The sequence below is a fragment of the Dipodomys spectabilis genome, unplaced genomic scaffold, assembly GCF_019054845.1.
Source record: "Dipodomys spectabilis isolate Male_0828 unplaced genomic scaffold, ASM1905484v1 ptg000034l, whole genome shotgun sequence".
In the NCBI taxonomy this organism is placed as follows: Eukaryota; Metazoa; Chordata; class Mammalia; order Rodentia; family Heteromyidae; genus Dipodomys; species Dipodomys spectabilis.
The window spans coordinates 8,337,371-8,619,379 of record NW_024870711.1 but is presented as its reverse complement, the minus strand read 5'-3'; the positions used below and the strand labels follow the sequence as shown (position 1 = coordinate 8,619,379).

Here is a 282,009-nt window from a genome sequence, read left to right as displayed (position 1 = left end):
TCAAAACCCAGTACCGACTTATGTGCGTGTGCAGACACACACACATCCCACAAATCGTGACTACCCAGTGGACCCTTCTCTGAAACCTAGTCCTGAAAACACTTGCGTGTGCCATGCTGCAGTCCCCAGCCCTCGGGAGGGCTTCCCACCCACACTGATGGAGGCCCAGCGGTCTCACGACTCTTGATTTGGGGGAGGCATGGGCAAAGCAGCCACAGGGGCTGCTTATGCGGTCCTGGCACCAGCACTGGGCCCCTCAGGGTCCTGGTGGCAAGGCTAAACCACGCAGTGCACAGCACGCCAGGCCTTCTCAGGTACCAAACATATAGGCACAGTTCAGAAAATTCCTGATTAAATAGGGAATTCAATCAACCCAAGAGGCTGAGCTCCGGCTCTGGTAAGGACAAGTGCATTAAAAGGGCAGACCCGCCGCAATGCACACCAGGCACTGGACGTGGGGCTGGGAGCAGGCATGGATCTCATCAGGGCGGAAGCAGCCTGGGCAGTGCCATGTGAACGGTGCCCTGTGTGCTGATATGCCGAAGCCCTCGCCCTGCAGAGGGGGAAGGGGGTAGGGGTCTTCACATGGTTTGAACGAGCTTACCAGTGGGCCCTATCCAATAAAACCAGTGCCCTGTCCCAAGGGGGCTTTGGAGATAAATGTGAATATGAAGCTAGGCGCCTAGGGGCACAAAGGCCTGAGGCAGACCCCTTCCTAGAGCCCACAGGCAGGACTAACCCCCACAGGACCTTCATTTGGAGCTTCTAGTTTAAGCCACCCATGCTGGTTAAGTCGGTAGCACTTTATACACAGCCCCGGGAGACAAGTACAATGGGATGTGTGTGTGTGTGTGTGTGTGTGTGTGTGTGTGTGTGTGTGTGTGTGTGTGTGTGTGTGTGTGTGTGCGCGCGCTCTGGCGGTACTGGTGACACAGTCATGTCAGCCATGGCCCCCGCGTGGGTCTCGCTGAGCACTACTGGATGGGAGCCAAGGGCCTTTCTTTAGTAGCTCATGTTCTAGAATCCGTGTGAGTAAATCTGGTTTAAACCACATTGGTTCTTCCAAAAGGAGATCTGTGCTGGCGATCAGGAGGGGCTGGTGGAGGGTGCCTCATGGCCATGCTGCGCATGCCACTGGCCCACCGCGGGACGGCTCTGGAGAGGTCAGGGGAGCATCTGGCCGACCCTGAGCCAAGAAACCCTGAGGTGTGGCTAGAAACATCGCCACGGGGCCTTGAGCGCAGACACCACCATGGGTCTGTGCGTCCAGGAGCAGGGCTGAGGGCCCAGCGGGAGAGGGGACCCGACAGAGAGGCTGCCCGGGCGGGCACGCCAGGAAGACAAGCTGACTGACAGCGAGTAGCTAACGGGCCCCCCACCGTGGGTCCCGGTGTTCACCACCCCACAGGTCCTCCCGGAGGCCTCCCCCCACAAGGCTGCTTGGCTCCTTGGGCTTGTTTGGGGTGCTGATCGGTGACAACCCTGAAGTCAGCGGGTCTGTATCCGAACTGGTTGCAGGGGGGGTCACCCGAGGAGACAAGGCAGCAGGTACTAAGGGTGGAGGAGGGCTCTGGTGGCGCCCAGCGTGTCCAAGGAGGGGCTGTCCAGGCAGCGCAGCGTGGCAGCTGGGTGCTGAAGAGGGGGGCTGCTGGGCTGGGCTGACGCTGGGCCTGGAAGGTTCTGTGGGAGGAGCAGCTGGAGGCGGTGGAGGCACCAGGTAGGCCTTCCCTCTGGAGAGGCCCTGGAGGTCAGCGGACCTGCTACCTTCCACCTGGGCCCGCAAGATCTTTGGTTTAGGCCTGGTGGGGCCCTTCTGTCTCCAGTAGGGCAGGTGTCTGTGACCCAGACCACTGGCCCACCGAGGTCCCCGAGGAAGGGCCCACGGCTTGGGCCCGGGGCCCCGGGGCCGCCTCCCCAGCCGGTCCACCTGGGTCCTCATGGTGGCCACTTCCTGAGTCAGGCCCACGAGGGCCGCAGCCAGCCGGTCCAGCTTCGCCTCGAGAGCAGCACCGAGGCTGCGCAGCTCCTGCTGCAGGGCCCCCCCACAGGGACACGGCGGCAGGTGAGGGGCAGCTGTGGGTGGGGGGGACTTGCTGGGAGGTTCCAGGGGGTCCTTGGACAGCAGCCCACCTTGGGACGGATCTGAAACCAGAGCAAGGGCTGATAAGAGTGCTTAGGCTACCTTCTCTCCCCCAACCTAAGGAGACCCCTCATCTAGTGTGGTCAGTCTCCTGTCACCCCAAGTCTGTTTCTACAGAACTGGGGATAGAAAGTGACACAAACTTGAGAATACTGCTGCCTGCCCTTGTGACATCAAAACCGGCTGGTTCTCACATTCACCACACCAATGGGCTCCTCAGCCAGAGGGGATTTCCATGGAGACCCAGCTATCTTTCCCAAGATGGTGGCTTCCTACCTCCCAGGAAAAGAAGCAGTGAGTCCCTGTTCTAGCACTGGGACTGAATAACCCCCAGAGTATCTGCCCGGAGCAGACAGCCAGTGGTACAAGGCCCAGCTGTGTACCAAGGTGACAAGCCACGAGTTTCCTTGGGGCCACCACTTCTTGGCTACAATCAAATCATAGAGCTCCACCTCTCCTAACTCCCTCATTCAGGTCAGGTTGGCCTCAAAATCTCAAACCTTTTTGTCTCAGCTTCCTGAGCATTGGCTTACATGCCTGACCACATTTAGACATGTAAGCTCCCCCACCCCCCTTTTTTTTTTGGTCTGTCATGGGGCTTGAACTCTGGGCCTGGAGCTATCCCTTAGCTCTTCAGCATAAAACGAGCGCTCTACCACTTGAGCCACAATGCTACTTCAGTGTTCTGGTGGTTTATTGTAGGTAAAAGGTTCATTGACTTTCCTGCCTGGGCTGACTTTGAACCATGATCCTCAGATCTCAACCTCCTGAGAAGCTAGGATTACAGGCCTGAGCCACTGGCGCCCGGCTACATGTAAGTTACTTTAAAATGATAACTGAATTGATCTTACTGCTAGGCAAGCCACCCAGGAAGGACTTGGCCCCTGCCAGTCTTAACTCACAGATCCCAGACTGGGCAGAGAAATCTGTGTTCCCATTTCCCTGAGCCATGGAGGAGTTCTGCCCTTGTCTAATTTAGCAACACCTCTGGGGATGCAGATGGGAAGGAAAGGTAGTGGCCCGAGTGGCCCAGCTCTGTGTGGACAATTTCTCTAATTAGTTGAGGATCTGAAGTTGATGCAGAGCATCAGGAGTTCAAGGTCAGCCTAAGCTAATACAGAAAGACTTTCTCTCAGAAAGAAAACAAAAAATAAAGCCAAAATACAAAATAAAGCATCTCAGGGGTAAGGCTCATCTCAGGTTAGATCTCTTAACAGAAGCCTGACACTTGAGGGGAGGCAGAGCTCCTACAGACATGGGACTCAAACACACACACACACACACAGTCCCTACTGTTGAGGCCAGACAGAGCTCCTACAGACATGGGACTCAAACACACACACACACACACACACACACACACACACACACACACACACACACACACACACACACACACACAGTCCCTACTGTTGAGGCCAGAGCTCCTACAGACATGGGACTCAAACACACACACACACACACACACAGTCCCTACTGTTGAGGCCAGACAGAGCTCCTACAGATATGGGACTCAAACACACACACACACACACACACACACACACACACACACACACACACACACACACACACACACACACACAGTCCCTACTGTTGAGGCCAGACACTGAGAGCACCAGAGCCTTGCCCTCTGCTTGTCTCCATGGTGGCACCACAGAACAAGGTGTGACATAAAACCAAAGTGCTCTGGATGGCCTTGGCCAGGTTATTCAACTGTACTAGGTTTGACTCCCTCAGTTAGAGTGTGTGTGTGTGTGTGTGTGTGTGTGTGTGTGTGTCCCCTGGGGCCTGGGAAGTCCTTGAGCTTCTTTTAATCAAGGCTAGCACTGTGTGTGTGTGTGTGTGTGTGTGTGTGTGTGTGTGTGTGTTTGTGTGTGTGTGTGTGTGTGTGTGTGTGTGTGTGTGTGTGTGTGTGTGTGTGTGTGTGTGTGTGTGTGTGTGTGTGTGTGTGTGTGTGTCCCCTGGGGCCTGGGAAGTCCTTGAGCTTCTTTTAATCAAGGCTACCACTCTACCACTTGAGCCACTGCTCCATTTCTAGCTTCTTGGTAGTTTATTGGAGATAGCCTCAAGAACTTTCCTGCTCAGGCTGGCGTCAAACTCTGATCCTCAGATCTCAGTCTCTTCTGAGTCGCTAGGATTACAGGCATGAGCTACCATTGATTTTCTAAAGTTCCTTCAAACCCCCAATTTGGGATTTGGGGAAAGTTCCTGTGATTTCTGTGACAAGCACCAAAGCGAAACATGTACCCAAGCAGCATCGTGCAGTGGCACTGACTTCCTGCCATGACCCAGACGATGAACTTGAAGGGTGTGTCCTTCCCCAGGCTGGGGACCCAGGCTCGGCTCTGCACAGCGGGGCGGGGCAGCCCCCAGCTCACCTGCAACGTGGGGTGTTCCATGTCCTGGTTCCAGGCCCTTGGGTTCTTCTTCCTCCCTGGGCACAGGATATTCCTCTGGCCGTGGGGCAGGACTAGAATGCCCAGTGGCCTCTGTGGGAAGAGCACGGTAAGCCTGGGACAAGGACATGTATTGCTCTGCACAGCCCCCCCACATGAGGACATTCTTATTTTTTATTGATGCCAGTCCTGGGGCTTGAACTCAGGGCCTGGGCACTGTCCCTGGGCTTCTTTTGCTCAAGGCTAGGCTCAGTCTACCACCTGAGCCACAGCACCACTTCCAGCTTTTTCCATTTATGTGGTACTGAGGAACCAAACCCAGGGCTTCATGCATGCTAGGTAAGCACTCTACCACTAAGCCACCTTCCCAGCCCGCAAGGATATTCTTAAGGTGGCTTCAAAAATATATCTACTTTCCCATTTTTAAGCAGTAATTAAATGAGATGCAAGATGTAAGGAGCCTAACTGCTCTGGTGGACAGCCTGCTGGGCCATGTGTGCCCTGTGTATACCACGTTCCACTAGGCCCCAGAAGGCATGGAAAAGCATGGCACAGCCTGGGGTCCAGGCCTGGGAATGCCGCCGTCCTCCCTTGACCACTTCCCTGGCCCCTACCTACTTCTCCACCACTGCACAGAGGGCCAGGATGGCCAGGGCTCTCTGCACCCTCTTCTCCCCTGGGTGGCAGGGACCTGACCTCCATTGTCCCCTCTTCTGTTTTTCCTGTTGGGAAAAAAACAAAAAAAACACTGGATCTCAGCCTGATGGAGAAACGAGGCGGCCTGGGGTAGCCTGGCCAGTGGTGTTGAGGACTTGGGCATGCAAGGCCAGTGCTCTGGCACTGGGAATTCCCACTTTTGCTATTTCTTTTATTGACTGCCAAGCTTAAAAAAATGTTACATAGCAATACTGCATACACACATATATTAATAAGTGCATATGGCGTGGTATATATATTAGGTGGTTTGCCAAGATTTCCCCATAGAAACACTAACAAGCCCTGTTCTGAGCCCCTGGCTCAGGGACCCAGGCTCTGGCTCAGAGGAAACTAAAGCACAATGACTGGAGAATGCTTTCTGGTGAGAGCCAGGCGGTGACTGGTAGGGTTCAGAGAACTATCTGGATTCCCGGCCCTCTGGAGATGTGCAGCTGCCTGCCCAGGAAGACCGCAGGCTCACCTGTACTGAGGCTGCCATAGTCCTTGGGCTGTGGTCCCTCAGGGTGTCCCCCAACACAGCTGCTGCTGCTGCTGCCACCGCCGCCGCCACCTCTGGGAGACCCTCCCGGGGCAGGGGACACAGAGAGAGGACGCTTGCAGCTGGGAAGGTGGTCTCTCTCTGCATCAAAAATGAGCTGGTCTCAGCGTGCTGACTCTTCCCAGAGCCACCACCCCCGCCCTTCCCAGCAGGCTTACCCTGGAGGGGTGGCTGCCAGAGCTCGGGATCCAGCCTCAGGTCTTCTCCATCAGAGCTGCTGAGGCTCAAGCTAGAGCAGGGGCTGGGGCTGGGGCCAGGGCCGGCCAAGCAGGTAAAGCGCAAGGGCTTCATAGGCAAGATCCCCTTCAGAGAGCTCTCCAGGCAGTGCAGGGGGGAGGGCATGGTGGCTGTCCCTGTGTCAATGACAAAAGCCCTTGTCCATCCCTGAAGGCTGCCATCCCCTGAGGGAGCCATCACCCAATGGCAGCCAGGACTCTGTCTCAGAGACTGGGCACAGAGGCCGGTCCCCTTTTGGCTCAGCCCAGGTTCTGGTAGGCTGTAACGGCTCACCTTCCACATAGAAGAAAAGTCAGAGCCTGGCCAAGTCCCTGGATGCTTTGGAAAGAATGCTGAGGAACTTTCAAGACCTCAGGAGAGGTCGTTAGTGGCCAAGTTCTAGCCAAATCCCCATCTTCTAGGCAAGGCAGCAGCTCCCCACACCCCAGAAGCTCCCTTTACCCCCACACCTCAGAAGTGACCTCCACCCCCCCAGCGACTCCCTCTATGCATCCCCACCCCCCAGCAGCTCCTCCTACTCCCCCAGCAGCTCCCTCTACCTTCCACCCCCCACCCCTTGCCACAGACCCACCCTGTGCCCAGCATCATGCTGGGAGCAGCAGGTTGGTGAGGGCCAATTGTTGCCTATAGGAGGGCTAGAAACCCGGGATAAGCTATGCCATCCTCCTGCCCCTCCTGCAAGGACCTGGGAAGGCATACAGCTAGGGCTGTCTACAACTGCAGTGGGCGGGCTTCCTCTGGAGAGAGCCAATGGATAGAAAAAGCACTGTTCTTCCTGCCCCTTCCTGTCTGACTTTGTACTCTCAACCTCCCCTGGCTTATGTGGTTCCCTGCTTCTACCCTCTCTGCAAGCAATGTGAGGCAGGGAAGGGACGGAAGTACCCAGAGAAGGGAAAGGAGGAAAAGAAGTGCCGGTAAATACCAGGGGCAGCTCACCATCTTGCAGCCACCTCCACGGGCCTGGCCTGGGGGGCCCTGGATCTTTGGGCCTTCGCTGGTGGCAGGTGGTCATGCAGCTGGAGGTGAAGGCCTGTGGGCTGGCTAGACGGAGGCTCCTGGTGGGCACTTCTCCCCCACCCTGCCTGAGACGGGCTGGCTCACAGGCCTCAGCCCTTAGTCCTGTTTTAATGAGATGCCAAGAGGCCTGTCAACCCTGTGGGGCCACAGAGGAATGGACAGAGAATTTCTACCATAGCCAAGTGTCAGGCCTGGGAATGGCCTGCTCTGCGGTCCAAATGCTCCAGGATCTCTATTCCCAACCTGGGAGCTGTGCAGCTCAGTGTCTGAGGTCTCACACCAGGACTGAGATGGCCAGGATGAAGACACGGGGACCCATCTCGGGGCTGGGTGGTGCACCCACTTGCCAGTGAGTCTAAATGTGTGCTGCACAGTCTATCTGGCTTTCTGGCCCCGATAAAAATCTCCTCCCAGTGCAGTTTCTGGAGCACCTTCTTGGCTCACATATAAATAGGTCCACGGGATGCTGGGAGCACAGCAGTGCCCACAGTGCTGAATGGGAGCCATCCAGTCCAAATCACGGGCATCTCTGGCCCCACTGAGTTACCTTCCTTGTCTGCTGTCCAGTTCCTGGGCTCCGTCCTCCTCAGTCCCCTGTCCACGGCAGAGGAAGAGGACCAGGCAGGCTGCAGCCTGGGCACAGGGATCTCTCTGAGACAGTTCTCTAGGCTCTGGAGCGGGGAACTTCCTGGCAGGTATCCTGTGAAGATCAAGCATGGTAGTCATGGAAGGCTGCAGGTCAGGCTGTGTGGACCACGGGAGCCTTGCACTCTGCCAGGTCCAGGGCAGCAAGAGGAGGCAGAGCACTGGACCCATCATGGTGGCTCAAGGATGCAGTGGAGACCTGGCCTCAAACAACTGTCAGCCCTGACTCTAGAGTGGCTCTCCTTGGGCTGACAGGAAGAAGCAGGGCATGTGCCAGCCATCTACAGAAAACTGCCTGGGGATGGATGCTGGGGGCAGGGTGAGGAGGGCCTCACCAAGGGTGGGGGTTCCAGTCCCTCAGGACATCCGGCTGCCACCATGGTGAGGGTGACATGGCTTGTCTAGCACACAGGACAGCCTAACAAGCAGACGTGCCCTCCACGGAGCACACCACTGCAGGCTTCCGCACCCTCAGGAGGACATTCGTCCACAGAAGGCCAGAGAGAAGAAAACCAAACTCACTGCATAAATTGCATTTCTAGTGGGGGTGCACAGTGCAAGCAACAGGAACTGGCTCAGCTGGACTTCCGGAGGGCAGAGCCCTTCCCAGGGGAGCAGACAGCACTGGCCACATTCCTTCCTGGGGCGTCTGCTGACAACTGGGAGCCCGGCAGAGGCTGGAAGCCAGAGACTGCCACAGGGAGCTGCTAGGTTCTTGGGGGCCCACCTGGAAGCTTCTAGAGGCAGTGTGGAGTCTCCTGCAGTTTGGGTCACTGGGAACACCAAGCCCATCCACAGAAGCCACATGAAAAGGAAGTGACCCCGCACTCTGCCAGCGCAGGGACTCAACCTCTGTGTAGCGGCCAAGGACTATGAAGACCAAATGTAGAAAGATGTCAAGGACAAAGGTTTAAAACAAAAAGTGAGGTGGGGATGTGTGTGAGGAGACAGAGCCTGAACACAGGCAGGCGTCTCTGCAAGGAGATGAAGTCGCGCAGCGGCTGGCACAGGAGGACAGGGCTGCCGGTAGGGGAAGCAAGGAGACTTCACATAATCTTTTGTAGTTTTTGAACAGTCATACGATTCTATTGCTTCTTAAAAACCAGAAATTAGTCAGGAGCCAGAGTCTTATGCCTACAATCCTAGCTTCTCAGGAGGTTGAGATCTGCAGGATTTCGGTTCAAGGCCAGCCTGGACAGAAAAGTTGCAAAATAACCTGCAAAAAGTAGGCCTGGAGGCATGACTCAAGGGGTAGAGCATGAAGGATAGCAAGCATGAGGCTCTGAGTTCAAACTCTGATACATCTAACTCTCCCCCCAAACTGAAAGATGAGTCAATTCAGGAGGACTCAGGCAGGAAGAAGCCTTGAGGCTGGCTCTCTAGGCCTCACTGGCCCAGCCAGAGTCCTGGCTGTGGCCCCGGCCTTTCCAGTGCCAACGGATGTGCCAGGGCACAAATGAAGGCAGGTGTATAGGCACCCACCCGTGGGACCAGATGGACCAGATTGTTCGGGTGGGGAAAAAAGATCAAAGGGGAGGCTGAAGAGTCCTGTAAGGCCCCAAGGTCCCAAGTCCCCAGGAACAGCTCCCCTGGTAGGATCCAAGGGGGCACAAGTCACCAAGCGCATTGCTGACGGAGGTCAGTTTTGTACTACAGGCACTTCTCTATGGCTGGGACAGTGCAAAAAGGACATGTTAAGAGACCTCAGCTGTCCTCCCATCTGAACCAAATCACCCAGCCCAAGACAAGTCTGCATCTGCTCCTGCCTCAGCATCCCACCTCCACTTCTGACAGCGGGCATGGCAGCCTGCCAGAGACAAGGCCTCCCATCCTTCCCCAGAGGGACTCCAACCTCAGGTCAGCCCAGCTTACCTTTTCCAAACTGCTGGCCCTGGCTGTACCCAGGGCTCCCGAAGTCTAGGTCGCCGTCAATGCTGCTGGTGGAGGAGAAGCTGGTGGGAGTGCCCTGGGGGCCGGGGGGCTGGCTGGGGCCCTCTCTCACACAGCCCCGCAGGCCCAGCGGTGGCAGGGGCTCCGTCGTGGCCTCTGCAGGGAGCAGCAGAGTTGTGTCACAGAGAGCCCACTGGAGAAGGGGTCGCTGGGCCCGGGAGTGGATGGCGCCCAGAGACTCAGCCCCAAAGTACTGGGGCTCTCCATGCCACTGATGGAAAACCCCAACCCCCACACACAATTTGTCTCAGGACTCCAGAGAAGCGATCTCAGAGAGGGGTAGAGGGTGGGTACCCTTCAACTTCCTTCATCAAACTCAGGGAGCTGACTGGAAGAAGAACAGTATACACCCCAGGAGACCCGACCTCTCCACTGCCAGCACAAAGACCCTGGGTTCTTATACCTTCACTGTGCGATCCTTGAGGCTGCAGCTCCGGCTTGTGAGACCCAGCATCTCCTGGCTGGGGGCTCCGGGACCAAGAAGCAGCCACCAGCTGGGGAGGTGATGGTCCAGCTGAGGGAATGCCCTTCAGGCAGGCCTCCAGCGCTTCCAGGGGTGAGCTTGAGGCCCTGCTGGCTGGGACAGGAAAAGCTGCCCTGTTACCCTCTCTTTCAGGACCCCGGCTGGCCTACCAGGCTCCAGCTCGACCCCGGGCCGGCTGGCCGGCCACGGCTTGCCATCTGCAGAGGTGCCAAGTCCTGCACTAAGCTGTCAGGGACCCGCCAAGAGGAAATCCCCCTGGGGGACTTTTGACCTGTTCTCTGCTTCTTCAGAAGGATTAAAGAAAGCTGTCCCCAGCTCCCAAGGAAGAGCTGGAAGAGTCATGGACAGCTTCCTCTGCTAGCACCTCAATACAAACGAAGGTCCTCAAGCCAGAGGCTGTCCAGGCAAGGGCCAGGCCCGAGGATGACTTCAGGAGCCACGGCAGGGCCTGGCTCTTTGCTCAAAGGCCAGGCAGGAGCTTCTTCTCTGTAGATGCTGGCACCTCAGGCCTGGTTCCCACCGAAGAGGAGGATGAACAACCCAGGACTCACCTTGACTTGTGGGGCCCCACAGGGGTACTCGGCCCCTTCTGGTGTCTGCAGCGGTGGAGGAACTGTAGCCTTGCCTGCTGAGCTGGCATGATGCAGGCCCCAGGGGGCTCTGGGTCCAGCTGTCCTCCACCTTCACCACAGGGAATGTGCCGCCGGGGCCAGGGCGGGGCGGAGGGGTGTGGAGGCGTCTGTGACCTATGGGAAGTCAGCCTCGGGAACTGGGAAGCCAGATTTGCAGGCCTGGAGGCCGTTCTCCAGGGCAGAGGGCCTACATCAGCTTCAGGCCTGTTATTTCTGTAACCCCAATCGCTCTTCCTTCCACCCAAGCCCCTCTAGGGGTGTTCCAGAGCTTTCTAAGAGGTGTTAATTAGCACGCCAGCAGCCCTCGGCCAGCAGGCTGCTCAAGCACACTGCTTCAGGCTGTGTTCTGAGCTCAGAGCCTCGGGGAGCTGACAGGAATGGAAATGTGAACCCAGTGTGAACATACGCGGGGAATCCAGGTCCTAGGGACCCCATCCGGCCCACACACATGTGGGGGGAACCCCACACCACAATTAGAGCTAAAGGTCAACTGGGCTACAATTTTTTTCTATTTCTTGGTGTTTTCCCTCTCTAAAATCCTTTCCTTCCTTCTAGAACTTTCACCACCCACTCTAAGAAACACTCTGGACAAGGATGAGGCACATGGCTTTCCATCATGTACACAGCAATCACCTCCGACACTTGGTTCCTGTGAGCCATACCCAGAGGCCAGGGCTAAGAGTTCTGTCACCAGGGGTCACTCACGGCCCTGCTTGAAGCAGAAGACCAAACATGACCGTGCATCCTCTCAGCCCAGCAAATGACCTTTACCTCCAGAATTCCTCTTCCAGGCCCCTGTGTCCTCTGGTGGCCATGGCTCCCCTGGTGCTGAGGGGCTGGGACGCTGGTGCCGGGCTTCTGGGATCTCCCTCAGGCAGTTGAGCAGACCCTTGAGGGGACAGTCCTCCGCCGCCGAGGCCGCCTCGGTCTTCACTATGGGAAGAGGCGCACGTTACCCGTTGCGCCCAGGGATGAGGAGCACCGCATGCAGTGAGGAGTGTACAGACATCCAGACATGGGAACCTTCCCAGGCCCTAAGCTTGTGTGAGCCACTGTCTGCTCAGTGCCCGGTTTCAATATGCCTTCTACACACTTCCTAGAAGCTGGCGCAAAGGGGCAGGGCGCAAAGTGCACCTCCAGCGTGCATGGACATCACCTGGGGCGTGGGGGGATGGGCTGGCGTCAATGCCCTGCACAGCTCCCAGGTCCTGAGCACAAGTGACCTTCCAGCAGGAGGGTCTGGCACCGCCATATACCTGGCAGGCACTCACTCACTCACCCTAACCCTGAGTGGGTTTCGGCATATCCCGAACATGGCGCAGAGCTTCAGCAGGCTTTAGCAACTCCAGGTGGTGTTCCCTCCCCATCGACTGTCTAAACCCGAGGGGCCGCTCTCACACTTCACCCAGTGTCAACGGGAAATGACACTTGAGTGCCACGGCTTTCCTCCGAGTCCCACATCGGGAAGAGTAAAGAACACAGGGGAAGCCGGGTGCATCGGAGTTTGCGTTCCCTCTTGATCTAAATGCAGTCTTTGTAAGAGTCACAGAGCACAGAGGTTCCCAAGGGACGCAGCGGGGCACAGAGAGCCACCTTCCTAGGGGCTTCAGGGCCTCAGCCTGAGGAGGCCAGGTTCCCAGGCACTCACCTGGCCAGGGCGGGCACCCGGGCATCTCCACCTGTGTGTGCTTGGAAACACTCCGGGGAGGGAGGGAAGGCTGCAAGCTCAGAGCTGCCTCAGTGCGCTGGGGCGCAGGCACGAGGATTTCTTTGAGGCAGTTGACGAGGCCTTGCAAGGGGCTGTTTCTGGGAGAGATTCCTGTGTGAGGTAAGGCCGCGGACGTCAGGGGAGTCCTAAGGGACAGCCCGAGTGTTCAGTAGTCCCTGGGGTCTTCCAAGGCTTGCCTTATTGGGCTATGGGGGGAGGGGTTCAGATGGACAGTGGCATGTCCTTGCATGAGCTACCCTCCTCCCCCCACTCTGCCCCCTACTGCTGCCCCACGCAGCTCCAGGGCACCCTTTGGACAGCTCACCTGGCCCCGCAGTCCCTCTCTCCAGTCTTCTCTGGCCCTTCCTATGGCTAGGGCTACAGGTGGGCGGGCTGGGCTCCTCACCAGGGCCTTCCTTTCCAGGAGGCTGAGGTTTGTCAGCAGTTCCTATTATAGAAAACAAGGAAGGGCTCATGCCTGAAATCCTAGCTATTTGGTCCTAGCTATTTGGGAGGCTGAGACCTAAGGATCAAGGTTCAAAGTCAGCCTGAGCAGGAAGTCCATGAGACTTTTAGCGCCAAATAATTAGTAAAAAGCTGGAAGTGGAGCTGTGGCTCAAGTGGTAGAGTGGCAGTCTTGAGCAAAAAAGCTATGGGGCAGAGCTCAGGCCCTGAGTTTAAGTACCAGGACCAGAAGCAAAAAAAAAAAAAAAAAAAGAAGACGACGACCTGGCCTGGGCTCCAGATTCTGGTCACCCAGGATCTGGTCTCCATGATGATGGACCTCTCTGGTATCCCAACATCTTCGGGTGAAGCCAAGTCTGGGGAACTTGGGCCCATGTGAGGCTGGCTTCAGAAGACGTCTCAGGAGGGCTGGGGGCCTCGCTCTGTGTGCATCCAGATTAACTGCAGACTCCAAGATAGTTCTCTGGCTGCCTCTGGCCCAGCAAGCAATGTCTGGCCTCAGCCACAATCTTACATTCACAGTTCTCAAACAGTGTCTGCAGAACCCTGAGCATAAGGACAAGATGACATGTGAAGCCACGGGCTAAGGAGGGTAAGATCATTGGGAATACCGATTTTAGTCCATATGGTACTGGAGATTGAACACCATGGCCTTGAACTTGCTAGGCTGGTGCTCTGCCACTTAAGCCATATCTCTAACCCTGTTAGCTATAGGTTATTTTTCAGATAGGGTCTCTGAAGCTAGGCTGGCTTCGGATCATGATCCTCCTACACAGCTAGGATTAAAGGCATGTGACACTGTAGCGAAGCCTACTTATTGAGATGGGAGCCTTGCTAACTTCTCTGCCTGGAGTTGGTCTAGGAACCATGATCCTCTCTGTTCTCCACCTCTCTAGTAGCTAGGATTACAGGTATGAGCCACCATGCCTAGCTCAAATGTTTTTAATAAAAATATATTTAGACAAATCTAAACTCTGTAAGAATTTTTCAAGATAAAATGAAACCCCAAATACATCCTACTGGCTACCTTGCCTGCTGTGCAGCCACGCTGCTTTGATGGGAACGTCTGAGGCTAAAGCCCCGGGCACACAGGCCAGTTCCCTTCCAGGCCTGCATGTCAGAATCACCCAGGACTCCCTGAGCAGATACATGAGGCCCTCAGCAGTCAGGGCTGCTGGGAGGCCCCCTGGGGACTAAGCATTTAGCCTCTTCGGTCTACACATCAGAGGCCAAGCGTATCGTCTCATCCCAGAGACCAAGTACTAGAAACCAGAACAAAGAGTGCACAGGTGCAAGACCCCAGAGTCCAGGGTTGGAGTTTTACAATGCAAGCTGCCGCTGTTCTACTAGTCAGACTCACTGATGGGGAGGGGGCTTCCCTGCCCCGGCTCTCCTGGAGGGCCACTTGAAGAGGAGCTGCCTGCAGGTGTGGTGGCCAGGCCCGTGCGGCTCGGGGGCCTCTCTGGGGGCCTCTCCGGAAGGCAGGTGAGCACGCCTGGAGGAGGGCAGGCCTCTGCCGCCACAGCTGCTGCTGGGAGAGGAAGACACAGACGGGGTCCTTCTGTGACATGCTCCACCTACAGGACTGGACTCAGTGGCCTATGGGCGTCACTGCTGAGCTCCCAAACCTAGAGGATCCTGGGTGTGTCAGACCTGCGTCTGGCTGAGCCTCCATCCCCTTCCTCTTTCATTCACTGTCTACTGAGGGGGTCAAAGGGCAGACTGCAGGGGGAGATGGGATCTTGGCCGAGTGGGGACTGGGGAAGGACACCCAGCTCATGAGGTGGGAAGAGTATGCGACGGCAAGAGGCATCAGGGTCCCACTGGCCACCCAGACCAAGCTTTCGCCTCCCTCATTCCCTCCTCTGTATAACAGTGACACCCATGCTGCTCGCCTTCCCTGCAGAGCAATGACAGGAGGGAACACAGAATGTTCTGTGCAGACACCACCATGAGAAAGCCCTGCTGCTCCTTTCTCCCTGCCCCAGGAGCTAAGAGGGCGGGACTAGCAACAGTCTCAGTTCCTGGGGGCGGGGGCTTCCGGCTCAGGTAGGTATGCAGCTATGGTGCATCTGTGTGTGCCCACAAGACACCCATGTGTCTGACTTACCCCTGGGGCTCACTCGCTCTCCATCCAGGCTGGCTCCCCGGCTCTCAGGGCTATCTTCAGTGCCCTTGACTTCCCTGAACAAGAACTCTGGGATCTCCTTCACCAGCTGCACCAGGGCGGTGAGGTGTAGGCTGTGCTGGGGCTGTCCTCCTGTAGAGGGGCCACAGTGAGCCCTGCGCCCTGCATCTGCTCGGCCCACACACTTCAGTGCGCACTGTCAGATGGAGGCTTTCATGCAACCCTCCGGGCCACAGGAGGCACAGCCAAGAATGACCAACATCCTGGACTATCCAGAGGATTTGGGCCCTGGCTAGGTGATCTGTCCAAGGGCTCAGCCTGTTTGGGCTGGGGCAAGTAATGGGTTCATCCTCACTGTCACCATTAGCTCCTACTCTGGTCTCCTTTCCTTCAAGGGCAGAGGACTGTCTCCACCGCCCAGCCATCTACCTTTCCTGGAACTTCCCTAACTCCCAGCTTGCTGGGGCTGGTCCCATGTACCACGTCCACCAGCTGAGGAGTAGCAGGCAGGCTGGTTGTGCAAGGTGGCTGAGAGGTGGTGTTGGGTGGTGGCAGAGGGAGACCCCGGAGGAGAGGATCTCTCTAGAGATATCTCAGCTTCTTCTGCAGACTACATTGAGAAACTGACATGCTACAGGCCCACAGGTCGGAGTCAGGATTACGTGGGGGTGAGAGGCAGAAGGGAAGGGATGCAGCCTGGGAGCTGAGGACAGCAAGTGGGAGGCCTCCCGAAGCCTGCCAAGAGGACCTACCATGGGGGCTAGCCCCTGCAGGAGGCCCCTGCCCCTGTCCAGCGCAGTTCTCTGTCCCCGGGGCTCTTCCAGGCTCTGTAGGTGACAGGAAAGCGGAGAGGGGAAGCAGCTCCGCTGTCCCTGGGAAGAGACAGGAGACAGTTACTCTGGAATTCACCCTCCCCCAGTCATGTGGTGGCCCAGGGTTCTATGCACACTCATTGGGTCACCCAATTCAGCGAACTGAACCCCACCAACCCATCTCCAGAACCCTGCCTGGATCATGCAAATAACAGCAAGAAAAACACAAGGCTGGGGCCAGCCTTGGCCAGAAACTATTCCTTCACAAGAAAGAAGCCTACAACCTGCTGGCCTGGAGCCCCACGAAGACTTGAACCCTTGTGGTGGCCTCCAGCCTTCCTGGCTCTCTCCCAGCCTTGGCTCCGGAGGCCCGGGCCACTTACCCACAGAGACCAGTGTCTCGTAGTTCTCCCGCATCACGTCTCGGTAGAACTCCCTCTCTCTCTCCTGTAGGAGCCGCCACTCTTCCTCCGAGAATCGCACGGCCAGGTCCTTAAAGCTGATGGGCACCTGTGGGCACGGTCTGTGGAGGTGGGCTGATTCCATGCCAGCAAGGCCCAGCCCAGCTGCCCCTCAGCTCAGTGACCTTGGCACAAGGTGCAGCAGGAATCAGCTAGAGAGACAAGCCTGGGATCACCAGGAAGACGTGGTGAAGCCCAAACCCCTGGCACCTGTGAATGTGACTTTTTTGCAAACAGGGTCACTGCAGATATGAGTAGATAAGGCTACACTCTTATGAAGGTACCGTGGTCAATAAATCCAGATGATTAGTGTCCTTATAAGCATGCGCGCGCGCACACACACACACACACACACACACACAGCAGATGGCCATGTGAAGATGGAGAGCTTGGAGTGATACCACCCCAAGCCCAGGGAAGCCTGGAGCCCCCCGAAGCTGGTAGAGGCAGGAAGGTTGCTGCCCTTGGTCCTTCAGAGCAATGTGGCCTGCTGACATCTTGTTTTGGGCTTCTGGCCTCCAGAACTGTGAGAGTACAATTTCAGTTTCTTTAAGCCCCCGGTTTGTTGGTCCCATGTTATGGCTGACCAAAGTCTCATTCACACAACCACGGGGTTGAGCCAAAGTCAAACCTAGGACAAGAATGCCAACCAATCCTAAACTTACCATTTCAGATTCATTTTAGTTACGAAGCAAACTTCCCAGTAAATGTATAAGAACCTGGAATCCTAGCACTGTGGCAATTAAAAAAAAAAAGTTTACTAAGAAAACCAATTAGTTACCATGCTTGAGTATTTCTTAACCGAAATCCTTGGGACCAAAGTATTTTGGATTTCTGATTTGGGAATGTGTGCATATACATGAATTATTAGGGACTAAACCCAAAATTCACGTATATTCACATTATTTACATGTAGCACTTTTAGTGCAACAGCCTTTAACTGTGACCCATCACATGAATTCAGGTGTGGCATTTTCCATACATAGCATCATGATGCTCAAAAGTTCTAGACTTGGGCTGAGAAGGTGGCCCAGTGGTAGAGCGCTTGCCTTGCATGTATGAGGCCCTGGGTTCGATTCCTCAGCACCACATAAGCAAAAAGAAAAAAGCCGGAAGTGGTGCTGTGGCTCAAGTGGTAGAGCGCTAGCCTTGAGCTGAAGAGCTGAGGGACAGCGCCCAGGCCCAGAGTTCAGGCCCCACGACCGGACCCAAAAAAAAAAAAAATGTTCTAGACTTGGAGGCCTTTTAGATCTCAGATTTTTTAGACTAAGGATGTTTAATCTATATAAAGAAAAACCTTCTATATAAAGGAAAAAATCCCTGATTGTTTTAAATCGGGGATGATGTAACGATGAGGAATTTAGTAAGTAAAACTTTTCTGTTGTTCCTCTAAACATCACAAAAAGAAGAGGGGATGGAATGCAAAATTCACAAAGTCCTGTGAATCTAGAAGACTGACTCTCTTTCACCAGGCTCACTGGCCAGTGGGGCAGAAGGTGAACCAGAACTCACAGGCCTGGCCTATGCAATGGTCCGAGCTTAGTCCTTGATCTTCAGACTCTCATCTTACAGCCAAGTGCTTCACAGGCCCTCTGGGTTGGGATGCCCAGGTGGACCCCAGGCCTTTGCTGGGCAGAATCCACTTTCAGTTTCCCGGTCCTACCAGCCATTCCAAGGCCCGTGTCTCTATTGCCCCTCCCCACGAGTCAGCTACGGTCACTTCCACTGTGACAAGCCATGCATCATCACCAGACCATTTACAGGAACCTGCAGCACGAGGGCACTAAGCGTGGCAGGAGGTAATTCCCACAAAGCCCTTCTAAACTGCAGGCCAGCTGTCCCCACCCCACCATGCTTCCTCCCTGGCTCCTCCCTGGCCTCTACCACTCACACCTCAGAACTGCAAGCAGCCACGTATGCTCAACGATTCCTAAGGCCTGCTCAGAAGCAGCGGAGAAACCAAGGGAGCTTCGGGAAACAGTTCAACTCCATTCTTTTGCTTTTATCTTCTATCCCCACATCCTGCCTCCCATGGTTTTTTGTTTTTGTAAGATAAAAGCAGTATTTCTTTAAAAATTATCATTCAGTGAACTTTAAAGCAGCCATGAAATCCTAGAAAATGACCAACATCTGACAGGCATGAATTTAAAATTATGACACAAATTAACTTTGTGTGAACGAAGCAAATAGAATACAAATTATGAGAAGAATCCTTCTAGATTAGAAACAAATTCTATTTTGATAAAGAATTATAAGAAAAAATGAAGACATTCCTAATAATGCAAAGATGACACATTACCTTGTTTCATTATGGCAGACAGTGATTTAAAAAAAAAATCATTACTGTGCCAAGAGCTGGTGGCTCACGCCTATAATCCGACCTATTCAGGAGGCTGAGATCTGAGTCGAACTGAGTCGAAGCCAGCCTAGGCAGGAAAGTCTGTGGATCTCTTACCTCTAATTTACCAGCAAAAAAGGCAGAAGTAGAGGTGTGGTTCAAGTGGTAGAGCATCAACCTTGAGTGAAAAAGCTAAGCACCCATGCCCTGAGATTGAGTCCCAGTACTGCCATGCACGCACGCACACATGCACGCGGGCGCACACACACACACACACACACACACACACACACACACACTTGTCACTGCTACTGGTAGCTCTGAAACACATATAGGCTGGCAGGCAGCCAGTCCCATGAGGAAACACCCCTGGCACTCTGATGATTTCCAAGTCTTTAGGCTCCATTGGTACTCTTGGCTAGGACAGCCTCTAGCGTTGGGTGACTGTCCAGCCGTCTGAGGCTCCAGGTGTCAGAGCCTTCGCGTCGTGGCTGTGTCAGCAAACCCCTTTTTAGCCTAGTGAATGGCCAGCAGCATTCCTCTTCCTCTCAAGAATGTCCCAGAAACCCTGGAAAACTTTGCATGTCTTCTTGGCCTTCTAAACAGATAAAATGTGGCTAACCTCAGCACCCGTGCCCACGAGCTAACCACACAGGCCTCAGACCCATGCCCTTAGAAAAGGCTTGGTGACCAAGCAGCTCCTAGGCTGACACAAGGGAATATGCAGAGGGTTCCTGCCAGTCCCCAAATGACCAGAATGTTCTGGGTAGATACTGTGTGAACAGTACAGTACAGCCGCCATACAGATTTCCTTGAATTGTAGCATGTACAGGCAGATAGTGTCTGCGACAGACAGGCTCCAGGTAGCAACTCTAATGCCTAATGCTGAGTTCTGGTGCCTTCCCCAGCAGACATCTCACATGGATCATTCAACTTCATGATGGGGGGGGACCCGCCACGGGGGGGGGGGGGCGCGGTTTATATCTAGGGTGAGAAGCTAGCCCACGACTTTGCTCCATGCCCATGTCATCTCCCTAGTGGACACCCAATCTTGGATCACAGAGGTGAGTCGGACTACATGCTCAGCCCAAGTTCTCTGGGAAGCCCTGATGTGCACCTGCTCCTGGGGACCCTGCCACGGATCCGTTACCCCTGCCACGTTTGGCCCTTTACTCTCTAGTCTCCTTCTTAGTATCACCCCACCATGGCGCTGTCCTCTGATCCTCTCTGCTTCTCTGCTGTGCCTTCTTGCTTCTCTCCCTTCAGATTTTCTACTCTAGCCAAGGCCTGGGAACCATGGGGACTGGCAGTGTGGAAGTGGTTGAGGTCATCAAGGCTCGGGAGACCCCATCTGTGTGCTGTAGACTCCAGACGCTGTCTCCCGGGTCCAAATAGGCACAGATGCCACCAATGAGCTGAATATGTCTGTTTCACTTGCATGCTTTCATTACATGCATGGATGCTGCATGATCAACATGCATGTCCTTTGGTAATACAAAGTTACTTTAAAATAGATGAAAAAACTACCACCTAAAGCACCAAGTACACAATTACATGGGGATTAGGGAGGGGTGGTCACAGAGCCAAAAGGCTGGATGCTCCCATTATAGTCCAACTGGCTTACTGCTTTGTCTGAGGGAACATAGGAGTAATCAGACACCCAAGGGTAACCAGACAATGGCAGAGGGGCTGAGTGATCCTGCCTGCACAGGTGTACCTCTTAGTGACAAGAGGAACCTGAAAACCTATAGCAATTCCACTGTACCAAATCCCACCCAAAGAGACACGTGCCACAAGCCAAGGTAAACAAAGGGGACCAAGAGAGCAAGAACTGGTGTGGGTGTCCCTAGCCTTGATCAGGTGACATAGCGCCCAACTGTAGATCATAGAGCTCTTCCTGGTTCCCGCCACCTTTACTCTATGCCACCAGCAGTCAAGCTTGTCCAGCAAACCTCCGACGCATGACCTCCCAGGCAGGTTCCAGTTTAGGTAGTACAGCTGTGCGTTCATGAACTGGCAACTCAATCCCCAGTGCAACGGCACGGAAGGAGTCATGAGGTCATGAGGAGATTAATGCTACTACTGAAGGATAACTTGTTATCTTGGGAGTGGTCCCCAGATAAAAAGGACAGGCTCAGCTCCCTTCCTCTTCAAGAGATGACACCCTAACTTGACCCTAATTCAAGCAGCTCAGCCTTGGACTTTGCAGCTTCCGAAACTGTGTGAAATAAATGTGTCCCTTGTAAGTTACCCAGTCTCAGACAGTCTGATGTAAAAGCACAAACAAAGCAGGGGGCAAAGAATTAGCCACTGAGAATTTCCAGTTAGACTGTCAGCTCTACTTTCACAGTAAAAGAAACGAAGCTAGGCGGCAATGGCTCACACCTGTAATCCTAGCTACTCAGGAAGCTGTGATCTGAGGAACACAGTTCAAAGCCAGCAGGAAAGTCCATGAGACTCCGATCTTCAATTAACCACTAGAAAACTGGAAGTGGAGCTGTCAGTCAAAGTGGTAAAGTGCTAGCCTTGAGCAACAGGAACAGGGCCCAGGACCTGAGTTCAAACCCATGACTAACCAAAAAAAGGGAAAGGAAAGGCAAGGGAACGGGGAGGAAAGGAGAAGGAGAAGAAGGAAAGGAAAGGGAGAAAATGTATTTCTTATAGCCCTAGTGGAGGGAACACATCTGTTGAGGACCTTCTGCCTGTATCATATACAAGGGAGAAACAAAGCTAACAAGGCCACACCTTCAATAACGTAGGAATGAAATAAAACATTCATGAGGATAAGAACTCTCAAGTGCCAAACACCTCCCCAAGTTCCCACCTCGCAAGTAGCATTAACATACGGCCTTGGGAACTAAGTTCCTAACACAGGAAATTATGTAGAACACTGTCAAATGTCTGCACTGATTCTGATTGTGACTCTCCTGAGAACCATACCTTAGAGGTAGGTACACTGAACACATCTATTAGTGATGGGACTTCAGCCAATCTAACCCATTGGGGCCCCAGTAAAAGCATCTGATCCCAACCCTGGGATCATCTCTACCTCAAAGAGATGTTGTAAAGACAAAATGAATTAATATACAAGAGGAGCCCAGCATAAATGCTGGGAGGAGGCAGGGCACTGGTGTGGCTCATGCCTGTAATCCTAGCTACTCTGGAGGTGAGATCCTAGGATCGTGGTTTAAAGCCAGTCTGGGCAGGAAAGCCCGTGAGACTCATCTTCAATTAAGCACCCTAAAAAAAAAGGCAAAATAGAACTATGCCTCTAGTAGTAGAGCTCTAGCACTGAGCAAAAGAGTTCAGGGATAGTGCCCAGGCCCAGGGTTCAAGCCCCATGACCTACAAAAAAAAAAAAGTGCCGGGAGGAACAAAGTGCTAAGACTGGTATTATTGTAGCCAGATTGTCTGGCTGCAGAGTGCAGCCTGGCACCTCTGGCTCTTCTACACCCTGCTCCTGACTTCCGGGGTGGGAGTGGAGTAGGGAGCTCTTTATCTCCAAGCTAAATATAGCTGGCTCTTTTAGCCCTCTATACATGATGCCTTCCAGGCCTCTCACCATCTTGACCTCAAGATGAACTCCTCAGTGACAAAGTTCTTATAAAATACGAATGAGAAGCCTTGCCAAGGTTAAAATGTGGTTATGACTTTAAGTCTCACAATACCGTGAAATTTGTGAAATTTATGTAATCATTTCATTTCAATAAAAATTATTTTTTAACATTTAAAAAGACAGAATAGAAAAAAAGTATCAATGAGAACAAGGTATGTCTGACAAGAGGCTTCCCAGTGCACAGAAAAAGTGAAGTGAGAGTGTGTGGTATGTGCACAGGGGAGGGAACAAGTAAGTGTGCAAACACTGATCTTCAGGAGGAGAGCCACCACTGGTTTGCCACCTGGACCATCTGCCGTTTTGCCAACAGAAGAAAAGCCTCCAGGCTGATGCAGGGCTCCCTCCTTCCTAACGGCTGCCATGCTGAGCTTCCTAAAGCACAGCTTTACTGTGTCACTGTCCCCTCCAAAACCTCAGTTTCAATGCCCATCGATCCTATCCATCTCACAGAGTCCTTGGCCAGCCTTGACTCAATTCCCACAGTGCCTTGGACTATCAGATCCGATCCTGAATCAGGCTTGTCATTCACATGTCCCTGGACTTCTGGGTTGCTGGATAGGAAACACTGCTCGCATTCCCCAGCCCTCCCCAATCTGACTGTGACCTTGCACTCCTGAGGTCACTCCGGCTCACCTTCCGAAAGCTACCGGCATGTGAGGACTCACCCTTCCCTGACTATCAAGTCTGAAAGGTCAGTGTTCCAATCTCCACAACTCACAGAACAGGAAACCCTTGAGAGCCCGGGGTCTGGGGTCTGCCTGTCCGCAAGAACTCGGTCCAATGCAACGGTCCCTTTCCCTGGCTTCTCCTTTGATGCTGCGGGGTTGTGATGCCAGGGTCCTGGCACAGTGCCTGTCCTACCTGGCCACACAGGACCCAGCCGCCGCCTCGGTCCAGCAGTGTGAGTCCAGCCAAGGCTCCCGCCGGCCACGACCACACCGCTGGCTGCCCCTCCCCCGGCCCCTGCTCCCAACCTCAGGCCCCGCAACTCGGCCCGGGCGGTGCCCAGGCCACAGCCGCGGATGGGGCTCTCCGCTCCGGCTCTCGGATTAACACACTGCACCCAGATCAAACTTGTTTTGTGTCCCCGCTGCCCGGATCTTACAAGAATACAAGTGCGGGACTCAGCCGTTCCCGCGAGGCCTCCAATCCCACCCTTCCCGCCGAGGCCGGGCGGGCGGGCGGGCGTCCCCAGGTGGAGAGGGCAGCGGGGAGGGGCGAGGGGACGCGGGGAGGGTGGAGGGCACCTGGACGTCTGGGCAGGAAGCCAGGCCACCGGGCTGGCCCCGACGGGCTCAGCCGAGAGCCCGGAGTCGGCGCTCCCGGCTCTGCCCGGCCGCCCGCCGGTCGGCGCGTCCGCCTTACCTGGCGCGCCATCCCGGGACTCAATCTCGCGACCCCCGGGCTGACCCGGCTTCCGGCGCCGCTCCCGGAGGAGGCTGCGCGGCGACCCTCAGCGTCAGCGCTTCACGGGAGAGGAGGCGGGGCCCGGAGCCCCGGCCGAGGGGGGAACCGTGGAGGTGGGCGCGCCGGGCCCGCCCCGCGCCTCGCATCCCCGGAGGACAGGGTGGGAGGGAGGCGCGAGGGAGGCTCCTCTTCCGCCCGCTGCGACCCGCCCCCCCCAACCCAGCCTCACAGCCCGGGGGGCGCATGCGCGGACTACATCTCCCAGAGGCCTCTGCGGTGAGAGGGCGGGGCATGGAGACGAGAGGGCGGGGCTGTAGGTGGGCGGGCCGCGGCCTGGTCGGTGGTGCGTCGCCACCGCACGCGCCCCGACCCTCGACCCCCAAACTGTGCTGAGACCCGCCGGGTCCCGCTGCGGCCGTGCCCACCCGCGTGCACGCGTCCGGGTGCCCATCACGCATTCATTCTGACTGGCACCCGACTTATGCTGGCGCATCCTATGCAGGTGCCGGCTGGGGATGCTCGGATGCCCGGGGCCCGCAGTGGTGCTAAGGGGACCCTGAGCTGGGAGCGGCCGGAGCCGGGGACCCTGCGTGCCCCTCGATCTCTGCAGCACTGACCTGCATGCATTGTGTTTTGTGTGACTGCTAGACTGCTCTGTGGATGGCAACACTGCTAGCAGCTTCTGGCAAGTGGTAGACCCTAAATACATGATGAATGGCTGAATGAGTGAAGCCTGGACCCCACCATTGGCTGCCTCCCTTATTCCCCACCCCTAGAACTCGGGTGCGGCGCCCCCAGTCGTGCATACTGAGCCGCCTTTTCCTGTCTGGGGGTGGGGGAAAGAAGCTCTGCTGTGTGAAGGGGGTCTGTGGGACTAAACCTGATTTTTGAGACAGGAGCTTAAAGCAGGGCCCCCGCGAAGGAGAAACACTGCTCTGATCTTGGATCTCCAGACCTCACACCGCAGCTTAGGTGGGCCTCATCTGTCATACCCCAGGAAACCAGATTTCCCTCCAAGACTCTCGTGTGTTGGTCTCTAGCAGCGCTCGCTCGTCTGCATAGACTCGGCTGGGTTTGCATCTGGTCGCCTCCTAAAACTCAGGGATGCTGCTTCTGAGGAAACCAGGGAACAGAGACCATTCTCCAGCATTTCCCAGCACACGCCCTGGCAAAGCCCCCTTCATCATACCCCAGGACACTTTAAGCCTACTGAGTAGGATTTGAAGGCATCACAAGGGTGTCACTATGTGGAAAAGGCAAGTTCAACCTGTCGTCTGTGTCATCTCGAGGTAAGCCCCACACTTGAAGTCAGTACCCCAATGAGACCTCCAGACCGCTACTCTTCAAAATTCCTTCAATTCAGAAACTTTCAAAAAGGGAATAACTCCACCCAAGAAACACACAACTTTATTTAAGCTTACACTCAAGCATCTTGCATCTGCTTCCTGACTGGCTGGGCTTTGTGTAGCATTTGTAGGCTCTGGGCTGCCAGTTCACTAAAAACAGTTATAGCAACATCACATTAGTGGATGGCCTACCTTCAAATTGTGGAGAAATCTTGCTACTTCTTCACAACCCAAAGTTTTAGTTGTGCCCCAGCCTTTGAACCTACATCACAAAATTGTTATGGAGAACTGGCCTATATGGGGTTTCTTTGTTTTTGTTTTTTTTCCCAACCTTAGCACCAGTGGCAGAGAGACTAGCTCTCCAAAACAAAGATTTTACTGAGGAGGACAGGAAATTCTGTCCATGATGTGCATGTCACATGGACCCTGGGCATCTCCAAGGAGGCAAAATAAGATGAAAGTAGCTGGGCACTGGTGGCTCACGCCTGTAATCCTAGCTACTCAGGAGGCTGAGATTTGAGGATCCCAGATCAAAGCCAGCCTGGATAGGAAAGTGGGTGAAACTCTCGTCTCCAATAAACCATCAGAAAGCTGTGGCTCAAGTGCTGGTGTGCTTGCCTTGATCTGAAGAGCTGAGGGACAGCACCCAGGTCCAGAGTTCAAGCTCCACGACCGACAATAAATAATAAATCAATAAGATGAAAGTTTGTAAAGGACAAAATGAGCAAAGGTTGCAGAGTTGTTTTGGAACCATAATCCGTGGCTACACTAATCATGATGTCAGTTCTTCTTTGGACCCATCTATTGCTGAGCACACCAGCTTGAGCAGGCAATTCTTGCAAAATTGTTGTTGTCTGTGCAAGGCTGGCAAGCAGTCTTTGTGCAAGAACCAGCATCTTTTTGTAAAGAAGTGCACTTTCATGGCCTCTTGATGCAGTATTACTAGGGTGTGATATAATGACTCAAGTCTGAGTCTAGAAACTTGTGCATCCTGGACCTAGCCAGAAAAGGAACAAATAGAGATGGAACACATTTTAAAATATCAGCTTTCAGTACATTTGGCTTTTGGCTGTCTGACCGTCCTATAATTTGGCTTTTGGTACACTAACTAGCTATTTTTTTCCATAACGAAACAGCTAGCGTCATCCAGTGGCAGATGTGCTGCTCACACTTCTGTGTGGAAATAGCTGCAATTTTTAAAATACTCTCTGGTTTTCACTATGATGGGTGAAAAATCTATATGGATGTATCTTTCTATCCATGAAGCTATTTAAAGGTACTTTAGAATTTCCCAGCATTAGTGGTTTTAAGATAGTATCATTTTGGTTTTAAGTTTTGCCCTAAAGTCAGAGATAGTAATATGTGACATTGACATCCAGAATTACTGAGACTTGTTTGTTTCAAAGGAGTACGAATACTCTAATATATTGGTTGTCGTGGTCTTTAGATTGCTTGTGGTAGTCCAATTGTAGCTATTAAATCAAACTTACTGATCATGCTATTTATGCCTTAAGTGTATTTTATCTTTTTATATTTTGGGGCTATTAGTTAATGAGATATATTAATCCATTAAACATACATAGACAAATACAGATATATTTGGTCTAATAAATTTCATATAAAGATAATGCATTTGGGGAGGTGTGGCTTAACTGTTAGAGCACCAGCCAAGCAATCAAGTAAGCCAAGTAAGCACAAAGCCCTGAATTTAAATCCCAGTGCTACCCCAAAAAAATGCATTTGTCAATATCTCCCTGAATTTGGGACATGTTCTGCTCTCCATATATGGAGGCTATGTACATACAAATTTAGAAGTCTAGTATTTTCCTGAAAGATTGTTCTTTTTACTAGTAGTAAAATAACACTTTCCCTAATAGTACTCTTTTTCTATAATCCAATTTGTCTAATATTTATACAGCTATGCTAATTTTTTTGTTGGTCATGGAGCTTGAACTCAATGCCTTGGCACTGTCCTTTTTGCTCAAGGCTAGTGCTCTACTACATTGAACCATAGCTCCACTTCTGGTATTCTGGTGGTTAATTGGAGATGAGAGTTTCAAGGACTTTCCTGCCTGGGCTCAGTTTGAACCCTGATCCTTAGATCTCAATCTCTTGAGTTGCTAGGATTACAAGTGTGAGGCACCAGCACCTGGCAAATATGACAGTCTTTTTGTTATCGTTGTTGTTGATTGTGAGGTTGACTTCTGGGCCTGGGTGCTGTCTCTCAGCTCTTCAGCTCAAGGCTACCGCTCTACCACATGAGCCACAGCACCACTTTAGGTTTTCCGGTGGTTTATTGGGGATAAGAGTCTCCCAAACTTTCCTGCCCGGGCTGGCTTTGAACCGTAATCCTCAGATCTCAACCTCCTGAGTAGCTAGGATCACAGGCGTGAGCCGCCAGCGCCCAGCTATGACAGTCTTTATTGGAAAATGGTTCATTTATATTTATTTTTATTATTAACATATTTTAATGATTTTTACCATCTTATTTGTGCTTGTTTACTCTGATTTTTTCTATTTATCTCCATTGTTTCTTTATATTAGATTGAGTAATTTTCTTAATTCATTGTTTTTCTTCCTAATGATTGAAAGTAATGCCCTCCTTTCCTTCTCCTCCTCCTCCTTCTCCATCTTTGTCGTCATCAGTCGTGGGGACTGAACTCTGGGCCTGGGCGCTGTCCCTCCGCTCTTCAACTCAAGGCCAGCACTCTACCACTTGAGCCACAGTGCCATTTCCGGCTTTTTCTGCTTATGTGGTGCCTGAGGTATCGAACCCAGGGCTTCATGCATGCAAGGCAAGTACTCTACCACTGAGCCACCTCCCAGCCCCCTTTCTTCTTCTTTTAAGGGTAACTCTTTACAATTTTACAGACATATTTGGTCTAATGTAGTGTTGTATTAATTACTATTTCTATTTTCTTTCCATTCTTATCTAATCTGGATACTAGTTTAATCATACCATACTCCTTCCATCTTGTGTATATGTAATAGCTCTTTTTTCATTGTATCTTGGTTTTAACTCCCTTCTCCTCAAGTCATTTTTTAAATACAATTTACACTGTTTAGACTTATTGCTGTTCTTACCCGTCTGTATGTGTGCTCTCTTTTTTGTTCTTATCTCTTTCTCCTTCCTTCTGGATTCAGCATTCTGCTTCCCAAAGTACACCTTTTGAAGATTCTTTCAATAAAAGTACAAAGTAAATGAAGCAGTGGAAGTAAATGCTTTCTGTTATAATCATGTGTCTTACTTTTCTGAATGATAGTTTAGTTAAGTAGCCAATTCTAAGTTGAAGTTCTTATTTCATTCCATTGTCTCTGATTTTCATGGTTGCGGATGAAAGTCTGCTGTAGACTTCATTATTCCTTTGTAAAAGATACCTTTTTCTCTGGCTGATTTTTCTTCTTCTTCTTCTTTTCTTTTTTTTTTTCTGTACTGAGGCTTGAACTCTGTCATTTGGTTTTACTCAGCTGGTATTCTATAATTTGAGCCATGACTCTACCTGGTTTCTGCTGGTTATTTTGGAGATGGAGGGTTGTTTTATTAAAGACTTTTCTGCTTGGTTGGTTATGAACTTCAATCCTTTGAATCTCAGCCTCTGAGCAGTGAGAATTATCAAGATCAGTAGGACTTCTGTGGGGTCTGGCTAAGTGTCTGCCCTTCAAAGTCCTTTTGCTTCTTCAGAATCGTTACCATTTGACCACTCTTTATGTTAACTTTCAGATTGGCAAGTTTCTATACAATGTAAGTAAAACAAACCCAAAGCCTTAGTGTGTGTGAGAGTAGTTCTACAGTTATGAATTCTCAGAGGGATGCCTCTGGCTTGAGGAACAAAAAGATACTTTGTCTCCTTGTGCTAATGGACACATCCTTTTCCTCACTCTTTTACTATGACTTTTTAACAATATGCTTTTTTTTGATAGAGGGAACTCCAGGTCTAGAGCTTTAAAAACCCAAGTACTTGGTCACGTCAGTACCATCACCAGGAATGTTGAGCTTTGGCTCTAATTTACTTCCTCAGGATTTTAATTTATCCCTTATCTCTGCCTGAGATACCTTTCCCTGTTGTAAGAACTCTAGTTAGTAATAGATATTTGTATATTTCATCTTGCATTTCTGGATATTTTCTGCTTTTATTTATTTTCACATATTTCTTGTACAGGGGGTTCATTTTGACATTTACACACACACACACACACACACACACACACACACAATGTATCCCCACCAACTGCACTTCCCCAACCACTTCCCCTTACCCCTCCCTCTTCTACATTCCTGGGTATTTTGAGTTAGGAAGACTATTATATTATCTACTCTAGTGTATCATGGTAACAAAAATCTTTTCATTTAAAAACCAGCACTCCTTGTTCTTTTGCTTGGTCATGCAATGTGGCTATTTTCTGTACCATAGACTAAACTTGTTTGACTCTCTGTTACTGTGATTGGTATTAAGAGTAGTCTAATGTGTTTTGAATTAATGAGTTATTAATGGAAGGATGACATGAGAAGCGCTTGAAGATAGAGCAGGCCCCAAAGGCCATGCTTGTATAGGGAAGGTGGGTCAGAAATAGGAAGGTACCTGAGCTGTCTGACAGTTTTGGTTTAGTTGAGTTCACTTGTTATTCTATCTTCCTAAATTCTGTGGTCAGAGACCTCATGTTTGTAGATTGAAATTGGCCAAGGTGGGATTACACTATGAAATGGACTCTCCTCTTCCCCCAGACAGCTGGTTGTAAAACATTTATCTACTAGAACACTCCTGATTTGAGGATCATAAAAATGCATAGAAAAAGTGAATCTAAACTAAAAAGTGTTGAACAAAACAAAATCCTTGGTAAATGAAATAAAAAGATTCAGAGGAACTTGTCATTCTAGGGCTATGGTTCTCAGGGATATAACTCTCACTGTTTTCCCTCATAATTCAGGAGGCTCAGTATCCTGAGATTTGTGGACTTAGTCTTCAATAGCAGCTCAGCTACTATTAACAACTAACATAGCAAAATCATAGAGTAGCAGGGGGCACTTGGATTTGAACCAGGGACCTCTTAATCTGTAGTCAAATGCTCTACCTCTGAGCTATATCCCCTAATGTTGGAACAGATCTAAGTAATACCTTTTATCTATATAGTCATGCTCAATATTCCTATAAAATGTTGCCACAGATGTTTATTCAGGCTGGGCCTCTTCTAAGCTGCCAAGCCTGTCTTGCTACAATTTTCCCCCTCTGATGCAAACAAGCAACAGGTTTGCCTCCCTAGAATAGCTTTCTTGCCCCTTCTGGGTCAGGACTGCCACTGCTGCTCAGAGTTGAAAGGGCCTTTAGAGTCCCTACTGTGTGCCCTCCCCGTGGGTATCTGACAATAGAGATTCAAGATGAATATTCTCCCCCCACCAGGCCTTCATGAACAGCTTTAGAACCCAAGTCCATTCCTCTAGACCCAGTTATAAACCAACATTTGTCTTATTTTCCTCTTTTCCCTATCTTTTGTCAATTCAGTCAATGTAAAGACCTCATATTGGAGCCATAGAGTGTATACTCCCGAAGCCATGGAGAATGTGGACCTGGGAGAGCAGGAACTATGTTAGCAGCCCAGAGCCCATGAGGAGAGCTGATAGGAGGTGTCATCCCGGCCTTGGAAAGTTTGGGCCTCCTTGGAAAACCCCTGATACTAATCTAGTCTCTGCCTTTGCGCCCCTGCAGGAAGAGGTGGGTACTGTATCTTGAGAGAAAGGTGGGTTCGGAATTCAACAGCCTGAGCTGGTAGTGACTGGTCAGGATTTAGACCAATAATGGTGGTCGCTTGGCTTAAGAACTCAGCTCCAGACTAGTGGTTCCTAATTTTAGGATACAGCAAGGGTGCCAGAAGCTGAGGCTCAGGGGAATGGACCAGGGTGGGAGCAGGGACTGTTCCAGCAGAGGGAGAGGACAGGAGGGCCTGGGATGGTGCTGACCACCACATATCCAGGTAGCATTGGGGTGTGTGGAGCTGGCCTGGTGATGTGATCATCAAGGTAGGAGGAGGACACTATCCTGAAAGCAAAGGGAAGAAAAGAGAGTTTTTAAGAACTGTGGAGATCAGAGCTAATAAGAATAATTTAAAAAAAAAACAAATCAACAACTCACAGTGCGTGTTGCAGTTCAGCCTTCAGATGTGTTTATTGCCACCTGTTTCTTGTTGTCACTGAAAGCTGCATGTGTTTATGGGTAAGTCCAGAGAGAGCTGAGGAAGGAGTGGGATTGACAAAGCAAGCTGTAAGTTCAGAACAGAGTCAGTGCCATTCCTGTCAAGGGCTAAACAATGAGCATGTCAGCTTTGCAGCCATGCTGGTCTCTTTCGCAGCCACTCAGTTCTGCTCTTTTTGTGGGAAGGCAGCCAGAGATGGAAATAAACAAGTGTGGCTCTGAGCCAATAAAACTTTATTTACAAAGGCAGGAGACAGGCAGGATTTGGCCCCCCATATACCCTTTACCGACCCCTGTCATAGAACATACCCTTGTGAGCAAAGATGAAAAAACAGGTATAAAGGGAGGATATGTAGTTGAAAGAAGCTAGGAGAAAGAAACGAAAAGATAAGCCCTAAAAGATAAGGCTGAGTACAACAAGAGTCCTTACTGAGGAACAGTGGTTGAGATCACGAGTTCACTTGTGCTCTGGTTACCAGATTGGTGATGGATAATGTTCCAGGGAGGAGGTCTTTAAAAGGGAGGAGGCCTCTGTCAATGCTCAAGCTCTTGGTGTTGCCACAGAAAAGAGGACACATAGGAATGGAGACTAAGAAGTGTATTAGTAAAGCAACGTGAAGAAACTATAGCTAGTACCCTGCCCGACATAGGTGCGGCACATCTGAATGTTTTAACATTGCTAGTATTTATGTGAAAAGAAGGTCAGCGTTTGGCTCAAATTTATCTTAGGGAAAAAAATGTTTTCCCTCATTTGCTGGTACATTTAATCATTTTTGTTGCATTTTTATCAATTAGACTCAGAAGATATTAAGACTGTTGCTGGTTACAGTTTGGTCTGACCAAAAATGAACAGAATATATACAATGTCCTGCAGCCTTGAGTGTAGCAGCAGGTTAAATAGGCTAAGAGATTACTTCTTTCTGCATAGGGGGTATAGCTCAGGGGTAGAGCATTTGACTGCAGATCAAGAGGTCCCCGGTTCAAATCCGGGTGCCCCCTGTGAGTGAATATTTTCTCATTTCTTGGTTTAGCACTCACCTTATTAGGAATATCTCCAATTACCATTATCCCTAAATCCCCTGACTGTGCTTTCTTGTCAGGCTACCATTCACTTTGACAAATCTGTTCGGTACTTGACTGGGTGCTTGGGTCTCACTGAATCAGGAGAGAGAGACCACCTAGTAATTGAAGCAGAGGAAGTTTGGTAGCAAGAATTATGTTATGAAAGGACAGGTGTATCTTCAGCAGGTGAGGGACCCAGGCAAGAACAAATTTAGAAGGGGTCCCACCCCAATGTGAAGGTTCAGCCCTCATGCAGCTCCAGCTTGTCTGGGGGCGGTCACGGTGGCCACATGGAGTGGGGCACACATAGGCAGAACACCAGCAGATGGGTGTATAGATGTAGTCTGTGTGTGTGTGACGCTAATCAGCCAGCAGCAGGACACAGGAAGGCAGACACACTGGAGGAACTTGAAAGAGAAGCCCCTTTGTCCTGAACACGCCCCCTTCTGACCACTGTCAGCATCACGCTCCAGGAGGAAGTGACTCCATACCGGACATCCACAATGGCAGCACATTTATGGAAGGGTGGTTTGGAGCTGAAAGTCAATAACCTGATACCTGATACACTTGCAGTTTGTTTTCCTTGGCGGATGGATGGGACGGGATGTTAGCAGAAGTGAAGCAAGCAGGACCTGAGGTTTACCAGGAGCTATGTTTATCCAGCAGGCCTAGAATGAGCGTGCATGGCCAGGAGGACCGACATCTTTAAGCTGTGGAAATAGTTACAACCAAATCAGAGTTACTCCTATCAAATCCTAGTGAAACCAAGGCAGGAGATCATGGCGAACAAGCTGTAATTAAACTACTGTAAGAACTTCCTGCAACCACAACCATACACAAAGTAGTTCCTCAATGTTACACAAAATTGCTTCTGGGAGAACACTGCCCAGTGCCTCCCTGCCCGTTGAACCACCCATTGTCAGCCCTTGTCCTTGACCCCTGGATGGTCTCCAACAAGGTTATAAGGAGGAAGGAGTTTACAATTCTTCACACATATTTTCTTATTTACAGAAGTTCCAAGCGACTATAGCAAATTACAGATTTCAATAAAACCAACTCTCAGTAGCAGATCTGGAAGCCCAGGTGGTGCTGTGAGGAGCCATCGCACTTGCCCTGAGCCCAGCCCAGATCACCACATCTGCACCCGCGCCCTCCAAAGTGGAGGAGATCGCAGAACAGCGCCAGGCACTGCAGCAGTGCCTTGGGAGCACACAGGCACATACTCCAGGGACCGGTTTAAGACATGGAACTCTCCAACATTGGGCTCTGAAACCCCAGAGGATCTTAGAACCTATTTTGTAGATAAAGAGAATCTCACGTGTATCAAAACAGCAGGACTCCAGACTGACCAGCCCAGTTGTTATAGACTAATAGCCCAGCAGTTAGCTCAAACTACTGACATGAACTGGGTGCTGGTGGTGCACACCTGTAATCCTAGCTACTCAAGGACGAGATCTAAAGATTACAGTTGGAGACCAGCCCAGGCAAGAAAGTCCACAAGACTCTTATCTCCAATTAAGTACCAAAAAAGCTGGAAGTGGAGCTGTGACTCGAATAGTAGAGTGCCAGCTTTGAGCAATAAAGCTCAGGCACAGCAGTCAGGCCCTGAACTCAAGCCCCAGGACTGGAAGAAAGAAAGAGAAAGAAAGAAAGAAAAAAGAAAGAAAGAAAGAAAGAAAGAAAGAAAGAAAGAAAGAAAGAAAGAAAGAAAGAAAGAAAGGAAGGAAGGAAGGAAGGAAGGAAGGAAGAAAGGAAGGAAGGAACGACAGAAAGAGAGAGAGAAAGAGAGAAAGAAAGAAAGAGAAAGGAAGGAAGGAAGGAAGGAAGAAAGGAAGGGGGAGAAAAAAAGAAAGAAAAAAAGAAAGAGAAAGAGGGAGAGAGAGAAGGAGAGAAAGAGAAAAAAGGAAGGAAGGAAGGGAAAAAGAAGAGAAGGAAAGAGGAAGAAGGAGAGAAGGAAGGAATTCTAAAACACTTTGTAAATGAGAAATGACTGGATAAAGACTTCAGCATATTCTGTGCTGTTGGGGACATGAGGAATGCAGGACCTGTTCTTACCAGGGGATGGGGAAGACTTCAGGAAGATGACCCATGCACACAGAAAATCCGCTCTCGTCGGCAGGACAGTGGGTGGGACGTGGGAAGAGTGGAAGGACGACATGGAAGAAAGACACCAAAGTCTGCAGAATCCATGGAAGAGTTGGGGAGAGTCTCCTGGACAATCTCATGAAATTCTATTCTGGAGACTTTCCTTTTACACAGGCAGCTGGAGGTCAGAGGTGCACAATAGCCATATATAAGCAAATAGGATTTCACAGACCAGGTTCACAGACAAGAGCTGAGCTTGCACCTGAACTGCTTGACTCTCAAGATCCTGGATTCCCAAGCCACAGACCCCAGAGAGATGGCAGACTCCCCCTGACACACCAGGTGTTCATGTCCTCTAAACATACCTGCTTTTGATATTTGTCAACCTCCGGGGCTTGGGTCCCTCTCTGCTCTGGCACTTGGAGAGGGCGGGGACTCTGCAGGGAGAAGGAATCTTCCCTGACAGCTGCTCTCCTGGTCTCCTTTCTCCCAGTAGGTGATGGAGGCCCACATGGAGAATTCACTGGCCTACTCTTCCATGGCAGCTCTCCAGTGGGACTGGCTCTGCCTCCAGTCCACCGTGTGCATCACAGCCAGGCTCTTTCCTTCCCAATGGATTCATCTACCCTGTTCTCCTTGTGCAACAAAAACTTCTCCAACAGTGGCTGCTCCTTGGGCCTTTTTTACCTGAGCTCCATACCTCCCATGCTCCCTCACCAAGTCCAGCTGGCTGATGGCTTTGAGTCACAAAACCCTTCTGAGAAGAGGAGAGTCACAGGAGAAGAGACAGGACAAGCTCATGTCTGTCCTGTCACCATAAAGTCAGTCTGTAGTGATGTCAGCTTCCTGGTTCAACAGGAATAACAACTAGATCACTCACAAGTAGGCTAGTGTATGGCTATACAGATAAAAGGTGCTTGTTTAAGCTATTATGAGCCATGGGGATGTAGCTCAGGGGTAGAGCATTTGACTGCAGATCAAGAGGTCCCTGGTTCAAATCCGGGCATCCCCTGCTTTCCATCCTTTTCCCCCCTATATTTTGGCCTTTGAATCTTAGCCGTGATTTGAATATGTTATGACCAGAGCAAATGCACTCCTTTCCCGGGGCCTGTGGCACTGTGACTCAGGCAGGAGCTTGGCCAACAGAGAAGATACCACTGGTTCTTGTTTCTCCAGCTGTGCTCACTTTTTGTTTATATTCATTTTAGATTATCTTTCATCTTCATTATTTTTAAATTAGCATACATTAACAGTACACAGAGGTGTGGGAATCTGTTCATCTGAGGTCCGTGTGGACCACTTTGGATGGTCGCAGAATGGTGGTCATGCCTCTAGAACCAAATCAATAAATGGATATCTGGGATTCCTTGGATTCAGTTAGGATGCTGCCCCAAACCAAGAAGCAGCTGAGGGGAGAATAAGGACACGCACAGGAGAGGAGATGGGCAATAAACTCCCCAAACCACGCCGTGGAGCAGGGGTGAGAGTGGGGGAGGAGAGAGAACACTGGGCCAGGTTACATTGGGTGGAGCCCACTAGGGAGATGAAGGGTTGAAGGGGAGGGAGAGAGGGAAGACCCCTACTCTTAGTAAAGATTTCTTAATCTGCTGCCTTCAAAAGGGTACAAAAGATGAGATGGAAGGATTGTGCAGAGAAGGATCTAGGTGAGAGGGGGATGTCTGTGGGGGAAGAAGAGGACCAGAAGATGCAAATTTGTTGTGAGGTAAAACTTCGATATCATCAGTATTTCCCAGGGATTACTCGAAATGTCATTGCATAGGCATGGGTGTTACAATGCTGGTAAAAGATATTTATCAGATATTTCTGGCAGGGAAGGGGTAGAACTCAGGGGTAGAGCATTTGACTACAGATGAAGATGTCCTGGTTTAAGTCCAGATGGCCCCTGAGAGGCTTTACCTTTAGCTGTGCACACCCAATAGAAGCTGGTGAGGAGGGAAGAATGGGTGGGAAAGGAGTCTGATCTAATCTCCTGAACTGGCACAGTAGAAAGTTCCAGAACCAGAAATGTGATTCTAGACGTGTTGGCATTACCAAGTCTTGTGTGGACTCTGCCAGGCCTTCCAGTGTAGCTTTCTCCTTTTTCCTTTCTTTTCTTTGGGGGGAGGAGGAGGGAGGGTCCAGTCGTGGGGCCTGAACTCTGGGCCTGGGCGCTGTCCCTCAGCTCTTCAGCTCAAGGCTAGCGTTCTACCACTTGAGCCACAGCGCCACTACTGGCTTTCTTCTTTTTGCTTATGTGGTGCTGAGGAATCGAACCCAGGGCCTCAGGCATGCAAGGCAAGCGCTCTACCACTGAGCCACCTTCCCAGCCCCTCCTTTTTCCTTTCTTTCTGGCACAGAACATCTAGTGCAGACTAAAATCAGAAGTTACTGAATGTGTCAAGCTGCAGAATAATCTGGAACGTGTTCATGTGCAGATGTCCTGGGTCTCTCTACAGGGATTCTGATTTGTTCCATTTGAGTTGAGGATCTGAGAAGTTTTATTTTTCAATAACAACTTTTTTTTCTTTCCATTTCCCCACATCCCAGAGACACCAGATAATCTCCCAGACCACCAAATTTAGCGCGTGCTTCTGCTATATATCCACTGTGTAGCAGTTATCCATAGCAGTTACCGCCATATGCGTGAGTTCGATGAGGCAGAATACACACAGCTCAGCCAAGCACCTTATTCCTGACACAGGCAGCGAGGGACAGCAGAAGCCTAATAATTACAATGTCCAGGTCCTCCAAAGCTCAGCAAAGCTACTCAGAGCAGATGGAGTCTCATCTGTGCATGCTCCCCCAGCTTCCCTCCAAGATGGGGGGACCTCAAGAGCCCCCCAACTCCAGATTTTAGCCTTGAGGGGGTCACTGGAATTCCTGAGCTGAAGTGTCGCACACGTTCCTGTTCTCCAAGGGATGGAAACAGGGCCTGGGTTGTTCAGGATAGCTCCTCCTTCTCTCAGGATGATGCCTTTCCAGAAAATTCTACAGTTGCTGTGAGAGCTGCTATCAAGAAGCAGGGGGAAGAATTGGGGTGTGAAGGCTGCCCGGGGACCTGTGCTGCCCGCTAGGGCTGGATCATGCCAGAAGTCCTTCTTAGCTTCCCACGCTGACATGTTCACCATGGAAGAGAGGAGAGGCTGTGGGCCTGGGGGCTGCCCAGGTGGAAGGAAGGTAGCACGTGGGGGCGGAGAGAGGAAGAGGGGGTTCATAGTGCAATGAGATCATTCCTGCAGATTGATCAAAAAGAACCAAGAAACAGTTACAGTGGCCCAGTGTGCAGGCCAGTACACAGCGAGCTTGTGCGCACAGGTCATGAGGTCAGTGACCCGCATGCGTGCTGCTACCCCCCAGTGGAACAAATGCCTTCTCACCTCTGGGTTCCATGGCACTGGGGGTCTTCTTCCTGCAAGGAGAGGAGAAGATTGACAGTGAAGACCTTGGCCAGAAAGCTCCCTAGATTCGGGTGGCCACCAGTGGACTTCTGGGGCTGGCTCGGCCTTCCCGCTCTCTGCTCATCCTTGGAGCCTTCAGCATTGCCTTCTCTGTGGGCGATGTCAGGTAGCGCACATGGCCACATCTCCAGGAGGAGTGGTGGGCTTTGGCTCCTCTTGAATCCCCACCCCAGGCTGATCCTGGTATGGGGCTGGGTCTGGAGCAAGCCACATGAGCGCCGTTGCTCCACCCTGAGCTGTGCTAGCAGGTCTGGGCAGAGGGAAGGGATGAAAGGAAGGGCGGCGGGGGGCTCCAGGGTGACACTGTTATGGCTAGGAAATGGCTCTTCTCTACATGAGCCCGTGAAGCACGCTCCATCAGGAGGTCAAGCGCTACCCTATGGAGCTACATCTCTGCCCCTTGTGCTCATACACAGACTCCATCCTCTTCTTTGGATGAGAATAGCAGCCACGCTTTCCATCTGAGCAGCAGAGACCCTACTGCCCGATGGGGTGAGCACAGTGTGTCTCTCAAGGAAGATGAACAAGGTAAACGGCTTTCATCCTGTCACCGGCACTTGGGCAGAAGACTGGCACAGGCTGTGTTTTCTCTTTTGTTATTCCTAGTGGCAGCCTCCAGCTGGTGAAGGTTTATCACTGTGGGTGGGTCGTCTTATTTCAGGTCAATAAAAACCACATTGATGCCACGCAGTGAGCTTCCAGTGGTCCATCTGCAGCCTGGGTCAGACTTCAGTGTCTGTTTGACCCTTGGAGTTCTTTGGGAAGCAGGAGACCTTTTGGAGCCATCATGCCCCATTTTTCTCACTTCTACTTGACCTCTCCAAAGACTGAAAGGTAACAACAGCTAAAAGCAAAACTCAGGACCCAATACCGCATATCCCTGGCAGATTCCCCTTGTGCTGTAAACATGAGCATAACATGTAATTGTAAACTGCTGGCCGCAGGAGTCTGTGGTTGAACACAGACCTACTCAGAAAGGTCCAGTGATCCCAGAAGAGCCAACAGGATCCTGGGAGAGGGGGACTCTGCTGGGGTCCAGTAGAGGCAGGAGGTTCTGGCTTGGATTGGGTGAAAGCTCCAGAGAGCTTGACCTTTCACTCTCCACAGACTCTCTGGACCGTCCTGGTGTGTGAATGTGAGAGGTGCAGATCGGGGCGGGGAGGGGGGGGGTAAGTAATCCCATCAATAGAAAAAAGCTGGAAGCTGGGCACCAAGGCTGCTCACTTATCACCCCAGCTACTCAGGAGGCTGAGGTCTGAAGATAGCACTTGGAAGCCAGCCTGGGCAGGAAAGTCTGTGAGATTCTTATCTCCAATAAGAATTCTTATCTCCAAATTAAATGAAATTCTTATCTCCAAATTAAATGAAAGAGGTAGAGGCAATGAAACGTGAATGTGTAAAAGTTTAAGAAAGAATGAATGATGGAGGGATATTATGCAGGCAGATGTCCCATAAAGGCAAGCAGATTTCCACTGGAAAAGGTTCTCCAGATGTTCAGCACAATGAATAAAAAGTAGTTCTCACCAAGTAATCATAGTGTAATTATAGAATGCCAGTACCAAAAAGAAAATCTCAAAATCATGAAGAATGTCAGAAAATGGTGAGAGACACAGGCCAGGAAGTCCTAATGACACTTGAATTCTCAACAGAACTCCAGCTACTACAAGACAAGAGGAGACGTCTTTCACAAGACAAAGGAGTTGGGGCTGGGAAGGTGGCTCAGTGGTAGAGCGCTTGCCTTGTATGCATGAGGCCCTGGTTTTGATTCCTCAGCACCACATAAGCAAAAAGAAAAAAGCCGGAAGTGGTGCTGTGGCTCAAGTGGTAGAGTGGTAGCCTTGAGCTGAAGAGCTGAGGGACAGCGTCCAGGCCCAGAGTTCAGGCCCCACGAGCGGACTCAAAAAAAAAAAAAGGACTATGATTTGCACGTGTGCCTATCTACTACACATCAAGAGTATGTGTAGACTACATGCATGATTACACATATGACATCAAAGAAAATTATCTCCACTCACTTCTCACAGAAAGAAGTTGGAGAAGGTAATACAATAATATGAAGAAGTAAACCAAGAGACATTGAAGATTTGGAATTCAAGAGTGAAGTTCTCCTATGCAGGAGAAAAACAAGGGAAAAAGTACCCTACTGAGGATAAAGGACATCGCACAACACTGGCTGTTCAATGGGCTTTTAGGGAAGCCGGAAGAAAAGGATCAGGAACCTGGGTGGCCACTGCACAACAAGAAGTAGAAATGTAAATCATCTGATACTTGCATAGTATGAAAACTTCAACCTTTTGAAGGGTATTTTTTAGAGAAAGTAAGGGTTGTGGAAATCTTAGATATTTAAAAACAACAATTAGTTCAAAGCAATTGAAAACATGAAGCATTCACTAACTTCAGGATAAACAAAAAGTTCCACAAGAAGTCTTTGTTCTACTTAGTGTTAGGCAGACCAGCCATGTACTATAAACAAATCATAGTGATTAAAAACATAGAATGTAATATAAATAAATGTTAAGACTTCAGAAATATATTGGGAAACTGAAAATAGAAGGAAGAGTTGAAATCTTCATCTAAAAAAGTCAATGATTTCTAAACATGATAAAATTAGACATAGAATATTAGCTTTATTTTATTTATAGTTACAGAAGTAAACTAAAGAAGTAGCCCAAACTGTCTTTGGGTGACAAAAGGGACAGCAAAGAATTATTTGTTTTTAATTATAGGGTTAAAATAATTTTTGATATTTAAAAAGCTGTGGCGCCTTGTGTCTATAATCCTAGCTTCAGGAGGCTGAAATCTGAGGATCTCAGTTTGAAATCAAACTGGGCAGACAAAACCATTATCTCCAATTAACTAACAAAAAGCTGGAACTGCAGGTAAGGCCCACATGGTAGAGCACCAGCATGAGCAAAAATGTCAAGTGAGAGTTCAAGGCCCTGAGTTCAATTCCCAGTACTGGCACAAAAATGTGCAAAAAATTAATAATAATATAATAGGATAAAAATATTTCTAAGAGGCAAAACCATTCATGTAAGAGGGCCAGATACCAGTGGCTCATGCCCATAATCCTAGCTACTTGGCAGGCTGTGATTGAAAACAACAGCGTTCAATACCAACTGAAAAGCTCAAAAGAACTCTTCTCAATGCATAGCTGGCTGTGGTGATTCATGCCTGTCATCCTAACATGACCAGAAGCCTAAAATAGCCTAAAATGTGGTCTAAGTGCACATCTGGGCAGCTATCTAAACAACAAAACAAAAATAGACTGCAAAAAGGGCTGGAGGCATGGGTCAGGAGAGTCTCCCAGAAAACACAAGGTGCTGAGTTCAAACCCAAGTATCACTAAAAAATAAATGAATAAACAAAAAAGAAAGAAAATATGGTCGGGCACCTGGTGGCTCATTTCTGTCATCCTGGCTACTCAGGAGGCAGAAATCTGAGGATTGTGGTTTGAAGCCAGCCTGGGCAGGAAAGTCCTAAGACTCTTATTTCCAATTAACCACCAAAAAGCTAGAAGCCGAACTGTGGCTCAAGCTCTAGCCTTGAGCAAAAATGCTCAGGGACATCACCCAGGTCCTAAGTTCAAGCCCCAGGACTATTCACCAAAAAAATTATGGTAGTGAGGAAAGAAGTGAAATTAAGGGTAAAACTTTCTCGTGTAGATGTCATATTCCCTGCCCCAGACCAGAGGCTACGAGGTCTTTGAACTATGCAGTCTTTTCCTGGTGAGTTAGGAAACTCATCACCACTCTGAGGTACAGATCCACAGGCTGATGAAGATGTCTTCTGTTACAGGTACTGCATGCATCTCAGGAGAAGTCAGCAAGAACTGTTCAAATTTGTTCTGTCTAACACAAGGAAATCAGATATGGAAATCCTAAATGCAGTAGGATATGTCAGTGCTTTTCCTGGCTCTGCAGTTCTCACAGACTGAGGTGTGAGCAGGGCACAGTGGCTGGATCCTGGAGGGCTCAGAAAGAGCCTTTCTGACTTGGAAACATTCTATTAAGTGAAGTAAGCCAGGCCCAAAGATACCTAGGTCCATGGTTTCCTTTATTTGCAATAACTAGTCTATGTCTAGGACACGCAGAAGAGGTCAAAAGCTATGTACATATGACCATTAAGATGATGCTAAGTGAAATGAACCCCAAGATGGGGCCACAAGTGGTTTTTTCTTTCTTGCTATCATTTTTTAATGTACTTAAAATGTACTGCGTGATTTTTTTTTGTTTCTTTTCTATGTCTTCCTCCATGGTATAACCTCTGTGTTCACCGTATTTGATTCTGGTGCCCTGCATCTTGTATATACATTTGGGGAGGGGATGGGAAATAACAAAATGCTGAAATAAGAATACAGGGAGACCCATTGTAACAATGAGATGTACAAGACGCTATGTTGAAAACGAACGTTACACCTTGGGAGTGAGGGAGGAGGAAGAAGTTCTGGAGGTGGGGAGGGAAGGGATGGTAGGGGGAAAGCAAAGGGGGAGGTAACAATGCTCGATAGAAATGTACTCATCACCTTACTTATGTAACTGTAACCCCTCTGTACAGTATTTTTAAAATAAAAAAACATTAAAAAAAGAAAGAACCTTTGTGGGATGAATCTGTGGAGGAACTTAGTGATGGACTTACCAACTCTCTAGAGATTAAATCTCCAATAATTGGTTGGATTGTGAAGATGAAAGTTGCTTATTAGACACTTCCAACAAGGGAGGGGGTATAGCTCAGGGGTAGAGCATTTGACTGCAGATCAAGAGGTCCCTGGTTCAAATCCAGGTGCCCCCTTCTATTTTTTTTAACTTATGAAACCTATTGCTTATACTGTACTCTATTTTTCTGTCATTCATTATAATTGTGATTCCTGGAAGATACCGGTCAGCATTGCACAGTGGCCATGTCTGACCCCACTTTCTTCCTGCAGTCTGGTATCCTTCAGATTCTTCATTTCAGGTTCCCCTCATGTACCTAAGGTGCCCAACTCTATTTCATTCTCTGAGAAAGGACACGGGCTGTGATGCAGGGTTATTCTGAACCTTTCCCACAGCACAAGACAGCTAAAGACAACAGTAGATTTCCCAGGAACAAACAGGAACAGCTGACCCTAAGATAGTTCCCTCCCCTCACCATAGCGGTCAGGAGTGGTGGTCAGACCCAGGAAGACAAATCCCATCACCTGGTTATCCATGTTGGGTGGACATTTCCTTCTGTGAACTGCTTTCTTCTATGCCGCAGCCCACCACACACACAGCCTCAGCCTCAAAGGGCAAAGCCTGGCTCTGCTGTCCTACCAGGAAGAAGAGGCATTCTGTAGGGCTGTTGCTGCAGATGCCCAAGATAAGAACTGTGCGACACTGAGTGACAGCCATTCTGTCATTAGCAGAGGAGATGTGCAGCCTGGAGCCCCTAGAGGGCCGTTCGTGGACTAGACCAGAACTGCAATGGGAAGTGGGTCGGAGTTGTGCAGGCAGATTCTCTCCCTTTCTTCGGCTGATGGTCACACTCAAGGACAGCCCTGAAGGGTGGAAAGCTCAGGAAAGGACTTGCCTGTCAAGTCTGGTGGCTTCTATAAAACTGTTCCTGAGCTGTAATTTGACTTTACCGAGCTGATGTTGCCACACCAATAAAAAGGAATAACTAGGCAACTCCATTGCCATTGGGGGTATAGCTCAGGGGTAGAGCATTTGACTGCAGATCAAGAGGTCCCTGGTTCAAATCCAGGTGCCCCCTATTTACATGAAATTTTTGCAGCTAAGAACTTACACGCATCTAGGGTAGGCTTGCCGAATCCAGCTATTCAGGCGGCCGAGGCAGGAAGATCCCTGAGCCCCAGACTGCATTGCCGTATGCTAATCCATACATAGTACTCACTAAGTTCAGCATCAATATGGTGACCTCCTGGGACCAGGAGCCAGGGACCACCAGGCTGCCTGAGGAGCAGTGACCTGGCCCAGGTCAGACAAGGAGCAGGTCAAAACTCTTGTTGATCAAAAGTATGCGAATAGGCCCTGCTCTCCAGCCTGGGCCACACAGAGAGACCCTCTCTTTTGCACACTTTTCACATCGAATGTAAGCCCTGAAGGAAATTAGGTCTCCATTAGTTGTAGTTTCTAGGAACAGTCCTGCAGCTTTCCTCCCAGGGCTGCACGACCTGGGCCACACTGACGTGCCTTCATTTCTACCCCTTACCTTCCCATCTCTACGATCATCACCCTCACACCCCGCAGCCCCATCGCAGCAGTACAGTAGCACACAGCCGGCCTCAGAAGCGCTCCTGGGAAAGGCCTTCATGGTTGGCTGCACACTCATCTCTTGGGTTCACTCCTGCAGACCCTACCTTTGTTTCACCTTCCCTGGTGAAAGAGAAATGGTACTGGCGAGGTCTCTGATGGGGTTGGTGAGCTGCCTTCCTGCATTCGCAGATTCCTGGCTGGCACAGTACACATGGGGGCAGGCATGTGGGGGGCAGGCTCAGGCTGGGCTAAGTGGGATCAGTATGACCTGGAAGTGAAGGGCGGAGGGAGGTGGAGGTCAGGAAACTGCTCAGCCACCCAGAGGCAGAGTTTCCAATGACATCTTCAGAAATCCCAGAGGAGGAGGATGGGAGAGGAAGATCCTGAGAGGAGGAGCCCAGGGCTGAGTGGAACATGGACTTGGAGCCATCCCCGTATGGCTGAGCTAGGGCTGAGTCCACGAACATTCTGGAATCCTGGGGTGGTGCTTTTGTGCTGTGTGGCTGAGTTTCAGGGTTGGTTGTCACGTCATGTGGTCATTGGAATCTAGAAGTGGGCTCGGGTGTAATGAAAGGCCAGGGGCATCACCAACACTTTCTATTCTATGATCCGCTTCTGTGACCTCGTGCTCATCTCATTTGGTCCAGTCTTGGAGTATAAATGTTTCCCGCATTCAGTCAGTTCCTCTATCTCCTCTTTTTTTGGGGGTGTGGAAAGGACAGAAAACCTGTCTTGTCAGGTCATAAATCTCTGGCTCAAGAGGCACCTTACCAGGTCTTTAATTTGGTCCACAGGGTCTTGGACTCTGATTGGATGAGATCTTGGGGGCTTTGGGTTCTCAGGAGAGTATTTTGGATGTGACTCTGAGCAGGAGGGAAGACCACAGGCGACAAAACTGTTGGCTACAATCCTTTATTTATTCCTTTCAAGTCTTCACACGCGAGCTGGGACCTGCTTGCCTGCCCTAGTGAGGGCTCAGGCATGTGACTTGTCTTGCCCAATGAGATGGCAGCATGTAACATAGAAAGGCTTGAAGGCTGCTTGTCTAGTTGGACTTGTCCCTTTGCATTTCTGTCATGGCCACAGAAGTGTCCCCACCACCTGTTACTCCTCCAGCACAATGAAGGCACGTGGAGCTGACCTTGCACAGAGACAAACCAAGCACAGATAACCCACAGCTTGAAGGAGAACCAACGAAGCCCAGCTTAGATCCATGGACTGGCACCTTCACAGCTGATCTATGAACCTAAGAATAAAAGCTCATTGCTACATGAAACTGAAATTGGGGGGATTTGTTGAGAAACACTTTGGGGGACATGGCTAACACAGCCATGATTCCTAGAGCCCTCTCCCCACCAATGCCCATCAGATACTGGATAAGGGAAAAGGGGGAGATTTGTGTTTGTTGAAGGAATTCAGATTGTTGCTGCAGGATGACAAGAGGCTTCTCCGACAAGCGAGGGGCCTCTTGGGATGGAGGAGTGAGCTCATGGCTGGAAGAGGGTTCTCTACTGAGTTTCTCTGTCTGCCCGTTTCTCTGGGCTAAGAATAGTAAACATACAGTACAGCATAGAAACCTCAGGTGTGACAATAGTGAAATAAGGTAAAAGGAAAGCCCGGCAGACATGGAACTATAGCTCACTGGTAGAGCATTTGACTATGCATCAAGAGGTCCCCAGTTCAAATAGGAGAGACCACCCCTAGAATGGTCTAAATTTGTCCTGCTGCCAGTCACCCTTGAAACACCACCACCCCCTCATTGGTTTTTCTCTGTGACTCAATTATTACCTGGCATGAGCCAGGGTACTGGTTTCATAAGTGCTTAATTAGGAGTTCTATAAAGTTTACATTACAGAGAGACTGCTGAATTAGAGTTTTTCCAGGTGGCTTTGCCTCCTATTGACAATACAGATCATCCCTTGAAATTCAGCTCTAGTACACCTTAAGGATTTGAGACTGTTTGTGGGAGACAGGCACAACCAACTGCTAATATCACAGGTGATGGCCAAGTGTATAGAGGTGAGGGAATGTGAGAAGGTGAGCAAGGTTAGCATGGAGCCGAGGACATGGTAGGAGAGTGACCAGACTTAGTGGCACATAGGGGATAGGGGAAGTGGCAGGCCATAAATAGTGTCTCAACTACCTTCATATAAAATTCAGAAATGAAATTGGCTTTTTAGGGAACACTAGTTTCTGAGTAACGTCTCTGATGAATGATCACAGGTATATGATTTCAGTTCAGATCTCCCTGCATACATAGGCTTTCGCTCACTGAACATGGCAGGGTGTCTGAATGCTGCATCTTTGGTAGAAAAGGAAGGAAGCCAGTTTGACCCAGTCTTCTCCCCATGGTCCTGCTGTACCATGTGACACCCCCACTCCACCCCTGCCCCACTAGCCCTCCAGTCCTGTTTGCTTCAGGATCAATTTTCTTGGCTGGAAAATTCTCTTGGACTGTTTTCTTCTTTTTCTTCATTTTGTTCTCCAGCCACTGAACCCTCTGCCCATGCTTTTGAGAATGGCCATGGTGAGACCCCCGTGAAGAAATGACCCTGCTCGTGGCCTCGGAAGCCCAAGTAAGAGCCTGCTCTCGCCCTTTGTCCCTGCAAACTCTGCCCTGCAGGCCCCCTGTAAGTGACTGTACATGCACATGGTGACTTACAAAAAGATGCAGCAAAGCTTGGAATTCATTCCAGGGTTAGCAGAGCTATGTCACTGTCCATCAGATTCCACCATGTGACATCCCAGGGAACCTGGATTTACCAAATGCCTCAGGAGCCCGAGGGTCCAATGTGTTCTCGAGCCAGAGTCTTGTTATGTAGCTAAAGCAGGCCTTGAACTTGAAACCCTCGTGTCGCAGTGTTTCACAGTTGTATGCCACAGCGCTCTCTCTCTCTGTCTCTCTGTCCCTCTGTCTCTCTCTCTCTCTCTTTCTCTCTGTCTCTCTGTTCTTTTGAGGTGCTATGAGCTCATGAAACCCAAACCACGAAGGTCTTGTGTTTCAGTGGAAAGGTATAGAGGTGGACAACATGTTGGGTAAACCACAAGCAAAGGGCCCTAAAGAAAGTGGAGAGGACAGAGGACTGTTTTTCTGCCCTGGTTGGGATTGAAAAGGGGACAAATCCAGATGCTCTGGTCTGGGTCTAGGAGTGCAGGTGTCAGGAGGAAAGGAGCTAAGGACTCAGGCTGTCTGTTCAAATCCAGGCAGAGATTGTGTGGAAAAGACCAGGCAGTTCCTGCAAAGGCACCAGAATTGAGGAGACATACAGCACATGCCACATCCTTGAGTGCAGCAAACAGGTGCTAGAATGTCCGTTAGATACGAGGGGAGAACTCAGAGGTAGGACAAACGCCCCTCGAGCCGTTCCCACTGGATAGAAGAGTGACAGTAGGAATTGGAGAGCTCTGAGGTCCTGAACTATGACACAGGACAGCCATTACCAACATGTGTCAGCATGGAAGGCAGAGGTGGCAGGAGACTCCATCTGTCCATTGGGAACCTTCTTTGGGTTCCATCTTCTGGTTGATATGTTGAGCCATTGTTCAAATGGAGTTGGAGAGAGGAAAAGGGCAGGGCAGCAAGGGTACAGCTCACCCTGTCCCACAGGATTCGGTATAACGAGGCCCTTGTCATAAACGTAGACCTCATGTATGCTTTGGCCATTAATTAGGTGTGTTGGGCGTGAGTTAACCACTGTCTTCTTTTCTCACATGTAAACTGAGGAAGGGTATGAATGAAAGGAGTAGCTTCAAGATGCCTTTGAGTCAGAATTGTTCACAGAGCTTGTAATAGACACACGGCATCCTTACAGCCCTTCCCAGAAACATAAATCGAAGAACTGTTTTCTTTTAAAAAATATATATATATATATTAGTATTTTAATATTTTATTTATGAAGAATTCTTTTCTTTTGTGCTGGCCCTGGGCCTTGAATTCAGGGCCTCCCATTCTCCCTTGGCTTCCTTACTCACAGCTAACACTCTACCACTTAGGCCACACCTCCAGTCTGGCTTTGTGCTAGTTAATTAGAGATAGAGTCCCCTGGATTTTTCTGCTCAGGCTTGCTTTTCACCACACTGCACTGATCTGAGCCTCCTAAGTAGCTAAGATTGTGGGCATGAGCCATCAGTGCACTATTGAGGTGGAGAAATTCTCATCTAGGAACCATCAGTTTCTGCTTTGGCCCAGCTCTACCTTCACCATCTCCTCCAGAGGGTCTGTTGGACAGTCAACTCCTTGAGCCTGACTCGGTTAGATGAGTCTGAAGCTACTCTGGCTCAGAGCTCCATGATGCTGTTCTCACAAAGACCTACGAGACAAGATGCTTGTCAGAGTGGAGGTGACAGTCATAGTGCAGAGTGGTTCAGAGCTTGGCCCAGATGATGGCAGAGCACTAGCAGGTGCTGATCTCAGGATGCTTACAGCCAGGGTGTGGCCATGCAGGCTTAGAGTGTTTATTAGACACATAAGAGCATGAGGGGGTATAGCTCAGGGGTAGAGCATTTGACTGCAGATCAAGAGGTCCCTGGTTCAAATCCAGGTGCCCCCTTACCAGCCTCTTTTAGATTCCAGAGGGCAAAATTCCTGAAGCAGTAAGAAGGAGCCAAATAAAGGCCCTTGTCAACTGTATCAGCTCTAAACTCCTTACTGTACAATGCAATGTTCCCACGTGCTCTGGATTCTGTAGTCTCTGCCTGCCCCCGCCCCCAGCCCATCTCCAGGGGAGGAAAGCAGACGGCTGGCTGTGAGGCCATTCAGTTATTCTGGGACACAGGATTAACTCAAGGCTCATCCACTGTGGAGATGCAGCCCCCCAGGAGGTCCATGGCACTGAGGATTCTGGCTTCTTTTGGCAAATCTTCCTGGTCCTCTCTTCAGGAAACTCCTCCTGCCCAACAGGCGGTGTGATTCTTGCTTCCTATACCAGGGACCCCTGCTCACCTCCTGACACTTTCAGGGAAATATGTTTGTTGCTGCATTGGTCTCTTATTTGAGTAAGACTCTTGGATGAACAAGGTGGCTCTGTTGTCAGCAAGGATAACAGGTCATGCTTGCTGAGTGAATGGACAGAGTGCAACAATGCGTCCTTCCCTCGAGTCCTTGGAGTGTGAGGTGCTGCAGACAATTCAGTGAAGACACCAACAGTGTCCTCACCACTGTCTGTAGACATAGGGAAAACACCACAGTCAGATGCATTTTTCAGGTCAAAATTTGGTGCTGTCACCACACCAAGGGATAGACAGGACTGAGGTAACGTTGGAGAGGAGGGGAAGGCTCAGTGCAATGTTGATAGCTTGCTAGTTTCTGGAACATACTGAAGAAATAGTAGGTTATAATAAGAGGATAGCCTTGGTGTGGTGTCACTGTTGAAAAGTTGCTAATGAGAGGTTATTCCTGTGTGGGGGTATAGCTCAGGGGTAGAGCATTTGACTGCAGATCAAGAGGTCCCTGGTTCAAATCCAGGTGCCCCCTTTTTTATGTGCAATTTTGGTAGCTAATTTAGCCTTTGCAGTTTAGCCTAGCCCTATGTCAAGTAAAGAAGTCCTCATTAGTTGAGGCTTCTAGAACCTTCCTGTCAGGGATACATGACCTGGAAAGGCATGAGTTTCTTTTTTTATGGGCAGGGTTTGCCTCCATCACACAACTATAATTGCTCAAGTAACATAAGCCACCTTTACCAGGAATACTACACCTCATTAATTCAGTGCAAAGCAGTAGTCTCAGGAGCTGCTGGTGAGTCCCTGTCACTTCCCTGTTCTCCTCTTGCTTTGGACCCTGAAAAAAAACATAAGGCTGGCCTTGGTCCTCAATCCTTCTACCTTTGCCTCCAAAGAGATGGGATTCTAGTTGTGCATCACTGCTTATGATCTGTGGCCATGTTTTTTTGGATGTTGAATTATTGTCAAACCCAGCCTCCCATACGTGTGGATGGCTGTCCCTATGTGTCCATAGCAGAGGAGCTGTGACAAAGTATAATGTCATTACCAACTAGGAAAGAAGTCTGTGATCTTTTTTTTTTTTTTTTTTTTGGTCGGTTGTGGGGCTTGAACTCTGGGCTTGGGCACTGTCCCTGCGTTCTTCAGCTCAAGGCGAGCGCCTCTACTGCTTGAAGCACAGTGCTACTTCTGGTTTTCTGGGTTTATTGGAGATAAGAGTCGCACGAATATTTCTGCCTGGGCTGGCTTTGAACCACAATTCTCAGATTTCAGCCTCCTGAGTAGCTAGGATTACAGGCATGAGCCACCGGAGCCCAGCTGTCTGTGGTCTTCTTATGTAAACAACTTGATTTTGACCCTAAGGCTCTAAAGAAGTGTGTTAGTTTGCTTTCTGTTAGTACAACAAATACCCAAAATAACCAACTTATATGGAGAAAAGGATTAGCTTGTCCCACAGTTTGGGGGGTTCCAGGCTGTGGTCTGTTGTACCTGAGGCTTTGGGCCTGTGCAGAAGCAGCACATTATGGTGTGAGCATGTGGTACAGCAAAGCTGCTGGCCTCATGGCCAGAAGAGAAGGAGGGCTGGCTCCTCCCTCCCCTTGGATGGAGCATCCACAAAGACTTGAGCACCTCTCACTCGGCCTCTCCTCTAAAGACTCCACAAGCTCCCAGTTATACCACCCTGGAGATCCAGCCTTTAAACATGGGTCTCAGGAGAACACCGAAGGTTGAACTATAGCAAAATATGTACTCATAGTCACTTTATGTAATACAATTGTTACATCTACACATGCAGTTTGAACCAACAGCCATTTCTGGCAATGTACTCAAAGATTACTGAAAAAGAAAGCACCCTTCACAGATAAAGATCCCTGTGAACAAGAGTAGTCAATTCCCACCGGGGCAACAGAAATGAGGAGAAATCATTCACAGGGCAGACTACACCACTAGGTGCAGTAACATAGGTAGGCGGGGTAATCAGGTATGAGGATATAATTCAGGGACGGAGAAGTTGAATGCACACAAGCTGTCCTTAGTTCAAGGCTCTGACACCTGCTGCGTCTCTTTTCCATGATCATTACAGGTTGGCACTCTCTGACCCACATCAAGGCCAATTGATCTATCGGATTCCCATTTCATTGCGTTTCCATGGATTCAATCCTATCCTCAGGTTTACAACTATTGACACATTGGAGGATTCTGAATATAGAGACTAGGGAAAGCAAGAAGAGAGGAGACCAGGTCATCCTGTGGCAAAGTGTCTAATGCAAAGAGGCTCTTCCAACAGAAGTCAAGGAAACTGATATACTAGGAGAGAGAAGGGGAAGTAGTCCATGTGTGAAACAAGAAAAATTCATTATAAAATCAGAAACATCTCTTTAAAATGAGAAAAGAAATAGATGTAAGACTTGAAACATAAAAAGAAGGCAGTGCCCTGTAAAGCAAATGAAAAAGACAAAAGAGGTAACAAGGAATGTAAAAATAGTAAAGTCAGACTTTGAGATCAGGATGTGGAAAGTAAAAAACAAATCATTTAAAGTTCAAGAGGAAATGATGGAAGGATTTTATTAAATAAAATTACCCATAATGAAAGACATAGATTTCCATTGGAAAAGATTCTTCCATGGGTTATTAATGTGGCTCAAGTGGTATGGCACCTGCCTCTCAAACTCAAGGCCCTGAATACAAATCCCAGTACTCTCTCTCCCCGAACAAAAGGCTGGACAGTCTTCAACACAATAAATTAAAAGTGTCAGGGCTGGGAATGTGGCTCAGTGGTAAAGTGCTTGCCTAGCATGCATGAAGCCCTGGGTTCAATTCCTCAGTACCACATACACAGAAAAAGGCCAGAAGTGGTGCTGTGGCTCAAGTGGTAGGGTGCTAGCCTTGAACAAAAGAAGCTCAGAAACAGTGCTTAGCCCCTGAGTTCAAGTCCCAGGACTGGCAAAAAAAAAAGTGATCTTCACTAAATACTCATAATATAATCATAGAATACCAATGCAAGATCTTGAAACCTTAGAAGAGTTACAGAAAATGTGATACACACAGGACAGGTAGTCACCACAGCACGTGAGTTTTCAACGGCATGCTAGATGTGAGAAGGCAAGAGTCAATATCGTTCTCAATGAGAAGGACCATGATTCACACCTAAAACTTATGCTCACTTCAGATTACTAGTCAAGTGTGTGTGTAAACTTGCAGATATTATTAGGTTCAGTGGGTCTTAGAAAGTTTACCTCTTCTTGCTTTTCACAGAAAGCAATTGGAAGATGCCATCAGCCAAAATGAGGAAGTAAATTAAGAGATATTCAAGACTCAGAATCCAAAAAAGAGGGTCTCCCATACAAGAAAGAGAAGAACAGAAACAATGTCCAGGACTGGGAGGTGGTTCCAGGCTATGCAACAGACTTTCAGTGCAAACAGAGGGAAGGGACCAGGAACCTCAACGGCCACTGGAAACAATTAGAAACGTAAATTATTTGAATATGAAACACTGTTTGAAAGCTATTTTATAGAAAAATAAACATTACTGAAAATCTCGAATGTTTAAAAGAAAATGAACACTTTGGAAATATTAGGCTATCAATAACTTAAAGAAAAAGTTCTGGGGGCTGGGAAGGTGGCTTAGTGGTAGAGCGCTTGCCTCACATGCATGAGGCCCTGGGTTCAATTCCTCAGCACCACATAAGCAGAAAATGCCACAAGTGGCACTGTGGCTCAAGTAGTAGAGTGCTCGCCTTGAGCTGAAGAGCTGAGGGACAGCACCCACGCCCAGAGTTCAGGCCGCATGACGAACAAAAAAAAAGAAAAGAAAAAATTGAAAAAAGAAAAAGTTCTGTAGAACTTTTACTTAGCAATGCCTAGATTGGCCATGCACTTTTAACAAGCCATAATGACAAAAAGAAGGAAGATAATTTAACCAAAAATTAAGATATAGATTTAAAAACTGATAATATACAAAGGCATATGAATTAAAATCCTCATTCACAGAAGTAATTCAATGACATAAAAATGATTTGTTTGGATACTGAATATTATATGTATTTTATTTAAACTCATAGAAATAACCAAAACTGTGGAGAGTGATTCCCTTTGGGTAACAGAAAGATTATGAAAAAAATTCTTTTCTTTAAATCAAAAGCTTTAAAAACACTATGAGGGTCTGGGAACACGGCTTAGTGGCAGAGTGCTTGCCCAGCATGCACAAAGCCTTGGGTTCAATTCCTCAGCACCACATAAACAGAAAATGCCCTAAGTGGTGTGGTGGCTCAAGTGGTAGAGTGCTAGTCTTGAGCAAAAGAAGTTCAGGGACAGTGCCCAGGCCCTGAGTTCAAACCCCAGGACTGGCAAAAATAAAAGAGCTCATGGACAGCACCCAGACACTGAGTTCAAGCCTCAGGACCAAGAAAAAAAATTAAATTTAATTTAAAAAATAAAAACATTATTTGGCATTTTAAAATAATTGCGAAAGGTACTATGATAAAGACAGACGTAATGTAACACTAAAAACATTCGTGTGGCAGGGATTGATGTGAAGGCTAAAGTAGAGTTTTCCAGTGTACTGACAATGCTCCCTAACCCAAATCATATGCAATATGCTATAGTCATCCTGCTTCTCAGAATTTCTCCATCATCTGAGTCAGGGCCAAGGAAATGGCCTATCTACCCGTACCTTACTCTGAGGGTCTCTGCAGAGATACAGGGACCGGAGGGATGTCTTCACAAACAAATGCTACATGTGTCTCAAAGAAGCTTGGCAGGGTCTATTAAAATGGTTGTGTGTAAAACAAAGAAATGAGATATGTAAATCCTAAAGGTACTTGTAGAACTGTCTCAGAGCTGCTTCCAGCTCTACTGCTCCCACAGATGAGGAATGAGGAGGGGGATAGGATTTGCGGACATGGAAGCAGTGGTGTCATTAGAGGACACAGGGGACTTGAGAGGAACTTGAGTTTTTTCCCCCCTTTTTTCTGTTTCTTAATTTTCTCTTTTTTAGAAGAACTTCTCTGGGTGAGTTTGTGGAGAAATCAATGACAGTCTTACCAATTCTCTAGAAACTTCCAATATTTAACAGGAATGTTGAGTGTGTTTATGAAAGTAAAAGGTGTTTATTAGACACTCAAGACAGGTGGGGGTATAGCTCAGGGGTAGAGCATTTGACTGCAGATCAAGAGGTCCCTGGTTCAAATCCAGGTGCCCCCTCTTTAAGTGTTTTTAACTCACGGGAACTATTGCTTATATTCTTTCATTCTTTTAAATTATATCCTTAGAACACAGAAGCTACAGGTTAGCTTTAACAGATGCTATCTATCTCTCCTGTTTTCCTATAGTCTGGTGTACTTCAGATTTTTTTTTTATTTCCAACTCCCCTTCTCATATATATGTCTAATGCCTACACCTCTATTGGATTCACTAAGAGAAGGCAGAAACTGTAATTCAGATTTCTTCTAGACTTTTCCAGAGAAGAACAGACACACACACACACACACACACACACACACACACACAGGCATACACAGCAGATTTCCCAGAAGCTGAAAGTAAACCTAAGTCCTCTCACTCTGTTCTCTATACCATAGCAGCTGGGTGCCCTGGCCTGGTGGTCAGACCTAGGAAGACAAATCATATCACCCAGTTATCTGTGTTGGGTGGATATTTCCTTCTGTGAACTGCTTTCTTCTATGCCAGAGCCCAGTACACACACAGCCTCAAAGATCAAAGCCTGGCTCAGCTGTTCTAACAAGAAGAAGAGGGATTCAGTAGAGTTGTTGCTGCAAATGCCAATTCTGGGACTTGTATAACACTGTGAATGACAGCCATTCTGTCTTCACCAGGGTAGATGTGCCGGCTGGGAACTCAGGGAAGAGAGAATGGGCCGTTTGTGACTAAATCAAAATGGCAATGGCAGATGAACCCAGAAATAGGCCTTAAGAAATGTAGAGATGAGGAACGATGATGGTTTCTCAGTCAGGTCCGACCACTTCTACAAAGTTACTACTGAACTGTAATTTAACTTTCCAGAACTGAGTGTTGCTACATAGATAAAAGGGATCAACTAGGCAAGTACTAGTACCACAGGGGGTATAGCTCAGGGGTAGAGCATTTGACTGCAGATCAAGAGGTCCCTGGTTCAAATCCAGGTGCCCCCTTACTTATGCTTAATTTTGGTGCCTATATTAAGCACATTCATCTTTGGAATGCCCTCAATGAAATTCATAGGTTACCATTAGCTGGGGTTTCTATAAACAACCTATGAATCTCCTTCTCTTGAAGGAAGGCATGACAGGTATCCATATTGTCCCTCTCATTTGTACTATACTATAATCAGTGAAGAGCCCCCAGGCCACCTTGACCTAGACTATTTATACCCTTAGTAAAGTACACATGAAAGGACCCAAGTTGCCCTCATGAGAGACCTTTTTGATCCTCTGTTTGCTCTCCTCTCACTTTCAATTCGAGCATACCACACTTTTACCATTGCTCCCTGCCAAGGAGAAATGGTTCAGTAGTGAGCTGAATGTGGGAATCGCCAGGTCCCTGTCTGGGATGCAATGTTTAGGAGTCAGGGGCTGAAGTTCTACTGAGAAAACAAGCTCAACACAGAGGTGAAGACTTAAAGGAAGCTGAAGATGTCAGGAGAGATAGAACCAAGTTGCAGTATTGACTCACTAAATGCTATGTATTGAAGAGATGCTAATAGTGTATCATGCTCTGAATTAGGAACACAACTTTTCCTTGCATTACTTGGCAGCAAAAGGAAGATCTCAGTCATTCCTATGAGTATTTAATTTTGATTCCAAGTGGTAGAACTTTCAGAATGTTCCCTACTGTAAAATACAAAAAAAAAAAAAAAAAAAGTAAGAGGAAGGAGGAAGAGGAGGAGAAAAAAGGAGGAGGAGGAGGAGGGGAGTTGGAGGAGTTAATTTTTTATTTAATTTTTTTCTTTTTAAGGAATCTAATATTGAGAAAATGTGACTGGAAAACTGGAAGGCAGAAAATATTCATGAACCTGCAAGACTTAGTTAAGGGGGTTTGGGTAAAAATGTAGCAAGCAGCCTCACACCCGTGGCTCAAACAGTAATCCTAGCTACTCAGGAGGCTGAGATCTGAGGATAATAGTTCAAAGCCAGCCCAGGCAGGAAAGTCTGAGACACTTATCTCCAATTAACCACCAGAAAATCGGAAGTGGTGCTGGGGCTCCAGTGGTAGAGCACTCGCCTTGAGCTAAATAATTGAGGGACAGAGCCCAGGCCCAGAGTTCAAGCCCCATGACCAAGAAAAAAAAAAAAAAAAAGGTGCTACAAGAACTTTGAAGTACAATGTCTGTGCACTTCCTCTGTATGGGGAGTGGGACGGAAGTAAGAGGAATCTTGTCATTTAGGTTCATAGATCTCTAAATCCAGAGAAGCCTCACCAGGAGTTAATGTAGTTCACAAGGTCTTGGACTCCAAGACCTTGGATGAGAACACGGGTGCAGAAAAAAAGCTGTTGGTTCCAGTGCTTCTTCCTTTATTACACATCTTCCAATAAGAAGTGAAGCCTGATTCCCTGCCCTCGAATAGGACCAGTCCTGTGACTTACTTTACCCAGCAAGATGGTGGCATGTGACACAGCTGAGACTTGAAACCTACTGGCTTAACTGTTTTTTTTCTGTTGGTTTTCTACCATTGCCTTGAAAGAGTCCACTGGTGGGTTTGTTTGTTTTCTTGACTGCTTTCTGGGTTTTTTGTTGTTGTTGTTGTTGTTGTGTTCTGATAAAGTACAGGGTGTTATTTCAACCTTAAAATATTTCCTAAGTCTTGTGTTGTGTCCTAAAATATGATTTATATTGGAGAATTGTCATGGGCTGATAAGAGTTTGTATTGCGTAACGGTTGGGAAAATAGTCTGTAGATATTTGTAAGTTCATTTGGTCTATGGTTTCATTTGTTCTGATATTTCTTAATTGATTTTTTTTTTGTCTCAGTAACCTCTCTATCAGTAAGTTTGTGGTATGGAATTTTCCATTATTATTTATTAGGGTCCATCAGTTCATGTAGGTCCAGAAGTATTTGCTTATGAACTTGAGTAGCCAACATTTGGTAAATATATATTCGAGATTAGTATCCCTTCTTGAGGAATTTTTCCCTTTATAATTAATATGAAATGCCTTTTTGTCTCTTCTTGCTAGTTTAATCTTAAAGGGTGTTTCATCAGATATAAGTATTACTATGTGTTTTTGGAGTCTTTTTTCTTGGAAAATCTTTTCCCATTCTTTCACCTTTTGTCATTGAGATGTGTTTCTTGTAAGGCAGCAAATGGTTGGGCCTTGTTTGTTCTGAATTTTTACCTTTTTTGCTATTACGAGTCTTATCTTTAATCCAATTTTCCATTCAGATATTTTTAGCTGGAGAGTGGCAATCATTAAAATTAAGTGTTCATATTGAAAGGACTATATTTCCCAATCTTTTTTTGATGCGTTGTTCATAATTCCTCCTTTGTTAACACAGTCATCTACTCTGACTCTTCTTTCTTTATTTTTTTGTTTGGCTTCCTCTTCTCTGTGTTGGATTCCTTTATGATCTCTTGCAGAGATGAATAAATGATTAGGAATTCCTCAATCTTTTGTTTAATATGGAAAGTTTTCATTTCTCCCTCAATTAGAGAAGTCAGATTTTTGGATATGCTAATCTGAGTTGACATCTATAGTTTTGCAGGGCTTTTTTTGGTCCCTCTTTACCCTGCTTGTGGTTAGAGTTTGTTTAGATAATTCTACTGTTATTTTATAGCGTTGCTTTGTATTATGTTGCTTCCAGTTAGTGTTCAATATTTTCCTTTGTTGTTTTATATTGAGTGTTTTAATTATAATATGTCCACAGTTATTTGTTCTCTGATGATGCTTGTTTGGCTTTCTGTAAAAGCCTCAAGTCAGTCCTGTAAAGGTCAGGAAGCTTTTTGCTATTATGTTACTGAATAGGTTTTCTATGTTTCTAGTTTCTATTACTTCTTCTTATATGCCCATGATTCATAAGTTTTGTCTTTTGATAGTGCCCCTGACTGGTGTACTTTATTCATTTCTTAGTGTTACTTTTCTTCCCAATAACTTTGAGTGATCTAATTCCTCTTCTTTATCTTCAATCTCTGGTACCCTATTTTCAATTTGTTTGGTTCTTTGTTCTCCTTTTTAATTTTATTGTCAAGGTGATGTAGAGAGGGGTTAGTTACATAAGTAAGGTAGTGAGTACATTTCTTGTGAAACTTGTTACCCCCTCCCTCATTGTTTGGTTCTTTTATCTAGGATTTCTGTTATTTATTGAGCTCTTCATTCCCAAGAGTTTGAGTTGATTTTTAAGATATCTATTTTTATTGAATTCCTATTTCATATCTTACATCCTTTTATTTGTCTCAGCTGTTTGTTTGAATTTTCTTTTTTCTCAATTATTTGTTTCTCTGTGAATTACTTTTTAAAATTTATTTTTATTATGAAAATACCGTACAGAGGGGTTACAATTACATGAGCAAGGTGATGAGTACATTTCTTTCTTTTTTTTGGGGGGGGGGTCCGTTCGTGGGGCCTGAACTCTGGGCCTGAGCACTGTCCCTCAGCTCTTCAGCCCATGGCTAGAGTGCTACCACTTGAGCCATAGCACCACTTCCGGCTTATGTGGTGCTGAGGAATCGAACCCAGGGCCTCATGCATGCAAGGCAAGCGCTATACCACTGAGCTTCCCAGTCCATGAGTACATTTCTTTTTTTTCTTTAATTTTTTATTGTAAAGATACTATACAGAGGGTTACAGTTACATGAGTAAGGTAATGAGTACACTTCCTATTGGGCATTGTTACCCTCTCCATTGTTTTCCCCCTACTATCCCTTCCCCCATGAGTACATTTCTTATCAAGCATTTTGCCTCCTCCTTTGTTTCCCTGTACCATCTTTTCCCATCTAATTACTTTTTAAAAAATATGTGTTAATATTGGGGCTTTAACACAGGGCCTCATGATTTCATCAAGTTTTTTGCTGATGCCTATGCTCTATCACATAAGCAATGCTTCCAAGCCAGCTTTTTTGCAGGTTAATTGGAGATAAGAGTTTTTCCGACTAGGCTGACATTAAATAGCAATGCTCTGATCATAGCCACCTGAGTGGCTAGGATTGCTGGTATGAGCCTTCAGCACCTACTTTCTTTCTGAATTTGATATTAAGGTTGTACCAACTTACTGAATAATTTGAGAAGAGTTGCTTCCCCCTGCCCCTGCTATTTTCTGAAATAACTGCATCAACTTGAAAACATCTGGATAAGTGTTGGGAAGAATTTAACAAAGAAGATACCAGTGAGTCTTTTGAGCCTGTTGTTGTAGCTCTTGTGTTATTACTATTAATGGAAGTTTGCAATTTTTATTATTAAACTATTCTTACACTTATCATGCATATATTCTACCAGTTAAGCTATATGTCCAGTCCTAGGCAGCTTTAAACTTTGGATATAATACATACTGGAAATATTTCTTAAATAATAAAAATAATTGAATAAAATTGTTCTAAAAAGAAAACACTGTCATCACCATGATCATCTTTGGGAAACACAAAGAGTTTCAATCTTCAGCCTTTCTGGCATTCTATCTTTAGACTTTGCCTCAAAATGCTGTGCCCCTGGAGGTCTTGGTGCTTTCTTGTTCTCTTGGGAAATCTATGTGATCTAATGGCCTCATAGTGGTGGCTTCTAGGAGGAAAGTTGACAAACAAGAGACACTTCCTTCAACTTCAAAGGCCTTAGTTCTGGTTGCTCAAAATGTCAGTCATATCTGATCCTCACTGTCCCAGTGAGGCTGAGTGGATCATTTGTCATGTGTCTAGCTGATTGTTTTCCTAAATCATGTTTCATGTGGTAGCATTATGTCAGAAACTCTTGGGTTTGGATTATGCCTTCAAACACCTACAAAGTGTCTGTTCTGCAGCCAACTCTGAGTCACACACTTGTAGCTGAGTCCAAAAGATGTTCTTACCACCACCCTCTACAAGACAATGCCTCTGCCTCTCTGGGAACTAAGGAGGAAAGTGAACATAGTTGCTGGTGTGTAGAGTGCTTCAGGATTGGGTGTAGGAGGGGAAGCATATGATGGCATCATTGGCAAGTGCCCATTCAGGATAATGATAGCCAATGTGTTGCTATTCAGGTTTAGAGTGCATGTTAGACACCCATAGGCAAGTGGGGGTATAGCTCAGGGGTAGAGCATTTGACTGCAGATCAAGAGGTCCCTGGTTCAAATCCAGGTGCCCCCTTCCTAATCTTTTAGATGACACAGAGCACTCCTCTTTTATAATTAATTCTACTCAGGCCCTGACTGTGAATTTGTTTCTGGAAGATTGGGTTTGCCTCCAAACGACGATACTTTGAAGAACAAGGACAAAGTCTCACCTGTTTCTTATTCTCAGCATGCATGATAGGACCTGGCAACTAACAAGGTCTTGAATATTAGTTAAGTGAATAAATGAGGACTACATAGGTAAAAGGGACTGACAGGGCTTCTTTTCAGACCACAGGGATGCGTGAGAAAAGAACATTTGACTACAGAAAAAGAGGTCCCTGATTCAAGTCTAGATTATCTTTTTTCTTGTCAAAAGACACTTTATTATTGTTTAGGTCTCATTGCTTGCTATAAATCTGTATTAGTGATTATAACAGTTGATTGCCTTTTAGTAGGCCAAATGAATCTAGAAATTGCCAGTTTTAAAGTTTCCAATTTAATTGAATACGGATTTTTATAATATTTCCTATTGGTCCTCTGGATTTCAGTGCTGTTTTTTTTTTGGAGGGGGGGGGGTCCGGTCATGGGGCCTGAACTCTGGGCCTGGGCGCTGTCCCTCAGCTCTTCAGCTCAAGGCTAGCACTCTACCACTTGAGCCACAGCACCACTTCTGGCTTTTTTCTTTTTTCTTATGTGGTGCTGAGGAATCAAACCCAGGGCCTCATGCATACAAGGCAAGCGCTCTACCACTGAGCCACCTTCCCAGCCCTCAGTGGTATTTTTTATACCCCCTTTCTCATTTTTAATTTTACTAAGTTATTACATTTTCCATCTTCTTTCTACTCAGACTGGCCAGGTATTTGTCAATTATTTATTTTCTCAAAGAAGCAACTTTTTGTTTCATTGGTTTTTTTTTTTTTTTTTTTTTTTTGGTATATTGTTTCTACCTTTAGTTTTTTTAAATTTCTGCCCTTTTATTATTTATTTCCACTTTACATTTTTTATTTGGTCTGTTCTGGTTTTTCTAGAAGCCTGAGGTACATCACTATAATATCTACCTGAGACCTTTCTGGTGTTTTTTTGGCTGTTGTTTTGTTTTTATTTTTGGTGTCAGTCCTGGGGCCTGAACTCAGGAACTGGATGCTGTCTCTAAGAATTTGGGCTCAAGAATAGTGTTTTTCTTCTGAGCACATCTGAGCACAGCTCCGCTTCCAGCTTTTCTCTAGTTAACTAGAGATAGGCCTGTCATGGACTTTCCTGCCAGGCTGGCTTTAAACTGTAATCCTCAGGTCTCAACCTCTTTCGTAGCTGGGATTACAAGTGTGAGCTGCCCAGCCTTTTTTTTTTTTTTTTAACAAAAGGGTAATATCTATAACCTTTCCTTTTGGTCATGACTTTACTGCACCCCAAAAGTTCTGGTAAGCTGTGCTTTAACAGGATTTTAGGAATTTTTATTTCTTCTATGGCTTATTGGTCAACAACTTTTTGTTCAATATCTATGTGTTGTAATATATTCTGTAATTTCTTTGGCTGTTCATTTCTAGTCTCATTCCATTGTTGTCTGATAGAGAACAAGCATCATTTCAATTTTAAAATATATTCTAAGATCATATTTTAGAAAATACAATCTAATTTGGTGAAAGATCCATGAGATTCCAAAAAGAATGTGAATTGTACAATGGTTGGTGAAGTATTCTATAAATGTCTATTAAATCAATTTGTTCTACAGTATCATTCAATTATGCTGTTATTTTGAAGCTGTGTAAGTGATTTGGGGGTATGGAACTCTTCCAGTATTATAGTGCCAGGGTCTGTATATGCTCATAAGAAGTATTTGCTTAAAGACATTTGGGTGCAAAAACTTTTGGGTTCTATCAATGACTGGTATTTCTTCTTCTTTATGCTCTTTATTAATATGAAGTTGCTGTCATTGTCTCTTCATACTAGTTGTAGTTTAAAGTATGTTTTATCATCTATATAACTACTCCTACTTACTTTAAGCCTATATTTGTTTTTCCCAGGGAGATGTGTTTCTTGTAGGCAATAATGGTTGGGTCTTACATTTTAATGCAACTTGCCATTTTTCTATTTATTAGACAATATTCATATTAAAGTATGTTGGAGCCAGGTGTCAATGGCTCACATCTGTAAAACTAGCTACTGAGGAATTTGATATCTGAGGACTGCAGTTCAAAGCCAGCCTGGGCAGGAAAATCTGTTAGACTCTTATCTCCAATAAAAATTACAAAAGGAAAAGGAGGAGGAGCAGGAGGAGGAGGAGGAAGAGGAGGAGTGGGAGGAGGAGGAGGAGGAGGAATTAGAGGAGGAGGAGAAAGAGGAGGAGGAGGAGGAGGAATCCAGAAGAGGAACTGTGAAGTAAGTGGTAGAATGTTAGCCTTAAAAAAACAAGCTCAAGAACAGAGTCCAGGCCCAGAGTTAAAGCTCCAGGACAAATACAAAAACAAAACAAAGCAAATATGTTAGATTTCCTGTCCTTTTGTTGTCTTATAATGCTTCATTTCTATTTCTCTTTTGTTAATGAATTCATCTAGCACTGTTCTCATGCATTTTTTCTGTGATTCTTTATCTTCTTTTCTGTGTGTAGGACTATTTCCTGCCATGCACCCCTTGTGTTTAGAATTAGGGTCAAGAAATCTGCTTCTCTTTTAATAGGATTTCCTTTATATGCATCTTGTTGATTCTCCTTTGCAGCTTTCAATAAGCTTTCTTTGTTGTGTATTTCTAGCAATCCTTCTTCTCTGATCATTCCTGTTTGTTTAATATAACCCCTCTTGATGTGATGACACAGTTCTGCTATTATTCATTGAATAGATTTTTTATGTCTTTAGTTTATGTCTCTTCATTTGTGCTTATAATTCATAAGTTTGGTCTTCCAGACACTTTTTCTTAGTGATTTTTTTAATGTTTTTGACTAATTGATCTGATTCTTATGCTTTATTTTCAATTTCTATACTATACTTTCAACTGGTTCTGTTTTACTATATTATCAAGAAGTTATTTGGGATCTGCATTTTCAATATATCAATTGGATATTTTCAAGATTTCTTTATTTTCATTGACTTTCTCTTTCTTGTTGTACATTGTCTTCTTCATTTTGTACAAATGTTTGTTTGAACTTTTTGAGCTCAGTCAATTGTTAATTCCTCTATAAATATGATATAAAGTATACCATGGAGAGGAAAAGTTTAAATCATTAGCTCCAAACTGTCTGTAAATCTGAATGTCCTCAGAGCTTATTAGAGAAAACCTTCATCACAGGTCACTCCCCAGAGACCCTGTTGTACAAGTTCTGAGTTGGAATCCTCCAGTTTTTCTTTGCGCTCTGCTCCAGTCCTCATTTCCAAAAGTTTTCTGTGGAGCCAATTCTCTCTGTCACTCATCTAGATGAGTCTGAAAGACGTGCTGACAGCAAGCTCCCATGATTTAATACATCTGCCCCCATGATTTAACGCTTCTGCACCCATGATTTAAGGCTTCTGCCCCCATGATTTAACGCTTCTGCCATGCCAGGAATGAGGGAGGAATATTCTGGTTATTGTAGAGGAGGCAGTCAGAAGTGCAGAGACAGTATATGATGACAGAGAACCTGCCAGTGATAATCACAGGTTGGCAACAAGTATGTGGTCATGAAGGCTTAGTGTGCTTATTAGACATACTTAAGTAGGTGGGGGTATAGCTCAGGGGTAGAGCATTTGACTGCAGATCAAGAGGTCCCTGGTTCAAATCCAGGTGCCCCCTTTCTAGAATCTTTTTTAGATGCCAGAGACAAAAATGCCTAAAGTAGATAATAATAATAATAATAATGATAATAATAATAATGGGGCTTGACACATATTGTGCCTAATTCTCCAATGTTGTCCCAGGGATGACCTGTACTATGTCCTTCTGTATCCTATATTCTGGGCAGGCCCTTTCTGAGTCATTTCTGAAAGGATTCAGCAGATCTGTCTATGGCTAGTTACACTATACCACAGACTTACCTCAAGGAAAAGTCTTTGCCACTCATTGTGGAAAATCTGTGAGGTCAAGGGCTTCTCCTGGGGAAAGTCTTGTCACCAACATCGGAAGTCTTTTCTGGACCACTGTGTGTCATGCTCCTTGATTCATGACCCACAGGCAGCTGTTTAGCTTCCTAACACTTCTGTAGAAATGTTTTTACATATAGGTTTATTTCGATTAAATCGTTTTGAAGGCTGAGGACAGTATTTTGTCTGTTGCTATGTGCTTGACCTGGATTATAGGACCTGTCACCCGAGGGATGCATGCCAAGATGGCGACGGGGCAGTAGGGAAACGCCACAGCTCTCTCCAACCAAAAAGAGAGTTCGAGTTCCAACGCTTAATCTCCCCAAGAGACCGACAACAACAAAAAGACGAACACTCAGAGAAAAACCAGAGGTGGAAAATAACAAAAAAAGAAAGAGAGGAAAAGAAGAAATTCAGAACAGAGAAGAGCGAAGACCCCTCCCCCAACCTTTACTGGCCGCGCGGCAGTGCGCCAAGCCGCCGGCCAGCCGGCCCGGCGGGGGCTGCCGGAGCCCCAGAGACACAGGGGGCTGCTTGAAGATCACCAGGTACCGGATTGCAGAACAGCGGATCGCCAGGAACAGAGAAACCTACCAGCCGGGAGTCTCCACGAGGATCCCACCCCCACCCCTCACTCTCCACCGGAGCGGAGAGGCTCCATCCCGCCAAAGCCGCCCGGCACCAGCAGCGCGACAAAGGGACCTGTCGGCAGACCACCCGCCCAATCGCGATCGCAACGACCCGGCTGGGCCGCCCAACCCAGCCCGCAACCACCCCAACTGAACTCGGATTGCAACAACAACTGACGACCTACAGGGTGAGTACCCCACAGGGGACAGTGAATCCATCAAGGGAGACCAGAGCTGGAGGGAATCCCCAGACCCTGACCTAGACTCCCTACCCCAACACCCGGACCACAGGACCCACTAAAACTGGGAACTGTTCGAGAGCTCCACCAGCCGGTGGAGCACACTCTGCTGGCCAGGCCAGAGCAAGAGTGCCCCTGGAAGGGAGCTTAAATGCCCAAGCCAGGAACAGCGCCCCTGGGTCAAGACTACCAACAGTAGAAGAAATTTGAACTGTGTCCTCCAAGCTGCATAACCTAGGTGGTATACACATTAGCACAGGCCTAACGAGCACGCTCCAGGCTGGGGCCGGAACCAGGCCCGGGGACCGGCGCCTGAACAAAGCAAAAAGGGTCAGAAGTGGGGCTGTGGCTCAAATGGTAGGGTGCCAGCCCTGAGCTGAAGAGCTGAGGGACAGCACCCAAACCTAGAGTTCAAGCCCACAACCAGCCCAAAACAAACAAACAAAAACACATCAGGAGCCCATAGCAGACTCCAGTATTTGGGAGAGTGCATCCAGAGCATCTGATCTTCCCAAGAGCACCCGCAGGAGCAAACACAAGCAGTCTAGGCTGCTCAACCCTTCCAAAGGCGGGAATTGCCAGCAATCTACAGCAGAGAGCTGAGAATCCTAAGTAAGTCAGAATAGCAGCTGGAAATAGGCTCCCAACAGAATCCAGATCAGGCACAGACTCTCTCTACCAATACAGAATCAGCAACCAAGCAAAGACAGACACACCAAACAAGATTGAAGAGCAGTCTCCTGAACCCCCATGCGAAAATCACAGAGAAAAATCACAAGGTTTACCACTACCCAGGACAGCAAGCTCACCTCAAAAGCCAGCAGCCACGCAGGGGAGAGCCCCAGTGGGAGCAAAGCAGGAATGGAAGACAAAAGCTACATCCAAGGGTTGCTGGAGGCAATGACTCAAGAAATAAAGCGAGAAATGGATCAGAAATTGAAAGAGCACAAGGATGAACTATCAAAAGATATACAGGATATCAAACAAAAGTTGGATGCAAAAATAGAAGCTGCACAAACCTCAGTAAGAAGTGAGATAAACGCCAAATTAGAGGTAATGCATACTGATCTCACCTCATTGAGAGGTGAGATCAGTACTCTGAGAACCAACATTGAATCCATAAAGGGATCCATTTCCTCCATGCAAACCACAATAGAAGCCACGGTCAACAGAGTGAATGAAATGGAAGGTAGAGTGTCAGATACAGAAGACAGAATACACCAACTGGACCAAAAAGTGACAGATATGGAAAAATCACTCAAATTAAACCAAAGGGAAATTCAAGAGCAAGCAGATAATGCTAAAAAATTTAACCTTCGCATAATCGGAGTGGACGAAGGTGAGGAATTCCAGAGCAAGGGAATGCAACACATATTTAACAAGATAGTCAATGAAAATTTTCCCCACCTCAAAAACGACCATCTTAACTACATCACAAAAGCTTATCGAACACCCAACAAGCAAGATCCCAGGAGAAACACTTCTAGACACATTATAGTAAAAATGATGGATCTGAATAATAAGGAAACAATCCTGCATGCAGCAAAAAAGAAGAAGGAGCTATACTACAACGGGAAAAAAATTAGAATCACTGCAGATCTCTCCACACAAACAATGAAGGCAAGAAAAGCCTGGGAAAGCACCATACGAGCCCTGAGAGCCAATAACTGCCAACCCAGACTGATATACCCGGCAAAGCTAGCATTCACATTCGATGGAGAACTGAAAACTTTTAATAGCAAAGAAAAACTAAATGAATACATAAACATTAAGCCAGCATTACAAAGAATTCTAAGAGGGGGGACACAACCTGAAGAAAGCAACCAGGAACTGGGACCTGCCCCAAACAGGCATTACTCAAAGTCTAACTGAGCAAGCACAGGAGGAAAGGAAAGAAGAAAAACTTAGGAAAACAGAATGGCAGGGACAACAATGCATCTCTCTATACTTTCTCTTAATATAAATGGGCTGAATTCGCCAATTAAAAGAAAACGAACTGAGGACTGGATCAGAAAACAAGACCCATCCATCTGTTGCCTTCAGGAGACCCACCTCTCAGCCAAACATACAAACAAACTCAGAGTGAAGGGATGGAAAAGGATCTACCAATCAAATTCCCCCAATAAGAAAGCAGGTGTAGCTATCCTGATATCTGACAAAATAAACTTTTCATTAAAATCAGTACAGAAAGACAAGGACGGACACTACATATTAATAAAGGGAACAATCCAAGAGGAGGATATAACCATCATCAACCTGTATGCCCCAAATATCGGTGCACCCAGATATGTTAAACAAATGTTCTCAAACTTACAGAATAAAATAGATCCCAATACGATAATACTAGGAGACTTTAACACGCCACTCTCACCAAAGGACAGGTCTACCAACCAGAGGATTGGCAAAGAAGCTACCGAATTAAGTGAGGCCATACTTCAAGCGGAATTAACTGACATCTACCAAGTATTTCACCCTAAAACAACACAGTACACATTCTTCTCAGCAGCTCATGGAACTTTCTCCAAAATAGACCATATCATAGTTCATGCAAGGAACTTAAGCAAATACAAAGGGATCGACATAATTCCCTGTATCCTATCTGACCACAGTGGAATCAAGCTAGCTCTCAATAACAAAGCATACCGCAGAAATTTCTCTAATACATGGAAATTGAACAGCACACTCCTTAACAAGGCCTGGGTAACAGAAGAGATCAGAGAAGAAATAAAGCATTTCCTAGAACTCAATGAAAATGAAAACACCTCACAAAGAAACTTGTGGGACACAGCAAAAGCAGTCCTGAGGGGCAAATTTATTGCCCTCAGTGCCCACATCAAGAGAATGGAGACAGACCAAGTAAATAATCTCATGTTGCAACTAAAACAGCTAGAAAAACAAGAAAAAATGGGACCTAAAGCTACTAGACGAAGCCAGATAACCAAATTGAGAGCAGAGATTAACCAATTAGAAAATCAGAAAACCATAACCAAAATAAACCAAACAAAAAGCTGGTTCTTTGAAAAAATAAACAAAATTGATGGCCCATTGGCAAGATTAATTAAAAAAAGAAGAGAGGAAACCCATATTAATAGGATTAGGGATGCCACGGGAAACATCACAACACGTACCCAAGATATCCAAACAATTCTAACAGACTACTTTCAAAAGCTATACTCTCTAAAGGAAGAAAATCTGGCGGAAATGGATGCATTTTTAGAGAAATACAAGTTACCCAAACTGAGCAAAGAAGAAGTTAACCAATTAAGTAAGCCAATATCCTATAATGAGATACAAGAAGCTATCAAAAGTCTTCCAACAAAAAAAAGCCCAGGACCAGATGGATTCATAGCAGAATTCTATAAGACCTTTAAAGAAGAACTAATACCCATACTCCTCAAGCTCTTCAGAGAAACAGAGAAGGAGGTAGCTATCCCAAACTCATTCTACGAAGCCAATATCACACTCATCCCCAAACCAGGCAAAGACCCAACCAAAAAGGAGAATTACAGGCCAATTTCCTTGATGAACACAGATGCAAAGATCCTTAACAAGATTCTAGCTAACAGAATCCAGAAACACATAAAAAAATAATACACTATGATCAGGTAGGCTTCATCCCAGAGACACAGGGATGGTTTAACATACGTAAGTCAATAAATGTAATCCAGCATATCAACAGAGCCAAGGTCAAAAATCACATGATTATCGCCACAGATGCAGAAAAGGCCTTTGATAAAATTCAACATTCATTCATGCTAAAAGCTCTGGAAAAAATAGGAATAGAAGGAACATTTCTAAAAACAATAAAAGCCATTTATGACAGACCAATAGCCAATATTATACTTAATGGGGAAAAGCTACAACCAATCCTCCTAAAAACAGGAACAAGGCAAGGATGTCCACTGTCTCCACTCCTCTTCAACATAGTCCTAGAACCCTTAGCCAGGGAAATAAGGCAAGAAAAAGACACTAAAGGGATCCGCATAGGGAAAGAAGAAGTGAAACTATCCCTTTTTGCAGACGACATGATACTATACCTCCACGATCCCAAAAACTCCATCCCCAAACTTTTAGAAATCATAAGTCACTTCGACAAAATAGCAGGATACAAAATAAACCCACAAAAATCAGTTGCCTTCCTATACACTGATAACGTACAGGAAGAGAGGGAAATAAAGGGAGCAACCCCATTCACAATAACCTCCCAAAAAATAAAATATTTAGGAATTAACCTAACCAAAGATGTAAAAGAACTATTTAATGAGAACTATAAAAAGTTAAAGAAAGAAATTGCAGAAGACACTAGGAAATGGAAAGACCTCCCATGCTCCTGGATAGGCCGACTTAATATAGTAAAGATGGTGATACTTCCAAAACTAATATACAAATTCAATGCAATTCCTATTAAAATCCCAATGACGTACATCACTGAAATACAGAAAACAGTCCAAAAATTTATATGGAACAACAAAAAACCTAGAATAGCCAAAACAATTCTAGGGGATAAAGACAATATGGGAGGGCTATCCATGCCAAACTTCAAACTCTACTACAGAGCTATAATAACAAAGACAGCATGGTACTGGCACAAAAACAGACCCGAAGACCAATGGAACAGAATAGAAGATCCAGATATAAATCCACAGGCCTACAGCCAGCTGATATTCGACAAAGGAGCCAAAGACATACAATGGAAGAAACACAGCCTCTTCAACCGCTGGTGCTGGGAAAACTGGGCAGCCACATGCAGAAAACTAAAAGTGGACCCCAGCCTATCACCATGCACCAACATCAACTCAAAATGGATTAAAGACCTTAACATTAAACCTGAAACTCTGAAACTACTGCAGGACAGAGTAGGAGAGACACTTGAACTAATAGGCACAGGAAGGAACTTCCTGAACAGAGTCCCAGGGTCACAACAAGTTGGAGAGAGACTCGACAAATGGGACTACCTCAAAATAAAAAGCTTCTGCACAGCTAAATCTATCGCAACTAAGCTAGAAAGACAACCAACTAATTGGGAAAAAATATTTACCAGCAATATATCAGACAAGGGGTTAACATCCTGTATATACAGGGAACTCAAGAAACTAATCCCTCCCAAACCTAACAATATCAGAATCAGGTGCCCTTTTCAGGTCACAGGTGGTCCCTCACCAGAACTCAAGAGAGGAGTAAGGAAGGCTAGTTAAGTTTGGAGAGGGGAAATGTATGAGGACTGGCTTCAGTAAGAAAAGCTTGTGAGTTTCTTGAACATGGAAAGGTGATACTGGTAATAAATATGTTGGTAGTCGGTGTGGTACCATACTTGAAGAAGTACTAATGAAAGTTTACATGTAATTGGGGGTATAGCTCAGGGGTAGAGCATTTGACTGCAGATCAAGAGGTCCCTGGTTCAAATCCAGGTGCCCCCTATTTTTGATTAAGTAGATGTTTCTATAACAGCTTCTTTCTCCTCAGTAGATATCAAAGGAATTTTTTTTTCTGGAACTAGTAAATTGGGAGGCTTTAATATGCTGGTTCTAAATGTAAATTAGAATCATTTTAAGAGCCTATAGAAGCACCATTCCCATGCCCCACCCCAGACCAATTAAATCAGGACATATTAGTGGGGCTCAGGTACAGTAAAAATCTCCCCAGTGTCCTCTAGACTGTAGCTGAGGTGAGAATTGGTTTGGTGGAAGCTCTGGGAAGTCTTCCCTGTCTGAATCTTCCTCATTCCAGCTCTGGCTGTCATCTGTGTTCTGAACCTTGTGTCTATGACATTCCCTTATGCTGTGTGCATCCTCATCATGAAATACACTTTGTTATGTGTAAAAAATCCTTATGTGCACAACACTGACCACTGGATTGAACAGAATCTGTCAGAGACAATTGCTTTTTCAGTACCCTTTAGTTTTCTTAATTTTTCCTTTATCCATGCATTCACCCTGGAGTTGGGTTAAATTAGTCTTTTTTCACAGCTATCAGCATCTATGGCCCAGTGAGAGGGCCTTCATCAGTCTTAGAGAGTTGGCAGAGAGTGAAGTATCAGCATAGTAAGTAAATTCTGTCTTGTGTCTAGCTTATGTGCCACTTAAAGTAAACATTATGTCTTAGTCAACCTTTAAAGACAATCCCTGTAGAAAGCATCAATGTACCTTATCAACTATCTCAAAATTGAAGACTGTAATGGCTTTCTGTGATTTTTGTAAAACAAATTGCTTTTTTTGGTAGAACATCTCAGAAGTTGTGTGGGCTCACATATGTAGCTGATTAAGTACAGTTCATTAATTTTTATTATATTTCACATTAATTATCTTTCATTACTTCTTTTTATAACTAAAACACATTTCATGATGAATCAGATTTTTATAAACAATGATAGTTTATACCTTAGATGAATTACAGATTCTTGTAATAAAACTATTTTGGAGGAACAAAGTCTTAATTTCTACACTGAATGGAAGAGAAACAACCATTTAAAATGGAGGCTGGTCAATGAAGGCTTGCTCTGGCTTTGTGTGAAGCAAGTGGTGTCTTATTTTACTCCTGAATTGTAAATATTCTTTGTCCTCCAATCTCTCTTATCTGTGCATAACACTAGTGTCTGAAACCACAGAACTTGCTCTGTGGTGTGCCTTACAGGCTCCTTCAGAAAAATGGAAAGATTTTCTTAACAATAGACTCACTTTTTCTTTAGTGCTTTTTCTTCCTTAAAACCTTTCAATATTCCAGTTTTGTGACTACCCAGAAATTTGACTTGGAATTGAACATTGGTCCCTTCCCCCTCCCAGCCTCAGCTGCCAGCTAAGGATCCTGAGAAGATACCTGTAGTGTCAGCCTCCTTTCTGCCCCCTCCTTCCTGTCTCAGCCCTCTGCCCAATTCTGGCAGCCCTCTGGAGACTCCACCTTTCCTAGAACTTCCCATCAGCATACACACCTGATAGATTTCCTAGACACCATCTCTTAGACCTCCCTCACCTGGGGCCCCTACAGCTCCAGGTTCTCTGGAGACTTGAGACTTCACATCTTTAGGGATCATCCCCCTCTGATCCCAGTGCTCCTCACCCTCACTCAGGTCTTCGAGGGTGTTTCACATGCCCTGGCTTTCATGGACCATTTCAGAACCTGGATAACAATCGTATTTTCCTCCCCTTACTATAATGTCCTTCCTGAGAGTGTCAAGAATTTAATGATGCTGGCATGTGGCTTAGTGTTAGAGTGTTTGCCTAGCATGCATGAAGCCCTGGGTTGAATTCCTCAGTACTATATAATCTAAAAAAGCTAAAAGTGGTGCTGTGGCTTAAGTGGTAGAGTGCTAGCCTTGAACAAAAGAAGGGACTGTGTCCAGGCCCTGAATTCAAACCCCAGGACTAGCGGGAAAAAAAAAAAAAAAAGGAATCTAATGCTTAGACAGTTTCAGGTTTTGTAAGCCTAAAAAAGTATCAGAATGAATATTTAAGACAAAAGGTATTTCTCATTGCATACTTGCATTGCAGCATCCGTATGTGCTAGCAGTTTGGACATGTTTCATCTTTTATGCCTGAATCGTATTCCACCTTGTGATCTGCCATCATGTTTTAATCACTATTTGCATGGCTACCTTTAATCAGTATTTAGATGGTGACAAGTTTTCTACAAATTCAAAATAATGCAATGAACCTCCACAGACACATGTCTGTGTACACTTTCCTAAGTATTTCTGAAAAATAAAATCCTAAAGTGAGCTCGCTACCATATCATTTTTCCCAAGTAACATTTTTAGTAGAAGAAATGTGTTCAATGTGGAACTGTTGAAGATAAATAAGAGCTGAACTCATTTGTACTTCCCCTTTTTGCTCTGAACTTTCTTTCAGGCAGGAGACAGTATTCTGACCTAGTAATATTTACATAGCTAATTCAATGCAGGGATTGTGGATGTAAATACTGTAGCTTATTACATTGTAGCTCTCAATAATTGGTATTGATGGAAAATTATCTGAATGATTTGAAGGTCTCAGCTGCACAAGTAACCAAAGCCACAAATGTACATACAGATATGATAGTGAAAGAAGAGAAAAAATCTGTAAAGGAGCTTGGAATCCAGAGGTGAGAAATATAAAGCCAACCACCCAGACCAGCAAGACTGCCTTGCTCTGCTGTCCTTGACTCATATAAAGGAGAATAATTATATCCCTTCCTCAGATCAGGGGGTATAGCTCAGGGGTAGAGCATTTGACTGCAGATCAAGAGGTCCCTGGTTCAAATCCAGGTGCCCCCTTGCTAATCTTTTAGATGACACAGAGCACTCGTCTTGAATAATTAATTCTACTCAGGCCCTGCCTGTGACTTTGTTTCTGGAAGATTGGGTTTGTCTCCAATGGACGATACTTTGAAGAACAAGGACAAAGTCTTACCTGTTTTTAATTCTCAGCATGCATGATAGGACCTGGCAACTAACAAGATCTTGAGTATTAACTGAGAGAATAAATGAGAAAAAGAAATAACGAGCACTCCCTTGGTGCCTTGGAATATGAGCTGTTGCACTGGGTTCTATGTGAACTTCATGGAAGTCTCAGAACCAGTAGCTCATGTCATCATTCTGTGTAGGCTAAGAAGAAACACCAGGCATCATTTCCAGGTTAAAGTCTGGTAGCTTCCCTATTGCTTAGTAGAAACAGGGGGCTAAGGGACACTACTTAAAGCTGCACAGGAATTGAGAGGAAGGCAGTTTCCAGTTTCTGGAAAATGTCCCTCAATAAAAGGCTATAAGTAGAAAAAAGACTGGATGTGAGACCACTATTGAAGGAGTATTAATTCATGGGAGGTTGTGTCTAAGAAGTGGGGATGTAACTCAAAGGCACAACATTGGACTACTGATCAAGAGGGCTCTGGTTCAAACTCAAGTTCTCCCTTATAATCTCAGAAGATGCCTCATGGTGAGCCATTTCCCACCTTCCTGACCTCCATCTTACTGGTGCCTTTCACCTCACACTGTCAGTGAAGGAACAGTGGCACTTCAGAGCTAGCCACTGAGTGGTGAGCTGCATTTCTGAATTGCACAGATCCACAGGCTGCAGACCTGTCTTCAGATATAGGTACTGCAGGTTTCTCAAAGACGTGAGGCTGGTTCTCTTCAGGTTGAGGTTTTGTAAAGCATAACAAAGAAATCAGATAGGCCAATACTAAAGGTGAAGTTGTAGAGAAATCAGTGATGGTCTTCCAACTCTAGAGAAATTCAGAAATTTCCAATATATGGAAGGAATGCTGGACGTAACTGGAAAGATGAAAAGTGCTTATGAGACATATGCAATGGGAAAGGGGGTATAGCTCAGGGGTAGAGCATTTGACTGCAGATCAAGAGGTCTCTGGTTCAAATCCAGGTGCCCCCTTCCACCTCCTCTTTTTCCCATAGGAATTTTAGCTCACATTTTACTCTTTTTTCATTTCTTACAGTTAGCATCCTTTAAGCAGGTAGCTTTGTTCAACCTTCATATTTTATTTCCACTTTCCTCCTTCAGTCTGGTGTCCTTCCGATTCTTCATTTCTGGATCTTCTCCCTGTGCATATGTCTAACAATTCCAACTCAATTGTCTGGTCCACTTGTTCCATCATGGAGAAGAGAGATTCTGTAGTGCTTTTGCTCCAAATGCCAACTATGGGAGGTCTCTGACAACTTCTAAATGACATCTATTCTGTCTTCTCTAAAGGAGATGTGTGGCTGGTAGCCTAGGAAGGAGAGATTTGGCTATTTATGGTGTAACCATACTGCAATGGGAAATGTCAGAGGGATTTAGGCAGCTTCTCTCTTTTTCTGTGGCTGCTAGACCCACTCAAGGACAGCTTCCAATGCATGTAAAGCAGAGGGAAGGTGTTCTTTCAGTTAAGTGTATCAACTTCTATAAAGTTGTTCCTGAGGTATCATTCTACTTTGTATTGCTGAATGTTACTACATAGGTAAAAGGGACTGACAGGGCTTCTTCTCAGACCACACGTGGGAAAAGAGCATTTGACTACAGAAAAAGAGGTCCCTGATTCAAGTCTAGATTATCTTTTTTCTTGTCAGAAGACTATTATTGTTTAAGTCTCATTGCTTGCTATAAATCTGTATAAGTGATTATAACAGTTGATTGACTTTTAGTAGGCCAAATGAATCTAGAAATTTGCCTATTTTGCTCGGTGCTGGTGGCTCACGCCTGTAATCCTGGCTACTCAGGAGGCTGAGATCTGAGGATCGCGGTTCAAAGCCAGCCGAGACAGGAGACACCGTGGGATTCTTATCTCCAATAAAACCACCAGAAAACCGGAAGTGGCACTGTAGCTCAAGTGGTAGACCACTCGCCTTGAGCTGAAGAGCTGAGGGACAGCATCCAGGCCCAGAGTTCAAGCCCCATGGCTGACCAAAAAAAAAAAAAAAAAAAGAAATTTGCCTATTTTAAAGTTTCCAATTTAATTGAATATGGACTTTTATAATATTTCCTATTGGTCCTCTGGATTTCAGTGGTGGTTTTTTACCTCCTTTCTCATTTTTAATTTTACTAAGTTATTACTTTTCCATCTTCTGTCTAGACAGACTGGCCACGTATTTCTCAATGTTACTTATCTTCTCAAAGAAGCAACCTTTTGTTTCATTGATTTTTTTTTGAATATTGTTTCTACATTTAGTTTTTTAAATTTCTGCCCTAACTTTTATTATTTATTTCCACTTTACATTTTTTATTTGGCCTGTTCTTGTTTTTCTAGAAGCTTGAGGTGCATCACTATAATATCTGCTTGAGACCTTTCTGGTGTTTTTTGGCTGTTGTTTTGCTTTTATATTTTGGTGTCAGTCCTGGGGCTTGAACTCAGGGACTGGATGCTGTCCCTAACAATTTGTGCTCAAGAATAGTGTTTTTCTTCTGAGCATATCTGAGCACAGCTCCACTTCCAGCTTTTCTCTAGTTAACTGGAGATAGGAGTGTCATGGCCAGGCTGGCTTTACACTGTAATCCTCAGGTCTCAACCTCTTGTGTAGCTGGGAATACAAGTGTGAGCTGCCTACACCAGCCTGTTTTTGTTTAAACCAAAGGGTAATATCTATAAACTTTCCTTTTGGTCATGACTTTACTGCACCCCAAAAGTTCTGGTAAGCTGTGCTTTAACAGGATTTTAGGAATTTTTATTTCTTCTATGGCCTATTGGTCAACAACTTTTTGTTCAATATCTATGTGTTGTAATACATTCTGTAATTTCTTTGGCTGTTCATTTCTAGTCTCATTCTATTGTTGTCTGATAGAGAACAAGCATCATTTCAATTTTATAATACAATCTAAGATCATATTTTAGAAAATACAATCTAATTTGGCGAAAGATCCATGAGATATGAAAAAGAATGTGTATTGTACAATTGTTGGTGAAGTATTCTATAAATGTCTATTTCATCAATTTGTTCTACAGTATCATTTAATTACACTGTTATTTTGAAGTTGTGTAAGTAATTTGGGGGTATGGAACTCTTCCAGTATTATAGTGCTAGGGTCTGTATATGTTCATAAGAAGTATTTGCTTAAAGACATTTGGGTGCAAAAACTTTTGGATTCTATCAATGACTGTTATTTCTTCTTCTTTATGCTCTTTATTAATATGAAGTTGCTGTCATTGTCTCTTCATACTAGTTGTAGTTTAAAGTATGTTTTATCATATATATAACTACTCCTACTTACTTTAAGCCTATATTTGTTTTTCCCAGGGAGATGTGTTTCTTGTAGGCAATAATGGTTGGGTCTTACATTTTAATACAACTTGCCATTTTTCTATTTATTAGACAGTATTCATTTTAAAGTATGTTAGAGCCAGGTGTCAATGGCTCACATATGTAAAACTAGCTACTGAGGAATCTGATATCTGAGGACTGCAGTTCAAAGCCAACCTCTACAGGAAAGTATGTTAGACTCTTATCTCCAATAAAAATTACAAAATGAGGAGAAGAAGGAGGATGAGGAGTAGAAGCAGGAAGAAGAGGAGGAGGAGGAAGAATCCAGAAATGGAACTGTGAAGTAAGTGGTAGAATGTTAGCATTAAAACAAACAAGCTCAAGAACAGAGTCCAGGCCCAGAGTTAAAGCTCCGGGACAAATACAAAAACAAAACAAAACCAAAAAAAAAACAAAACAAATATGTTGGATTGCTTATCCTTTTGTTGTCTTATAATGATTCATTTCTATTTCTCTTTTGTTAGTGTATTCATTTAGCAGTGTTCTCTCATGTATTTTTTCTGTGATTGTTTATCTTCTTTTCTGTGTGTAGGATTATTTCCTTCTATGCCCCCATTGTATTTAGAATTAGTGTCCAGAAATCTGCTTCTCTTATAATGGGATTTCTTTTATATGCATCTTGTTGATTCTCCTTTGTAGCTTTCAATAAGCTTTCTTTGTTGTGTATTTCTACCAGTCCTTCTTCTCTGATTGTTCTTGTTTGCTTGGTATAATCCCCCCCCCCCCACTCCCGCTGGATGTGATGACACAGTTATGCTATTATTCATTGAATAGTTTTTTTATATCTTTAGTTTATGTCTCTTCATCTGTGCCCATGAGTCATAAGTTTGGTATTCCAGACACTTTTTTTTGCCGTTTTTTTTTTAAATGTTTTTAACTAATTGATCTCATTCTCATGCTTTATTTTCAATTTCTGTACTATACTTTCAACTTGTTCTGTCTTACTATGCTATCAAGAATTTATTTGGGTCGGGCGCTGGTGGCTCACGTCTGTAATCCTAGCTACTCAGGAGGCTGAGATCAGAGGATCGCGGTTCAAAGCCACCCCGGGCAGGAGAGACCGTGAGACTCCTATCTCCAATAAACCACCAGAAAATCAGAAGTGGCACTGTAGATCAAGTGGTAGAGCACTCGCTTTAAGCTGAAGAGCTGAGGGACAGTGTCCAGGCCCAGAGTTCAAGCCCCACGACCCACCAAAAAAAAAAAAAAAAAGAATTTATTTGGGCTATTAAGTTCTGCATTTTCAATATTTCAATTGGATATTTTCAAGGTTTCTTTATTTTCATTGACTTTCTCTTTCTTGTTGTACATTTCTTCTGTTCAATTTTTTATTTGAACTGTTTGAGCTCAGTAAATTGTTAATTCCTCTATAAATATGATATGAAGTATACCATGGAGAGGAAAAATTTCTTTTTTTTGTATTTGTTTTTTTGTCGGTCGTGGGGCTTGAACTCTGGGCCTGGGCGCTGTCCCTCAGCTCTTCAGCTCAAGGTGAGCGCTCTACCACTTGAGCTACAGCGCCACTTCCGGTTTTCTGGTGGTTTATTGGAGATAGGAGTCTCACAGTCTCTCCTGCCCGGGCCGGCTGTGAACCTCGATCCTCAGATCTCAGCCTCCTGAGTAGCTAGGATTACAGGCGCGAGCCACCAGCGCCCGGCTGAGAGGAAAATTTTAAATCATTAGCTCCAAACTGTCTGTGAATCTGAATATCCTCAGAGCTTATTAGACAAAACCTTCATCACAGGTCACTTCCCAGAGAGCCTATTGTAGGAGTTCTGAGTTGGAATCCTCCAGTTTTTCTTTGCGCTCTGCTCCGGTCCTCTTTTCTAATAGGTTTGTGGAGCCAATTCTCTCTGTCACTCATCTAGATGAGTCTGAAAGACGTGCTGACAGCAAGCCCCCATGATTTAACACTTCTGCCCCCATGATTTAATGCTTCTGCCCCATGAATTAACGATTCTGCCCCCATTATTTAACGCTTCTGCCCCCATGATTTAACGCTTCCGCCCCCATGATTTAACACTTCTGCCATGCCAGGAACTCGGGAGGAGCATTCTGGTTATTGTAGAGGCGGCAGTCATAAGTGCAGAGACAGTATGTGATGACAGAGAACCTGCCAGTGATAATCACAGGTTGGCAACCAGTAGGTGCTCATGAAGGCTTAGTGTGCTAAATAGACATGCTTAAGTAGGTGGGGGTATAGCTCAGGGGTAGAGCATTTGACTGCAGATCAAGAGGTCCCTGGTTCAAATCCAGGTGCCCCCTTGCTAATCTTTTAGATGACACAGAGCACTCCTCTTGTATAATTAATTCTACTCAGGCCCTGCCTGTCACTTTGTTTCTGGAAGATTGGGTTTGTCTCCAATGGACGATACTTTGAAGAACAAGGACAAAGTCTTACCTGTTTCTAATTCTCAGCATGCATGACAGGACCTGGCAATTGACAAGATCTTGAGTATTAACTGAGTGAGTAAATGAGAAAAAGAAATAACGAGCACTCCCTTGGTGCCTAGGAATATGAGCTGTTGCACTGGGCTCTATGTGAACTTCATGGAAGGCTCAGAACCAGTAGCTCTTGTCATCATTCTGTGTAGGCTAAGAAGAAACACCAGGCATCATTTCCAGGATAAAGTCTGGTAGCTTCCCTATTGCTCAGTAGAAACAGGGGGCTAAGGGACTCTACTTCAAGCTGCACAGGAATTGAGAGGAAGGCAGTTTCCAGTTTCTGGAAAATGTCCCTCAATAAAAGGCTATAAGTAGAAAAAAGACTGGATGTGAGACCACTATTGAAGGAGTATTAATTCATGGGAGGTTGTGTCTAAGAAGTGGGGATGTAACTCAAAGGCACAACATTGGACTACTGATCAAGAGGGCTCTGGTTCAAACTCAAGTTCTCCCTTATAATCTCAGAAGATGCCTCATGGTGAGCCATTTCCCACCTTCCTGACCTCCATCTTACTGGTGCCTTTCACCTCACACTGTCAGTGAAGGAACAGTGGCACTTCAGAGCTAGCCACTGAGTGGTGAGCTGCATTTCTGAATTGCACAGATCCACAGGCTGCAGACCTGTCTTCAGATATAGGTACTGCAGGTTTCTCAAAGACGTGAGGCTGGTTCTCTTCAGATTGAGGTTTTGTAAAGCATAACAAAGAAATCAGATAGGCCAATACTAAAGGTGAGGTTGTGGAGGAATCAGTGATGGTCTTCCAACTCTAGAGAAAATCAGAAACCTCCAATATATGGAAGGAATGCTGGATGTAACTGGAAAGATGAAAAGTGCTTATGAGACACCTGCAATGGGAAAGGGGGTATAGCTCAGGGGTAGAGCATTTGACTGCAGATCAAGAGGTCTCTGGTTCAAATCCAGATGCCCCCTTCCACATCCTCTTTTTCCCATAGGAATTTTAGCTCACATTTTACTCTCTTTTCATTTCTTACAGTTAACATCCTTTAAGCAGGTAGCTTTGTTCAACCTTCATATTTTATTTCCACTTTCCTCCTTCAGTCTGGTGTCCTTCCGATTCTTCATTTCTGGATCCTCTCCCTGTGCATATGTCTAACAATTCCAACTCAATTGTCTGGTCCACTTGTTCCATCATGGAGAAGAGAGATTCTGTAGTGCTTTTGCTCCAAATGCCAACTATGGGAGGTCTCTGACAACTTCTAAATGACATCTATTCTGTCTACTCTAAAGGAGATGTGTGGCTGGTAGCCTAGGAAGGAGAGATTTGGCTATTTATGGTGTAACCATACTGCAATGGGAATTGTCAGGGGGATTTAGGCAGCTTCTCTCTTTTTCTGTGGCTGCTAGACCCACTCAAGGACAGCTTCCACTGCATGTAAAGCAGAGGGAAGGTGTTCTTTCAGTTAAGTGTATCAACTTCTATAAAGTTGTTCCTGAGGTATCATTCTACTTTGTATTGCTGAATGTTACTACATAGGTGAAAGGGACTGACAGGGCTTCTTCTCAGACCACACGTGGGAAAAGAGCATTTGACTACAGAAAAAGAGGTCCCTGATTCAAGACTAGATTATCTTTTTTCTTGTTAGAAGAATCTTCATTATTGTGTGGGTCTCATTGCTTGCTATAAATCTGTATAAGTGATTATAACAGTTGATTGACTTTTAGTAGGCCAAATTTGCCTGTTTTAAAGTTTCCAATTTAATTGAATATGGATTTTTATAATATTTCCTATTGGTCCTCTGGATTTCAGTGGTGGTTTTTGTACCTCCTTTCTCATTTTTAGTTTTACTAAGTTATTACTTTTCCCTTTACTGTCTAGTCAGACTGGCCAGGTATTTCTCAATGTTATTTATCTTCTCAAAGAAGCAACTTTTTGTTTCATTGATTTTTTTGTATATTGTTTCTACATTTAGTTTTTTTAATTTCTGCCTTTAAGTTTTATTATTTATTTCCACTTTACATTTTTTATTTGGCCTGTTCTTGTTTTTCTAGAAGCTTGAGGTACATCACTATAATATCTGCCCGAGACCTTTCTGGGGCTTTTGGCTGTTGTTTTGCTTTTATTTTTGGTGTCAGTCCTGGGGCTTGAACTCAGGGACTGGATGCTGTCCCTAAGAATTTGTGCTCAAGAATAGTGTTTTGCTTCTGAGCACATCTGAGCACAGCTCCACTTCCAGCTTTTCTCTAGGTAACTGGAGATAGGCGTGTCATGAACTTTCCTGACAGGCTGTCTTTAAACTGTAATCCTCAGGTCTTAACTTCTTGTGTAGCTGGGATTACAAGTGTGAGCTGCCTACACCAGTGTGTTGTTGTTTTTTTTTTAACAAAAGGGTAATATCTATAAACTTTCCTTTTGGTCATGACTTTACTGCAAGCCAAAAGTTTGGTAAGCTGTGCTTTTGCAGGATTTTAAGAATTTTTATTTCTTCTATGGCCTATTGGTCAACAACTTTTTGTTCAATATCTATGTGTTGTAATACATTCTGTAATTTCTTTGGCTGTTCATTTCTAGTCTCATTCCATTGTTGTCTGATAGAGAACAAGCATCATTTCAATTTTATAATACAATCTATGATCATATTTTAGAAAATACAATCTAATTTGGGGAAAGGTTCATGAGATTCCAAAAAGAATGTGTATTGTACAATTGTTGGTGAAGTATTCTATAAATGTGTATTAAATCAATTTGTTCTACAGTATCATTTAATTATGCTGTTTTTTTTAATCTGTGTAAGTGATTTGGGGGTATGGAACTCTTCCAGTATTATAGTGCTGGGGTCTGTATATGCTCATAAGAAGTATTTGCTTAAAGACATTTGGGTGCAAAAACTTTTAGATTCTATCAATGACTGGTATTTCTTCTTCTTTATGCTCTTTATTAATATGAAGTTGCTGTCATTGTCTCTTCATAGTATTTGTAGTTTAAAGTATGTTTTATCATCTATATAACTACTCCTACTTACTTTAAGCCTATATTTGTTTTTCCCAGGGAGATGTGTTTCTTGTAGGCAATAATGGTTGGGTCTTACATTTTAATACAACTTGCCATTTTTCTATTTATTAGACAGTATTCATATTAAAGTAAGTCGGAGCCAGGTGTCAATGGCTTACATCTGTAAAACTAGCTACTGAGGAATCTGATATCTGAGGACCGCAATTCAAAGCCAGCCTGCACAGGAAAATCTGTTAGATTCTTATCTCCAATAAAAATTACAAAAGGAGGAGAAGAAGGAGGAGGAGGAGGCAGAGGAGAAATCCACAAGTGGAACTGTGAAGTAAGTGGTAGAATATTAGCATTAAAGAAAACAAGCTCAGGGATAGGAAGTTGGCTCAGTGGTAGAGTGCTTGCCTTGCAAGCATGAGGCCCTGGGTTCGATTCCTCAGCACCACATAAGCAGAAAAAAGCCAGAAGTGGTGCTGTGGCTCATTGAGCTGAAGAGCTGAGGGATAGTGCCCAGAGTTCAGGCCCCACAACTGTCAAAAAAAGAAAAAAACAAGCTCAGGGGGTGGGGGGGAGGCTAGGAAGGGATGGAAAGGGGAAACAAAGGAGGAGGCTACAATGCTTGATAAGAAATGTACTCATTATCTTGCCCATGTAATTGTAACCCGTCTGTACAGTATTTTCACAATAAAAAATAAATTAATTTTAAAAAAATTAAAAGAAAAAAAAAAAACAAGCTCAAGAACAGAGTCCAGGCCCTGAGTTAAAGCTCCAGGACAAATACAAAAACCAAACCAAACCAAACAAACAAATATGTTGGATTTCCTGTCCTTTTGTTGTCTTATAATGCTTCATTTCTATTTCTCTTTTGTTAGTGTATTCATTTAGCAGTGTTCTCTCATGTATTTTTTCTGTGATTGTTTATCTTCTTTTCTGTGTGTAGGATTATTTCCTTCTATGCCCCCATTGTATTTAGAATTACTGTCCAGAAATCTGCTTCTCTTATAATGGGATTTCCTTTATATACATCTTGTTGATTCTCCTTTGAAGCTTTCAATAAGCTTTCTTTGTTGTGTATTTCTACCAATCCTTCTTCTCTGATCGTTCCTGTTTGCTTAGTATAACCCCCCCTTGATGTGATGACACAGTTCTGCTATTTTTCATTGAATAGATTTTTTTATATCTTTAGTTTATGTCTCTTCATCTGTGCCCATGATTCATAAGTTTGGTCTTCCAGACACTTTTTCTTAGCGGGTTTTTTTTTAAATGTCGTTGACTAATTGATCTGATTCTTATGCTTTGTTTTCAATTTCTATACTATATTTTCAACTTGTTCTGTTTTACTATGTTATCAAGAATTTATTTGGGCTATTAAGCTCTGCATTTTCAATATTTTTATTTGATATTTTCAAGATTTATTTATTTTCATTGACTTTCTCTTTCTTGTTGTACATTGTCTTCTTCATTTTGTTCAACTGTTCATTTTAACTGTTTGAGCTCAGTCAATTGTTAATTCCTCAATATGATATGAAGTATACCATGGAGAGGAAAAGCTTAAATCATTAGCTCCAAACTGTCTGTGAATCTGAATGTGCTCAGAGCTTATTAGAGACAACCTTTATCACAGGTCACTTCCCAGAGACCCTGTTGTAGGAGGTTTGAGTTGGAATCCTCCAGTTTTCCTTCGAGGTCTGCTCCAGTCCTCATTTCCAAAAGTTTTCTGTGGAGCCAATTCTCTCTGTCACTCATCTAGATGAGTCTGAAAGACGTGCTGACAGCAAGCCCCCATGATTTAATACTTCTGCCCCCATGATGTAATGCTTCTGCCCCCATGATTTAACGCTTCTGCCATGCCAGGAACTCGGGAGGAACATTCTGGTTATTGTAGAGGCGGCAGGCATAAGTGCAGAGACAGTATATGATGACAGAGAACCTGCCAGTGATAATCACAGGTTGGCAACCAGCAGGTGCTCATGAAGGCTTAGTGTGCTAAGTAGACATACTTAAGCAGGTGGGGGTATAGCTCAGGGGTAGAGCATTTGACTGCAGATCAAGAGGTCCCTGGTTCAAATCCAGGTGCCCCCTTTCTTTTTTACATGCCAGATTGAAAAATGCCTAAAGTAGATAATAAAAATAACGAGCCTTGACACTCATCTTGGCGCTATTGCTCCCATGTTGTCCCAGGAATGACCTGTACTATGTCCTTCTGTATCCTATATTCTGGGCAGGCCCTTTCGGAGTCATTTCTGAAAGGATTCAGCAGATCTGTCTATGGCTAGTTACACTATACCACAGACTTACCTCAAGGAAAAGTCTTTGCCACTCATTGTGGAAAATCTGTGAGGTCATGGGCTTCTCCTGGGGAAAGTCTTGTCACCAACATCGGAAGTCTTTTCTGGACCACTGTGTGTCATGCTCCTTGATTCATGATCCACAGGCAGCTGCTGAGCTTCCTAACACTTCTGTAGAAATGTTTTTACATATAGGTTTATTTCGATTAAATCGTTTTGAAGGCTGAGGACAGTATTTTGTCTGTTGCTATGTGCTTGACATGGATTATAGGACCTGTCACCCAAAATTCTAGACTTTTGTTGAGTGGATGAGTCATGCAATGAAACAATTTTCTTCCTCTTGAGTCCTTGGAACATGGGGCTCTCCTTGGGCTATGAGCTACTCGATTTAGAGCCTAATTACTGTCTATGGATTTAGGGTGAATATCAGAATCAGGTGCCCTTTTCAGGTCACAGGTGGTCCCTCACCAGAACTCAAGAGAGGATTAAGGAAAGCTAGTTAAGTTTGGAGAGGGGAAATGTATGAGGACAGGCTTCAGTAGGAAAAGCTTGTGAGTTTCTTGAACATGGAAAGGTGATACTGGTAATAAATATGTTGGCAGTGGGTGTGGTACCATAGTTGAAGAAGTACTAATAAAAGGTTCCATGTAATTGGGGGTATAGCTCAGGGGTAGAGCATTTGACTGCAGATCAAGAGGTCCCTGGTTCAAATCCAGGTGCCCCCTATTTTTGATTAAGTAGATGTTTCTATAACAGCTTCTTTCTCCTCAGTAGATATCAGAGGAATTTTTTTTTTCCGGAACTAGTAAATTGGGAGGCTTTAATATGCTGGTTCTAAATGTAAATTAGAATCATTTTAAGAGCCTATAAAAGCACCATTCCCATGCCCCACCCCAGACCAATTAAATTAGGACATATTAGTGGGGCTCAGGTACAGTAAAAATCTCCCCAGTGTCCTCTAGACTGTAGCTGAGGTGAGAATTGGTTTGGTGGAAGCTCTGGGAAGTCTTCCCTGTCTGAATCTTCCTCATTCCAGCTCTGGCTGTCATCTGTGTTCTGAACCTTGTGTCTATGACATTCCCTTATGCTGTGTGCATCCTCATCATGAAATACACTTTGTTATGTGTAAAAAATCCTTATGTGCACAACACTGACCACTGGATTGAACAGAATCTGTCAGAGACAATTGCTTTTTCAGTACCCTTTAGTTTTCTTAATTTTTCCTTTATCCATGCATTCACCCTGGAGTTGGGTTAAATTAGTCTTTTTTCACAGCTATCAGCATCTATGGCCCAGTGAGAGGGCCTTCATCAGTCTTAGAGAGTTGGCAGAGAGTGAAGTATCAGCATAGTAAGTAAATTCTGTCTTGTGTCTAGCTTATGTGCCACTTAAAGTAAACATTATGTCTTAGTCAACCTTTAAAGACAATCCCTGTAGAAAGCATCAATGTACCTTATCAACTATCTCAAAATTGAAGACTGTAATGGCTTTCTGTGATTTTTGTAAAACAAATTGCTTTTTTTGGTAGAACATCTCAGAAGTTGTGTGGGCTCACATATGTAGCTGATTAAGTACAGTTCATTAATTTTTATTATATTTCACATTAATTATCTTTCATTACTTCTTTTTATAACTAAAACACATTTCATGATGAATCAGATTTTTATAAACAATGATAGTTTATACCTTAGATGAATTACAGATTCTTGTAATAAAACTATTTTGGAGGAACAAAGTCTTAATTTCTACACTGAATGGAAGAGAAACAACCATTTAAAATGGAGGCTGGTCAATGAAGGCTTGCTCTGGCTTTGTGTGAAGCAAGTGGTGTCTTATTTTACTCCTGAATTGTAAATATTCTTTGTCCTCCAATCTCTCTTATCTGTGCATAACACTAGTGTCTGAAACCACAGAACTTGCTCTGTGGTGTGCCTTACAGGCTCCTTCAGAAAAATGGAAAGATTTTCTTAACAATAGACTCACTTTTTCTTTAGTGCTTTTTCTTCCTTAAAACCTTTCAATATTCCAGTTTTGTGACTACCCAGAAATTTGACTTGGAATTGAACATTGGTCCCTTCCCCCTCCCAGCCTCAGCTGCCAGCTAAGGATCCTGAGAAGATACCTGTAGTGTCAGCCTCCTTTCTGCCCCCTCCTTCCTGTCTCAGCCCTCTGCCCAATTCTGGCAGCCCTCTGGAGACTCCACCTTTCCTAGAACTTCCCATCAGCATACACACCTGATAGATTTCCTAGACACCATCTCTTAGACCTCCCTCACCTGGGGCCCCTACAGCTCCAGGTTCTCTGTCTTCCATTTGAGACTTCACCTCTTTAGGGATCGTCCCCCTCTGATCCCAGTGCTCCTCACCCTCACTCAGGTCTTCGAGGGTGTTTCACATGCCCTGGCTTTCATGGACCATTTCAGAACCTGGATAACAATCGCATTTTCCTCCCCTTACTATAATGTCCTTCCTGAGAGTGTCAAGAACTTAATGATGCTGGCATGTGGCTTAGTGTTAGAGGGTTTGCCTAGCATGCATGAAGCCCTGGGTTGAATTGCTCAGTACTATATAATCTAAAAAAGCTGAAAGTGGTGCTGTGGCTTACGTGGTAGAGTGCTAGCCTTGAACAAAAGAAGGGACTGTGTCCAGGCCCTGAATTCAAACCCCAGGACTAGCGGGAAAAAAAAAAAAAAAAGGAATCTAATGCTTAGACAGTTTCAGGTTTTGTAAGCCTAAAAAAGAATCAGAATGAATATTTAAGACAAAAGGTATTTCTCATTGCATACTTGCATTGCAGCATCCGTATGTGCTAGCAGTTTGGACATGTTTCATCTTTTATGCCTGAATCGTATTCCACCTTGTGATCTGCCATCATGTTTTAATCACTATTTGCATGGCTACCTTTAATCAGTATTTAGATGGTGACAAGTTTTCTACAAATTCAAAATAATGCAATGAACCTCCACAGACACATGTCTGTGTACACTTTCCTAAGTATTTCTGAAAAATAAAATCCTAAAGTGAGCTCGCTATCATATCATTTTTCCCAAGTAACATTTTTAGTAGAAGAAATGTGTTCGATGTGGAACTGTTGAAGATAAATAAGAGCTGAACTCATTTGTACTTCCCCTTTTTGCTCTGAACTTTCTTTCAGGCAGGAGACAGTATTCTGACCTAGTAATATTTACATAGCTAATTCAATGCAGGGATTGTGGATGTAAATACTGTAGCTTATTACATTGTAGCTCTCAATAATTGGTATTGATGGAAAATTATCTGAATGATTTGAAGGTCTCAGCTGCACAAGTAACCAAAGCCACAAATGTACATACAGATATGATAGTGAAAGAAGAGAAAAAATCTGTAAAGGAGCTTGGAATCCAGAGGTGAGAAATATAAAGCCAACCACCCAGACCAGCAAGACTGCCTTGCTCTGCTGTCCTTGACTCATATAAAGGAGAATAATTATATCCCTTCCTCAGATCAGGGGGTATAGCTCAGGGGTAGAGCATTTGACTGCAGATCAAGAGGTCCCTGGTTCAAATCCAGGTGTCCCCTTGCTAATCTTTTAGATGACACAGAGCACTCGTCTTGAATAATTAATTCTACTCAGGCCCTGCCTGTGACTTTGTTTCTGGAAGATTGGGTTTGTCTCCAATGGACGATACTTTGAAGAACAAGGACAAAGTCTTACCTGTTTCTAATTCTCAGCATGCATGATAGGACCTGGCAACTAACAAGATCTTGAGTATTAACTGAGAGAATAAATGAGAAAAAGAAATAACGAGCACTCCCTTGGTGCCTTGGAATATGAGCTGTTGCACTGGGTTCTATGTGAACTTCATGGAAGGCTCAGAACCAGTAGCTCATGTCATCATTCTGTGTAGGCTAAGAAGAAACACCAGGCATCATTTCCAGGTTAAAGTCTGGTAGCTTCCATATTGCTTAGTAGAAACAGGGGGCTAAGGGACACTACTTAAAGCTGCACAGGAATTGAGAGGAAGGCAGTTTCCAGTTTCTGGAAAATGTCCCTCAATAAAAGGCTATAAGTAGAAAAAAGACTGGATGTGAGACCACTATTGAAGGAGTATTAATTCATGGGAGGTTGTGTCTAAGAAGTGGGGATGTAACTCAAAGGCACAACATTGGACTACTGATCAAGTGGGCTCTGGTTCAAACTCAAGTTCTCCCTTATAATCTCAGAAGATGCCTCATGGTGAGCCATTTCCCACTTTCCTAACCTCCATCTTACTGGTGCCTTTCACCTCACACTGTCAGTGAAGGAACAGTGGCATTTCAGAGCTAGCCACTGAGTGGTGAGGTGCATTTCTGAATTGCACAGATCCACAGGCTGCAGACCTGTCTTCAGATATAGGTACTGCAGGTTTCTCAAAGACGTGAGGCTGGTTCTCTTCAGATTGAGGTTTTGTAAAGCATAACAAAGAAATCAGATAGGCCAATACTAAAGGTGAAGTTGTAGAGAAATCAGTGATGGTCTTCCAACTCTAGAGAAAATCAGAAACTTCCAATATATGGAAGGAATGCTGGACGTAACTGGAAAGATGAAAAGTGCTTATGAGACATCTGCAATGGGAAAGGGGGTATAGCTCAGGGGTAGAGCATTTGACTGCAGATCAAGAAGTCTCTGGTTCAAATCCAGGTGCCCCCTTCCACCTCCTCTTTTTCCCATAGGAATTTTAGCTCACATTTTACTCTTTTTTCATTTCTTACAGTTAGCATCCTTTAAGCAGGTAGCTTTGTTCAACCTTCATATTTTATTTCCACTTTCCTCCTTCAGTCTGGTGTCCTTCCGATTCTTCATTTCTGGATCTTCTCCCTGTGCATATGTCTAACAATTCCAACTCAATTGTCTGGTCCACTTGTTCCATCATGGAGAAGAGAGATTCTGTAGTGCTTTTGCTCCAAATGCCAACTATGGGAGGTCTCTGACAACTTCTAAATGACATCTATTCTGTCTTCTCTAAAGGAGATGTGTGGCTGGTAGCCTAGGAAGGAGAGATTTGGCTATTTATGGTGTAACCATACTGCAATGGGAAATGTCAGAGGGATTTAGGCAGCTTCTCTCTTTTTCTGTGGCTGCTAGACCCACTCAAGGACAGCTTCCAATGCATGTAAAGCAGAGGGAAGGTGTTCTTTCAGTTAAGTGTATCAACTTCTATAAAGTTGTTCCTGAGGTATCATTCTACTTTGTATTGCTGAATGTTACTACATAGGTAAAAGGGACTGACAGGGCTTCTTCTCAGACCACACGTGGGAAAAGAGCATTTGACTACAGAAAAAGAGGTCCCTGATTCAAGTCTAGATTATCTTTTTTCTTGTCAGAAGACTATTATTGTTTAAGTCTCATTGCTTGCTATAAATCTGTATAAGTGATTATAACAGTTGATTGACTTTTAGTAGGCCAAATGAATCTAGAAATTTGCCTATTTTGCTCGGTGCTGGTGGCTCACGCCTGTAATCCTGGCTACTCAGGAGGCTGAGATCTGAGGATCGCGGTTCAAAGCCAGCCGAGACAGGAGACACTGTGGGATTCCTATCTCCAATAAAACCACCAGAAAACCGGAAGTGGCACTGTAGCTCAAGTGGTAGACCACTCGCCTTGAGCTGAAGAGCTGAGGGACAGCATCCAGGCCCAGAGTTCAAGCCCCATGGCTGACCAAAAAAAAAAGAAATTTGCCTATTTTAAAGTTTCCAATTTAATTGAATATGGACTTTTATAATATTTCCTATTGGTCCTCTGGATTTCAGTGGTGGTTTTTGTACCTCCTTTCTCATTTTTAATTTTACTAAGTTATTACTTTTCCATCTTCTGTCTAGACAGACTGGCCACGTATTTCTCAATGTTACTTATCTTCTCAAAGAAGCAACCTTCTGTTTCATTGATTTTTTTTTGAATATTGTTTCTACATTTAGTTTTTTAAATTTCTGCCCTAACTTTTATTATTTATTTCCACTTTACATTTTTTATTTGCCCTGTTCTTGTTTTTCTAGAAGCTTGAGGTGCATCACTATAATATCTGCTTGAGACCTTTCTGGTGTTTTTTGGCTGTTGTTTTGCTTTTATATTTTGGTGTCAGTCCTGGGGCTTGAACTCAGGGACTGGATGCTGTCCCTAACAATTTGTGCTCAAGAATAGTGTTTTTCTTCTGAGCATATCTGAGCACAGCTCCACTTCCAGCTTTTCTCTAGTTAACTGGAGATAGGAGTGTCATGGCCAGGCTGGCTTTACACTGTAATCCTCAGGTCTCAACCTCTTGTGTAGCTGGGAATACAAGTGTGAGCTGCCTACACCAGCCTGTTTTTGTTTAAACCAAAGGGTAATATCTATAAACTTTCCTTTTGGTCATGACTTTACTGCACCCCAAAAGTTCTGGTAAGCTGTGCTTTAACAGGATTTTAGGAATTTTTATTTCTTCTATGGCCTATTGGTCAACAACTTTTTGTTCAATATCTATGTGTTGTAATACATTCTGTAATTTCTTTGGCTGTTCATTTCTAGTCTCATTCTATTGTTGTCTGATAGAGAACAAGCATCATTTCAATTTTATAATACAATCTAAGATCATATTTTAGAAAATACAATCTAATTTGGCGAAAGATCCATGAGATATGAAAAAGTATGTGTATTGTACAATTGTTGGTGAAGTATTCTATAAATGTCTATTTGATCAATTTGTTCTACAGTATCATTTAATTACACTGTTATTTTGAAGCTGTGTAAGTAATTTGGGGGTATGGAACGCTTCCAGTATTATAGTGCTAGGGTCTGTATATGTTCATAAGAAGTATTTGCTTAAAGACATTTGGGTGCAAAAACTTTTGGATTCTATCAATGACTGTTATTTCTTCTTCTTTATGCTCTTTATTAATATGAAGTTGCTGTACATACAACTTGCCATTTTTCTATTTATTAGACAGTATTCATTTTAAAGTATGTTAGAGCCAGGTGTCAATGGCTCACATATGTAAAACTAGCTACTGAGGAATCTGATATCTGAGGACTGCAGTTCAAAGCCAACCTCTGCAGGAAAATATGTTAGACTCTTATCTCCAATAAAAATACAAAATGAGGAGAAGAAGGAGGATGAGGAGTAGAAGCAGGAAGAAGAGGAGGAGGAGGAAGAATCCAGAAATGGAACTGTGAAGTAAGTGGTAGAATGTTAGCATTAAAACAAACAAGCTCAAGAACAGAGTCCAGGCCCAGAGTTAAAGCTCCGGGACAAATACAAAAACAAAACAAAACAAAACAAAACAAAAAAAAACAAATATGTTGGATTGCTTATCCTTCTTTTGTCTTATAATGCTTCATTTCTATTTCTCTTTTGTTAGTGTATTCATTTAGCAGTGTTCTCTCATGTATTTTTTCTGTGATTGTTTATCTTCTTTTCTGTGTGTAGGATTATTTCCTTCTATGCCCCCATTGTATTTAGAATTACTGTCCAGAAATCTGCTTCTCTTATAATGGGATTTCCTTTATATGCATCTTGTTGATTCTCCTTTGTAGCTTTCAATAAGCTTTCTTTGTTGTGTATTTCTACCAATCCTTCTTCTCTGATTGTTCTTGTTTGCTTAGTATAATTCCCCCCCCCCAACTCCCGCTTGATGTGATGACACAGTTATGCTATTATTCATTGAATAGATTTTTTATATCTTTAGTTTATGTCTCTTCATCTGTGCCCATGAGTCATAAGTTTGGTATTCCAGACACTTTTTTTTGCCGTTTTTGTTTTTTTAATGTTTTTAACTAATTGATCTCATTCTCATGCTTTATTTTCAATTTCTATACTATACTTTCAACTTGTTCTGTCTTACTATGCTATCAAGAATTTATTTGGGCTATTAAGCTCTGCATTTTCAATATTTCAATTGGATATTTTCAAGATTTCTTTATTTTCATTGACTTTCTCTTTCTTGTTGTACATTGTCTTCTTCTGTTCAATTTTTTATTTGAAATGTTTGAGCTCAGTAAATTGTTAATTCCTCTATAAATATGATATGAAGTATACCATGGAGAGGAAAAGTTTCTTTTTTTTGTTTTTTTTTTTTGTCGGTCGTGGGTCTTGAACTCTGGGTCTGGGCGCTGTCCCTCAGCTCTTCAGCTCAAGGTGAGCGCTCTACCACTTGAGCTACAGCGCCACTTCCGGTTTTCTGGTGGTTTATTGGAGATAGGAGTCTCACAGTCTCTCCTGCCCGGGCCGGCTGTGAACCTCGATCCTCAGATCTCAGCCTCCTGAGTAGCTAGGATTACAGGCGCGAGCCACCAGCGCCCGGCTGAGAGGAAAATTTTAAATCATTAGCTCCAAACTGTCTGTGAATCTGAATATCCTCAGAGCTTATTAGACAAAACCTTCATCACAGGTCACTTCCCAGAGAGCCTATTGTAGGAGTTCTGAGTTGGAATCCTCCAGTTTTTCTTTGCGCTCTGCTCCGGTCCTCTTTTCTAATAGGTTTGTGGAGCCAATTCTCTCTGTCACTCATCTAGATGAGTCTGAAAGACGTGCTGACAGCAAGCCCCCATGATTTAACACTTCTGCCCCAATGATTTAATGCTTCTGCCCCCATGAATTAACGATTCTGCCCCCATTATTTAACGCTTCTGCCCCCATGATTTAACGCTTCTGCCCCCATGATTTAACACTTCTGCCATGCCAGGAACTCGGGAGGAGCATTCTGGTTATTGTAGAGGCGGCAGTCATAAGTGCAGAGACAGTATGTGATGACAGAGAACCTGCCAGTGATAATCACAGGTTGGCAACCAATAGGTGCTCATGAAGGCTTAGTGTGCTTATTAGACATACTTAAGCAGGTGGGGGTATAGCTCAGGGGTAGAGCATTTGACTGCAGATCAAGAGGTCCCTGGTTCAAATCCAGGTGCCCCCTTGCTAATCTTTTAGATGACACAGAGCACTCCTCTTGTATAATTAATTCTACTCAGGCCCTGCCTGTCACTTTGTTTCTGGAAGATTGGGTTTGTCTCCAATGGACGATACTTTGAAGAACAAGGACAAAGTCTTACCTGTTTCTAATTCTCAGCATGCATGACAGGACCTGGCAATTGACAAGATCTTGAGTATTAGCTGAGTGAATAAATGAGGAAAGAAATAATGAGCACTCCCTTGGTGCCTTGGAATATGAGCTGTTGCACTGGGTTCTATGTGAACTTCATGGAAGTCTCAGAACCAGTAGCTCTTGTCATCATTCTGTATAGGCTAAGAAGAAACACCAGGCATCATTTCCAGGTTAAAGTCTGGTAGCTTCCATATTGCTTAGTAGAAACAGGGGGCTAAGGGACACTACTTAAAGCTGCACAGGAATTGAGAGGAAGGCAGTTTCCAGTTTCAGGAAAATGTCCCTCAATAAAAGGCTGTAAGTAGAAAAAAGACTGGATGTGAGACCACTATTGAAGGAGTATTAATTCATGGGAGGTTGTGTCTAAGAAGTGGGGATGTAACTCAAAGGCACAACATTGGACTACTGATCAAGAGGGCTCTGGTTCAAACTCAAGTTCTCCCTTATAATCTCAGAAGATGCCTCATGGTGAGCCATTTCCCACCTTCCTGACCTCCATCTTACTGGTGCCTTTCACCTCACACTGTCAGTGAAGGAACAGTGGCACTTCAGAGCTAGCCACTGAGTGGTGAGCTGCATTTCTGAATTGCACAGATCCACAGGCTGCAGACCTGTCTTCAGATATAGGTACTGCAGGTTTCTCAAAGACGTGAGGCTGGTTCTCTTCAGGTTGAGGTTTTGTAATGTATAACAAAGAAATGAGACAGGCTAATACTAAAGGTGAGGTTGTGGAGGAATCAGTGATGGTCTTCCAACTCTAGAGAAAATCAGAAACTTCCAATATATGGAAGGAATGCTGGATGTAACTGGAAAGATGAAAAGTGCTTATGAGACACCTGCAATGGGAAAGGGGGTATAGCTCAGGGGTAGAGCATTTGACTGCAGATCAAGAGGTCTCTGGTTCAAATCCAGATGCCCCCTTCCACATCCTCTTTTTCCCATAGGAATTTTAGCTCACATTTTACTCTCTTTTCATTTCTTACAGTTAGCATCCTTTAAGCAGGTAGCTTTGTTCAACCTTCATATTTTATTTCCACTTTCCTCCTTCAGTCTGGTGTCCTTCCGATTCTTCATTTCTGGATCTTCTCCCTGTGCATATGTCTAATAATTCCAACTCAATTGTCTGGTCCACTTGTTCCATCATGGAGAAGAGAGATTCTGTAGTGCTTTTGCTCCAAATGCCAACTATGGGAGGTCTCTGACAACTTCTAAATGACATCTATTCTGTCTTCTCTAAAGGAGATGTGTGGCTGGTAGCCTAGGAAGGAGAGATTTGGCTATTTATGGTGTAACCAGACTGCAATGAGAAATGTCAGGGGGATTTAGGCAGCTTCTCTCTTTTTCTGTGGCTGCTAGACCCACTCAAGGACAGCTTCCAATGCATGTAAAGCAGAGGGAAGGTGTTCTTTCAGTTAAGTGTATCAACTTCTATAAAGTTGTTCCTGAGGTATCATTCTACTTTGTATTGCTGAATGTTACTACATAGGTAAAAGGGACTGACAGGGCTTCTTCTCAGACCACACGTGGGAAAAGAGCATTTGACTACAGAAAAAGAGGTCCCTGATTCAAGTCTAGATTATCTTTTTTCTTGTTAGAAGACTCTTCATTATTGTGTGGGTCTCATTGCTTGCTATAAATCTGTATAAGTGATTATAACAGTTAATTAGCTTTTAGTAGGCCAAATGAATCTAGAAATTTGCCTGTTTTAAAGTTTCCAATTTAATTGAATATGGATTTTTATAATATTTCCTATTGGTTCTCTGGATTTCAGTGGTGGTTTTTGTACCTCCTTTCTCATTATTTATTTTACTAAGTTATTACTTTTCCATCTTCTGTCTAGTCAGACTGGCCAGGTATTTCTCAATGTTATTTATCTTCTCAAAGAAGCAACTTTTTGTTTCATTGATTTTTTTGTATATTGTTTCTACATTTAGTTTTTTTAATTTCTGCCCTAACTTTTAAGTTTTATTATTTATTTCCACTTTACATTTTTTATTTGGCCTGTTCTTGTTTTTCTAGAAGCTTGAGGTGCATCACTTTAATATCTGCCTGAGACCTTTCTGGGGTTTTTGGCTGTTGTTTTGCTTTTATTTTTGGTGTCAGTCCTGGGGCTTGAACTCAGGGACTGGATGCTGTCCCTAAGAATTTGTGCTCAAGAATAGTGTTTTGCTTCTGAGCACATCTGAGCACAGCTCCACTTCCAGCTTTTCTCTAGGTAACTGGAGATAGGCGTGTCATGAACTTTCCTGCCAGGCTGGCTTTAAACTGTAATCCTCAGGTCTTAACTTCTTGTGTAGCTGGGATTACAAGTGTGAGCTGCCTATACCAGTGTGTTTTTTTTTTTTTTTAACAAAAGGGTTATATCTATAAACTTTCGTTTGGTCATGACTTTACTGCAAGCCAAAAGTTTGGTAAGCTGTGCTTTTGCAGGATTTTAAGTATTTTTATTTCTTCTATGGCCTTTTGGTCAACAACTTTTTGTTCAATATCTATGTGTTGTAATACATTCTGTAATTTCTTTGGCTATTCATTTCTAGTTTCGTTCCATTGTTGTCTGATAGAGAACAAGCATCATTTCAATTTTAAAATATATTATTCTAAGATCATATTTTAGAAAATATAATCTAATTTGGCGAAAGATCCATGAGATTTCAAAAAGTATGTGTATTTTACAATGGTTGGTGAAGTATTCTATAAATGTCTATTAAATCAATTTGTTCTACAGTATCATTTAATTATGCTGTTATTTTTAATCTGTGTAAGTGATTTGGGGGTATGGAACGCTTCCAGTATTATAGTGCTAGGGTCTGTATATGCCCATAAGAAGTATTTGCTTAAAGACATTTGGGTGCACAAATTTTGAATTCTATAAATGACTGTTATTTCTTCTTTTTTATGCTCTTTATTAATATGAAGTTGCTGTCATTGTCTCTTCATACTAGTTGTAGTTTAAAGTATGTTTTATCATATATATAACTACTCCTACTTACTTTAAGCCTATATTTGTTTTTCCCAGGGAGATGTGTTTCTTGTAGGCAATAATAGTTGGGTCTTATATTTTAATGCAACTTGCCATTTTTCTATTTATTAGACAGTATTCATATTAAAGTATGTTGGAGCCAGGTGTCAATGGCTCACATCTGTAAAACTAGCTACTAAGGAATCTGATATCTGAGGACTGCAGTGCAAAGCCAGCCCGGGCAGGAAAACCTGTTAGACTCTTACCTCCAATAAAAATTAGAAAAGGAGGAGGAGAAACAGGAGGAGGATGAGGAGGAATCCAGAAGTGGAACTGTGAAGTAAGTGGTAGAATGTTAGCCTTAGAAAAGCAAGCTCAAGAATCGAGTCCAGGCCCTGAGTTAAAGCTCCAGGACAAATACAAAAACCAAACCAAACCAAACAAACAAATATTGGATTTCCTGTCCTTTTGTTGTCTTATAATGCTTCATTTCTATTTCTCTTTTGTTAGTGTATTCATCTAGCAGTGTTCTCTCATGTATTTTTTCTGTGATTGTTTATCTTCTTTTCTGTGTGTAGGATTATTTCCTTCTATGCCCCCATTGTATTTAGAATTACTGTCCAGAAATCTGCTTCTCTTATAATGGGATTTCCTTTATATGCGTCTCGTTGATTCTCCTTTGCAGCTTTCAATAAGCTTTCTTTGTTTTGTATTTCTAGCAATCCTTCTTCTCTGATCGTTCCTGTTTGTTTAGTATACCCCCCCCCCCTTGATGAGTGGACACAGTTCTGCTATTATTCATTGAATAGATTTTTTATGTCTTTAGTTTACGGCTCATCATCTGTGCCCATGATTCATAAGTTTGGTCTTCCAGACACTTTTTCTTAGCGGGTTTTTTAAAAAATGTCTTTGACCAATTGATCTGATTCTTATGCTTTATTTTCAATTTCTATACTATACTTTCAACTTGTTCTGTTTTACTAGGTAATCAAATTTATGTGGGCTATTAAGCTCTGCATTTTCTATATTTCAATTGGATATTTTCAAGATTTATTTTCATTGACTTCCTCTTTCTTCTTCTACATTGTCTTCTTCATTTCGTTCAACTGTTTATTTGAACTGTTTGAGCTCAGTCAATTGTTAATTCCTCAATATGATATGAAGTATACCGTGGAGAGGAAAAGTTTAAATCATTAGCTAAAAACTGTCTGTGAATCTGAATGTCTCAGAGCGTATTAGAGAAAAGCTTCATCACAGGTCACTTATCAGAGACCCTGTTGTAGGAGGTTTGAGTTGGAATCCTCCAGTTTTTCTTTGAGCTCTGCTCCAGTCCTCATTTCCAAAAGTTTTCTGTGGAGCCAATTCTCTCTGTCACTCATCTAGATGAGTCTGAAAGACATGCTGACAGCAAGGCCCCATGATTTAATACTTCTGCCCCCATGATTTAACGCTTCTGCCCCCATGATTTAATACTTCTGCCCCCATGATTTAATGCTTCTGCCCCCATGATTTAATGCTTCTGCCCCCATGATTTAATCCTTCTGCCCCCATGATTTAATACTTCTGTCCCCATGATTTAACGCTTCTGCCCCCATGATTTAACGCTCTCTCCCCATGATTTAATACTTCTGCCCCCATGATTTAACGCTTCTGCCATGCCAGGAACTCGGGAGGAGCATTCTGGTTATTGTAGAGGAGGCAGTCAGAAGTGCAGAGACAGTATATGATGACAGAGAACCTGCCAGTGATAATCACAGGTTGGCAACCAGTATGTGGTCATGAAGGCTTAGTGTGCTTATTAGACATATTTAAGTAGGTGGGGGTATAGCTCAGGGGTAGAGCATTTGACTGCAGATCAAGAGGTCCCTGGTTCAAATCCAGGTACCCCCTTTCTAGAACCTTTTTTTGATGCCAGAGAGAAAAATGCCTAAAGTAGATGATGATGATGATGTTGATGATATCATCATCATCATCATAATGGGCCTTGACACTCATCTTGGCGCTATTGCTCCAATGTTGTCCCAGGAATGACCTGTACTATGTCCTTCTGTATCCTATATTCTGGGCAGGCCCTTTCTGAGTCATTTCTGAAAGGATTCAGCAGATCTGTCTATGGCTAGTTACACTATACCACTGACTTAGCTCAAAGAAAAGTCTTTGCCACTCATTGTGGGAAATCTGTGAGGTCAAGGGCTTTTCTTGGGGAAAGTCTTGTCACCTACATTGGAAGTCTTTCTGGACCACTGTGTATCATGCTCCTTGATCCATGACCCACAGGCTGCTCCTTTGCTTCCTAACACTTCTGTAGAAATGTTTTTACATATAGGTTTATTTTTCGATTAAATTGTCTTTAAGGCTGGGGACAGTATTTTATCTGTTGCTATGATCTTGACATGGATTATAGGACCTGTCACCCAAAATTCTAGACTTTTGTTGAGTGGATGAGTCATGCAATGAAACAATTTTCTTCCTCTTGAGTCCTTGGAACATGGGGCTCTCCTTGGGCTATAAGCTACTTGATTTAGAGCCTAATCACTGTCTATGGATTTAGGGTGAATATCAGAATCAGGTGCCCTTTTCAGGTGACAGGTGGTCCCTTACCAGAACTCAAGAGAGGAGTAAGGAAGGCTAGTTAAGTTTGGAGAGGGGAAATGTATGAGGACTGGCTTCAGTAAGAAAAGCTTGTGAGTTTCTTGAACATGGAAAGGTGATACTGGTAATAAATATGTTGGTAGTGGGTGTGGTACCATAGTTGAAGAAGTACTAATGAAAGGTTACATGTAATTGGGGGTATAGCTCAGGGGTAGAGCATTTGACTGCAGATCAAGAGGTCCCTGGTTCAAATCCAGGTGCCCCCTATTTTTGATTAAGTAGATGTTTCCATAACAGCTTCTTTCTCCTCAGTAGATATCAAAGGAATCTTTTTCTGGAACTAGTAAATTGGGAGGCTTTACTATGCTGGTTCTAAATGTAAATTAGAATCATTTTAAGAGCCTATAAAAGCACCATTCCCATGCCCCACCCCAGACCAATTAAATCAGGACGTATTAGTGAGGCTCACATACAGTAAAAATCTCCCCAGTGTCCTCTAGACTGTAGCTGAGGTGAGAATCGGTTTGGTGGAAGTTCTGGGAAGTCTTCCCTTTCTGAAGCTTCCTCATTCCAGCTCTGGCTGTCATCTGTGTTCTGAACCTTGTGTCTATGACATTCTCTTATGCTGTGTGCATCCTCATCATGAAATACACTTTGTTATGTGTACAAAATCCTTATGTGCACAACACTGACCACTGGATTGAACAGAATCTGTCAGAGACAATTGCTTTTTCAGTACCCTTTAGTTTTCTTAATTTTGCCATTATCCATGCTTTCCCCCTGGATTTGGATTAGTCTTTTTTTTTCCACAGCCATCAGCATCTACGGCCCAGTGAGAGGGCCTTCATCAGTCTTAGAGAGTTGGCAGAAAGTGAAGTATCAGCATAGTAAGTAAATTCTGTCTTGTGTCTAGCTTATGTGACAGTCAAAGTAAACATTATGTCTTAGTCAACCTTTAAAGACAATCCCTATAGAAAGCATCAATGTACCTTATCAACTATCTCAAAACTGAACACTGTAATGGCTTTCTGTGATTTTTGTAAAACAAATTGCTTTTTGTGGTAGAACATCTCAGAAATTGTGTGGGCTCACATATATAGCTGATTAAGTACACTTCATTAATTTTTATTATATTTCACATTAATCATCTTTTATGACTTCTTTCTATAACTACCTAAAACACATTTCATGATTCTTCAGATTTATAAAACAATACTAGTTTATACCTGAGATGAATTACAAACAGATTCTTGTAATAAAACTATTTTGGAGGAACAAAGTCTTAATTTCTACACTGAATGGAAGAGAAACAACCATTTAAAATGGAGGCTGGTCAATGAAGGCTTGCCCTGGCTTTGTGTGAAGCAAGTGGTGCCTTATTTTACTCCTGAATTGTAAATATTCTTTGTCCTCCAATCTCTCTTATCTGTGCATAATACTAGTGTCTGAAACCACAGAACTTGCTCTGTGGTGTGCCTTATAGGCTCCGTCATAAAAATGGAAAGTTTTTCTTAACAATAGACTCACTTTTTCTTTAGTGCTTTTTCTTCCTTAAAACCTTTCAATATTCGTTTTGTGACTACCCAGAAATTTGACTTGGAATTGAACATTGGTCCCTTCCCCCTCCCAGCCTCAGCTGCCAGCTAAGGATCCTGAGAACATACCTGTAGTGTCAGCCTCCTTTCTGCCCCCTCCTTCCTGTCTCAGCCCTCTGCCCAATTCTGGCAGCCCTCTGGAGACTCCACCTTTCCTAGAACTTCCCATCAGCATACACACCTGATAGATTTCCTAGACACCATCTCTTAGACCTCCCTCACCTGGGGCCCCTACAGCTCCAGGTTCTCTGGAGACTTGAGACTTCACCTCTTTAGGGATCGTCCCCCTCTGATCCCAGTGCTCCTCACCCTCACTCAGGTCTTTGAGGGTGTTTCACATGCCCTGACTTTCATGGACCATTTCAGAACCTGGATAACAATCGCATTTTCCTCCCCTTACTATAATGTCCTTCCTGAGAGTGTCAAGAATTTAATGATGGCTGGCATGTGGCTTAGTGTTAGAGTGTTTGCCTAACATGCATGAAGCCCTGGGTTCAATTCCTTATTACTATATAATCTAAAAAAGCTGAAAGTGGTGCTGTGGCTTAAGTGGTAGAGTGCTAGCCTTGAGCAGAAGAGGGGACGGTGCCCAGGCCCTGAATTCAATCCCAAGAACAAGCCAAAAAAAAGGAATCTAATGCTTAGACCATTTCAGGTTTTGTAAGCCTAAATAAGAATCAGAAAGGATATCTAAAGACAAAAGGTATTTCCTATTGCATACTTGCATTGCAGCATCCGTCTGTGTTAGCAGTTTGGACATGTTTCATCTTTTATGCCTGAATCGTATTCCACCTTGTGATCTGCCATCATGTTTTAATCACTATTTGCATGGCTACGTTTAATCAGTATTTAGATGGTGACAAGTTTTCTACAAATTCAAAATAATGCAATGAACCTCCACAGACACATGTCTGTGTACATTTTCCTAAGTATTTCTGAAAAATAAAATCCTAAAGTGAGCTCATTACCAAATCATTTTTCCCAAGTAACATTTTTAATAGAAGAAATGTGTTCGATGTGGAACTCTTGAAGATAAATAATAAAAGCATTTTTAAAAGCTGAACTCATTTATACTTCCCTTTTTGCTCTGAACTTTCTTTCATGCAGGAGGGAGTATTGTGACCTAGTAATACTTACATACCCAATTCAATGCAGGGATTATGGATGTAAATACTATAGCTTATTACATTGTAGCTACTCAATAATTGGTATTGATGGAAAATTATCTGGATGATTTGAAGGTCTCAGCTGCACAAGTAACCAAAGCCACAAATGTACATACAGATATGATAGTGAAAGAAGAGAAAAAATCTGTAAAGGAGCTTGGAATCCAGAGCTCAGAAATGCAAAGGCAACCATCCAAACCAGCAAGATTGCCTTGCTCTGGTGTCCTTGACTCATATAAAGGAGAATAATTATACTGTTTCTTCAGATCAGGGGGTATAGCTCAGGGGTAGAGCATTTGACTGCAGATCAAGAGGTCCCTGGTTCAAATCCAGGTGCCCCCTGTTTTGCACCCCTCCTTTCTTGATTTAATGTTCTCCATAACAGATGTGTCTTCAGTCATACCACCTCTGGCAAAATGATACTTTTCCCTTGATATTACCTCTGTGCCCTTACCTGTGCTTGGTGACATTTCAGATGAGTCCCCGTTGCTGAGACACTGTACTTCTCTACAACTTCTGCCCTATATTTGGCTTCATGTCATTTTTAGACAAGCAGGAGACAGAAACCACCCAGTTGTTTAAGCAGAGAAAGCTTAAGAGAAATATTACTATGCTCTGAAAGGAGAGTAACTACAAATATGCAATCGATCCAGGAGCTGGGGGCTCATGCCTGTAATTCTAGCCACTCAGGAGGCTGAGATCTGAGACTGCAGTTCAAAGCCAGCCTGGAATGTAATGTCTGAGACCCCAAATCTCCAATTAACCACCAGAAACACTCTCCCACACTGCTCTGTGGCCCACTGTCCCAATTCCGGACTCAAAAAGGGACAACCTCCCATTAAAGCACAGTGGAGATATCCCCTACCACCGCCACCACTCATGCCCCCAGGTCAAATGAGATCTGGATGCTAGAATTGTTGCTCCCAGGCCTTCTGGGAATAGATGCCAATCCAGGACTCAGGCCAGAACATGCCTCCCACTATGACTAGCAGGAATCCACCTACCGCAGATGCAGAATCGCGCCGACACTAGACTGCTGTGTGCCACATAACGGGAACACACCGTGAGGCCTAAATGTAGCCAGAACACCAGACTGGCCCACACATCACAGAACTCCAACAACAGACCGGGACACATGACACTATCTGCACCACCCAATGCTGAAGATTGTCGAATGCAAGAAAAAGCCAAAAGTGTTGCTGTAGCTCAGGTGGTAGAGTGCTAGCCTTGAGCAAAAGAAGCTCAGGGACAAGCACCCAAGTCCTTAGTTCAAGTCCCATGGCTGGCAATAAAAATCACTAGCTTTTCTGTATGCCAATAAAGAATAAGCAGAAAGGGAAATTATGAAAATAACTCCATTAACAGTAGCCTCAAAAAAATACCTAGGAATTAACCAAACCTAACCAAAGACATAAAAAATCTTTACAGAGAAAACTATAAAAATCTGAAGAAAGAAACTAAAGAGGACACCAAGAAATTGAAACACTTTTCATGTTCATGGATAGATAGAATCAAATATTGTGAAAATGGCCATACTGCCAAAAATGATATAAAATTCAATGCAATCCTCATCAAAATCCCAATGACACTCTTTAGTAAGATAGAGAAAACAATACAAAAATTCATATGGAAAAACAAAAAACCTAGAATAGCCAAAGCAATTCTAGGCCAAAAAAAAAAGCAATGCAAGTGGTATCACAATACCAGATCTCAAACTCTACTATAGAGCCATAATAACAAAAACAGAAAACTAAAAGTGGATCCCTGTTTGTCATCATTCACCAAAATCAATTAAAAGTGGATCAAATACCTCAATGTCAGACCTGAAACTTTGAAACTACTGTGTGAGTAAGAGAAACATTAGAACTTATAGGCAGAAATTTCTTGAAAAGAGTCCCATTGGAAAAACAGATGAAAATTGACAAGTGGGACTACATCAAAATTTTAAAAATTTACACAGCTAAGGACATAGTTTCTAAATTAGAAAGACAGATAACCAACTGGGAAAAGATCTTTACCAGCAAACGTAAAGATTAGACAAAGGTATTAGATGTTAGACAATAAAGATATTAGAAAAAGATCTAATATCCAATATATACAAGGAGCTCAAGAAACTAACCCCTCTCAAACCTAATAAACCAATCACTAAATGGGCAATGGAGCTAAGTGGAGGCTTTTCAGAAGAAGAGGTAAGAATGGCAAAGAAACACATGAGGAAATGCTCATCATCGCTGGTCATCAACGGGAAATGCAAATCAAAGCATCCCTGTGATACAATCTCACACCAGTTAGAATGGCCAACATTGTGAATTTGAACAACAAGTGTTGATGGGGATGTGGGGAAAAAGCAAACCTACTGCAATGTTGGTGGGAATGTAAACTAGTACAACCACTCTGGACAGCAGTCTTGAGGTTCCTAAAAAAAACTAAACATAGCTTCCCTACAACCCAGCCATACCTCTCCTGGGCATCTGCTCTGAGCATCATGAGCCAGGATATGATAAGGATACATGCACACCCATGTTCATTGCTGTACATTCACAATAGTCAAGATATAGAATCAACCCGGATGCTCCACAGTAGGTGAGAGGATCCAAAACATTTGGTATCTAAACACAATGGAATTTTACACAGCCATTAGAAAGAATAAAATAATGCCATTTGCAAAATGGGTGAAATTTTAAAAAAATCATGTTAAGTGAGATAAGCCAAGCTCAGAGAGACAAACTCACATACTCACTCTGATATGCAGAAATTAAATCTAAAATGCACTGGGATTTGACAGATTATACAGGATTCTAGATACTCATACAGTGTGAGTTCAAAAGAGGATACTCTTGGGAGAGGAAACACAATGCAATGACTAAGTTCCTCTTCATATTTATATAAAATAATATACATACGTGGTTTTATTTCTGTGACTTCTAGTTCCATTCAAGTCTGTTTTTTGCCAGTATCAAGCTGGGTTTTTTTTTTATTATAACTCTGTAGTAAAGCTTGAGGTCTGGTATTGTGATACACCTACATTGTATGTCAGTCTCAGTGAAGAACATCACTGAGATTTTGATGGGATTGTCTTGCATTTGTATATAATTTTTGGCAGTATGCCATTTTCACATTTTTTTAATTTTTCACTTTTGATTATACTGTCCACTTTACCTTATGTATGGTGCATTCATATGTATGATTTGGGAGGGTGGGGAAGGGAACAGAACTCAAAGGGAAACCGGTGAAAAGTACAGCAGTGGAGCTCATTGGAATGGATGAAAGTTAACTCTACAACTTGTGGGTGGAGCTAGGAGGAAGTGGGAGATTTAAGGGAACAGAAGACACTGCTCAAAAGGAAGCGCACTCATTACCTGACTCATATCATTGTAATTCCTCTGTACATTAATTTAAAAGAAAAAGCACAAGATGGCAGAGCAGTAGCAAGTGAACATGTCAGGATGACAGCCAGGGTATGGCCATGCAGATTTAGAATGTATAGTAGACATGTATAACCAGGTGGGGGTATAGCTCAGGGGTAGAGCATTTGACTGCAGATCAAGAGGTCCCTGGTTCAAGTTCAGGTGCCCCCTGCTTTTTCCCTGTAATAAAATATTCCCTGTCCATTGTTCTTCACCACCTCAATTTAGCTTTCCAGGTGGCTGAAAGAGAGGCAGGTAAGGTGTGAACAGAAAACCTTCCTGACACCTGTTACTCCAGACAAACACACCTTCTTCAATGCTGAATTGTGCTCATTGGGCCCCAGGAAACATTGCTCATTGTCCTATTTCTGTTGGAGATGGGGCTCTGTATCTTGTTAAGGAAAACAATGAATGTTGTGCAATGGTGTCTGGAGAAAACAATTGATATGGTATGTGTGAATATGTGTGTGTGTGTGTGTGTTTGTGTATACACAGGGAAATTTAAAGAAGTCTTACACAGTTGCGTATATACAATTCTGATTTTTGTTGGGCATCCCCACAAGCTAGAGAGCTGGGATGTAGCAGCTCCTGTCTGAGGATACTCTGGGGGCAGAGTTCCTCTTCCCAGGAACACCAGTCTTGTTTTCTGAGACTTTAACCAAATCAGGAGGCCCACACAGGTTAGGGCTTTGCTCTGATCAACATGTAGTCATATCTGAAAAATGACTGTACAGCCGCCAACACAGATGTGTGTGACCAAATGTCTACGTATCACATCCACTAACTGACCCATCAAATTAACCAGTGTAATAGATGCTGCCCTAAGCTTGGCCAACTCCATGCCCTTAAATAAGACTAAATGTCTCCTAACATCACCCACTGTCTGTTCTCATGGCCTAGCCTTTGCTTTGATAGGAGTCTCTGGGAGCTGACAGCAGGAAGGCATCTGAACAAGATGTAGTCCTCATTCCCCATGGTCATCAGCTGATCCCAGCAGCTCAAGTGTAAGAACAACAGGTAAATAGGTTTTGATTCCAGGTATTAGGCACTAATTTAAATGGTTTTCTACTTCATGACATGAACCAGGGTATCTCACTTTTCACTAGTAATGAGGTAATCACTGTCTTCAGACCACATCCAGTGGCCTAATAAATTACTGATTCCCTGAGATTTTACCTACTAGAATCACTTCAGAAGCACTCTATCAATCAGGTTAAATTTTGGCACACAGAAGCAGAGACATCATACAGCATCTTTACCTGTCAGAGACCTGTGAGCCCCAGGAGAGTAGCTTTCTCTGAGTACCTGGCACATCTCTCCTCCATCTACCTTGAAGGCTGAATTAAGGTGGTGAAAAATTTGGAAAGGAGCTGGGTGTGGTTGGCTCATGTCTATAATCCTAGCCAGTCAGGAGGCTGAGATCTGAGGACTGAGGTTCAAAGTCAGCCCCTGAAACATAACCAGCAAATAAAAGCTGGAAGTGGAGGTGTGACTCAGTTGGTAGAGCACCAGCAGTGAGTGGAAAAAGCTAAGCAAGAGCATGAGATGCTGAGTTCAAACCCCAATATCAAAACACACACATACACAGTAGAAAGGGAACATCATATTCCTTGAGGGGGCGGGAAAAGAAGGGGGCACCTGGATTTGAACCAGGGACCTCTTGATCTGCAGTCAAATGCTCTACCCCTGAGCTATACCCCCATCTGTTTATGGATGTCTAATAAGTACATTAAACCTGCAGGGCCACACCCATGGCTGTCATTCTGAGATGTGCACCTGCTAGTATTCTGCCATCATATGCTTCCTGCCAGCCTGGGCGGGAACCACTCTGCGCCCCTGACTGCCACCTCCTAGGTCCTGGTAAAGCATGGGCATCAATCAATGGGCATCATGGAGCTCTGCATCCAGAACAGCCTTCAGTCTCACCTAGATTCAAAGAGCTGACTGAACAACACATCAGATCAGTGAGAAAGTGAGTGGGAAAGCAGGACTGAGAAGAGTTAAAGCTCTGCCCTCCCACTTGAGAACATTCGACCTCAACTCTCTGGGGAGGGACCTGGGGATAACTGAGTCTCTAACAAACCCTGTACATACCTGGGAGTCAGAGCCAGTTAAGGACTGATGGTTTAATCTGTGCTTTTCCATGTTATGGATGTGAAGATGAATGCATGACAATGGTTAAAATCATACCAAAACAAAATATTGCTATCGATCCAACCATAACCAGAATCCACATTTGTGCTCAACGGCCTCAGTGTCTACAAACCTCATGAATTTCTTTGCAGTGGAAATCACTTGACAGGTGGTTGGTGCTGGGCCATCAGAAGCTAGAAGGGGGCAGGTGTACACGGGGAACTAGTGACCTTGTCCACTCATGGCAGTAACCTAGACTCCCCCAGGCAGAATCTAAAAACACTGAGGGTGGGCAGGCGGGTCCTTGGCACATCTCTGTGCTGACATGGGTGGAGACGGTGTACCTGGGCTACGACACCCCAGTGCCCACCAGAGGTGAGTGCTGGAGAAAGGCAGACCCAGATCTCAGCTCTGACGGCTCAGGTTGCAAGCTCATGGAGGATCTGCCTTCTTCCCACTTCTGTCCTTCCAGCGAGCCCTTGGCATCCTCCACCGATGTTTCTCTCCAGCTCCCGGTATAATCTGGAGGGACAAACCTACCCTAAACCCACGTGTGCGTCTCTGCTGAGAGCTCAGTTCACTCGCAAGGCCTCGCAGCCTGGTGCCAGCGCCTTTCTGAGCTCCGCCCCGTCCCGGCTCACCTGCTCGTTCCCGGCCAGGCCTGAGCCCTTCGGGAGCCCCCTCGGGGCCCGACCCGGCTCACCTGCTCGTCCCGGCCAGGCCTGAGCCCCTCGGGGCCCGTCCCCGGCTCACCTGCTCGTCCCGGCCAGGCCTGAGCCCCTTGGAGCCCGTCCCCGGCTCACCTGCTCGTTCCCGGCCAGGCCTGAGCCCCCTTGGAGCCCGTCCCCGGCTCACCTGCTCGTTCCCGGCCAGGCCTGAGCCCCTCGGGGCCCGTCCCCGGCTCACCTGCTCGTTCCCGGCCAGACCTGAGCCCCTCGGAGCCCGTCCCCGACTCACCTGCTCGTTCCCGGCCAGACCTGAGCCCCTCGGAGCCCGTCCCCGACTCACCTGCTCGTCCCGGCCAGGCCTGAGATCCTCGGGGCCCGTCCCCGGCTCACCTGCTCGTTCCCGGGCCAGGCCTGAGCCCCTCGGGAGCCCCCTCGGAGCCCGTCCCCGGCTCCCCTGCTCGTTCCCGGCCAGGCCTGAGCCCCTCGGAGCCCGTCCCCGGCTCACCAGCTCGTTCCCGGCCAGGCCTGAGCCCCTCGGGGCCCGTCCCCGGCTCACCTGCTCGTTCCCGGGCCAGGCCTGAGCCCCTCGGGGCCCGTCCCCGGCTCACCTGCTCGTTCCCGGGCCAGGCCTGAGCCCCTCGGGAGCCCCCTCGGAGCCCGTCCCCGGCTCACCTGCTCGTTCCCGGCCAGGCCTGAGCCCCTCGGGGCCCGTCCCCGGCTCACCTGCTCGTCCCGGCCAGGCCTGAGCCCCTCGGGGCCCGTCCCCGGCTCCCCTGCTCGTTCCCGGCCAGGCCTGAGATCCTCGGGGCCCACCCGGAGCGGCACTCACAGATGCCGTGGCCAGTTCCAAAACAATACTTGTGCAAGGGAGAGGCGTGCCGGGAAGGCGGGTGCTGCAGACGTGCCTGCCGGCCACCGGCCACCGACCCTGCGGACCGGACTGGAGATCAGCCCGCCATTCTGATGTAATGCCAGCCTGGGTGACCTGAGCGAGCACGGCCCCCGGGACGGAAACACGCGGAACTGCAAGGGAAGATCATATCATCTCCGGCAGGACCCTGGCCGGTCCCTAGTCACCATGACACCGGGCGGGGAGAGTGAGGAGTCAACACAACAAGAAAGAAAAGGGAAGTCAAGGTTTGGATAAAATGGCGCCCCGGCAGAGGACCTGGAATTGAACCGGGGACAGCGGGACTGGTGGCCGAGCGCTCTTCCCCAGAGCTACAAAAGCCCGCCTCGCCCCAGCCCCTCCTGGGACTCTTATCAGCAGGCCGCGAGCAGGCCGTCCTATCGCGAGAAGTCGTAGGGGGACGGGGAACAGTCCGGGGCGGGGCGGGGCTGCGTCTGCGCAGACAACGGAAGTGAGGCCGATGGTTCCAGTCCTTCGCCGCCAAGCTGGACTCCGGGGAGATGGACACCACCAGCCCCAAGAACGTGCCGGACTTCATCGCGGCGCTGCAGATGCTCCTGCAGCAGATGCATGATAAGTTCCAGATCATGTCGGAGCAGATCACTGAGAAGATCAATGACATGAGCAGTCGCACCGATGATCTGGAGAAGACCATCGCCAACCTCATGAGCCAGGCTGGGGTGGAGGACCCGGAAGGAGAACACAGGATTTCCGCCACCCACAAGGGCTGAAGGTGGCCGATGGTTTGCCTCCCGAGATCTGGAACGCCATCTTCTCAGCCCAGGGAAAACCGAGCGGCTTTTGCCCCTCGGGGTCTACAAGGCGGATGGATGTGATGGCAGGCCACCGCGCATCCCGAGCGTGCCCTGTGATCTCCCCGAGCGCCACACGTGGTGTCTTTACAGCTTGGAACTTGGGCCGTTGTCTCTCATTAAACACCAGAACATCGGTGGTTCCGGCCTAAGGTTTTCCAAGTGTTTCCGTGCATTTTGTGAAGTCACTTTCTCCTGCCGCCCTTTCTGCCTTTTGATTACAAGTTGCTGTGTAACTTTTTCTTAGATGGATCCGTAACTCCTTCAGATGTTCAGCCCGAAGTGACTGTTGAGTAGTAATGTGTTGACCACAGTTTCAAATGACTAAAAGCATGTAAAGATGGCTTTTTCAGAAATACTTTAATTGTTCCGTTGCAAACACTCAGATTTTTTTTAATTTAATTTTATTATTTTTTTTGTGAACATACTGAGATTTTTTTTTTTTTAAATAGTAATGATTGTAGAATCTGGAGGCAATTTCCAGAATCTCAGGCACCAACTAACAAAGGAGCACTTCACCCAGTCAGGCTGTAGTAACTTCCTGCTTTTTAAAGGTTTAACACAGCGAATGGCCACTAACTTCCGCATCTGATGTCATGCCTTAGGCTTGAGTCCAGCTCCTCTCTCTTTCCAACAGTAGTTCAAAGAATGTCTAGGGTCAGTGAGCTTTAGGATCCTGCCACACCTATCAATTCTATAGTACACTATAGCTTTTATTGATTAGCTAGGGAAATTGACAGGCCCAACAACAATTGGCTGGGTGCTTTCTGCTGGTTTAAATCATGTGGCCATGAATTCAGCCCTCCATCCCCCATTGTCACCTCTTCATTGCATTTTCCACATCTATAATCCTCAAGACAATGAATTATTTTCCTCCTCTCCACTCAGTACCTAACCAATGCTAGGGGCAGATGCAGATGTAGGAATCATGGCTGTGTTAGCAACAATGCTTCCAAACTTCAGTCTCATGCAAAATAGGAGTCTTCAAGCTCTCACACAGCATGTATTAGCATGATCACAGTTAGGTAGTGTGTGGGCCTATGAGATGATTTAAGCCGGACTTAAGTGGCCCTGCTTCAGGCTGCTGGTCAGCCTCTGTGAGATAGGCTCTCCTATTCCATGTATGTTCTACGTGGGGTTCCTGATGGAGGAGTAACATCTGTCGGGAAGCTTTAATGACAGTGCTAGAAATGCAACAGAGTGAGCCCAACTGAGCTAGTCAAGGGCAGGGAAGATGTGATAAGAAATAGGTAAAGAACTGGAAGTATCTACCATACTCTACCTTCCTGGTCAGAGCCACATACAAAAGACTTGTGCAAAGACTCCCTAATGCCTCATCCAATCAGAACCCAAGCCCTTGTGAAACACATTAAGTCTTGGTGAGGTTCCCTGACCCTAAAAAGACAAGACTTCTGTCTCTTCTGTACCACCCCACCCCCATACCGAAGAAGTGCACAGACCTACTGCGATGAACATTTATATTTAAAATAGGACACAATTAATGTTCATGTAGTCATGGAAACTGGCTCATAGACCTTCACACACAAAGGAAAGTGGCCATGAGCCTTGATTAGCTTGGCTCCAACTGAGTCCACTTCTAGACACCAATTTCTCTATTTTCCAGCCCTTTCACAATCACAAGACGTAACAAACCACCCAACCCTCAGTGACACAGAGGGGAAAAAAAAGCATTCCACATGTACAGAATGTTCCTTCATTAAACCCCGTGCTGCTACCCAGATATGGCTCTCAAACCTCTGACCTGTCTAATACTGAGCTCTACCTCTAAGAAGTGTTCCTTTTTCATCATTGTCCTTCAGAATTTCTGAAAAGATCCCTGAAAAATATGTGGTTGTCTCCACAGTTAAGTCCTACCTGCTAGAGGATGGATGCTAGAATAGTAGAGGATATAGCATTCTGATATATAACTACATTATAAATCCTTTTTACTCCAGGTTGTGAATGCTTTGGTCATTACCCACTCTCTTAGAAAGCTTGTGGGTTCCCCATGTATTCTATTTTGTTTTCTAAAGCATGGCCAAAAAATGTTGTGTCTTCGGGTCTCACGCTGTTGTTTCCCTTCATATACTCACCTTTGGTGCTTTACTACTTGAAATTTACCTCCATATTCAACTTTTTGCTGATTATTTGGAGTTACAAGTCTTTCAGATTTGTCTGTCTAGGGGTAGATTCAAGGCACAATTGTCAAATCTCAACCTCCTGAGTAGCTAGAGTTACAGGCATGAGCCACTGGCACTTGGCTTCAAATTTCTTTTAACAATGCTTCCTAATTTATATATTTAGATAAGCAGGCATTCTGGGAACCAAGCCTTCGTCTTCCTAAGAACTCTTTTTGTTCCATCTGAGAGGATATGCTTAGCAAATAATGGTTGCTTATTTTAGCAACCATTAGCATCTAATGTTTCTTTTGGTTGTTTTCTATCACTTCCCTGCTAACAGGACACATTTTCTTTTTTGCCTAGAGTAATGTATCAATGACACCCTCTTTGTTTTGGAGAGACCACTTTCATTTTTCCAATCACATGATTTCTGGACTGTTTCTATTGACTCAGAATCCCAATTACATAAAAAAAACAAGTCAGCTCTTACTGCAACTCAAAACATTCTTGTAGCATTCTTGTCAAAGGCAGCTTGTAACAAATTGTTCATGTAATCTACATTTTATACCTAAAATATCCTTTACCAATTCTGTAAGTTCAAGAATATTTCTGCCTTCCAGGTTTTCAGAATCATATTTTTCTACATTCAATAGTAGTTCCCTTACCGGGTGCTGGTGGCTCATGCCTGTAATCCTAGCTACTCAGGAGGCTGAGATCTGAGGATCCAAACTCTCATCTCCAATTAACCACCAGAAAACTGGAAGCAGCGCTGTGACTCAAGTGGTAGAGTGCTAGCCTTGAGCTGAAGAGCTCAGGAACAGTGCCCAGGCCAAGAGTTCAAGCCCCATGAACTATATATAAAAAAAAAAAAAGTTCCCTTAAGAAGGTTTTTCCTTGCTTTTGTTTTCTTTTTGTCTTGCTTGTTCATTTATCTGTCTTCAGGAGGGCAAGAAGGACACAAAAACAGAGGAACAAAAGGTGAACAAATGCAGCAGTGGTCCTCACTAGACACAATGTGGAAAATTATGCAAATTAGGGAAATTTGGAGAAAGCAAGAGAAGGAGTGACACTGTCCAAAAAGAAATGTACTCGTTACCTGACTTATGTAACTGTAACTGATTTATATAAAAATTATTAAAAATTATTTTTAAAAAATTAAAGAGGAAAAAATAGTAGTTTCCTCCAGCAGAGGACATTCTGGAAGTTCTGTGTCTTGGAATAAAAATCAGACACTCTTTAGAACTACCTGGGACTTCCTACTGCTGCCAGATGTATGCAAGGAACCAATCGTCTTCCTACTCAGAGCACAGCTCTCTGCTGGCATCTGGTCGACACCGCTTGTTTATTACCTATAACTCCACAGCACCTCTCCTGGCATCTGCGGCCCTCTCCTCAAGTCTTGCTTTCTGTGTTGTGCTTGTCATCATGACACAGTTTCAGCCCTTGCATCCAAATACAGCCTCCTCAGTAGGAATCTGGGGATTCACAAATGCAGCTCACCACTCAGGGGCTGGCTGTGGATCCTACCAAGAACCATGTCTTACCTGTGGACAAAAGCAGATCAGGAAGGTGCTTCAAGAGGAAACCTTTGAGACCAACTATGTGCGTTGTACTGACAGGGTGGAGGATTCTAGGTAAATGGGGCCTGTGAGCTGTTGACTTGTTATAGTGAGAGTACAAATAAAAGGCAGATGCGTCGTGACCTCTCATGAAGTCCTGAGTGGGAAGTATTAGGGTTGTTTCTAGAAACCTAAACTAATGGTAACCTATGAAATTAATTGAGGACATATCTAAGATGAGTGTCCTTAGGTACCAAAATTAAGAGTAAATAAGGGGGCACCTGGATTTGAACCAGGGACCTCTTGATCTGCAGTCAAATGTTCTACCCCTGAGCTATACCCCCTATGTATTAAGTACTGCCTAGATAATTCCTTTCATCCTTGTGGTAACACTCAGTTACATGAAGTTAAATTATAGTTGAGGTGCAACTTTATAGACCAAACTTGGCTGTAAAAACACCTCAGCTCTATATTCCTAAAGCCTGCCTATAAATGAGAATCAGACACATCTCCTCCCCACTTCCCATGGCCATTTTGGTTTAGTCAGAAGTGGCTCATTCTCTCCTCCCTAGGCTCCCAGCCTGCACATCTCCTCCAGTGATGACAGAATGGCTGTCACTCACAGTGTCACACAGTTCTCATCTTTGGCATCTGCAGTAACAACCCTACAGAATCCATCTTCTTCCTGGTACAACAGCTGAGCCAGGCTTTGACCTTTGAATCTAAATCAAGTGTGTGGTAGGCTCTGGCACAGAAGAAAGCAGCCATAGAAGGAAATGTCCACCCAACTCAGATAACCTTGAAGATGTGATTTGGCTCCCAAGGTCTGATCACCACTCCAGTGCACCCAATAGCTATGGTAAGAAGGCACAGGGAGATGACTTAGAGTTACAGATACTGTCTGTTCACTGGAGGTCTGCTGTGTGTGTATGTTGGGTATAGTCTGGAAAAGCCAAGAAGTATTGTGCACCACAGACAATAGAGCTGGAGTTATTAGATATATGCATAGGGAGGGGAGCCAGAAATGGAAAAAATCTGAAAAGTATCAGAATGCAGGAAGAACATGGAAACTAATAGGACAGTTGTACAGGATTGAACTGTATCTTCCAACTCAAGGGGAACTAACTATTATAATGAATGGAAAAAACATAGAACAGAATATGAATGATAGTCCCTATGAGTTTTTTTAAAAAGTCACAAAAGGGGGCACCTGGATTTGAACCAGGGACCTCTTGAGCTGCAGTCAAATGCTCTACCGCTGAGCTATACCCCCTTCCCCATCCTTAGTATCTCATAAGCGCTTTTCACCTTCCCAGCATTCCTTCCATTTATTGGATGTTTCTGCTTTTCTCTATAGAGTTGGCAGACCAGCACTGGCTCCTCCACAATCTCACCTGAAAAGGTCCTTCTGGACTCCCCAGGGCCCTCCCCAACTGGCCTCCTCACATGTCTGCACACTCCCCACCATTCTTTAGTCTGTGAGAGTAGTACCACTCAGATAACCACTGATATATATTATACAAATGTCTTTAGGATTTCCACAACTGATTTCCTTGTGTTATACTTTATAAAACCTCACTCTGAAAAGACCCTGCTCACTTTTTTTTTAGTTTCACAAAAATGTAATTAGAAGACTGAAGTCAACTGAGAACAGGCTTTTTCAAAATACATTCTCTTATTCTTTATTTGTACTTTGCTTTATAATAAAAGACTAATATAATTAAGCTAGATTCAGTCCATATCAATCTCTGTTTTTCCTCCTTAAACAGAGGGGGAACTTTGATTAAATTGCTGCTCATCTGTAGACAACGTTGGATGAAGAAAACCCATTAGCCCACAAAGACCTTCAATGGAGCAGTTCATTGGGAACCAAAAGTCACATGATGTCACAGGTATACTGAGGAAAGGAGTTCTGCATTTTCAACTTCACTTTTATGCCCTGTCAAATAGTCTGGTTAAAATCACTGTCCTGCAGTTTTTGAGTCCAAAAATGGAAGTCACATAGTGTGTCCTACAACATTTTTATTCTGGCTGACTCATTGTGTGGGCATGATATTTTTTGCTACAAATGGGTCTAGCGAAAGTTGGTGTTATTTAGGAAAAATGTCTTAGGTATCAGAACAGAAAGAACACAATTCAGCAATTTTGGGAACTATCTGAATCAGACTTTTCCCCCCAGTGCTGGGATTGGTCCCAGGGCTTGCACATATCCTGTGAGTGCTGTCCTACTGCCAGCCTCAATCCTTTGAGAAATCCTCAGTGTCTGCATCTGAAGACGTCTCTCCAGCCTTTGGATCGGGGCATTAGATCTAAGGGTGGTGATTTGGAAAGACAGTAAGTTTCCTAGGCCCTGAACAAATACTAGCAAGTACCATGATGATACCATAGAATGAGAACTACACTGGGAGAAGAGATGTATGTCAATTAGATAAATTCATAGTCCTTAGGGAAATTACCTATAATCCTAGCTATTCAGAAGACTGAGGTCTGCGGGTTGCTGTTTAAAGCCAGTCCAAGCATAGAAATCCATAAGACTTTCATCTCCAATTAACTACCAGAAAACCAGAAGTGAAGCTGTGGCCCAAAGTGGTAGAGCACTCAAAGCTTGAGCACAAAAGCTCAGGAATAGTGACCAAGCCTTGAGTCCATAACCAAAAAATAAAAAATAAAAAACGTGGTCCATATAGTACTAAGGGTCTCAGGTGGCAAACTCTATCCAAGCCCTGTTTGTGAAGACAGTTGTAAGACTACTGAATTATACCCTCATACATGATTAACACTGTGACACTTGTTACTGCCCTCAAGGACTGTGATTTCTTCTCATTTCTACTGCTTTATGTAATAAAAATGGACGGACTTCCTTCACACAGACTTCTATTGGACTTGGAAATTTCTGTCTTTCCCTAACACCTTTGACATCAGGCAAGTGAGTAAGAATAGAGATCACAAAACTTCTGGATGCCAGACTTCAGTCCTGACTTGATTGACTTGGAGGCCTCTTTACATGAAGGGTTACCCCCAGTAAATGGACAGTATTTCCATGTCCTATAGGCCTGACAGGGAGGTTCTAGGCTACCAAAATTGCTATAAGGGGGCACCTGGATTTGAACCAGGGACCTCTTGATCTGCAGTCAAATGCTCTACCCCTGAGCTATACCCCCACCTTCCTGTATGTGTCTAATAAACATTCTAAACCTGCACTGTCACACACTATCTGTCATCATCCTAAATGGTCACTTGCCAATGTTGCCATCATCTGTTCTCCCACTAGGCCCAGTCCTGAAGCACTCTTTACCCTGACTGCCTCCTATTCTTTCTTCTGTAGTTTTTGGTCAAGCACAGGCATTACATCATTGAGGTCTACTTATTGAACATTTTTTGGGTTCACCTAAAAGTTTGAGATTCAGAGAGTAATCTCCTTATCAGATACTTCGGATGGATTTGAAAAGAGTAATCCAAAGCACAGAGGTTCTGATACCATACTAGAGAATGGAGTACAGTCTAGAACAACAATCAGCTGGAGTCTGGGAAATCCATCAGATCCTCCTTGCTGGAACAATGAGGACTAAGCATGAAGACATACCTCTTGAGCAACCAGACCTCAGGCCTATGGATGCTCTGATATGGAATAAGAGATCTTTTCCTAGTGCACTCTTATCCTGAAATCCACTATGAGCCAGCAGACCACATAGACCTCAAGGCTATAAGAATGCACAGTAATTCAAAAGGATACAATGTATGGAGGCAAAAAGCTAGCAAAAGGATGTCAAGGTGACTGAAGCCAAAACTCTTCGTGATTTCAAAAGATGTTCAGGGTGATGATAGTGATTTCCTCTTAGGACAACCATTTATTTAATTATTTTAGTTAGCTAAAAACACTTTCAATATGTATTATACGCAAAATTAGAAACCCTCCAAGTGTAAAAGCATGGGTCAAGGGTTATAGGTGCTGCCTAGCAGTAAGAGGCCCTAAGATCAAGCAATTAAAAAATCAACAATTAATAAAAATAGAAAACTTCCATTAATAGTAATAACACTATAAGAACAAAAGAAGACTCAAAATACCTTGCTGGTAATTTTTTCTTTGGCAAATTCTTCCAAATAATTAAGCAAATATTATAAAATTCTTACAAGTATTTTCTGAAAATAGAAAACAGGCAATACTTGGGACTGGGAAGGTGGCTCAGTGGTAGAGCACTTGTCTTGCATGCATGAGGCCCTAGGTTCGATTCCTCAGCACCACATGAGCAAAAAGAAAAAAAATACCGGAAGTGGCACTATGGCTCAAGTGGTAAAATGCTAGCTTTGAGCTGAAGAGCTGAGAGACAGTGCCCAGGCCAAGAGTTCAGGCCCCATGACCAGACCCAAAAAGAAAGAAAAAAAGGCAATTTTGAATTTGCTCTGCTAGTTGGCATAATTTTGCTCTTATATTCAGAGAAAAATTAATGACTAATGGAATTCAAAGTGAATTCAAACAAACATCTGAATGAAATAAAACAATATAGTATACGAAAGAAGAATTCAATAAAGATAGAAATATTGAAAAGGAGTCAAATTAAAATTTTTGCCAACAGATATAATAGAGAAACTAGTTCAGTCAGTCAAAGACAATTGAAGAGCAACTAAGAAACTAAGTGAGTGGAATATGCAAGTCCTTTGGATCACCATTAAAAGACCAAACCTATGAATCAGGAGTACAGATGAAGAAGAAGGAACACAAACTAAAGGCTAATATAATCTATTCAATAAAGTCATAGAAAACTTTCTAAACTTGAGAACGAAAGTATCATCACAGTGAAAGGGCTTACAGAACCCCAAACAATAAGATTCAGAAGAGAAAAAATCTTGGATATATTATAGTTTAAGCACACAATTTATCCAACAAAGATTATTGAAAGCTGCAAAGGGGAAGCAACAAAAGACATACAAATGTAAGGCCATTAGAACAACAACAGATTTCTCAAAGTACATTCTTCATATGAGCAGGGAGTAGAGAATATAATCAAAGCCATAGAAAATAATAGTTTTCAACTCAGATTAGTGATTTTGAGGAAAACTGTTCTTCATTCTTAAGGCAAAAATTAAAACTTACCACAATACATGAAAGCTGAAAGAATTCATGACCAATAAATCAGCACTACAGAGTATACTTCAAGGAATCCTACACACAGAAAAGAAAGACAAACATAAAGAAGAAAATACAAGAAAGAGTAAATACCAGAAGATGAGTGGCTTAACAAAGGAAGAATATGAAATATAAGTACCAAAAATCACAGGAAATACAATATGCCTTTCAATATTAACTCTAAATGTTAATGGTCTCAATTCTCAATCACAAACTGAATTAATGAGCAAGACCCAACTACTTGTTTCCCACAAGAAACCCACCAGACTGTCAAAGACAAATGTAGGATTAAGGTAAAAGAATAGAAACAAGATATCCAACAAATGGACTGTAAAAGCATGTAGGAATAGCTGATAAAACAGACTTTCAGGGGCTGGGAAGGTGGCTCAGTGGTAGAGCGCTTGCCTTGCATGCATGAGGCCCTGGATTCGATTCCTCAGCACCACATAAGCAAAAAGAAAAAAGTGGGAAGTGGTGCTGTGGCTCAAGTGGTAGAGCGCTAGCCTTGAGCTGAAGAGCTGAGGGACAGCGCCCAGAGTTTACGCTCCATGACCGGACCCCCCCCCCCAAAAAAAAAACAGACTTTAAATTAAAATTACTTAGAAGAGATAAAGTCAGTGAGCAAAATAGATAGATAGACAGCATTGAAATTCAAATCACAAACCTGTGATTATCTATCACAAACAATTAATGTTGCCTGGTAAACAACATTTAAGCTTTAATGCAGGAAGTTGCATCCTTACTTGTAGCCTGATGCCACCCTAGCAGTCATGTACCTCAAGTCTGGTCATCTTCCTACAATGCTAAGAGCTCATCATGTTCAACTTTTCCCAGTTCCCATACCTGTATATGCTAATGACTCCTGGCCATTGCCTGTGATAAACCCTAGCCTATCACTATTCTCAGTCATAGACTGAGAGAGCCTATATATACCATTGGTGTTGAACACTGAATATTGTTTACAATTACAAGGTATTATAAATTCCAAAATAAAACAATTGCAAAGCAATAATACAGTTGCAAAGTAACTAAGAATTCTTGGATTTTAGGGTGGACATTAGCAGGAGATGTACCTTCCAACAACCAAAGTTCCCAAACTCATCTTAAGTGCTGCTAAACCAGAATTTCTAGGGGTGATGTATATATTTTCTATAAGATCAGACAGAAATTGTGATGCACTGTCAGCCTGGGATACTTCTGTTTGATCGTGCTCTAATGGAGAAGCTTCCATTATGTAAACATTACAGAACAATTCATTAAGTGCTCCTGATATCAGCACAGATCATTTACAACAGGAACCTGACTGATGTCAGATAAGTATGTCATCAGACAAAAAAAAGGCCCAAATCCAAGGAAGGGTAGTGATGACGGTGATTAGTAAGTAGGATACTAGATAGAGAAGGAAATTTGAAATTTGGCAGTAGAACACAATATGAGCAGTAATACATGGATCTGCAGTCAGATGCTCTTTTCCTAAGCTACTACTGCTTACCTGACTGAATTTTCTTGGTAAAATACTTCACCTATTACCACAACAATTAATTATATAATGGCATTATAAGTTTAATTCTTTCTCAGCTTTGGGAAGCTAGCAGGCCAACCAACAACTGACTAGACACATCTTTTTTTGTCAGCTGTGTGGCTTGGAATTAGGGCCTGGGTGCTGTCTCTGAGTTCTTTTGTTTAAGGTTAATGCTCTACTACTTTGAGCCACAGCGCCACTTCCAATTTTCTAGTGGTTAATTGGAGATAAGAGTCTCATAAACCTTCCTGCCTGAGTTGGCTTTGAACTGCAATTCTCAGATCTCAGCCTCCTAAGTAACCAGGATTACAGGTGTGAGGCACCAATGCCCAATAAGACACCCCTTTTATGGCCATGAATTCAACATTCCATCCCCTGATGTATCATTTTCCATGCTACAGGCACTCCTTGGTCCTAAGTAAACGGAATTTTCCTCTTGCTTCATTCAGTATCTGATGGAGGAGTAGCAGCTGCTGGGGACCTTTTCATGATAACTACAAATGCAAGAGCATGAGACCAACTAGTCAAGCAGATTTCAAGCCCCTGCTGTGTCACAGGCTATCATCTTACTGAGTAGAGTAAGTCACAGGACCAAGCTCTAATCAAGGGCAGGGAAGGCTTACAAAAATAAAAAAAAAAAGAGTAAGTGCCAGATCTGGTGGCTCATGCCTGTAATCCTAGCTACCCAGAGACTGTGATCTAAGGATTGTAGTTCAAAACCAGCCTGGACAGGAAAGTCCATGAGACTCTTATCTCCAATTAGCCACTAGAAAACCAGAAGTGGCATTGTGGCTCAAAGTGGTAGAATGTTCACTTTGAGGAAAAAAGCTCAGGGACAGGGCCAAGGACCCAAATTCAAGCCCTATGACCAACAATAAAAAAGGAATAAATGAAGAACTTGGACCAATAGCTTCCTCAGCCCCTAAAGACTCATCCAATCAGAGTCCAAGACCTCATGAACTAAGTTCTGATGGGGCTTCTCTGGATCCAGAGATCTATGATCCGAAAAGATAAAACTCCTTACTTCCATACCCCCATATGGAGAAAGTGCAGACACTCATTGTAGCTCAAAATATTTTTTGTACTATCTTATTAAAGACAGCCTGTAAGAAATAGCTCGTGCTTTCAACATTTTTCCCTAAAATACCCTTAACTGACTCTGCAATTCAAGAATATTTTCTACCTTCCAGGTTTCAGAGTCACAGTTTTCCAGCTCTCAGTAGTAGATTACTTAAAAACAAAAAGAAAAGAAATTTTAAAATAGTAGATTTTTATTTTTTTTTCTAGCAGGAGGCATCCTGGAAGTTCCATCACTTGGAATCAAAATCAAACACCCACAGACACTATCAACATCTTCCTTTTGCTGCCAAACATATGCACAGAAAAAAATCATCTCCCTGATTCAGAGTATGGTACTGTATTGACATCTCTTCAACACACGGCCTTTAGTGAGTCGATACTGTAACTCGACTATACCTCTTCTGACACCTTCAGCCTCCTTCAAGTCCTCACCTCTGTGTTGAGCCTGTCTTCTCAGCAGAGCCTCAGGCCATCCTCCTAGGCAGCTCTGACCAGCTCTGGAACACGCCAAGAGCCAGTTTGTCTTCAACAAGGAGCAACGGTAAAAGTGGGTTATGAAAGAGCAGAAAACAAGAAAGGAACAGCGAAGCAGGAAGGTATCTTATAAGGGCAACTTTGAGACCTACTGTGTGCACTTTACTGAAGGGACAGGGGACTCTAGGTGACCTGAGGGCCCTTCACTGGTTATAGTGACAGTACAAATGAAAGGGACATCAATATGACTCCACCTCATACAGTTCTGAGAAGGAGTCTCTAGGGTTGTTTCTAGAAGTCCCAACCATTGCTAACCTCCGAACTTCATTGAGGGCCTCCTGAAAATCAATGTGGTTAACATATGGTCCAAAATAAGTGTAAATAAGGGGGCACCTGGATTTGAACCAGGGACCTCTTGATCTGCAGTCAAATGCTCTACCCCTGAGCTATACCCCCAGTGGCACAATACTCCCCTAATTAATCTCTTTTATCTGTGTAGTAACACTTACCTCTGTTAAACTTAAATTATAGCTTCAGAACAAGTTTATAGAAGTGGCCAGACTTGGCTGCATTACCACCTTCTCTCACATCTCTATTCTTTCAGACTTGTCTTTGAGTGGATCTACTTCCCATGGCCATTCTGGTTTAGTCACAGAGGCCCACTCCTCCCTAGGCTGCTAGCCTGCCCATCTCCTCCAGTGATGACAGAATGGCTGTCACTCACAGTGTCACACAGTTCTCAGCTTCGGCCTCTGCAGTAACAGCCCTATAGAATCCATCTTCTTCCTGGTAGGACAACTGAGCCAGGCTTTGAACTTGGAGGCTAAGGCAAGTGTGAGGTGGGCTCTGGCATAGAAGGAAGCAGTTCACAGAAGGAATGTCCACCCAACACGGACAACCAGGTGCTTCAGTGCACCTGACTGCTGTGGTGAGGAGGGGAGGGAGATGACATAAGGTTGGCCATTACTGACTGCTTTTTAAATGTCTGCTGTTATCTAGAGATGTCTGGTTTGTTCAGGAAAAGCTTTGGAGAAATTTAAATCACAGCTCCTGCTTTCTCTTGGAGAACAAAATAGAGTTGGAGACATTAGACATATACACGAGGACCAGAGTCAGGAATGAAGAAGCTGATGGACATCAGACTGCAGGAAGACAGAGGAGTTAGATGTTGCAGCTGTACCAGGCTCACCTGTAGCTTTCTGCTCTGAAATTTTTAATTTTTATGAATGAAAGAAAAATAGATTCGAATATGAACAATAGTTCCTGTGAATTAAAGAAAAAAGGGGGTACCTGGATTTGAACCAGGGACCTCTTGATCTGCAGTCAAATGCTCTACCCCTGAGCTATACCCCCATGACCCTGGTAACCACCTAACTAATCCCTTTTGTCTGTGTCAATTTAATCCCCTTTATGTGACCTTCTCCATCAAACACTTTACCTGTCTCTTCGGTCTCCTCTCCTATTCTCTATATTCCAAATCCTCCAATGTGTCAATAAGTAAGCTGATAAAGGCACACTGTGAAGCCACACTCGCAGCCCATAGAGAATCTCTTCTTATGGAAATCTGTATCTTTCATTATAAGTAATTTTCTTAACTAATATCCCATCACTTTCTCTTTAGTGTGCTTTTACATATCTTTGTTTCAACCTCTGGTTCCATTATGTTTGCCTCTTTCACTATACTTCCTTTTGTCTATTTGCTTTATTTTGCTTTCGGGAAAACTGCCTCAATGTATCTTTTAAATTTTAATTTTTTATTTGATGTTTAACAGGTCTTTCATCTTTTTTTAAATTTAAGAGTTCCTCTATCTGCTTAATTCACATATGGGATAGTTTCCCCTATCTAGCCTCTCCTTCTCTCCCTCCCCTCCTCCTCTAGTCTTCTCCCTTTCCTTCATCCTTTCCCTCGACATCTTTTCTCCTCCTCTTCCCCACTCCATTCTCTCCCCCCACCCCACCTCATAGAAGCCATGATTTTCATCAGCACAATAGGAATGAAGGTGTCTCAGGAATTGGCCAAACCCCATCCATCACAGGATCAATGGGATAAAATAGTCTAATTGTTTACATTACTTTCCCTAGTATTTCAAATACACTGAGAGAGTATTTCAAAAACACAGTGGACTTGTAAAACACTTGAGGGGAAAGCGCCCTGGTACACCCTGCTTGCACTGGGCCACTGGTAGTTGTTTCTCCAGGGTCTGATTCACCATGCTTAGCCATGCAGGCACTTAAAGGCCAAGGGGTCTGGCTAATGCTCAAGCTGCTGACAGCCTTGGCATCATCCACATAGTGCTGGTTTTGCAGGCAGGCATGCAGAATCCTGGGGGGTTAGGGAGTAATGGAGGATTCCCCTCAGGTTTCAAAGAAAGGTCTAGCAGGTTTGAAAATGTGTGATAGAGGCAGGATCCCTCCAGACAGCCATGAGAGGATGGTGTGTGAAGCTGTGAGGTACAGCCTAAGTTTTGATGGAGACCTCAAGAGAGTAGAGATGCCATGCATACATAATATGATTTGAAGTTTGAAGTTCCTCACCAGGACAGACCCTCAAATTTGGACTCCCCTGCCCCCAGAACTGTGAGGAAAAAGCCTCTGTTTGTTGTAAAAAAAAATCTAATCTGTATTTCAGAAGAGAAAAGAGTTAGGGGGTATGGTAAAGGATAAGGGATGTGAGTATGATCAAAGCACATTTATACACACACACACACACACACACACACACACACACACACACATATACATGTATGGAAATTTAAAGTGAAACACTTTATTTTGTATAATTATTATACCCTAATAAAACAGGTTGCTCAAAAACTAAATAGCTCAGTCCAAGTACTCTATTAAGACAACACAAAATGAACTAAAATCTCTAAGTGTCAAATATCTCATTAACTGGGTATTGGTGGCTCTCTACCCATAAGAAGACAGTTTGAAGCAATCCCTGAGAGATCTACCAGACCTGGGTCCTTCTTCCTTCCTTGCAAAAATTCTGTTTCCTGGGACCCTGGCAGGGAAATCAAGGTGAGGTACAAACACCAAGATTAGATGATAAAGACATTATAATAGAGAGGACACCTGGGTTTGTGCTAGGGACCTCTTGATCTCCAGTCAAATGATCTGCCCCTGAGCTACATCCCTACACCTACCAGTATAAACATCTCTTATCTTTATAGCCGCACATATTCTCTCCCTCCCACCCCAATAAATCTATCTGTTTTTCCCCTTGGACCAGGAAGCTGACTCCACTAGACACTGACTTTATGGTGACAGGGCAGACATGAGCTTGTTCTGCCATCTCTTCTCCTGTGACTCTCCTCTTCTCAGAAGGGTTTTGTGACACAAAGCCATCAGTCAGCTGGACTTGGTGAGGGAGCATGGGAGATATGGAGCTCAGGTAAAAAAGGTCCAAGGAGCAGCCACTGTTGGAGAAGTTTTTGTTGCACAAGGAGAACAGGGTAGATGAATCCATCGGGAAGGAAAAAGCCTGGCTGTGATGCACACGGTGGACTGGAGGCAGAGCCAGTCCCACTGGAGAGCTGCCATGGGAGAGTAGACCAGTGAATTCTCCATGTGGGTCTCCATCACCTACTGGGAGAAAGGAGACCCGGAGAGCAGCTGTCAGGGAAGATTCCTTCTCCCTGCAGAGTCCCCGTCCTCTCCAAGTGCCAGAGCAGAGAGGGACCCAAGCCCCGGAGGTTGACAAATAATGTGGTGGCATCAATACAGTTTAGAAATGTTTTCTGTTCTCACTCTCGTTTTTCTCCAAATATTTCTTTTCTTTTTTGTCGGTCCTGGGGCTTGAACTCTGGGCCTGGGTGCTGTCCTTCAGCTCTTCAGCTCAATGCTAGTGCTCTACCACTTGAGCCACAGTGCCACTTTTAGTTTTCTGGTAATTGACTAAAGAATCTCACGGCCTTTCCTGCCCAGGCTGGCTTTGAACCACAATCCTCAGATCTCACCTCCCGAGTAGCTAGGATCACACCAAATATTTCTTTATTAAGATTAAGTGACTACATAAATTTCACAATACTTTGGCATAGTTATACTTAGCTAAAGTCACAAACACATTTTAACCTTGACAATGATAATCATCATTATCTTAATCTACAAAGCTTATGAACCTATGAACTTTGACAATAAACCTATTTCTTCCAAGCAAAAGGAAAGAAATGTACATGAGTGGGCCTCCTGATTTGGTTAAAGTCTCAGAAAACAAGACTGGTGTTCCTGGGAAGAGGAACTCTGCCCCCCCAGAGTATCCTCAGACAGGAGCTGCTACATCCCAGCTCTCTAGCTTGTGGGGATGCCCAACAAAAATCAGAATTGTATATACACAACTGTGTAAGACTTCTTTAAAATTTCCCTGTGTATACACAAACACACACACACATATTCACACATACCATATCAATTGTTTTCTCCAGACACCACTGCACAACATCCATTTTTTTCCTTAACAAGATACAGAGCCCCATCTCCAACAGAAATAAGACAATGAGCAATGTTTCCTGGGGCCCAATGAGCACAATTCAGCATTGAAGAAGATGTGTTTGTCCGGAGTAACAGGTGTCAGGAAGGTTTTCTGTTCACACCTTACCTGCCTCTCCTTTTGCCACCAGGAAAGCTAAATTGAGGTGGTGAAAAAAGATGGACAGGGAATATTTTATTACATGGAAAAGGCAGGGGGCACCTGGATTTGAACCAGGGACCTCTTGATCTGCAGTCAAATGCTCTACCCCTGAGCTATACCCCCACCTGGTTATACATGTCTACTATACATTCTAAATCTGCATGGCCATACCCTGGCTGTCATCCTGACATGTACACTTGCTACTGCTCTACTATCTTGTGCTTTTTCTTTTAAATTAATGTACAGAGGAATTACAATGATATGAGTCAGGTAATGAGTGTGTTTTCTTTTGAACAGTGTCTTCTGTTCCCTTACTGTCTTCCAGTCCCTTCTCCCATTGCAGCTGATGGACCCTCTGCTGAATTTTTTTCACCCACTTTCCACTGTTCCTGTGAGCCCTCCTCCCAGCTGTTCTATTCTTTTTATTTTTTATTTTTGGCAGTCATGGAGCTTAAACTCTGGACTTGGGCGCTGTCCCTCAGCTCTTCAGTTCAAGGCAAATTCTCTACCACTTGAGCCACAGTGCCACGTCTGGTTTTCTAGTGGTTTATTGGACGTAAGAATCTCCAGGACTTTCTTGCCTGGGCTGGCTTTGAACCTCAATCCTCAGATCTCAGCCTCTTGAGTAGCCAGGATTACAGGCGTGAGCCACAGGTGCCTGGCCTCTGTTCTCTAAAGAAAAAAAAAAAACTTATATAATGTTCTTGTTTTTTTCTTCAAATAGTTGTCAATATTCATCAGTGACATTAGCTGAGCCTGGAGTTGGTGTCATGTGAATTTTTAAATTTTTAAATTCAACACTTAAAACATATGACTCTATGGATTTCTTCTTTTATCAGTTTTAGAAATTGTGCCTTTCAAGTAACATGTATACTTTGGTATAAGCTGTTGAATCTGTGGACACTGAGGTCATTGCAATGTCTCCTAAATTCACTTCGGAATGTCTTTGGAATTTGTGGTAACTTTTCCCACTACTCTGAACTTTTTTTCTTTTCTTTTCTTCTTCAGCAATCTTTCACGTAGTTTCTCAACTTTATGGATCTTTATAACAATCAACTTTTGGGTTAACTAATTTTCTCTACTGTTCATTTATTTCTCATTTTATTAATATATTTAATTCCTTTTATTATCTTGAGCTAACTTACCATTTTTGTGGCTTCTTAAAATGAAGTTTAGGTATCTGACTTTAAATTTCTCCACTTTTCTACTGAAAACAGTAAAATTTTCCTCCGTGCTACTTTAACTTTGTCTGCCTTAAAATTTTCCATACTTTCATGACCATTTGGTTCAAATGCTCTTTTATGATTTCTTCTTTTGATTCTAAATAAATTGTAAGTGTGCTTTGTTGTCACGGTAGCTACAACCCTGTTGCTACATTCATACTGTTGTATGGTTTACAATGTACATCTTTAACTTATTTCAGGTAGAAGGCTGGTTTCTACAAGAACCACATTCATGCTTGGAGTGTGAGCACTTCCAGCCCACCCCCTGCTTCCAAGGAAAGAGAGAGAAGCCGAATATTGAGTTGACCATGGCTGATGATTTAGTTGAGCATGCCTATGTAAGATTTCCACAAAAACCAAAATGGAATTCAGCCTGTAGCAATCTGACTGGCCCAACCTGTGGTGTATTAGAAATTTTGGTCAATGACACTTCTTTGGTCCTCCAACTCCCTCTTCTGGACTATTAATTCTCCTAGTTTGTCCATAACTGCATAAGGTCATATTGCTAAAATAAATGCCTTCATTCAATACTTACCATGATTTTACATCCCTGATTAAACACTGTCACATCTCACTGGGTAGATTTTTTCTAACTTTTTCATTCAAATAGGAAACATATAAAAGTGCACTATCATAAATATTGAGCTTTATAAATAATTTTTAAAATTATTCATGTAGCTGGGTACCAATAGTTCATGCCTATAATCTTAGCTACTCAGTAGGATAAGATCTGAGGATAGTGGTTGAAGCTTTCTGGGGAAGGAAAGACCGTGAAATACTTATCTCCAATTACCCATCGAAAAGAGGAGATGGGAAGGGATGGGAAGGGGAAACAAAGGAGGAGGCAACAATGCTTGATAAGAAAAATACTCATAGCCGGGGGCCGGTGGCTCACACCTGTAATACTAGCTACTCAGGAGGCTGAAATCTGAGGATCACGATTCAAAGCCAGCCTGGGCAGGAAAGTCCAGAAGTGGCATTGTGGCTCAAGCGGTAGAGTGCTCGCTTTGAAGAGCACAGGGACAGCACCCAAGTCCAGAGTTCAAGCCCCACGACCGACAAAAAAGAAAAGTACTGATTACCTTGTTCATGTAATTGTAACCCCTCAGTACAATATTTTCACAATAAAAAAAGGCTAGAAGTGGAGCCGTGGTTCAAGTGGTAGAGTACTAGCATTGATCGGAAGGAGCTCAAGACAGTGTCTAGGCCATGAGTTCAAGCCACAGGACTGGCACCAAAAGAAGTCATGGCTGGGAATGTAGTTTAGTGGTAGAGTGTTTGCCTAGCATGCATGAAGCTCTGGGTTCAATTCGTCAGTACCACATAAACAGAAAAGGCTATAAGTGGCACTGTGGCTCAACTGGTAGAGTGCTAGCCTTGAGCAAAAGAAGCTCAGAGACAGTGCACAAACCCTGAGTTCAAGCCTTAGCACTAGCAAAAAAAAAAATCACTTATAAAACCCCATATCCAAATCAAGAGATAGAATAATATACAGGAGCAGATCGAAATAAGATGGAAGGGACTGACAGAATGCATGCACTTACATCTTCATATTGCCTCAACTTTTAAATCATTTTGGTATTTTACATGTCCAAATACTAAAGCCTTAAATATAAGGAGATAAATCTTAAAAATTATATATAAATGGTACAACTAATAGCATGTTTCACTGATAAGAGGACCTCAACGGAAAAAAAACTCTTAGTGGTAACGTCATCTAAAGAAACAGATATACTACAGTGAGATATTGAGCTTTATACAGACAGGTCTCTTCAAAAAACAATATATTATTATTTTCTGGAACTAGGGCTCTAGTTGTGGGAGACAGGATAATTGAGAAATACTGCAAATATTGTATAATGGATAATTTATGTCACTTGTTAACTTCCTGATTCTCTTGTGGCTATATAGAAGAAACTCATTGTTCTTAGAAAACACATGCTCAAAATTTAATAGTGTCAAAATGTCTTCAACTAATTTTCTAATGATTTAGAAAACATGCACCTATGTGTGTATGAGGTGTGTGTGTGTGTGTGTGTGTGTGTGTGTGTGTGTGTGTGTGTGTGTGTGTGTGTGTGTGACAAATGAAGCAGAATGGTAACAACTGGTAAACCCGTGAGACTATACGGATTTTCCTTATGTTTGGTTGTTTGGTTGGTTCTTGGATGTTTTTACTGGCAGGAGGGGATGGAGATAGGTTTTGCTATATAGCCAAGCTGCCCTCTAACTTGCAATCCTCCTGCTCATCCTGCTGAATGCCGGAATTACAGGCATCAATCTCCTTGCCTAACACTTTTTATAACTTTTCTCTAGATTTGAAATATTTCAAAATAAAAAAACAAAATAATTTTTTTTTTCAGTCACAGGGCCTCTCAGCTCTTGAGCTCACGTCAGGCTTTTGCAGATTATGTGGTGCTGAGGAACTGAACCCAGGGTCTCATGCATACAAGGCAAGCACCCTACCACTGAGCCATCTTCCCAGTCCCAAGTAATTGTTTTTAAGTTAACTTAAAAACAAAAAAAGAAGCATTGCTAGCAGCCCCGAAACCATTTTGTACTTTCTCCTACTCAAATCTCTTTGCTCCAAAAGTACCACTCTTGTTACCTCCAAAACTATATTGGCCTATTTTTGAAACTTATCATATCTCTTTCTCCCATCATTATGTATGGTATTCAGCCATACTATTTGTTTGTGAGAATAGTTAGTTCATTTTCATTGCTCAGTAGTATTCTACTTTACAAATCATGATTTACTTATCTAACCTGCTCTGAAGGAATGTTCCAGGTTTTGCAGATTTAGGCTGTTAAAAATAAGTAGATATGAGGCGCTGGGAAGGTGGCTCAGTGGTAGAGCGCTTGCTTTGCATGCCTGAGGCCCTGGGTTCAATTCCTCAGCACCACATAAGCAAAAAAGAAAAAAGCGGGAAGTGGCGCTGTGGCTCAAGTGGTAGAGCGCTAGCCTTGAGCTGAAGAGCTGAGGGACAGTGCCTAGGCCCGGAGTTCAGGCCCCACAACCGGACCCCCCCACCAAAAAAATGAGTAGATATGAATATTCACATGTGTCTTTGAGAAATGCATGTGTAGATCACATTTCTGTTTGAGGAGGGAATAGCATATGATCAAAGTGGTTATGTGCTCCAATGTATTAGTCATTTAGGTATCACATGTCAAGTGTCTGTTCCAGCCAGCACACTGACTGCAAAGAACCTTCTTTTCTTTCTTTTTCTTTCCTTCCTTCCTTTTCTTTCCTTCCTTCCTTTTTCTTCCTTCTTTCTCTCCTTTTCTTTCCTTTCTTTTTTTCCTTCCTTCCCTCCCTCCCTCCCAACCTCTTTTCCTTCGTTCCTTCCTTCCCTTTCTCTTCCTTCCTTCTTCTCTTTCCTTCTTTCTTTCTTTCTCCCTTTTTCTTTCTTTCTCTCTTTCTTTCTCTGTAGTTCCCAGTTTGTTATAAGCCAAGTGTTCATATCGGTTTGGCTCTACTCTGGATATTTCATTCTGTTCCATTGACCTACATATTTCTCTAAACACTTATATCACATCAATTATTACTGCCTTAATTACTGTATATGTTGTAAATTCCTCCAGTCTGGTTGTCCTTCATGAGTGTTTCTATTCTTGACTTTTAAATATTCATACAAATTTTAAATCATTATGCTGATTTCTATAAAAATACTATATGATTTTGTTTGAGAATCTACAGGTAAAGTTGAAGGGAAATTTGATAGTGTTACTATATTTGGTCCTGTAAACCACTGACTTAATTTTTTTTCATTCTTTAGGTCTTTTTAATAATGTTCTAGTTTTCCATATGGTGATTGTAAATAGCTTCATTTTTATCTCTCCATGTTTGATTTTCCATGTTGTAAACAGAATTGTTTCCCATGGTTTTTTTCCCCCCCAGTATTATTATTGTTGGTGGTGGTGGGTTGTTTGTTTGTTTGGGTTTTTTTGCTTTCAGGGTTTTTTTTTGGTAAGAGGGCAAAGGGAGTCCAGAAGGAGAGGGAGAGAGGGTGAACAAATATAATCATGCTATTCAGTATGCACTATGTGAAAAATGAACTATGCAATTTGTGGGCAAGGACAGGGAAGGGAAACAGGGAGAAGGAAGGGGCAACATGGTCCGAAAGAGAAATGTACACATTACCCAGGTTATAAAATGTTAACCTCTCTGTATAACACTTGAATAATAATAATACAATTTATATCTTAAAAATAGGATCGATTTCTGTTTTGTAAAACTTCTATCTAGGCACTCATGTAACCCTAGCTACTCATGAGGTTGAGCTTAGAGGATTGAAGTTTGAAGCAAGCCCAAGCAGGAAGTTACATCTCTTATCTCCTGTTAATCACCAAAAAGCCAGAAGTGGAGTTGTGACCAAGTGGTAGAACACCAGCCTTAAGCAGAAAAAGTTGACAGAGTACACACGTGAGAGCCCAGTACCAACATACATGCACATGCACATGTGTGCATGCGTGGGCGCGCACGTACACACACACACACACACTTTTTCTCACTTTTACAATATAAAAATATAATTATAATTGATTTCTGTTGTTTCATATCGTATTTAATGGCTTGCTAAATTTACTTGTCGGTTCTAATATCGGATATTCTCTATATAGCAGTATATTATTATAATATCCTGTGAATGTGATAGTCTTATTTCCTTTGTTGCTATCACTTGTGCTTTTTATTCTCTTTGTTTCTTTTCTGTACTAGCCAGGACTTGAGAACATGGTTGAAGACAAATAGTAACACTGGACATTGTTTGCTTTTTCCTGATCTAAGGAAATTATTCTGAATTATCTAGATGGGTCCTAAATGTTATCAAAACTATCCTTATACCAGACAAGAAATGAGATTTAACAGAGAAGGCAGTATGATCACAGAGGCTAAGATTAGAGTGACGGCATCCACAGCCAAGGAATGCTGGCAGCTACCAGAAAGTAGAAGAGACAACTCCTGGCCGATGTGCTACCACTTGAGCCTCCCTACAGTTCTCATTTTTTTATTGTTAGTTGGAAATAGGAGTTTTTCAGACTTGACCACCTGGGCTAGCTTCAAATCACAATTCTCAGATCTCAGCTGGTGAGGGTAGTATGAGGCAGTGGGCTGGTCCATCATGATTCTTAAAGTATCATTTCTGCTTCTTCCTCTTTCTCCGCTCCTTTTATGATTCCCATTACTTGTACATTGGGCCATTTCGCCATGTCCCATTTTCTCTTGAGGTATTCCATAGTTTCCATTATTTTTGTCTGCCTCTATAATCTGCATATTTTCTTCTAACTCTTCTTCCAATTTATTAGTACTTGCTGTGGCCATGTCTGCTCTGGTGTTAAACCTATCTGTAGGATTATTTACATTAGAGAATTAACTTTTTATTTTTTCTTTCATTCAATTCTCTTGAAATCATCCATTCTGTCACTTATTAATTGCATTTTAACTTACAACACAGAGTTAAAGTCGGTGTCTGGTAACTTGATGCTTTGGCTTTCCTGTTGATTTGAATGTATCATCTGTATTTCACTCAAATTTGTCTTTTAGGATGGATGATACTTTGAGACTCTACCAGATGTTGTCTTCTTCTAGAGTGGTAGAAAATGAGGGCAGGAATAGAATATCGTAAATCAATCTGGGAAAGATAAGAATCCAAATTAGCTGTCACTGTTCATGAAGATGGTCCAGCATGCTGGTGTCAAGTTTATTCAAATTTGTTGTTCTGTCACCGTATCTCACCTGGACCTGTGCTTTCATCTTGGCATCTACTACTTCTCTTAAAGCAACTGCTTATACAATATCAAGAGTAATTTTTTCCAAATGTCTATTTCACTTTTTATTAATTAATTAGAATCAATCTCAATTTATTTTCCAATACTAGGACTTAAACTCAGTGCTTGGGTGTGGTCCCTTAGCTTTTGTGCTCAAGGCTGACACTCTACTACTTGAGCCACAATTCCACTTATGGCTTTTTGGTTGAGATTAAAGTCTCACCAACTTTCCTGCCCATGCTGGATTTGAACCATGATCCTCAAATCTCAACTCCTGAGTTGCTAAGATTATAGGGGTGAGTCATTGGTGTCCAGCTCCATCCCAATTCTTAAATTAAGGTTTAAAAAATGTACTAAGGGTTCTAGATACTCACACACAGTGAGACCAAAAGAGAATACTCTTAGGAGAGAAACATGAAGACACAATGGCTAAGTGCCTCTTCATACTGACATAAAATAATATACATGGGCTGGGATTGTGGCTCAGTGGTAGAGCGCTTGCCTTGCATGCATGAGGCCCTGGGTTCCATTCCTCAGCACCACATAAACAGAAAAAGCTGGAAGTGGCGCTGTGGCTCAAGTGGTAGAGCACTAGCCTTGAGCTGAAGAGCTGAGGGACAGCGCCCAGGCCCAGAGTTCAGGCCCCACGACCGGACTCTCCCCCCCCCCCCAAAAAAAATAATAGTATATGTACATATATACAACAACAATATACATACTGAAACGAACTCCAAGACATGAAAACAAAAGATTTTGTTTTTAGTTTTTGATGATTCTGTCTTCTTTACCTTATGTACCTTATATATTCATACGTATATCTTTGTGGGGAAGGGGAGGTCACAGAACTCAGAAGAAAAGGGTGAAAAAGTGCAACCGTGGAGCTCACTGGACATTAAGGAAAGTAAACTATACAGCTTGTGGGTGGAGATGAGGGGGAGGGACTGGCCAAGAGTGAGGGAACAGAAGACACTGTACAAAAGGAAATGTAGCCGAGCGCTGGTGGCTCACGCCTGTAATCCTAGCTACTCAGGAGGCTGAGATCTGAGGATCACGGTTCAAAGCCAGCCCGGGCAGAGAGACCGTGAGACTCCTATCTCCAATAAACCACCAGAAAACCAGAAGTGGCGCTGTAGCTCAAGTGATAGAGCGCTCGCCTTGAGCTGAAGAGCTGAGGGACAGCGCCCAGGCCCAGAGTTCAAGCCCCACGACCGACAAAAAAAAAGGAAATGTACTCATTACCTGACTCATGTCATTGTAATTCCTCTGTACATCACCTCTATAATAACAATAAAGTAAATTAATTTTTAATGTACTATGGAGATTCTTCTTAGCTTTCTAGTTAAAAGGGAAAGAAGTCAAGTCACCCTACAGAACAAGCTCTCACTGGTCTGATTTCTATATTGTACTCTCCAGATTTTCATCTGAAGGAACGTTTGTAATTAACATGGCTTAACAACTTTTGGCTTAGAAAACAGCATCTAAGTGTCAAACTTCACAAACAGAATTACTGGAGATCTGACCATCTGATATCTCACCATTTACTCTATCCTACAGTTACTCACCGCTCTAATCATACTGAATTTTCTTGTCCTCATCTACACATATCCTCCTTGCCCTCATTTTCTCTCCTGTCTGGAATACTCTTTGGCCACCTCCAGTTTGAGAAGCCTTCCCTGATTCTCAGGCAAGACTTAGTTTTCCCTCCCCACCCCGATCAACTTTGATTTCACACTCACCCTCTTGTTATCAATTTGCATAGCCATCTTCCACTAGATGGTGAGCTCCTTGAGGTAGGAGCTGCAGTTTTCATTATTGTAGTCAACCCTCAGTAGTTTGTATTGAACAAATGAGCATGCATACCTATTTTCCTAGGCCATTCATAATTTCAGAGGTCCTTTGTCTAGATGTATGTATAAATTATTCCAATATTTTTTATTTGGAATTCATATTACATCTCTCAGACTATCTCTAAGCACCAGTAAGAGACATAAAAATCTTTGCAATGCCCCCAAGCCCTGTGTTTTTATGTAGAAAATATGGTCATCTTGACTATGTACCCTTCATGTCTAATACCAGTCTAAGAACTCAATAAGTATCTACTGAGTAGATTTTGTCCCGAGCCAAGCTAGAGATGACTCAGTGTTCCTATAAAACATCCCTAATTTTGTCCAACTAGCCTTTGATGTGACATCTTTCCTCCACTCTGAAAGCTATAAGGAAATATTGTATTCATTATGAGATCATCAAATATTGATGGTTCAGGATCAGCCTTATAAAGCTTCAAAATACCTTGTAAATCTGAGTCAGAATCTGAATAATAAGCTTGTTTCTATTATAATTACTAATGTCACCGCTAGGGTAGCCAATGTTCCTGAGTTACATGGTGGCAAGTGTAATTTTTTTGTAACTAGTACACTATTTTCAAAAGCTATTGAGAACTTAGAATTGAATTAGAATTTCAATAACTTCCATTACTAAGCTTTTTTCTGTTTAAATCATTTTATTAGTATATGGGGCTTTGTTGTGGCATTTCCATACACCAATACAATGTATGTTGATCACATTAAACTTTTTTGGTCTTTCCTATCCCCTTTCTTTTAACTTACATCTTCTCCCTCTTTAACTAGCATCTATGTATTGCCAAGAAGATTTCATTTTGACATAACCATATTTGCTCATGATACACCCTGATCAGATTCACACCTTCCTCCTCCCTTCCCACATTTATTAACAATAGCAACAGGTTTCATTGTTCTACTTTCAAACGTGTATAGAGTGCTGGGACAGTTATTAAATTTTTAAACATGAACTGATGTTCATTTCATACATTCTGGATTTTTTTTCTATTTTGAGAGTTTGCTTAAATTAAGTTTTTGTTTTTTGTTTTTAGTTTTTTTTTGGTCAGTTGTGTGGCTTGAACTCTATGCCTGGGTGCTGTCCCTCAGCTTTTCAGCTCAAGGTGAGTACTCTACCACTTGAGCCACAGCGCCACTTTGTTTTCTGGTGGTTTATTGGAGATAAGAGTCTCAGGGGGCTTTCCTTCCCCGGGCTGGCTTTGAACAGCAATCCTCAGATCTTAGCCTCCTGAGTAGCTAGGATGACAGGTGTGAGCCACCGGCGCCTGGCCGAAAGTATTTTTTTTTTCTTTTTTATCGTGGGGCCTGAACTCTGGGCCTGGGCGCTGTTCCTCAGCTCTTCAGCTCAAGGCTAGCACTCTACCACTTGAGCCACAGCACCTCTTCCAGCTTTTTTCTTTTTGCTTATGTGGTGCTGAGGAATCGAACCCAGGGCCTCAGGCATGCAAGGCAAGTGCTCATCACTGAGCCACCTTCCCAGCCCCCGAAAGTATTCTTTTATGGTACTCTTCATCCTCAGCTGGTGGAAGATGAACTCCTGCCTGGGTAAGTTCAATCCTGTGGCCTTCCACTTTGCTGTGGGAGCCTGGTCTGCCCTGGTGTTCAGTCCTTCATTCCTACAGCTCACAACACTGACCTCAAGGAGGACAGGGGCACCAGCATGGGCCACTCCCCAAGCTGTGGACACTCAGCAACTCTCTTTGGTTGGGCAGATTTCAACATCACCTTATCAGAGTAACTGAGGCTAAAGAAGGTTCTAGAAAACACAAAGGCCATCAGGGATATCAGAGCCCTGAAATGTCTTCCATACACGTATCATGTGCCCACCTCACCCCTAACTATGCACCACATCAGAATCTTCCTTCCAACTTGTCTGAGGCACCCCAGAGTTATGCTTCTCAGAGACCTGACCCTTCTAGAAAGAGGCACAGAGAGCAGCCAGCTAAACCAGTAAGCCACCAGTTGTTTTTTTTTTCTAGTGATCAATACATCAAAATTGTCTTTTAAAACTTCCTATGGCTGGAAATGTGGCTTAGTGGTGTAGTGCTTGCCTAGCATGCATGAGCCCTGGGTTTGATTCCTCAGTACCACATACACAGACAAAAAGCTGGAACTGGCGCTGTGGCTCAAGTGGTAGAGTGAGTGCTAGCCTTGAGCAAAAGAAGCTCAGGGACAGTGCCCAAGTCCTGAGTTCAAGCCCCAGGACTGGAGGAAAAAAAAAAAAAACCTTTCAACCAGCATGAAAATTTTATAAAAGTGACTATAAGGTTTACATGGATTGTTAGACAATTCAGCCCAACATCTGGCTTGCTGAGGGCCACTGTAGAACCCATGTTCACTTTTCTCTCCTTGAGTGAGCTGGTATAGAATGTTCCTGAGGCTCTTGTCCATAGTCAGTCCATTCTGAGGGCAATCAAGTCCCCCAGCTCTCAGCAGAAACGCTGGAGAGGCAGGAGCTCCTCACAGCCGAGACTCCGAGAGCATCCCCCTCACCTTCCCCCAGCGGATTCTGCTCAAGCAGTTGCACTTGCTCTATGAGAGAGAGTCCCAGAGCCAGCTACAGGTTCACCCACATTTTTCTTTTCTAATAGCCACGGGGGCACATTCTCTAAGAGGCCCTCAGGCAGTGTTTTCTTCTCCCTGTAGTGGAGAGGTAGTGAGAAAGGCATGTAAGTGAAATCAAGCCTGAACAGCTCAGGAGGGCACTGGTTCCAATGCCGAGACAACTTCCACCAAGTACTTCTATGAGTCAGAATAGACTACATGTAAGCTGCGATAACCAGAAACCCCCAAATCCTGGAAGTGATTATGAAGAAGTTTGTCTGGTGCTAATACCGTATGTTCATCATGGGCTGGCTGGGGATTCTGTTCAAGATCTCTTCTTGTCAGTATGCAGGCCAAACAGAGCAGCAGTCACCTTCTCAAATATTGGGGTCATCCTGTGAGGGCCTCTACCCTGTAATTAAGTTGTATACTTCCACGCACAACTCATTGGCTTGAACTTGACACATGGTCTGACTGAACCAGAAGTGCCCAAGAAGTTTAGCTGTGGTCCTTAGGGCAAGCCTACTGGAAATATTTGGTGAGCTGCAATAACTACCATGAGCTTTTTGAAAACCTAGGCTGTGTCACTGGTCTTAAAGGAAAAGCTTAAGCACAAGGGAGCAGTGGGAAAAATAAAGATCCAGCCATGCTGCACCTGCCTAACAATAGGAAGCTCCCAGGAGCTCATAGGCTTCCTGCATTTCTCGTCCCCTGAACTGATGTTCAAGGTCACCAGTCTTCTCACATTTCTTCTGGGCAGTTCGCAGATGCTGTGTGACTTCACCCTTGGACTTTTCTAGCAATGCTAAGCAGAAGGGTAGGAGGGTTGAGGGGTGGGGGCCGGGGTGGGTAGTAACATTAGACCGAAGGAAAGTAATGAATACTTAGGATCACAGTTTATCATACCACATACATCCATCAGTCAAGACTTGTACTAAATCCTTCTTTTCTGTTTTCTGAACCTAACCTGGTTATAGGCACTACAAGAGATAAGGTAAAATCTCTGCTGTAGAGAAATTTATAATTAATAAGGTGAGGTAGGACACTGTCCATTAGCTCGCATATCATTTGTCTTTCCGTGCCAAATGAATGGTACCAAGAGTTAAAGTTATCGGAGTGTGCACTGAGGCAGTTCTCTGCAGGCTTGAAGAATTGGGCCCGGAGCTGGCTGGGAGACACGGAGGCTGGATGAGGGAAGGCATAGACATAGGAAGTCTCTTGCTTATCATGACATGGGTGGGGACAGATTGAGCCACTGTTACTGATGGAAGGAAAGGTCATGGAAGGTCTTAGACATTCATCCATTCATCCATGCCATTGTTCCTTCTGTAAACAGAGGCTGGAATACTTGGCGGTAGATTCCTGAAATAGGAGGAAACTTGGTCAGTCATGGTTTTCCACACTCACCCTTACTGCAACACATACAAAATACTTGTTCAACAGAATCGTGTGTGTGTGTGTGTGTGTGTGTGTGTGTGTGTGTGTGTGTGTGTTAACACTCTACCACTTGAGCCCCAGCTCCACTTCTGACTTTTTGATAGTTACTTTCCTTCCTGGACTCAGCCTCCTAAGTACCTGGGGTGACAGGTGTGAGCCATGGGCACTTAACAGACTTGTTGTTTGTTATTGTTTTTTGTTTTTTTTTTTTCAGTCATGAGGCTTGAATTCTGGGCCTGGGCACTGTCCCTCAGCTCTTCAGCTCAAGGCTGGCGCTCTACCACTTGAGCCACAGCACCACTTCCAGCTTTTTCTGCTTATATGGTGCTGAGGAATTGAACTCAGGGCCTCATGCATGCAAGGCAAGCACTCTACCACTGAGCCATCGTCCCAGCCCCTGTACTAGAAATTTTGATTCAGTGGAGCTTCACCAGAAACACTAACGGAGCAGGTCTGAAATCCAGGCCAGGTGATGACTATGTAGAATGCTCCTGGTCCCAGCATGCCAACAAATGCTCATCTCCCATCAAGTCATTTCTGTTACAGGCACTCTCTTCTTCCATTCAGACACAACACCCTGTGCTGCCCCGGATGTCTTCTGTATGTGAACGTCAGTGGTTTGGGCAGGTACACCCTTGCTGCTCTCTCAGTTCTGTTCCCTCCTGTCCATTATCACTGCTGCTGTGTTTACTCAGATCTTTTCTCATTTCTTGTCTGGACGGCTGCCACAGCCTCCTGACTCATCTCTCACCTCCTCTATCTCTAGCACAATTTATCAACCACCTCAGGTAAGTCTCTTATCAGCCCTCATTTTAAGTTCTTTTCTGCCCAACCACAGTTACCATCTCTAGATACTTTAGTCTGAACACAGTTTAAGTGCCTTTGCACTCAGGTGATTATCCAATTCAACCTCCTGCTGTAGCTTGGAAGCTGAAAGTCTCCTAGGTTCTTATGTTCAAGGCTTGTTCCCCAGAGTGGAGCCATCAGGAGGTGGGAGTTGCTCAGTGGTAGAGTGCTTGCTTAGCATGCATGAAGTCCTGGGTTCAATTCCTCAGTACTGCATACCCAGAAAAAGCTGTAAATGGCGCTGTGGCTCAAGTGGTAGAAGGCTAGCCTTGAGCGAAAAGATGCTCAGGTACAGTGCCCAGGTCCTAAGTTCAAGCCCTAGGACTGGCCAAAAAAAAGAGGTGGGAATCAATCTGAAGCTTTGAGTCATCAGGAGTGTACCCTCAAAGGAGATTGGAGACCCCAGGCCTCTCCTCACTCTCTTGTACACCCTAGCCATGAGATAAGTGGTTTCTCTTCTTCCATTCATTGCCTGCCTGCAACTGGCCATCCAGCCACCCCAACAGAGGCTGGAAAGCAATGAACCCACCAATCGTGAACAAGAACATCTAAATTCAGGAGCCAGAATAAACCTTTTTCTCTCTATGATTTAATTCTCTATTTTGTGATGTGACAGAAAGCTGACTAACAGGATGCACTGTTATTCCAGATCCTAGTCAAATCAGATTCCTGGTCTGTACCTTTCCACCCCGAATTTTTCTGACCTCTCACTCAGCTCATACTTCTACCACCACCCTCTGGTCCGAAATGCTCTCCACCTATTAAAATTCTGCAAGATACAATTCAAGCTTCATGTACGCTATCAATCAATACATATACATTTAAATGTATGCAGTATATATTTTCTTATCAGTTGTGCAGCATAGGGTTGGCTAACTTTGGGGAATACAAAGCTAAACAAGTTATGATCCTTGGCCAAGTGGAAAACCTATCCCCAAAAGAGGCCAGAGTAGACAATGGGGAACATGTAATTTGAAGGTTTCTCATTCCCACAGCTTCTTTTGAAATAAAGTAATCTATAGCAATTCCCCCTAAAGTTGATGGTAATTTTTTATTGAAAATTGAGAGTTAACCTGACAATGTCATCTGCCTGCTGGCCCTCTGGGTTGGTGGGTGTCAACTTTGTTCAAAAGGGTCATCTCCCATTGGATAATAAGAACCAACCCAAACAGAAGCCCTACCTCGGGAAAGATTGTTCTGGGGGACTCCTAGCAGCACCCTGCCCCTCCTGTTTAGGCCCTCTAGAGGCTCGGAAAAGCCCATCATCAAAGCACTAAGGTCCCATCAAGCCAACATCCTGCCTCCTTAAACAAGACTAGGCCCCCTTTTCCAAGATAATCCTCAAGCAGCCACTCCATGAAGGGACTGGCCAGCACAGGGTGTCATGAGAATAGTAGCAAATAATCATCAGCAATTAGGTCACAGTGAGAAGGGAGGCAGATTTTCAATCGAGTCCAATATCAAAGCAAGTCAGTGGTGAAAGGAAGTGACTATCTAGCATCTGGTTCTTCTTCTCTGATGATCAAAGAATCAAAAGGTAGGCAGCAACAACAAAAATATATTAAAGGGGAAAGTCAAATATAGGGAGCAGGCCTCCCCCAAAGAATAGGAGTAATAGCTTCCTCAAAGACAAGAGCCAGAAAGAATTCTATTTTTATACATTGAGAAAAATGCATCTGGTATGATCCTCTGCATCGTACATCAGGTCAAGAGTAAGAGCGCCTAGGGACTTGCTCCAGAGGGAATTCTGAAGGACAATGCACCCTGGGCACCACAGGAGGGCCCACACCGGGTTCTTTCCAACCTGGTTGGCGTTTTAATGGTTTTTATTTTTATTTTTTACCTCTTTCTCTCCCCACCTGAGAATATTCTCGTGATAGCCAAATAAAAACATGAATTACAAAAACTTACAAAGTGCATTTAAAAAAAAAAAAACGGACTGTGGCCTCACAGGAGGAAGCTACTCAGACTCAATTTCATGTGTACGCTTCCAAAAGGTATTACATACGGTATACAGGGGCTGGGAAGATGGCTCAGTGGTAAAGCGCTTGCCTTACATACGGTGTACAGAGAATGTACAACCTACATGCCTCCGTAACATGATTGAAGATACCATTTGGTTTATGTTTACCCCCATGCTATCACTTGCACACACGCGGGAAGCTAGCAAGGGGCTGGCGCTGGGCAGGCCTGCACGCTGCCCACCAACTTCCTCACCAAAACAAGAGCGATGGCCCGGGCCCGGGGCTCAGGACCCGGTCTACGGAAATACTCACCCTCACTAACAGACCCGTCGTGGGGATGTTTTGCCGGACTGCCCGGCGGGCTTTACCTAGCTTTTCTTCCTCTTGTTGGAAGAACCTGCTCCATTCCAAACCAAGCACAGCGTGCCCGGCCCCCAAAGCCCCGGGGAGACCGTGCCGGGCCGCGCTGGGTGGCCCCGCTCCCCAGGTCCCCAGCTCGCCCGCCGGCCGGGCCGGCCGGGCGGCGCCACGGAGCGGGGACCGGAGATTCGCGGTAGCCGAGTCCCGCGGACGCGCGGCGGGGCCTGGGCAGTGACTCAGCGCGCGGCCGCGGACAAGCGCGGCGCGGCCCCGGAACGATGGGCGAGGGAGCCTGCTGGTCCTGGGAGGGGGGTCAGTTCCCGCGGGCCGACGGGGGCGGGGCGACGTGGGGGCGGGGCGTCATCGGGGCGGGCCCGCTGGGGCGGGGCGGGGCCGCCGGCGGGGGCGGGGCGGGGCGGGGCGAGACGGGGCGGGGCCGCGGGCGGACGCGCGGGCGTCGCGCTGCCGTTCGCCTCTCCGGCTGCAGGTGGGGCTGTGCGGCCGCGCTGCCTCCAGGAAGCCTCACAGGCCTTCGTCGGCCGGGCCGCGGCGCCGGCTCCCAGGATGCAGTGTGGACCGGCCGGGCGCTGACGGCAGCGGTGCGTCTGCGGGCGGAGCGGCGGCGGCAGGCCGGCCACCGAGCAGCGCGGCCGGGGAACGCAGGCTCGGGCTGTGACGCCCGCGGAGAGGACCCGGCGGCGGGGCCTGCGCCGCGGCGGCGACTTCCTCCGCGCCGGGCCGGACAGCGCAGGGCCATGGCCGAGGCGGCCGCGGCTCCGGTAAGGGCGGCTCGCGCGCTCGGACGCGCGGCCTGGGGCCCCGGGCGGCCCGGGCCCGGCACACGGCGCCGCAGGCCCTAGGGAGGAGTTCCGGGAGCCGGGCCGGGCCGGGCCGGGCCGCCGAGCCTGGAGCGCTGGCGAGCGGGGCGCGGGGTCCGCCGGGGCCTACGGCGCCCGCCGACCAGACCCCGCAGCCCGGGCCGGGCGGAGCCGAGCCGGGGGGGGGGGGGCGGAACGGCCGTCCCGGCGCGGCGCCGGAGCTCGCCCCGCGCCGAGTCCCGCAGCCCGCGGGGCTTCCCGGCCCTGCCGCGGCCGCCGGCCCCGCGGCGTCCGCGCCCCCCGCCCGCGCTCCTTTCTCTGCCGGGCGATCGGCCCGTGCCTCCCCCCCAGCTCCCCCCAGCGGCCTGGTGGCACCTGGGCGGCGCGCGGCGTCGATTCCGCAGACCCCGAGCGCCCCACTACGTGCCCGGCTCGCCCGCGGCCGCGCGGCGGGGAGGCGCGCGTTCGTCGCGCCGGGCACCGTACTCGGTCCCGTGTAGGCGTTATTTTGTCCTCCCCGAAAACCCACGGGGGTCGGTGCCGAGACTGTCGGCCGAACTAAAGGAAAGCCAGAGACCCGGAGAAGTTAACTTGTCCACGATCACACAGCTGGGCAGTGGTGGGAGGACACGGTCGTTCCCAGTTCGAGGACCCGATGGGAAGCTGCCGGGTATACCGGTAACCATCATCGGCAGCACCGGAAGAAAGCGGCCCGCCACATCCAGAGGAAGCACACGGTGGGGACAGGGGCCGGGGGCTGTGCCGCAGACCCTGCCTGCCCCGCTCAGCCCCGCATTCTGTGCTGCTGGGATTTAAGCTAGGCTCTCCGGGCGGAGCTAGATCCCGTGGATCTTTCCAAGAAGCAGCGAGGGCTAGGGCAAAGGCATATAAGACCAGATAGTGCAAGAACACACAGAAGTCAATGGGCCTGGAAGAGAGGGCTTTGCTATGAGGCTGCAGAGGTGGAAGGGGTTGGAAGGCCTGGCCTTGGTCAGTTGGGTGAACTGTAGGAGGATCTGGCATCCTTTATACCAGCAGAACCCCAGTTTCAGCTTCCTGGCCACTCTGCCTTAAGGTGCAGGGCTGCAATACAACCCAGCCCCTACCTGTCCCTAGACAAGTGAAGGCTTCAGGTAGGGTTCACAGTCCCCATGAACATGAAAGATTGCAGCCATCCATTTGAAGCAGAGGTAGGATTTCAGAGGGTAAGGAGAAGGGGGCAAAATGCTAAGGGGAGGCTGGGATAGATTGGAGCTGGCATGACCCCAGTCAGGGTTGAGCCCAGTCCCCAAGCCCAGAGCCCTGTTTGCCTGTCCAGGCCTCTGCAGACTAAAACAACCTGAAGAGAGTAAGGCTCTCTTCCTCACCAGTCTTTTCCTCCAGCAGCTCTGCGCCCATCCTCTGACACCCAGCAGGAGTCCTGCCTTGGTCAGGCCCAGCATCCAGACAGACCCAGAACCTCTTGTGTACAATCTAGGCAGATTTTTCTGCTCTTCTTTTGTCCTCATTTTCTGAAGTGACTCCATGTTCTCCTTCACAGTGACTCTAATGAATCCGTATGCTGGTTCCTCGAAGTCACTACTTTGCAAGTAGTTGCCAGGCTTCTGTTCAAGAATGCATTTCTACAATGTTATAAGGACAATCTATCCTCAGGCATGCTATAGTAGGAGTTCCTGTCTGCCCAGAAGGTGCAGCCAGTAGTCCAGCCTCCCACCAGAATTATACTAGGTCTTCATCCCCAGCTGGTGGTTGATCAAGCTTCTGTTAGTTTCCAGTGACAGGAGCACCATGTTTTTTGGTTATTGCTTCATGTATGAAAGCAGACCTTGTGTACATGTTTGTTGGTCAGGTTCTAGGTTGTGTTACTGGTCCCCATCTTCTTTTTTTTTTTTTTTTTTTTGTCGGTCGTGAGTCTTGAACTCTGGGCCTGGGCGCTGTCCCTCAGCTCTTCAGCTCAAGGCGAGCGCTCTACCACTTGAGCCACAGCGCCACTTCCGGTTTTCTGGTGGTTTATTGGAGATAGGAGTCTCAAGGTCTTTCCTGCCCGGGCTGGCTTTGAACCGCGATCCTCAGATCTCAGCCTCCTGAGTAGCTAGGATTACAGGCGTGAGCCACCAGCGCCCGGCGGTCCCCATCTTCTTGATGTGTGAGACAGCGGAAACTGAGGGAGAAAAAGTCAGAATTTCAAGGGATTTGAGCAGTGTCAAAAAAAAAAAAAATCCAGCTCTTTAATCGACTTGAGATTTTCAGCAAATTTAGCTTGTCGGGGAGGGTTAGTTAAGTAAGGACCAAGTCAGATTTGTCCTGGAATAAGGAGACTTGGCCTTAAGGCTTTTCTATTTTTCAAGGAATAGGAGATGCTTTTCTAAAAAAGCAGTTGAGCAACAGTCTTGTTTGTGCCTCTCGGTGAAGCAGCTGGGTTTTTGCTGGGTCATCATCAGTAGATGGTTCCTGTGTGCTCATGACAAGCGTGCAGACTGGGCACTAGTAAATCTGCAGTTTACCATTTCTCCACTGAAACGCCCCAGCAATGCTAAGTCACTGTTTATTTTGCAAAATCTCACTGAGTGCCTGCCATATGTCAAGCCCTGTGCTGTGAAAAGATGCAGTAGTGCGGGGTGCTCATGGGATAGGGGCATGCAGGAAATGACCAGACAGGATGGGTATGCCCCAAGATAGGAGTCAGCAGTGTGCTGGAGATCCTAGAGGCGAGGAGCCTGCCAGACACAGGCCACACTTGAGATACAGAGGTGTCCAAGTTGAGAACTGGTGCATGATACAGGGTATCTCCACTTCTCCCAGATAACGTGCTTCCCACTCATCGCCTCGCACCCCGAGGCCTAGAGGAGATAGGCCCACAGAGCAAGCAGATGCAATGAATAATGCTGATTTCTCTTATTTCTGAAAGATTTCCCCGTGGACAATGGCAGCTACAATTCAGGCCATGGAGAGGAAGATTGAATCACAGGCTGCTCGATTGCTTTCCCTAGAAGGTCGAACTGGGATGGCAGAGAAGAAGCTGGCCGACTGCGAGAAGACCGCTGTGGAGTTTGGGAACCAGCTGGAGGGCAAGTGGGCTGTGCTGGGGACCCTGCTGCAGGAGTACGGGCTGCTGCAGCGGCGCCTAGAGAACGTGGAGAACCTTCTGCGGAACAGGAACTTCTGGATCCTGCGGCTGCCCCCGGGCAGCAAAGGAGAGGCCCCCAAGGTAACATCTGGATGCCCTGGAGTGGGGAGCCCAAGGGCCCGTGCCTGTGAGTGTGTGGGTGAGCGAGGTGACCCTTGTGGTTCCAGGTGCCCCTGAGCTTTAACGATGTGGCCGTGTATTTTTCTGCATAGGAGTGGGGCAAACTGGAGGACTGGCAGAAGGAGCTCTACAAGCACGTGATGCGGGGCAACTATGAGACGCTGGTGTCCCTGGGTAAGGCCTGATGTGTATGCCTCCATTAAGTGGGATTTTACAAGACTCTATACTTCTCTCCATGCTGCTTGTTTTCTTCTCAGTGAAATATAAATCCCCAGATAACGCTGAGTAAAGAGAATCTCTCCTCCTAATGGTGGTACAGAATGGCAGGTCACACACTCCCTTCTGTCTGCTGGAGTGGCAGAATGAAGGAGGTAGGCCCCCTTCCATACAGGCCCAGAGATGGACATCTCTTCTTGCTGAGACCCTTGGGTGAAGTTACCACCCCACACTGGAAAAGGACTTCTTTCCAGTCATAACAAACCACAGGGTTTGTGGAGAACATTGCCTCTTGCAGAACACATTGCTTCCGTGTCCCAAAGCCTGTCTTGCCCCAGCCCCCGAGGGAACTGCCCAGGAAGGGCTGGATTCTGTTTCTTCTTGGCCTTATGTCCTCTCATGATGGCCTCTGTGTGACCCCAGAGCAAAGGGCAGTCAGATATGTTTGGTGGGAATGGGAATGGTTGCAGATGGGATGTTATATTCTAGTTTGCAGATAGATGTGTATCCCAACTTTATCCAGAAGCTGTGTAGCCAGCATCACTGATACTTTGGACTAGATAATTGTTGCTTAGGAGCTGTTGTATATAGCCAGATGTTCAACAGCAACCCTAGTCTCTGCCCACCAATGCCTTCTCACCCCCTGAGCTCTACACAAGATCATCTCCAGACAGCAGCAAAAGTTGCCTACTCTTTTTTTTTTTTGCCAGCCCTAGGCTTGAATTCTGGGCCTGGTGCTGCCCCCTGAGCTCTTCAGCTCAAGGTGAGCACTCTACCACTTGAGCCACAGTGCTACTTCTGGTTTTTTCTGCTTATGTGGTACTGAGAAATTGAACCCAGGGCCTCATGCATGCAAGGCAAGTACTCCACTGAGCCACCTTTCCAGCCCCCAAAATTGCCTACTCTTGAGAACCATTGCTCTATCCCAGTTAAGATAGTTCATTTCTAGTGGGCACCAGTGGCTCACACCTGTAATCCTAGCTGAGGAGGCTGAAATCCAAGGATTGCAGCTTGAAGCCAGCCTAGTCAAGATAGTCCATGAGACTCTTTATCCCTCATTAACCAGCAAAAAGTGGAAGTGGAGCTTTGGCTCAAGTGGTAGAATGCTAGCCTTGAGCAAAAAATCCTAGGGACAGCATCCAAGTCCTGGACTCAAGCCCTAGGCGTTTCATTTCTAGACTGTTCTTAGTTTTCCAGCTACCTGTCCCTGTCTCTGACATGAACACAGCACAGGTTAACTTCATGTCTTTCCTTAGACTATGCCATCTCCAAGCCTGAGGTCCTCTCCCAGATTGAACAAGGCAAGGAGCCCTGCAGCTGGCGTCGTGCTGGTCCCAAGGTTCCAGAAGTTCCTGTGGACCCAAGTCCAGGTGAAGGGTTGGGAGATGGCCAGGGAATACCAGGTATTGGGATGGAGGTAGCAGCAGAGGGCCGGGAGCAATGTTTCTTATTTCCAAGTTTCCTGGAGAAAGTTAGCCTTGACCTTGATGTTTGACATCTAAGTCTTTCGGAGTTGAGTTATAACTTCTAACCTACTCACCCCATTCTCTCCCAGCTAGTACTTCCATCCAGGCAGCCATACCAGATTTGAGCCAGGGACGCAGAATTAGGAGATGAGAGAAGAGGACAATGACAGGGAAGATAGTAGCATGTTGGAGACAGATTCATTCAGAGTTTTGCAAAGAATCCTCACAGTTGTCCTTACGTGCAGTTGTAGTTGCTGTAATATAAACCCATTGGGAAGTTGTATATGATTGGAGCCCTGCACTCACTTAAGGTGAATGTGGACAGGGGCTAGCCGCATGTCAGGTTTCCTTGGAGCTAGTTAGCATCTTTGCAAGTTAAGGAAGGAATATATGAGAAAAGCCAGATTCCTAAAGAAATCTGCTGAATAATTTAGCCAGAAAGATCCTGTCTCTGTTTAGCCTCTGCTTCCTCTCTTGACTGTTTCATTGCCTGCCCACCTACCTTGGTTTCTCTTTCTCTGACACTTGCTCAAAAGTCCTCCTGTGGTTAATTCATATGTCTTCAAATGCATTCTCCATGTTTGTTGCTTCAGCTCAATTAGATATGCATTTTATCAAGGGCAGAAGCAGGTATAGGGCTGACCATACTGCCAGTTTGTTACTGACAGTCTTAGCAGTATAGTTCAACAGGTGAACTTTGAGAGTCCTCTTGATGTCGAGGACAGTGTGATGACTGCAGGGTAGAAAGGTGACTGTAGACACTAGTGTTTGCCTGGAGGAGGCCCAGGAGAGGCAGCCTCCACTTTTGAACCTGGGTGGGAGGGCAGGGTGACTGTTTGCGTTGTGTTTGTAGCATATCTGGAACCTTCCCTGGCTCCTATGCCATCGTCAGTGAGGGTAAATGGGGGCCCAAAGATAAGCACTTACTGATAAGACCCTTTCCAATACTGGCTGTCCACTTGACCTTGTTGGCAAGAATCCCTTGCAGCCTTGCTCGCTATCCTCAGTTCCAAGCCTCCAGGATCCCCACTTGGCCCTCAGTTCTATATGTCTTGATCCATACCCCTGTCAGCCCTCATCTCCTCTTTTCTCACCCCCTGTAACTCTTGCACATATCTTTACGGGATCCACAGTGCCCAGCAAGACCTCTAGGCCTAATATGGCTGGTGCTCCCTCAAGTACTGTTTGCTTGCTATGATGATACTCTAGATAGTACCTCTGCCAGCCTCCCTCCCTCCTCTCTAGAAACCCCGCCCTGGGAGCTCAGGATTGCTTGGACCTCTGAGTACCTCTCACCCTTCTTGTTTTGCTTTTTGTTTTTTGGGTTTTTTTCTTGTCGGTCGTGGGGCTTGAACTCTGGGGTTGGGCACTCTCCCTGCGCTCTTCAGCTCAAGGCTAGCATTCTACCACTTGAGCCACAGCACCACTTCTGTTTATGTGGTGTTAAGGAATCAAACCCAGGGCCTCATGCATGTGAGGCAAGCGCTCTTCCCAGCCCTTCTCACCGCTTCTTGCTCTTCTTTCTCCTGCCCTTATTCGTTGCTGAGGCAGTGTCCACATGGGTGGTTCTTGGCCCTTGTATGGATGAAGTCACTGTAACCCTTCCCATCTCCATTCCTAGCATGACACTCTGACCTGTCACCCATCCTTCCAGTTTTCTCTTCACTCATCCTCATTTCAGTCCCTCTTTTGTGGTTATTCCACATTAGCTGCCCATCTGCCTGAACCTGCTCTGGCTTCTTTGTGTTCACCCTGGTATCTACTCATTTGTCTACTCTGTGGTCCAAGGCCTAAGGCCTTACGCCTTGCCCCATACCACCTCCTTTAGGGCAACAAACAGTTCCATGTTGGCCCCATGAGACTTTGGCATCTCTCGGTGACTGCCTCATTTCTCTGCCCTTTACAGATGACCTCAGTAGGGAGCAAGTGCGGGTCATCTCCCACCGGTCTTTGCTCACTCTCCTAAAAACTTCTTCCACCAGCCTACCTCCTCTTGTTCATGAGGTTACTGAAAGCATGTTTGGGAAATTGGCCACCAGGGCTTACTCCCTTTTTTTTTTTCTAAAACTGAATACTATAGACAAGATAATTTGTAAAGAAACTTCTTTCTTTTCTGGAGGCTGGGCAGTCAAGGAGACACATCTAGTGAGAACTTTCTTATTAGCAGGACTCCGCAGGACTCCACAGTCCTGAGGCACTAGAGGACGTCTCCTGAGAGACAAGGTCCTGGCTCAGGTCTCCTGAATTCCACTGGTGTCATCGTGGGGACCAACCCTCATGATCTCACCTAATCCTGATTATTCGGAAAGACCCCATCCCTAATACCATTACTAAGCATTGTTTCTAACACTAGAAAACTGGACACACCCAAGCCATAGTGCTACTTCCCAGAGTCCTGTCTTTGAGTATACAGACACTTCCTTTTCTGGGAGGTCTCTTCTCCCCCTCTCTCCTTCCCTCTTTAGCTGTTTGCTGTGGCCTTTGAACCGTTTCTACAGTGGCGTGCGCTCCATCTCCCATCATCTCTCTGTCATTGTAGCCTCCACACAGATTTCCTCAGACTTCAAGCTGGGTCTGTTGAGGTTGAATTGGATTGGGTTATCTCAGCTCTGCTCATGCTCAGTCCTCGCCCTCTGCTCTGGACACCATAGAGTGAGTGCTTTGCAGCTCACATCCTGACTTGACTTCTCTGTCATTTTCTCTCTGCTCCAGTACCCTTGCGCTTCACCTCCTACCCAGGATTCTGGTGTGATTTGTTCCAGATCACATAGCATCACCTATTATAGCTACTTCACATTTGTAGGCCCATTGTATGCCTGGTCCCCTTTCCCATTAGAATGTAAATTCCAACAGGATAAAATTTCCTGTTTTGTTCATATATTATTATTCTAAGCACCTAGAATATTACCCACATAAAGCAGGAATTGAATATAGTTGTTGTTGTTGTTGTTGTTAATGTGCTGAATTTCCTCATTTAAAATGTGTGTGTGGCCAGGTGCGGGTGGCTCACGCCTGTAATCCTAGCTACTCAGGAGGCTTATCTCCAATAAACACCAGAAAACCAGAAGTGGCTCTGGGGCTCAAATGGTAGAGCGCTTGCCTTAAGCTGAAGAGCTGAGGGACAGCGCCCAGGCCTAGAGTTCAAGCCCCACAACCAACAACAACAAAAAAAAGTGTGTGTGGTGTGCCTGTAAAATACAGTCTGATACTCCATACATCCCATAGGTCTCCCAGAAACATTCTTCACTAGGACAATGGCTTGTCCTGAAGATGACTCAGTCTTCCTTCCATCTACATTTTATATCTGCTATGGACATGGGTGGTGATAAACAATCATAATTTGGTTATTGTTTTCAAATTAATATTTTACTCAATATTCTGTATTTCAGATTTATTCATGTTGATATGTAGATCAAGCTTCATTTTAGCCCAGCACTGGTGGCTCACGCCTGTAATCCTAGCTATTCAGGAGGCTGAGATCTGAGGATCAAGGTGCTAATCCATGAGACTCTTCTCCAATTAAACAGCAAAAAGCTGGAAGTAGAGACTTGGCTCCACTGAAAAAGCCAGGCTAGAGTGAGCACACAGCCTTGAGTTCAAGCCCCAGTACTGGCACGCACAAAAAGTGGAATTCCACCTCAAAGGGTTTGATGGACCTTGGGTAAGAGCTAGACTGCCTGAAAGCTCTCAGGGATTTGGGTCTTATCCAGAAAGGTGCGGTTACTAGGCAGTATGAAATCCAGGCTCTCCCCTTTTGGCACTCCCCAAGTCATTTTATAGTTTTGCTACTGCTTTGAGGCCACCAGAGGCTACTGCTTAGAAGTTGATGGGGTGAGCAAAGGAGTGAGGTGCCTGTGCGTTAGATCTTCTTTGCAGGTCCCCCTTCTTGATAGGAGGAGTTGGTTCCAGAAAGATGTAGAGTCGTTATCTTAACCATTGGTCCCAGGATGTTGCCAACTGAGGATTTAGATTAGAGTCTCCAATCCTGGGGCATTTTCTACTTCCTACTCTTGACTACCCAGCTGACTGACTTCCAAGAGGTACCTGCTTTCTAACATCTTTGTCCACTCTTCAGAATTTATCTTTTTAACATTTGGATGCAGGTGAAATGGCATATTGGTTTAGTTTGTATTCATAAAGTTGAGCCCCCTTTTTTAAAGTTTGTGATTTCTCCTCTTGTAAATTGTCCTTTGCTGCTTTCCTGCTGAGTTGTTTTCACTTTATTGTTAATTCTAATCTTCTGTGTACAGGTTCTAGATACTAATCCTTTGTTATTTGTATTACAAATATCTAGTCTGGCAGGTCTTTTAACTGTGTAGTCGGGCTGGGAAGGTGGCTCAGTGGTAGAGCGCTTGCCTTGCATGCCTGAGGCCCTGGGTTCGATTTCTCAGCACCACATAAGCAAAAAGAAAAAAGCCAGAAGTGGTGCTGTGGCTCAAGTGGTAGAGTACTAGCCTTGAGCTGAAGAGCTGAGGGACAGCGCCCAGGCCCAGAGTTCAGGCCCCACAACCGGAACCCCCTCCCCCCCCAAAAAAAAAAAAAAACTGTGTAGTCTTTTTATAGTGATTTTTTTATTGTTGACACAATCAGCCTTCTTCTTTATGACTGGTATATTTTCTGCCATAGATATCTTGCCTACCCCACTCAAAGTCAAAAAGACAATCTCCTAGATATTTTTTTCAGTCATGGGGCTTGAACTCAGGGCCTGGTCTCTGTCCCTAAGCTTTTCTGCTCAAGGATAGTGCTCTTCCACTTTGAACCACAGCTCCACTTCCAGATTTCTGGTGGTTAATTGGAGGTAAGAGTTTCATGGACTTTCTTACCCAGGCTGGGTTTGAACTGCAATAGATCTCAGTCTCCTGAGTAGCTAGGATTACAAGTGTGAGCTACCAGCACCTAGCTCACCTAGGTTTTGTTTTGTTTTGTTTTTCATTTGTTTGTTTTTTTCTGTTGGTGGTGGGGCTTGAATTCTGGGCCTGGGCACTGTCCCTCAGCTCTTCAACTCCAGGTGAGCACGCTACCACTTGAGCCATAGCACCACTTCCAGTTTTCTAGTGGTTATTTGCAGATCAGAGTGTCGTGTACATTCGTTCCTGCCTGGGATGACTCTGAACTGCAATCCTCTCAGATCTCAGCCTCCTGAGTAGCTAGGATTACAGGCGTGAGCCACTGGTACCCAGCTTAAAAGATATTTATAAAAATACCTAGGAGATGTTGGGGCACTGGTGGCTCACGCCTGTAATCCTAGCTACTCAGGAGGCTGAGATTTGAGGATAGTGGTTCAAAGCCAGCCCAAGCAGGAAAGTCCATGAGACTTATCTCCAAATAACCACCAGAAAACTGGAAATGGAGCTGTGGTTCCAAGTGGTAGAGCACTATCCTTGAGTAAAAAGATGCTCAGGGACAGAGCCCAGGCCCTGAGTTCCAGCCCTAGGACTGATACACATAAAATCCTTTTAAACTTTTGCTTTTCTTTTTTTTTTTTTTTTTGGTCGGTTGTGGGTCTTGAAATCTGGGCCTGGGTGTTGTCCCTGAGCTCTTCCGCTCAAGGTTAACACTCCCACTTGAGCCACAGGACTGCTTCTGGCTTTTTCTGTTTATGTGGTGCTAAGGAATTCAACCCAGGGCCTCATGCATGCGAGGCAAGCGCTACCACTGTGCCACCTTCCCAGCTTTTGCTTTTCAAATTTAAGATTTTTTTAGAAATAACATGCATATTGCAAGTGAGAATTTAAATTTTTTCCTACAAAGACATCTAGTTTTTTGGTTTTTTTGTTTTTTTTTTTTTTTTTGTCAGTTCTGGGGCTTGAAATCTGGGCTTGGGCACCGTCCCTGAGCTCGTCAGCTCAAGGAGAACACTCTACCACTTGAGCCACAGCGCCACTTCTGGTTTTCTAGTGGTTTATTGGAGATGAGAATCTCACAGACTTTCCTGCCTGGACTGGCTTTGAACCGAAATCCTCAGATCTCAGCCTCCTGAGTAGCTAGGATGACAGACATGAGCCACCAGCGCCCAGCAGGAGGGTTTTTTTTTTTAACGTGTGTTGTTTTGTTTTGTTTGGCACTTTCCAAGGATGAAACTCAGGGCCTCATGCATTTTTTTTGTAATTTTTGTAAGTTCAGTTTTTGGGTTTAGCAATTTGGGAAGGACATCAATAAATAGTCACAATGACAGTTCTGAAGACAACACAGCGCTAGTGTCCACACTGAGTATGATTTATCAGCTCTTTTTGTGTATATATGATCCTCCTCTCCGACAGGCAAGGGTTCTATCACTAAATACACCCTAAACCCTTCTATTTTTTTTTCTTTTTCTTTTTCTTTTGAGACAGGTCTCCCTAAGTTGCATAGTTGGCCTTCTACTCAAGATTCTCCTGTCTCCACATCTCAAGTACTGGGATTACAAACATACACCGCCACACCTCACTGATTTTAATTATTTATTTGCAGTGCTAGGGGTGAACTCAGGGCCTTGTACATACTAAGCAAACTCTACCACTGAGCCACATCTCCAGCTTTTTACAGGGTTTTGCAGGGCTAATCAGTTATAAGAGGGAGAAAGTTCATTGTTTCTATTTAACCCCCCCCTGACAGTCTCTCTAAGAAATAGTATCCCCAACAGGTCTCCTTGTTCCACTTCTTTATAGGCTTTTGAAGATACTCTTAAAGACACTTCTCATTGTGTTTATGGCTCAGTGTATATTTTGATATGTCATATACTGGGGTTCCTATTTATTTATTTTTGTCCCCATACTGGGGCTTGAACTTAGGGTCTCGGTACTGTCTCTTAGCTTTTTTACTCAAGGCTGGTGCTCTTCCAACTTGAGCCATAGCTCTACTTCTAGCTTTTTGCTGATTAATGAAGACTCTCACAGACTTTTCTACATGGACTGGCATCAAACCTCAATCCTCAGATCTCAGTCACCTGAGTAGCTAGGATTATAGGAAGAGAAACCAAGCACTCAGCCATTTTTCAAAGTGTCTAAATTACAGGTAATAGTCAACAAAATACAGAATGATTTTTATGTAGCACCTAGAGTGAGAGTCAACATCTGAATTCCCACAACCAATATAAGAATTGGATCACAGCCAAAACCTTCCCGAGTCCATGTCATAGCCCTCTCTTCTCCAGATAAGTAGAACATTCAGAAACCAAATCGTGTTCCTTAGCTTTTTAAAAATATTTTTATTCTGTATATAATTCCAAATGCCATTGTTTACTTTTGCCTATTTTTGGACTTTTCTATAATGATGTCATACCTCTTTTGTGACTCTTGGCACTATACATATATATATATATATATATATATATATATATATATATACTATACATATACATACACATATACAAATATGTGTATGTATATATGTATGTATGTATACATACTATACATATACATACCACTGGTGGGTTTTTGTCTTATTTCTTGTGTATGTTTTGTTCATTTGCTTGCAAGCAAGGATAGTGCTCTTCTGGAAAAAAAAAATTATGTGTGGGTCATAGGAAAGTTGGGTGCTTGACTTTTTTACTGGGAAATTTCCATGTGTCTCTGAAATAAGTGTTCCAGTGTTGTTTTTCTCCTTGGGGCTGAGGACCAAGCCTGAAGCCATGTGCATGCTGTGCAAGCACCTAGTCCTGGCATGCCACCCAGCCTATGGGATGCTTTGCATTGCAGTATGCTCTGATTTTGAGTCTTTAACAATTGAGAAATGTTTCTCTACCAAAGGTCATCTCCTACTAACAGTTTTCAGATTTCTTCTTTCATATTCAAGTCATTAATATCAGGAATAGATTTTTTTTTTTTTTTGTCAGTCATGGGGCTTGAACTCTGGGCCTGGGCGTTGTCCCTGCCCTCTTCAGCTCAGGGCCAGCACTCTACCACTTAAGCCACAGCACCACTTCCAGTTTTCTGGTGGTTAATTGGAGATAAGTCTCACAGACTTCCCTGCCTGGGCTGGCTTTGAACTACTATCCTCAAATCTCAGCCTCCTGAGTAGCTAGGATTACAAGTGTGAGCCACCGGTGCCCAGCAGGAATAGATTTTGTAGTGAGCATTCTTCTTCACAGCCTTCATTTTATTCTTTTCCTTTGCTATTTCAGCAGCTTTCCAATTGTCTCATCCAGTGCCATGAATGCTCCGGTGGGGCTTTTGGGTTGGAGCTGCATTCAATCTACCATGTGCTTTAGGACAACATCACCACCCTGTATCATGTTACCTACCACGGTCCTCGGCCCTCAGTCCCTCAGTCCCTCCACTTAGTCTGTCTCTTATGTTTCAGTGAGCTTTATAGTTTTCTCCCAAAAAGGTCCTGTACTATCCTATGTTTCGTGTGTGTTTGGGTATATGTGTATACACATGTACGCATGCATGTGCATGTGCACACACATGCATTCACTCCATATGCCTACACTGAAGCTTGAACTCTGGGCCCCATGTTCTTGCTTAGCTTTTTTCACTCACAGCTGGCACTCTACCACTTGCGCTATGGCTCCAGTCCATCTTTTTTGCTGATTAATTGGAGAGTCTCAAGGACCTCACATCTGACTGACAAGCTATTTAAACAGGAGTGACCACAGAATTTTATTGACAGCTATTTCTCTTGTGTTGTGTTGTGTTTTGTTTTGTTGGTATCTATTAAAATGTCAAACTTTTTCTCCCTTTAATTTGCTAATATATTAGTCTCTAAAGTTGAGCCGGCCTTATGATGCTGGAATAGACCTAACCCACTTGTGATCGATCGTTTGTGTACATTGCCAGATTTATTGAGCTGATTATTATGATGATTATGCAGACTTGAATCTGTTCATGAGTAGGACAAGACTTACAATTTTCCTTTCTCAGACTGTTTTCCTCTGATTTGAGTATTAAAGACATAAGTTATAAAGTATTCTCTGTCTTTTTATTCACTCCAAGAGTTTATGTAATGTTGAAATGTTGTGGAAAACACCGAGAAGCCTCCTAGCTTTTTATTGACTGCTGCTTTCATTTATTTTAGTTTTAAGACTATGTGGCTTTTCTTTGGTCAGTTTTGTCAAGTTGTAGTTTTTCTAGGAATTTGTTCATTCCCTCAGAAATTTTAGATTATGTAGAATAACATTTATAGTGTCTTGGGGCTTGAACTCAGGGCCTGAGCGCTGTCCCTGAGACATTTTGCTCAAGGCAAGCATGCTACCACTTGAGCCACAGCTCTACGTCTGTCTTTTTGGTTATTAACTGGAGATAACACTTTCTAACCCAGGCTGGCTTCAAACCTCGATGTCCCGATCTCAGTCCTGTGGCATTCTTTTTTTGGTTGGTCGTGGGGGTTGAACTCTGGGCTTGGGCGCTATTCCTCGGCTCTTCAGCTCAAAGCAAGTGCTCTACAATTTGAGCCACAGCGCTACTTCTGGTTTTCTAGTGGTTTATTGGAGATAAGAGTCTCACAGATTTTCCTGCCCGGGCTGGCTTTGAACCGTGACCCTCAGATCTCAGCCTCCTCAGTAGCTAGGATTACAGGTGTGAGCCACTGGCGCCTGGCCCTCTTCATCTTTTTAATCTCTAGTGGATCTAAACTGACTCCTTTTCTTCGGTGACAAAATTGCCTGCAGTTTTACAGCCATGTGTCTAGTTATGAATTTCTTTTTCTTTCTCCTGTGTCAGTCACTGATGTTGACCCCAAGTTGTGGAGATCAGCAGTGTTCTCATTTGAATATCACCTTTGCCCCTTTTTCCTTGATCTTTTATTCAGGGATGTTATTCCTATATCCAGACTTTGTTGGGCTCTACTTTGCAATTTGTAATTTCTACTGATTTTTTTTTTTTTTGGGGGGGGGTCTGGTCATGGGGCCTGAACTCTGGGCCTGGGCGCTGTCCCTCAGCTCTTCAGCTCAAGGCTAGCACTCTAGCTCTTGAGCCATAGCGCCACTTGCGGCTTTTTTTTTTCTTTTTGCTTATGTGGTACTGAGGAATCGAACCCAGGGCCTCAGGCATGCAAGGCAAGCGCTCTACCACTGAGCCACCTTCCCAGCCCCATGATTTCTACTGATTTTGTGGGATGTGGCTGGTTATCTCACTGACACGGTGACTTGTCATTCTGTTTTTGAAAAGTGTGTTTTGGAGTTCTTTTTGCAGTACTGGGAACCCAGGGTCTTGTGCATGCTAATCAGTGACTCTGCTACTGAGCTACAATCCCAGCCAAAAGCTGTACTTGGAGTGCTATCCTCTGAGAATGCGTGTTCCTCTGCTGGCCGCCTGGTGCCAGTGCCGACTTGGGGCCATTCACCCTGCATTCATTCTTGCCTGGAGCCTTTAAAACCACATTGGGGCTGTGGGGCCTGGCACCAGGTACCCTTGCCTACTGGATGGTAATTATTGGCTACCTTCAAGGTTCTTGTCCTCTCAGCCTAGAGCCAAGGCTCAGACAGGCAGTCTGCAGTGGACAGGTTTTAGTTTAGTTGGCTGTGAGTGTAGGACATTGGAAACACTGCCCTGCAGGTTTATTAGTGGGGGAGCGTCTCCAGCACACTGCTCCTGTCTCCTCCCACCTGCCTGACCTCAGTTCCCACGTGCTTCTCCCCAGGTGCACCTCTGTTCACATCCAGGCAGCAGGAGATCAAACTTGGGGCTTTCTAATATCTCTGACCTCTGCATTTTCCTTACTTTATTTGTAGATTATCCATACTTTAATTTTTTTTAAGTCAGTCATGATGCTTGAACTCAGGGCCTAGGTTCTGTTCTTGAGCCTTTTCACTCAAGGCACTCTACCACTTGGAGCCAGAGCTCCATTGCCATTTTCTGGTGGTTAATTGGAGATAAGAGTCTCATGGGCGTTTTTTTGCCCCTGGCTGGCTTCAATCTGCAATTCTTAGATCACAGCCTCCTGAATAGCTAGGATTATAGGCATGAGCCACCAGCACTCAACTTGATTTTTTTTTAATTTTTATACTTTACCCAGCAATTTTAGGTGTCCCAACTAGGATCTTCTCTGTTCTACATACCTAGCCAGCCAGCCAGCCAAATGCTAGAAATAGAAGAACTGAATGCTGCTTTTATATCTTTTAGGATTTTACATTGTCTTTCCCATTAATCTGTTAACCTTGTGACTTACATTATATTACTACATTTTCTGGGTTTGTCTTACCCTCGAGTTTTCAAGATAAACTGCTTGTTGATAATCCATTTTTCCTTTAAATTTTTTAATTTTTCATGCCAGTTACAGAGCTAGAACTCAGGGTCTCTCTTGGCTTTGTTTCTTGCTGACAGCTGGTACTCTACCACTGAAACCATACCTCCAGTCTAGCATTTTGCTAGTTGATTGGAGCTGGAGTCTCATGGACTTTTCTGCACAGACTGGCTTTGAGCCACAGGCCTCCAGGTCTCAGCTTCCCAAGCAGCTAAGATGACAAGCATGAGCCACTGGTGCCCGGCCCCTTTTTCTTTTATGAAAATATATTGCTGGAGCTGGGTATACTTGTAATCCTAGCTACTCAAGAAGCTGAGATCTGAGGATTGTAGTTCGAACCCAGCCCAGGCAGAAAAGTCACCATTGAGACTCTTTTAACCACTCAAAACCCAAAGTGGCATTGTGGCTCAAGTAATAGAGCCCTAGCCTTAAGCACGGAGAGGCTCAGGGACAGCACCCAGGTCTGAGTTCAAGTCCCACAACTGACCAAAAAAAGAAAGAAAATAATGCAAAGTTTGATTTATGAGTCTTTACATCCTTTTTTTTGGGGGGGGGGGGGGGGAGAGAAGAGGAATCCAGTTGTGGGGCCTGAACTCTGCGCCTGGGCACTGTCCCTGAGCTCTTCAGCTCAAGGCTAGCACTCTATCACTTGAGCCACAATGCCACTTCTGGCTTTTTTCTTTTTTGTTTATGTGGTGCTGAGGAATCAAACCCAGGGCCTCAGGAATGCAAGGCAAGTGCTCTACCACTGAGCTACCCTCCCAGCCCAGTCTTTACATCCTTTGACTATCTGCTCATAAATGAGATTTTTGTTTGCTTGTTTGTCAGTCGTGGGGGTTGAACTCTGGGCCTGGGCGCTATCCCTCAGCTCTTCAGCTCAAGGCGAGCATGCTACCACTTGAGCCACAGCACCACTTCTGGTTTTCTTTTTTTTTTTTTTTTTTTTTTTTTTTTGGGTCCAGTTGTGGGGCCTGAACTCTGGGCCTGGGTGCTGTCCCTCAGCTCTTCAGCTCAAGGTTAGCGCTCTACCACTTGAGCCACAGCGCCACTTCTGGCTTTTTTCTTTTTGCTTATGTGGTGCTGGGGAATCGAACCCAGAGCCTCATGCATTGCAAGGCAAACGCTCTACCACTGAGCCACCTTCCCAGCCCCCACTTCTGGTTTTCTAGTGGTTTATTGGAGATAAAAGTCTCACAGACTGGGGCTGGGAAGGTGGCTCAGTGGTAGAGCGCTTTCCTTGCAAGCCTGAGGCCCTGGGTTCGATTCCTCAGCACCATATAAGCAAAAAGAAAAAAGCCGGAAGTGGCACTGTAGCTCAAGTGGTAGAGTGCTAGCCTTGAGTCTGAAGAGCTGAGGGACAGCGCCCAGGCCCAGAGTTCAAGCCCCACGACCGGACCCAAAAAAAAAAAAAAAAGTCTCACAGACTTGCCTGCCCGGGCTAGCTTTGTGCTGTGATCCTCAGATCTCAGCCTCCTTAGTAGCTAGGATTACAAGCGTGAGCCACCAGTGCCCGGCTCAACATGAGATGATTTTATTTAATTTTTCATATACTGAGTTTGTTCAATCTAAACAATAATAGTTGACAGATAAAGATGGATGGTATCTCATAAAACGAGTTAGCAGATGTTCTTGCACAGGACTTTTTGTTTTGGTGGTACTGGGTTTGAATTCAGTACATCCCACTGATACAGAAGAGTACTAAACCACTTGAAACATGCCCTAACCATTGGCTCTGAATTTTGAAGACGCTCCATTATCCTCTGATGTCTTCATTGCTGAAGAAAATCTGCTTTTAGTCTGAATGTTACTCTTTTCCCTTTGGTATTTGTTAAGATTTTTCTCTTTATCTTTGTTATTTTTACATTTCACATAAATCTTCTGTTTGGCTCCTGTTCTGGCTTGTAAATTCTCATTTCCCTATGGACTTAGTTTCATTTTAGCCTATAGGGGATCCCTAGTGGCCTGCGTTGTGGGGTGCTCCTGGGGGGGGAGGCTGTGCTTCTCTGGGCTGGGGCCTCTTGGGCTGCCATAGCATTCAGCCAGTTTCTCAGTGACTTTCTCACGTTAGGGAGTCTGTACAGTATGCGTGGTGTGACTTCAATGTGGACAAGAATTCATATTTCTGATGTGCACAAGTCTGGGCAAGTGGGCCATTTCCTGGTAGTTCCCATCTCATACAGAACAGAGATCTGGGGTTCTTGCTTTATACATGGGCATGAGAGCCAGTCCTAAACCTGCATCCAACTCTCTGGGTCATTTGCCGTCCTTTCTGCCTCTTCACTGAATATGTTTTCTCCCTATTCTTGTATCTGAAATCTTTCTTTTGAACTTAAATACTTGCAGGTAAGGTGGTATGATGCGGGTGGAAGTTGGGGCTTCCATTTTATCTGGCATTTCTGGATTTAAGGTGAAAGCAAGGTCTCATGAGGCAGCTCAGACTTCCCCCATGGACCAGCTGAAGTCCTGAGGATGTTTATAGGCTGCTTCCCCTTCCCGCTTCGCCCTTACCAGCCTACCAACTACCCAGTGCCATGTGGCCATGGCTTTCTTACTCTTGTCTCCCCTCCCCACCTGGCTCTGTTGCTCCTGGACTTATACAAGGCCACTGTGTCCATTTCCTTTGTCGGGAGTATCTGGCTCAGGGCTGGAGGGCTTACATGTTCTCCCTCTCCTAGGCTCGGGGCCCTCAGTTCCTGCCCCTGACCTCCTGATGCAGATCAAGCAGGAGGGGGAGCTTCAGCTGCAGGAGCAGCAGGCGCTGGGCGTGGAGGCCTGGGCAGCCGGGCAGCCAGATATCGGGGAGGAGCCCTGGGGCCTCAGCCAGCTGGACTCGGGGGCAGGAGACATCTCCACGGATGCTACCTCTGGTGAGTGGTGGGGCCAGGATGGGGAAGCAGACACTGGAATGAGTTAGGGAGACTAAGGACAAGGACAGGAAGACTTCTAGGAACATGTGTGGATCTATGAGCTCTCAGAACACTGGCCTGGATAGCCCAGAAGTCCCATTGTAATGTAAGGGCTTACCAAAAATCTTGTGATTTTTGCCTGTTTCTTGTGGGTTCCCTTACACAACAGATCAGAAGCCCCCTCTCCAACCACGCCCCTTCGCTTCTCCCCAGCCTCAGACCCGGATATAACTAGCTGCCTCTCAGGTTTGTTGACTAAGTCAGTGATGCCTGATTTTCTCCATGCTTGAAAGAAGAGATTGATGACACTGGCTTCAGAGAGGACAACATCCTGTAATTTTCTTTTACTCTTCCTTTCTTCCCCCTAACCCACCAGTTCTGGTCTTCCTTCCTTCTAGGTGTCCATTCCAACTTTGCAACCACTATCCCGCCCACTTCCTGGCAGGCAGACCTCCCTCCTCACCACCCTTCTTCAGCATGCTCAGATGGGACACTGAAGCTCAGCACCGCAGCCTCCACAGAAGGTATCCGATAGCAGGGGAGGGCTGCTGGTATCTGGCCTTAGGAGCTTCATGTTTATTGGTGAACTTCCTGACACCTCAGCCAGGAAGGGTTTGGGTATCTATGACTTTTTGTATGTGTATGTGGGGTGGGGGGTAGGAGGGTTTGTTTTGTGGACCGGGATTAGCACTTGATAGACTCCCACTGAGACATGTCTCTAGTCATTTTTTGTGCTGGCTATTTTTTGAGATACGGTCTTCTTGCCGAGGCAGGTGCCAGGGCTGAGATCTACCTGTTTTACACTTTCCATTGTAGCTTGGGTAACATGCAGGTGGCATCACACCCAGCTTTCAGATGAGGAGGGAACTTGTGATCTTTTCTGTCCAGGCTGACCTCCAGAATAGCTAGAATTAAAGGTATGAGCCACCTAGTGGATTTTTTTTTAATTGCTATTATAAAGGTGAGAGACTACAGTTACATAAGTCAGGTAAAGAGTGCATTTTGGACAGTCTCACCCCTTCCGTTGATCTCTCCCAGTTTCTCCATCCCATCCCTACCCATAGGTTGTATAGTTCATTTTCAGCACAGTGTCCAGTAAGTACTGCATATGTTGCTGCATATGTTCGCCCTTCGTCCCTCCATTTCTGTGCCTCCTGCAACCTTTCTTAATGATGCCCAAGTGCTTCAAAGAAAAAGGCAAAGGAACTGGGCACCAGTGGCTCACTCCTGTACCCCTGCAATCTTCAGGAGTCTGAGACCTCTGAGGGTCACAGTTTGCAGCCAGCCTGGGCAGGAAAGTCTGTGAGATTCTCATCTCTACTTAACCACCAAGTCTGAAGTGGAGCAGTGGCTCAAGTGGTATAGTGGTAGCCATGAGGGGGGAGAAAAAAGCTCATGGACAATGCCCAGGCCCTGAGTTTAAGCCTCAGGATCAGCAGAAAGAAAAAGAGAGAAAGTGAGAGAAAGAAAAGAGGGAGAGATCAAGATAGCTTCAGAGTCTGGTTTTCAAGTCATTCGAAAGAGACCCAGTTACTTTCAGACCGTCCCTTTTCACATGGTTTAGCCAGTAGATTGTGATGAGCTGATTCCTTAAAGGACAGATGGACCTCCTCCCCTGACGTGGGCACCCCCAAAGCGCCTCTGGCGTGTTTGAAAAAAAAAGCCAAACTGAAACTACTTCTTAGGTATTAGCACTACTAAAGACAGGTGTCTGAAGGACAGCTCCCAAATTTATGTATTCATTTCCTCTTGTACGGAAAGCCAGTTACTTGATATCTTAAATCGTAATTTCTGTCATATGTTAGCACTCTCCTCCCTAAATGTGTTAAAAATCATGACCTCTGACCTAAAACTTTGGGGTATGAAATAAAAGTATATTTAGACCAAAATCAGTTTGGGTTATATCAAAACCACAAATGTCTGCTCATTCACGGGTTCTTTCCTCGTGAGGTAGGTGGCTATATGTATTGATTGCTGGCCCACGTAGGCCGCATGGGGTGTTGAAGTGCTGCCCAGTGTGTTACCCAGTTCATCCCCACGCAGCCGTGGGGCAGGGCGGTCCCAAGGGACCGGGGCCTGATGGCCACAGCTGGTGCACAGCAGAGCTGTGGCTCAGGTCCAGATCCGTCTGCATCCATGCCTGTGCTTTGGCCCTGGCCTCTGTGGTCAGCCTTCCTTCAAGATTACCTTTAACAGAACCCAAGAGTCAGGTCTGGGGTTGCTTTGCTCCTGGTAAAGGCTCCAGGAAGCCAGCTTGCTCCAGGCTTCAGGCAGCCTTCCTGTTGTGAGGGCTGCCCTGCTGAGACTGGCTGCGACCCAGGTGGTGGCCCCTGGCTGAGAGCTGCTGTGTGTCCACATGAAGGCGCCAGGTCCTTCACTCCAGACATGACTGCTAGAATAACCTGTCCTTCTGTCTCTCTCAGCAGATGTAAAAATTGTGATCAAAACGGAAGTGCAGGAGGAGGAGGTGATAGCCACCCCCGTACACCCCACAGACCTGGAGGCTCACGGAGCTCTGTTTGCACCAGGCCAAGCTGCAAGGTTTTTCCCTAGTCCCATCCAGGAAGGAGCCTGGGAGAGCCAGGGCAGCGCTTTCCCTGGCCAGGACCCTGTGCTGGGGCTGCGGGAGCCTTCCCGGCCGGAGAGGGACATGGGCGAGCTCAGCCCTGCGGTGGCCCAGGAGGAGGCGCCCGCCGGGGACTGGCTCTTCGGGGGAGTCCGGTGGGGCTGGAATTTCCGGTGTAAGCCTCCAGTGGGCCTGAACCCCAGGACTGGGCCTGAGGGACTCCCTTTCTCCTCCGACAATGGAGAGGCCATCTTGGACCCCAGCCAGATTGCAAGACCCTTCAACGAGCCCTGTAAATACCCAGGCCGGACAAAAGGCTTTGGCCACAAGCCTGGGCAGAAGAAGCACCCGGCCGCCCCCCCGGGGGGCCGGCCCTTCACCTGCGCCACCTGCGGGAAGAGCTTCCAGCTGCAGGTGAGCCTGAGCGCGCACCAGCGCAGCTGCGGACTGCCCGATGGGGCGGGCACGGCCTCCAGCACCACGGGCAGCGGCGGGCGGGACAGCAACGCCCTGCGGTGCGGGGAGTGTGGCCGCTGCTTCACGCGCCCCGCGCACCTCATCCGCCACCGCATGCTGCACACGGGTGAGCGGCCCTTCCCCTGCACCGAGTGCGAGAAGCGCTTCACCGAGCGCTCCAAGCTCATCGACCACTACCGGACGCACACGGGCGTGCGACCCTTCACCTGCACCGTGTGTGGCAAGAGCTTCATCCGCAAGGACCACCTCCGCAAGCACCAGCGCAACCACCCGGCCATCGCCAAGGCGCCCGCCCACGGCCAGCCGCTCCCGCCGCTGCCCCCGCTGCCCGCGGCCCCGTCTGACCCCTTCAAGAGCCCCGCCGCCAAAGGACCCCTGGCCTCCACGGACCTAGTGGCCGACTGGACTTGCGGCCTGGGTGTCCTGGGGCCCGCCGACGCCGGGGACCTGTGAGACGCCCTGGCCCACCCAGGGCCCCCGCGGGCTGCAGATGTACAAAGCCCCGTATGCAGAACGCAGGACAGCGCCAACGCGTAGAGCTCAAAGGGGAACTCGCAGAGAACCAAATTTCCACGATGCTGAACTGATCACTGGAAACGAGAAACTGCCCGACAAGGGAGCTCCCACCCCTGAACACCGTAGGAAACTGGTTGGGGAACTGAACACCGTAGTAGCATTTGAAGCAACCTAATTGCAAACTGGTTTTTGTTCTTTTCTTTTTAATTCTTGAAGAAAAAGCTGGAACCCGGTAGCAGGCCTTTTGGAATTTCGTAGTGTACTTTTGGTTTTCAGAAGTGTGTGTCCTCTGTGCCCCGAGCACTGGAAGCTTGGTCAGTGGGGATAGGGCGAGGGCTCTGGATACCCCCACTGACCCCCAGCCCCCCGGGTCCTTGGACCACACCATCCAGCTCTGCTCAGGCCACCAGTATGGGGCTGGGGCTTTGGACAGTAAAGGGGCTGGATGAGAACCACAGGCTCCACTCAACAGGAACGACCCCTAGGAGCAGCCAGTGCATCTTCCAGCCTAACTTCTGGAAAGTCCCCCCAAAATACTGGCCTGACTTTCCCTAGTGCAGGCCATCTGTGGTATCTGTCCAGGGCAACACAGCCATTCTCCATTGTGTGGCTCCTGGGCTCGGCCAAGGAGAGTCAGGTGGAGCTGCAGCGCTAGGTCTGAAGGGTGAGGAATTCAAGGCTGGGTGTTGAACCCCTGTCCATCTGGTCACCCAGAGCCAGAGATGAGGCAGCAAGTCATCCTCCTCAGGCCGCTTCCTGTACCCCCAGTGCTTCCGTTTGCTGACCTTTATGTGGTGTTTTCATTTTCACAATGCTTCCATGTCACATCTCATTTGAGCATTCCCGTGGCTTTCAGAAGAGCAGCAAGACGGGTATTTCTTTTTTGGAGATGAGGAGATAAAGGGCTCAGAGCCCCGCTTGGCTTCACGGCGTGTGCCAGCGGCTGGAGCGAGCTGTGCTCCTTGGAATCTGTTAGGTAAGAGGCGACTTCAGGCTTTGTCCTGTTACCAGTGTGCCCCACACTGGCAAGTCAGATCCTCAGGCCTCATGGACTCCTGGCTCAGCAGCTCCCTGGGTGCCCACTTGAGTCCTCCTGGTTCTAAGTATTTAGGGGCATGTACTGCCCCTGCCCTTGGGGCACTCAGAAGGCAGTCTAGGAGGCTGGTTCACAGCCACCTCCAGTACCTCCAAGGTGGAATTACCATCAGCCCAGTTTCAGGTCCCGTCCCCGCCCCGCCACACACACATCCATTCCCATTTGTTGGAGCAGGCACTGGTCCTCTTGCCCAAACGGGTAACTAGTCCACCTGCAGAGGGCAAGACCACGATGCCCATTCACTCAGCTCCTCCTGCGTACTTTTGTTAGGAATAGACTAGTTAAGACAATTGTTTCTATGTACTGTATATTTTGTACCTGTTTACACTTCTAATATTGATATAACTGATATTTTCAAAAACAAATGAGCAGAAAACATCCTGTTAAAATAAAACCTAACCAGCACAAGGCAGTTTGGCGGATTGTGTTCTTGGACCTGCACCATGATCACTGGTGCTGCCAGCACATCCCCCAGGCCCGGGGGAGTCGGTCTTCAGTCCCACCTGCCCTCTGTCACCTTAGTCCCAGAGAGGTGACCCTGTCCTTGAGCAAAAGTGTCCAGGAAAATGAGTCCAAGGAAGAAAATTGACATTTGGAAGACAAAACATCAGATCCCTTTGCATCAAAATATAAACACGGTTTGTGTAATTGAGTTTAATTTGAGATGATAGGTATAAGCTAGGACAGTCTGAGAGAGACTGCAGGTTGTCAAGCCACATCTCTTGGCTGGGCAGGAGGCCTTGCCTCTACTTACCCTACTCAAGTCCTGGGGCTTAGGCCAGGCCCATACTCCTACCCAACACAGTTAACTACTGCCAACATTTTATCTCTTTTGTTCTACTTCATTTAGGTCATAGATTTGGGGGTAGGGGGAGTGTTTGGAGGGAGTGCTGGTACTGGAGCTTGGCCTCCTTTCGCTCAGCTTTTTGCTCATAGCTGGCCCCTTACCACTTGAGCCAAGCTTCTAGTTCCAGCTTTTTGGTGGTTAATTGGGAATAAGAGTTTTGTGGACTTTCATGCCAAGGCTGGCTTCAAACCACCACTCTCAGATCTCAGCCTCCTGAGTAGCTGGGATTACAGGTGTAAGGCACTGGCAGTGTGCTTGGTCATAGCGTTTTGATTTAGCTTGGTTTTGGTCATAGTTTTTATGGCTTTTTTTAAAAATAAAAATGCACAGCTTCATTTTTTCTATGGAAGTCAATGATGTGGGGTGCAAAGAATGGACAGCAGCACTTAACCAGGCCACGACGGAGAATCAGGACAGTGTCACAATCCTCTTGCCAACGTGACCCCATCTGCACTTCTAGCCATATTCCCCATAGGATGCGCCGAGACTTAGAAGCCAGTGACTTGGCTCACAGTGGCCCTCCCCGCACTACATGCGCACACTGTGTGCCGGAATCTGAATGTCCAGCCAGAACCCCTGGCCTCACTGAGTAGGAGACAACATGGGGGAATTGGGGTGAGGCTGGGGACTGAGGTCAGCTGCTGCCACCAGCCCCACACACTTCTGGGGCCCAAGCATGGCTGTCCTTCCTGGGCTTGTCCTGTGCTGCTGCCATCAACTAATTACACTCTTAGACTTAAGCTGAGGCAAAGGGTCTGCAGTTAGTTCAGTCTTCTGGAGCTCTAGTCAAGGTGTAAGAGAGTGCCTTCCGGTGGGGGCTCCAGGAGCACCCATCTCCACCCGCCACCGCCCGCCCTCCTTGCTGGTGGAGCTTTCCTCCTAAGGGGTCAGGGGGACCTCTGCTATTCTTGTCACGTTTTTTCCCCTGCCTTTGCCTTTCTTGCCTCCTTTTCTAACTGGGAAACCTCGTCACTGTTGCTCCCTGTTTAAAAACCTACAAGGACTCTGTTGGTTAAGATCTAAACTTGAGCAGAGCGCCCCCCGGAGGAGAGCACCTTCCGTCCTTTCTGCACCCCACTTGCCTCTCATTGGCCAGAGTACCTGAAGCGCCACGGGCCACGCTGCCCGCGTCTTCACACACACCTTTCCCGCTGCAGCTGTGTCCGCTCTCCTCAGGCCCACGACACCTGGCACGTTCTGCATGCCCCTCAGGCGTTGGCTCGAAGTACAACCCAGCCTTCCTTCATCTCTGCAGGGAGAAGCGGCACCTCCCTGGTTCTGCACAGACCCCTGCTCAGACCTCCATCTGTCAGCCTAGCCCACCCTTCCTTTGCATGTCTCTGAAAGCTGTCTAACAGCAAGGCACTAGGTTTATATATCATGAGGAGGCCTGGATTCCTTGACAGCCAGCTAAATGAGTCCTGGATTTTGGTATCATCAAGTTTCTTTTAACCTAGAGTATAAAATAATACATGATTATTGAAATCTTTCAACAGTAAATAAATATACACATGTAAATGATTTGGGGTTGCCGGGCTCATACCTGTAATCCTACTCAGGAGTCTTGAGATTTGAGGAATGGCGGTTCAAAGCTAGCCCATGCAGGAAAGTCCGTGAGACTCATCTCCAATTAACTACCAGAAAGCTGGAAGGGGCAATGTGGCTCAAGTGGTAGAGTGCTAGCTTTGAGCTGAAGAGCTGAGGGACAGCGCCCAGGCCCAGAGTTCAAGGCCCACAACCGACCAAAAAAAAAAAAAAAAAAAAGATTTGGAGTCAAAAAGTAATAACTGCAAATGTTGTGAATTTTATGATCCAAACATTGCTGATAGAAACATCAGGAAATTCTGGATTAGATTAAAAAACATACCTTTAGGGCTGGGAAAGTAGCTCAGTGGTAGAGCGCTTGCCTTGCATGCATGAGGCCCTGGGTTCGATTCCTCAGCACCACATAACAAAAAAGAAAAAAGCCGGAAGTGGCGCTGTGGCTCAAGTGGTAGAGCGCTAGCCTTGAGCTGAAGAGCTGAGGGAAAGCGCCCAAGCCCAGAGTTCAGGCCCCACAACCGGACCCAAAAATAAAAACATACCTTTATACTCAAAGATAAAAAGAAACAAGGAAAAGCCTACCTTCCCAAAACAAATACAAAACTGCACCCCCAAGTTGTAAGCAGGAGTCACTGCTGCCTGTACCTGAAATGGGATAAGAGGAGGAGCTGGCTAGGGATCTAGGATGTAAAAACTGGCACTCTACAGAAGGCCTGGTCAGCAAATGCGTAGTTCAGAAGCAAACACCCCAGCACCAGGGCTGGGAAGGTGGCTCAGTGGTAGAGCGCTTGCCTTGCATGCATGAGGCCCTGGATTCGATTCCTCAGCACCACATAAGCAAAAAGAAAAAAACCAGAAGTGGCGCTATGGCTCAAGTTGTAGAGTGCTACCCTTGAGCTGAAGAGCTGAGGGACAGTGCCCAGGCCCAGAGTTCAGGCCCCACAACCAGACCCAAAAAAAAAACAAAACACCCCAGCACCAGAACGTGATATGAAGTTGGGTGCCCTGCGAAGCAAATGCTGAATCTACAAAATACAAGTACAGCCAAGTATAAGAAGCGGCCTGGCCCAGGAGGCTCATGCCCACAATACTAGCTACTCGGGAGCCTCAGATCTGGAGGGTCACAGTTTACAGCCAACCCAAGAAGAAAAGTTTAGATACCATTTCCAATTAAACAGCAAAATGCCATACTGAAAGTGTGGCTGAAGTGGTGGAGTGCCAGGCGTGAGCAAAAAAACAGCCAAGCAACAGTGCAAAGAGTGCACACGTGCGCGTGTGGACACACACACACACACACACACACACACACACACCACTTCAAGAAATTGGTTGTAGGAATAATTGCTAGAGAAGACCAAATAAGAGAAGGCAGGACTTCGTAGGCTGTTACTGAGGCCAGAGGCAGGTCCAATACCTGTGAAAGCAGAAGTGAGGAAGGAAGACTGGAAAAGAGGGGCAGCAGTGCTGGCCGCGTGTTGGCCTGACAAAGATGCTGAGGCAGACTGCCCACTGGAGGGTCATGTTAGGCAGCCCCGTGCCCCACTACCCAGTCCAAGTCTGCAAACTGGAGCATTGTCCAAGAGTGTTCACTGCTGGAGCTCTGGTAACCTGCAGTCCTACAACTACATGGCCTATAACTCGGCCTGGGTGCTATTCCTGAGCTTTTATCACTCAAGGCTAGCACTCTGACACTTTGAGCCACAGAGCTACTTTCGAGTTATTTTGCTCATTAATTTGAGAGTCTCACAGACTTTCATGCCCAGACTGGCTTTGAACTGTGATCCTTCAACCTCAGCCTCCTGAGTAGCTAGGATTACAGGCATGAGCCACTGACACCCAGCACAAGTTATTTTTGTTTTGTGAGCTGGTACTGGGTTTGAACTCAGGGCCTACATGCTGTCCCTTAGCTTTTTCACTTGAAGCTGGTGCTCTACCACTTGAGCCATAGCTCCACTTCGCCTTTTTGCTGGTTAACTGAAGATAAGTCTCACAGACCTTTTTTTCCAGTCTGACCTTAAACTTCAATCCTCTCAGGTCTGAGTAGCTAGGATTACAGGCATAAGCCACCAGCACTTTGACTGAGGCCAGGTTTTTGAAGTGAGAAGCAAATGGTACAACAACATAGCTGCTCCTGATGACAAAAGCTGTGTATCCCAGGCTGGGCACTGGATGATAGCCCTGAGCAGGGAAGTATCTTCCTTGAGAATCCAAAACCACAGTTAAGACTTCATGCAAGTTCAGAGTTCAAATTTACACTATCGGACAGGCTGCTAAATTGACCTAAGAATTGAAAGAAGTCCAGTGATAGCACTTGAGGTTTCTGGCTGAAGCAAGTTTAAAAAGAGGAGCGACCATCCACAATCCAGGCTGCAAGCCCTGCTAATAACAATTCACAATCACACGCCACAAAACCACAAGGTAACAACCCCCCATTACAGAGAACACAAATGACAGGATTAAGAGTCCAAGAACTCAAACTCATACAGATACTCCCACAGAGAATTTCACATTCTCTGTGTATGTCTTCATTGTATCAAACTAAGAGGGCAAAAAGTGGAAGAATCAGAATGGGGAAAAGTTTAGTCAACAGGAATCATTAAACCTTAAGAAAAATCAAGTTAATCTAAAAAGGAAAGTATCATTTGAGAAAAACAAATGGAATTTCTAGAAATATAAGTACAGTTGCCTAGCATCTTGCTGAGAATGAGAGATGGAGTCCCACAGACTTTTCTGCTCAGATTGGTTTTGGTTTTGGTTTTTTTTGGGGGGAGGTCTGGTCATGGGGCCTGAACTCTGAACTCTTGAGCTCTTCAGCTCAAGGCTAGCACTTTACCACTTGAGCCACAGCACCACCAGCAAATGCCAAAATCTTTAGAGGCTGATAATGGCATAGTATTTCCATATGACCTGCGCACATTTCCTGTATACTTTAAATCTCTAGATTACATGTAATATCTAAATATAACTACTATGTAAATAATTGTTATATTGCATTTTTTATGTGTGTGGTACTAGAACTTGAACTCAGAATTTCAGATTTAGAAAGCTGTTGCTCTAACTCTGAAGCCAAACCTCCAATCCTGTTTGTTGGTTGGTTTACTATTTTCAGGATAGGGTCTCAATTCCCACCTGAGAACATACCTGAGTACAATCCACCTGAGATCACAGGCATGTGCTTCATGTACTACTTCCTTCTGTGGAGAGGGGGGTCTCCCAAACTTTTCTGCCTGAGCTGGCCTAGAACTCTGATACTGCCAATGTCAGAGATGATAGACACATCACCGTGCCCATCACAGTGGGTGAAGGGAACTCATAAACTTTTCAGGCTGGGATGGCCTCAAACCACAGTCCTCCTAATCTCATCCTCACAAGTAGCTAGGATTACAGGCATGAACCCCTGGTACAGGACTTGTTATACTGTATTATTTGGGGAATAGTGACAAGAATAAAAATGTCTGTTCTGATCACATAAAATAATATTTATTGAGGGGCTGGGAAGATGGCTCAGTGGTAGAGCGCTTGCCTTGCATGCCTGAGGCCCTGGGTTTGATTCCTCAGCACCACATAAGCAAAAAGAAAAAAGCCAGAGGTGGTGCTGTGGCTCAAGTGGTAGAGCGCTAGCCTTGAGCTGAAGAGCTGAGGGACAGCGCCCAGGCCCAGAGTTCAGGCCCCACGACTGGACCCAAAAAAAAAAAAAAAAAAATTTATTGAAATGAACTCCAAAAAAGTCTGTATGTACATGTTCAATACAGAAAGGATATTTTCTATCCAAACCTGCAATTACGGAGGTCTGACTAGCTAAATAAAATATAGGTGAAGAAAGCACCAGAATAGGGGATAGAGAGAGAAATGGATGGGTGGAGAGATAAAGCAGCAGAGGCTAAAGCTACCTTCAGCATGCTGAACCAGATGTTCTCATCTACAAGGCAATTAGGGAGATAAGGGAATATAAATGTCTGGGGTTTTTTTGCAGGGGTTGGAGGTTGGTTGGTTGGTTTTCTTTGTTGGTTGTGTGGCTTGAACTCAGGGTCTGGGCACTGTCCTGAGCTGCTCTGCTCAAGGCTAGGACTGTACCACTTTGAACCACAGTTCCACTTCTGGCTTTTTTGCTGGTTAATTGGAGATAAGCGTCTCAATGAATTTTCTTTTCTGCTTGGGCTGGCTTCAAAATGTGATCCTCAGATCTCAGCCTCCTGAAAAGCTACAAGCATCTAGCCAACCATACATAGTTAAAATGTACATTCACACTAATAAAAGAATCCTGGCAGAGGAAAAGAATGTGAAGAAATGTGTTTCACCTATTAGAAGAGAATGGGAGTGAAGGAAGGCAGAGAAACCACAAAATAAAATTACAGATGAAAAGCCCAAATGTATCTATAGTCACTAAAACTATAAACCAAACATACTCTCTGGTTGAAAAACAAATTTTCAGATTATAAAACTAAAGCACATCCATTCTCCAGGGACTGGACTATTACAATCCTGTCATCTCTTCCCTTCTCACTGGCTACTTGGCACCATATGATATCTTGTTGAAATTCCAATATGTTTTGTCACATTCATTATCAGTAAAGTCCCATTCCCATCTCAGTCCAAACAGTATTTGAACATCAGTGTGAAGCAACCTGGGCGATGTGAACCCGCTCCAGCTCCTCCTCAGTTTAGATGTCTGGGTGGGAGCAGGCAGGTGCCTGTTCTTCCCGCCCCCTCCTGTCCCTCTTCCTCTTCCTGCCTTCCTTGGTAGTTCCTGGCTGAGGCTTTGGCAAAGCCTCCTTTCAGACTTTGAGAGCTCACAAAGAAAGTAGAGGTGTAAGCTTTGCTCCCACCCATGCCTATGGATACCTATTTTGTACAGTGTTTGTGTGTGAGCGTGTGTGTGTGTGTGTGTGTGTGTGTGTGCGCGCGCGCACATGTGCGTGCGCGTGCCAATCCTGGAGTTTGAACTCATAGTCTAAGTATAGTCCCTGATCTTTTTTGCTCAAGGCTACAGTTTGAGCCACTTGAGCCACAGCTCTACCTCCTGCTTTTATTGAGTATTTAACAGGAGAGAAGAGTCTCACAGCCTTTCCTTCCCAGGTTGGCTTTGAACTGCAATCCTCAGATCTCAGCTCCCTGAGAAGCCTAAGGTGACAGGCATGAGCCACCAGGGCCCAGCCAGTGTTTTTTATTTTTGTTTGTATTTATTTTTATTTGTTTTTGTGCTAGGTGTGGGGCTGGCATCAGAGCTGTCCCTGAACTTTTTCTTCAGGACTGGTGCTTCATTTTCTCTGGTAAACTGAGTCTCGTGTGCTTTTTCTGCTTGGGTTGGCTTCCAACCACAATCAGCTCTCAGCCTCCTTGGGTAGCTAGGATTACCGGTGTGAGCCAGCAGTACCTGTACAGTGTTTCTAGGGGTCATCCTGGCCCCCTTCTTACCCTAGGAATCACTCCCAGAGAAAAGGCTGGGAATTCCTGCCCCACTTGCTGGAGTAGGCGTGTGGGATGCCCACTGATGAGCAGCCAGGCAGCATCCTCCGAGGCCCCACCCCTCCCCCTGTGCCGCTTTGCAGAAGGCCCGTGAGAGAAGCCCCCACACACTGTGAGCTGCTGCCTTTAGAGATGCTACATGCAAACTGTGTCCACTGGGCTCCGCCCTTCAGAGACACACACCTCCTCTGCAGTAGGAGAGAGGCAAAGGACCTCCTTCTGACTCCAAGGCTCCACCAAAGGAGACCAAGTTTACACTGCATGGGTCATCAAGCAGAGTCAGTGCTTGGCCAGTCCTGAGATGTGTCCTGCTGTGTCTGTCTCCTTCTGCCACATAAAATTAAAATGTAGGGTACCTGATGTCTTTTGTCCTCAGTCTTGAATCCCAGATGACAGCTTGTCACACAGTTTGCAAGAGATATACTAAAAATTAAAGGCATAAAAGAGTTCAAAGTTAATCACTGGCAAACACCCAAAGGAAGCTGGAACACTAATTCCATTGGACAGGTTTAGTGGTTCTTGGGTTTAAACTCAGAACCTTAGCGTTAGGCTACACAGATGCTCTAACACTTGAGCCATACCTTTAGCCTGAACCAAAAAGTGTTTTAATGTGAAAGGCATTACTAGCATGAAAAAAGATCAAATAGTCCCCATGCTGCTGATCACATGTGTGGTGTATATGTGTACACCGTTATATGTTATAGATCATGATAAACAATTTGCTCCAGGAAAGTTAGAATGAGCTTGTGACTTTAAATGAGCATCATTATTCCACAATACTATGAAATTTGGAAAATTATGTAATCACTTAATCACAATTAAAAAAAAAAGCACCAGAAAACTAGAAGTGACGCGATGGCTCAAGTGGTAGAGCATGAGCCTTGAGCTGAATTGTTCAGGGACAGCTCCCAGGCCTAGAGCTCAAGCCCCACGACTGAAAAAAAGAGAGAGAGAGAGAGAGATCTTTCATGCGATTGTTTCTAACATATTTATTTATTTATTTTTGTAGGTCATGGGGCTTGAACTCTGGGCCTGGGCGCTGTCCCTCAGGTCTTCAGCTCAAAGCGAGCGCTCTACCACTTGAGCTACAGCGCCACTTCCGGTTTTCTGGTGGTTTATTGGAGATAGGAGTCTCACGGTCTCTCCTGCCCGGGCTGGCTTTGAACCGCAATCCTCAGATCTCAGCCTCCTGAGTAGCTAGGATTACAGGCGTGAGCCACCAGCCCCCCGGCTTCTAACATGTTTATAAGATTATGTCTTTGTTGCTTTGTACGTTCCTCCCCCATGGTACAACCCCTGCTTTCACTATATATGATGTTGGTATATGTAGAGGGGAAGGGAAAAAACAAATTGTAAAAACAAGGATACAGGCGGACCCATTGCAACAATGAGGTGTACAAGTCGTTATGTCGAAAAATGAACTTTACAACTTTGGTGGGGGAGGACGGGGGTGGGGGGGGTGGCGGGGGAGGATAAGAAGGGACGGGAAGGGGAAAAAAAGCAGGAGGCTACAATACTTGATAAGAAATGTGCTCATTATCTTACCCACCTAATTGTAACCCCTCTGTACAGTATTTTCACAATAAAAATATATTAAAAATAAAAAAAAGATCAAATAGCCAGGCGCTGGTGGCTCACGCCTGTAATCCTAGCTACTTAGGGGCTGAGATCTGAGGATCGAGGTTCAAAACCAGCCCAGGCAGGAAAGTCTGTGAAACTCTTATCTCCAATAAACCACCAGAAAATCAGAAGTGGCGCTGTGGCTCAACTGGTAGAGCACTTGCCTTGAGCTGAAGAGCTGAGGGACAGAGTTCAAGTCCCACGACCAACTGAAAAAAAAAGAAATAGGTCAAATATTAGAGAGAAAAATAAGGTTCTATGCACTTAACAACATGACCTGAGAAATATATAAAGCAGCCGGGCACAGTGGCTCACACTTGTAATCCTAGCTACCCAGGAGGCTGAGACCTGAGAGTGACCAATCAAAGCTAACTTGGGAAGGAAAGTCCACGATACTCTTATCTCCAACTAACCACCAAAGGCTGGAAGTGGAGCTGTGGCTCAAGTGACAGAGTACTAGCCTTGAGCAAAAATGCTCAGGGACAGCACTCAGGCCCTGAGTTCAAGCCCCAGGATCAGCACATAAACACACACACACACACACACACACACACACACACACACACAAATACAAAAGGCAAAAGCTGACAGAATTATCCGCAAAATATTGGAAAAAGGGCTATTTCCACACATTTCTGTCAGTAATAAACAAAAACTAGAAAATTAGAAAGGCATATTTAACTAGCTTTATCCAAACAGATTTTATGTTCTTTTCAAACATTTGCAAAAACTGGCTATAAAGCCCTCCAAATTCCAAATAACCTATTTTAGTCAGATTATTTTCCTTCACCCCTCTCCTCCAGATACAGGGCTAAAAATCAAACCCCAGACTTTACACATGCTAGGTAGGTCAGCCCTTTACCACTAAGCTGTAACTCTTGCTCTTCAAACTCTGTGTGTGTGTGTGTGTGTGTGTGTGTGTGTGTGTATGTATGTGTGTGTGTGTGTGTGTATGTGTGTGTATGTGTGTGTATGTGCTGTGCATGCATGCACACGTGCCCACACTGGGGCTTGAACTCAGGGAGTCCTGCTCTCATTTGGCTTTTGCATTCAAAGCTGGTGCTCTACCACTTGAGCTACTCTTCAACTTCTTGCCTTTTGTCAGTTAATTGAAGATAAGAGTCTCATGGAAGCCAAGCATCTGTGGCTCCCCCTGTAATCCTAGCCCAAGAGGAAGCTGAGCGCTGAGGGTCTCTACTTGAAGCTATTTAAGCTCAAAGCTCTTATTAACCACCAAAAAAAAAAACCACAAAAAACCAGAAGCAGAGCTGTGGCTCCAGTGTAAAGCACTAGCCTTGAGTGAAAAGGCTAAGGGGCAGCACCTAGGTCAGGAGTTCAAGTCCTAGTACTGACATTAAAAAAAATCATTTGGAGCCGGGTGCTGGTGGCTCACGCCTGTAACCCTAGCTACTCAGGAGGCTGATATCTAAGGATCACGGTTCAAAGCCAGCCCAGGCAGAAAAGTCTGTGAGACTCTTACCTCCAACAAATCACTGAGAAAACCGAAGTGGTGGTGTGGCTCAAGTGTTAGAGTACTCACCTTGAGCTGAAGAGCTGAGGGACAGCGCCCAAGCCCAGAGTTCAAGACCACAACCAACCAAAAAAAAAAAAAAATCATTTGGATCCACAGTTGGTTGCATCTGGGGTTACCATGAATACAGAGGTAGCTGTATACATTGTTTTTTTCTTTTCTTTTTTTTTTTTTGGGGTCCGGTCGTGGGGCCTGAACTCTGGGCCTGGGCACTGTCCCTCAGCTCTTCAGCTCAAGGCTAGCACTCTACCACTTGAGCCACAGCGCCACTTTCGGCTTTTTTCTTTTTGCTCATGTGGTGCTGAGGAATCCAACCCAGGGCCTCGAGCATGCAAGGCAAGCGCTCTACCACTGAGCCAACTTCCCAGCCCCTGTTTTTTTTTTTTTCTATACATACATAACTATGATATAGTTTAACTGTAAGCTATGCTCAATAAGAGACTGATAACAAAACAGAACAATTATGACAATATATTATTTTTTATTTTTATTTTTTATTTTTTGCCAGTCCTGGGGCTTTTTGCCAGTCCTGGGGCTTGAACTCAGGGCCTGGGCACTGTCTCTGAGCATCTTTTGATCAAGGCTAGCACTCACTCTACCACTTGAGCCACAGCACCATTTCCATCTTTTTCTGTTTATGAAGTGCTGAAGAATCGAACCCAGGGCCTTGTGCATGCTAGGCAAGCACTCTACCACTGAGCTTACCTTCCCAACCCTCCATGAGACTCTTATCTCTAATTAATGACCAGAAAACTGGAACTGAAGTTGTGGTTCAAAGTAATAGAGTGCTAGCCTTGAGTGAAAAAGCTCAGGGAGGGGCTGGGAAGGTGGCTCAGTGGTAGAACACTTGCCTTGCATGCATGAGGCCCTGGGTTCGATTCCTTAGCACTACATAAGCAGAAAAAAAATCTGGAAGTGACGCTGTGGCTCAAGTGGTTGAGTGCTAGCCTTGAGCTGAAGAGCTGAGGGACAGCGCCCAGGCCCAGAGTTCAGGCCCCACAACCGGACCCAAAAAAAAAGAAAAAGAAGAAAAAGCTCAGGGACAGTGCCTAGCCCCTGAGTTCAAGTCCCATGACTAACCCCCACCCAAAGAAAACCTCAGCCAGTGATAATTAGTTAATAATTATTGTTAATTATTATGATTACTAATGAGCAGGTAACATATGTGATATGGATACATAGGACAAGAAGATGCTTCATGACCTAAGCGAGACACAGTGAGATATCTCCTACTCAGGTACAAAATTTAACTTGTGAATTGCTCACTTCAGAAGTTTTCCATTTACTATTTTTGGTTCACAGTACACCATGGATAACTGAAGCCAGGAATAAGGAGGGAACAAAAGTTGGCCTCTATCTCCTAGAATTCTGCAGGTGCACATTCTACCAACCTCAGATTGAATATATAGGGAAATGACTATGAATACACTGAACTTATAGACACTTTATTCTTCATTATTCTTACACCAAACCATATAGTACTTACATAATATACACAGCTTTAGGGATTATAAATAATTAATGATTTAAAAATATATGGAGGGATTGTAAAATCTATGGGAAGATATTATATTCAAATGCTTTTATATTCAAAATGCTATTTTATAGAAGAGATTTGGCTGGGCACCAGTGGCTCATGTCTATAATCCTAGCTACTCAGGAGGCTGAGATCTGAGGATCATGCTTCAAAGCCAACCATGGCAGGAAAGTCCATAAGACCCTATCACCAACTAGCCATCAAAAAGCTGGAAGTGGAACTGTGGCTCAAGTGACAGAGTGCCAGCCTTGAGTGAAAAGCTAAGAAATATCTCCCAGGCCTGAGGTCAAGCTCCAGTACTGGCACATGAGAGAGAGAGACAGAGACAGAGACAGAGAGACAGAGAATCTTTGTGTGTGTGTCTGTGTCTATGTCTGTGTGTGTTAGTCGGAGGGCTTGAACTCTGAGCCTGGGCACTGCCCTCAGCTCTTCAGCACAAAGGTGGCACTCGGGGCTGGGAAGGTGGCTCAGTGGTAGAGCGCTTGCCTTGCATGCCTGAGGCCCTGGGTTCGATTCCTCAGCACCACATAAGCAAAAAGAAAAAAGCCGGAAGTGGCACTGTGGCTCAAGTGGTAGAGCGCTAGCCTTGAGCTGAAGAGCTGAGGGACAGCGCCCAGGCCCAGAGTTCAGGCCCCACAACCAGACCCAAAAAAAACAAAAAAAAAAACAAAACAAAGGTGGCACTCTACCACTTGAGCCACAGCGCCACTTCCAGTTTTCTGGTGGTTTACTGGAGATAAGAGTTTCACGGACTTTCCTGCCCAGGCTGGCTTTAAACCGCAATCCTCAGATCTCAGCCTCCTGAGTAGCTAGGATGACAAGTGTGAGCCACCACATCAGGCTGAGACAGAGAATCTTGAGTATCCCTCAAGAGTCCTGGAATCAATTTCCTATGGATACTAAGAGACTAACGTATAACCATAAATATATTGTAACAATAAGATGTTAAAATAACCTATTGAGTCTATTGCACCAGACATGAATTGGTATAGTTGATGTGAAGTGGCCTGTTAAAAATTAGAGATATAGTTAGATATAGTGTCACACACCTGTAATCCCAGCACTTGGGAGGCAGGAACGATCCAGAGTTTGAGGCCAACCTGAGCTACACAGTGAGATGCTGTCTCAAGAAAAAATAAAGATATATATTATGAAACCTGTGGCAACTATATAAAATGAAGTATAACTAATGAGTGAATGGAGAAAAAACAAGTACCTTAAAAAGCAGAATACTGCTGGATGCTGGTGGCTCATTCCTATAATCCTAACTACTCAGGAAACTGCGATCTGAGCATCATGGTTCAGAGCCAGCCAGGGCAGAAAGTCCTTGAGACTTGTATCTCCGACTAACCACCAAAAACAAGCCATAAGTGGAGCTGTGGCTCAAGTAGACCACTAGCCTTGACCAGAAAACCTAAGGAACAGTGCCCAGACCCTGAGTTCAAGCCCTAGAACTGGCACACACACACACACAGTAGAATATTAATATAAAAGAAGAATTACTTAAAAAAAATTCAGCCCAGCCGGGCGCCGGTGGCTCACGCCTGTAATCCTAGCCACTCAGGAGACTGAGATCTGAGGATCGCGGTTCAAAGCCAGTCAGGGCACGAAAGTCTGTGAAACTCTTATCTCCAATAAACCACTAGAAAACCAGAAGTGGCGCTGTAGCTCCAAGTGGTAGAGCGCTTGCCTTGAGCTGAAGAGCTGAGGGACGGGGCTGGGAAGGTGGCTCAGTGGTAGAGCGCTTGCCTTGCAAGCCTGAGGCCCTACGTTCGATTCTTCAGCACCACATAAGCAGAAAGAAAAAAGCCGGAAGTGGCGCTGTGGCTCAAGTGGTAGAGCGCTAGCCTTCAGCTGAAGATCTGAGGGACAGCGCCCAGGCCCAGAGTTCAGGGCCCACGACCGGACCAAAAAAAAAAAAAAAGAGCTGAGGGACAACACTCAGGCCCAGAGTTCAAGCCCCATGACGGACAAAAAAAAAAAAAAAAATTCAGCCTATAAAACTGGCAAAAATAAAGGGAATATTCTAAATATTACTGAACACTAGAACATACAGAAAATAACCAATGAGGTAGCAGGTTTAAGTTCAAAACATGTTAGGAAGAATAACTTGTAATGTTCAATAGCATAGTAAGGTAACTATGGTGGACAAGAGTTAACTGAATATTTTGGAATAGGAGTGGGGACAGCAATTGGTAGAGCACTTGCTGTGGCTGGGGCACTGCATTCAATTACCAGTTCTTTTTAAAATAATAATAAACGTATGCTAGAAGGATTCTGAATATCCCCAAAGAGAGCTTCTTAGGTCTCAGGTAAGTGGCATGCCAGTGGCCATGACTGAACCATTACATACTGCATGCGTGTGATTAAATGTTGAAATACTACACTGTACCCCCATAAGAATATACAACTGGGAGGGGGGAGTATGGGAAGGGATGGGAAGGGGAAACAAAGAGGAGGCAACAATGCTTGATAAGAAATGTACTCATTATCTTGCCCATGGAATTGTAACTCCTCTATACGGTATTCTCACAATAAAAAAACAAACAAAAAAAGAATATATAACTAATGTGAATATGCAATTAAAAGTAAAGATATACTTATAAATAAATGCGATCATATTGGTAATTACATCAAAATTTTGGTGACAGGGCTAATATGTAGAATATATGTGAGTGCATATATATCTAGATAGAGAGAGACATTTTTAAAGTCCTGGTCATTGAACTCAGGGCCTCATGCTTAGTAGGCAGTAGATCTAGCAGGTGAGCCACATCCCACCCTTTGCTTTGTCTGTTAAGAGTCAATAGTTTTTGCCTGCGACAGGCATTCTCATCCCAATCCTTTTACTATGCTTTCCGTTTAGCTGAGATTATAGGCCTGAGCTATCTGGCTCCTCTCTGAGAATAATATACACACATATGCAATAATATTATATATATGATATATATAATAAGAAAAAGACTCTACAACAAAAACACTGGCAAAGAGGAAATTCACAAGGGAAGAAATCTAACGTTCTGTAAACATGAAAAGATGCTTCAGTTCCCTAATCACGGAAACACCAATATAAATGTGAATAATCGGTTACTATTCCCCACTCATCTGGATGGCAAATGTTCTGGTCTCTTCTCAGTGTCGGTGAAGACTTGAAAACCGGAAGCTGTGCATTGTTGGGGGGAGAGTAAGTGGGCACCATTTCTAAAGCAGAAAGCCTGGGAAAGTGGAGGGTGCTGCCCTTGTCACCCCAAATACCCTGTCTGGTGTTCTCCTGGAGACCTCCCGCTGCACAGTGAACCACGAGTGCACACGTCGCTGGCCGCACGAGTGTGTTCATCCCCCTCCGAAAATGGAAAGCGTCCTGTAGGACATAGTGTTCGATGAAATACTACATAGCAGTTAACAAGGAATGTACACTCTGGTCTCCATCTCAAAAACATTCGGATCCACGACAAACAGTATGTTGCAACAGGATGTGGGCCGCATACTGTCATTCACAGGCAAGTCTTGAAACATCATTGGTATGCGTTGTTTGCGGACGTGGTGAGAAATGCATAGAGAGGTGGAAAGGGGGGAGGACAGGACGAGGGGGCCTACGGCCTGTCGACCCCGGGTTCCCTCCCTGAGGGCCCCGTCCTGTCGGGCCCCAGCAACCAGGAAGCCTGCGATGCCTGCGCAGGCTCTGTCCTGGTTCTTTCTTTTCTTCCTTTTGTATTGTTTAATTTTAATTGCTCATCATTTCATCCTCCGCCCCTGCCACCTTCTTCGCAGTCCGTAAATAGGTGTCTAAGCGAGCCTGTCCGGGACAGGGGGTCGCCCCTTCCCTCTGGGGCAGCGCGGATGGCTCGGGGGCGGGGGTGGCCTCGAACCTGCAACTTAGCATAAACAAGTCATTCCCCCAGCGGGCCTCGGGGTCCTTCTGAAAGGACCCGTCTGGCCTCTCCCGGCCCCGGCGCTCGGCGACGCTAACAATCCGGTCCCTTTCGGATCGGGAACCACACCGAAGGCGTTTCACAAAAAGGGTCCCCCGCCCGCCCTGCCGCCCCGGGAACGGGCTGCCGACGCCCGCCCGCCCGCCCGCCGCCCGCCGCCCGCCGCCCGCCCGCTCGGTCACATGAACTCCGGCTCTCCCGGGCGGCCCGGCTTTCCCCGGCCCCTTTGTGAGCGCGGGCGTGGAGAGCGCCGACCCCGGCCCCGGGGGCGAGGGCGCCGGGCCTGGCGGAGCAGGGCTGTCGGAGCGGAGCCGCCGCCGCGCCAGCACGTCGCCGGGGCCGCGCGCCCCCAGCCCGCTCGGCCGCCCACCTGCGGGGCCGCCCGGGGGGTGCCGGGCCGGCGGGGAGCCCAGGTGAGCGGCCCGGGGCGGGGGGCGGCCCGGGGCGGCCGGGGGGCCGAGGGGCGGGGAGGCCGCGGCGCCACGACGGGCCGGCGCGGCCTCAGGGCGTGTCCGTCGCTGCCTGGCGGCGCTGGCTCTCACTGTTCGCTCCTACCGGCTGTAGATGGAGCTGTCTGGGTTCCGGCAGCCTCCGACGAGCCTCGGAGTGTTTCTCTTTAAACGGCCTGAGAGGGACATGCCTCCCAGGATGCAGTTTGTATCAACATGGCAGCGGCGGTGCAGCTCCCCTGCTGAAGAGGCGCCGGGACGGCCGCGCAGCTCGCAGCCGGAGCCGGGGTCGCCGCGGCGGCCGCAGAGGGGCGGCGCGTGGGCCGGGGGCCGCTGCTGAGGGCCGGGGCCCAGCTCGCGGCCGGGGGACGCAGCCCGCCGGGCCGCCCGCTCCGCCGCGCGCCCCGCTCCGACGCCGCCGCCACCGCCGCCGCCGCCGCCCGGACTCGGCGGCCCCGCGCCCGCTCGCCCCGCGCAGGCCGGGGCCCGACGGCCGCGCAGCCCCGGGCGGGGAGGGCAGGGCCGGGCCGCGCCGCCCGCCGAGAGGAGCCAGCGGCGGGGCCTGCGTGGGGCCGCGCGCGGCGAAGGCGGCGGCGGCGGCGGCGGCGGCGACTCGCGGGGCGCCGGGCCGGACAGCGCAGGGCCATGGCCGAAGCGGCCCCCGCGCCGGTGAGGGCGGCCCGCGCGCGCACAGACGCGCGGCCTCGGGGCCCCGGGGACGGCCTGCGTGTCCCCGGCCCGGCGGCCCGGCCTGGGGTCTCGGTAAGGGACGCGGCGCTGCGACGTTGGCGGGGGAGGGGGCGGCCGGAGGGGAGGGCGCGCGCCCCTGGTGGGGGCGGGGGCCGCGGATCGGCCGCCGTCCGTGCGAGGCTGCGCGGCCGCGGGGGCCCGGGACACACGCGGTCCGCGGTGGGGGCGCCGGCGGCGCGCTCGCTCGCTCGCTGCGCTGCGTCCCGTCGGGGTGGCCGCCGGCGCGTCTTCCGCAGAGCTCGGCCCTGCGGAGCCCCTCGCGGCCCCGGGCGCGGCGCTGACGCGGCTCTCCCATTTCGCAGAGCGGGGATACTGAGGCACGGACACCCGCCGGCGACCTGCCCTGCCTGCCCCAAGGTCACGTAGCGAGTCATCCGCCCCACGGTGCCTGAGGCCCTGGGCGGGCCTGCCTGGCGGGCGGCGCGGCCTGGACGGGGGGACGGGGCGGCCCTGGCGGTGGCCTTCCCCCGGCCCCCCCTCGGGTGGGTGGCTTGGGCTGGCGCCGCCGCGGCCCCGTCGGGGAGGAGGGGAGAAGTCAGGCAGCGCCCCACCGAGCGTTCCCCGGGCCGTGGTGGGGAGCTGGGACCGGGTCTGGGCGGCAGGCCGCCAGCTTCTGTATCTGTAGGGCCAGGAGCCAAACTTGGGGCGTCGGGAGGGATGGTGTGTGGGGAGCGAGCCCCCGAGAGGCCCGGGGCTGACCTCCTGGAGCCTTGGAGCGCCCTTGCCCCCACCCCACCCCCCAAATCTGCTCTTTTGAAGTGCTCTGGCTGTGCTGGTGAGGTTCACTGCCCCGGGAGCCTCAGTTTCCTCTTTCGTTCAGAAAGAGGACGGAAGGCTTTCTGAAAGCCTCCAGTTCTTAAAATAATAGCCATAATAAAGCTCTTGGGAAGCAAAATGAAGATTGTTCCATAGCTATCAATGGAGCCTTTTAATGTGCAGAATTCTGGGTGACCCATCCCAGGGGCTGCAGGAAAATGGTCCTGCTTTGTGAGAAGTCGGATACGCGCGGTTACGCATGTTGTCACGAATAGGACATGAATCTCGGAGACCCGCATTCACTCAGGGTACATGGGGGAGGAAAGGTTCAACCCTAGGAAATGTGGTTCCGAAGAATTCCAGCCCGCTGCCGGCCTAGCAGGTTGAGGTTTACTGGGATTGATGAAATGATAACGGGGGGGGGGGGGGGGGAGGCGGACCTGCTCTCGTGCCTCTACCTCCCTTTCCAGACCTCCAAAGCCCTCAATGGAGAGTAACCGTCTCGTAATAGAGAGCAAAGACATAGTACTTTCCTTAGGACTGAAGCTGCCTTGCCTGCTGGATTTATTTATCGCACTGGAGCCTTCTCCATTGTTTCAGTTAAACCCCAGTATTACTCTGGGAGGCTAACACGGCCTTCAGGGATTTTTTTTTCCTTTCCTCACTAGTTGTAGGCAGAAATCCTAATCCCTCTCGTTATGCTGCTTCCTCTACCTAAGGGCACTGTCTACTCCTGCCTTCAGTGGGAGCAGTGAAAGTGGAAAGAGAGCTGTTGTTGAGCCTTCATGTTCAAGAGGTCTTTGAAGCCCTTCATTGTTTGTAGAATTTAGCATATATGCCTTTAAGGGGTTTTCTTGCTGTATATGTTAGTATCCTGGTCCTTGTGCTTTTAACTCAGGACCTGAGCTCTCTCCCTGAACTTTTTTGCTCAAGGCTAGGGCTCTACCACTTGATCCAGAGCTCCATTTCCAGTTTTTGTGCTGGTTAATTGGAAAGAAGAGTCAACAGACTTGTTTGGCCCAGGCTAGCTTTGAACAGCAGATCTCAGCCTCAGGTCTCAGATCTCAGATCTCAGCCCCCAAAGTAGGTAGGATTATAGGTGTGAGCCACTGCTTTATATTTTTTTGGCTTTTGTTTTTACAGAATTGCCCAGAATGCTTTTCCAAGGGGTCCAATGCTAGCGGATGTAGAAGCAGGGCCTTTCCAACACATCTTGACCACCCAGACGAAACCTCCCACGGGTCTGTTTAACTTTCAAACCTCTAATTCTGAGCACAGACCTACTAGCTGCCTCTCTGGACAGTTAGAAACAGAGGCAACATATAAGTTCTAGAACCAGACCAGGCCGCTGTGTGACCTAACACATGTTATCTAGCCTTTCCTGTTCTCAATGACTTCATGAGCTAAGTATAGGTTGCAATTCTAGTAGTACCTATTTCATAGGGTTTAAATGAGATAATTTTAAGTGCTATCATTTTAAATTATGTTCATGGCACATAATAAGTCCTGAATAATTGTTAACAATTCCTGAGTAATTAGCTCTCGTATCATGGAGCTATTAGGTCATACTTTTTCAGAGTTCTTTGGCTAAACAAGGTCTTGAATCTTTACCCTTGAATTACAAGTATGATGCTGTCAGATAAGCCACTTATACATGAATAAATGAGCAAATGAAAGAAACATAGAGGATATGGAGTGGATTTCGATACGTCTTGGTAGGTGACTAAAGGAACTTTAGTACCTAACTCAGTTTTTGTTTGTAACTCATCAATTCAGTGTGGAGTCATTCCTCAGATTCACTGTGCACATATTATATGGTAGATTGGACATTAGGGATATGCTTTCAAGTGAAGACCATGGTTGTTTTCATTATTTAAAAGATCACTGGTATACCAAGCAGAGTAAAGCAGATTCATTGAGGGAAGAATGTGAAGAGAGGGACAGAAGTTGTGGTAGGTGAATTCCTTTCAGTTCTGATAAAGATATTAATTGGCTGGCTGGATTCAGACAACTGGTCACTCACAGAAGGTGCTGCTTCATCTTCTTGATATTTCCAGAGGTTTCTCCATTTGGATGTGGCAGAGTGAGGAGGAAATGGAGAGTAAGGAGTCCCCAAAGAAAACTTTTTTTTTTTTTGGTCAGTCATGGGGCTTGAACTCAGGGCCTGAGATCTGTCCCTGAGCTCTTTCATTCAAGGCTAGTGCTCTACTACTTTGAGCCACAGCTCTACTTTTAGTTTTCTGGTGGTTAACTGGAGATAAGAGTCTCATGGACTCTCCTGCTCAGGTTGGCTTCAAACTGCAATTCTCACATCTCAGCCTCCTGAGTAGGTAGGGTTATAGGTGTGAGTCACTGTCATCTGGCTACGAAAGTATCTTTATTCTGATCTTTATTCTGGCTCTTGTCTCTACCACTTCTTGGCCCAGGTCTCAAAACTGGATGGCTTTTGTGCTGCTTCTCATCCTTCTAGGCTTTGCTTCTTCCTCATTCCCCACATCTGGAAGCACAGGGAGAAAAACGACGAGGCAGAGTACCCCCATCACAGTGGACCATCTGCTCTGAAGCTGAGGCTCCTGTTGAGGGCTGAAACCGCCTGCTTCACTGTCTCTATGATCTGTCTTTACTTGAGCTGAAGCCCACATGCCCAGAAGCCTCTACAGGTGTTTATGGATGAGGACCCTCAAAACAAAGTCAGTCAGGCCAGGTCAACACTGTCAGCCATAGTGTCAAGGTAGCTGACAGCCGAGTGATCGAATCCACATCCAGTGCCCTTCCCCAGCCGCCACTCATAAGATGATAGCTGTGACAAACAGTATGGCTATATGGAAAATAGAAGGTGGTGTCGCTATGTTTTCATTTGTTCATAATAATGATTGTCTGAATCAGTGCTGTGCTCTTAGGAAGAGATTCATGTTTGTGTATCCTATCTAATTGCTGTAAAAACTGGAGGGTTTTTTTGTTTTTGTTTTTGCTTTTGTCCTTGTTGGTCGTGGGGCTTGATCTCAGCCTGGGCACTGTCCCTCAGCTCTTGAACTCAAGGCTAGCACTTCTACCACTTGAGCCACAGCACCACTTCTGGTTTTCTGGTGGTTAATTAGAGATAAGAGTCTCACGGACTTTCCTGCCCAGACTGGCTGTGAACCGCAGTCCTCAGATCTCAGCCTCCTGAGTAGCTAGGATTACAGGCGTGAGCAACAAGTGCCCGGCTCTGGAGGTTTTTAACATGAGTGCTTACTATTGGGATTTATTCGCCAGCTGGAGCCCGTGACCCTCAATCCTGTCTTTTCCTGTCTTTCTTTGAACACAGGTCCAGCAACTGGACATGGAGGACCAGCGCTCATCACCTCTGTCATTCTCCACGGTTCCACAAGAAGCAGCCCTGTGTCAGGCCTCTGCTGGACTCCCCCGGGAAACTCTGTTCCCATCCCGAATTCTTCCCCCTAAAGAAATTCCTTCTTTGGCTCCCACCGCACCCCGGAAAGGCTCCCTGCTCCATACTTCCAGTGCTCCCAAACAAGAGGCTTCTGGCCAGATCCCGCATACCCTCCAGAAGGGACCTTCACTCCTGTATCCTGCCGCCTCTGAGCAAGACACGCGCCACCAGGGTCCCCTGGCTTCCCAGGAAGACACCCAGTATCTTCCCTCAGTGGCTGAACAGGAACTCCCCCTTCTGACTCACTCCACCCACCATCAGGAAGCCCTGCTTCACTCCCCTGAAGTTCCTGAGAAAGACCCCCTGACACTTTCCCCCACAGCTCCTGAGGCCGACATGGACCCACTACTCCAAAGCCCCGTCTCCCAAAAGGACACTCCCTTCCAGTCCTCTCCTGCAGCCCAAAAAGAACAGCCACTGCCCACGGCAGAGATCACTCGCTTGGCTGTGTGGGCTGCTGTCCAAGCAGTGGAAAGGAAACTGGAGGCCCAGGCCATGAGGCTACTGACCCTGGAAGGCAGGACAGGGACTAATGAAAAAAAGATAGCTGACTGCGAGAAGACCGCCGTGGAGTTTGCAAACCACCTGGAGAGCAAGTGGGTCGTGCTGGGCACCCTGCTGCAGGAGTACGGGCTGCTGCAGCGGCGCCTGGAGAACATGGAGAACCTGCTGAAAAACCGAAATTTCTGGATTCTGCGTCTGCCCCCGGGCAGCAATGGAGAAGTCCCCAAGGTACACTTATCCCAGCTAGGGCCCCCTTCCCCCCGCCCCACCAAGGAAATGGTCAGAATCAGAACATGGTTTAGGAATTGAACTAAATTGGAAGAGAGGGAAAGTGATGGTTGAGAAAGAGAAAAATGTCAGGATCCCTGGCTGCCATCATTGTTTCACCAACTACAGGCTAGACCCAAAGCAAATTGTTGCTCCTGTTGAGAAAAGCACAGGCTGGTACAGAAATGGCCCAGGGATCAGGTTGTCCACGTTAGAAGAGGGGTCACAGGTTCACTGTGTCTGAGGATGGAGGCCCGCAAAGGCCAATCAGAGCACTGTGCAGAGCCTTTACGGTCAGCCCCCATATCCTCAGGGCCTGCATCCTTGATTCTAGCAGCTGTGAATCAAGAATATTTGAGAAAAGGAAATTGCATCTGCACTAAACATGTACAGACTTTTTTCTTGTCATTCTCTAAATCATACAGTGTAGCAACTACTTATATTTCATTTGCATTGAGTTCGATATTATAAGTCATCTAGAGATGATTTAAAGTGTTATGGGAGTGTGTGCAGACATTCTTAAGAGGTGTCCTTAAAAACCCAGGCACTCAGGGGTCACACTTATAAATCGTAGCTACTTAGGAGGCTGAGATCTGAGAATCAGCATTCAGGTATGTCCTGGACAAAAAAGTCTATGGGACTCTTACTCCAGTTAACCAGCAAAGGTGGAAGTGGAAGTGTGGCTCAAGTGGTAGAGCATCATCTTGAGTAAAAGAGCCAAGTGAGAGCGCTGGTTTTTTTTTTTTTTTTTTAATTTTTTATTGTAAAGACACTATACAGAGGGTTCCAGTTACATGAGTAAGGTAATGAGTACACTTCCTATTGAGCATTGTTACCCCTCCATTGTTTCCCCCTACTATCCCTTCCCTCCCTACCTTCCCCGAGGTTCTTTTTTAATTGTGATTAAGTGATTACATAATTTCCCAAATTTCACAGTATTGTGGAATAATGATGCTCATTTTAAGTCACAAGTTCATTCTAACTTTCCTAGAGCAAATTGTCTATCACGGTCTATAACATATAACGGTGTACACATATACACCATACATATGATCAGCAGCATGGGGATATTTAGTAGTGGTTCGACCATATGAGTGGAAGTTCTTTGTTTCTTAAGTCCTGTTAATTTTGTCGTATCACCTAACATTTTGGATTTAACATCCACTTATCAGGGAGACCATGTACCATTTGTCTCTTGCTTTTGGCTTACCTTGAGAGTGCTGAGTTTTAATTCTCAATACTATCACATACACACAAAAAGCTAGACAGCAGTTCTTAATCTTATTTTCCAGAAGATTCTGAAGGAGTGTGTGTAGACCAGTTTTCTTCCTATTCCTCTCCACTGCTGCCCTATTTCACAGCCTAACACTAGGGAGTAAAGGGGCCGTCTCCTGGGCTAGCACTTCTTGAACATTATTATTGTACATGAAGCCCTTGGGGACCTCACTGGGCAGGCTGAGTTGTAGGTCCAGAGCGGGGCCTGAAAGTCTGCATTGCCAGCAAGTTCCTGATGTTGGTGTTGCTGCTGATCCACAGATCATGATTTAGTGCAGCAAGGCTTGTCCTGTGAATGCAGAGGGACTGGGCAAGATGAGTTTCCTATTCTAGCCAGGATAGTGGCCTGATTTCTAGAAGGATCCTGGTGAAGCCATCTCCAGTCCTGAGGAAGAGGTGTTATGCCAGAGCTGGGGTGTCAAATCCCACAAGTCTTGGGACTTGACAGCCTGTGACTGCCATCCTGTTGGTCCAAGTTGATTTCTTTTGTGTGCTTTCAGGTCCCGGTCACGTTTGATGACGTCGCCGTCCATTTCTCTGAGCAGGAATGGGGAAACCTGTCTGAGTGGCAGAAGGAGCTCTACAAGAACGTGATGCGGGGCAACTATGAGTCTCTGGTTTCCATGGGTAAGGAGGAGGGCTGCCTGACACTGGAAAGAAGCCACTCATACAGTTAGGGAAGCTGAACCCCAGGAGGGCCAACAGAGGAAGACAAAACAGTTTGGGACCAAAGTTTCCAGTCAGATTGCAACTCTGGAATTTTAGAGAGAGCACACAAATGAAAACAAATGCCTTGGTTTACCCATTTACATCATTAAGGGACAGGTCAGAGCACCTTGTATGCACAGACCTGGCTCTATGGAGAAGCCCCTGGAGCAGTGGAGAATATAGACCTTGTCATCAGAGGACTGTCATCACCACAGTATTTTACTCATGGACCCCTTTTTAAAAAATGCATTTGTTGTGGCTCAAGTGGTAGAGCGCTAGCCTTGAGCTGAAGAGCTGAGGGACAGCGCCCAGGCCGAGTTCAGGCCCCACGACTGGATCCAAAAAACGCATTTGTTCGGGGCTGGGAAGGTGGCTCAGTGGTAGAGGGCTTGCCTTGCATTCATCAGGTCCTGGATTGGATTCCTCAGCACGACATAAGCAGAAAAAGTCAGAAGTGGCGCTGTGGCTCAAGTGGTAGAGCGCTAGCCTTGAGCTGAAGAGCTGAGGCACAGCGCCCAGGCCCAGAGGTCAGGCCCCACAACCAACCAAAAAAAACAAAAAACAAAAAACATTTGTCCAGCCAGTTATTATTTAAGAAGGAAAGAGAATGGAAGGGAACAGATATAGCAAGTATTCATGGTGTATAAGGTGTTTTCTAAGACTCTGACCAGTCAGTTCTCACAGCTCTGCTGTGAAGGACCCTGGTGACTAAACACTGTCATTTATCAAGCCTTACTTTTCACAAGTCACATCCTCACTATGCAAATGAAGAAGCTGTGATCAGAGCCTATGAAGGCTTACCCTAGATCTTAGCATACAGGTCTGTCCTACCCCAAAGCCTGAAGATTCTTGTGGTTTTCATTGAGAATATTTAGGGACAAGACTCTGGAAAATGCACTTCTCTATGTATCCTTTTCTCTCATACAGAGAACTCTTTTACCTTTTTCTTTTTGGTCCGTTGTGGGGCTTGAACTCTGGGCCTAAGCACTGTCCCTGAGCTTTTCAGCTTGCTCTATCACTTGAGCCACAACACCACTTCTGGTTTTCTGAGTGGTTTATTGGAGATAAGAGTCTCATGGACTTTCCTGCCTGGGCTGGCTTTGAACCGTGATCCTCAGATCTCAGCCTCCTGAGTAGCTAGGATTATAGGCTTGAGCCACCAGCCCCCAGCTCTTTTACCATCTATACACATAATAATTAGCATATATTAGTTATACAAGAGAAGTTTCATTGTGACATTTCCACACATGTATAACAATGTATCCTGCTCAGCCTCAGTTTGTTTAAACATTAAATAAACATGGATAGAAATTTGGGTTCACGTTAGAATTGCTAATTTATTTGCACATATCTTTCTATAAGATAACTTTATTTCTCTTTTAAATACATGCATAATTGTGAAAATTCAGCAGTTTAGACTCCCACCCTCCCACTCATGAGAGAATACCACCATGAACCTTTTGGGTGCACTGTGGGAGTAGGGAAGGTTAATACCACCCACTTAATCTACCTAATGGCAGGCTGCGGACAGCCTGGCCCATCACGTTTGTCCTCTTAGACTGTACTATTTGACTCTTCACCTTGCTGCTGTTGGTAAACAATAGTTGATTCTAGTTTTCTCACTGTTGCAAAGTGCTGTGATAATCAGTCCTTGTGTATTTGTGCTATTACTTGAGAGATTTGGAAAAGGAGCTTATGTAGTAAGACTGCACATTTGTAATGTTTTTGTGTGTGTCTCAGTCTTGCTGCTTGAACTCAGAGCCTAGGCTCTGTCCCTGAGCTTATTTGCTCGAGGCTACTACTCTGCTACTTGAGCTATAGCTCCACTTCTGGCTTTTTAGTGGTTAATTGGAGATAAGTGTCTCAGGAGCTTTCCTGCCTGGCCTGGCTTTGAACCGTGATCCTCAAGTGTGATCCTCAAGTCGCAGCCTCCTGAGTAGCTAGGATTATAGGTGTGAGCCACTCCCAGCTCATATTGCCAATGTTAAGGCTATTATCAAGGGACCCTTAGAAGGCTGAGCCAGTTTATATTTATCTGTGCAGTGGCCTATGAAAATGCCATCTCTCCATACCTGACTATCTGGTGTTTTTCTGTTTTAAATATAAACATACATATTTTTTGTCTGTCGTGGGCCTTAAACTCAGGGCCTGCTCAGGGCCTGCATGCTATTCCTGAGCTTTTTTGCTCAAGGCTAGTACTCTACCACTTCGATCCATAGAGCCACTTACAGTTTTCTGGCGGTTAACTGAAGATAAGAGTATGGCTTTGAACTGCTATCTTCAGATCTCAGCCTCCTGAGTCGCTAGGGCTATAGGCGTAAGCCACCAGTGCCCAGCTGTTTTTCTTTTCCATAGATGAAGAGCGATAGATCAGCTGTGTACTTGTGTAAAACTAGCTACTTAGGCTGAGATTTGAGGATTGCATTTTGAAGCCAGCCTGAGCAGTAAAGTCTGTGAGACTTATTTCCAGAAAACCGGAAGTGGTGCTGTGGCTTAAGTGGTAGAATGTGAGCCTTGTGCAAAAAAAAAAACAAAAACAAAAAACGCTAAGACACAGCACCCAGGCCCTGAGTTTAAGCCACAGTACCAGTCACGCACACGCGCGCACACACACACAATGCATCAGTAGGACAATAAGTATTTCTTTGATGCTTAGTGAACTTATACTTTTTTGTATATATTCGTTGGCCATTTGTATTTCTTCTATGGGTTATCCATATCTTTGCTTTTTAATTATTAGTAACTATAGATTATTACTGAATATTAACAAATATTAATGAATATTAGTCATTTACATATGATAAATATGGCCACATGTTAACATTTTGTTAAGTTTCTTTACTTTTTAGCTTTATTCCCAAAGAAATGTAAATTTGTTGGGAGTCTTGGGGGATTGAACTCAGCAGACCTCATGCATGCTGAGCCACATGCTGAGCCACAGACCTTCACCCCCAACCCTGCTGACTTTTTTTTGTGTTTGTGTGTCAGTCATGGGGCTTGAACTCTGGGCGTAATCACTGTCCCTCAGCTCTTCAGCTCAAGGCTAGCACTCTACCACTTGAGCCAGAGCACTACTTCTGGTTTTCTGGTGATTTATTGGAGATAAGTTTCACAGCCTTGCCTGCCCAAGCTGGCTCTGAACCAGGATCCTCAGATCTCAGCCTCCTGAGTAGCTAGGATTGCAGGTGTGAGCCATGGGCGCCCAGCAGAATTTTTTTTTTTTTTTTCCGGTCGTGGGGCTTGAACTCTGGGTCCTGGGTGTTGTCCTTCAGCTCTTCAGCTCAAGGCCAGCTCTCTACCATTGAGCCACAGCGCCACCTCTGGTTTTCTAATGGTTTACTGGAGATGAGTCTCATGGACTTTTCTGCCCAGGTTGGCTTTGAACCATGATCCTCAGATCTCAGCCTCCTGAGTAGCTAGGATTACAGGCATGAGCCACTGACACCCAGCTCAACTTTTTTTTTTTTTAATGTAAGGAAATCTATTAGTATTTTGTTTTGTGAATTTGGGGTTTTATCAGAACTAATTCTTTATAAAATTCTGTATATTGTGAGCCAGCATCCGCACTTGTGAGTAGTGCGCACCCACACTCAGTGGACACTAAGGAAGGAGTCTGGCTGGCTACTTGGCCTTTTATATTTCAACATTGGCAATTGCCACCCAGCAGGGCAGCCAATGCTGGTCACAGATGGTGCTTACCAACAATAGAAGCACCTCATTTTAATAGTATGTTTTTCCTTCCTTTCCCCAGACTATGCAATTTCCAAACCAGACCTCATGTCACAGATGGAGCGCGGGGAGAGGCCAGCCGTGCAGGAGCAGGAGGACTCTGAGGAGGGCGAAACGCCCACAGACCCCAGTGCTGGTGAGTGGTGAATGGGTGGCCTAGCGCTCTTCAGCCTGGACCCCTCAGTTCTCAGGAGACCCAGCACGGGATCACAGTCCAGGGTAGACCTGAAGGGGCCTGGGAGCAGGCTGTGCAAGAAGGAGGCCTGCAGGTGCAGGGACCTGTTAGATCCCCCATGGTCCACCCCGGCTGCCAGCAGCTAGCCACCAGTGCCCTAGGTGGTTGGTAAATAGAAATGCTATGAGGTTCATTGTTTCAGGGATTTTTTTTTTTACATGATACAGTGTTACCTCATTCCTTACAGGAAATACAAAGAAAGTATTCATGGGTTAGAGTACTAGGGCTCAGACCCCCTAGAGCTTCCCAAAGAAAGGCCAGGCCCTGACTCCTAGACTGTGAGTAGAAGGATAAGGGACTGGAAACATCCTACCTTATAGCCCTCCAGCAGGACAGTGTCTGGACAAAGCAGTCAGACAGGACCAACAGACCAACCGTGTGGCTCAGGTAAACTGTGGTGTCAGGCTGCCTGTGTTTTTTAATTCCTAGCACGGTTGGTCTTTTTAGAATTTGTTTCAAAACAGCCTCAGATTGGGCTGGGAAGGTGGCTCAGTGGGAGAGTGCTTACCTCTCATGCATGAGCTCCTGGGTTCGATTCCTCAGCACCACATACACAGAAAAAGCAGGAAGTGGCACTGTGGCTCAAGTAGTAGAGCACTAGCCTTGCGCTAAAGAGCTGAGGGACAGCGCCCAGGCCCAGAGTTCAAGCCCCATGTCCGACCAAAAAAAAAAAAAAAAAGCCTCAGAATAGTACAAAGATCTAATACTAGGCCTGACATAGGGATTGGCATGTCTTACCCAGGCCCTGAATTCAAGCCCCACAACTGGTTAAAAAATAGATAGATATAGATATATAGATATAGATAGATAGGTAGATAGATAGATAGATAGATAGTCAGTTGTGGAACCTGAACTCTGGGCCTGGACACTGGCTTTCAGCTCAAGGCTAGTGCTCTACTACTTGAGCCACAGCGCCACTTGGGCTTTTTCTGTTTATGTGGTGCTGAGGGTCTCATGCATGTGAGGCAAGCACTCTACCTCAGAGCCACCTTCCCAGCCCCATGGTAAAAATATTTTTAAAAATTAAAACAAAAGGAAAGATAGATTGAGACAAGTGAGGGTCTGGGAGAGGTGATTTGTGGTCAAAATCATGAAACATAGCTGACGCTCAGCTGATTTTGAGGTGCAGGTGCTACTCTGGTATCTTTTTCTTAGAAGGGCGGGATGGGGAGCATTGATTCCCCCCACCCTTATCTTCTTAGTTTTCTCATCTTTATCACAGATGGGCCCTCCAGAGAATAGACCCAACAAATGACTCCAGCCCACTATACTGTGGGCATATCCATGACCTGAGTTTCTTCTGGAAGGTGTGTGTATTCCTTGCTGGCTGACCTGTGCCACTTGATTCACTGGCCGTCTCCAGCCCCTTGGAGCCTACATTGACCCAGAGGGCAGGGTCATGGCACCACTGCTCCAGAGTGGTTTTTATACATGCTGTGTTCATGGGCTAAAGCCTGCAAGCATCATCAGCCCTCTCCCCATCCATGCGTCTGCTCCTTAGCAGGGTGGAGCAAAGCCAACCCTGGGCTAGTCCCAAGGTGTGATGCCAAGGGGGGCCGTCCCAAAAATTGAAAATGTTCAGAATTCAACATATACCAAAATGATAATTTTATGAACTGGCAAAGTAAATACATGCAGTAAACTCACATTGAATGGCTTAGATTCCTAAGAGCAAAGAGATCCAAAGAGGATTCAGATAGTAGTGCTGCTTTCAAAATACTCACAATAGGGGCTCCAGCTCTAGGCCGGGGCAGTGGTCAGAGAGGCCCAGGAAGGTGGACCACATGCCCCAACAAATTAGCAACCCCATGTTGCCACCCAAGTGGCATTCCTTTTTTTTTTTTTCCTATTGCCAGTCCAAGTGCTTGAACTCGGGGTCTAGGTTTTGTTCCCAACCTTTATTTTTTTTTTTTTTGCCAGTTGTGGGGCCTGAATTCTGGGACCAGGCGCTGTCCTCAGCTCTTCAGCTCAAGGCTAACGCTCTATTACTTGAGCCACAGCGCCACTTCTAGCATTTTCTGCTTATGTGGTGCTGAGGAATCGAACCCAGGGCCTTATACATGCAAGTCAAGCACTCTACCACTGAGCCACCTTCCCAGGCCTGTCCCCAACCTTTTGTGCTCAAAGCTAGCACTCTACCATTTGAGCTACTGTGCCACTTCTGGCTATTTTGGTGGTTAATTGGAGATGAGTCTCATGGACTTTTCTGCCTGGGATGACTTAGAACCGCAATACTCAGATCTCAACCTCCTGAGTAGCTAGGATTCCAGGTGTGAGCCACCAGCACCTGGCCCCATTTCAGTCTTTTTAGAAAGCAATGTGATGATTTCTATCTGTAACATATGACTTAAATATTTTAAACACTCACACATTTGACCTAATAACATCCTCTCACAGCCCCTAGCATGTGGGAAAATAATCCAAAATATGGACTGAGCTAGCATATTTATGGAGGATTTTAATACTGTAGCTCCACTTGTATTTTTGTCAGGACGTAGAGGTCCTGGCCCGTAGATTTACACTTTCGTAGAGACCAACCAAACCCTTACTGTGTAGCATCACAGTCATGCCTTAGAACAGAGCAGTGATGAGGAGCATTCAGGCTGCAGTATGGAAAACCCTGCTGGGCTGGGGAGGTCAGAAAAGGCTTCTCTGAGGGGTGGAAGGTTCACTGGAAACCTGAATAACAGGTAGAAGACCTTGGCAAGACCCAGGTGACCAGTGGCTGAGCTTGATACATTTTAGCACGCAGCCACTACTTAGAGACTAATAGATGTGAACCAAGTGGGGAAAGAGGTGGCAAGGTGACTCCAGCCTCTGTGGGATGAGGACATGAGGCTTAGATTTGGAGAAACAATCAGAATTTGATTTTGAACACTGCTTTGAGGTTCCAGCAAGACACCGAGAAGAGTTGAGGAAGCAGCTGAGTACAGGCTGCAGCTGCGTTCCAAGTCTGAGCAAGAAGCACTTGGCTTTGGTGTATGTGGACATCTGCGCAGTGGTGAGGTACACAGGATTAACTTGGTCTATAGAGGAAGAAGAAACAAGAACAGGAGCCCCCACTGCAGAGCTCTGTCTCTTAGGGCAGATTTGGGATCTGTAATATATTGGTCAGGAAGGAGCCCCAGTGTTCCCCCCCTTCCCTTTTTCCTCTCTTTTGTTCCTTGTAAATAACTGAATATGTCCGTTTATGTGTACAGTCACCCCTTCCATCGGTCTCCCCCACCCCCACCTATCTTGTCCCCATCCAGCTCCTCAAGTTTCATGATTCCGAGTATGAATTTTGAATATCATGAGTATTTGCACACCATTTTTTAAAAATGTTTCACAAGCTGGGGGTTAGTGGTTCATGCCTATGACTGCTCATGAGGCTGAGATCTGAGTTCAGAGCCAGTCCTGGCAGGAGAATCTGAGGTTCTTTTTTTTTTTTTTGGTCGGTCATGGGGCTTGAACTCTGGGCCTGAGCGCTGTCCCTCAGCTCTTCAGCTCAAGGTGAGTGCTCTACCACTTGAGCTACAGCGCCATTTCTGGTTTTCTAGTGGTTTATTGGAGATAAGAGTCTCACAGTCTTTCCTGCCCGGGATGACTTTGAACCACGATCCTCAGATCTCAGCATCCTGAGTAGCTAGGATTACAGGTGTGAGCCACCAGCGCCCAGCTTCTGTGAGATTCTTATCTCCAGTTAACTACCAAAAAAGCCAGAAGTGGAGCTGTGGCTCAAGTGGTAGAATGCTAGCCTTGAGCACAAAAGCTCAGGAATAGAAGTCCAGGCCCTGAGTTCAAACCCCAGGACCAGCACACAGAAAAGTTTCCAGAAAGCCAGGCACTGGTGGCTCATACCTATAATCCTAGCTACTTAGGAGTCTGAGATCTGAGAGTCGTGGTTCAAAGCCAGCCTGGGCAGGAAAGACTGTGAGACTCTTATCCAATTAACTACCAGAAAACTGGAAATGGCACTGTGGCTCAAGTGGTAGAGTGCTAGCCTTTAGCTAAAAAGCTCAGGGACAGCATTCAGGCCCAAAGTTCAAGCCCCATGACTCACAAAAAAAAAAAAAAAAAAGTTTCCAGAATAGTATTGAAAACCACCAGGGCAGGATTTTGAAAAAATAGAAGGGCTGGGAAGGTGGCTTAGTGGTAGGGTGCTTGCCTAGCATGCATGAAGCCATGGTTGGAAGTCGTGGTGTGGCTCAAGTGGTAGAGTGCTAGCCTTGAGCAAAAGAAGCTCAGGGTCAGAGCCCAGACCCTGAATTCAAGCCCCAGGACTACCCCCCACCCCCAAAAAAAATTAGAAAAGCAAACTGAGCTAGGGTGTGGCTCAAGTGGGAGAACAGGAAGCAACATCTCTGAGTTCAAACTCCAGTGCTGAATTCTGTTTAAAATGTGGGTAGGGATGATTTAGTTGGAAGGGGAGGTTAATGAAATAGTAGTGAGAAGTTTAAATATAATATGAAGTTAGTGATGTAAGCAATATAGACAAAAATGGAAGCATACTAAAATATTTCTCTGATTAGTAAAATTTTCTGATGAGAGCAGATTTTCTTATTCCATTTAAGTATTTTTTCAAGAACAATGCATGCCTGAGCACTGGTGGCTCATGCTTGTAATCCTAACTACTCAGGAGACTGAGATCTAAGGATCTTGGTTCAAAGCTAGCACCTGCCATTACCTCTACATAACCTCAGAAAAGCTGGAAATGGAGCAGTAATTCAAGTGGTAGAATGCTAGCCTTGAGCACAAAAGCTTAGGTACAGTATCCAGGCCCAGGCCCTGAGTCCAAGCCCCAGTACTGGCACGGGGAAGGGGGTGGGGGCAGGAAGCATGTTAAAAGACTTGAGGTTGAACGTATTGACTTCCTCCCCTTCCCAAGTCCCAAACTGAGAGTAAAGGGACTCTTAAAAGATGAGAGACGAGGAGACAACAGCAACAAAGTTTTTTGGAAGTCTAACAGCAGGTGGCTAGCTGAGTGACTACTGATTTAGGAAGCACAGTCTAAGGTTGGTGCTAGGGCAAGTTGAGAAGAAATACAGTGTGCACCCCACCACACAGCACCCTTCCCCAGACTCTCGAGGTGTCTGGAAATGAGGGTGAAGGTAAGGCTGAAATCAGAGATTGGTCAAGCCTCTTTTAAGTGACAATCTGCTGGTGGCTCTGCCTATAATCTAGTTACTCAGGAGGGAGTTCTGAAGGATGGTTCAAAGTCAGCCTAGGCAGTCCAGAAGACTCCATTTCCAGAACAACCTTCAAAGAGGCAGACTGAGGTAGGTAGACTTGGTGGCTTGTCAGCTTACCAAGGAAGCTAAGTGATTGTGAGGTCCTGAGTTCAAATTCTGGTACCAGGAAAGGGAGAGGTAGGAGAGGGATAGGGAGAAGAAATAGGGAAGGAAAAGAAGGAAGGAAGGAAGAAAGGAAGGAAGGAAGAAAATGAAATAGCCTCCTACTCTATCCTTCCATCTGGCATCTGCCTCTCCCCAGTCCTGGCAGATAACTAAAGCTTATTATTATTAGTATTATTATTTTTTGGTCATTCATTGGGCTTGAACTCTGGGCCTGGGTGCTGTCCCTGAGCTTTTCAGCTCAAGGCTAGTGCTCTACCACTTCAGCCATAGTGCCACTTCCGGTTTTCTGGTGGTTCATTGGAGATAAGAGTCTCATGGACTTTCCTGCTTGGACTGACTTTGAACCGCGATCCTCAGATCTCAGCCTCCTGAGTAGGTAGGATTATAGGTGTGAGCCACTGGTGCCCAGTAAGCTTATTCTTGTAGAAGGTGAGAAAGAGGATCTCTGGATGGGGCATGAGTTTGGAAGGGATTGGGGGCCATACTGAACACAGGAATAAGTAGATGTGCAACGTTCCCACCTGCTTCTCTGATCTGCCTGCTCAAATGATGCTGGTATCCAGAGTAAAACCCTTGGGGCAAGTATTAGAACACTTTGTTTTTTCCCAGTCCAAGAAGTTTCCATTAAAAACAAACATCCTAAACAAAACATCCTACACAGAGATCTGAGTGGCAAGTGCCACCTATATTTGCATGTACTTCAACTCCTGAGTGTCCACTTTTCATTCTAATAGATGACCAGGGATCCCCAAGGTATATGGGGAAGGCCCACAGAGAGGCAGTTAAATAGAGAAACAGATAAAAACCAGTAAGGAAGAAAAACAACATATTTAGAGGAACAGAGACCATGTGGAGAGGAGAAAAATATGTGTATACTTATACATAAATCCTTAGGTAAATTAATCCATTTGTGACACAAAATTATAGTGCTTATTTGTGCCACTCTTGGAGCTTGAACTCAGGGTCTGGGAGTTGTCCCTAACCTTTTGTGCTCAAGGCCAGTGCTCTACCACTTGAGTTTTACTGTGGGCTGTTTTTTGGAGCTTAATTGGAGATTAGAGTCTCACAGACTTTCCTACTGGACTGGCTTGGAACCATGATCCTTAGATCTCAGCCTCGTGAAGAGCTAGGATTATAGGCATGAGCCACCAAATGATTTTTTTTTTTTTAAGGAAAAAAGAGGATTTTTTTTTTTTTTGCCAGTCCTGGGGCTTGAACTCAAGGTCTAGGTGCGTCCTTGAGCTCTATCATGCTCAAGGCTAGCACTCTACCACTTAAGCCACAGTACCACTCCCAGCTTTTTCTGAGTAGTTTATTGAAGATAATCTCATGGACTTTACTGCCTGGGATGGCTTCAAACAGATCCTCAGATCTCAGCCTCCTGAGTAACTAGGATTATAGGTATGAGCCACTGGCACCCAGCAAATGTGGAATTACTAGAAGTTAAAAATCATGGAACTAGAGCCATAACTCAAGTGGTAAAGCACCATTGTGAGAGAAAGCTGAGCAACAGTGCAAGGCTGAGTTCAAGCCCTGGTGTTGGCAATATAAATGGATGGATGGATGATAAAGTCTTTTTTGTTTGTTTGTTAGTTTTTTGTCGGTCATGGGGCCTGAACTCAGGGTTTTGGGCGCTGTCCCTCAGCTCTTCAGCTCAAGGCTAGCACTCTACCACTTGAGCCATAGCACCACTTCCTGCTCTTTCTTCTTATGTGGCGCTGAGGAATCGAACCCAGGGCCTCATGCATGCAAGGCAAGCACTCTACCACTGAGACACTTTCCCAGCCCCAATAAAGTCATTTTTGTTTGTTTTTTGCCAGTCCTGAAGCTTGATCTTAGGGCCTGGGCACTGTCCCTGACATTCTTTTGCTCAAGACTAGCTCTCACTCTACCATTTGAGCCACAGCACCACTCCCAGCTTTTTGTGTGTGTGTGGTACTGAGGAATTGAAGACCTAGGTCTTCATGCATGCTAGGCAAGCACTCTACCACTGAGCCACATTCTCAGCCCCAATAAAGTCATTTTAAAAAAACATATTAAGGTCACTATAGTATTCAGGCTATAAAGCTGAGCATGTATCTTAGAAAATAAAGCTAAAGGACAAAAAAAGGAAATACGGAAAGAAAACTGGGTGATAGTAGTTCACACCTCTAATCCTACTCAGGAGGCTGAGATCTGAGGATCACATTTCAAAGCCAGTACTGGTAGGAAAATCTGTGAGGCTCTTACCTCCAATTAACCATCTTACAATTAGAAATCAAGCTGTGCCTCAATTGGTAGAGCCCTAGCCTTGAGCACAAAAGCTCAGGGACAGTGCCTGGGCCCTGAGTCAAGCCCAGTACTGGCACCAAAAAATAACAATAATTTAAGAAAAGCTCCCAGCAACTAAAGACATAATTTTCTAGATTGAAAGAACCCACCAGCTGCCCAGACAGAACAATGGATGAAAACTGACCTACTGGTTAGATACTTCAGCAGGAAATTTCAGAGCACCTGAGGACAAAAGAAATCTTGGGAGCGTCCAGACAAGAAAAACAGGTTCACACCAAGAATCAAACTCCCAACGACATCCGGAGCTAGAAGACAGAGCCTGGGGCCTCTAAAACTCGAGGGAAAATATTTCCAACCTAAAATTGGATAATTAGCCAAACTATTTAAATTAAATAGCAGAGTGAAGCTGAGGCAGTTTGAGATGTTCAGTCTCCATGCACACCTCCCAAGCTAAGGACGTGATTTGCGCAGATAAGTAAGTAAACCAAGAAAAAGATGAGAGAAAGAACTCTGGGGGTAAGGGTAGCACATTAGAAGGTTCTAGAAGTTTTTTTTTATTTAGATGAAATTGATAAATACATATGAATGCTTTGAGAAGGGAGTTAAACAGCAGAGCAAGGGATGAGTGTGAGCTCACCATAGTAGTAAGCTAAGCCAAATTAAAAATGAATAAGTTTAGCTGGACACTGGTGGCTCACGCCTGTAATCCTACCCACTCAAAAGGCTGAGATCTGAGAACCACAGTTCAAAGCCAGCCTAGGCAAAAAAGTCCCTGTGAGACCCTTGTCTCCAATTAACCACCAAAAACGAAGTGGAGCTATGTGGCTCAAAGTGGTAGAGCCCTAGCCCTGAGCAGAAGAACTCAGGGATAGCGCCAGGGTCTGACTTCAAGCCCACAACTGACCAAAAAAAAAAAAAAGATTAGGTCTAAAGAAAGCAGCTGCATTGGACATTGATCAAAATGAACTAAGCAACTCTGGCAGCGATGGGAGGAGGGAGGAAGGGAATGAGAGGGAAAGAGGGGACAGCTGATACTAAGCAAAAGGAGAGAAATGTCCATATCACCTGATGTGGAAGAAATAACTGTATTGTCAAAGCTCATAGAATTCACAAACTTTATTGACCACAATAAAGACAACTTACCCCATGAAGGCTAGAATGTGTTTGTGACTTTAACTAAGTATCACTATCTCACAAGACTATGAAATTTGTGAAATTTATGTACTCATTTAATCCCATTTAAAAAAAAAGCTTACAGACACAGAAAAGTATGGCTCCATTATAAACAGCATTTACACCATCTACTGATGTTAGCAGCACTGTCACTCCCATTAAAATCACAAAACTAGACTGGCAAACAAGAGATTTGGGAGAGATGGTCCTGACCTCCAACTCCAGGAAGTCCATAGATAGAGCTTAAACAGTGATTAAAACTCCAGGAGTCAGGAGGGCAGGTGACAGCAGAGTCACTGGAAGAGCTGAAAGTCTTTGCCTCTGGGAGCCTAGCTGGAGAGGAACTTGTAAAAACAAGTTTGAGTCTAACACAGGTAGTTTACACCTGTAATCTTAGCTGTTTGGAGGCTGAGATCTGAGGAAGGTAGAGGATCTCTGTTCCATTGGAAGCCTGCTCAGCAGGAAAGTCTGTGAAACTCTTATCAGTTAACCAGCAGAATGCTAGACTGGCAGTATGAGTCAAGTGGTAGAGCACCATCTCTCCTTGGGCATGATAGCCCAGTAAGTGCAGGCCCAAGTTCAAGCCCCAACCCTAGCCCCAGCCCTCACACAAACAGGCTTGAAACATTATTCAGTCTTCTAGCCTATGTATTTGTATAACTTTTCTTCTTTTTTTTTTTTTTTGCCAGTTCTGCTGCTTGAACTCAGGGCCTGAGCACTGTCCCTGAGCTGCTTTTGCTCAAGACTAGCACTCTACAATTAGAGCCACACCATTTCTGGCTTTTTCTGTGTATGTGGTACTGAGGAATCAAACCCAGGGCTTCATGCATGCTAGGCAAGCACTCTACCACTAAGCCACATTCCCAGCCCCTTGTATAACATTTTTTTTTTTTTTTTTTTGTCCGGTCATGGGGCCTGAACTCTGGGCCTGGGCGCTGTCCCTCAGCTCTTCAGCTCAAGGCTAGCGCTCTACCACTTGAGCCACAGCGCCACCTTTGGCTTTTTTCTTTTTGCTTATGTGGTGCTGAGGAATCGAACCCAGGGCCTCTGGCATGCAAGGCAAGCGCTCTACCACTGAGCCACCTTCCCAGCCCCTTGTATAACTTTTTTAAAGTTTTTTTTTTTTTTAATCATATACTAAGTTTTAAAGACCTCCCAGAAAGTGTAGCGAGAGGAGATAGGGAAGACGGTGTCTCCAGCCATTCATCATATCTTTGCTTTGGCTGAAATACATGGGTAGTGTGGCAATAGTGGTTTTTAATTTTGAAAAGAAAAAAGTTGAAAGTCTCCCACAATTCTATTTTTTTTTGGTCGGTCATGTAGCTTGAACTCTGGGCCTGAGCGCTGTCCCTCAGCTCTTCAGCTCAAGGCTAGTGCAGTACCCCTTGGGCTACAGTGCCACTTCCGGTTTTCTGGTGGTTTATTGGAGATAAGAATTTCATGGACTTTCCTGACTGGGCTCCCTTCAAACCACGATCCTCAGATCTCAGCCTCCTGAGTAGCTAGGATTACAGGTGTGAGCCACCAATGCCTGGCTCCCACAATTCTTTCTCAGCAGTTTATTCTTTCCAAAATTTTATGCACACACTTGGAAGAGCATAAATGTGTATGTGCACACACACTTTTTTTTTTTTGTCGTGGGGTTTGAACTCTGGGCCTGCGTGCTGTCCTTCAGCTCTTCAGCTCAAGCCTAGCCCTCTAACACTTGAGCCACAGCACCACTTCTGGCATTTTCTGTTTATGTGGTGCTGAAGAATGGAACCCAGGGCCCCACGCATTCGAGGCAAGCACTCTACCACTGAGCCACCTTCCCAGCCCACACACACCCTTAAGGAGCTAAGTAATACATAAATAATATTCTTTTTTTCTTTTTGTCAGTCACGGGACTTGAATTCTGGGCCTGGGCGCTGTCCCTGAGCTCTTCAGCTCAAGGTGAATGTTCTACCTCCTGAGCCATAGCACCACCTGTGGCTTTCTGATGGTTAATTGGAGATAAGAGTCTCACAGACTTTCCTGCCTAAGCTGGCTTTGAACTGAGATCCTCAGATCTCAGCCTCCTGAGTAGCTACGATTACAGGCATGAGCCACCAGCACCTAGCTATAAATGATATTCTTAATGTAAAACTCAAGTTATATAGCTGTAAAAAGCAATTTTTTTCAGTACTATATTTGACGTCTTTACATGTCCGAATGTATAAATTTATGTTGTTGTTGGTAGTAGATTGCAGTATTCTGACTATTGATTTTATCTTAATTACTCCCCTACTGATGCACCTTTCAGTGTTCACAAGGTTCTGTAAATCTGTAAAGATCCTTATAAATAGACTCTGTATGCTTGTCTGAAACTTTTTTAGAAATAGATTTTCTGGGTCACTTAAACATTAAATAGATGTTGGCAAATGCCTTTGAAACATTTGTGCTACTTTATAGTCCTTGTAAGTAGAATTCTTTTTTTTTTGGTCAGTCATGGGGCCTGAACTCTGGGCCTGGGCACTGTCCTTCAGCTCTTCAGCTCAAGGCTAGTGCCCTACCACTTGAGCTACAGCACCACTTCTGGCTTTTTCTGCTTATGTGGTGCTGAGGAATCAAACCCAGAGCCTCATGCATGCAAGGCACTGAGCCACCTTCCCAGCCTCCTTGTAAGTAGAATTCTTGCTCCCACACCTGTGCCAATAGTAGATACTTTGAATTTTATGTTATTTACTAAAGTAATGGCTATAAACAATAGTTTAATGACCCTCCTCCTTTTGGCAGTATTCGGGGCTTTGTCTTTGCTATTTACTGCTTGAGCCTTGTGTCTAGCATACTCTTTGATCATTTTTTGAGATAAGAGTCTCAAGCCGAGCATCAGTGGCTCCTGCCTGTAATCCTAGCTACTCAATAGGCAGAGATCTGATCATGGTTCAAAGCCAGCCCAGGCAGGAAAGTCCATGAGACTCTTACCTCCAATAAACCACCAGAAAATCGGAAGTGGGGCTGTGGCTCAAGTGGTAGAGCACTTGCCTTGAGCTGAAGAGCTGAGGGACTGTGCCAAGGCCCACAGTTCAAGCCCCATGACCAACAACAAAAAAAGAAAAATTAAAAAAGAGCCTCACTTTTTGCCCAAGCTGGTCTGGGCCACGCTCCTCCTGTTTATGCTTCCCTGGATGACAAGCAAGCAGCCCACACTCAGCCTTTTCTACTGAGACGAGATCTTGCGAATTTTGGTTTTGGGGTTTTTTTTGGCTGGGCTGTCTTAGAACCACAGTCCTCCAGATCTCAGCCACCTGTGAAGTTGGGATAACAAACCCCCTGCCCAGTCACTGGTTGAGATGTGACTTTGTAAATTTTGTGCTTGGACTGGCCTCAGACTTGGATGCCCTCCCTTCTCTGCCTTCCAAGTAGCCAGGATTTTCGGCACGAACCACCGGCACCTGGCCTGGATGCCTTTCTTTGATCAGAAGAGCGAATATGTTGTGATACTTTTATTGATTACTAGCATGTCTGGTTCTGTGAATTAGCTTTTATTTCTTCTTCTTTTGAATTGTTTCTTTTTATTATGGATCTGTAAAAGATTTTTAAGCATCGAAGATACTCGCTCATATCTGTCATAGCTATGTAAATATTTTCCCGTTTGGGAGTTGTTTTGTATAAAATCTGTGTATAGTAGAGTATGGAACTTTTTAAGCTTTAATGTGTCTAAATTTATCAGTTTTTAGGTTTGTGTGTATTCAGATCTATCAGTCATTTTCTTTATGGATCTGGGTTTTATACCAAGGGCAAAATAATCAGGCCATTTTACCCAGTAAACACTGTAATCAGAGGCCTTGAGCCTTTGAGCTCCTTAAAAACCATGAAAATACTTGAAACCTGAGATACCGTTTTTACCCGAGAACAAAAAGAAAACTGCTAAATATAAACAATTTTTGTTTTAACTACAGTCTCCAAATAGAGCTTTATGTCAGCTCCATTAACTATTAAATTCAGCCCACAGATCATTTAATACATTTGAAATTAATTTGCATGATTCTTCCCCGTTTCACAATAATTCATATGAGCAAGTTTGATTACAGAGATTTAAAATCAGGCACAAGTTAAGTGAATTTCTTATGGCTAAAATAAGCTGCAAAAATCTTTTCAAGATAATTTTCAGCTAAAAATTATAGTTGTTGTGGTCTGGGGACATTAAACAGTTAGTGTGAATAACCACACATTCCAGAAAGAACCTCTGAGGTATCAGGGGTCTGGGAAAAGCTTGTTCCCAGACCTGAGCTTGGCTCAGTATAAATCTTAATGTGCCGGGGCTTTTTTTCTAGCACAGTGCTAGCATGACTTCATTATTTATGCTTAGGATGAGATGCATGAAGTTATAGTTTTTGCCCCTTTAAGTTTTCCACATTGCATTTATTTAAGGCTCTTTCAGGGCATAGTAGTATACGCCTGTCATCCCAGCACTTGATAAACTAAAGCAGGAGAATTCTGAGTTTAAGGGCAGCCTAGGATATATAGCAAAACCCTGTCTGAAAAGTAAATAACAACAAATACAAAAATTATCTCCCTCCCCTTGCTGGCTTTAAATGTAAGAATACTTATTCAGGGGCAGGGAAGGTGGCTCAGTGGTAGAGCGCTTGCCTTGCATGCTCGAGGCCCTGGGTTCGATTCCTCAGCACCGCATAAGCAAAAAGAAAAAAGCCGGAAGTGGCGCTGTGGCTCAAGTGGTAGAGCGCTAGCCTTGAGCTGAAGAGCTGAGGGACAGCGCCCAGGCCCAGAGTTCAAGCCCCACGACCGGAACCAAAAAAAAAAAAAAAAAACTTATTCAAATAATATTCCACAATACATGTCTATTACTAATTTTTTTATTGTAAATGTTTATAAATGCAATGTGGTTGTTAATACCATGTGTGTGCGTGACTGTGTATATCTGTGTGTCTGTATGTCTGTGTGTGTCTGTGTCTATGTGTGTGTGTTTCGATCCTGGAGATTGAACTCAGCCTGGGTGCTGTCCCTGAGCTTTTTTACTAAAGGCTGGCACTGTACCACTTGAGCCACAGTTTAACTTCTGGTTTTTTGTGTGTGCTTTATTGTTTTTTTTTCTTCCGGTCAGTCATGGGCCCTGAACTCTGGGCCTGGGTGCTGTCCCTCAGCTTTTCAGCTCAAGGCTAACGTTCTACCACTTGAACCACAGCACCACTTCTGGCTCTTTCTGCTTATGTGGTGCTGAGGAATCGAACCCAGGGCCTCATATATGCAAGGCAAGCATTCTACCACTGAGCTACCTTCCCAGCCCCATGTGTGTGCTTTATTGGAGATAAGAATTGCACAGAGATTCCTGTCTAGGCTGGCTTCAAACCACAACCCTAGATCTCAGCCTCCTGACTAGCTGGGATTACAGGTTTGAGCCACCAGCACCCAGTATTGAGACCCTTTCAAAAGTTGTTTGGTGGGTTGGGAATATAGCTCTGTGGTAGAATGCTTGCCTAGCATTCCCAGGCCTTAGGTTCAGTCCCCAGCACTGCAAAATAAAAAAGAAGTGGACAGAGAGGAGAAGAGAAGGATGGGGAAGGGAGAGAAAACAGTGTTTGGGATGGGAGGCCTTTTGTGTCCTGTCCCATGTGGAGGGGTATGGAAAAGTAAGTGCTACGTGTTTCTAGGAGAGTGCGAGCCCTAAAGAGGAGTCCTTCTGGTGAGAGCTTGGTAAGGCATTTGGAGGAGCAGGGCAACTGAGTGGCCTTGAAGTAGGGCAGGTGGTGGCCAGCACTGGACTTGAAGTTAAGCCCCTTGGGCCTGGGGCTCAGGAGACTCTAAGAAGGACAGGAGGTTAATCGCTTTGTGGCTTCCATTTCCAGGCTCTTCTGTTCTCATCAGCTAAGAGCATGCAACATGTGTGGTCTCTGAGATGCAGTCCTCATCTTCTATTTCTCCCCGCCAGTCCCTCCCTGGAACCTTTGTGAGGTGTAAGGCCTCCGAGCCACCACACAGATAATCCAGATGTTAGAGTATCACTCTGGGGCCTGAGTGGTAACATCTATTAAGTTGTTTGCAGCATTTTGCTTTCAACAACACTGAAAGATAACCTAATTGTTAGTGAATAGGCTCTTAAGAACAATTCCTGATAATACGTTAACTATATAAGTTTTGTGGCACATAATTCAGAGTAGGTTCAAAGAACCGAGTGACAGTTCTGTAGCAGAGCTCCCTCCTGCGCCTGCCATCTGTATGAGCTTCCACAGGCTTGCCTTTATACAAATGAAGAATAGAATAGAATCGATTTGGAACTCTTACTGTACACGGGTATGTGTTCATCCTCAGATAAGTGAACTAATGGGGAAAAAAAGTCCTATTTATCCTTACAAGAGAGAACATTAACAAATTTTTCCAAAACTTTGTTTTTCACCTTGGGTAATGATCATTCTGTAGTCATAATCACTAAGGATAACCTCAGCCAGAAAAAAATTAACATGTACAGCCTCGTGGTTATTAGAAATGAAAGTGAAGTTGAACTCTCAATTTACATGCACATTTTTGTGGCAGATGAGGTGATTAGTCAAGAGCGTCTAAGCATAAAAATATGTTCTATTAGGATAAATTCCGTGGGCAAAGTGGGAATGGAAACAGAAGTTCAAGGTGAACAGGAATGATAGAGAAATTCCAGCTATCAAAGAAGATCTTGTTCGTGTGTTTTTTAAGTGAGTAATGTTGGGTTTTAAATAGCTTTAGATTCCATTGATGACATTAAGGGATAAGGGAAGAATTTATTTTAAAATATCAATATTTATAATGTTCCAAAAAATATATCTTTTGCAGTAACTGGTCCATTCTGTATATTTACTGAAAAAGATGCAAAGAGGTGCATAGTTTTGAAAGTTATTTTAGGGAGTGGGTGGGTAGGTAAGTTAATGTTTTCAGGAGTTTATGACGTCAGGGAAGTCATGTTTGTGAAGATTTCCAGAGAGAGATGTGGCGAGACCAAAGGAGGAAAGGGACGGGATGGGTATTAGTCTGCTATCTGTTGTTACAGCAAAATATCTGAAGTGTGGTACTTTATGCCGAAAATAAGTTTCCTAGGTCACAGCTTTGGAGACCCAAAGGTATGGCACGCGCACCTGCGTGGCTCCTGCGAGGGCTCTGCTGCTTCTCACTTTGGCCGTTGGCATCATGCAGGCAGAGCGGGAAAGATCACAGAGCAAGGCAAGAAACAAGGGGAGCGGCCAAGGTCATTGCTCTTTACTATTATTATTTTTTTGGTCGGTTGCGGGATCTGAACTCTGGGCCTGGGCCCTGTCACTCAGCTCTTCAGCTCAAGGCTAGCGCTCTACCACTTAGCCACAGCTCCACTTCCGGCTTTTGGCTGGTTAATTGGAGATCTCACAGACGTGGCTGCCTGGGCTGACCTAGAACTTAGATCCTCAGTAGCTAGCATTACAAGTGTGCGCCACTGGTATCCCACTTTTTTTGTAACCAGTGAATCAAATACAAGTAACTTTATGAAAGTCTAAATAATAAGAGAGTAAAGACCTTTGGATAGACTCTCAAAGACTAGATGAACTAACTCAGGCCAAAGAAGACCTTAAGCTTAGATGGAAAATCTATGACTCACAAAAAGACAATATGAAAACAGTGCTGGGGCTTGAACTCATAGGCCTTGAACTTGATAAGCTTGTTTGCAGTTCAGGTAATACTTTAATATAAGAATCAAATTTTGGGGGCTGGGAAGGTGGCTCAGTGGAAGAGTGCTTGCCTTGCATGCATGAAGCCCTGGGTTTGATTCCTCAGCATCACATTGCAGAAAAAGCAGGAAGTGGTGCTGTGGCTCAAGTGATAGAACACTTGCCTTGAGCTGAAGAGCTGAGGGACAGTGCCCAAGCCCAGAGTTTAAGCCCCATGACTGACAAAAAAATAAATCAAATTTTTGCCAGATGCCAGTGGCTCACACCTGTAATCCTAGCTACTCAGTAGGCTGAGATCTGAGGATCATAGTTCAAAGCCAGCCCGGGCAGGAAAGTCCATGAGACACTTATCTCCAATAAACCACCAGAAAAAACAGAAGTGGTGCTGTGGTTCAAGTGGTAGAGTACTCACCTTGAGCTGAAGAGCTGAGGGACAGCACCCAGGCCCAGAGTTCAAGCCCCCAAATGACCAAAAAAAAAAAATCAAATTTTTACAAATTGATAAGACAGGAGACATGGAGCAGATGGTAGAGTGCCAGCCAACAAGTAAAAGCATCAGATACCGAGTTTGAGTCCTCATCCTGGGACAAAGAATTGATAAGACAGCCTAATTGGAATTGAGTCAGGACATAGGCTGTGTAGTTACAGGAAATGAAGGACTAGGAAATCGTATCCACCCAGCCTTGCTATGAGGTCAAAGAATCAGTAGGTTGCCACTCCACATTTGACGGAGAGCAGAATGTCTGCCACTGGCAGGGCTTGAGAAGCTTTTCTCTGCAGGCGGGTGCAGAGATGACTTGTCACCGCCTTACCGGGAAGCCACCAAAATTTAAATACTTAGCCTTCTGACTCAGTCCCACTACTGAAAATCTCTTAGAAATGAAACACTGTTTTGAAGTTAGGAATATAAAAACATGTTTATTGCAGTGTTTATGAATTCGGGAATGACTGAGTGAATCATAATACTATCCTTGCTATGGTAAATATTCATCACTTAAAGGATGTGAACTCAGCTTTTTGGTCGATATGCTACCACTTGAGTCATGTCTCCAGCCCAATTGAAGGAGGAATGAGAGGAGGAACATATGTGCAGCATTATTTTAATTGCCAGTAATGGCCAAAAAATAAAATCATATAAATGTATATGCATTGTCAGGAATAAGCACATAAGCATGGAGGAGGACTCAGGTCCACCCTGAGCAGTCCCAACAGTGAAGTGGGAAGTGAGGAAAAGAAAAGGAGAAGGAAAAGAAAATTATTGGCCAGATCCTGGTGGCTCACACCTGTAATCCTAGCTACTCAGGAAGCTGAGATCTTAGGATCACGGTTCAAAGCCAGCTGGACAAGAAAGTTTGTAAACTCTTATTTCTAGTTAAGCATCAAAGAAGCTGGCAGAGGGGTTATGATTCAAGTAGTAGCGCGCTAGCCTTGAGCAAAGAAAGCTCAGGAACAAAGCCCAGGTCCTGAGTTCAAGTCTCAGGACCAGCACCAAAGCAAGAAAAGAAGAAAAAGCACTCGTGGGGCTTGTGGAGAATAAACTTAGCATCTTTTTAACTTGGTTATACCATACATTGGGATCCAGGCTACAAAGTATCCAGAAAATTCTGTCCACTCACCAACTATTAAATTTCTTCAGGGTCTCTTAAAAAAGGAAGTGTTGAGATGTGAATTCTTGGTGAGACCTTGGGCGCGTGGTGTGACTGTGTCCTGTATCTCCTCAGCACATGATGGCATTGTGATTAAGATAGAAGTGCAGACCAACGATGAAGGCTCAGAGAGTTTGGAGACCCCAGAGCCCCTGATGGGACAGGTGGAGGAACATGGCTTTCAGGACTCGGAGCTGGGCGACCCCTGCGGAGAGCAACCCGACCTGGACATGCAGGAACAGGAGAACGCCCTGGAAGAGTCCACAGAAGGTTCCAGTGAGTTCAGCGAGCTCAAGCAGATGCTGGTGGAACAGAGAAACTGCACGGGTGAGTTGTGGGTGGGGGCCTCCCAGGGGGCCCCGCCTCAAGACAAAGCCGGGAGAGGTCCTTCCTTCTGGGAGGCCGCTGGGCCCCAGTGGGTGCACAGGAGTGAAAGACGCCGGCGGGGCCCCCTGCAGGTCTTCCGCCTCACCTTCAGTAGAATCCATCACCACCATAGGGGGGTGCAGACTGGGCTCCCAGCAGACTGGGTCTGCCTGTCTGTCCCGCCTCTGCACCCCACAGACAGGCAGGACCACACCCCAGTGGCAAATCATGGGTTCCCTTCTCTAAACATGTCCTTCTTGCCTGTCACATTGGAATTCCCTACTACTGGAGTATGCCAGCCCTGAGGAACATGATTGTTTTGTTTGTTAGTTTTAGTTTTGGGGCCTGGACTCAGGGCCTGGGCACTGTCCCTGATCTTTTTTGCTCAAGTCTAGTGCTCAGCCACTTTGAGCCATAGTGCTACTTCCAGTGGTTATTTGGAGATAAAAAGCTCATGGAGGGCTAGGAAGTTGGCTCAGTGGTAGAGCGCTTGTCTTGCATGCAAGGCCCTGGGTTCAATTCCTCAGCACCACGTAAGTGGAAAAATGCCAGAAGTGGCACTGTAGCTCAAGTGGTAGGGCGCTTGCCTTGAGCTAAAGAGCTGAGGGACAGTACCCAAGCCCAGAGTTCAGCCCCCACAACTGACAAAAATCTCATGGCCAGGTGCTGGTGGCTCACCCCTGTAATTCTAGCTACTCAGGAGGCTGAGATCTGAGGATCATGGTTCAAAGCCAGCCCGGGCAGGAAAGTCTGTGAGACTTTTCTCCAAATCACCACCAGAAAACCAGAAGTGGCACTGTGGCTCAAGTGGTACAGCGCTCGCCTTGAGCTGAAGAGCTGAGGGACAGCGCCCAGGCCCAGAGTTCAAGCCCCACAGCCAACCAAAAGAAAAAAAAAATCTCGTGTACTTTCCTGGCCAGGCTGGTTTCAAACTGAGATCCTCAGATCTCTCCTGACTCGCTAGGATTACTTGTGTGCGTCACAAGCACCCAACAAGAGCACAGTTTTAAAAAGATTCTGTACTGTCTTTCACTGGTGGACTGTGGTCATCCTTGTTGTTAATCACTTGCTTGGTGTGATTGTCTTCCCTGGTGGTCCTTCCAAGCGTGCTCAGATGGTGTGCAGTGGCTCTTTGCTTCATCCCAGGACATCCTTCCTGACAGCTTTTCTGGTGCAGCATGACTTCGTGTGTGTGTGTGTGTGTGTGTGTGTGTGTGTGTGTGTGTGTGTGTGTGTGTGTGTGTGTGTGTGTGTGTCATTCCTGAGACTTGTACTTCAGGGCTTTGCTGCTATCCCTGAGCTTTTTTTGCTCAAGGCTAGTACTAGGCTCTGCCACTTAAGCCACAGTGCCACTTCCGGTTTTTTTGGTAGTTATTGGAAATAACAGTCTTACAGACTTTCCTGTCAGGGCTGACTTTGAGCCACAATCCTAAGATCTCAGCCTTCTGGAGTAGTTAGGATTACAGGCGTGAGCTACAAGCACCTGGCATACATAAAGGGCTTTTTAAAAAAATATAGAATTTTGTTGTTATTATTAAGGTGTTATACAGAGGGGTTACCATTTCCTAAGTCAGGTAATGAGTACATTTCTTTTTGGGATAATGTCATTCCTTTCACTTTCCCTCAATTCCCCCTTCCAGTCCCTACCCACTCATGGTGGGCTTTAAAAAAAAATTATTTTACTGTTATTTTAAAGGTAATGTACAGAGGGATTATAATTACAAGAATCCGAGCAGGGCGCCGGTGGCTCATACCCGTAATCCTAGCTACTCAGGAGGCAGAGATCTGAGGATTGCAGTTCAAAGCCAGCCTGGGCAGGAAAGTCCCTGAGATTCTCATTTCTTAAAAAAACACCAGAAAACCGGAAGTGGTGTTGTGGCTCAAGTGGTAGAGCACCAGCCTTGAACTGAAGAACTCAGGGACAGCGCCCAGGCCCAGAGTTCAAGCCCCACGACCGACAAAAAAAGAATCAGGTAATGAGTACATGTCTTCTGTTCCGTCATTCTCTCCCAGTTGCTCCCTCCTGTCTCCACCCATGAGAGTTGCTTTTTTAATTGATATTAAGTGATTACATAAATTTCACAAATTTCACAGTATTGTAGGATAGTGATACTTAAAGTCACAAACACATTTTAACCTTCAGGAGGTACACTGTCATTATAGACTGTACAAACTTTGACACTACAGCTATGTTTTCCAAATTGGGTGATATGTATATTTCTTTCCTTTGGCTTATATTCTTTCTCTTACATTCCCTCCCTTCCATTACTTGAGTTGCTTAGTTCACTTTTATCAATGTCCAGTGCAGCTGATAGGTCCCTCTTTTGTGTACTTTCCCATTTCCTTCTGATTCTGTGCCCTCCTCCTAGCTTCCTTCAGATGTGCACATATATATACCAATATGTGTTCAAGAACATGGGGTCATTTAGACGTGATAAAAACAAATTGAGTGGAGGTCCTTTGTTTCTTGAGTCCTGTTTACTTGTCATATCTCCTTGCATTTTGACTTTAACATCCACATATCAGGGAGACCATGTGCCATTTGTCTCTCTGATCTTGGTTTACCTCCTCAACATGATTTGTTCTAGTTCCATCGATTTCCCCGCGAATGACCTTATTTTGTCCTTTCTAATGGCGGCATAATATTCCATTGTATATAGGTACCACCATTTTTGGATCCATTCATCTGTAGTGGGGCATCTGGGTTGTTTGCATACCTTGGCTATTGTCAACAGTGCAGCAATGAACATAGAGGTGCATGTGTCCTTGTATCCTGGTTCCTGTTGTTCAGGGTAGATACCTATAAGTGGTATGGCTGTGTCATAGGGAAGGTCTATATTTAGCTTTCTCAGGAACCTCCAGACTGCTTTCCAGAGTGGTTGTATTAGTTTACATTCCCACCAGCAGTGCAATAGGGTTCCTCTTCTCCACATCTCTGCCAGCATTTGTCGTTGGCTGACTTTAGGATGTGGGCCATTCTGACTGGGGTAAGGTGGTATCTCAGGGTTGTTTTTATTTGCATTTCCTTTATGGCCAAGGATGATGAATATTTCCTCATGTGTTTCTTTGCCATTTTTATTTTTTCTGAGAAGTCTCTCTTTAGTCATGGTGGGCTTTTTTTTTGTTTTTGGTCGATGTGGGGTTTGAACTCTGGGCTTGGGTGCTGTCCCTGTGCTCTTCAGCTCAAGGCGAGCGCTCTACCACTTGAGCCACAGCGCCACTTCTGGTTTTCTGGTGGTTTATTGGAGATAAGAGTTTCACAGACTTTCCTGCCCGGGCTGGCTTTGAACCATTATCCTCAGATCTCAGCCTCCTGAGTAGCTAGGATTACAGGCGTGAGCCATCAGCGCCCAGCTATGGTGGGCTTTTTAAATGCACTGTTGAACTTAAAAGTTCCATTCCAGTTTTACAGTTTTACCCACAAGTGAAATGAGTGGGGCGGGGGGCAGTGTGTCAGTGTGAAGGCTTGAACTTGGGGTCTTGTGCTCACAGTTGGCTGGCTTGTTCATGGTTAGATCTCTACCACCGGAAGCACAACTCTTGTCCAGCATTTTTCTGGCTAATTGGAGACAGAATCTTGAAGACTTTTTGCCTGGGCTGGCTATAGATTTTAGCCACAGGCACTCAGCTTATTCTATATTCTGAAGAAAAAAAAGTAAATGTACAAGATAGGAATGGGGGCACTTAAATTGATGGTCCTATGAGTCATTAGCCATCAGATACTGTATCTATCCACACTTAGAAATGTGTCCATATCTGGTAATCTGTGTTTTTCAAACTACTGTGTTCTTTTCTTTATTTTATGTAGATAAGGCAAATTGTGGAGGATTTGTTTTTTGAGGTTTTGTATGTTTGCTGTTTTATGTGTTTGTTGTTTTTGTGTGTTTTGTGTTTGTTGTTTTTGTGTGTTTGTTGTTTTGTGTATTGGTTGTTTTTGTGTATTGGTTGTTTTTGTGTGTTTGTTGTTTTTGTATGTATATATTTTGAGAAACAGTTGCTTAGGCTAGCCTTGAACAAGGTCATCCACCTTAGCCAACCAAATGCTAGGATTAGAGGTTTGTACCACCATACCCAGCTTATAATTTGACTTTTTTTTTTTGTCATGGGGCTTGACCTCTGGGCCTGGGCACTGACCCTTAGTTCTTTAGCTCAAGGTTAGCACTCTACCATTTGAACCACAGCGCCACTTTCAGTTTTCTGGTGGTTCACTGGAGATAAGAATCTCATGGAATTTCCTTCCAGGACTGGCTTTGAACCGTGATCCTCAAATCGCAGCCTCTCAAGTAGCTAGGATGATAGGCATGATCCACTGGCACTTGGCTAATTTGACTTTTTGTACTTAATAAAATACCATAGGCATCTTTGGTCAAGTGGTGTAATTCTTGAGTTTTAAATAACCGCATGGTACTTCAGAAATCTTTTTCACATACTACATTGTCTTTCATAAAAGAATAATGAGAAGGCATAAGCCATTCTGTGTGTATGCTAAATTGGGGCGTTAGGATATAAATTCCAGATTGCCATCTGAGCATTTCTATTAATTCTAGTAGAACCTTAGAAAACTTCTAAACAAACAGTTTGTGGAATTCTGAGTCTTGAGTGTTAGAGCCATATGTTTTGCTTTTATTATTTCATTAAGAAAAAAGCAATGTGATGCTTGAGGAGAGCTTAGCCTTCCCAAGGCTCATGCCTTCACGCACAGCTCTGTTTTCAGGATAGATCGCCAGGGACCAGTTCCCTGGTGGCATCCTCTCCGCTCCTTTCTGAACTTCTGGGTACCATGCCCGAAGGGGTCTGCGAACCCACGCTGCTGAGGAAGTGAGACTCAGAACCCACGCTGCTGAGGAGGCCTTGCCTCAGCACACCTAGTTCCCTTTTTTGTGCCAGTCCTGGGGCTTGAACTCAGAGCGTGGGGACTGTCCCTGAGCTTCTTTTGCTCAAGGTTAGTGCTCTACCACTTAAGCCATACCTGCTCTTCCAGTGTTAGTAGAAATAAGAGTCTCACAGTCATTCCTGCCCAGGCTGGCTTCAAACTCCAATCCTCAGCCTCCTGAGTAACTAAGGTTACAGGTGTGAGCCAATGGTGCCCAGCCCCTTGTCCCTTTTTTTGGGGGGGGAGGGCGGAGGGAAGGTTGTTAGTCGTGGGGCTTGAACTACTCAGGGTGTGGCTGCTGTTCCTGAACTTTTTTACTCAAGGCATGCTCTACCACTTTAAACAACAGCTCCACTACTGGTTTTGGGGTGGTTAATTGGAGATAAGACTCTCAGAGATTTTCCTGACCCCACTGGCTTCAAATCAAAAGCCTTAGATCTCAGCCTTCTAAGTAGCTAGGATTACAGGCATAAGCCACCAGTGCCTGGCTCCTAGGTCCCATTTTTAATGCTGCAGTTGCTAGGTTTTAGAGAAGCAGTGGAGCATGCTACGGCCAAGGTGTCTCTGAAGTCTGGCCTTTGCCAGCTTAGAGACAGTTCCTGCCTCAATTTCGTGTCAGTGAGGGGGTAGAGGAGATAGTGCTTAAACTCATCTTTTTTGTCAGTCGTGGGGCCTGAACTCTGGGCCTGGGCGCTGTCCCTCAGCTCTTCAGCTCAAGGCTAGTGCTCTACCACTTGACCCACAACACCACTTTGAGCTTTTTCTGCTTAAGTGGTGCTGAGGGATGGAACCCAGGGCCTCAGGCATGCAAGGCAAGCGCTCTACCACTGAGCCACCTTCCCAGCCTGACTTTTTTTTGAAACATCACTTGGTATCTGGAATAAGGATAATTCTCTTTATTTTCATTTTATTAGTTTCATTTTATTAGTTACTGTCTCATGAAAAGAGAACAGGTGAAGTTCTTGTTTGTAAGAAGTCTGCAAACAGCCTACCTCATCTCCCATTCAGATTCTAGAGCAGTGAGTGACTTTCTCAAGTGGCACACCATCCGTGAGTTGATAGAGCTCCCCAGGTAAAAGTCTCAGGAGCACCAAAGAAGTGCAAGGCAGGATAAGGCCGCTGTGTCTGCTGAACTCCACTCTCCTGGGCCACGGTACAACTTGGCTTTGTCAGGCCCTAAAGAGCAGCAGTGGGTGTGCAGGGCGGTGTGCCCCAGAGTGTGAAGAAAGATGGAGAGAACCAGGCATCTCTGAGAAGCGAGCAGGAAGCCTGGGGTCTTGCATGTCCAACCTGGGCCTGGTGAGGAGCCTGAGCGGTCACCAGGGGAGACATGGAAATGTTGGCGTGGGAAAAGGCACTATGAGGACAGATCCGAGGTGTTCAGGAAGGACAAACAGCCTGGCATAGTCAGGTGTAGAAATCTCTAGAAGGGAGCCATGGAGAACCTGATGAGACCAGGCCCAGTCCTCAGGTGCTCTTATGGAAGTGGGTTCTCACTGGCTCACACGCTTGATGGGTTCGCGACTATATCCAGTTCAGGCTGGCTCCCACCCCCTGGGGGTCCTGGGGCTCTTTGTTCTTTTCTGCAGCTTTCCACGAGAGGAATCTAATTGGCCCAGTTAACACCTGGACCAGACCCACGGCCAGCCCGGGTTCCACGTCTAACCCCAAGGTGTTCCCAGAAGGCATTGGGCAGCAATCTGCTGTAGGTGCGGCCTCCATGGCGAGGGCCAGGTGGGGCTCTGGACCGCGCTAACCTCCTTGTCTCTCTCCATCCTGGGGCAGAGGGGATCGTGATAAAGACGGAGGAGCAGGAGGAGGAGGAGGACGAGGAGGAGGAGGACGAGTTGCCGCAGCACTTGCAGTCCCTCGGGCAGCTGTCTGGGAGGTTCGAGGCCGGTATGTATCAGACCCCGCTGCCCGAGGAGATGTCCCCCGACGGCGAGGACAGCCCCCCGCCCCTGCAGCTGGGCAACCCGGCGGTGAAGAGGCTGGCGCCGCCTGTGCATGCGCATGGGCACGCGCACGCGCACGCGCACGGCGAGCGGCACCACCTGGGCGAGAGCCGCGGGTCCTCGAGCCAGCAGCAGCGGAACCGGCGCGGCGAGCGGCCCTTCACCTGCATGGAGTGCGGCAAGAGCTTCCGGCTGAAAATCAACCTCATCATCCACCAGCGCAACCACATCAAGGAGGGGCCGTACGAGTGCTCCGAGTGCGAGGTCAGCTTCCGGCACAAGCAGCAGCTCACGCTGCACCAGCGCATCCACCGCGCGCGCAGCGGCTACGCCTCGCCCGAGCGCGGGCCCGCCTTCACCCCCAAGCACGCGCTCAAGCCGCGCCCCAAATCGCCCAGCTCGGGCAGCGGCGGCGGCCCCAAGCCCTACAAGTGCCCCGAGTGTGACAGCAGCTTTAGCCACAAGTCCAGCCTGACCAAGCACCAGATCACGCACACGGGCGAGCGGCCCTACACGTGCCCCGAGTGCAAGAAGAGCTTCCGGCTGCACATCAGCCTGGTGATCCACCAGCGCGTGCACGCGGGCAAGCACGAGGTCTCCTTCATCTGCAGCCTGTGCGGCAAGAGCTTCAGCCGCCCGTCGCACCTGCTGCGCCACCAGCGGACACACACGGGCGAGCGGCCCTTCAAGTGCCCCGAGTGCGAGAAGAGCTTCAGCGAGAAGTCCAAGCTCACCAACCACTGCCGCGTGCACTCGCGGGAGCGGCCGCACGCCTGCCCCGAGTGCGGCAAGAGCTTCATCCGCAAGCACCACCTGCTGGAGCACCGGCGCATCCACACCGGCGAGCGGCCCTACCACTGCGCCGAGTGCGGCAAGCGCTTCACGCAGAAGCACCACCTGCTGGAGCACCAGCGCGCGCACACCGGCGAGCGGCCCTACCCGTGCACGCACTGCGCCAAGTGCTTCCGCTACAAGCAGTCGCTCAAGTACCACCTGCGGACCCACACGGGCGAGTGAGCGCCGCCGGCCCGCCGCCGCGCCCCGGCCCCGGCCCCGCCGCGGCGAGCCCGCCTCCCCTCCCCTGCTCCCCAGGACGCGGCCTGGCGGCGCCTGGGTCCCCGAGGGCCCGGGAGGGGGCGAGGGGGGCCTGGCTGTTAATTTCCTCGACAATAAAGTGGATGAAACCAATCGGCGCGGGGGGAGTGATTTGGCTACCGGCCACGGGCAGGCGAGCAGGGCCGCTTAGGGGCGACAGAACTTTATAATCACCTTTTGGATACTGTGGTTCTATTTGATAATAATAGAGTACTTTTTAAAAAGACGAGCGTTTCGTGTTTGCCATTTTTGCTTGGTTGTGCGGGGAGGGAGCTGTGCCTAGAGCCGCTCCTCTCCGCGTGGCCGGGCTGTGGCCGCAGAGGGAAGAGCGGTGCGGCCTGACGCTGCAGGGCGGCGGCCCGCCCGAGGCAGAGTAGGTCCCCGTGTCTAGCGAGGTCAGGGACGGACAGCGGACATCGGCCGTCTGGGCAGGGAAGGGGTACAGACGTCTCCGGATGCACGAAGGCCAGGGGTTTGGGGTGCTGCAGCAAGCCGTGCTGGGCACGGGGAGCCGGTCTCCAGGCCTTCGCGAATTTCCCGTCGTCCTTAGCTTTCTGCCCGGGGCGCACGCGCAACCTCGCCAGGGCGCCGCCGGCCGGGCTCTGTGGCGGCCCTGGCCCGAGGGGCTCCCGGCTCCGGGCGCCAAGCTAGGGGCGGCTGGGCGTCCTCGGGGGACAGGCGCCGGGCCGAGGAGCCCCACCGAGCCCCGCGCCTCCAGAAATGACCTGGAGTCCACGTGGAGGAGAGCGTGGAGTTCTGTGAGAGGCGCAGGGCCGGGCAGCGTTGGGCGCGCGCCCTCCTCCCCTTCCCGTGCGCGCCGGCGGCGGCGGCCCACGCACCGCGGACACAGCCGCATCCCACAGGGTGCAGGAAACGCGGCCGGGCCGGGAGGACGGGGAGAGCCGGGAGGCCGGTCCCGGGTGAAACCCTCCGAACCTGAGAGCGAGGGGGCCCCGATGCGGCCGGGAAGGGACGGTGGGGTTTGAGTTGGATCAGGACCAGGAACGGTGGCCAGAGCCGGGACCCCGCTGCACAGCGCGGGAGGAAACCAACCTTGTCAGACACAGGAGATGAGCAGCGGTAGGTAAAGGTCGAGGGGAGAAGGAAGTGGTTCTCAGGCACCAGGCACGTCGAGCCCCAAGAAGTAGCAGTGAAGGCATTTGTGTCTTTTTGGCGGAAGGCTGTTGTTGCTCAAAGTCTTTACTCATTTGGAGTCCAAGGACTCAGACTTCAGTGGAGACCCTGTGGTTTGTGGTGGAATCCGAGTCGGAGACCAGAGTGACTTGTTATGTGATCTGGCCGGGACCCTGAGGTCAGGTGGAGTGGCGCCTAAGATCCTTGCTTTTCCTAGGAAATCTGGGCTTCAAAGGAATTAAGCCAAATATAGCAGAAGACTGGTTCTCCTTCTGTATAGCTGAGCTGCTAGGGCTTCTCTGTGCTTCTGTGTCCTCACCCTTGGCTCTAACTCTTCTCCATGCCACCTCTTCTCCAGGTCAGTGCCCTGTGCTACAAATTATCCCTCCCTGTACCCCAGCTCCCCCTACCACCATGCTTCCCACTGTAATCTCTGCCAACAATCAGAGGCCGATGACAAATAGAAGATGGTCACAAACATGTGTGCAGACTCCAGTCCAAGATGATTTCAGTGCTTGTGTGACTTTGGCCTTGAATGAGTTAATAGTTTTCTCATCTTTTTGTTACTGTTGTTTTTGTCGGTTGTATGACTTGATCTCAGGGCCTGGGCACTGTCCCTGAGCCTCTGTGCTCAAGGCTAGTGCTTTACCACTTGCGCCACAGCACCATTTCCAGTTTTTGAGTGGTTAATTGGAGATAAGAGTCTCATGGGGACTTTTCTGCCAGGATTAGCTTCAAACCATGATCCTCAGATCTCAGCCTCCTGAGTAGCTAGGCTTACAGACGTGAGCCACCGGCACCCAGCTTAGTTTTCTCATCTTTTAAGTGACATTGGTAAAGGTTCAACTATTCTGAGACTTAAATAAAGAAGATATATAGATATATCTCAAGACATTGGAGGCTGAGTACCAGTGGCTCATGCTTGTAACACTAGCTTCTCAAGAGACTGAGATTTGAGGATCTAGCCAGCTGGGGGAGGAAAATCCATGAAACTTATCTCAACCACCAAAGGGCCATAAGTGGAGCTGTGGCTCAAGTACTAAAGTGCTAGCCTTGAGCAAAAAAGCTAAGGGATGTCTCCTAGGCCCTGAGTTCAAGCCTCAATGTCAGAAGGGGAAAAAAAGACATTGTCATGTACTGAGATCTCAAAAGTTTACTAATTTTATTATTACCTTATGGCCAATTAAACTTAATAAAACAGATACTATTATATCCTAAAAGAATGAATCTCCCTGGTACCACCGGCTATGCCTATAATCCAAGCTACTTAGAAGGTTGAGGATCATGTCTTAAGGCCAGCCCGAGCAAGAAAAGTCAGATACTATTTCCAAAATAACCAGCAAAGTTCCAGACTGGAGCTATGGCCCAAATGGCAGAGCACCAATTAAGCATACCAGCTGAACAAGCTCAAAGCCCTGAGTTCAAACCCTGGTATAAGCAAAAACTCAAAAATTAAAAAGAATCTCTAAGAGGGAAATTTCTTCAGGCTGAAGCAGAAAAATTACTGTAGTGTGAAAAGACCAAGCAACTACATTTGATCCTGATGCCAGAGCAATCTGTTTTAAGCCCAGCTCTCAGCCCCACATAAGAGTTTGTGTGGGTAGTAGCCTAGCTCTCTGGGTTTTCTTTCAAAGTGATTTTCTTTTCTTTTTTTAATTGCCAGTCCTGGGGCTTGAACACAGGGCCTGGGCCCTGTCCCTGAGCTTCTTTTGCTCAAGGCTAGCGCTCTACCACTTGAGCCACAGCGCCACTTCTGGCTTTTTCTGTGTATGTGGTACTGAGGAATCGAATCCAGGGTTTCACACATGCTAGGCAAGTACTCTACCACTGAGCCACATTCTCAGCCCCAAAGTGATTTTCTTGAATGCTCTTAATTAGGCAGACTTTCAAACTCCTGATTTGCTGATTACCATTGGCTCCAGAAAGAATCGTTGCCATTTGTTGGACATTTCTTATTTTTGAAGTCCTTACATGTGCTTCTCCATAACTGTACATAAGGAGAGCATCGTTAGTCACACCCTTTGAGTAGGTGAAGTAGTCTCAAATCACAGATCCTAGTGGCAGAGCCAGTGTTTGGACTCAAGTCTTCAACCCCACGGCACATGTGCCTGGCTCAAACTCCTCTCCCTGGGACCTGTGTGGTGGTTGGGAAGAGAACAGTCATTTCCTCTGCTAAATGATTCCACTTTACCCCAGATTTTTTTTAACTTAGGACATGGGAGAAAGGGAATATATTAAGCAGAACGTGCTCTGTATGCTTTTTAAACAATAAGTGTGCCAGGCTGCAGTAGCTCATACTTGTAATCCTAACTGTTGAGGAGGCTGAGACCTGAGGATCCTGGTTCAAAGCAAGATGTAATCCATCTCCAATTAACAAACAAAATGCCAAACTAGAGGCCTTGCTCAAGTGTTACAGTACCAGGCAAGCCCTGTCATCCTGGGCTGTCAACACTAAGTGCATGATCTGCTTGGGCCAGACACAAAAGGCAGCAAAGAGAGCAGGTTGTGGGTTTGGCCCCCTCCAGGAAGTTCACAGACATAGCACTTCCCTCTAGTATTTATCACTTGTGTGCAAAGCACTGTACTGGGCTCCATGGAGAAATACTAGAGGGCTAGAAACCGTTCCTGCTGCCCTGACATTCCCTAGAATCTATTGATGACTTTGGGCCTTCTCTTAACCAGGCCTTTGGGGACCTGGAAAAGCTGAAGCCCCTGGGGGAGCTTGCGGCAGTTCTCTGACAGAAGGATCCTTGTCTTCATCTTTCCTGTACTCTCTGTGAGTCAGAGCAGTTTAAAGCAGCCAGGTGGCTGAGGGGGACCTTAACTATCGCCCTGTATGGCAGCTCCTTAGATGAAGGGCTCAGGGACTGAGGCCCTGCGGGCTCTCTCCTGTTGCCAGGGCAACGTTGAGTCAGGCCAGGGCCTCCGCAGCCTTCTGGGAAGCAATTTGGCTGGAAAAGGTTCTCGTTGCTTCCCAGTTTCAGTGGGAACTTCTGGATTGAAATTTCTTAAAGATTTTTAACTGATTTTAGTTTTGCATGGATCATTTCTAGTTGGATTCCTTCAAATGAGTATTTTTAGATAAGAACTAGAACCTAGATCTTTTATTTGCAAAAAGGATAGCTCCAAGCAAAAAGAATTCTTAAACATGAAGAATGGAAGAACAAGAAGGAAGGAAGGAAGGAAGGATGGAAGGAAGGAAGGAAGGAGAGAGACAGAAAAAACTTGAACCTAGTATTATTGATAGTAATCTTTCAAGCAAACTTCTGGTTGGAAATCAGACCTCTGAATTTTATTTTATCTTATTTATTTATGTGCCAGTACTGGGGCTTGAACTCAGGGTCTGGGCGGTGTCCCTGAGCTTTTTCACTCAAGGTTGGCACTCTGTCGCTTGAGCCATACCTCTCTCTCTACTTCCAGCTCTCTGCACATTAATTGGAGATAAGAATCCCAAGGCTTCAACTCCTGATCCTCAGCTTTCAGCCTCCTGAGTAGTCAGCCTCCTGAGTAGCTAGGATTACAGTCATGAGCTACTAGCATTGGGCTTTGAATTTTACTAAGGATAATGACAGTAAGCATTATGATCCTTCAAGTCTTACCATGTTCCAGGCATTGAGCAAAGTTCATGTTTCCATTTTATTCTGCGACAAAACTGGTGTCTTTGTCCGCTTCAGCAGAAGTTTCCAGAGGTTTAAGCAATTAGCCCAAGGTCACACGGCCAGAATTTAAACCTAAGTGTGTGAAACCAAAGTGCTTTGCTGTTCCCTGCTGTTAAATACTGCATCCGACTTGAACCTGGATCCTTAATAAAACTTTTTTTAAAAGGCCAAACAACACGATTTCTCTCTGATTTGGGGCTCTGATGACCCCATGGACTCTGTGGATGTCTGAACGTGGCTGAGATCAGACATTTCTGGCTGTCCAGCCCAGCCCTGGGACCTTAGGTCTCCCAGCTGGGTTGACTGCTGATTGGCGGTTGGGGCACTCTGCTAATGAACCCCCCTTTGCAACTGGGTCCCTTTCTTCCTAAGAACTCTAAGTACAGAGCTGTATGGCTGTCTGTTCATCAGAAGGATGAATGTAATAGTGTGACAAAGTTCTGATCAAACCAGAGGAGCCTCCATTGTGGTCCTGATGTGAGCGTACGAGGCTTGCGCGTTGCCTGCTTGCTGTTCTGTTCACAGAGAAGCAGCTTGGGGAAGGGGTTTTGATAAAGCAAATGAAACAATAAAACACCACCTGCTCCGAACACCAGGCCTCCAACAGCTGCCAGCCGACTCAGCCGGCGTGTCCTGGGTCTCCCCGGCTGGCCACCCCACCCAGCGGACTTTATAAAAACCCCCCAAATCCTGGGTCTTTTTACACCCCTGTAAAACGCTGCATCACTAGATCCACCTGTGCCAAAGCGTGGCTACAAGATGCTCGAGCCAGCACCGACAGCTCTTTTATTCCCTAATGTCTAAAATGCATTCCTACCAGCTTCTGCATTCCTACTTGTAACGGTCCTGCAGTTAGATCTGTTTTGCAAAAGGCAAGGCAAACGGTCTCCACATCGAGACTAATTCTGCAGGGCACCCCTGGCTCACGCCGGTCATCCTAGCTAGTCCGGAGGCTGAGATGTGAGGATCTGGTTCAGAGCCAGCCCGGGCAGGAAAGTCCGTGAGACTCAGCTCTCCAATGAACCAGTAGGAAAGCTGGCAGGGGGCTGCGGTCCAGCGGAGTCTTGGCCTGGAGCACCGAAGCTCGGGGGCTGAGTTTCAACTCAGGACCGGCGTGCGCACACGTGAGACACACACACTGCGCAGACGGCCTGTGCGCACACACACACTCCCTGCGCAGGCGGCCCGTGCACACACACACTCCCTGCACAGGCGGCCCGTGTACACACACACAGACACACTCCATGCTGGCGGTCCGTGTACACACACACACAGACACACTGTGCTGGCAGCCTGTGTACACACACACTCCCTGCACAGGCAGCCCATGCTCACACACACAACCTGCGCAGGCGGCCTGTGTACACACACACACACACACACTCCCTGCGCAGGCGGCCTGTGTACACACACACACACACACACACACTCCCTGTGCAGGCGGCCCATGCTCACACACACTCCCTGCACAGGTGGCCTGTGTACACACACACACATACATTCCCTGTGCAGACGGCCCATGCTCACACACACACTCCCTGCACAGGAGGCCCCTGCGCAAACACCAGGCACACACACACCACACAGACGCCCCTGCGCACGCACACACACACACACACACACCGCGCGCAGGCGGCCTGTGTACACACACACACTTCCTGCGCAGGTGGCCCGTGCACACAGACTCCCTGCACAGGCGGCCTTTGGACACACACACACACACACACACTCCCTGTGCAGGCGGCCCATGTACATACACACACACTCCCTGCACAGGCGGCCCGTGTACACATACACACTCCCTGCGCAGGCGTCCCATGCACACACACACACACACTACGCGCTGGCGGACCGTGCACACACACACACACACTCCCTGCGCAGGCGGCCCGTGCGCACACACACACACACACTCCCTGCGCAGGCGGGCCGTGCGCGCACACACACACACACTCCGCGCTGGCGGACCGTGCACACACACACACACACTCCCTGCGCAGGCGACCTGTGCGCGCGCGCGCACACACACACACACACACTCCCTGCGCAGGCGGCCCGTGCGCACACACACACACACACTCCCTGCGCAGGCGGGCCGTGCGCGCACACACACACACACTCCGCACTGGCGGACCGTGCACACACACACACACACTCCCTGCGCAGGCAACCTGTGCGCGCGCGCGCACACACACACACACACACACACTCCCTGTGCAGGCGACCTGTGCGCGCGCACACACACACACACTTCCTGGGCAGGCGACCTGTGCGCGCACACACACACACACACTCCCTGCGCAGGCGTCCCATGCACACACACACACACACTACGCGCTGGCGGACCGTGCACACACACACACACACTCCCTGCGCAGGCGGCCCGTGCGCACACACACAGACACACTCCACGCTGGCGGACCGTGCACACACACACACACACTCCCTGCGCAGGCGACCTGTGCGCGCGCGCGCACACACACACACACACACACTCGCTGCGCAGGCGGCCCGTGCCCAGCCCGTGTCCCCCCGCGGCTCGCGGCCCGGCGGCCTCGCTGCTGCCCCCTGGCGGCCGGCCCCGCAGGCCCCCGCGCCGGCACCTGGTCGCCGCTGGCCGCTCTAGGAAGGCGCGGAGCCTCTCGGTGGTGGCGCGGGGCCTTTCCGCGCGCCTCGATCCGCGCCCGGCCACGCCGCGGGCCGGGGAGGGGGGAGGGCTCCCCCAAACGCAGCCCAACCGCCAACCGCGCCGTAGGCCGCGTGGAGCGGCCCGGCCTCCGGCCCAAGCAACGCCCGCATCCCCGGGCCCGGCGCCCAGGCCGGGGTCCCACGCTTTGTGCACAGCCCGCGGCCAGGCCGGGGTCCCCCTCTGTGCACAGCCCGCGGCCAGGCCGGGTCCCCCTCTTTGTGCTCGTCCCGCGGCCAGGCCGGGTCCCCCTCTGTGCACAGCCCTGCCAGGCCGGGGTCCCCCTCTGTGCACAGCCCTGCCAGGCCGGGGTCCCACGCTTTGTGCACAGCCCTGCCAGGCCCGGGTCCCCCTCTGTGCACAGCCCTGCCAGGCCGGGGTCCCCCTCTTTGTTCACAGCCCGCGGGCCAGGCCGGGGTCCTTCTCTGTGCACAGCCCGCGGCCAGGCCGGGGTCCCCCTCTTTGTGCTCGTCCCTCCGCCAGGCCGGGGTCCCCCTCTTTGCGCACAGCCCGCACCCAGGCCGGGGTCCTCCTCTTTGCGCACAGCCCGGGCAAACGCCGTCGGGAGGCCAGGACTCCTCACCGAGGGCTCCACGCCTGCCACCGACGGCGTCCCGCGCCCCGGGGAGAACGCGGCCCGGCCTGGGGACCCCGTGCGTGGCAGACGCCTTCCCGCGCAGTTGTGGGTTCAAGTCCACCCCGCGGCGCTGGCGCGCTGCCCCTGAGCTTCTGTTCAAGGCCGGCGCTGTACCGCTGGAGCCGCGGCTCCACTACCGACTTTTTGGTGGTTCATCGGAGGTGAGGCTCACGGCCTTGCCTGTCTGGGCTGGCTTCGAACTGCGAATCTCAGGCCCCAGCCTCCTGAGTAGGATTACAAGTGTGCAAGTGTGAAAAGTAGCATGAAAAAATAAAAGAAGGCCAAGGGTGTGGCTGAAGTGAGAGTTCGTTTTTAGCAAGCGTGGGGCCCTGAGTATTACCGCAAGCCTCGCATTCCTCTAGTAAGTACCTAGTATCACCGCAAAAAGTGATTTTTAATCTCACTGATGGATGCAGTAATACATGAAACGAAAATACAGAAACACATAAAGAAGTCATCACTCATCATCATACCGTGGAGATAGGAGCTTGTTAGATTCCAAAATTTTCCTTTTAGCTTTTTGTTTGATGTGTCTTTACATTTAAGATAGCACTCCATCATTTAACATGATTTCCAATCATTGCTACACATTTAAAAAAAAAAAAGGATATCAGTCCCAGATTTCCTGAGCTAATTAGCCAGCATTTCACACACACCCCTTGCCCTCCCAAGTAATTCTCATGGTCAGAATTGAGAACTTGAAATGCAATTCATAATTTCTTAAGAATCATATTAAAGCGTTTGGGTAGCTGTGTAGTTTTTAGGTATGTGAATATACCTTACATTACTTAGCACTAATCTTGAATATTAGGCATCTCAAGGTTTTAATTTCACAGCGGCAGGATGGAAGTCAGGGATCTGTGTGTTCTAGGCAAGCACTCACCATTGAGCAAGTCTGCAGCCCTGTTTAGATAGGTTATTTGAGATCGGATTTCACTCTAGCTCAGGCTGACCTGGAATTCTCAGCCTTCTTGAGCGTTGGGATTACAGGTGAGTTGGGGATAAAACCCAGGGCCTTATAACAGGTATTACCCAAGTGCTCTGCCACTGAACTACAGCCCATTTTCAGTAACACTGCAGCCCAGAGCTGGTGGTTCATTGTTCCGACCTACAGGACTTCAACGAGGGCAATGAACCTAAACGAGAAGGAATGAAGGGACAAGAGACACGAAGAATGACAGCAAGACAGAGATTCTGATCAAGCTGCTGCTGCTGCTGCTGCTTAATTTTATTTTTCACACAGCTGTATTTACATGCTTGGAATAAGGAAGCTTTTTCATTGGCTGAAGCAGCTGTAGGATGTTTGGGCAAGGTGAAAAGGTGGTCGGTCTTTAGCAGCTGCAGAGTGTTTACTTAGGGCGTGGTAAAAAGGTGGGATTCTGTAAACTCAGCCTCAAGTTGTTCCAGTGAGATAGTTAAGCCTATTATGTTGAGAGACTCAACTTTTGGCTCCCAACAGTTCATAATTGACATCCTAGCTATTCAGGATGCTGAAGTCTGAGAATCGAAGCCATCCAAGGGCAACAAACCCAAAAGACTCTGACCCCCACCTAACAGCAAAAAGCCAGAGGTGAAGCTGTGGCTCACGTGGTAGAGTGCCAGTTTTGAGCAAAATGAGTTCAAGCCCCAGTTCTGGCACAAAAAAATAAGCTATCTGCTGGTTTTGGTTTTGTCCGTCACAAGATAGACTTTTACCAATTTATAGTCCAATTGCTTTTGTTTTACTAGGCGTTGATTGACTGATTTGTGGTACTGGGGTTAGAGGTCAGCCCCGTGCTTGTTAGGCAGGTGCTCTACCGCTTGAGCCACTCCTCCAGCCCGTTTGTTTTAATGTGTATTGTGTGGTGTTACTGAACTTCACCTTGACTTCCCGAAAGTCTATCAGCTTCCTTGTCTACCAGCTGAGTTGTCCCTCGATGACCTTTGCCTTACTACACACACACACACACACACACACACACACACACACAGGCAGACTTTGCGCTCCCAGGCCCCTAGTGGCCTTGAACCGCAGCCGAGGCTCCTCTGTGCGTCTTGCGCCTTGCCTTCTCCGTTAAGACCACTGGCCTGGCCTGCGCTCACTGCCCTGCGGCTTGGGGGGGCCGGGGTCACACCCCTGACGCCGCTCCAGGCTCCCCGCGAAGGCCGGGGAGGCCCTGCTAGGCCAGCGGCCCTCGGGCTGCGAGCAGAAGATGGCGGCGGGTTATCAGCGGCCCGGCTTCCGGGGCCGCGGGGCCCTGGGGCGAGGGAGCCCTCAGGCCGGCGTAAGCGAGAGGCCGCCAGGCCTTGAGTGCTTAGAGATAAAGGGATGAGAGCCTCCCCTCACAGGCACTGGGGGTATAGCTCAGGGGTAGAGCATTTGACTGCAGATCAAGAGGTCCCCGGTTCAAATCCGGGTGCCCCCTGTTTGTGTTTTCTTTCATTTACACGTTTTGAAGATGTTTATTTTCCAGTTTATTTATTATGCCCTATTTGTGGACGTATGAAAGAGCTCTACTCAGTCTATTTTCAAAGACAGGGAGACATTATGATTGATGGGAAGTTTTCAACTCCATACGGTTTTGTGGGATGCAGGTGGCTCAGGCCTGTGATCCTAGCTTCTCAGGATGCTGAGCAGATTAGGAGATCTGAAGATTGGGATTTGAAGCCAGCCCTGTCAGACAAGTCTGAAAGAGTCTTACCTCCATTAACCACAAGAAAAAAGCTAGAAGTGGAGTTGTGGCTCAAGAGGTAGAGCACCTACTTGGAAAGAAGACACAGAGCATGGGGCTGGGAAGGTGGCTCAGTGGTAGAGTGCTTGCCTAGCATGCATGAGGCCCTGGGTTTTGATTCCTCAGTACTACATAAACAGAAAAAGCCAGAAGTGGTGCTGTGGCTAGAGGTAGAGCGCTAGCCTTGAGCAAAAGAAGCTTGGGGACAGTGTCCAGGCCCTGAGTTCAGTACCCAGGACTGGCAATAAATAAATAAAAATTAAATTTAAATTTAAATAATGGAAGTGGCGCTGTGGCTCAAGTGGTAGAGCACTCGCCTTGAGCTGAAGAGCACAGGGACAGTGCTCAGGCCCAGAGTTCAAGCCCCACGACTGACCCAAAAATAAATAAATAAATAAATTTAAGTAAAAAGTTTAAATTAATTATATTACTGCTACCCAAGCAGAGTTCTGCCTTCCATGTTAAACTTTCTTTCTTTTTCTTTCTTTCATCAGTTGTGGGGCTTGAACTCTGGGCCTGGGCGCTGTCCCTCAGCTCTTCAGCTCAAGGCTAGCACTTTACCACTTGAGCCACAACACCATTTCTGGTTTTCTGGTGGTTTACTGGAGATAAGAGTCTCATAGACTTTCCTGCCGGGGCTGGCTTTGAACCACGATCCTCAGATCTCAAGCCTCCTGAGTAGCTAGGATTACAGACATGAGCCACTGGCGCCCGGCCAGAGTTAAACTTTAAATAAATCTAAGTGCAGTCACATTCACCTTAATGTCAAGAGCTGCACTTTCAATGAAATGAGCTTCTAAAGGCTTTGCTTTGATCCCATGAATTAGATTGCAGGATGACAGGTCTGAAAGCAGGGCTTGCATTCTACCACACCAGGGGTTTGTAGTTCCCACCACATAGCTCAGTATTCCCCAAGTTGACCTTTGCTACAGAATGACCAGAAGGAGAAATCTCACAGAGGACGACGGGCTGCTTCCACTCCTGCGGCCAGGAGGTTAAACTCTGCAGCAGAAACCAGCCCTCGGGTCCCTGCCCTGAGCCCTGACCGTGCCCCTAGTGCCCAGGCAGCGCAGAGACTCTCAGAATGAGGCCAGAGTAGCCTGCATGGTCCCCTCCCTCCTAGAGATTTTCTATTCATATTTCAAAACCAATCTTGATGCTGCTAATGCAGTCCTGTGGCTGCCATGGCCGCCATAATCAAGAGCTGCTGCCGCCACTGTCCTGGAGGCTTTCCCTGTGCTGTGACTGTCCCCACGCAGTGCTTTAACTCAGGGACAGAAGCGGGTTGAACCCAGAGAAGCGCACAGCCACAGGGGTGGGAGGGAGGAGGACCGTGTGGCAATGGCGTTGGAGCCATAGGGTTGTCAGAGACAAGCAGCCGAAGTTTCATCCAAATGGCTACTCATTTGAATGTCAATAGATTTGTGATTTCATTTGTATTGATTTCTAAAAATTATTTTGCCTTTGTATTATATGAAGGCTTCATTATATATTATTACTATATTATTATTATTATTATATAAGGCTTCATTCTTTCTGTCATTCTTGTGCTGCTACTAGGGCTTGAATTCAGGGTCTCACGACTGGGACTGGTCCTCCACCACCTGAGCCATGTTTCCAGTCCACCTTTTTTGCTGGATAACTGGAAGTAGAGTCTCTCACACTTTTCTGCACAGACTTTCAGCCTCTCAAGTGGCTACAAGAGTGAGCCACCAGCTTCTATCAGTACACGTCATTCCTATTGCAATCTGTGTATACACTGGGTATTAATGCAAGCACCATTGTAGATTAAAATAAAATTACCTCAGGCTCTGCGAGATGAGCTGGGTGGTAGAGATTAGATGCAGTCAAGTTTTCTGTGTGCCAGTTTTGTGCATTTTCCATTCTGAGCCAAGTGAAAGTCTTGATTCAATGCCGGTTAATTCACATATTTAGAAAATCTCAACTCAATTCTAGCTTCCAGCAGCCACGGTGGAGTCCTCTCAAGGCGCGGGGCTAGAAGAGTCCTTCCTACTTCTCTGGGCCACCGTGTCACATGTAGGAGGAGCCTGAGGCTGACAGAGTATGATATCAACGCACAAAGCTCTTGAGTTCATCCCAAAGAGCAGCGGAGTCCAGACCGAATGACTAGGTGGCTGTTAATCTCTTGATTCTGTCTATTAATTTGCTGTGATTTTGAGTAAGTGGTTTCATTTCCCTGTTTCACTATACTACCACAATTTTTTAAATTGTATATATACATATGTATATGTATTAGATATTACATATATATAATTTAAAACAGTTTCTTTGCGGCTGGGAAGGTGGCTCAGTGGTAGAGTGTTTGCCTTGCATGCATAAGGCCCTGGGTTTGATTCCTCAGTACCACACACTCAGAAAAAGGCAGAAGTGGTGCTGTGGCTCAAGTGGTAGCAAGCCTTGACCAAAAGAAGTTCAAGGACAGTGCCCAGGCCCTGAATTCAAGCCCCAGGAAGGAGGGGAAAAAAATACCGAAAACAAAAACCAACAACCAAAAACCAGCTTCTCTGGTGTATTGGAAGTGCTGTAGTGGCACTGGTCATTGTAATTGCTCCAGGCATTTTGGGTGTGGCACCGAAAGTAAACAGTAAGGAGCTGGTTTCCTCTAGTCTTGAGTGTAATTCATGGGTAGAGCATTTAACTGCAGATCGGGAGGTCCCTGGTTCTAGTTACTATGGAGGTCCTTTTCACAAGCAGAATTGCTGGCAAATTTCATCACATGTAAAACGGGTAGAAAAAGCAAGTACAGCAGGTATGGTGTGACCTGTCATCTATGGAGAAGGAGGAAAGAATATGCATTCTAACTCAAGTGTATAGTTTATCTGGGGGAGTCAGCAAAGGAAACTGATCACATGGGTTTTGGGAATTTGGTAAATTCTGGGAAGAATTTTCACTGTCTGCAGTCACACGTGAGGTTCGTGAATTTGGCATCCATGTTTAAACGAAACAATTTAAATTTTAGAAATAAATCTGAATTAGGCCTCGTAACCAAGGCAGTTAGATCCACCTGAACAGTATCCTTTTGTGCATATGAAGTTTTCCATAAGAATAAGCTTGCCTGGTGCTCATGGCCCATGCCTGCAATCCTAGCTACTCTGAAGGCTGACATGTAAGGATCAGGGTTCAAAACCAGCTGAGTAGACAAATCTGAGACTCTTCTCTCCAAGCCAGAAGTGGCTCAAGTGGTGCAAAAAAAAAAAAGGCAAAAGCTGAGAGTGGGAAGCCCTGAGTTCAGGCCCCGGTGCCAGCTCAGAGAAAGAAAGAAAAAAACCTGTTTAAGTCCCTTCCTCAAAGATAGATACACTTAAATAACAGAGGGGAACTATGCTCTTAAAAATGCTAATTCCATTTGAGGATCTGACAGAGCCTTGGATCACACGAGGATAAACTTAGTATGTAAGGAAATTGCTTTCCTTATTTCTCTTAGACTTGGTTGCTGACTTGATCCACTGGGAACAAAGGGCTGGTAACAAATACCAAGATGGCAGTGCTCACTGCTAATCTTCTGTTCAGCCTGGTGGGCTGCTGTCCACAGCGCACTGGCGGCTCCTGCCTGTCATCCCAGCTACTCAGGAGGCTGAGATCTGAGGATCGCTATGCCAAGCCAGCCCAGGCAGGAAAGTCCATGAGACTTTTTTTTTTTGTCCAGTTGTGGGGCCTGAACTCTGGACCTGGCCACTGTCCCTCAGCTCTTCAGCTCAAGGCGAGCGCTCTACCACTTGAGCCACAGCGCCACTTCCGGCTTTTTTCTTTTTGCTTATGTGTGGTGCTGAGGAATCGAACCCAGGGACTCATGCATGCAAGGCAAGCGCTCTACCACTGAGCCACCTTCCCAGCCCTCCATGAGACTCTTATCTCCAATAAACCACCAGAAAACTGGAAATGGAGCTGTGGCTTAAGTGGTAGAGCACTGGCCTTAAGCTGAAGAGCTCAGGGGCAGTGCCCAGGCCCAGAGTCCAAGTCCCATGACTGAAAAAAAAGAAAAATTATTTCATAAAAGGACAAAGTTACGTGTCCTCTCCCTCTCCCTCTATTTGGACAAATATAACAGATCAGAACCAAGATGCTAGCCCTGGTCTGCTGGGGGTGAGGTGAGCAGCTACTGAAGTTCCTAGTTTGGAGGAGGGGGGTTGATTTTGGCCTCTGGAGAGGGGACAATATTTTGGAACAAGAATGATTTATAATAATTTCCCACAGCCTGAGAAAATAGTCTCAAGAGCATCCAATTGTATTTGCTGTGATTGCAGCCTCACTAAGCAAACTTCTGTTGGCTAATTTGGTTTCCCAGGTAACAGGAAGGGCATAATTGCTTCGTCTGCATCTGTCTTTGGAGGCTAATTAGGGAGTTCTTGAAAGCCAGGTCAGATGCGGTCGCACGCACAGACGGAGGGGCCTGAGGCCTCCACTCACACCCGGGTCACGGCGGTGGAGGCCCGCAGTGCAGGGTGTGCGCGCCTTCCTGAGGCTGTGCGCCCTCCGGAGAGGGTGGAGAGCAGAGCGGAAGTCACTCCAGCGAGGGAGGGGAGGGAGTGCCCACTGGGGACGAGCCTGGCCCCAGGTGTTTTCCCTGTAGGAGCCAGCCTGGAGAGCCCTGGCTCGGGGACGCTGTCTATAATCCCGGAAGGGCCATCGGCTCGCCACGCTCTCCCATCACTTCCTTCACTCGCTCTTTCTCCTGGTCCTTGTTGGACAGAGCTCCATTTGTGACCAACCCAATAACACACTCAACTTTAGGAGAAAACTCAAGCGCATGCGCGTGGCTGGAGACTAAGCCGTGAAACCCGCCAGGACCCCCGGGGACCACTGTGGACCCCGGAGCCAGAAAGCACAGGCGGGGGCTCCACCAGCCGGAACTTACTTTCTTCCAATTCTGGAAGCTAAGCCGGTGCAGTAAGTAAGTAAATAACGAAGCGATTCTGTTAGTGGACGGCCGGGCGGCGCGGGCCCGCTGGCGCGCACGGCCGCCTTCCCGGCCTTGGTGTCGGCACGCCGCCGCCGGCCTCTGCCCTGTCCGCTCCGCTCTTCCTTTCCGCACCCCAGCCCCGGGCTCGGGGGTTAGCGAAGAGCACTTGCCCGGCCGGCTTCGGTCTCATGCTCTGCAAAAAAACAAAACTCACAACCTCAACCTCAGGCCTAGTGGATGAGGGCGGCCCGGACACCCCACTCCGCTCCCTGCGGAGCCCACACACAGGCACGGCCGGAGGGCCTCGTGCTAATGAAGTTCGGGGGACGTAATTCAGCCCCGAGCACCTGGTAAGCTGTAGTGCTTTTTGTTTATTTTTGTCGGTCCTGGGGCTTGAACTCTGGGCCTGGGCGCCGTCCCTGCGCTCTTCAGCTCAAGGCGAGAGCTCCACCTCTTGAGCCACAGCGCCACTTCCGGTTTTCGGGCGGTTTATTGGAGATAGGAGTCTCACGGGCTGGCTTTGAGCCGCGATCCTCAGGTCTCAGCCTCCTGAGTAGCTAGGGTGGCAGGCGTGAGCCGCAGCGCCGGCTTGTGAGCTGTAGTTGTGCTCTAAGTTCACGCGCTCAGCTCGCCTGTGGGGCTCCTCCCGTGTCCGCCGTTCCCCGCTCTCGTGAGTCTGCTTTCCCTGCTTCCTGGATGAGTCTTTCCTACCCCCTCCCTCCTTTTCTCCCTCTTTCACACACACATTTCCAATGCCTAGGCTGATCTGGAACCATGATTCTCATCATCTCTGTCTTCAAGTAGCTAGGCTTACTGGCATAAGTCACTGGTGCTAGGCTAATTTCTATTTTTTTTTTTTTTTTTGGGTCCGGTCGTGGGGACTGAACTCTGGGCCTGGGCGCTGTCCCTCAGCTCTTCAGCTCAAGGCTAGCACTCTACCACTTGAGTCACAGCACCACTTCCGGCTTTTTGCTTTTTGCTTATGTGGTGCTGAGGAATCGAACCCAGAGCCTTAGGCATGCAAGGCAAGTGCTCTACCACTGAGCCACCTTCCCAGCCCCAGGTTAATTTCTATTTTTAATCAACAAATGGACTCCTTTCTTCTCTTCTTTCTTTTCGTGATTCTGGGAATCCAACCTAGGGTCTCATGTACTAAGCTATACTTCCAATCTTTGTTACTCTTCTTTGGTCTTTTGTTTTGCTTTTTGTAGGTTGTGGGGCTTGAACTCTGGGCCTGGGTGCTGTCCCTCAGCTCTTCAGCTCAAGGTGAGCCTCTACCATTTGAGCCACAGCGCCACTTCCTGTTTTCTGGTGATTAGTTGGAGATAAGAGTCTCACAGAGCTGGACACAGGTGGCTCACGCCTGCAATCCTAGCTACTCTGGAGGCTGAGATCTGAGGATCACCTTTCAAAGCCAGCCCAAGCAGGAAAGTCTTTGAGACTCTCTAATTAAACCAGATATCTGGAAGTGAAGCTGTGGCTGAAAGTGGTAGAGCGCTAGTCCTGACTTCAACACCCCCCCCAAAAAAACTGACAAACAAAAACGGGATTTACAGAGAAACAGCCAGTAGGATATGAATGGGTCTATCTATCAATCTATTTACCATCTATCTAATCTATCTATCTATCTATCTATCTATCTATCTATCTATCTATCTATCTATCTATCATCTATCTATCTATCTATCTATCTATCTATCTATCTATCTATCTATCTATCTATCTATCTATCTATCTCTGTTTGTCTAGATGTCTGTCTAGCATGTACCTGGCCATTTACTCATTTGTCTCTAATATCTGTCTGTGTATGAAGATCTATTTTGAGGAAGTGGTTTGTTAGGTTTTGGAGGTTGGCAGGTTCCATGATCTGTGAGGTACCTTGGCCAACGATTCATTTCAGTTCTAAGTCCAAGGGCCAGTAAATGTGAGATCCAGGAAAATCCAATATTTCAATTTATGTCCAAAAAGGAGATGAGGAGGAAACCAGTCTCCCACACTAAGAGCAGTCAGACAGGAGAAATTTTTGTTACTTGCATTAGAGAACCAGCTTTGTCTTATTTAGGCCTTCAGCTGATTAGATGAGGCAATCCCATTAGGGACCCATATTCAAGAAACCCATTTAACCACTAAATTTGATCCAAAAATTCACTGAGATATAGCAAGAATAATGTTTAGCCAAATAGCTGGGCTATCTGCGGCCCATTCACATTGACACAACAAAGTAACCATCACAGCTGGTATGCTAGTCTACATTGACAGAGGTGTTATGGTTGTTGATCACAGATATCAAAGGTAATAAATACTCCACTGTTTTCTGGTCTCCATTGTTGGTTTCAGAAATCTGGTGTCAATCTAACATATTCCTGTGAGGTTGCTCAGGATCCCATGTTTGGTACCCTGTTTTTCTTCCTGATTGTTTTGTTTTTGTTCCCTTGTTTTGAGACTAGGTCTCACTATGTAGCTCAGGCTGTCCTTGAACTCATGAGCTTTCTCTGCCTCCCAAGTACTGGGATTATAAGTATGTACCACTATACTATACCACATCTTCTGGTTGGTCTTAAGATTGTCTTTGTGGGGTGGAGGGGGCGGGGGGAGGGGGGGAAGCTGGGAAGGGATGGGAAGGCTAAACAAAGGAGGCTACAATGCTTGATAAGAAATGTAGTCACTATCTTGCCCATGTAAATTGTAACTCCTCTGTACAGTATTTTCACAATAAAAAAAAAAAAAAGATTGATTTTGTGCTGGGCATTGGTGGCTCACACCTGTCATCCTAGCTACTTGGGAGGCTGAGGTCTGAGGATTAAGGTTCAAAGCCAGCCCGGGAAGGAAAGTCCATGAGACTCTTATCTCCAATAAACCACTAGAAGACCAGAAATGGCACTGTGGCTCAAGTGGTAAAGCACTATCCTTGAGCTGAAGAGCTGAGGGACAGCGCCCAGTCCCAGAGTTCAGGCCCATGACTGGACCCCTCCCCCCTCAAAAAAAAAAAGAAGATTTGTGTCTCTAACACACTTCAAGTATCACTTCTCATTTCTCTGGTCTCTTCTCTTTTTTTCTTTTCTTTTTTTTTTTTAGTCATGGAGCTTGAACTCTGCTTGGGCGCTGTCCCTGCACTCTTCAGCACCAGGCAAGCACTCTATCGCTTGAGCCACAGCACCACTTCCGGTTTTCTAATGGTTTATTGGAAATAAGAGTCTCAGACTTTTCTGCCCAGGCTGGCTTTGAACCGTGATCCTCAGATCTCAGCCTCCTCAGTAGCTAGGATTACAGGCATGAGCCACCAGTGCCCGGCTTCTGTTAGGAGTATTTTAGAAACACAAATGCATTTTTGTTTACTTCCTAGTGGTAATGGGGACAAAGCTAGGGCTTTGAGCGTGCCAGGCGGGCACCTGCGCTACATTCCCAGCCCAGACCTGCTTCACACACCTTCTTCCTTCCCATGCCCTGTACCTTCGCTCTCACGGGTCTATTGCTTTATTTCTCTATGCTTCATTCTCAGTAATTTCATAACTTCCTAATGGCTTCTTTAGCTTATTTTCTGATGTTTCATTCATCTACCAACTAAATTTCAATTAGTGTGTGTGTGTGAGAGAGAGAGAGAGAGAGAATGTCCTGGGGCTTGAACTCAGAGCCTAGGCACTGTTCTTAGCTTTTTTGCTCAAGGTAAGTGCTCTACCACCTGACCCACAGCTCCACTTTTAGCTTTTTGGTGATTAATGAAGAGATGAGAGTCTCATGGACTTTTCTACCCAAGCTGGCTTAGAACTGTGATCCTCAGATCTCAGACTCCTGAGTAGCTAGGATTACAGGTGTGAGCCCTGTGCCTAGCTTACTTGTTTTTAGAACTTCTGACTTGCCTTTGTTATGGCAGGACTGTGATTTGAACCTAGAGCCTTGTGCTTACTAGGCCGTTCCTCTATCACTTGAGCCAGGCCTGCAGCCCCTTGCTTTAAAACATTTTAAATGCGATTTTATAATCTGTACAGTTGAATTATTTGAATTTGTATTGCTATTATAAAGGTGATGTACAATGGAGTTACAGTAGCATATGTCAGGTAACGAGTAGGTTTCTTTTTGGACAGTATCACCCCTTCCTGCCATTGGATTTTAAATAAGCACTGAAGACAATTAGATCTAGGAGAAAATGGTAAGGACGGCAGAGGAGTGTCTTCCTGCATTCAGTCTTCCGTGTTTTCTGCTAGGATAGCACATTCGTCACAGCTAGTGAAGCAGTATGGACACGTCAGTGGTAGCTGCAGTCCATGCTTCGTTCAGGGTACCATGTTTGGTTCTCGTGTCTCCTTGGGCTGTTCTTGGAGGGAACAGACCCGTCTGCAGAACTGCTGATCTCTGGAGTGAACTGAACCCTGGATCTGCCTCCTGGGACTGCTAGCGAGTCCTCGCGTCTCAGAGAGGACAAGGCCATATATTGTAGACCTGAGCTCTGAGGCCTCAACCGTCTGAGCAAGGGAACGTGGGGTCCTCAGGTCGCTTCCACCTGTCATGCCCAGTGCTGGATGGCACAAGTCCCATGGGTAAACCTTCATTACTGCCACTTCTGTTTGTAGACAGTGGACAGTGTGTGCGTGCAATACTGCGGTGTACAAGTACAGATCTTGCTGTCCCTGCACACACCCCACAGATCTTCTCCACAGAGCCTCCCTCCCCATCTGCCTCCCTGACCCGAGGGGACCAGGTACCCGGTCCAGACGCCTGCACCTTCTGCCACCGCCCCCAGACACATCCAGATCGCCTCCCACCACCCTCCATCCCCAAGGCAGAAAGGGAAACCATGGACAGGCCCTGGAGCTTTCTCTTCCAGCCTTCTTTTCTTCTTTTTTTTTTTTTTTTTGGTCGGTCGTGGGGCTTGAACTCTGGGCCTGGGCGCTGTCCCTCAGCTCTTCAGCTCAAGGCAAGCGCTCTACCACTTGAGCTACAGCGCCACTTCCGGTTTTCTGGTGGTTTATTGGAGATAGGAGTCTCACGGTCTTTCCTGTCCGGGCTGGCTTTGAACCATGATCCTCAGATCTCAGCCTCCTGAGTAGCTGGGATTACAGGCGTGAGCCACCAGCGCCCGGCTTCTTCCAGCCTTCTGAACATTGGCCAGTCTCTGTGGAGAGATGGTCCGTCACTGGTTTCTCAGTGGCCATAACGGTGGCAGAGCTGTGGCCAAAATAACCTGAGTGAACGACTCTGGGAAGGAATCATTTATTTGGCTCATGGCTCCTGAGGCCTCGGCCCCTCTTGCCAGGCCCCATGCTTTTGCACAGAAAATCACGGCAGCCAGAAGCATGTGGTAAACGCAGCTCTTCATTTCCTGGCAAACAGGAAGTGGACCGGGTCAAAATGTGTGCTTCTGAGACACTTGCAGTGACCCCAAAGTTGCCCCACTGCCCCACAGAGCGTCACCAGTTCGGGGTCAAGCAGTCACCACAGCCTGTGAGGACGATTTCATACTCACATGATAACATTCCTCTCTGGGCCCCCAGAGGCTCGTGGCCGCATCAGCAGGTCAGATGTGTAATTTAGTTCATCTCCAAGTTCGAACAGTATTCAAGAGTCTCTTCTGAGATCCAAGGCACATTCTTGCTCCAAGCCCCTGGAAAATAAAAAGGAAAGTATCATACTTCCAAGGTACAATGTCAGAGTGCACGCGTTCCAAAAGGGAATAATGTCAGAATAGCTGGATGTGGAGGTGGAGGTGTGGCTCAAGAGGTAGAGCACCAGCCTTGTGCATAAAAGACGAATGAGAGGGTGAAACGTTGAGTTCAAGTCCTGGTACAAGCACAGAAGGCAAGGAGGATTTCCTCACATACAGACGTGCAGACCCACCCGCCAGCGAGCCAGAAGCTCTGCATGCAGGAGCTCTCCAACCTTCACTGGGATGCTGAGGGCGTGGAAATGGCCCAAGTCTAAGACCGCCTTCTGTCCACAGAATCCCTGATCCAGGACATTTTGTCCTGGATCAAGCAAGGGAAGGAGAACTCGGACTCGACTCTGGCCCTCGTGAGTACTTTACACCCCTGCGGTGGACCCTGGGGTGTTGTGTGCAGTGCAATGAGGGTTGCCCGCTTCAGCCTCCTGAGGTGTAGGGAGGTTCAGTGGGCAGCAGCCTCCGCATCTGGAGGACCTGTCCTGACAGAGTAGGCCAAGGCGGGCCCTTGTTTGAAGCAGTCTCCTGGGCTAACTGGTGGGATGCTGGGCCTCACCCGGCTTGGGCCCTCTCGGGAAAGGCGTCTTTGATTAGTGCAGGACCAGTCTATTTTCTTTGTTTTCTGGCTGTGCCTGGATTTTGACTCAGGGCGTTGCACATCCTAGCCCAGCCTGCTGCCATGTGAACCACATCCTTAAGCCTTTTCACTTGGGTTATTTTTTTAAGAGAGTCTTGAGTTTTTGCCCAAGTTGGTGTAGGATCACAACCTACTTATGCCTCCTGCCTAGCTGGGACTACAGATGTGAACCCCATGTCTGGCTTTGGTTGGGATGAGGTCTTTTTCCTGGGTTGGACTTTAACTTTCTTCTTCTCCATCTCCACCTCCTGAGTAGCTGGGCCAGAGGCATAAGCTACTCCACTTGGTGATAATTTCTCTTTTGATGAATTAAATTCAACCATCTAGAGTCAGTAGTTACTTATGATACCCCTCTACCTTTCCCATGTGATTGAAGCGAATTGTGAGAGTGAAATTGCACCACGTTCACAAGTCTCATTCTTAGGAAGATTATTCAGGTAGGGCATATACATCAGGGGTGGGAATTTCAGGTTATTCCAAAATTTCCCCAAGAGGCTGGGAATGGTCATACACGCCTGGAATTCTTGGAAGAGCGAAGCACAAGGACCAGGAGTTAGAGATGAACAGCGAGCGTCTCAAAACAAGATTCCCAAGTTCAGGAGGAAAATGAACACGAAGGAAAAAGAAAATAAAATGCTCCAGCAGCTAGCAGACCCGATACTTTCTAGAGGACTGGCCCAATTGGTGTTTTAATCAGAGAGAAGAGGCATTTTGTATGAAGTACTGAATGAAGCTCTCAGCAGGATCCCTTGTGTTAGGTTTCTGTTTCTGTCCCAGATGGAGTAAACCTTGGCTGTGAGGTGACGCAAGAAGAGAAATAGGACGGGCGGAGTCGCACTGCCTGGAAGAGGCCTTCTCCAGGACCTGAGGCCTCCCACCAGGCCCTGTTGCCTAAAGTTCTGCCACCTTCTCATGGCACCAAACTAGAACCAAGCCTTCAGTGCATCTTTGGAGGATAGTCTAGACCTAAAGGATAACAGCCATGAAACTAAATTAGCATCAGAATAAAGACCAACAAAAGATAAATGCTAGCCTGAAACCAATTAGCCGCCCAGGTGTGTTAGTTTTGTCATCACTGCAACCAAAAAGCTGACTCAAATATGAACTCAAATATGTCTTCTCTCTGTGTGTGTGTGTGTGTGTGTGTGCAGGCGTGTGTCTGTAGTTGTATGCGGCTACGTAGGGCCTTAAGTTCTCACTTAGCTTTTCTTTTTCTTTCTTTCTTCCTTTCTTTCTCTTTCTTTTTTTCCCTTCCTTCCCTCCTTCCTTCCTTCCCCTCCTTCCCTTCCTTCCTCTCTCTCTCTCTCTCTTTCTTTCTTTCTTTCCCAGTCGTGGGGCCTGAACTCTGGGCCTAGGCGCTGTCCCTCAGCTCTTCAGCTCAAGGCTAGCGCTCTACCACTTGAGCCACAGCGCCACTTCTGGCTTTTTTCTTATGTGGAATAAGGAATCGAACCCAGGGCCTCAGGCATGCAAAGCAAGCGCTCTACCACTGAGCCACCTTCCCAGCCCCTCTTTCCTTTCTTTCCTCTCTCTCTCTCTCTCTTTCTCTCTCTCTCTCTCCTTTTCTCTCCCTTTTTTGTTTTTTGCCAGTCCTGGAGCTTGAACTCAGGGCCTGGGCACTGTCTCTGAGGTCCTTTTGCTCAAGGCTAGCACTCTACCACTTGAGCCACAGCTCTACTTCTGGCTTTATGCTGTTTACTTGGATGTAAGAGTATCTCTACTTCTTTGTATTACCTCATCACCATAGTAATCAATTTTAAAACAATGTGAGTCTAACTCTTTTGCAACAAGGAGAAGGGACACTGTCACCCCTTGAGTTAGGATAAAAACGGAGCGGACCACCCACCCGCTGAGCCTGCCCAGCTCTGAGGAAGGAAGGAAAATGCCTTGAGAAAGCCTATGATTTATCTGCTTTGGCTGAGGGTCAAATCTTGACCCTCAGATCTCAGTTTCTGGAGTAGCTGGCATTACAGACCTCTGCTTCTGGAGTAGCTAGGATTACAGGCGTGAGCCACAGTACTGGCATATAGGTGGGGTTTTGCTGACATTTCTTTAAGAATAAGCAGAATCATCTGCTACATTTAGTGCTCAGCTTATAGAAAACAGTGAAAAATCTGTCCAAGCCATTCTAGAAAATGTACACAATGCTGATTTTTAAAAATAATTAAAAGAGCATATATGGGAAAATGATTCCACAATAATTTAAACAAAGTAGGAGAGCTTATCCAGTCATGTACTACATCATAGTAATGCACATCTGTGACCGCCAAGCGGCAGCGCCTCGGTTCTCAAGCAAGCAAAACCTACGCCCAGCCCCAGTTCTACCGCTGTGCTGACACCTAGGGTTACTCCTACTGCCCTATCGAGCCAAAAAACACAAGAAAAGCTACAACCTCCTTGGCTAGATGCCTTCCCTGGGGTTAGCTGAGCTGCTGAGAGCCTCCTGTACACCCAGATGTGAATCCCTGGAAAGGAAACTAGGAGAGACAGGGACAAAGGAAAACCAAGGGAGGAAGGGAGCAGCTTAGATATAAATAGCATGGGTAGAGATCCTCTTGGACTACCATAGTGGTTGTCTTAATAGAGGGAGGGTGGCAAGCCCTCTGGAAGATGGGTGGCCACGTGAGCAGAGGGGACCCTGGGAAGGGAGTAGTTCTCACAGGTGGACAGGTGGGTGTGTGGAAGAACAGCTCAGGTAACTCCTAGAAGACAGAGGCACTTAGAATGGCTGGAAATCACTGTGATTCTCAAAATGTCTTTAAGGCTAAGCATGTACTTGGGGGTATAGCCCAGGGGTAGATCATTGACTGCAGATCAAGAGGTCCCTGGTTCGAATCCAGGTGCCCCCTAGGTCATTATCCTTTTCCTCTAGGTGAATTATGGCCCCTTATGATCTGAGGATGTTAGCCCTAAGCTCGATAGTCAAATTTCCAACCAAAAAGTAAAGATGGGCCTGTTCCTACTGTGCATCATTCATGTTCGTTTTTACTTCTCAGCCCTGTCATTTCCACGAGGGGCTGAAGAAGTCTTAGCCTCGCTCCTCCTGTTTCCTAACTATTTTTTTTTTTTTTTGGGTCCGGTCATGGGGCCTGAACTCTGGGCCTGGGCGCTGTCCCTCAGCTCTTCAGCTCAAGGCTAGCACTCTACCACTTGAGCCACAGCGCCACTTCCGGCTTTTTTCTTTTTTCTTATGTGGTACTGAGGAATTGAACCCAGGGCCTCGAGCATGCAAGGCAAGCGCTCACCACTGAGCCACCTTCCCAGCCCCTGACTGTATTTTTTTATACCAAGCTTGTACTCAAAAGAAATAGCATGAGTCAGGCTGCAGTAAAACACACAGTGAAACTCTAGCGGGCCAGCTGATAGGAGGGGGAAGGTTGAATGTCTAGAAACGATGAGATACAATTATTCTAGAGAATTTGGGATGGAGAAGCTGCTATGTAAAATAGAAAACGTGTAGTTTCTTTTCATTTTTGTGCTTTTGCTGTGGTACTGGGGTTTGAACTCAGGTCCTGGGTGCTGTCCCTTAACTTTTTTTTTTTTTTTTGCTCAAGGCTGGAGCTCTACCACTGAAGCCACAGCTCTACTTGTACCTTTTAATATGTGGTGGTTAATTGGAATCTGTTATTCATGATTAATGGGTAGTCAACTGGTCAGCTACATTCACTTGGGAAGATATCCTTTATTATCACTGGTAGAAATCCCATTACCTATGCCATATTCTATTGAATAGAAATAAATTACTCAGACCCAACCGGCTCGGAGCCAGCCAGCGTTCTACTCCTGGCAGCGTCCTCACGGGAGCACCAGACTCCAGTCAAGGTGAGTGATAAGCCAGACATGTCCGAAGTGGAGAAGTTTGACAGATCAAAACTGAAGAAAACTAATACTGAGGGAAAAAACCACTCTTCTTTCAAAGGAAACTATCCAGCAGGAGAAAGAGTGTGATCAAACATCCTAAAATGCAGATTGCCTCTCAAGAGCAGGCTTCAACATCACCTGACATTCTTGCTTAATTTAGGCTTATTTCTCCACAAACTCTGTGTTTGTGGACTTGAGGCACCTGTAGATGATTTCTCTTCTATATTCCCTGGCTAAGAGGTCAACAGTAGCCAGTGTCCCCTTAAATTTGTTTTTAAAGTGAAATTTCAGCTGGTAGATAATATGCTGTCAGTAATCTCATTATTGATGACCTTTGTGGGTGTGGTCCTTGTGCCCCCTACAGAGTGAGTCAGTTTAACCTACAATGGGTGCCTTCTGCTTCATAATATTTTTGTAGTCTCTTAATTTTCATTTACAATAAAGCATATATATATATAAAGAAAGCCGGGCGTTGGTGGTTCACACCTATAATCCTAGCTACTCAGGAGGCTGAAATCTGAGGATTGCAGTTCAAAGCCAGCCCAGGCAGGAAAGACCGTGAGATTCCTATTTCCAATAAACCACTAGAAAACCGGAAGTGGCGCTGTAGCTCAAGTGGTAGAGCTCTCGCCTTGAGCTGAAGAGCTGAGGGACAGCACCCAGGCCCAGAGTTCAAGCCCCATGACCAACAACAAAAAAAAAAGAAATAGGGCTGGGAAGGTGGCTCAGTGGTAGAGCACTTGCCTTGCATGCCTGAGGCCCTGGGTTCGATTCCCCAGCACCACATAAGCAAAAAGAAAAAAAGCCAGAAGTGGTGCTGTGGCTCGAGTGGTAGAGCGCTAGCCTTGAGCTGAAGAGCTGAGGGACAGTGCCCAGGCCCAGAGTTCAGGCCCCACGACTGGACCCAAAAAAGAAAAAAAAAAAAGAAAAAGAAATAAATTACTCAGGCAGGCACCAGTGGCTCACCCCTGTAACCCTAGCTACTCAGGAGGCTGAGATCTGAGGATCTTAGTTCAAAGCTATCCTTGGCAGGAAAGTCTATGAGACTTTTTTTTTCTTCGCCAGTGCTGGGGTTTGAACTTAGGGCCTGGGCACTGTCCCTGAGTTTCTTTTGCTGAGGGCTAGCACTCTACCACTTGAACCACAGCGCCACTTCTGGCCTTTTCTATTTATATAGTTCTGAGGAATTGAACCCAGGGCTTCATGCATGCTAAGCAAGCACTCTACCACTAAGCCACATTCCCAGCCCCATAAGGCTCCTAGTTCCAATCAAACACACATGCGCACACGCACACACACAAAGCTGGGCTCAAGTGATAGAGTGCTAACCTTGATTGAAAAAGCTAAGCAACATTGCTCATGCCCTGAGTTCAGCCCCAGCACTGGCACACACAACAAAAGAAAAAGACAAAAGACAGAAATTACTCGTGTCTATGCCCAAGGGGAGAAGACAGCACGGCGGTGTGCACGCAGGATGCAGCGATTGTGGTGCTGAGTCAGCCGAGCATCCTTTGGGTTGCGTCCATGTGCCAAGGAAGCTCTGCTACTTCAACATCATTGAACATAGCTCAGTTCTAGGGCTCAAACCCAGGGCCTCCCTCCTCACTCTCACTTGCTCTGTAGGGTTAAGGCTGGCATTCTGCCACTTGAGCCACACCTCCATTTCTGCCTCTTTTGGTAGTTAATTGGAGATGAGTCTTCCATATTTTCTTACCCAGGCTAGCTTTAATCTGTGATCCTCAGATCTCAGCCTCCTGTGTAGCTGGGATTATAGATATGAGCAGACCAAAGCAGACCACTAGTAAGTGTCCAACTGTGGTTTACCTTTGGTATGCATTTCAGTTGGCCATGCACGCAGGAGCAGATTCAGTTTGCATTTAACCACAGATGGAATGGTCCCAGTGCTGATCCAGACCCCGCTCTGAAGCCATGGGGCCAGCCCCACTCCTGCGCGGACGGCAGGGCCTGGAAATCTCGCTTAGTGAGTCCATGTCAGCAAGTTCAGCCCAGTTCACTTTACATTCCTTCAACTGTGATCTGACCGTGGTGATTTAAAAATATATCTACAAATCTTTGATATTTTTCCTTTAAAGATGTGAAGCGCACATTCCTTTGAATGTGTGCTGGACTTAGGAACACGCTTCTAGTGAACAGACTATTGTATCTGTTTCTGAGACGGGGTCACAGAATCCACCGCCTCTGCCTCATGCTCCTGGATCATACACTCCCTGTCATGTCTAAGGACACAGGGCACACTCCCTCCCTCCCCCTGCCCCCCCCTGTAGGTTATGGGCACTGACCTGAGCTGCTTCTGATCAAGGCTAACACACTCTACCACTTTAAGCCATGGCTCGACTTCTGGTTTTCTGGTGGTTAATGGCAGATAATTTCGAGGGCTTCCCTGCCTGAGTTGGCTTAGAACTACAATCCTCAGATCTGAGCCACCTGAGTAGTGAGGATTACAGGTGCGAGGCACCAGTGCCTGGCACATGTTTCAGTTCTTTAGCTTGGCAGCTCACACGGCCCCTGGGGTACACAGCTCAGCTGGGGGCAAATGGAACATGCACAGGTAAGACTCCTGAGCAGCTTTCCTGAGTCTTGGGGAACCTGCTCATCACAATTCGAGACCTCTGCTGCCCCTCGCCGCATGTGTGTAAATAACCAGTCCACTTTGTACAGCTTGTGCTCGTTCTCATTGGACTTAGGCAAGTTGTTGAGATGCAGCCTAAGATGCATGAGCTACACTGATCATCAGGATACTGCTAGAGGCAGAATACGTAACAGAGACAAAATGAAATGGGAAAGTCCAAGTGTCTTAAGTGGATGTGGAATTTGAAGGAGAGGTGGGAGGTCACATGACCTCAGCTGCAAAGCTGGTAACAAGAGGTCTAGTCCTTATTCAGAGAGAGTGCTGTGTAAATGCCTGTAGTCCCTGCACTCAAGAGGCAGAGGCAGAATTATTGAGACCCAGGCAGCTTGGGCTGCGTAGTAACAGTTCATAGTGCAGGCTAACCTGGACTGCATTAGCAGACCCTGTCTCAAAAAAGGAGGAAGTGGAAGAGGAGGTAAGAAAGAAAAGGAACGCAGAGAGGCATCTCCGGAGTCTCATCTTCGGCGTGTGTGCAGGAACAGATTTTGTTGTCTCAAAGGCTGACCTTCCATGCTGGTGTCCATTAGCAGTGGCATCTCGTTAAATGAGGCTGGTTGTGACACCTAGTTAAACAGGACCAGCTGCTTTCTGCAGAGTCAGAATGAGCAGCTATATGTATGAGAGCGGACATACAGTATTAATTACCTATTTTCCTTAGTAAAAGGGGGTATAGCTCAGGGGTAGAGCATTTGACTGCAGATCAAGAGGTCCCTGGTTCAAATCCAGGTGCCCCCTTTGGAGGACATCTTTTCCTCCTTCAGCTGAGTTGATGATGAATCAAGTTTTACTCACTTAGAGACATTCTCTAGTCCCCTCCAGGAGGATGCTGGCTGGCTACTGACCACCACCCTTGTGGTTCAGTGCCTGGATCACTGGAGAAAACCAGTGCAACCCCAGTGTCTTCTCTGAGGGCATTGGTAGCAACAGTTCTGCTGTCCAGCATTCCAGGTGGAGACAAAATCCAAAATCTACGGCAGTTGGTGTGTGTGTGTGTGTGTGTGTGTGTGTGTGTGTGTGTATGCAGGGTTGACCTCAGGGTCTCTTGCTTATGCTTGGCTTTATTGTTCAATGCTGGTACACTAAACTTGAGCCACGCCTCAGAGTTGGGCCTTTTATCAGGTTAATTGGCAATAAGAGTTTCATGGAGTTGTCCACCTCCAAGTGCAATCCCAGATCTCAGCCTCCTGGATAGCGAGGGTTGCAGGCAGGAGCCACTGGCGCCCAGCCAGAAACTATTTTCCTGGTGCATCTTCCAGCAGCATGGGGAGCAGGAGAGAAGTCCGCAAAAGCTGCAGGGGCAGGGAAACACTGGCCTGCAGGTGGGGTGGATTATGAGGAAGGCGCATGCTCAGCCCAGGTTTGGCATCACATGATGATGGAAACACTTCTCATCTCTTTTTCCTGTTGCATCCTCCAACTCACAAATCACTGGACCGAAGCTTTGTTTCCTTCCGGTCATCTCGCTCCCTCTTGTGGACAGCTGTGGATTCTGTTTACTCAGCATCCATTTCTCAAGCTCCTACACTTTCCCATTGTTTCCTTATTGTTACCACCTTTGCCCTCAAATACTGCCGTCTCCCCAAAGACAGACTGCACCGCCGCTGAGCGGTTTCTCCAGTTGCCACTGTGCTTTTCACTAATACCCGTTTACCTTTAGAATCAGCTTCTGCTGACTTTGGCTGTGAGCAGCAGACATTTAATTTCATCTCATGCAAAATAAATGTATCTTTTTAGGCTACAGTAATAGAAATAGCAGAGAAGCAGCTGACTGCCAGGAGCTCCAACGCTATCAGAATTCTCTCCTGTCAGGTGCTGAGCCAGTCATGAGGGCACACGCCTGTGCTCCCAGCTCCTTGGGAGCCTTAGGTGGGGAATTTAGTTGAGCCCAGGAGTTCAAGACCAGCCAGGACAACACAGTAAGACCACAGAAAGAGGGAGAGAGGGTGAGAGAGAGAGGGAAAGGGAGGGGGAAAGAGGAGAAGGGGAGGGGGGAGGAAGAGAAAGAGGGAGGAAGAGAAGGAGAAAGACAGGAGAGAGAGAGAGGCTGTTACTAAAACATAGGACTCCTCTTTGGACCCCTCTCCAGATGGAGAGTTACTGCTTGTGTCACGGCTTTCCATGTTGTCGTTTTCGCTCGTTAGCTAGCACTGACGTAGCAAGACAGCAAGGCTGTGTGCTCCCCATATCCTCAGTCCTCTACACCCCTCTGGAAAGCAATTTGGCAATCTGTCTTTACCACACTGACTCAGTCACGCTACATCTGGGACTCCATTTCCAAGAAATAAACATTTAAGCTGTGGCAGGGTGTGAAGTGAAGTGCCCCGCACTCAGGAGGCAGAGGTGGGTGGACCGTTGAGCCCAGGAATTTCAGACCAGCCTGGACAACATAGTGAGGCCTCATCTGGCTGGGGGGGGGGGGGGGGGGGCGGCGAGCACGGAGGGATCCTAGCTAGGAAGGTGACATCTGAGGATCGCAAGTCAAAGCCAGCCTGGGCAACAAAGTTTGACTTCTTTTTTTTTTGCCAGTCCTGGGGCTTGAACACAAGGCCTGGGCGCTGTCCCTGAGCTTCTTTTGCTCGAGGCTAGCACTCCTCCATGAGCCATTTCTGGCTTTTTCTACGATACTGAGGAGTCAAACCCAGGGTTTTATGTATGCTAGGCAAGCACTCTACCACTGAGCCACATTCCCAGCCCTGTGAGACTCATCTCCAATAAACCACAAAAAAAAAAACCAACCCTGAAGCAGAGGGATGGCTCAAGTGGTAGAGTGCCAGCTTTGAGCAAAAACAGCTGAGAAACAACCTGAAGACCTTGAATTGAAGCCCCAGTATAGACACAGACACGCACATTCTAGCAAGGCACAGGAACAAAGAAATTAAGATCGGAAACCTTTTGAGGACGGTGCAGTCTGCACAGGTTTTCATGCGATTCCAGCTGTGGCTTCACACTCACAGTTTGGGAGGCTGAAGTCTGAGCACAGCTGGATCCTCTTCCTGCCCTGCACGCTGCCAGCACCTTGCCAGGTCCTCCTGGGGTAGAGCTGTGCTGCCTCTTTCTAGGGGCACCATAGGAAGCCAGACACCAGCCTGTACTCCTGGCTACTCAGGAGGCTGAGATCTGAGGATCCCAATCGAAGCCAGCCTGGGCAGGAAACTCCCTGAGACTCTCAGCTCCAATGAACCTCCAAAAAGCTGGAAGTGGACTTGTGCTCAAGTGGTAAAACACCAACTTGGAGCAAAAAAGCTCCAAGACCGCACCCAGGCACTGAGTTCAAGGCCTTCTAGAGCATGGAGGGGTGGGGGGAGGGGTGTGGTCACCACCCCACCCTACCCTAAGGCCCTCACAAAGACTGCTTACCTCCTCCAGATGCCCCATCTCAACTAGCACATTAGCTGTTACCACTTTATTCTCAACTTGAAAACACAGGCCAGTCCTCAACAAAATGTTAGAATACATTTACTAAGAGGCCAGAGAGCCAGTCATCTTTATTCCTGGAGGCCCAAGGGGACTCTGCGGGTGAGGAACAGGCACCCTGGATGAAGGCCACCGTGGCCTGGGAGTGATGGCTGGAGCTGCTGCTAGAGCTGAACCGCTTGGTGCCCAGAAATAACCAGATTCCAAATAACTGAAGCCAGGGCACATTCAAGAGCATCCTGGGGCTCAATTATTGCTACCCCATCTTCACAAGACCCAATGCTGTTCTGGCTTCACCTCTTAGGCCTTCCTTGGCTGGGTACCAGTGGCTCATGCCTATAATCCTCGCTACTCAGGAGGCTGAGACTCTTATCTCTAACCAGCAAGAAGCCAGAAAAGAAGCTAAAGTGGTAGAGTGTAAGCCTTAAGAGAAAAAGATGAGGGGCAGCACCTAGGCCCTGAGTTCAAGGCCCACAATTCACACACACACACACACACACACACTTCTTTTCCCTAAAAATGAACCATTTGACCCAACTGTCAAGAACAAGTAGCAATTAGCTACATGTAGGTCACCTATGCAATTGTCATTTATTAAAAGGACACCTGCCACTTGTGTACTTTTCCCGCTGGGGACCATGTCTTAAGCTGGGAAGCATTTCACGCCCAGCGTTGAAAGCAGTCCTGATGAGACGGCTGCGATGAAAGCAGGTAACAAAGGCGTCTCACAATCAGAGGGTCCTAGACTTGGTGAGACAGTTAATATATGAAAAATGAGCATTCAAAACGAGAAGTGGCAGAGAAGCACTGGTGAAACTGGCTTGATGATATCAACGACACTGAAACTGGGCAAGGCACCACTCATGAAAACTGTTTTTTATTCACTCAGTCCCTAAACACAGGTAATTTCTCGAGGTTGCTCACAGTGCAGAGGTGGAGGCCGCTGCCTGCCAGCACCGGCAGCCCCGCCCCACGCACAGCCAGACCCCACTTTCCGTTGGGCCCTGTCCTGGGCTGCAAACTCAGCTGAAAATAACTGTAATTCAGAATCCAGATCGAATGCACTGAAACACGGACAGTCTGCAACAGGGAGGAGTTTACAATTTTTCACAAATACTTTCTTATTTACACGTTTCAAGCAACTATGGCAAATTACAGAGTTCAAGAAAATTAACTCTAGGTAGCAGATCTGGAAGCGCAGGTGGTGCTGTGAGGAGCCATCGCACTTGCCCTGAGCCCAGCCCAGCTCACCACATCTGCACCCGCGCCCTCCAAAGTGAAGGAATGGCAGGAACAGCGCCAGGCACTGCAGCGGGCCGCTGAGCACACAGGCGTCGGCTCCGAGTACCGGTGTAAGACATGAGACGACAGTACCTGGGGCTGTGAAACCTACGGGGTCTTAGAGCGCATCTGGTAGCTAAAGGAGCGCCCGAGTTTATCAAAACAGCAGGAGTTCAAACTTTCAGATCAACAGCCCAGCTAGCTTCAACTACTGAGAGGGTGACAGGGGCCACTAAGGATCCAAGGGGACTCTCCAACTGCTGGGGCGCAACACACACTTCCTTCCCCTCCATGTTCAGCATGCCTGTGACACTGCTCACACCCTGACTCATGTTTCTGAGTGTCCCCAGGTGCCACTGCTGGAGGGAGATCACCTCTTGCAGGTTTTGGTTTTGTCTCTGCCTCCAATGGCCAGCTTTGGCTGAGGCCTCAGGGTGGACTCTTTGCCTGCCTCCCCCATCCACAACTCAAAGCAAGTGTTTCGCTAACAAGACAGTGGCTCATAGGGAACATGGTGGCTGCTCTTGCATGCTGGGTCAGTCAGGCCAGACTCTCTAGGACCAAGTGCCCACAAAACTGTCTTTTCCGGCTCCTGATGAATGGGAAGGGGGGGAATCGGAGTTTCCATGAAGCTGTCACAAGTCACTAAGGCTGTGTACCTAAGGGGCACATGGGCTTGGTGATTACAGGGAGGCACGATCAGAGGCCACGTCAGATTCTACGTATTAGCATGCTGGAAGCCACAGGCATAGCTAGAGGTGAACAAGTTTGCTCTCAAAGCACTGAGTCTGCTAATAAAAATCAACTCCAAGCCAGATGCTAGTGGCTCACGCCTGTAATCCTAGCTACTTAGGAAGCTGAGATCCGATGACTGCAGTTAGAAGCCAACCTGGGGAATAAAGTCTGAGATTCATCTCCAATTAACGATCAGAAAACCAGAAGTGATGCTGTGGGGGCTGGGAAGGTGGCTCAGTGGTAGAGCGCTTGCCTTGCATGCCTGAGGCCCTGGGTTCGATTCCTCAGCACCACATAAGCAAAAAGAAAAAAGCCGGAAGTGATGCTGTGGCTCAAGTGGTAGGGCACTAGCCTTGACTGAAGAGCTGAGGCCCAGAGTTCAGATCCCACAACTGGACCAAAAAAAAAAAGAAGTGGTGCTGTGGCTCAAAGTGGCAGAGCACTAGCCTTGAGCAAAAGGGCTCAGGGACAGCGCTCAGTTCTCAGAACTCAGCCCTGAGTTCAAGCCCCATGACCGACAAAAACACTCCGGACATCTTCACAGGTGTCTCTTGATGGACAGAGACAGAATCAAGTCTCCCCTTCTTATTTCTTCCCCTTCCTCCAGGGTGCCTTGACCCGGTCTCCGGTGCGGCAAGGTGGCCCTGGGCATTTTGTCCTTCTGAGAACAGCCTCCCCTAGGAGGCGCAGAGGGCTGGACCGGGCACTCTGACTTGCCTTAGGCAGTCCTCACAGGAGGGGCGGCTTGAATTCAAGGGGAACCAATGGCCCTGCGTCCTCACCCCTTTTGAGCGCTCTCGGGGTGCTACCCCGCGTTCTCCATCTTCACCCGAGAGAGAAAACAGTGCAGTGACCGCCCAGGGCCTGGCTGGTCCGGGCCTTCGGGCTGGCCGTCGCCGGGGGGCGCGCGGTGGTCCTGCGCCCTGGGGGCCTGGGTCCCGCCCCCGGGTGGGGCGGGAGGGCCACCGGGGGGTCGTCCCCACGCAGCGTCGGCGAGGAGGGCCGCGGGCTCGGGGCCGGGGGCGCCCTTCTCGCAAGCCACGCAGGCAGCGGCCGCGCGGCCGGCATGGCTGCCCTGGTGGCGCGCGAGCCACGAGCGGCAGGTGAAGCTCTTGCCGCACTGGCCGCAGGCGAAGCGCTTCTCCTGCGAGTGGCCGCGCAGGTGCCGCAGGAAGCTGGGCTTGTGCGCGAAGCAGGCGCCGCACTGCGCGCACTGGAAGGCGCGCTCGCCGGCGTGCACACTCTGGTGCACCGTCAGGTTGGCCAGGCGTGTGAAGCGCTTGTCGCACTGCGCGCACGGGAAGGGCTTCTCGCCCGTGTGTGTGCGCCGGTGCTCCACGAGCGTGGACAGGCGGCCGAAGCGCCGGCCGCACTGCGCGCACGGGAAGGGCCGCTCGCCCGTGTGCGTGCGCCGGTGCTCCAGCAGCGTGGACAGGCGGCCGAAGCGCTTCCCGCACTCAGAGCACTCGTAGGGCTTCTCCCCGGTGTGCGTGCGGTAGTGCGTGGTGAGCGTGGACTGGTGGACGAAGCTCTTGCCGCACTGGGTGCAGGTGTAGGCCCGCGGCGCCTGGCGCGTGCGCAGCTCGCCGGCCACGCCCTCGGGAGGCTGGGCGCAGGCCGCGCGCCCGTGCACCCCACCGTGCGCCCCATCGTGCGGCCCACTGAGCTCCCAGCCCCTCGAGTTCGCACTGCTCTCGGTGCAGGACGGACGCCGCTCCAGGCCCTGGGCCACCGGCAAGGCCTGCATCTGGCTGCCTGGAGGGAGGGAGGCCGTCTCCTTCTCCCCGGGGATGGGAAATGGATCTCTAAAGGCGCTGCCTTCCAAGTCCTCCTGGTCCAGCCCCCCTTCCGCTGCCCAGGCAGACTCCAGGCCCTCAGACTCTCCCTCCAGGCTCCTCTTCTCTTTGCTGGCCAGCCAGGTCTCTGCTTGGAGGGGACACATCCAGTGAGTCCCGTGTCCCAGGCCTCCGGGCCAGGCTACCAGGCCCTTTGCTCTCCTGGTATCTGCAGTATGGGCCTGGGGGAGCTCGTCACCAAGGGCCAACCTGCTCTGACCCGGCCTACTTGGTTTCCCCTGCCAAGGTCTTGTCCTGTCTATGTAATGCCATCCAAACACCCTGACACCCCTGCGATGAGCCTCCCTGCAAGCGTCCCCTGACCTCCTCTCTGCCCCTGCTCCAAAGCCCCCCTGGGGCCTGCCCAAGACCAGCAAGACAGTGCTTTTCCAATCCTCCCTTCCCCCCAACTGTCTGTGGCACACATAGCTTACCTACAGGCCTTCCCCTTATCTACACTGAAAGTACACACGCTTTTTCCTAGGGCCCTGTCAAAACTTCCATCAGCTTCTCTGGCCATAGACTTAGATCTTTCCTCTTCTAATGTGACACTGTCTGCCTGTGTTCCCGCCTAACTGTAAACTCCTTAGGAGGGTAGGAGACCCCATACCCTATATGAGGCCTGTAGTGCCTAGCACCATGCTGGCTAACGTTCATAAAATAAAGCCAGCAAACCATATCAAGAATAAGACAATAGTTTCATGCAACTGTATGGGAAGCGCCCATCCTCCCCCCCAGCAAACCCACGAGGCCACAGAGAACAAAGTTAACAGGTCACCTCCTTGTTGCTGCTCCCTCTGGGAAACGCATACAGGAGAAAGCCCTGCTAAGGGTCTCAGAGACCCCTGGGGGAGGGGGGTGTTTTATGTTTCCAAGACACAGGACTGCAGCCCTGCCCACAGAGGCTTACCTGAGCTCAAGGGTGTAGTAGCCTTCGCCTGCAAGTCCCTCCCACATGCCTCTTGCTCTTGCTTGATCCAGGGTAACACTGCTGCAGGGGGCCCCAGCTGACCAGTTTCTAAGGGGGAGACAAGGAAGCCCTCAGGGCATCAATCACAAAGCACTCCCAGCAGAACCGTGTCCCAGCAAAGGCAGAGCAGACCCTGTAGCATGGTAGGGGGCGGTGACCAGGCACCAAGAGCCTTTCCCCCCCCTCCCTTTTGCAGTACTAGAGCACCTAGTGTTTGACAGTCTGTGGAACCCCTAGCCCCAAAACAAAAACCAGGTTTCGGGGCTAGGAAGGTGGCTCAGTGGTAGAGTGCTTGCCTGGCATGCACGAGGGCCTGGGTTCGATTCCTCAGTACCACCTAAGCAGAAACATCCAGAAGTGGGACTGGCTAAAATGGTAGAATGCTAGCTTTGAGCTGAAGAGCTGAGGAACGGCATTCAGGCCGAGTTCAGCCCCCACGACCAACAAAAACAAAACAAAATAAAAAAGCAGGTTTCCGGACCTCCTGGCCAGCAGATGACCAATGGCACATGAAGAATGCTGGCTGCATGGCTGAAAATTTACCTAGTCTCTCTGCACCTGAGTTTCTTCATCTATAACGTGAGGAGACAAAAAGGCTATGATAAAGTCGGACCGATCAGTATTTACAAAGCACCTAGATACTAAACATGTGTTTACTAACTAGAACAAAATGTTTTGTCCTTAGAGAAGAGTATTCCTTCTCTCCCCTCCTGCTTCTTCCTTCATGGTTCTGACATGGGAGTGAGTCACCTTGAACTGTGGCAGCAATGCCATAGCCTACAAAAGCAGAGCAACAAGTCAGAAGGACCAGGTCCGGAGCACCCTGCCCAACAAGCCCTGTTAGAGAAACTGAGACGCTCCATTAAGCTACTGCTCTACTGTTTGATCTCATTCAGCAGCCTGTGTAACACAGGACCCTGAGGTAGTGGTTTTCCAAGAGCCAAGTTACCTCACCAATCTGTGCCAGTCTCTAAGGCCCCTATTACAAAAGGAGTGGCTGCCAGATATGGTGGCTCACACTTGTAATCCTACTCAGGATCTCAGTACAAAGCTCACTCTGGGCAGAACAGTCCATTAGACCTCATCTCCAAAGTAACTAGCAAAAAACCAGGCTCAAATGGTGAAGTATACAAGCTAAGCAAGTAAACTGACAGAATAAGTGTGAGGTCTTCAGTTTAAATAGGTATGCATAAATAAACAAATAAAGGAAGGCAAAAGGGGTTGGGTTACACTCTCAGTTCAATTCCCACTACAACCAAAATAATAATAACAATTATTATTAGTAATTGATATTATTATTACAATTGCTCCACCTTCCCGACCTGACTTGACACAGGATAGGCACACTTTTTGTTGAATGAATAGGTGAGTGAAAGAATGGAGAACTTCCCAAGGTACTGATCCAGTCACGTGGAGAACACACTGGACTGCCTGCCACACACTAGGCTGGCTGGCTCCACTATTAACCAGAGTCCTGAAAGTCAAGCTCTTAGGTTTTGACAGTTCAAGTTTCAGACAAAGATGTCAACAGAAATTTACTAAAGTAAAAGATCTTTAAGACACACTGTTGAGAGAAAACAAGCTACAGACAGTACATAGTACAGGACTGGGTTTTTATATTATTTTCTCATCTTGTGTATGTGTGTGTGTGAGTGTATTTCAGTACTGAGGCTTAAACTCAGAGACTAGACACTGTCTCTTAGCTTTTTGCTCAAGGCTACTTACTACTACTAACCTACTACTCTACTACTATAACCTACTACTCTACTACTTGAACCACAGGTCCACCTCTGGCTTTCTTGGTGGTAAATTGGAGATATACCAGGTGCTGGAATCCTAGCTACTCAGGAGGCTGAGATCTGAGAATCATGGTTCAAAGCCAACAGGGGCAAGAAAGTCTGTGAGACTCTTATCTCCAATTACCACCAGAAAACTAGAAGTGGCGCTGTGGCTCAAGTGGTAGAGCGCTTGCCTTGAGCTGAAGAGCTGGGGGACAGCACTCAGCACCAAGTTCCACAGCTGACCAAAAAAAATTCAGCCTCCTAAGTAGCTAGGATTACAGGCATGAGCCAGCAGTGCCCAGCATAGTATTTTAAAACCTTGTATTTTTCGTTTGTTTTGTTTTGTTTTTTTTGGGTCCATTCATGGGGCCTGAACTCTGGGCTTGGGCGCTATCCCTCAGCTCTTCAGCTCAAGGCTAGCACTCTACCACTTGAGCCACAACGCCACTTCCGGCTTTTTTCTTTTTGCTTATGTGGTGCTGAGGAATCGAACCCAGGGCCTCATGCATGCAAGGCAAGCGCTCTACCACTGAGCCACCTTCCCAGCCCAAAACTTTGTATTTTTCTACAGTGCATATTTATGTAAATGCATGGGGGGGGGGGAAATCTAATAGGTTACTGCCAGAATGATCATAGCAGCTAAACTGTGAGGGGGGTAGGAGGGGGAGGGGAAGTTTGGCCTGGGCAGGAGGTCAGTTGAAACTCTTTCACTTCATACAACCTCTGCACTGCTTAGTGAGAAAGTATTTATGTATGAATGCATTTGTATAATTCATTAAAAAATATACTTCTAGGGGTTGGGGATTTTGCTCAATGGAAGAATGCTTGCCTTACTTAGCAAATATAAGGCCCTGAGTATAGTCCTCAGCACCATACAACATAGATAGATAGATAGATAGATAGATAGATAGATAGATAGATAGATAGATAGATAGATATACACACACACACACACATTCCTACAGTGACAAATGCTCTCAAAGGTTAGCCGCTGGTCAGTGTGATGGCATGCAAAACTTCTGAACCTGTGGACTGCAATGCTCAGACTGAATGAGGACCCGCTCATGCCTTTCCCAGACTTTTGGCAGTTGGTGCTCCATTGGGGAAACTTCTAGTAAATAAAGCAGGCTTGCACACACAATCTAGTCTGCTGGTTTGTGGCAGAGTATGGAGGCAGCTCCTTGGAGCAAGGACTAGGCCTGGGATGAGGGGGGGGAGGGAGAGAGGCAGGGGGAAGCCCTGTGGATGAAGGTAGAAAACCCAGGAGGGCAGGACACAGACAGTGAGGGCCAGGGCAGAAGGGACAACCGGGGGACAACCGGGGGTGCAGGCAGCCTCAAATCCTCTGAGGACCCACCCCCAGGCATGCCCCAGCCCCAAGGGGAGCTGTGGAACCTAAGGGGTACACTGGCTCAGCCCATTCTGCATCTGCCTGGGAGCGGTGCGGCCTCCAAACAAGCGCTCTATCACTTGAGCCCCTCCTCCACTTCCAGCTTTTCTTATGTTTGGTGCTGGTCTCAGGCCGTAACTCAGAGCCTGGGTGCTGTCCCTGAGCTTTTTTTTTTTTTTTTTTTTTTTGTGTGAAAATACTGTACAGAGGGGTTACAATTACATGGGAAAGATAATGAGTACATTTCTTATCAAGCATTGTTGCCTCCTCCTTTGTTTCCCCTTCCCATCCCTTCCCATTCCTCCCCTGCCCCCCTCCCTGAGATTTTTGGCTCAAAGAGAATGCTCTAGCAATTGAGCCACAGCTCCACTTCCAGTTCTTTGATAGTTAACTGGATATAAAGACTCTCACAGATTTTCTTTCCCAGGCTAGCTCTGAACTGCAATCCTCAGATCTCGGTCCCCTGAATAACTAGGATTACAGGGGTAAGCTACTGCACCCAGCTCCATCTGGTATGTTTCACATCATTACCAGTTATATGAAATTGCTGATACAAGCAGATAGGCTGAGGCAGCTGATGAGAAGCACTGAAGTCTACCCTGTCATGTCAAATGACTTTCAGGGCCTTGTAGAGCATGTGGGCTGGATGTTCCGCATCCCAGGCGGGAGACACACGGGACAGCAGCACAGCACCTGGTCTGTCCAGGTGGTCAGCTGGCCGTAACGTCCAGCAGTGTACATCCCCTACCTCTGCCCGTGTCTCCAGGCAGGATTCCTGACACCAGGTGACCTATCAGGTGAAGCTGAGAGGCCCAGGGCCACAGGCACGGGGGACTCTGCATGCCCACGCTTTCACCCCTTTTGCCCCAGGCAGGCCAAGGCTGCCCACCTCATCTCCCCCGTCCAGTGCACTTGGACACTCCAGCTTGGCAGTGGCGTGGTCTGTGGGGAGGAAGGGAACGGTGACAGGGCTCTCCTCTGCAGGCCTAGCACAGGACCCACCCACCCCTCACTGCCATTCCAGCAGTGTGTGGCAAACGGTAGAGGACACCTAGTGGAGTGAAGTGAAACCTCTCCCTAGCCAAGCCAATACAGCAAGAGACAAGGATAGGAAGAAGGGCATCCGTCCTGCCACCCACATAAACAGAAGTCCAAACTCACCTAGCCTAGCTACCTCGTGTGACCCTGAGGAAGAGGACTCAGTTATACATGGCACTCAGCTCTTGGACCTCTTGCTGCCTTCCCTCCTCATGCTCACTCCTGCCCCCAAGCTGGACAGCCTCCCTCACCCGGCATCCCTGTAGCATGTCCGCACTCTCTTCTTCAAAAAAGAATTCTCCTGGAGGAAAAGTGAGACACCCAAGCCTCACTGGAGGTCCTCTCTTCCCCCAATAAGACGAAAGAACAGGCAAACAGCTAACTGCCCAGAGCAGCGAGGGACTTCAGGTATACACACAGGTTAGCAGAGTGTGGGTGCAGCTACAAGTCCCTAGCTCTCATCAAGTCTCACACATGCCTGCACTCACCTGCCTGAGAAATCTAATGTCTACGCTTGGTCCTAAACATTAAATGCATGCTCACATTCAGCAGGAGTTGAGAATCTCCAGGGTGCACAGTAAAGAGATTGAGAGCCGGGCGCTGGTGGCTCACGCCTGTAATCCTAGCTACTCAGAAGGCTGAGATCTGAGGATCGCGGTTCAAAGCCAGCCCGGGCAGGAGAGACTGTGAGACTCCTATCTCCAATAAACCACCAGAAAACCGGAAGTGGCGCTGTAGCTCAAGTGGTAGAGCGCTCGCCTTGAGCTGAAGAGCTGAGGGACAGTGCCCAGGCCCAGAGTTCAAGCCCCACGGCCGACAAAAAAAAAAAAGAGATTGAGAGTCCTGGGGTGAAAATATAAAACTGGGGAGCCCTGTGCCTGAGAAGTAAACACAAAGGACTAGGCGTGAGGAGCAGATCCTAGTCTGTGTTCATTCTGCAGGGGCCATTTAACCTTTTTGCATTCACTATGGAAGACCTGAAAATGGTTATCAGACACTCTGTCCAAAGGCAGGGGACCGATCTCAATGTGGTTGTACTTTCTGATCCAAATCCCAACAAAGTGGATAAAAGGATAAAATCAGGCCCAGAAGTCCCGGGGGGTGGCCTCTTACCCAGGGATCCCAGCGTATCCTGGCACCCCTTCGCGTGCTTGCAGAGTTCCTTCTGCCAGTCTTCTGGACAGCCTTCCTGCTCGGAGAAGCACCCAGCCATGTCTTCAGTATTCACGGGAACCTGGAAGTACAGGTCCCCAGCACCCTCAGTAAGTCACTACAACTTCAGCGAACAAGCCAGAATCAACTCAGTCTCCTCTCCCCTCTCCCAAACCAGAGGACACCTCTGGCCCAACCTCTGGGCATATGACAGCTCCCGTCTACCACATGTGCTTCAAATGCCAAGCAAGAGCCAGTGGCTGGGGACACAGGACCACAGCTCTTGGAGTTCCCACCACTCTCCTAGGTACACGCATACCTTCTGTTCTACATGTGAGCTATATTTGTACTAGTCCTCACTCTCAGAGATCATTCTAGAACAAGATATGCCATACAACCGTTTCCCTCCCAACAACCCCACTCCACTTGCCAAAGCAGATACTTTGCCAGACACAGCATCCTCCTGACATTTCTAAAGCCCCTTCAAGGCCACTGATGACTAGTATTAGGGACCAAGGTCAGGCTTCAACAGCCAAAGGGCCTCCCACGTTCTTCCTGAGAGGGTCTTAGAGTCAGTTCAATACCCTGGGGGCTTCGCCCTTGCTGCCCGGGGGCAGCCGCAGGACCCAGAAGTTCCTGTTCCGCAGCAGGTTCTCCACGTTTTCCAGGCGCCGCTGCAGCAGCCCGTACTCCTGCAGCAGGGTCCCCAGCACGGCCCACTTGCCCTCCAGCTGGTTCCCAAATTCCATGGCGGTCTTCTCGCAGTCGGCCAGCTTCTTCTCAGCTGCCCCTGTTCGTACTTCCAGGCTTTGAAGGTGGACAGCCTGAGACTCCATCTTCTTCTCCACTGCCTGAACAGTAGCCAAGATGGCCAAAAGGGAGATCTCTGCAGACTGGATTTGGGCCTCCCGGTGGAGGTCAGTCCCCACGTGCCATTCCTGCAATCAGACATGATACAAGTCATCCCAGGAGAGGGCCCAGAGCCATTCCCAGACACAGGAAATCAGGGTTCCCCTGGAATGGGGGAGACTTCTTTCAGATGCCAAATCCTTCACTGATCAGGCTCCAAATGTCCTGATGGACAAAGACATCAAACTCTAGTCTCCATGGATCCTTCAGGTAAAGAAAATCTGTAACCTTAGCCAGGCGCTGGTGGCTCATACCTATAATCCTAACTACTCAGGAGGCTGAGATCTGGGGATCCCAGTTCAAAGCAAGCCTGGACAGGAAAGTCTATGAGACTCTTATCTCCAATAAACTACCAGAAAACCAGAACTGGCACTGTAGCTCAAGTGTAGAGTACTCACCTTGAGCTGACGAGCTGACAAGCTGAGGGACAACACCCAGGCCTAGAGTTCAAGCCCCATGACAAAAACTAAATAATTTTTTTTTTTAAATCCTGTAACCCTGATCCAGGTAACAGAAAATGAAAAAGCAATCACTTCCGTCATAAGCAGGTAGAATGTAATGGACTTGAATACCAGCTCTCCTGCTTGTATTAGGTTAGTCGGATATTTGACTTTTCTTCCTCTGGGAACACAGCCTGGCAGCAGCCGCCGCCGCCACCAGGAAGTGAGAAACCTGAGTCCAGAAAGTCTGCCAGGGATCCAGTCCATACTTGGGCTTCCTGAGAGTATAACCTCCCCTACAGTACAAGGCTGAGATGGGTGAGTGAAGCCCTATGGTTCTGGTTTTGGTTGATCTCTAAGGTTTTTCCACTTTGTCACCTCCTGGTGTGTGAATTCCTCACCTACCTGTTACCCAGGGGCCACATCAAACAGCCCACAGAGAAGTCACCACACTGGAAAGTCAGGCCCTAGCAGCCAAGAAGCAGAGGCTAGAGATAGATAACCAACACCCTAGAGTAGGCAGAACTAGGAAATACTCCAAAGAAGACCTTGCCAACAGGAGGTGGACAGTGTATATATGGTATACTGGCATACTAGTAGAAATGATAAAATTAGAAAGTCCAGCAAGGCGCCAGTGGCTCACACCTGTAATCCTAGCTACTCAGGAAGCTGAGATATGAGGATTTCTTTCCTGCCTGTGCAGAAAAGCCCATGAGTTTATCTCCAATAAACTACCAAACAAACAAACAAGGAAGTGGAGCTGTGGCTCAAGTGGCAGAGTGCTAGCTTTGAGCAAAAGAAGCTCACAGACAGCACCCAGGTGTCCTGAGTTCAAGCCCCAAGACCAGCAAAAAAAAAGAAAAGAAAAAGTGTCTAGGAAGCCTCAGAGATATAATGAAAGTACTGAGATAGAATGGAAGTACTCCCATTTCAGTTTTTACCAGACAGTGACTCAATGCCTTTCTTATCACTGAATCCTGTGCGATGTGACATTAATCCACACTTCTATACATCATGGCTTTCCTACTTCCTAAGGTGATGGTATGAACAAAATTCCCTAACCGCACAAAAAAGCATACAGTACAACAATCAAGGAGGACTGGGGAAGATAAGGCCCACCAATGGCCAGAATGTCTGGCCAAAGATTGTGATTAATTTAATGCAATTAAGTTTCTCCAAAGACTCCTCCCAAGCCAGGCGCTGGTGGCTCACTCCTGTAATCCTAGCTACTAAGGAAGCTGAGATCTGAGAATCGCAGTTCAAAGCCAGCCCTGGAAGGAAAGTCCATGAGACATTATTTATGTATGTATGTATTTATTTATTTAGGTTGGTTGTGGGGCTTGAACTCTGGGCCTGGGGCTGTCCCTGAGCTCTTACAGCTCAAGGCAAGCACTCTACCAGTTGAGCCACTGCGCCACTACCAGCTTTCTGGTGGTGAACTGGAGATAAGAGTCTCATGGACTTTCCTGCCCAGGCTGGCTTTGAACTATGATTCTCAGATTCTCAGCCTCCAGAGTAGCTAGGATTAGAGGTGTGAGCCACCAGCGCCCAGCTGTGACTCTTCAATAAACTACTCAAAAAGTTGGAAATGGCACTGTGGCTCAGGTGATAGAGTGCTAGCCTTGAGCACAAAGAGGCTCAGTGTTAACACCCAGGCACTGAGTTCAAGCCCCAGGACCTCCCCCACCCCCAAAAAAAGGACTCAGCAAAGTTCCCACCATCTATTATGTACTAGTCAGCTGACACCTGTCCTTTCTTCCATTGGAGTTCAATAGCTCCATTCAGGAGTCTGGCCTCTGACACACACAACAAAGGGCTGCTGAAAGGAGACAAATTCAGTCTTCACAGATTAGAGGCAGACATCTTCATGTCCTTGCCATAAACTGGCACTCAGAAATGTCTCCAAAACCACTGCAAAAGCTGAGCACTGGTGGATCTTGCTTATAGTACTACTCAGGAGGCTCAGATCTGAGGATGGGGATTCAAGGCCAGCCTAGGTCTGTAAGACTCTTACCTCCAATTAACCACCAAAAAGCTGAAAGTGGAGCTGTGGGTCGAATGGCAGAGTGCTAGTCTTGCACAAAAAAAGCAAAGGGACCGTGTCCAGGCCCCGAGTTCAAGTCTCAGTACCAGCACAAAAACTGAAACTAATAAAACCATGGCAAAGCTATTGCAAGCAGACACAGAAAGCCTCCACACTGGGCTCAGCCACACCGGCCAGGGGCTGTCTAGGTCACACCTAAAGTACCCTTAACCAAAAGTCCCCTGGAGTGCAGATCCTCTCGCGGCAGGAGGGGTTGCTCGGGAGCACTGTGTGTGTGTGTGTGGGGGGGGGGTCCATCCCGACTGCACCAGGGCTCAGGTCTGCAAACCCTCACCCTGAGGCGGGGAACGAGGGAGGGAACGCGGGACTCTGCCCCGGACCGGGCTCCCGCCTCAGCTCGGAAGAGGACCAAAATGCCGTGGCTCTCGTCTGACACGGCCCACGGCGCGGAGGGGACCCCCAGACCCCCGGGGGCCGAGGGCGCGCTCGTCCGCCTCCCTCCCGTGCCGCCGCAGGACGCCCTCCCGGGCTTCGGGACTCGGCCCCGCGTCCCCGCGGAGGGCCGCGCTTACCGGAACCGCAGCCGCCTCGGCCATGGCTCTGCGCTGTCCGGCCCGGTCCCCCGCGGCCCGGCCCTCTCCGCAGGCGGCCTCTCCTCGCGGGGCTCGCGCGGCCGCCACACACGGCACCAACGCGCAGCGCGCGCTGAGCCGCCGCACCGAGCACGAAGGCGCCGCAGAGCCCGGAGGCTGACGGCCCTGCTCCTCGGCCCCCCTCCCGGAGCCGGCTCCCATTGGCCGGCCCAGAAGCCCCGCCCGCACCCTGTGCACGACAGGACCCTGCGGCCCAGAACCAGCTCCCTATTGGCTACTCCTGGAAATCCCGCCCCCAAGGCGTGAGCCGAGGCTGCTGCGCGTCCAGCAGGTGAACACCTAAGATTTCAGGCGCTTTAACGCCGGAGGGGTGGGGGGACCACAGCTGACTCTTGCCTAGCAACTCCTCTTCCTAGCCGGCGAGCGCGGGTTCCAGCCACTCCCACTTAGCAACCAGGCCATTTGCATGCATTTCTGCCAACACGTTTATTGAGCACCAGTTGGGGCCAGAGACGGCCAACTTCAGTCCTTAATGACCCAGTCATTTTTGTTTTACAGCGCCAGGAGAGCCTGGGACCTAACCTGGGTCCCGACCCCCCCAGCCAGCAGAGTGCGTCCTAATCAATAGGCCGAGCCCGGAGCTGAGCACATTGCATGCCCTGAAAAACAAAAGCAGGAAAAGCCTTGTGCTTTGAGTACTCGTATTTACAGAGGGCCTTACCGTTAGAGAAGCAGGCCTAGGAAATGGGCAGAACTCATAGCCTGGAAGCACTCCCAAAACAACCCCTGAGACTGGCTTTTAAGCTGAGGGTTAAGCGGCAAGAGGTTCCTTTTGTGCCTCCTCCCACTGGCACTTGCTGACAGCTCAAACTTGTGGGGACCCAGGCAAGATTTGGGAGAGCAGATGAGCAAGACCCCCAACACAGATGATCATGGGTGACCAGTCTTGGACCTGCACATAACATGCATCCAAGAGATGACAACGTTGCCATTAGACCTCAAGTCTACTCAGGGTTTTGGGAGACTGGCCAGTGCCGAAAGGGCAACAGGAAGTGACACAGCCCTAGGCACCCAAACTACCTGAAGCAAGCCTGAAAATGCTGTGCCAAATAGATCAGCAAACTATCAGGAAAGCTGGGGACCCATTACCCCAGTTTCAGAAGCACCCATACATACCAGGCTAGCCTACAGGCAGCAAACAAGGTACTATGACTATGAGGCACAAGAAATCAGCCATCCTCAAGAATTCTTCATGAGGTGGGCACTAGCCTGACTTTACTCAATTTGAACCTGTTCTTTGGTGAAAGAGCCCCTGGGGCACCAGCCCAGGGAGAAAGTCTTACTTCACTGAACCAGGAAGAGAAAAGTCCTTCCTGAGGAATTCTGTCTGGGGTTAAAAGCGATAAACTTCAATGTGAAACAAAAAGGAGGCCTTCAGGCAGAACAGAAGAACAAAAAGCAAGCTTCTTGCTGGGCACCAGTGGCTCATGCCTATAATCCTAGCTACTCAGGAGGCTGAGATCCAAGGATTGCGGTTCAAAGCCAGCTGGGGCAGGAAAATCTGAGACTCTCATCTCCAATTAACCACAAGGAAACTGGAAGTGCCACTGTGGCTCAGCTGAAGAGCTCAGGGATGGGTCCCAGGCCCAGAGTTCAAGCCCCACAACCGACGCCCCTCCCCCCCCCAAAAAAAAAGCTTCTTCTCTGCCAGTGCCTCTTAATTTGACATGGGCAACTCTGAGGTGCGATGCACCTAATAAGATGTGGCTGAAGGTTTGCTCCAGAACTCCCAGCCCAACTTAACCCACAGCTTGAACTGATTACCATGACTAAACAGGCCTGGAGGCCCGCGTCCAGGTAAGCTAACAGCCCCTCCCAGACCAAGTTTAATCTCAGGGTCTACCTAGGCTTTCTCTGCCTCCTCAAGGCATCTTTGGGAGTCCCTTCAATGAGTCACACAATCCCAAGGAGCCTGAGAACGGAAGACAGCTGAGGTATAGAATGGAAGACAGCCCAGCAGCAGAGGAACTAAGAAGGGGGGGGGGGCACCCACGGCTGGGAAACAGCGGGAGACACAGGCGCCAGTACAGCAGCCAAAGCCACGTAAAGCCCAGAGCAGGTCTGGTCTGAGCTCCTCTCTGATCCCATCTGCCCCACATGGAGATCCTGGTCCCCAATGCAAATACAAACAATAAAAGTCTGAGGAATGCTTCATACAGAGAAGTCTCAAAGTGAGAAGAAAAGATTTCCAGTGCCTTTCCTCAGGGGTCTGTCCTGGCTGTGGTTTCACATGGACTACAGGCAGACCTCCAAGGAGCCAGAGCCATACCAGTGCCCTAGGTCCGACTCACCCCATCCTGGAAGGGCCTCAATCTGGTCCCCCAACCATGGTGCTGTCCAAAGACTCCACTGAGAACTGGTGTCCCCTAAAGCCTTAAAGAATCTTTACAAGCCAGGAATGTAGGAAAGGAGGCAAAGAGTGACAAACAGGAACTAGAAAAGGGGGCACCTTGTCATACACACATGGTCACCATGAGTTGCTGCTTCCCATTTCAATGAAGAAAAAAGATTCTCTGGAACAGTCCTGGAACCAGCATCAGGCACAAGGAAAGGCCCGATACACAGCACAGGTCCTGCCAGGGTAGCTGGGGGGCGGGAGGTAGGGCTCCTGCCTGGTCAGCCCTCCTCCCCATAGGGCGGGCTCCCTTGGCCAGAGGACATGGGAAAGTGCAGGCCTGCCTGGCCTCTCGAGTGGGTCTGCATGTGGACAATCAGGTGGTGGTTGCGGTTGAAGGCCCGGCCACACTGGGGGCACCCGTAGGGCCGCTCGCCTGTGTGGATGCGCTGGTGGCGGAAGAGGTCCGAGGGCCGGCGGAAGGCCTTGCCGCAGTAGGGGCAGGCGGGACAGCCCTGGCTGTTGCCGGTGTGCAGGCGCTGGTGCAGCAGGAGGCTCTTGCGCTGCTGGAAGAAGCGCAGGCACTCGCTGCAGTGGTATACCTTGGTGGCCGCGGGCCTGCGCCCCAGGAAGGCCCGGCCAGCCAGGGAACGGCGGCTAGTGGGCTCCTCGGGCAGCCAGCCAATGACAGGCCCGGGCACCACCACCTCCCCGGGCTCCAGGGTGGAGGAGTCCTGCCCCCAGCTGGAGGAGGCGCCGTCCCATGCCTCCCTGGCCTCCTCCACGTGGGTCCGCTGGTGGATGGTCAGGTTGATCTTCAGGCGGAAGCTTTGCCCGCAGTCGGGGCAGGGGAAAGTCCGCTCCCGCCGTCGGGGGAGGACCCGGGGCGACTCCCCCGCAGCTCCCGCCGCCTGGGGCTCCCCTACCGACACCCTGGACATGCCCTGGCCATGGTGCCGCCGCCGGGAGCCTCGAGTCCTGTTTCTGGGCCCTTTGGGGATTCTACAGGTAGGCCGGCTAGCGGCCTCCAGGAAGAGCTGCTCGGGCTCCGTCTCATCTTCAGACTGGGCTTCTGTCTTGACGGTCACCGCACCACCTGGCAGAGGAATCCATGTCGGCTCCACATGGACCACGGGCTCCTCGGGCTCCCACCAGGCCCAGCCTGCTCCCACCACCTCTGGGCACCCACAGAGCAGGGCACAGGTCCACACATGCACAACACCAGAAAGACCCTCCCCCACCTCCTGCCACCCAGCCTTGTTTGCCACCTTAGCTTCATTCCTAGAGGGTGAGCCAAGAACTCCATGGGAGGGGAAAGAAAGCTGCAGAGCCAGAGGCCTGCAGGGTCAGGGGTCAGTCTAGGGAGACAGCTGGATGGAGAGGTGGAGGGGAGACATGGGAAGCAGAGCTCTGAAAGAGTCCAGCCGTGGCAGCGGTGCAAGCACAGTGCCAAGAGTTACAGCTGAGTATGAGCAGCACCCCGATGGGGAGGGGCCCGTCCACATCCCAAACGCCTGAAGGCGCACTGTACACTTGAACACCAGCGAAGTGCAAGACAGAGGCAGTGAGCCACAGCACCTTTCCAGCCAGGCCAGAGCACTACGGAGAAAATCAGGACCCATGGCAGACCTCCTCCACTCTCACCGGCTTCACTCACCTGGCCCCACACCAGGCAGGACACCCCTGGGAGGGGAGGTGGGTGACTCCTCCTCGGAAGATTCTGCCTCTTGTTTAACTGAACACAGAATGCTGGAGCTTGTTGAGAAATCTGCTGGAGAGAGCACCCATGAGGGTCTTCCCCACAGCGGTTCCTACAGGCCCTGGATGTGCACAAGGGCCTGCCTGGACAAGGAGGCTATGCGTCCATGTAGAGGGCTTCCGAGGTAACAAGCGCTGGCCAGGTCACATCACCAAGCTCCCTGCAGGCCTAGACTTCCATCTGTGCCTTTGCTTCTGAGGGCGGCCGGACAGAGGGCTTGTGGAGGCCCCAGGGTAACCTAGGACTGCCATGGGCTGGGACGGACATGGCCTTGAGAAGGTCCCCCCCCTCCAAGTCCTGAGCAGAGCCCACACCTACCCACGGGCCAGGGAAGAGGAGCGCAGAGAAGGGAGGGGCTGCCCCGCACAACAGTGGGAGTCACGCTCCAAGGGAACAAGGTAAAACCACTGGGAAGAAGGCAACAGGAACTGGAAGTCAGGCCAACAGCAAGAAGGAAGGAAAGGGGCAGAAGTCAGACTAGCCCAGTGAACACTGAGACAGAAGGAAACTAGGCCTTGGGGGTCAGTCCCCTGCCACATTTCATGTCCAGTGCCCTCTGTGTCTGTTTCAGAGGAAGAAAGACAGCAACAGCCTGAGAACAGTAGCAGGACAGGGAGAGGGAATGCTAGAGAGGTGACTAAAGCTAGGGTTCCCAGCAGGACTCTCAAAAGAACCCCACCAGCAGCCCCAGCACCGTGCATGTGGATGTGACCACCGTAAGAAATCCCAGGAGGGGCTGGGAAGGTGGCTTAGTGGTTGAGTGCTTGCCTTGCATGCCTGAGGCCCTGGGTTCAATTCCTCAGCACCACATAAGCAAAAAGAAAAAAGCCGGAAGTGGCACTGCGGCTCAAGTGGTAGAGCACTAGCCTTGAGCTGAAGAGATGAGGGACAGCGCCCAGGCCGAGTTTAGGCCCCATGACCGGACCCAAAAAAAAAAAAAAGATCCCAGGAGGCCCAACCTGGGCCCAACTCTTGCTCCAGCCAGACAGGTATGCCCAGATCCCCCAAAGCTCTACTAGACCTCTTCCTGAACCTTCCTTGAGGCCCATGTCAGAAGTACCTTTCCCAGGAGCCTAGGACCCTGTCAAGCTCAGCCCAACTGCACCCCCAGCCCCTGCTCTCCTCTGACTAGGGGAGAAGCGTGCTTCTTGGTGCCATGGTTTGGTGCCATGCGTGCTACTGCCCCAGCTCTCCTCACTCACCAGTGCCTGGCCCAGGAGAGGGTCTTCTTACTTCATCTCGCTGCTGCGCAGGGGTCTGATCTTTTGGCTCCTCTTGGGTGGGGTTGTCAGAGCAAGGGACCCACTGTGGCTGTGGAGGGAGGCCTGGGGAAGGCAAATCGATGACACTGAGCTCCACACCGAGGCTGCCCTACCTCGTGGCTGGACCGTGAGGAGTGACTACTTGCAGAGTCCCCGGGGTCCTGCGATATCAGGACAGGGTGTGATGAGGAGCAGCAGCCAGGATCCCCACCAAAGCCTCCAGGTCAGGGAACAGCGCTGTGCACAGCCCGGCAGGTCTTTGAGAGGACCCTGCAGGGCAGAGCAGGGCAGGGCAGCAGAGTCTAGAATCTGGTTATTTAAGGCAGAGAGGAGAAACAGCTATGCATATGCCACCAGCTGTTCGGGTGCCGGCTGCACTGGGCAACCACCCAGTTGTCATCATTTACAAACTTTAAGTGATACAGCCCCCAAATGATCACAGTGCCCTCCCTCCACAAGCAAAGGAACTCATTTGATTAAGGAAGCAACTTGAGAAGAGAGATAAAAGAAATATCACCTGGGTGCTGGTGGCTCACGCCTGTAATCTTAGCTACTCAGGAGGGTGAGATCTAAGGATTGCAGTTCAAAGCCAGCTGGGGCAGGAAAATCTGAGATTCCCAATTAATCACCAAGAAAATGGAAGTGGCGCTGTGGCTCAAGTGGTAGAGCACTCACCTTGAGCTGAAGAGCTCAGGGACAGTGCTCAGGCCCAGAGTTCAAGCCCCATGACTGACAAAAAAAAAAAAAAGAATATCAGCAAAAGCTTAATGGTAAAAGAGCTGAAGGGATCTATCATGTGACAGGAAATGGGCCGAAGGTCCACAGTCCTGGTCTCCAAGCACTGAGAACAGTTTGAAATCAATGAGCAGAAATGTTCCCACAGGAAATCCTGAATCACTGATGAAAGTGGTCCTGCTGACACACATAGCTGGAACTGTCCACACTGGCTTTTCCTGAACTGCAGGGTCCACAGAATACTCAACACAGGTGGCACCTGTCTACTCTGCCTTCAGTGGCATTTCTCTCCCAGGGGACTGATGACATAAGCTGGCATGTTAGAGGAGGAGAGAATGATGTCCAGGCTAGACCTGCGCTGGCTAGCGTCCCTGCTGACTTCCCTTCATGTACAGGAAAGCAACAGTGGACAGCGGCAGCGCTGCTCCACACGCATTATCTACAGAAATGACACCAGATCTCCAAAACAGCACTTCCAGGATAAACCCAAAGACAGCTGCAAGCTCAGTAGACCCTAGAAATGTTAGCCTACCATCTTCTACAGCCTCATCTTTCAATTCTTCATGGAACAAATACAGCATTTATCTTACTAAACTGTCCAAAGCACAAGATGCTGACCCTGAGCACAACGAAACACTGACGGGGAAAAACTACATCAAAATATGAAACCCTGACAATTCAAGGGCCAAGGATCAAAAACAATATTTTGTTGTTGTTGGTCATAGGACCTGAACTCGGGGCCTGGGCACTGTCCCTGAGCTCTTCAGCTCAAGGTGAGTGCTCTACCACTTGAGCCACAGCGCCACTTCTGGTTTTCTGATGTTTAAGTGAAGATAAGAGTCTCCCGGACTTTCCTGCCAGGGCTGACTTTGAACCTTGACCCTAAGATCTCAGCTTCCTGAGTAGCTAGGATGACAGGCATGAGCCAATGGTACCCAGCTTCAAAAACAAGTTTTTAACCATGGAAGGAAAAACTGAGGCCTGGTACAGCTGGATATGGGGGGACACTGACAGCACAGAAAGAGCAGCAATGCCCTAGAGCCAAAGTAACACTGCAAATCCTGGCATTCCCGGTCTGAGCCAGCAGAAGGAATCCTCCCGAGACACGCTTCAGTCACAGGACCCACCTGACTCTTTGGATGCTAGTGGGCAGGGAGAGGGGAGGACTTTCTTGTACTTTGATTTATATAAACCAAATGCAGCATGTGGACTTTGAGCTATTAGAATCAGCAAATATCTGCAGGAGGTGGAGGGGTGTATAGAACAGGAGATGGCAGTGCTGTGCAGTTACATTTAGAAAAGGACACGAAACACAAAAATCTGGATGATTGTTAAGTCTAGATGATAATCGCTGGGAGGTTCACTGTCCTGCTACTTCCACGTTTTTATTTTTTTTTATATTGGTCCTGGGACTTGAACTCAGGGCCTGGGGTCTGTTTTTGCCCAAAGTTAGCACTCTACCACTTGAACCACAGCTCCACTTCTGGCATTTTGGTGGTTCATTGGAAATAAGAGTCTCAATGGGGCTAGGAAGGTGGCTCAGTGGTAGAGTGCTTGCCTTGCATGCATGAGGCCCTGGGTTCGATTCCTTAGCACCACATAAGTAGAAAAAGCCAGAGGGGCTGGGAAGATGGCTCAGTGGTAGAGCGCTTGCCTTGCAATGCATGAGGCCCTGGGTTCAATTCCTCAGCACCACATAAGCAAAAAGAAAAAAGCTGGAAGTGGCGCTGTGGCTCAAGTGGTAGAGCACTAACTAGCCTTGAGCTGAAGAGCTGAGGGATAGCGCCCAGGCCCAGAGTTCAGGCCCCACAACCGGACCCAAAAAAAAAAAAAAAAAAAAGAAAAAGCCAGAAGTGGTGCTATGGCTCAAGTGGTAGAGCGCTAGCCTTGAGCTGAAGAGCTGAGGGACAGCGCCCAGGCCCAGAGTTCAGGCTCCACGACCAGACCCAAAAAAAAAAAAAAAAAAAGTCTCAACGCCCTTTCTGCTCCAGCTGGCTTGCAATTGTGATCTTCAGACCTCAACCTCCTGAGTAACTGGTTTTATAGGAGTGACACCAGCACCTGGCTTCTACTTACTTTCAAATTTATTTTTTCTTGTGGGTCGTGGGGCTTGAACTATGGGCCTTGGTGCTGTCCCTCAGCTCTTCAGCTCAAGGCGAGCACTTTACCACTTGAGCCACAGCACCACTTCCAGTTTTCTGGTGGTTTATTGGACATAAGAGTTTCATGGGGGGCTGGGAAGGTGGCTCAGTGGTAGAATGCTTGCCTTGCATGCATGAGGTCCTGGGTTCGATTCCTCAGCACCACATAAGCAGAAAAAGCTAGAAGTGGGGCTGAGGCTCAAGTGGTTGAGCGCTAGTCTATAGCTGAAGAGCTGAGGGACAGCGCCCAGACCCATACTTCAGGCCCCATGACCGACAAAAAAAAAGAAAGAAAAAAAAAGTTTCATGGACTTTCCTGCCTGGGCTCACTTTGAACTTTGATCCTCAGCTTCCTGAGTAGCTAGAATTACAGGTGTGAGCCACCAGGGCCCAGCTCAAATTTTTTTTATTTAAATTAAATGTTTTTTTTCTCTTTAAATTCTGGCGGGAAATACCATAGAGCCATGGGAAGAACAGGCCCCAGGCCTAGCCTGCCCCAAGAACCCATCCTTTGGAAGTTCACCTGTGTGGCAGTGGCTTCCTGCTGCAGGCTGAGCTGGGGGCAGGTAGATATGGACACCCCTGAAGGTGCCTAGTGGTGACAGTGGTACTGCTGTGCTGACACCATTACTGACAATCAGCTAGTCATGAAGCGCCCACTGACTCCAGGCTCTGCGTCAGCCCCTGAGCCCTCACAACCTACCCATGCCACATGGAAGAGGCAGAACCATGGGGCTCTCAGGGAAAGCCCTCTCCCTGGCCGGCAGTGTGGACTACTCTGGATTAAGGACCTCAGCTTTCTTCCCAGCTCCTTGATGGTTCAGGATACCCAGAAAGACAGGCGCCTCCCATCCTGTGCCCACACTCACCAGTGCCTGACTTCTTTGAGCATGCAGACTCCTCACTCCCCTTTTCCTGGCCCCACCAGTCTTCAGGACAAGGCTCCTCTCCCCTTTCTATCCTGGTGAGGATGTCAGGTTTGGAGATGGCATAATCTGCACACAGAGCAGGGAGGGGAAATGGGAAGAGGTGTGCTGTGCAAAGCAGAGACTGCAAAGACGCATGAAGGCCTAGACACTCCCAGGCGGTCTTACCCAGGGACACCAGCGTCTCATAGTTGCCCCGCATCACGTGCTTGTAGAGCTCCTTCTGCCAGTCCTCCAGCTTGCCCCACTCCCACTCAGAGAAATACACGGCCACATCATCAAAGGTCAGGGGCACCTGGAACCACAAGGGTCACCTCGCTCACCCACACGCTCACAGGCACGGGCCCTTGGGCTCCCCACTCCAGGGCATCCAGAGGCTACCTTTGGGGCTTCGCCCTTGCCACCCGGGGGCAGCCGCAGGATCCAGAAGTTCCTGTTCCGCAGCAGGTTCTCCACGTTCTCCAGGCGCCGCTGCAGCAGCCCGTACTCCTGCAGCGGGGTCCCCAACACGGCCCACTTGCCTGCCAGCTGGTTCCCAAACTCCATGGCGGTCTTCTCGCAGTCGGCCAGCTTCTTCTCGGCGGTTCCCGTGCGTCCCTCCAGAGTCAGCAAGCGAGCAAGACAGGAGTCCACCTTCTTCTCCAAGGCCTGAATGGCGGCCACCACGGTCCACAGGGTGATCTCCGTGGAGTAGAGGTACGAGCTCTGCTCTGCCGCTGGCTGGGGCGAAGGAGGACTGGGAGGCTGCTCTTCACTCATCTGCTTGTCCCTCCCGGGAACCTGTTCCTAAAGGGGATAAAAATTTACCAAACTCTACTTCAGGGCCAGCCATGCTGTTCACCCATAATGAGGCAAGAGGATCACTGAGTTCAAACCCAAAGGACATGGAGCTGGAGGCCAGCTGGGTCTGCATAATGAAACCTTGTCTCAAAATAATGCAAATGCGAACAAGAACGTCTGCTGCCCCTGTGCAGCTCCATGCGAAATCCTCCTGGGCACAGAGCAGTGTGCTAAGGGCGTGGGAGGCTGCGACACCAACCAGTCAGGAGCCCAGGCCAATGGCCAAGGTGAACCCTATGCAACGGGGCGTAGGTTATAATGATGACAGCTATGGGCTGAAAGGTTGTGTCTCCCTCAAATCCGCATCATCAATGTGACAATACTTAGAGACAGGGTTTTTAAGAGGCAATATGGTCAGAGGGTAAAACAGGAGAAGCAGCATTAAAAAGAGACCCTGGCTCCCTCCACCTTGACAAGGCAGCTCCCTACAAGCCAGGGAGAAAGCCCTCACCAGGAGCCACATCAGCAGCTTTCGTCTTCACTTTCCAGCCCCAGAACTGCATTTCTGCTGTCATCCAGACTATGGCATTTTGTTGCAGCAGCCCAGCTAAGACACTGATGATGTAGGAACCCTATGAACTAGTCATGTGCACATTCTCTCTCCATCATCCATCATTAGAAGGGTGTCAGATATGGGACCCTTCCAGAACACGTTCAATGCCCAGTCCTGGCTCATGTTGCTGAGAGCATTGTTGGAAAGACAAAGTAACAACATCTCATCTCTCTATTGCCCTCATCCTTCACAAGTTAGGTCACACCATCGAGTCGAATCTATCTGACTTCTGAAATTATCTCAAATCTGCCCTGTTTCTCCCTTCCCGCAGCCATTACCTTGTCCCGGCTACTGCAATTCCACTCATCTGATTTCTCCTCTTCTCATCTTTGCTCCAGCACCCTTTCTATAGTGGTCAGTACTCTTTTCAAACACCAACACCATTTCCATGGCCAAGTAAAAACGCTTCAAAAGCTCCCAGTGGTAGCCAGAATACCATCGAAACTTCACGCCACAGCGAACCTCTGACCTCACATCTGCCCTGTTATCTGCTGTACCCTAGCCAGCATGGCCTCCCATGAGTCCCTATATCCAGCTAACCCAGCTTTGAAGAGTGTCTCACGGCTGGTGTGCAGTAGCTACTTATTCAACAATGAAGGAATGTGTTCATTCAGCAAAAATTATTGAACACCTATCATTGTAAAGGGACAATAGAGATGGTTTTTAAAAGCTGATGTGATCCTTCTCTAGAAGAAAAATTCTGTATAGAAATGTTTGCCCTCCCTATCCAAAGGTTCTAGCTCCAAAGATTCAACAGACCATAGGGAAAAACTTTTTTTAAAACAACAACAACAAAAAACAAACATTGTGCTTGGCACCAGTGGTTCATGCCTGTAATCCTAGCTATTCAAGAAGTTGAGATCTTAAGATCACAGTTTGAAGCCAGCTATGGCAGAGAAGTCCATGAGACTTATCTCCAATTAACCAGCAAAAAGCTGTGGCTCAAGTAGTTGAGCACCAGCCTTGAGTGGGAAAAGCTCAGAAACAACGCTCAAGCCAAGTACAAAAATGAATAAAAAATTCAGGAGGAAGCCAGGTGCCGGTGGCTTGCGCCAGTAATCCTAGCTACTCAGGAGGCTGAGATCTGAAGATCACGGTTCAAAGCCCGCCAGTCAAAAAACTCCATGAGACTCTCATCTCCAATTAACCACCAGAAAACCAGATGTGGCATTGTGGTTCAAGTGTTAAGAGCGCTAGCCTTGAGCTGAAAAGCTGAGGGACAGCGCCCAGGCCTAGAGTTCAAGCACCACGACCAACCAAAAAAAAAAAAAAAAATTCTGGAGATGTTATATGTAAACACTAGGGCTCCCTCAGCCTCCCAAGCTAGGGATGACTATAGTTATAATAACAATGCTACAAATCAGGATAACAAGAGTCAGGGCAAATCAGTCCTGTTGGGAGTTTCTTGGGATAAGGTATGTGAGGGAAAGGAACAGAAATGCAGGAAGGAATGTTCAGGAAGGTACTGAGGTGTAATAACCAGTGAGGGGACCAAAAGATCCCACAACCAAGAGAAGAAGCAGGCTTCATCCGGTCGGGGTGACAGGTAACTGGACAGATCCTAAAGGCCTTCCAGTCCACGCACCCCCAACAGGGTCAGAACTTGCAGACTCTCCCCTCTTTTTCTCTCCCTGGCACTCAGGGAGCCAACATCAGATGCACAGCACACTCACTAACTGGAGGGAAGGAGTGGAAGCTCCCCTCAAAAAACAGCCAGGAAACACCTTTCCGAAACTTTGCCGGGAAACATACAGCGGATACTGATCGAGGAACTCTTCACAAGTTCTTTTAATGTGTCCAAAGGACCCGAGGACTACTTTCTCCGGATCAGCCATGCTGTACCTGATCTACCTAGCACGATAAAACTGCAAAAATGATTTAAACAAAACCCAAGCCCAAACCCCGAAGCCCTGTCGTAGGCAATCTCCAAGGTGGCGGCCTTGCAGCCCTAGCCCGGCCCGGCCCGGGCCCCATCCACTTGGGGAGCGGCCTTGGGTCCCCAGGCCCACAGCCCGCTCGCCCCTCGGGGCTTCCAGTGCACCTAAGGCCGGGGCCGCGGCTGCAGTGTGGGTCTGCAGCGCGACGTCGTCCGGTCCCCGGCCGGGGTCGCGGAGGGGTGGACCGCAGGGCCCGCCGTCGGGGCGCCCGGTGTTTGGGCCGCGCGCGCCCTCGCTCACTGGGCGGCTTCGGGCAGGGCCGCGGCGGGCCGGGCGGGCGGAGGGCGAGAGGCCGCGGCGGGCCGGGCGGGCGGAGGGCCAGGCCGCCGAGTTCCGGGAGGGCGGAGGGCGGAAGGCCGCGGCGGGCCGGGCGGGCGGCCGCGGAGTTCCGGGCGAGCGGAGGGCCGGACGGGAGGCCGCGGCGGGCCGGACGGGCGGAGGGCGGGAGGCCGCGGCGGGCGCTCCCGCGGCCAGGCGGGGACCCACGCCCTCGCGGGCCCACGCGTCTGCGGCGGCCCTGTCCGCGCCGCGTCCACGGGCCGGGGCGCTTACCCGGGCGGACGCCGCTTCGGCCATGGCTTCCCGCGTCCCCGCTGGTCTGCGGTCCCGGGCCGGCTGGTCGGGCCTGACGCGGGCGGCGGTGGCGGTTGTGGGCGGGAGCAGCTCAGCCTCGGAGCAACTGCCGGGCGGCCGCGAGCTGAGTCCCCGAGCCACGTGCCTCGCTGGCCCTTTAAAAGGAGCTGCGCCGGGCGGCCGCGCCCCGGGGCGCGCACAGCGCCCCCTGCAGTCCGTAGGACCGCGCGCCCGCCGCGCCGCGCTCCACCCCGCGGCCGCCGCCGGCCCGGCGACGCCCGCCCGCCACCCCTGCGGCCCCGGCCGGGAGCTGACCGCGCGGGAGCCCGGCGAAGGCGCCCGGAGGGAGACGACGGGCCGGAGACTGCGGAGCCTGAGGAGTGGACGCCGCGCGGGAAGCACGGGGCTTCCAGGGCCGCCCCGCGTGTGCTCGGCCTCCGTTCCAGAGCCTGACCGACCCGAGGTACAGGGAAAGCCAGGAAAAATTACCCCCCAAAAGGCAATAGAAAGGTTTTTAAACTTGCTTTTTAGTTTTCCAGAACAGATGGAAAGAACTGAGACGTTTATTTTCAGTAACAGGGAGGAGCTGGGCGCCGGTGGCTCACGCCTGTCATCCTACTCAGGAAGCTGAGATCCGAGGATCATGATTCAAGGCCAGCCTGGGAAGGAAAGCAGGAAAGTCCCTGAGACTCTTCATCTCCAACAAACTACCAGAAAACCAGAAAGAAAAAATATATATATAGCTCTGTGGCTCCGTGTGTAACACTAGCCTGGAGAGCAAAAGCTCAGAGACAGCATCCAGGCCCTGGCCTGAGTGCAAGCCCTAGGAGACACAGACACAGACACACAGACACACACACAGATACACACACAGAGACACACACAGAGACACACACACACACACACACACACACACACGAGAAAAAGGAACCAGCCTAGTTAGTGGCTGG

At 47.1% G+C, this 282,009-nt stretch overlaps 6 protein-coding genes and 35 non-coding genes across 45 annotated transcripts; 30 read left to right on the top strand and 11 right to left on the bottom strand.

Annotated features, from left to right (window-relative positions):
- Window positions 1–898: 898 nt before the first annotated feature.
- Window positions 899–23,786, bottom strand: Krba1 (KRAB-A domain containing 1). Its single transcript, XM_042677295.1, has 18 exons — window positions 23,653–23,786; window positions 16,256–16,382; window positions 15,813–15,932; window positions 15,043–15,192; window positions 14,293–14,463; window positions 12,793–12,915; window positions 12,408–12,578; window positions 11,531–11,692; window positions 10,679–10,873; window positions 10,047–10,220; window positions 9,566–9,739; window positions 7,596–7,748; window positions 6,968–7,150; window positions 5,953–6,147; window positions 5,717–5,875; window positions 5,154–5,261; window positions 4,522–4,632; window positions 899–2,142 (listed from the first exon to the last, which is right to left on the bottom strand). The coding sequence occupies exons 1-18, from the start codon at window positions 23,662–23,664 to the stop codon at window positions 1,364–1,366; spliced, it is 3,267 nt and encodes a 1,088-aa protein (XP_042533229.1). The 5' UTR covers window positions 23,665–23,786; the 3' UTR covers window positions 899–1,363.
- Window positions 23,787–30,055: 6,269 nt separating this feature from the next.
- Trnac-aca lies at window positions 30,056–30,127 on the bottom strand. Its single transcript has one exon. It is a non-coding gene; the product is annotated as a tRNA-Cys (tRNA).
- Window positions 30,128–32,152: 2,025 nt separating this feature from the next.
- Window positions 32,153–32,224, top strand: Trnac-gca. The gene has a single exon. It is a non-coding gene; the product is annotated as a tRNA-Cys (tRNA).
- Window positions 32,225–35,312: 3,088 nt separating this feature from the next.
- Window positions 35,313–35,384, top strand: Trnac-gca. The gene has a single exon. It is a non-coding gene; the product is annotated as a tRNA-Cys (tRNA).
- Window positions 35,385–42,549: 7,165 nt separating this feature from the next.
- On the top strand, window positions 42,550–42,621 carry Trnac-gca. Its single transcript has one exon. It is a non-coding gene; the product is annotated as a tRNA-Cys (tRNA).
- An 870-nt stretch (window positions 42,622–43,491) lies between these two features.
- Window positions 43,492–43,563, top strand: Trnac-gca. The gene has a single exon. It is a non-coding gene; the product is annotated as a tRNA-Cys (tRNA).
- Window positions 43,564–48,544: 4,981 nt separating this feature from the next.
- On the top strand, window positions 48,545–48,616 carry Trnac-gca. The gene has a single exon. It is a non-coding gene; the product is annotated as a tRNA-Cys (tRNA).
- An 851-nt stretch (window positions 48,617–49,467) lies between these two features.
- On the top strand, window positions 49,468–49,539 carry Trnac-gca. Its single transcript has one exon. It is a non-coding gene; the product is annotated as a tRNA-Cys (tRNA).
- A 4,595-nt stretch (window positions 49,540–54,134) lies between these two features.
- On the top strand, window positions 54,135–54,206 carry Trnac-gca. Its single transcript has one exon. It is a non-coding gene; the product is annotated as a tRNA-Cys (tRNA).
- Window positions 54,207–55,081: 875 nt separating this feature from the next.
- On the top strand, window positions 55,082–55,153 carry Trnac-gca. The gene has a single exon. It is a non-coding gene; the product is annotated as a tRNA-Cys (tRNA).
- A 5,040-nt stretch (window positions 55,154–60,193) lies between these two features.
- On the top strand, window positions 60,194–60,265 carry Trnac-gca. Its single transcript has one exon. It is a non-coding gene; the product is annotated as a tRNA-Cys (tRNA).
- Window positions 60,266–63,918: 3,653 nt separating this feature from the next.
- Window positions 63,919–63,990, top strand: Trnac-gca. Its single transcript has one exon. It is a non-coding gene; the product is annotated as a tRNA-Cys (tRNA).
- A 6,500-nt stretch (window positions 63,991–70,490) lies between these two features.
- On the top strand, window positions 70,491–70,562 carry Trnac-gca. Its single transcript has one exon. It is a non-coding gene; the product is annotated as a tRNA-Cys (tRNA).
- Window positions 70,563–73,318: 2,756 nt separating this feature from the next.
- On the top strand, window positions 73,319–73,390 carry Trnac-gca. Its single transcript has one exon. It is a non-coding gene; the product is annotated as a tRNA-Cys (tRNA).
- A 1,039-nt stretch (window positions 73,391–74,429) lies between these two features.
- Window positions 74,430–74,501, top strand: Trnac-gca. The gene has a single exon. It is a non-coding gene; the product is annotated as a tRNA-Cys (tRNA).
- Window positions 74,502–79,054: 4,553 nt separating this feature from the next.
- On the top strand, window positions 79,055–79,126 carry Trnac-gca. Its single transcript has one exon. It is a non-coding gene; the product is annotated as a tRNA-Cys (tRNA).
- A 1,039-nt stretch (window positions 79,127–80,165) lies between these two features.
- On the top strand, window positions 80,166–80,237 carry Trnac-gca. Its single transcript has one exon. It is a non-coding gene; the product is annotated as a tRNA-Cys (tRNA).
- A 4,042-nt stretch (window positions 80,238–84,279) lies between these two features.
- On the top strand, window positions 84,280–84,351 carry Trnac-gca. Its single transcript has one exon. It is a non-coding gene; the product is annotated as a tRNA-Cys (tRNA).
- Window positions 84,352–85,210: 859 nt separating this feature from the next.
- On the top strand, window positions 85,211–85,282 carry Trnac-gca. The gene has a single exon. It is a non-coding gene; the product is annotated as a tRNA-Cys (tRNA).
- Window positions 85,283–88,042: 2,760 nt separating this feature from the next.
- Window positions 88,043–88,114, top strand: Trnac-gca. The gene has a single exon. It is a non-coding gene; the product is annotated as a tRNA-Cys (tRNA).
- Window positions 88,115–89,153: 1,039 nt separating this feature from the next.
- On the top strand, window positions 89,154–89,225 carry Trnac-gca. Its single transcript has one exon. It is a non-coding gene; the product is annotated as a tRNA-Cys (tRNA).
- A 4,160-nt stretch (window positions 89,226–93,385) lies between these two features.
- On the top strand, window positions 93,386–93,457 carry Trnac-gca. Its single transcript has one exon. It is a non-coding gene; the product is annotated as a tRNA-Cys (tRNA).
- A 1,038-nt stretch (window positions 93,458–94,495) lies between these two features.
- Window positions 94,496–94,567, top strand: Trnac-gca. Its single transcript has one exon. It is a non-coding gene; the product is annotated as a tRNA-Cys (tRNA).
- Window positions 94,568–98,423: 3,856 nt separating this feature from the next.
- Window positions 98,424–98,495, top strand: Trnac-gca. Its single transcript has one exon. It is a non-coding gene; the product is annotated as a tRNA-Cys (tRNA).
- Window positions 98,496–99,391: 896 nt separating this feature from the next.
- On the top strand, window positions 99,392–99,463 carry Trnac-gca. The gene has a single exon. It is a non-coding gene; the product is annotated as a tRNA-Cys (tRNA).
- A 2,765-nt stretch (window positions 99,464–102,228) lies between these two features.
- Window positions 102,229–102,300, top strand: Trnac-gca. Its single transcript has one exon. It is a non-coding gene; the product is annotated as a tRNA-Cys (tRNA).
- Window positions 102,301–105,464: 3,164 nt separating this feature from the next.
- On the top strand, window positions 105,465–105,536 carry Trnac-gca. The gene has a single exon. It is a non-coding gene; the product is annotated as a tRNA-Cys (tRNA).
- Window positions 105,537–106,994: 1,458 nt separating this feature from the next.
- Window positions 106,995–107,066, bottom strand: Trnac-gca. Its single transcript has one exon. It is a non-coding gene; the product is annotated as a tRNA-Cys (tRNA).
- Window positions 107,067–109,576: 2,510 nt separating this feature from the next.
- LOC122105757 (heat shock factor-binding protein 1-like) lies at window positions 109,577–109,807 on the top strand. Its single transcript, XM_042677042.1, has one exon. It carries the CDS (start codon window positions 109,577–109,579, stop codon window positions 109,805–109,807), a length of 231 nt encoding a protein of 76 aa, XP_042532976.1.
- A 4,032-nt stretch (window positions 109,808–113,839) lies between these two features.
- On the bottom strand, window positions 113,840–113,911 carry Trnac-gca. The gene has a single exon. It is a non-coding gene; the product is annotated as a tRNA-Cys (tRNA).
- An 857-nt stretch (window positions 113,912–114,768) lies between these two features.
- Trnac-gca lies at window positions 114,769–114,840 on the bottom strand. Its single transcript has one exon. It is a non-coding gene; the product is annotated as a tRNA-Cys (tRNA).
- A 1,816-nt stretch (window positions 114,841–116,656) lies between these two features.
- Window positions 116,657–116,728, bottom strand: Trnac-gca. The gene has a single exon. It is a non-coding gene; the product is annotated as a tRNA-Cys (tRNA).
- A 5,424-nt stretch (window positions 116,729–122,152) lies between these two features.
- On the bottom strand, window positions 122,153–122,224 carry Trnac-gca. The gene has a single exon. It is a non-coding gene; the product is annotated as a tRNA-Cys (tRNA).
- Window positions 122,225–123,049: 825 nt separating this feature from the next.
- Window positions 123,050–123,121, bottom strand: Trnac-gca. Its single transcript has one exon. It is a non-coding gene; the product is annotated as a tRNA-Cys (tRNA).
- A 3,328-nt stretch (window positions 123,122–126,449) lies between these two features.
- On the bottom strand, window positions 126,450–126,521 carry Trnac-gca. The gene has a single exon. It is a non-coding gene; the product is annotated as a tRNA-Cys (tRNA).
- Window positions 126,522–143,074: 16,553 nt separating this feature from the next.
- LOC122105989 (zinc finger protein 746) lies at window positions 143,075–167,277 on the top strand. Of its 2 annotated transcripts, none has more exons than XM_042677303.1 (7): window positions 143,075–143,173; window positions 146,121–146,420; window positions 146,552–146,633; window positions 147,932–148,045; window positions 161,980–162,171; window positions 162,609–162,734; window positions 164,637–167,277. In XM_042677303.1, exons 1-7 carry the CDS (start codon window positions 143,150–143,152, stop codon window positions 165,704–165,706), a joined length of 1,908 nt encoding a protein of 635 aa, XP_042533237.1. In that variant the 5' UTR covers window positions 143,075–143,149; the 3' UTR covers window positions 165,707–167,277. The 2 variants fall into 2 exon arrangements, with proteins under 2 accessions (XP_042533237.1, XP_042533236.1); XM_042677302.1 differs by having other exon boundaries at window positions 164,634–167,277.
- Window positions 167,278–167,928: 651 nt separating this feature from the next.
- LOC122105974 (zinc finger protein 777) lies at window positions 167,929–221,762 on the top strand. Of its 4 annotated transcripts, none has more exons than XM_042677284.1 (6): window positions 167,929–167,947; window positions 188,603–189,460; window positions 191,275–191,401; window positions 195,234–195,347; window positions 213,594–213,845; window positions 220,543–221,762. In XM_042677284.1, exons 2-6 carry the CDS (start codon window positions 188,618–188,620, stop codon window positions 221,727–221,729), a joined length of 2,523 nt encoding a protein of 840 aa, XP_042533218.1. In that variant the 5' UTR covers window positions 167,929–167,947; window positions 188,603–188,617; the 3' UTR covers window positions 221,730–221,762. The 4 variants fall into 4 exon arrangements, with proteins under 4 accessions (XP_042533218.1, XP_042533216.1, XP_042533217.1 ...); XM_042677282.1 differs by lacking the exon at window positions 167,929–167,947 and adding an exon at window positions 180,227–180,231; XM_042677283.1 differs by lacking the exon at window positions 167,929–167,947 and adding an exon at window positions 183,744–183,753.
- A 10,494-nt stretch (window positions 221,763–232,256) lies between these two features.
- Window positions 232,257–232,328, top strand: Trnac-gca. Its single transcript has one exon. It is a non-coding gene; the product is annotated as a tRNA-Cys (tRNA).
- An 18,691-nt stretch (window positions 232,329–251,019) lies between these two features.
- On the top strand, window positions 251,020–251,091 carry Trnac-gca. Its single transcript has one exon. It is a non-coding gene; the product is annotated as a tRNA-Cys (tRNA).
- Window positions 251,092–256,591: 5,500 nt separating this feature from the next.
- On the bottom strand, window positions 256,592–268,026 carry LOC122105848 (zinc finger protein 282-like). The gene is made up of 5 exons (XM_042677102.1): window positions 267,918–268,026; window positions 264,537–264,890; window positions 263,914–264,034; window positions 258,532–258,639; window positions 256,592–257,709 (listed from the first exon to the last, which is right to left on the bottom strand). Exons 1-5 carry the CDS (start codon window positions 267,939–267,941, stop codon window positions 256,592–256,594), a joined length of 1,725 nt encoding a protein of 574 aa, XP_042533036.1. The 5' UTR covers window positions 267,942–268,026.
- Window positions 268,027–268,405: 379 nt separating this feature from the next.
- Window positions 268,406–281,169, bottom strand: Znf783 (zinc finger family member 783). The gene is made up of 8 exons (XM_042677149.1): window positions 281,039–281,169; window positions 277,538–277,936; window positions 277,325–277,451; window positions 277,100–277,225; window positions 273,295–273,417; window positions 271,991–272,101; window positions 270,290–271,429; window positions 268,406–268,597 (listed from the first exon to the last, which is right to left on the bottom strand). Exons 1-7 carry the CDS (start codon window positions 281,060–281,062, stop codon window positions 270,615–270,617), a joined length of 1,725 nt encoding a protein of 574 aa, XP_042533083.1. The 5' UTR covers window positions 281,063–281,169; the 3' UTR covers window positions 268,406–268,597; window positions 270,290–270,614.
- Window positions 281,170–282,009: the final 840 nt, after the last annotated feature.

Excerpts from the sequence above, each read along its gene's own strand:
- Krba1 (XM_042677295.1), bottom strand. Across the intron at positions 10,874-11,530 it reads CTGGAAGAGGAATTCTGGAG|GTCACAGACGCCTCCACACC; the intron begins GTAAAGGTCATT and ends GACTTCCCATAG. Across the intron at positions 9,740-10,046 it reads TCAAGGATCGCACAGTGAAG|AGGCCACGACGGAGCCCCTG; the intron begins GTATAAGAACCC and ends TGCTCCCTGCAG.
- LOC122105757 (XM_042677042.1), top strand. The coding sequence starts at position 109,577 with ATGGACACCACCAGCCCCAAGAACGTGCCGGACTTCATCGCGGCGCTG.
- LOC122105989 (XM_042677302.1), top strand. The coding sequence starts at position 143,150 with ATGGCCGAGGCGGCCGCGGCTCCG. Across the intron at positions 146,421-146,551 it reads GCAAAGGAGAGGCCCCCAAG|GAGTGGGGCAAACTGGAGGA; the intron begins GTAACATCTGGA and ends TTTTCTGCATAG. Across the intron at positions 148,046-161,979 it reads TCCTGTGGACCCAAGTCCAG|GCTCGGGGCCCTCAGTTCCT; the intron begins GTGAAGGGTTGG and ends TCCCTCTCCTAG.
- LOC122105974 (XM_042677281.1), top strand. The coding sequence starts at position 184,435 with ATGGCCGAAGCGGCCCCCGCGCCGGTGAGGGCGGCCCGCGCGCGCACA. Across the intron at positions 191,402-195,233 it reads TGAGTCTCTGGTTTCCATGG|ACTATGCAATTTCCAAACCA; the intron begins GTAAGGAGGAGG and ends TCCTTTCCCCAG. Across the intron at positions 195,348-213,593 it reads GCCCACAGACCCCAGTGCTG|CACATGATGGCATTGTGATT; the intron begins GTGAGTGGTGAA and ends GTATCTCCTCAG.
- LOC122105848 (XM_042677102.1), bottom strand. The coding sequence starts at position 267,941 with ATGGCCGAGGCGGCTGCGGTTCCG. Across the intron at positions 264,891-267,917 it reads CCGAGGCGGCTGCGGTTCCG|GAATGGCACGTGGGGACTGA; the intron begins GTAAGCGCGGCC and ends GTCTGATTGCAG. Across the intron at positions 264,035-264,536 it reads GCAAGGGCGAAGCCCCCAGG|GTTCCCGTGAATACTGAAGA; the intron begins GTATTGAACTGA and ends CTGTACTTCCAG.
- Znf783 (XM_042677149.1), bottom strand. The coding sequence starts at position 281,062 with ATGGCCGAAGCGGCGTCCGCCCGG. Across the intron at positions 272,102-273,294 it reads CTCTCCTGGGCCAGGCACTG|ATTTCTCAACAAGCTCCAGC; the intron begins GTGAGTGAGGAG and ends TCTCTCCAGCAG. Across the intron at positions 271,430-271,990 it reads CCTGCCTGGTGTGGGGCCAG|GTGGTGCGGTGACCGTCAAG; the intron begins GTGAGTGAAGCC and ends TTCCTCTGCCAG.